This window comes from Tympanuchus pallidicinctus, unplaced genomic scaffold (assembly GCF_026119805.1).
Source record: "Tympanuchus pallidicinctus isolate F22 unplaced genomic scaffold, pur_lepc_1.0 scaffold4, whole genome shotgun sequence".
Taxonomy (NCBI): Eukaryota; Metazoa; Chordata; class Aves; order Galliformes; family Phasianidae; genus Tympanuchus; species Tympanuchus pallidicinctus.
The window spans coordinates 11,528,166-11,771,958 of NW_026294758.1; the positions used below are offsets into that span (position 1 = coordinate 11,528,166).

Below are 243,793 nucleotides of genomic sequence, written 5' to 3' on the forward strand. Positions count from 1 at the left end.
AGATACTTCAGTTTAAATGCTATCAGGGTTTTGTGTATAAGTTCTTTGTAAGGCTCTTACCAGAAAATGACAAGAAGCCTTTTTTAAAAATCTCATCTGCTGGAGGCAAGGAAACTTGCTTCCTTACACGAGAGAGATCTTTCATAGCCTTATAAGCAAAGTGTTGTCAGAGCATTTAAGGGTTCAAAGGTCTCTTATGTTATCCATCCTCTATTTGTGTGACTGATGCCTGCTTCTGAATAATTTTGAAGATAGATAGAATAGAATAAAATTAAATAGTTGTGTTGGAAGATCCCAATGAAGATAATCAAATAGAAATGTTTGCCAGGAAGAAGAGATCAACACTTCCTTCTCTCTATTTCCCCTCCTCAGAAAGTTGTAGAGGACAATGAGATCACCTCTTGGTTTCCTCTTCTCCAGACTGGACACCCAAAATGTCTTCAGACTCTCCTCATGGGAAATATGCCTTCCCGCCCTTTCACCAGCTTTTCTGACCTCCTCTGGACACTTTCAAATACCTTAACATGGTTTTGGTATTGCAGGGCTCAGAACTGCACATAGTGCTCAAGGTGAGGCACCATCAATATAAATTAAATAAGGCATGAGAATCACCTCTTTTGGCCAGCTGGCTCATGTTGAGCCTGCTGTATCCAGCACCCGCAGATCCCTTTCTGCTGAGCCGCCCTCCAGCCACTTACCTCCCAGTCTGTCTGGCACCTGTGTTTGGCAGGTGTTTTTACTCCATCGCAGGTACAGAACCCAGCACTTACCTTTGCTGAACTTTGTGCCATTGCTGATGCTCCAATCTATTTATATCTCTCTTCAAGGCCTCTTGTCTCTGCAGGGAGCCAATTGCCTCTCCTCACACACACTCCCCCCCACACCCCTCCCACCTCCATTAAGTATCATCACCAAACTTGCTAAGGATGCATTCCACTCCTAAGCCCAGATGTTGAACAGAATTAGCCCTAGAATTGAGCTCTAGGGAGCACCTCCATTGACTGACTACAAACCAGCCCCATGTTCTAAGATAGGATTTCTTATTGACTAAGTCTGATAATAGCTTTGATCTTTAAATGCCTTTAAGTAGCACCCAGAATGTTTATTTCTGTAAGTTTTCAAGGTTCTGAGGTTTGACTAACAGATCTGTAGTTTTCTTGGTCTTCTCTCAGGCCCTTCTTTAGACTGGCATGAGATTGGCTGCTGACCAGTTAGTGAAAGCCTTTTGTTAATGTCTGATACCACAGACAACACTGGCCAATGTCAACTCAGGCTGAACATCGGTTTCTCTTGTTTTCTCTCAGCAACTGCATGTCTGTAACCACACACTGTAAACCCTGACCTTGTTTCCAGAGATCATATATCTTCTTTTTCTGCCCTACTTCCAGGAGGAGTTCCTTGTTCAGCCAAGCTGGTCTTCTGCCCTGTTTGCTTGACTTGTGGAACAATGGTATTTTCTCTACTTTAGTAAATACTTCACCATCATTTTTGTTATATTTCTTCTTACCACCTAATTCTTTCTTTCCTCTATAGGTGATCCTTAAATGAGCACTGGTCTTTAAATAGGCATTGTCTAGAGAGATTCTTCATTCATTTAGCTGATAAGCCATGGAGCAGATCAGAGAGCATGGTTCAATAGCACCACATTGCATTTACACTAAACTTTTTCTCAGCAAAACAGCTAATCCCACAGTGGTTGCCTCTGCATTGTAGGAATTTTTTTTTTGCCATTTTTTTTCTGGTTTGCCGCAAACACTTTTTTTTTTTTTTTCTTCTCTAAAATCAGTTCTCAAATGTTTCTTCTCTGTAGACCTGAACTGAGCCTATCTGGATTTGCTTAAATACAGTCCTGTGAGACTCATTAATTGTGACTGTAAGTGTAAGCAGTGTAAGCAGAATGGAAGCCAGCTGAGATGGGGTCAAGTGTTACTCAGTTCTACACAAACTGGTAAGACTGGAGGGAAATCTTTGGAATGGGCTCATTCCACACACATACTGTGGGAATTAGCATATGTTTCCTACAAAATTCTTTCTTTTTTCATGTCACTCATGTTTCTTAAAATCTGCTTTCTAGCAAAATATACTAATTGATTATAAATGTTTTGTAGACACTGTAGGACTCTGGGTCTAAAAAAGATGCTTTCATTTTTGTGTTGGCCATTCTACTGTGGTCTCTATGCATATAACCCAAAATCATAAATATCTCATGAAATCTGACGGCTTTATTGATGCACTTCACTTTATTCCTTCTCTTTTGGTCAAAGAGACCAAAGTGATTGGCAAATGGTGTTGGTAATATCCTATTTCAAGACCTTTATGGACGCAGAATGTGAACAATGCTCTAGATAGTCACAAGCTCATAATGTCTTCAAAGTTCATGAGTATCCCACTGGAATGATGGCATTCCTATACCACTGCCGCGCTCATTCAACTGATTACTTCTTGACCTTTTCAAGCATCTGTTTTGCCTCAAGGGCAAAAAGGAGGACTAATATGTTTTATTCTCCCCTGGTTCTGGTCAATTTATGACTCTTGTGCTGTTGGGACTGTATGAAACTTAGAAAAGTTGTATCTCCTGACTCCTTTGAGGAGCTGAACACAAAACAGTGTGCTGCATAATTGACAGAGAGGACGAGGAAAAAAATGAGGAAAAAAAGCAGGAAAAGTCAGTGGTTTCATTTAATTTCATTTCACCTGACTTGTATAAAAAGATACTACACTTCCTGTTTTGATTTCTCCTTTGGACTATTGAATACTGAATTTTCACTTTATAGCTGGGAAGGAGATATTTTATTTATTCCTTTACTGATCATATAATTGCCAGTTAAATCAATTTCTAAAATTAAAATGTATCCTTGAAATCTGGTACAAATAAAATTGGATTTAGGAATCGTCGTTTTTTTAATAATACATTTTAAGTTCCTACTGTACTTTTGTGAGAGAGGGAGGAAAGGATTTAATATCTTGCCAATTCCATAAATTTTAAAAGCATATTGGTATGTCAGCCATTTCCTTTTGTGGGAACAACCAGGATTATAACAGCATTGGAGAGCACTCTTATCACTGATAAGCTGAAAGTAGTAGTATTAAACTACTAGTAGTATTAAACAGCTGAATACAATTCATGAAGCTTGAGAATAAGTGATTCTTAAACATCTCCTTTCTTTTGAATCTTTAGATTAGAGTCTAGCATTCTGGCTGCATAACTTGACCTAGACATGAATCACCAGCCCATCAGTATGACACTTGTTTCCACTTCATCATTAGAAATAGATTAACTACTTGAATAGATAGTAATAATTAAAAATGTTTGGCTGCTGTTCTAGAAAAATGTGTGTAGCTATCCAAAATGTCTAGAGTTCAAAAACCCAAGTAATAAATATTCTGAACGTGATGTGAGTGCCCTTATCTCACTGTAAAGAGGAAATATGTGTGCTGTTTTCCTAGCCAGGGAAGAAAATTCATGATTTTTTTTTTTTCTCATCAAGCAAAAGATCTCTTGAAACTATGCAGAAACTTTCTGGTGGTATCTACTTGCATTGGCTCCAGTTGTCATGGATGTGAAGTTCTGTAATCCTTGGAGACTTACTATCTTTTCATACTGGCAATTGAACTAAAGCTGCCATTCTCCCGGTTTCTTTTCATTCTGGTCAGACTCAGTGAAATACACTGACAGATTATTTTTCCTGGTCTCCAGTTAAGCAAATATTCAGCATCAGTATGTTTTGTACTTCCTCAGTCTATTTTGTCACTTATATACTACATAAGCCATAAGTCATTTTTGTTGCCTCCTTGGGCTTTTTTTTTCTTTCCCCAGTTTTCTCTGAAGATAACTTAGGTAGAAACAATTTACATTATGAGTTTAAGGAGAGAAATACAATCATGGAATCAAAAATATTCTGAATTTGAGGGGACTCACAAGGATCACAGAGTTCAGTGTCTGACTCCACACAGGTATACCCAAATTTCAAACCATATTTCTGAGAGCATTATACAAACACTTCTTAAACTCCAGCAGCTTGGTGTAGGCTGCCATGAGGTTGAAACCTCAGTCTCCTCTAGGCTGAACAAATAGAGAGACTTCATACATACTTCATACATATGTTCCTCATACATCTTTCCCTCCAGACCTTTCACCATCTTTGCGGATTTCTGACACTCTCTAGTAGTCGTTCTGTTTATGTCTTTCTCATGTTGTGGTGCCCAAACTTGCCCATAGAGTTTTCTGCATAGAGCAGAGCAGGACAATTCCTTCCCTTGGTCAACTGCCAGTGATGGGCCTGATTCATCCCAGGATACAGCTGACCTTTTTGGCTTTCAAGGCACAGTGCTGACACATTCAAATTGCAGTCAAGAAGAACCTTTTTGAACTTGACCCATCCACCAAATATTTTAGAACTGCCTGCTCCAGTGTTCTTAAGGAATGGTAATTATAAAGTGACCAGCACTGATGTATCATAACACCTTCAAAAGTAAGATTTCTTAAAGATGTCTTTAGCCAGTGCTTTGAGCAGGTTGATATGCTGGCAAAGAAAACAAATTTCTAGCACTTATAGAGAAGACCTCAGACCATCATTCTTCTACTGAGTCCAAGGTCAGAAGGCAAATTAAAGTTTTTGAGCTTAATATCAATCTGATTCTTTAATCATCCTCAGTTTGCAGGAGGGCTCATGGGAAGCAGAATCTGCAAGTTCCACTTCTGTTAGTGGGCTCTTCGCACACAAGAAAAATGAAACATAAACTGGAAGCTGCCTAGCACTGTTTTAACTGTGCATAAAACACTATTAGAAACATAAGTGAGTCCAAATTAGCTACAGGTGCTAAAGAGAAGGTGCTATTTATTGAACATGTTTTGGCTCTAAGCCCTAAGGATATCATTTTCTGCTGCAGTTGTCAATTGCCTGGAAAATAGGTATAGAGAGCAGATAAACTGCTTCCAAACGATGGCTGTTTCAGAGACTAATTCCAAGCACAGCCATACTTGGCAACAGAAGAACCATCTGAGTTTAGGGAGGAAGTTTGATGATGCTTAATAAAGAATTTACATAAAAGAAGAATGCTTGTGAGAACATTATATAAGCAATTTGATAATTTAAGGTAATGAGGTTCTTTATAAGTTACTGTAAAAAGAGAAATAAAGAAGGCTGAGCTACTGACCAAATATTTCTAACTTGAACTAGACAAATTAGTAGTCATTTTCACTAAGTTCTAAAGGGACAAAACTTAACATCTAAAAAAAACATTCACACAGGAGATATTCTGGCACAAGTTGACAACTGCAAAGTGATTAAAAAAATACTTACAGCAAGACTATTGCATCCAGCTGGCAATTGACTCATTCTGCAAGACAGTTAGATCATTAGATCAAGCATACTCTATTAATAAATAAAAGTCCTTTGCACTGTGTTGCTTTCCCAGCAAACATCAGAGTGGTTAAAATCAGCATGAGACCCTATAAGCATAGTGCTTCTGGTAACTAAAACAAGGTCTTCTCACCTGGCTTCTCTTGACCAGGTGGACTGTAGTAGGCTAAACTGCAAAATGTCCTTTATTGTTACAGCCCTTAATTTTTACCCTCAAACTCCTGCCATTTCTTAGAGTCATCTCTTTGCAGTCTATCAATTTCTTAACTAGGCCACATTATTGCCTGTTCTTCCCTGGCTATTTTTTCTAAAATGCATGTAATCTTCAACTTCAGTGTTCCTAGTGTTCCCAACTTTAGTTGTACGATTTGTCTCCCTGTTTCTGTAATAGCAATGAGATCATGGTGTTCTAATTGCCCTGTCGTTTTCTAGTCTTCTAGAAAAGCACTGATGTGGAAGCACTTCAGCTGATGAGCCCTCTCAAGTTCCTCTGAGACAATTCTAAAGTTCAGCTTCCGAAGCAGAAGGCTTCTGCTGGCTCACCTCTATCACTCCAAAGGACAACCTGTTCCCTTACTGAATCTAGTTTAAAGCTCTGCTGTAATCAATCCAGACTGCTTGCTGTCCAGAACACTCTGTGTCCCATCTGGTCAGTTGAGTCCCATCTAATGTCCATACACCCAGTTTCTTGAAGGTCTGTCTAAAATCAAGGAACCCAAAGCCCCAAGCATGGTAACAGCTACACAGCCAATCATTTGTGGATCCATTCATCTCCTTCTTCTGGGTCCCAGTTTCCCACTGGGAGGACAAAAGCAGACACTACTTGTGCCCTTGATCACTTCAACATCTTTCTGAGGGACATAAAATCTCTTTTAGTATTTCTGAGTGTTTTCATTGCAGCCTCATTGGACCCTCCTTGAAAGAGTAGAAATTATTCATTCCCATAACTGAGAGCAAAATACTGAATACAAGTCTGGATGAGTTATATTAAGAAACTGAAAAAATAAGTGCCTCTGGTAATGGCACAATGTAAGGTGTGAAGTATGTCTTAAAATACTGTAACTTACTATTTTCTTAACTATTTCTTTCCCATTTTCACAGAATCACAGAATCACAGAATCACCCGGGTTGGAAGGGACCTCAAGGATCATGTAGTTCCAACCCCCCTGCTTAGCAGGGCCACCAAACACACATTTAGATCAGGTTGCCCAGGACCCCGTCCAACCTGGCCTTGAACACGTCCAAGGACGGGGCATCCACAACCTCCCTGGGCAGCCCGTTCCAGGGCCTAACCACTCTCCTTGTGAAGAACTTCCCCCTAACATCCAACCTCAATCTTCCCTCCTTCAACTTGGATCCATTTCCCCTAGTCCTGCTGTTGTCAGCCCTTTTGAAGAGTTTGCTCCCCTCCTGGGTGTAGGTTCCCTTCAGGTATTGATAGGCTGCAATGAGGTCACCCCGCAGCCTTCTCTTCTCCAGGCTGAACAAGCCCAACTCCCTCAGCCTGTCCTCATAGGGGAGGTGCTCCAGCCCCCTGATCATCTTAGTTGTCCTCCTCTGGACCCTTTCCAAGATCTCTACGTCTTTCTTGTACTGAGGGCTCCACACCTGGACACAGTACTCCAGGTGGGGCCTCACAAGAGCCGAGTAGAGAGGGACAATCACCTCCCTGTCCCTGCTGACCACCCCTCTCCTGATGGAGCCCAGGATCCCATTTGCCTTTCGAGCTGCCAGAGCGCACTGCTGGCTCATGTTCAGTCTCTCGTCCATCAGGACCCCGAGGTCCTTCTCGTTCTGATGGAAATAGAACATTTCTGAATGGAAGTCATTCACAGTTAGTATTTCCTTTGGCCTATGCCTTCTAAACCCTCATCTCCATCAGTGCCTCCTATCAGCCCCACATATTTACCTACTATTGTAGTCAAACTTCATCTGTAATAGAAAGCATCTTCCTCCATCCCAAAAATAAATTCAGTTTAGACAGTCCTACAACCAATCAAATTTATGTCCCTACTCAAAACATGGTGCTTATATGTCACCTTAAAGCACCTAATGCAATGTGACTGTCAACATATTACAAAGGTACGTCTAAAAGGTAGACATGCACCCATTTATGTTGCAGAAGTTATGTTGCCCTGTAAAAAGAAGGCATCAACCTCCACGGATTATCACACCATAAAATATGCTTTATTTCTCTCCAAAATAGCTGACTTTTTTTCTTCTCTAAATTTGGCAAAAGGCAAAAATATTTGATACAAGTCTGTTGCTGTTTTTGTTGTTGTTTTCATAAAGAATTCCCTTTATGTCCAATAGCCACAATACTGTTTTTCAAATCAGGATAATTCTTAAAATCTAAGTAGTCTCTGAATTTTTTAATAAACACAAAGAGGAAAAACAACTATGACCTTGAAGTCATTAATAAGAATAATAGCTTTGGGGTTATGATGTTTTTTTTAATCCCGTAAGGAGTCATTTGCAGCAGTTATCTGGATCCAGCAGTTCTCTGCATAGTACCTTTATTTATCTAGGTCAGTGGTGCTTGTCTGACTTCCCATTTGTGAGCAATTTCCTACTGCATCCATTAGGACAAATGACCCAGCTGAGGATGTTTAAAGATATGTTATTTGGAAAGAAGACATAATTAAAGCTCCTTGTTAAGACAAAATAGCCACTATTTCCATTAATGGCCAGGGATGTGACGTGCTTCCATTCTAGTGTAGCTAAACTGAAAATTTAGACAAAAAGATGACGGAGAGTAGGAACATTTGACATATGACAAGAGGCTAAGAAATCTGAAACTACTCAGCCTAGAGAAGGACCAGGGAACTTTTATACACGTGTATGAATACCTAATAGATGTGTGGAATTCAGTGTTTATTTATGGCCTCCAGTAACAGGTCAAGGAACAATCAGCACAAACTGAAATACAATACATTAATTTAAATGTAAGAAAAAGCTTTTCTTTATTTCCAAGGTGGTTAAGTGTTAGAACAGGTTGGGTTGTCCAGAAAGGTTATGGAATCTCCATCTCTGGATACATTAAAAAGTGATTGGACACAATCTTTGACAGTTTGCACAGAGAGCCTGGCATCCTCACACTGTGATTCTATGAAAATTATTTCATTTCCAGTTATTGCCAAGGTCAGAGAGCAAGAAGAAAAGGAATAGAAGAAACAAAAAATGGAAAGGAGGAGAAAAAGAAATTTTTGTTTTGTTTATAAAAATGAGGGAAAAGTAGCAGAGAACACAGAAGCCACTCAAACTGGAAAATACATTTATGGCTACCCATGACATTAGAATGAGCTTCATGCATATATATTTCTTGTAGCATTTCAGCACTGAATCTTCCTTGGAGATGAGTCAAGACTTGTCTGGACACTTATCTATGTGACTTGGAACCTGCTTTAGCAGGGGGGTTGGACTCAATTATCTCTTGAGGACTCTTTGAACCCCTGCAATTCTGTGATTCTGTGAATCTTTCAGTGTGTGAATGCATGCAAAAGAAATGAGAGGGAATAAATGATTTCTCTTCCCTTAACTCTTTCCTGCAAAATCAGAAGCAATCTATTATGGGGCTTGAGACCAGACATGCCTTCTCTCCATTGGAATGTTTGAATGTTTGTATTTCTAGCTTCCTCAAGAAATTCAAAATTCTAGTTAAAAGATCATGATTATATTTGTTCTTTCAATGTTGGAATGCTAAGTGCATGAGAGGTCACAACTGGATTCAAAGTCCTTTCCAAGTCTTATGTTCAATTTCTGTTAATATCTTTTCAACACTCAATATTTTCAGGTTTTACTTGTTACTATTGAGTTTTTATGAAGTGAAGGTTTTCCCATCTGTAATTCTTCAGTCAGAAACTGTACAGCAGAAACAAAGCTAGTGGGAATTATTTGATCACACAGAACTATCACAGAATCATTATCTAATAAAATCACACAGTAGTTTGAAATGGAAAGGACCTCTACCTGGATTAGTTCCAACACCCCTGCAATTGGCAGAGACAGGATCCACTGCATCAGGTTGTTTGAGGTCCTATACAACCTGACCTCCAACACCTCCAGGAAGGAGGCATCCATGGCTTCCCTGGACAACTGTGCCATCATCACCCTCTGAGTAAAGAAGCTTTTCCTTGCATCTAATCTAAATATAACCTCTTTCACTGTGAAACATTACCCCATTTCCTATCACTACTCCCCCTGTCAAAGAGCAAACTTTGCACATCAATGTCAGACAGGTCTTAGACTCTGCCTGAGTCTGGTGATGCCTTAGAGGTTCCTTTTCTGAACTTTCCAACACAGCAGAGAGCCTTGGCTTTCATTTATTTCTCCCCCACTCACTGAGACTGCAGTCAGTTCTGCAAACACAGAGATCATCTTCATTTACAGTTGTAAATACACAGGTAGAAAATTGAATCAAAACCCAAGTACTGTAACTTGCCAAAGGAGAAACAGTTACATGACAGTTTGTTGTAACGATTACCCTTGTCAAGTGGGTCAGTTATAATATAAATTGCTTGGGGAAAATGTCAAGCATAAGTTAAACTCTAGTGATTGGCTGTAAAAAGAACAATCTTCTGGAAGAAACTAAAAAATCGAATTTCACTAAAAAGTAATTTCTCTTTTGCCTCTCCTGGAAAGCACAAGCTTTGGAAGAGAAAGGTGTCATGTCTACATGCAAATCCTAACTAAATATGAAGGATTTCTTTACAGATCTGTCTTCAAAGAGCATCAGAATAATCCAGTGCATTTTACAATTTTGAATGCAGGGAAAACACAGAGCCCTTAAAAAATTTTCATTCACACGTAATGTTGAAAATCTGATTCTCAGAATGAACCGCCTCAGAAACAAAGCTTACAGGAGTCAAGCACTGCTGTCTCCTGGAGAAAACTATTTCATTACAACTTGCCAGGCCCCGAGGTTAGAAAATATTGTAACAACCCATCCAACCCTCTCCATGATGCCCTGGGACAGGAGCCCAGAGCCAGTCCCACTCCCTCGCTCCTGGTGACACCCCTGTCCTGCCAGCCTCCACAAGGTCCCCATGGTTCCAGCCACCTGACATCCTAACAGAGCCTGACTAGCAAAATACATCTTCACTATTCTCTCTGAGCTTCTGCATTGTGATAATTTAAAGATCCTCCTTTTTTTTTAATGTTTGTCTGTCACTTGTAAAAATAATTAATAAGCTTTTGGTTGATTTCAAGTAAATTTGGCTCATTTGTTAGATTCAGCAGTTCTGGGAGAGAGTCGTGTTCCTGACTGGAAGGGAAAAAGCAGTGCCAAAGGCAGAACTCTCCTAATATTTTCAATCCAATTTTCCTGGTAACTCAGGTACTCCCAACACTTTGTTGTTGAATTGCCACTATCAGACCTCAGCCCTGTGATAAAGTTATGTGACAGCTACTTGAAGCATACAGCAGGTTTGAAGGGCAGATGGTTGCTTGAAGAATAAATGTGCAAGAACAGACAGCATTAGAGGAGATTAAAATAAATTCTGAGAAATCTGCTTCAGATTACTATCCGAATTCCTAGATGACAGAGTGTAAAACACCATTTTGAAAATGCCAAAGAAAACCAGCAGCAGTAGATTCCTCTTTTGCAGAAAGTTACTGAGCTTCTACCCAAAAATAACAGAGAAAGTCGCAGGGTTTTATTTCCCTGGAAATTAACCTCTCACACAAGTTCAATTGCATGTATATTCATAAAGAACAAATATAAACCAGAATTTCTGGTCTTGGAGGGGAAAATGCCCTGATCACCTGTGGATCTAGCAAGCTGAGCTCCCCTGAGATAAGTAGCAGCAACACGTTCTGAGATATTGCTCTGTTCTTGCAGGATGTTCCATCATAAAACCAGATGAAAAATACAAGATTCACTGATGCTCATTCTATTCTATTCTTATCTTCATTTATGAGTAGTACACATACATGTTTAAGCTTATTCAAAACACATATGTATATATACGTGCATTTACATACATGCTTAAACAGACTGAACACATACACAGATTTATAAACACATGATCCTTAGATTTATAACTACATCATCTTTAGTCTCATAGCATTGTCATGCGGAAATCTGCTTTGAAGGAGTGATCAGCCACCAGTTTGTTGGTGCAGCTCAACCACCTCCTGTCAAAGTATTTCCTGCATATTAATGATTAAACTATCCTGTAGCAGAAAATCCATCCAAAGTAATTTTAAATACCAGGAAATTAGGAAATTTATATATATATGGTCCACAGAAATATCAAAGAATGAGTGAGAGCTGAATAATTACAGCCTTTTAAGACATACGTCCTACTACTTTCTAGGCAACAGATAAAGGATTTTTGCATGAGATTTTAGGTGAACATGTGGAGTCATGCTGAACAACAACAGCAGAACCACTGAATGTTACATTTCACTTTGTTATCTCAGAAGCACCCTGGCAGACAAGCCCACCCCATACTCACAAATCTGCAACTAGTAATTCTGATGATTGTCTGCTAATTATTCCCCATTTTTAATATGGAGAGCATTTCTGCATTAGTTCTGCCAGATGTATACAGACACAGAGCTGTTTTAACAGTTACTGAAACAGCAGAGACCTTGCAGTGTTTGCAATCGCCTGTCAGGAAGCACTGCCTGCTGTGTGCCTGCCACAGCTAACAGGATGAACCAGGAATGAAAGAGAGGCATCTAGTGGCAAATCTGCGCTGCTCTTTGCATCTCGTGATAAAAGTTCCAGTATTACAGTTGTGATCAACCACCATTTCTTTGAAAGAACTGTTTAATATTATGAATGAAAACACATGAAAAACAAAGAGGATTTTTTTTTCTCTCACAGTTGATAGTCAGGACTGTTAGAAAAGGAGCTGAGGTCTTTATATTTGCTCCTTAATTTTTTTCATTTTCCTTCATCAATGGAGAGAGGCCATGCTGCAGTTAATGATACTTCTACCCATGAAAGCATTTACAGAAATAGAACCACTTGTGATGTTGCAAACTTCACAGTCTAAAGATCAGCTGCTGGAGCTGTAGAAACAAAGAGCAGATAGTTTTGAGCATAAACAGAACATAATACCAAGGAACTAGCATGATGGTAAAAAGTATCATAGTTGCTTGTGCCTCATTTTGAAGATTCTAATGATATGATAGAGATGGGAAATTCTAGATACAGAATCATAGAACGGTTCGGTTGGAAGGGGCATCAAAGACCATCCAGTCTCAACCTCCTGCCATGGACAGGACCACCACCCACCAGATCAGCCTGCCCAGGGCTCCATCCAACCTGGTCTGGAATGCCTCCTTCAACACCTTCACTTAGAGTATGCTGGTGTAGACTGGCTGAAACATTTCAGAATTTTCCAAGTGTACCACAAAATACTGCCTCTGAGAAAACTCAAGTTGGATAAATCAAACCCAGTTTAGTTAAACTAAACTCAGTCCTGAGTGGATTCAGCCTGAATTGAGCAACTCAGGCTGAAAATACAGAGAGATCCTCATAAACAGAATTCATATAGATAGATTGTTGGAAAAGAAGTGCAGAAGTTATGCTGGACCACTAATAAACAAAGCCGAAGCTGAGACAAGATAACATCAGTGATGGAAAAGAGTTTCTAATACAAAGCCAAATTAATCTCATGAAGTGCAGGTAAATATTGAAGACGAATTTTTATTAAAATGGATCAAATGGGCAATCTTTTTGCCTGGAAGTAGAATTTTAGAGTTGCTATCAACATATGAGGAGCAAAGAGACTTGCAATCCTAGTCCAATGTCTGCCAGCAATCTGCTGTGGAATCATAGAATCACAAATTGGAAACGACCTCAAGGATCATTCAGTTCCCTGCCATGGGCAGACCTGCCATTCACTAGATCAGGGTTCTATCCAATCAGGCCTTGAATACCTCCAGAGATGGGCATCGACAACCTCTTCAGGCAACCTGTTCCAGCATCTCACCTCCCTCTGAGTAAAAATCTTTTTCCTAACATCTAACTAAATCTGTCCTCTTTTAGTTGAAAGCCATCCCCCCCTTGTCCCATCACTATCAGACCGTGTAAAAAGTCAGTCCCCATTGTGCTTCTAAGCTCCTTTCAAATACGGGAAACCACAAAAAGGTCTTCCTGGAGCCTTCTCCAAAGTGTACAAGCCCATTTGCCTCAGCCTTTCTTCATAGGATAGGATAGGAGCTATAGCCCTGACAATCTCTGTGGCATTATTTTTCATGACTCCAACAGTCCCACATCTTTCCCGTACTGGGGGCCCTAGGCTTGGATGCAGTACCTCCATATGGGATCTCACAAGGGTAGAGCAGTGGGGGACAACCATCTCTCTCTGCTGCCACACCTTTGTTGATGCAGCCCAGGATACAGCTGGCCTTCTGTGCTGCAAGTGCACACTGCTGGCTCATGGACAGCTTTTCATCAAACACGAGCACTAGAATAGGTTGTCCAGAGCATTGTGGAGTCTTCTTCTGTGGAGATAAGCAAGACCTGGACACCTAATTGTGCAACCTCCTGTAGGGTACCTGCTTAAGAAGGGGGGGTTGGATGCAATGACCTCTCGAGGTCCTTTCCAATCCCTGCAATTCTGTGATTCTATGGAATTTTTCTTTCTGTTTTTGCTCACCTGCTTAGAAACTAGAAGCAGCTCAGATTAATGTCTCATTCACAATTTCTGAAGGAATGTTCTAACAGTGGCAAATTGCTACAAACGTAGTTGGTTTTTCATTGAAGAATTCCCAATCATGATTGCAAGTCCATGCATAAATGTGTGCAGTACATGTAGACTTCTAATTTGCAGAAGCCATAGTGTTAATACGCAGCAATAATGCATGTTGTGGTATTGCCAGCTGTTAAGTGATACAACTTTCTAAGCTGCGTTCACTCCTCCATGTTTTCTCCAGACTTAAGTAATTCAAGATAGCTTCTAGTCAACAATATGACTTCTTTGCCCTCACAAATTGCTTAATATACACCAGCAAACACAATAAAGGTACTTCAATAAGGACTTGTAAGCTTATTTGAACTGAGGTAGTCTCATAAACGAAGCTTCACTTACATGAATTTCTGAAGCAAGAGCTTCAATAGTAATTGCAACATTGCTTGCAAGATTGGCTGACAAATGAAAAGAGACAAATTAAAAAATGATAAACTATTCCATTAAAAGTACTGCCATGAATTATGATCTTAACCTTTTTGAAAAATGTCACTTCAACATGAAACTGAATGTAATTTACAAGACTGCAAATCTGAATTTCAGTGTGAAATAGTGTTTTGCAGAATTTTAGTCTTTTTGCAAGAAATTCCACCTACTAAAAGAATGAAAGTATGAAACTAAGCTGATGAAAAGAATGCTCATACAGCATAGAGCAGCATATAATAAATTAGTTTAGATGGTGTGACAGAGATTTCCAATTGGAATTAATCTTAAATGCACAAAACCTGGCTCCTTAATCAAATACGACAAGGTTCTGTTATTAACAACTCTTAATTCACAGAATCACAGAATGGTTTGGGTTGGAGACCACCTTAAGGACCATTCAGTTCTCAGGGACAACTTACGCTAGATCAGGCTTCCCAACATCCAGTACAAATTGACCTTGGAACAGTTCCTGGGAGGTGGTATCCTAAAACTCTCTGGGCAAGCAGTTCCAGTATCCAAGCACTCTCACAGTAGACTTTTTTCCTTTTATCTCATCTAAATCTACTGTCTTTTAGTTTAATACTTAACACTTCTACACACCCTGGTGAAGAATCTTTATCCTTCTGTCTTGTAGGTCTGCTTTAATTATTGGAATGCCATAGTAAGACCATCACAAAGCTTCCTTTTCTCATTGTAATAGAAAATTATTAGATTAAATAGCCTAAAATGCATACTCCCATTGTATCTTGTTCTGTAATAATACCCTAGATGAATAAAATCAATTACAAAACTTGTTAAAAGTTCAGTCTTCAGACACCATTCTGCTCTGTTAGCAAAAGAGAATATATCCCAAATAAGTCTTTAGCACAAAAGTAAGTTATGTAAAAGTATCTCTTATTTTTTAAATACAGAGCCGTGGTACTTATTACAATTTGAATCATATACTTCCTTGGAGAACAGCTTTCTGAAGGATGAATATGAAAAACATGTTTTACCTGCTTTCAAGGTATGAAAGTCAAGAAGTTGGTTTGGATTTCTATTTCTCTGAAATTTCATCTGAAATCTGGAAAGAAAACTCCAGCTCCAATGTGTCATTCTTTTACTCTTCAAACTAAGTACCAGGGGACTTTACAAACAAGCACACTTGCAGAGTTCAGGTAGCACATTTAAACCTGAGAAGTCCACTGCCCGAAGTTCATCTCTTCCCATCTGTGCAAGGGATGATTTTGGCATATGCAGGTGAATCTATATGCAGGCTTTTTCTCTGGCTGTCTTGCATGGAGGTAATGTGCAGTGCACTGCATATACAGCTACATTTACAGGGGGAGTATGAAGAGCCCAAGTATGAGCCACAGTGGTTTCTCAAAGGCTGGTGTGACGTTGGAATTGTTTGGCCACACTTTAAAAATCATATATGATATACATTACTCCTATCAAAAAGTCCCCAAACTATTCCTGGAAAGTAATTACTGTGTTTTTAGAAAAGACATTTCTGCTCCCAGCTTAGAATAATAATCTTTTGATGGCAGACAACACCTTTCTGGGATTTTTGTTTTCAATTACACTACATAATGCCTCAGAAAAACACATTTCCAGTGCTTCTAATCACTTTCCCTTTAAGGACATGGGCAATCTCTCTGGGCAGAAAAAATTTAACAACCTGAACATTATTTGCAGTAGCACATTACTGAAACAGCAGCAGCACACCAATGGACAGACGGAGGCTGTATTCTAAATATATCAACAGATTAATTCTGAGTTCAGTTTACAATTAAATAATTTAAAAAAAAAAAAAAAAAAAAAAGGCACTTGCTCTCTTTTCAGGTTTCTCTTCTTTCTGTAACTGGGATAACATTGCTCAGGGAACCAAAGGCTGTTTTTTTCCTTCCAGAGGTTGGAGAGTGGGCTGTAGCAGCAACTCAGTCTTGTACCTGCTTGCAACTGAAGCTGAATGTCCCTGCAACACATCTAGAACTTCCATAGTTTGAGGCGTTCATCCCATTCACACATTTTGAACTCCATTGCAATTCCGGCATCAGAGAACAACAGCATGCAATATTATTGCAATATAAATTGTGGGAGTTTTGGTGGCACCTCCATGTAAAAAAGGTTTTATGGTTGTGATTTTGAATCCCCTAGATGACAGTAATATGTCTCTATTGCTGAAGTTTATCATTAACCAAGTGTTGAGTGCTTTAGTAAGGCCAAGGCCAACAGCAATAATCAGAAGTTGATGTTAAAGAACTTTCTTGTTATTATTATTACTTCATACTATTATCAGGAAAGCTCAAAAACGTGAAGTAGCTCAGAGTTTTGATTAGAGTGAAAATGAGTATAGCACAAATTACCATCCTTCAGTACTAGACACCCTCTATGAGCTCAGGAGGGTCCAGATGGCATTTTAGTGACACAAACCTGCAGGGGGCCTGGATAAACTGAGTCTTCACCTGAACTAAACAGGGACCACCCCATCCCACGCATCCCACATAAGGAATGGAATAAGTACAGCTGTAGTAAATTGAAGATCTAAATTCCCCCTCTTCAAAATTAAACACTTGTCATAAAGACAACACCTGATCTTTCATAGGGGACAAAGCCAGAGCATTCAAAATTGGCAGCAATTCTAAATTTATGTTGGATTAGTGTATTTCTTTTTTTTTTTTTAATTTGTATGCTAGCAATACGGAATGCAAACATATCACACATTCAAAATAAGTTGTTTTGATCCTTGCTTTCTTATTTATGCAGTAACACCAATTACAATGATGTGAGATATGATGTATGTAAGGGATTTATGATTTCACACAGGGACCCAAACAACAAGAAGTATTTAACAGTCTATTCTGATAAAGACAAAACACTGTGAGTGTCAGTAGCCAAATATGAAATTATTCTTTGTTCCAGCCTAGCTAATTTAAAGAGGAAAACTAGATGACACCATTAACTTCCTACCAAATAAAAATAGGACAAGAACTTCTGCTTAACTGTTGTATTTTCAGCTGAATAAATTATCAAAAAAATTCAAAAACAAATCCAAACTAAACTGTAGTACAGCATATGTTCTATTTATAAACAGTTAAAATATCTCTAGCAGATTACAGAACAGCATTCATACAGTAGTTTTATTTACATCATCAATACAAGATATCAAAGTTTTTACATATCCCCTTAAATCTCCTCTTTCAGAAGGTTCAAGCTTCCAAACAGAAATTTTTCTGAAGACATATACTTTAGAAAAATCTTCAGATGCTGGTAACTTACCAAATGTGTAAATAGGAACACATTGTAAAACTCCAAAGTAAATGAAGATGTGTAAAACAAAAAACAAAAACAATAACTTAAGAATGGCACTGATTAGCTACAGCCTCAAACTATTTAAATTTATCATTTATTGTTCTCCCTTTGTCTCAGTATACTTTTATGGCTCAGAACAGGCAGGGAATAGCCTGTGATTTAGTATTCTGATCAGGTCTGATCCTGGAAAGATATGAGGAAGATAAAGAAAAGTGTCTTGATATTGACACTGTTATGTTTAGACTGGGCCTCCCAGCCCACCTCCACTCCATTCAGCAGACCATACTCATTTTAGCAAAGCCCTTTGGCACGTAATAATCTATCAGCTAAGTCAGTGGCTGATGCTTTGTTGTACTTAGTCACTGTCATATTCCTCTATATTTAATTCATCTTCCTCCATAGCTACTAGAGCAGCAACAGGCTGAGGCTGACTGCAAGGTAGTTCACTTCCACTGCGCTGGCTGGAGGACAGGGGCAGTCCATCCCAATCGTTCTCATTTGTTCTATTTTCCTCCATCTGTACAGCCACCTCAGCAGGGTCCTCCTCACAACCAACAAATAAGTCTGGAACTCCAGGATCTTTATCAGTAAGCGTTTCAAGCTTTAACCTGTAAAATAACCATTACAAGAGTAAGTAACTCGCCATCAAACAAAACAAAACCAGCCAGCCAAAGCAACCACTGCACTTCCTGCTCTCCCACACCTCTTGCAGAATATCCAGGCCTTCCCTGTTCACTGATGCCAAACAGCTTTCACATTTTCTAGCAGTAATATCCCTGTCAGTCTTAGTTAATTAATTTATACAAGTTTGTTTGTTTTTTTAAATTTATATCCTCACCTTCATTATCATGTTTTACACCTGTGTGCACATCTTCCAAGCCCAGAACTCAACACTATGCATAAGCTACACAAGACACTACAAAAGATAGAAATTTCTCTCAGATAAAGAAAAGCAACACAGAGCCTCACACCACAGCTATGGCAACAGCAAAATACAAAAACATGTCTGTGTTCTGTTAGTCTCCAGCAACCACTGTTGCCTGAAGTTTCTCCTTACAGTGGCAGTGGATTTGCTCCTTTCCTAAAGCAACATGAACTGCTGACAATGAAGTGACTGACAGCAGCCCACGGAATGCCAGCCATGACAGGCAGCAACTGAACTTGAAACAGGCAACTTCAGAAAAGAAACGAAGAGAAATTCTTCTCACATATTATCTTCCCTTCAGTATTTGGACTTCAATTTTTGTAGCATCTCTGTATCAGTGCTCCATTAAAATTGGCCTTGCTAATTATAAACAGATTTGAACTGGAAACAATTTTACACACTAATGATATTTTTTGTATGAAATGGCTCCTCTTCGGTATATGTTAAGGGAAAGACAGCATTTTATTTCCTTAAAGAAAGTAAAAGACAAGTCTACCTCCCAAAATGTCTTTTCAATGGCAGCCTCCCAACATCTTGGATAAAAGCAATCTGAGCTGAGAACAAAGAATAGCCAGTATTATATTGAGTACATCATAACACACTTAAAATTGAACGCATTGGAAAATAAGCAGTTTATAAGTTCGCTTAAGTGGTCCTGTAAAAATCTGCAGTAATTTGGCTATCAAAACAGCTTAAATAACTGCCATAACATATTTGCACATTCCCTACACAATAAAATAGAAAAACAATCATCAGCTGTGAAACTGTTGTGCAGTTATTAATATGCAGCCTACGAAAAGAATTCATCCAGATGCCACGGCCTTATATAAGGCTGTTATTAGCAGCAATTATCATGGTGTAAGCGACACAGCTGTCTGAAAAGTAATTTCCAAATTATTTATCATACAAAGAAAACATTTTCTGCATGAATTGTCTTCTCGTGGATTGTCTTACATTAGACAACAAAGCACTGTGCACTCTGATCTTATTTACTTCTACGAAAGACTCCTCAGAGCCTTTCTAAGACTTAATGTTATTTGATAGGGAACAGCAAGCAAGGAAGATACAGCTAAAATTGTCTTCTGCACTTCCAAAAGGCTTCTCATTAAGTCCCCTAATTAAAAGGCTCTAAAAGAAGCCTTAAGACTAAAATAACTACTTTTTTTGTTGTTGTTTTTGTTTTCCTCCACTGTGTTACCCAGTACACTATGAAAAAAGGGAGGTGAAGAGTGAGACTGGCAAGTTTCCTGACTTCACCAAGTTAAATACCTGGTAGTGCTGAAACTTTTGAATGTGCTTTAATACCTAGGGAGAAAAAAAAACAACAAAAACAAAACAAAACACTAAAACAAGAGTTACACTGATCTTACCTTCGTTTCTCATTGGATTTGCTAACTTTGCAAGGTAAGGCAGTAACTCTGTCTGAAGACACTCTGGTGATAAACAGAAGCTTGAAAAGAGAGATTTTGCAGCAGCACAGTTTTCTTGATACTGTAAGAGTTGGGGAAAAATAAAAAATAAATAACCACATACAAACCCTGCTAAACCAGAACTGACATATATATTCAGTGTGATAAAGAGCAGCAGGACAATTTCCTGGTCTTCTGGATAACTGTGCACAGGCTTGTGAAGAATTAATACAGAAAAGACAGAAACAGTTGAGTTCAGATATACAGATTACAAAACAGCAGTACACATCTTCACTTTTGTCTTCCACCACACATTAAGGATTTCTGCAAGTTTTTATCCTATATACAGGCAGACACAGCAGGGCAGGTATGCATTCAAATGCAAAAAAAATGCCAAGAGCTGACACATCTCATAGACAAATTACATCTAAAAAAAAAAAACACACAGTACAACAGCAGTAATTTGTTACAGAAGATTTTAAAGTAGTTTAAACTGCTCAAGTTACACTTATTTTTAGAAATATCTTACATTATTTAAACACTAACCATGTAACTTAGGATTAAAACTATCCCAGAAGTATGCCTATTCGAAGAAAGAGAACACTATCAGAGGACTCCATTTTATTTTTCCTTTAAAGGAATAAACAATTCAAATGGACCTCCTCGTACGAATGTCATTTAGAAGTAGCTTATGTCAAAATATCATATTTGACAATGCATGCAAACCTCATATATATTGCTAAAATCACTAAGATATAGTAATTTCCTCAAAACAACAAGCATTTACCTTGCTATTGATAAAGAACCACTGAGGTTTATGTAAGGGCCGGAACCCCATCCCTCCTTGGCAGTGGGCAAAGGCTCTGGATGAATTTGAATGTATCACACCTCGAGTAGATACAGATGTACTGTACTCTTCCATCACAAGCCGTGACTAAGGAAAAAAAAAAATGGGCATTACAATAACTTGAGGACTGTGTATAGCACATCTCATTTGAACCAGAACCAACTGGTACCTGCAGTGACACACAACATATCCCACATGTATTTGGGTTAGTGCAGAATCTCTAGTCAGAGCCAAACAGAACACCAGCTCAAGTTCTTCAGGGAAAAAACATGCAGCCTCTAACACATTTTAACACGCTTCTGTTCTACTCAAAAACACTTTGTAGAATACATTAGATTGTTCTATAAAGTGTTCTTAATACCATATTATGGCATGTATATATACACATATATACATATACGCACTGTAGCATATATGAGATACAGTGATCAACTATAACAAAATGGTGTCAAGTTGCACAAAAAATGTATATGAAAACATATATAATCTTTATAATGTAAAATGACTTACATTCCAATTAGCACAAAGGACATCAGCAGTACTCAGGTACTCACTGGCTCTCACAACATCATCTATGTCAGTAAAAAATTCTACATAGTTCTGATGAAGGTACAAATTGAACATGCTTCCAGACATATGTGATTTTTCCACAATATCCTATGGGGACAAAAAAACATGTCCAGATTTTACACAGTATGAAGGAAATGCATCCTATAAAACTATGATACATTTTGATGGTTAGGGAACTGGCACATTTAACCCAAGCAGGGAAAGGATGCCATACGTTGGGACCCTGACAGGCTTGAGAGATGAGCCCATGGAAATCTCATTAAGTTCTACAAGGCCAAGTGCAAGGTCCAATATCTGGGTTGGGGCAAAGAATACAGGCTGGGAGATGGTGGACTGGTAGTGCAGCAGCCCTGCAGAGAAGGGATTTGGAGTACCAATGAATGAAAAGCTGGACATTACCCAGATGCATGTGGCTGCAGCCCAAAAGGCCAACTGCACCCTGCACTGTATCAACAAAGGAATGGCCAGGAGGGAGATGATTTCCCCTTTACACTCTGCCCTCATAAGGCCTAACCTAGAGCAGTGCATTCAGCTCTGGGGCCCCTAGCTGAAGAAGAAGACCGACCTATTAGAGCAGGTCAAAAGGAGAGCCATGAAGATGATCCTAGGAAGACCTCAGGTTGGAAGGACCTTTAGGCAACTTGGTCTAGTAAGAGGTGACCCTGCTCATGGCAGGGTCTGGATAGTCATCAAGGTCCCAAACCATTCATATAGAAAATGAAGGGTTGTTTGTTCCTAAAGAAGGATAAGAGGGGCTGGAAGCTGTTTTCAACCCTGTAATGGGTGACAACAGAAAGGTGAACTCAAAACTCCACTCAATCATGCACAGCAAAAAGATGATAGGCAATGGGCACAGTCTGCATACACGCCTGCATACAAGCCTGAGGACTTATTGAAGGTACTCAAAACTCAACAGGATTGGGAATCCAATCAGTCTTTGAAGCTACTCTCTAGAAGTCCCTTCCAGAATAATTATTCTTTAACTCAGGTAGACAGAGTATACATATATTAAGATTAATGAGAAAGCCAGTCTGCTTGAGAATATGCATCAACCACTCAGGTTTGTTTGCTTCTTTCTTTTTTTCTTTTTTTTTCTCCAAATCAAAATTGAAGATGTACCTCAGGGTGGATAAGCAAGGTGTCTCGACGGTGTTCTATTAAGTGAGAAGGCAGCTGAGGAAATTCAGATTCTGACAACGGTTCTCCTAAAAGAATTGTATAATCCATAGTCTTTTAGTACCAGAAATGGTTACATTAATGCGTATTACTAAAAAGCTAGGGTAAAGGAAAAGAAAAAAAAAAAAAAAAGACATTTCAGATATTACATTCAAAAATCAGAACACAGATGAGACGGGAGCAAGAACAGAAGCATGCAAGTTCACGAACAAAAGCCTTCACACAGACCGTGGACTTGACTAACTAACTTGACTTTACCAACAAGGAGGTTGCACTGTTTCCAGTTTGTGTAAGTGTTTATGCCCACATCAGTATAGTCAACAGAATGTAATTGGTTATACTATCCTTTATAAAATAAAATCCACTTGAAGATTTTCGTACTCCTTCCTCTCGTCATTTCTTAATTGGTTTGGGGGAGAAATTCTGTCAATTATTAGGAAAAGGTGGAAAAATTGCATTATGAATTCTGATTCCGATCACTACAGATAGTAACACAGCATAAATATCTAATTCTTCTGAATGATATTTTTCAAATATTAAAAAAAAATAAAAATAAAGGACAGTAACCATACACACAGACTAGAGAGGAATACATTTACAGAGCTGTGTGTATAGAAAGCAGTGAAGAGAAACGTGGAAAGGGAGACAGGATACTGAAAGGAGAAGTGAAAGAACCTTTCAGCTCAGAAAGACACACAGGTCTCAAAGGAACCAAGGACTTGAAATAAAGAGAAAGAGACAGCAAAACGAATAAACCCAAATAGGAAAGGCAGCAACTGAAGGGCTGCAGGTCTGTTTTGTAACTCTAAGAAAACATATGAGGACAGAACATAACCACACAACAAAGTACTGTGCACAAAAGAAAATTCTGGGATAGCTATCTTTGCAGGCTTGACAGCATGCAGACCTAAAGAAACTAGAGTTACGCATTTTATTACATATGTGTAGTAATTCTCTGATGAAGCATGCATTATTTCTCTTCTGAATACAGACAGCTGCAATCTCAGCTACCAAAAATATTTATTGCTGTTTATTACTGTTACCAATGACAAAACATGTTCATTAGAGATCACCTAGCCTTATTTAAGGGAAGGCTATCTATTAATATCTGACATGTTTTGCTCATTATTGAAGATAGAACAAGTAACTTTTCTTACTTTTGCAGTAAATTATTTTCCCTAGAGCATGAAAAAGAAAGATGGAAGCATCTTTGCCACCAATAGCTTGTATTGCCTGGTCTTCTAAAATATCGGATTTACTTGTCTTCCTCAAATTATACACAGCTGCTGTTTCATTTTTTAGCGTGGAACTCCGTTTCTTCCTCGACCAGAAATCTTTCTCCAATGACCAATCTACCAATAAAAGCACAACACAGACAGAATAAAGTAACTGGAGTAAAATAAATAAATATAATCCACAGATACAGAAAGTTTTATAAATGCAGTCACCACAAGAAAGCTCATTTATTAAGAAGGCAACCCCATTATCTTCACTAGCAAATTTCATTCCACTTGTAAGCCATTCTAAGGTGCCATTCTAAAAGAGAAGCTGGCATTCTTGCTTACTTACTCTAGCTCTGTATGCCTCTTAAGTTAGCAATCTCTCCTTTATAAATAAAGTACAGGGCAGATGCAAATATATGTAGATAATATTCCCATTACATTTCCTACAATTATCAAACCCAGAAATTGATTTAGCAGCAAAGTCCTCCAAACTGGAGGAAATCATCCTTTAATTAGTTTTTTCTTCTCCGATGATTACCACAGATCCCTTTTACCCACTAATATCACCAAACTGAATACATCATTTATGTACCTAACACACACACCAAGTTACATACTTGTAAAACAAATCCTGCCATCCTTCTGATGGCTTTCAGGAAATGAAAATGGAGGTGAGGTCTCTCCAAAACATCACTGACTGCCTATCTATCATCTATCTGAAACACACTTGAACAACTAAACGATTTCTATTCAACATGAAGTAAGATATTTTCATTAGCATCTAAAGAAAAAAAAAAATGTGAAAAGAGAATGTATGTATGCCTTTGTTTTCTTCCAAGTTCTCTTTCTAACTCTCATGTTTTTATACTTCCAAAGTGAGTTTTCTTTAAATTAACATAGAAAATCTAAACAGTCTTAAAAACAAGCAGTTTGTGTATGTATAAGCTCCTTATCATCCACCAGTAAGCAAGAGCAAACTCTCCTCAGGTATTCTCAACCTACTTTTTATGTACTTAGTGGCATCACCATCATCAAAATCTTTTTATTAGAGGAATTTCGTACTTTTTTTTTTTTTTTTTTTTTTTTTTTTTAAGTCTAAAACCTAAGCTACGTTGACGTGGAACATAAGGCTATATGTTGTTTCACGTTGCTGAAAGATGGAATGGAAAGAAACAAATCTGCTACTAGCTTAAAGACATACCACTGAAGTTAAATTCACTTCCTTATTTCTAGGTTGAATATAAATGCTGGCACCCTCTACAAGTTCCTAGAATGAATTACATGCGCTACAAACAGACTGAAAAAAAAAAAAAAGATTACATATCTTCCATATATTTTTTCTTTACACATTCTGACTTCCAGCGCTTACAAAAGACAGAGAAAAAGTCTCTTCTTCCTACATAGGAAGATCTGAAATAATCCCAATTTTCCCAATTTAAGTTTGATTTGAACGCTGTCTAGTCCTGTGCTTTGAAGGCTCTTAATATACTGAACTTCACAAAAAAAATTTCTATTCAGTCAATAACTTCAGAATAGATTATGCTACCTCACAGCTTTTCAACTTACTAACAATCACTTCAGAAATTACACACAAAAAATCAGTGGGCTATTTCAGAAACGCTACATAAGTAGAGCTAAGTGCAAAGAGAACCAAGCAGAGAAACTATCACTTTCAAATTGAGGTTGCATCATGAAAGTTTTCATCAGTGAACACATACTAATACCAAAAGACTTAGAGAGGAAGAGAGACGATTGCATTATGTTCAACAGACACACAGCCAGTACATGAGGGCTGCTTCAAAAGTAATACCTCCTACTTCATGATGCTGGCCCACAACAGAGGTGGATGCTGGTTGGATGGCAGTAAAAGTGGAACCTTCCCAACAATATTTCATGACATGTTGCTGTGCAACAGATGGCAGCGGAGGGGCAGTCTGACAGAATGATGTCTGACATGGAAGTGCAAATGAAGCAAAGGTTCACTCCATTCCTCCATGTAGAAAATATGGCACCCACTGATACTCCTCAATGCTCGCTGAATGCTTCTGAGACCAAGCAGTGAGTGAGAGCACAGTGAGGTGGTGAGTGTTGCATTTCAGCAGCAGTGAGAGTGGCTCACCTACACCAGTGCAGATCGTTACAAGTGCACCACACAGGCTCTTGTTCAAAAGATGTATAGCTAACGGGGGTGACTATCTTGAAGAAGAATGTTTTGTACCTGACAACTTGCTCTATCAAATAGTATACTGTGCTCTTTGTACCTCTCATAGCTTCCATGGAAATAAACAGAAGGCACTACTTTCGGAACAACCTATGTATATTATTAGCAATCACTGAGTTTATATGTAAACAGCAGAATTATCAACACAGCTACCTAAAACAAACAACAACAACAAAACCTGCTCCCTTTAACCACAGCAAGATATCAAGTTTTTCACACAGCCCACATAACCCCACATAACGGATCTTCAGCACTCAACAGTTTTTCTTCACTGTGGAAGCAGTCAAAATGTCACTCAATTTCACCAAAATCATAGATATTTACCTTTCATGGAAAAAAACTGGAGGCTGTTTATTGCGCTTCTTATGTCACCTGAACAGCCCTTGCAAAGCAACTCCAGTGAAGTTCTATCAGGAGCATAGTTCTTCTCTCTGTTCTACAGGGAAAAGCAACATTCAAAATAATTACATGGGAAAAGGCACATTTGAGTATAGGTACCCATCCCTGATACTGACCATGAACAGACTATATTATATTATTATATTATATTGAACTCAGCATATGTTCAGGCCAGGTAAGATCTCCAGCTCAATAAATCACCATATTTTAAATTTCAAGACCAGAGAAAACAACACACAAATTTATTTTGTAACTGCCACTCAGGAGTAGACTAGATTGTAATCTAAAAGCTTGAGAGTACACGAGTGGGGTTAATGGTCTTCAAGTCTTAATGAATACCATAAAAAAAGTAACTTCTATTCCTATTACTTGTTTTATAAATACAGTTTCTGTAAAAGGCAGAATTCTCAGAGGCAACTTCAGACAAAGGATCAAGGGGATCTCATCTTAAAAACAAGATGGCTTTCCCTTTTCTTCCTTGTATTTTGCTATAGCCTTTCCTGCTCCTATCTCCCCCCCTTCCCCCCTCCTGGGGGCAAAAGCCTGTTACTTGACCAAAGATCAAGCAAATAGCAAAAACAAGTAGGAATAACAAATTTCAGATATAAAAGCCAGAAATCTTTTGGTCCCAGAACTCTACAGAAGTTCACAGTTTTGACAACTTACCATGTTAGCTTCTGCTGTAGCTATTCGATTAAGAACTTTCATCATGTTTGTTGGTGCAACGGGCTTGAAACTGTTAAATTCCATTAAAAAATGAATTAGTTTCTGAATTCTCATTTATTTTTAATAAATTTTTAATGAGACATAAGATCTTACCTAATAACTGATATACACAACTCCTCTAGAATTTCTTTGGGGAATAGTAACCTCTGGTTGCTGTCTCCACTGAAGTTATCTGATATTATAAATATTAGAGGACATCTACTTGTACGTACAAATCTCCTAAAGTGAAAAATAAAAACGCGTAAGAGGATTCAAACTCCACTACAGTGCAGAGTGGCTAAGGCTAACCATTAAAAACTTATTTATAACTAACCTGAGAATTTCATGTAGACTGCTAGGGTCTCGATAGAATTGGTTTGGCATGTCCTATTCAAAACAAATTAACTGCTGTCATTACATTCAGGTGTAAATATTCTCTCCCGCAGACTAACTTAAGGCGTGCTATATTGCTACATGGTTTTTTCTTGCTTGTTAGCTTGGCTTCAACTGTGGCTGAAGCTGAAGATAACTGGGAAGTAGGTAGGGTGAGGGGGGTGGGAGAAGCATAACTTCCTTTTTTTCAGGAAAAACCAATTACCTAGGAGAAGCATTTTCTTTCTAATCTTGTTTCCTAAGAAACAGCCTTGGGTGAGAACACTGCCTGCTAGACAATTCTATTCAAAACACACAGATATACACAGAGTAACAGCTATACTGAAGAAGACAAGACATAGTGTATCAGATATGAGAGGAGGTAGACAAGGAAGTGACTATATGAACAGAGGTTTTAGGAATCTGCATTTCCCAAGTTATGTTGCTCAGCTGGAACTTCTCTCCTATTTTTTTTCTTGAAAGTTCACTTTACTAAAGGCTACTTTATTAATTTAGAAAATCTTTCTGTCAAAAAACAATGAGAAGTTCAAGAAGGATGTAGTAGTGTGATATATTCCTGAATTTGTGAAAATAAAGCCTTCTCCTGGATCTCCCGTTATGGCTTATGAGAAGGGTAAATTTCAAATGCCTTATGATTTTATTAATTCCCATGCACTTCTATATTCTACTGTATCCTCAGTTAACACGTGTAATTTTTACACATGCCTTTGTATATACACAAATATTTCTATGAGGCAAAACACGGTGTGATTTTTTTCAGTGTTGTTCCAGTCACTTTTTGAGTATCTATTACTTATTTCTGTATATGAATTAGTATGCAGTTTCTGCCCAGCAATTATATCATACAGTTTAAGCACAGGTAGAACTTGTTTTCAGCCAGCTGTCGAAGCCAAAAAGTAACAAAGAACTCATGGGCAATAAAGTGCCAACATTAATCCTCCAGCAGCAGCTAGTTAGCACGTCAAGATTATTATAAAAGTTTTCACTTACTTCAACAAGAATAAGCTTTTTATCATTTTCTGAGGACTCCCCAAGCATCTGAAGTTTGTTATATTTATTTGCTCTTAATAGAAAATCCTGAAAGAGAGCTGATTGGGCCTGACTTGAAAACGCATGAGAATTTGAGTCTGAAAAAGAAGACTAATTAAAAATGTGTATTCGATGTTACAGCAAGTAGAATACAAATATCCACAAGAACTAATACCCACCCATGCTACTTTCAGATAACAGCCACTGAAGACCAGCAGCAAAGCCTTTTGGCAAACACATTTCAAATAAAAGATAGTTTTCAAAGGGAAGAATTCAATGGAAAACTCAAAGATACATTCTTATTTAACTAGTTCAGATGGTATCCAAAACATTACACTGCTTTCTGTATGAACTGCAAACTGCTTTGGAGTAAACATTGTAAAAAGTAAATCCCTTTTCAGACTATTACTGAACTCTAAGGAGGTGGCTTATATAGACATCAGTCTGACTTTGTAGTCTGTATTTTTTTTATGCTTTTATCTCTGTTACATACAAAACAAATCACAAAATTATCCAAAAAAATAAAATAAAATACTTACTATGGCCAGATATATTTAATAAGTCTTCTTTTGTGAAGTCTAAAGATACTGGATTGGTCCATTCTTGCACGTGCACACCAAGATCTTTTGCTAATATTTGTATAGTTGCTGTCTTTCCACAGCCAGCAGGACCAGTTAACAGCAAAACACAGCCACCCTGACAGAGAAAGAAAATAACTCCAAACATTTTGAATAAAGATTAAATGTAGACTGATGATGAATACCGTTATCTTTCATACAGCAAAGATTCTCTTTTACAAATAAGAAGAGGTAAATAGTTTGAGTTTTTAATTACCTATTCAGTACTCAGAAAGAACTAGAACAGAAATCTGCAAGGCTTGCTCCCAGCATCTGCATGGCTAACTGCATGCTATATGGGGTACCAACATAATATAAACGGAACAGAAGAATCAGGTGAAAAGAATACTAGCCAGTAAATGATGCATTTGTATAAGAATGCCTAACAATCCAGAAATTAAAAGCATCCTATTGCATCAAGTCACTACAACTGGAAGTTTGCCTCACTATTTAAAATCATACTGCTGGAGATAAAATGCAGTTATAAAAGCACACCAAGCTGAAGGTATGAATTGACTAGGTGCCAGAAAATAATGCTGCTGAGCAAAAACAGAATCCATCTCTACTTCTCTTTGCGTAGGGCTTGTGGGTTGGCTTGTGGTTTGCTTGCTTTTTTTTTTTCAGGTTTTGTTCTTGTGGATTTTTTTTGTTTTTTGTTGTTTTTTTTTTTTTAATTAAATTAGAATTCAATCCAATTTGATTAGACAATTTTGTACCTCTACCTGCTAACTTCACCAAAATTACCTGCTTTGGCTGTCTCTGAAATATATGTATTTTTAACCATGTTTCAACTTCTTCAATTTTCTTCTTTTGGACAGCAAGGTCATTCTAAAACAAGATGAAAAATGTATGAAATGAATTTATAAGTATGCATTACAGTTTCTAAAACTTTAACGATGAAATTCAAGAGCAGCAAACAGGCTGAGTAAAATAACAGCTGTGTATGCGTCTGTTTCAGTTACATACACTATGCTTTAGAAGTAAATGAAGGACAATCATTAGAACTTATTTCCTCAAACAACCAATTTCCCATTCCTTGCAGCATGGAAATAATGAATGATTTTTGATTCCTAAAATAACAACATGATCTTGCAGTGTGATTACACACAAATGCTTTGCAGCTATTGCTAGAACTGATCCTTGACTCTAATACTACGTGGATCTTTCTAAATTTCTAGTCTTGTGACCCAGTTCTTCACCATAGCTGGACTACTAAAAAATTAAATATGAAATACAAGTACTGCATTAACTCATTTCTCTCTCTTTCCTCTAGTTGTGGATTTTCCTTGAATTCATAACTGTCAGATTTGACAACAGATTCAGAAGTTTAGGTGTTGATGGACAGGAAATGTCAGTAGCTTTATATTCTCCAGAAGCCTGCTAGAAGGCATATATCCTACAGATATATAGCACATTATAATCTTCATTACAGACAGTATATAATCAAATCAGAACTTCAATGCCCCCATAAAACAGAACCTATTTAACTTCTGAACAAAAAGGATTACAAAGAAAAGCATCATATGTAACGTTACTAGTAAATTTGCACTTCAAATCTCTCATACCTGAGTTTCAGGTTTGTATTTATCTACCCATGGCTCATCTTGAGACTGGTTCCAGTTTATTCTGGACTTGTTACAAGGCAAATCTACTGAGGACAACTTTGCTCTTTTTCTTGACAGGACTTTCTTTTTGCTGCATCCCGGCACAGCAGGCAGGTCTTTCTTCCGCTGATGATTTCTCCCAGAGTTGCCTTTGTGTGACTTTTCAGGAATCACGCTGGGAGAAATATCTGCACTTCCAAAGAAATCATCAAACGAACAGGCCAACCAATCTGTCGCCTGGTAAAATACAAGGAATTGCTATTGTTACAGCATTACCTTCCCTCTTCACAAGGGTGCAATCTGAAAATCCTATCAGGCACGCACAGAGAATACCCTGTAAAGGCCTTTAGTAACAATGCTTTTTTAATCCGAGTGCAAACTTTCTAAGAGTTAACAAAGTAAATCACACTTTAGATTCGACAGCAGAGCATTTTGTAGCAAACTGGAAACCAGAACAACCTAGAGCAGAAATAACTAACACCACCACCAGCGCACAGCATACACAAGCTGTTCTAAAACTGCCGGTTAAAAACATCGCTCCCACACGAAAATTAAGTTCACATTGCCTCCACTCGGTTTTAAACTGACCGCCTCGAGCCCCACCTCCGCCGGCGCCAGTTGTCGCCCCGCCGCAGTCCCGGACATCCCGGGCTGAGCCGCCGGGCAGCGCCGCGCGACGCGGTGCCAAGCCCCCTTCCGCCGCGACGCGGCCTTCCCGCCGCCTCTGCTTAGCTGCCCGCAGCGTGCCTGCGCGCTAAGGCGCCTGCGCGTGACGTCATCTCCGTGCGACGGCAGTAGCGCAGGACCCTGCACGTGTCTCCTAGGCGACGGCAGCATGCGGCGCCCCAACATCTTGCTGACCGGTGAGTGGCGGGCTGCGCCAACACGGGCCGGGATAGGCCGCGCCGGGCCGCATTTCCGTGTTCACCCGCAACGTGGAGCCGTTCGGGCCGCGTGGCGATAGGGAGAGAGGAAATGGCAGGGCTACGTGGGCTTTGTGCGCCATTCGGCCCTGTCAGGTGGCAGACCACTGTCAGAACAGGAGAGTGGGTTTGTCTTTTCTCCCGTCCCATTCAGAATCACACCTGTGCACGAAATGAGAGTCGTCTTTGTTTACTGTGGTTGGTTTTGGTCCTGTTTAGTTTAAGCGCCCCAGGCGTGCTGGACGTCTTTTTTTTCTTCTCATGTACCTTTTTGCCCCTTTTCTTGTACCAACTCGCTGGTATTCACTGGGGAAAGCTTTCCCCTTGGCTCTACTCCTGGTAGAAGGTTGCCTGAACAGCTGTCTGCCTGTCTTTGACTGCTCTGCATTTGTCTTTAGGTACTCCCGGTGTTGGCAAAAGCACCCTCGGCAAAGAGCTTGCATCAAGGACAGGGCTGACCTACATCAGCGTGGGTGACCTGGCAAAAGAAGGTGGGTGGTGTTACAGGACAGTGCTAGACTGTGTCATTCCTTGCTTCCAATGCATGTGTTATAGAGCAAATCAAAATGTGACAGAGTTCCCTGAATTGAAATATGTTGGGTGGATTTGTTAAAGAGACCCTCTGCAACAATAACTTGTATTGCATTAATTAATAAATATACTTTTATAAATGAAGGGCTACCTTTTGCTGACATCTAGCCAAAGCAAACATGACTGTGAATATTTTTAATAACTCCTGTTATCTCACAAACATGCACAAATCATTTTTGTTACAGAAGAACTGTATGAAGGTTTCGACGAGGAGTATGAATGCCCAATTTTGGATGAAGACAGAGTAAGTTCAGCTTCAAAAAGTAGTATCTTTGTATTGTTTCAACCATTTGTGATCTCATGTAGATGTACCACTCTCTGTTTGTTTGTTATTATTTTTTTTGGTAGGTAATTGATGAACTAGAAGGCAAAATGTGCGAGGGTGGAGTTATTGTTGATTACCACGGCTGTGATTTTTTCCCTGAACACTGGTTTCATATAGTGTTTGTACTTCGTGCAGACAACTCAGTTCTATATGACAGGCTTGAAAGCAGGTATGTGAGGAGAGTAATTAAGTAAATTGCTATTGTGTAATCTTCATCAGAATTTTTTTCTAAGCAGTAAGATACAGGGGGGTTGGACTCTATGATCTCTGGAGGTCCCTTCCAACCCCTACAATTCTGTGATTCTGTGATACTGATTTTGTATAAAAAGTGTTATAGTTTTGTATATGTGAGGCTGGCTCTCAGTATTGTTCTTATTTTTTTAGGGGCTACAAAGGGAAAAAGCTACAAGACAATATTCAGTGTGAAATTTTTCAGACACTTTATGAGGAAGCTGTGTTGTCATACAGAAAGGAAATTGTGCACCAATTACCCAGCAACACTCCTGAAGACCTAGAGAGAAATTTGGATCAGATCGTGCAATGGGTTGAGCAATGGACAAAGGACAACAATTGACAACTGGAGAAAAAGCAACTGTTCTAGTTTTGATTGGGATAGACTTAATTTTTTAATTTTCTTCTTTTCAGCTTCCTATGCTGCTCTGCCACCATGGATTGCAAATAACAAAATGGCTTGGTTTGGAAGGGGCTTACCTAGTACAGTGCTGTTCAGTAAACAGCTACCTGTTGGGTCCCTCCATCTCAGCCGTCACCAGTGGTCTCTCTTTTGATCAGCATTCTCATCAGCACTTCAGGATTCTCAGGATAAAATATTTCCTGACTCATTTCTAACTCTGTAATCTGGTACAGGGTTCCAGACCTAGCTTCTGTTTATCAGCCGATTTAGCCAGACTCAAAAATTCTGGCTTACTTTCTGAGATTAAGTCACGATCTATCTCTTGTTCTTTTTCTTCTAATTTAGACTGCAAAACTTCTTCCTGATCTAATTCATCTTCCAGTGCCACATGAAGTTACTAACTAGTAGCTACTAACTAAGCTACTAACATTCAGCAGCTAATAGGATCTGTATGCTTTTCATTTATTCCTGTAGGATTTAACCCTTTCATCACTAGTTTATCTAATAAAACGTGTCTCTGGGCTGTCACCAGTGCTCCTCCCAACAAAGTATGCACTGTGGCTTTTCTTTATCTGGCCACAACTTTTGATTTTTTTGCAAGTGCTGTGATTCCTTCTGCTATAGCTTTGGGATTGTGCCAGTTGTTCAGAGCCCAAACCATTCCCAGTGGGGAAGGGCAAACACTATACCTTTTCAGATTTCCAGTAATGGGAGAAGTCAAACACCAGTGTTTCCTGGGCAACCATGGCTTGCCACTGCTCATACCTCTCCCATTGTATAGCCTTCGTGGCATATAGTTGAGAGATTACTTCCCACCCACAATTAGGTATCTTCCAGCTTACAACTTTGCTGGCAGTTAGCAGGATTCCCTCATTTTGGAAGGTCTGAAGGCTACCTCTCAGCTACGTGCCAGCCTACCATGGGCAGGGTTGCCATTCAGCAGATCAGGCTGCTCAGGGCCCTATCCTTCCTGATCTTGAACACCTCCAGGGATGGAGGATCCACAACTCTGAGCAGCCTCTGCTAGGGCTTTACCACCTTCTGGGTGAAGAATTGGTTCCTATCATGTAACCTAAATTTTTCCTCTTTCAGTTTAGAGCCATTCCTTTTGTCCTATTACTATTAAACCATGTAAAAACCAATCCCCCTCCTGGAGCCTTCGTGCTAAACAAGCCCTATTTTCTCAAAATTTTTTCATGAGAGAGATGCTCCAGCACCTCTGATCGTGTGGTCCTGTTCTGGACCCACTCCAACAGCTCCACAACAATTCTTTCTGTGCTGTGGCCCCAGGCTTGGACACAGTGCTCTAGATGGGGCCTCACAAAAGCAGAGCAGAGAGGGACAATCTCTTCCTTTTCCCGGCTGCTACTTATCTGTTGATGCAGCCTAGGATATAGTTGACCTTCTGGGCCTCAAAGGTACACTGCTGGCTCATGTCCATCTTTTTATCCACCAGGACCCCAAAATCCTCCTCTGCAGGGCTGCTTACAGTGAGTTCTTCTTCCAGTCTTTACCTCTGTCTGGGATCACTGTGATACAAATGCAATTCCTTGTGCTTAACCCTGTTGATTCATGTGGGCTCATTTCTGATCCTTCTGGATGGTGTCCCTCCCTTCCATCCCTTCCATTGTGTCAACTGCACTGGTCAGTTTAGTGAAACCATCAAACTTACTGAGGGTACTCAATCCTACTGTCAATGTCATTGATAAAGATGTTGGAAATACCAGTCCCAAGATGGACCCCCAATGGACACCACTTGTCACAAGCCTTCATGTAGACATAGAGCTGTTCATACAACCCTGTGGCTCTGACTATCCAACCAATTATTTATCACCCAATAATCCACCCTTCACATTCCTGTCTCCAGTTTGAAGATAAGAAAGTGTTGTGTGATCATGACAAAAGCCCTGCACAAGTCCAGTTGCCTTTCCTTTGTCCACTGATTCTGTCAGGTTACCATAGAAGGCCACCAGACTGGTCAGGCAGGATCCGCCCTTGGTGAAGCCATGCTGGCTGTCTCAGATTACCTCCTACATGTGCTTCAGTGTAGCTTCCAGGAGGGTCTGTTCCCTGATCTCCCCCAGCACCGAGGCCAGTACAGAATGCTAAGGTTCACAAGAAACTGGGATCTGATCCAAACTGGGATGGGTGTCCCATACCGTGTAGTGACATGGAGAACAATAACACTGGGGAGAGTTGGCTGAGGGGTTGCTGCTGCTTGGGAATTCTCTGGATGTCAGTGGCTGGTGAGGAATTGCACTGTGTGTCACATGTTCTGTATATTGTGGGGTTTTTAAATCATTATTATTAAACTATAGCTCAGTCCCCCACAGGCGCTACCTTTTTTTTATTCCCCAACACTATTCCTCCATCCCACAGTGGGTGGAGTGAGTGAACAGCTTTGTAATGCTTAGCTGCGTGCTGCTTTAGTAACAGCAGCAACTGCTGCATCTCTCACTGGAATGGTTCAATAAACCACATTTGTAACTCTTACCTGATAAATTAAAATCAACTTCTCAGTAGTTTGTTATGGTTGCAAACTTGGAAAAAAATAAATAAATCTAAACGGCCAAGCTATAAGGCTTTGGAACAGCCTCCAAAACAGCACGGGTGAGACGGAACTGACACTGGAAGCAAAACTAAGCGGCTAATGAAACCACCCTCGGTCCCGCAGCGCCTCCGGGGCGGTGCAGCCGGCGAGCCCGCCCCGGAGCTGAGGGGAGGCCGTGCCTGCCGTGCCTGTCGTGCCCCGATCCGGTCACTGAGCCTCGGAGGAGGAAGGGTGGCGAGGGAGCGGTGAGAGCAGCCGCCGGCTTCCCGCTGGAGAAGGGGTCTGACTGCCTCGATTGCAGACAGCACCTGGAGCCTGGACAGGTAGCTGAGAGCGGGCTCACGCGGAGAACTGCAGGTTTTTCGCTGAATGTTGCTTTGCCGCTTTAAGTAAGGAGCTCTGTTTGTTTTTTCTAGGTGGAAAAAACCTGGTGTTTTGTTAGGGGAGGTGTTCACATGGCCAGAAAGTGACGTGCGCTCCACTGAAAAAGAAAAAAACAAAAAACAGGTGGAGGGTAAGATGGAGGAAGCAGAAGAGGATGACATGGCATGTGGAGACTTGGGGAACGGACTTGGGAGAAGACCTGGAGGTGTTTATGAAGAGGAAAAATTACAAAACTATTCACTCAGATCTAAGAAGGTGTCTGTGAAGGCTTACAACTCTCTCTCATCAATAAAGGGAGTGGAAGAAAATGATGCTTCCCCTTTTCCCTGTTCCAAAAGAAACAGTTTTCATGATGGATCATCCAAGAAGCCTCTGTCTAGTTTGTCTCGACTAAGTAGCTGTGGTAAGGCTAATTTGGAGTTCAGTGTTCATCAAGAGAAAAATTCCTGGCAAGACTGAGCATTGCCTGGAGCCTGAAGGCATCACCAAAATCAGATTCAACTGTTTGCCAAAACCCTCAGAAGCTGCAAAGAATTCCATGTGCATGTGCCTCACATGCTTCTTGGAGTCCAGTGCTTCTTGGGATTGCGGGCAAAGTCTTCAGGTCTTCTGTCAGTGCAGCTGGCATTGCCGCAAGCGCAAGAAGTGCTCTGCCCGTTGGAGGCAGCCACATAGTCGCTGCATCTGGGTCTTCCTCTGCAAATACTAACAGAAAAATTGCCTTGCAGCCAGTCAGGCCATGGCCCTTCTTGGTCCGTGTTAATATTTGGTATTGACCTTGAAAGAGAAGTCCTGTGGTGGAGGACAATATAATTGTTCTCTAAATGAGTACATTGCATTGAATTGTTGGGGCTCCTCCTTTAAATGTGTGTTCCCAGAGTCCGCTTCTGAGGTTTAGGGCTAAATATTCAAACTCCTGTTTGCTGTTTAGCTGGAATTTGTAAGCTAGCGTTGTTTAAGGGTAAGAAGTTAGTTTTAGAATCTACACATCTCTGTTAATCCATGTTGGCATTGTGGTTTTACCTGAAGACAACACTACTGTGAATAAAATCAAATACAGGCAGGAATGTTCTTCGTATTTTAGCTTCTTTACCTTATATTTTTAGCTGTTATTTGTACTTTGTCTCAAGTATTTCCATGTAACTGCTTGTTTATCTCCCTTACAATAAGTCTGAACTATCCTTAATATATACTAAGCCATGTAATTATTCTTTCTTGGTTTCAACAGTGTCAGTGAGAGGATGCTGCAACTGCAGTGTAATGCTGGTTGGTTTCACTGTCCACCGCTGCTCTCTGTGATGCTGTCTTGGCTGTAGGTCATTCACACAGCAAACATGACTGAGTTCCACATGAAACCAGCTGATTTAGCAGGAGGCTGCACGTTAATATATTTCTCTAATACTTAACTGAAAAAAAAATGATGCCAACAGGAACTTCTTGTTTATGCAAATGTTGAAACTTGCTGGATTGCGTTGGGTAGAATTGATGAAAAGTTGCAATTTAAAATGAATCTAAAAAGTGAAAATATTTTTTGAGTCAAGGTGTTCTTTTTTTAAAAAAATTATTTTTAAATGGAAATTTAAAACTTAAAATTGCCTCTCATGACTGTCTTTTTTCCGATTTTGCTTCTTTAACTCTGAAATAATGTTTCTGTTTAGTGTTTGTGTACTTCTTAGGTTTGCTTATTAGCTCCAGAAGTTAGAAAAAAAAAAAAACAAAAAACTTAAGGATGAAAACTATCCCTGCATGTTCCCTGTTTTCAGGTTAAAGTAAGTTCTTGTGATTTTACTGTCTCCTCTAAATCTTGCAGAATCCAGTAGTGAAGTGTCAAATGAAGAACTAAAGCAACAGCTTCGAGAAGCTCTAGAGGTTAGTAGTGCTACTATGAGCACTATCCTTAAAATCTGCATTTCAATTTAATGTGTCACAGCACATTATTATTATATAGTTATATAGTTATTTCAGCAGTATGTTCAGAATCTTGTATGAATGTGGGTTCTTGAAACTAGAGCACTACTTGGAAGTCTCATTACATTTTATGCCTCTGACTTTCCATGGAAAAAAAATATTCCATATTACACCTTGAAAATCAGAATAGTCTTGGGACTTTTAACCTGTGGTTTCATCAAAATAACAAGTAACCTTACTGATTTTCAATCAGACAAAAGCAACAAATTGGCACTGCTCACAAATGCAACTCCAGTAACATCTGCTGAAGCAAAAGAACAGGAAGAACCATAGCAAAGTGTTTTGGGAGGCCAGAGCTGAACAGTCAAGACCTACCTAGTTGTGAAGGAAAGATAACTATTGAAAGCAGTGAATTTTCACCTATCTCTTGGAAAGAGAAAAAATGCTTCCTTCTGAAAGGGAGAATGCTGCTCACTTCATGGAAGTGCTCTAGACCTGTGCTAGTATATGCAACTTTATTAGCAAGGCAGAACTACAGAATATAGTGGCTTATTTTGTTCTGTTTTCCAAATACACTGGAGGAAAACAGAATGGATAGTAACAACTATTCTTTAATGATTGGGCAAGAGCATGCACTGTTAACATTTCTTCATCACAAGCAAACTGTAAGTAGAGAAAGAATCATAGAGGATAAAGATGAGATTTTTTTGAGGTGAACAGATTTACATTGCTGTTGTAGTCAAGTTTTTAAAGAGATTATATTGGCTTTTATTCAGTGTATCCACTTTATTTTGCTTTAGGAAATTGAAATGTTGAAAGTTGAGCTTGAAGCTGCTCAAAGAAAACTTGAAGGAAAAGATGAAGCCCTAAGAATTCTGCAAAGCATGGTAGGAGTTGTTCAGAGATCATTGGCTTACTTACAGGTAAAGGAAGGGAGCAGAATCTTTCTGCCACTCTTCCTTGTCAAGCCTCCCAAACCTTGCAGTCCTTCTAAGGCTGTAATTTAAATCGTTGAGTCTGCAAACTTATACAGACTCGGCTCTTACACTTTACTACTTTTTCTGCTTTTTTTTTTTTCAATTTGATTGCACATTATAAATATTTATTTCAAAGATAATATGTCCCTTTTCTAACTTCTGCAGGATATACTGTGAAAACACAGTTATTTAAGAAGACTTCACTCTTAGCAAATTCTCAGAATTTTATCTTTGAGGATCCTTGGAGGATCTAGGAAATGCTGCCTTTTTTGCAGTTCTTCAAATTACTGATTTTTCCAGTGATGGAGATTCTGCTGCAAAGCTGAGATACTTTCAGCTAATTAGTTCCATCTAAGCATTAAACACTGCATCAGTCTTTCGTGCATGGATTGTAATATTTTAATTTGCTATTACAGTGCATGATGTTGAAATTAACTGCCTACTTGCATAATCCATTTATAGTTCTGCAGTTTCTACCCTCAGACATTTGTAATAAGTCACATCTGGATTGAAGTATAAGTATGTTGTAACCGAGTTTTCTGAGAGTTGATATTGTGGAAAACCCTTGAAGATCCGATCTTTTTTATAAATAATGCTGTATTTTTTTTTTCAGTAAAAGAAACTAGGTGATTGAAACACAAGTTTGTTATGCAACATAGCTATTTCATTCCTTGAAATTAGAGTTGCTAGTGTCTAATTCTACACACTTCTGGTTAACCAAGAGCATGAGTCTTGCACTGATGTAAAACTGAACACTGGGCTCTATTTAAAGCATTTGATTGATCCGTGATTTTTCTGCAGGCAGTATTTAATAAGGCCACTAGTCATACAAAAGCAATGCTTGAAAAAACTGAGGAAGAAAAGAGAACTTTAGAAAAGGTAAGAGTGCAGTTTTCTTTCATACCTGCACAAAATCACAGATGTTCATTGCTATTTATAAGGGTGGTCATACTGCTTATTTGAATCAATGCCAATCAATACCAAAGTCTATTCCTTTTTTTTTTTTTTTTTTTTTTTTCACCCTAAAGTGTTCTTATTCCTTTTTAGAAGGGAAATGTCATTCTGTCATTCTTTTCCCACTACACCGCATACTTAAACGTTATACCTGAAAGATATTAGAATTCTGTAGTTTTAGTTGTTTTCTGTTGTGAATTTCACAGTTGTTTATATTGAGTTCTTCTATTTCTTAGTTAGCCTGGAACTTCCAAAACAAGACTAAGGAATGAATATCCAATGAGAAAAAGAGGAGTAGGTGGAAGAAGGTGTTGAGCTTTATTAAACTGAGTTTTGTTTCTCTTATTATATATGTGTATATATGTATAATATTACATAGTATATATGTGCCCTTTCTACAGAATAGTAAGGAAAGAGGGAAATGTGACTTCATGGGTTTCCAATTGCAATAAGCTACTGCAAGCAATATTGCATTCAGCAGGGTCTGGAACCCGCAGATTAGTAATGCACTAAATCATTGTTATCTGCTGCCAAATTTGTTTAAAACAACATAGATTGTCAATGTAGGGCACCCCGATCTCTGTCAGTGCCAAACATAGCACCAGCAGTTCCATTTCTTCCCTTCATTGTGAGGATTGTAATGAATTGCTGCTGCCTTCTTTTGCCTCTGCAGGAAATTAATATTTTGCAGTGGGAAATCGAATTTGATCAGGATAGATTTAAAAACATAGAAGACACATGGACAGAAAAATATGACAGGTATTTAATTTATGCTGCATTTCTTCATTCTTCTTTTCCTTTTTCTCCCTTTTTCAGTGCTTTCCTAATTTCCTTCCTGACTTGAGAAGATTAATCTAAATTTCATGCTTGTCAGATTTTTATTTTTCAATGAAAACTACTGCAATTAATAAGCCTCTAATTCTTTATTTGGGTGGCTTTGCTAGTGAGTTTTCATTTTCGTTCTTATACTTTATTGTATTAGCCAGCAGGAGCCAGAGTGTCCTTATTTACTTTAAATGTAAATGAGGTGTGGAAAGTAATAGTATTTGCTTGCATGTGGTAATACCATTTTCAGGTTAATCATTGCTTTACTTCCTTGCATTGTAGATATGAGCCTAAGTACAGGTAAAACTGAATGGTTTGGGGAGAGGCTGATGAACTGGTTCTTTGTTTAATTAAGACTTATTCAGAATGGAAAGAAGGTGTAGTGAGGCAGGCAGTAGAAGCCAAAGCACTACACTAATGATTCAATTGCAAACATGGAAGGACACAAAGTCTCATTTATTTAAAGTATAACAGTATCTCTGGCATCTGTGCTTTAGAGTTACAATTATTTTAGTGGAGTTTCTTACTTAAAAGTTTCCAACTTTGAATCAATGAATACGCCAAAAAGACTTAGGAACTATTCATTTATAAGAAAGATTTGCTAAGATGTTGCATCTCTTTCATCTCTTAACTGAGTTAAAATGCCAAGAAATAACTTTTTAAAATCCTTTGGGAAGGTAGGAAGTGTTGGTAGCAACAAAACTACAGTTAATGGTTGGAAGCTAGAGGTGAAAGCTTCGGAAAGCCACAAGCTGTGGGCTAAAGACAGCTTTGCAAAAACATTCTCCAATATCCAATACACTTGGATGAGAAGAATGTTTATTTCCCTTTCTTCATTCAAACAAAATATTTCAAATTATTATTTGGCTTTAAAAAAAAAAAAAAAAAAAAAAAAAAGTTACGGGATGCTGCAATTACAGGCAGCTGAAGAGAGTGATACACCAAAAAAAGGTATTGCTTTAACACTTAGGAATTTAGATTGCCATTTTTCAATAAGGAAATATATAAAGAAAAACTATCATTCTACAGGTCTCTGTTGTGCTCTCAGTTTGCTACTCTCAGAATAGTATCAAGATACAGGAAGTTTACTTTCTAAAATGAAGACACCAGCCATCTTGTCATATGTCCAATTACAGTTTCCTCTTTTCAAGGAAGCGAAAGGTTGCTGAGCAAATGTTTCAGAGTTTTTCAGTTACAATTTTTATAGAGTTTCTAATAGCAGTGCAGTGCTTAAACTTATCTCCTGTTAAACTCTAAAGCTAGGGGCACTGTGTACTTCCATATGAATTATTGTCTTATTACTGTTTTTTCACACTCACTTAAGCACACATGGGCACATTTAAATTGATAGCATAAGGGAGTGGTTTTACTAAAAAGGCCAGCCTGTTTGAACAGTATGTTATCTGGATTGCAAAAGAAACCTCCACATAAATGCAGAGATTCTTACTATTGCTCCCTGCATAGAGAGCTGCAGCTTGGATGACCAGGAGCAACCTTACAGAAGCTGGTGTTACGTGGTCTCATTTCTGTGCCCTGCAGATTCAGTGCCCATCAGACCAACCCTAGGCAGACCTGCTCCCACAGTGTACTGTGGTCACCAACCCCTGCATTATTCAGAATATCTGGTCGATCTCATCTGTTTGAAGAGGAGTTCATAAGTCTTTAAAAGGAATCCCCCATCGAAAACTGCTAGCTATGTAAAAGGTCATTCCATCTTTATTTCAGAAGGCTAGTTATGAGCAGCTTCAGGATTTTTATTAGACCCTCACTGTCAGATTCAGATCTAGTAACACACCACTTATTATTGGTACAAATATTATTATGGGAAAAAAATCAGGAACTTTTGCATTAAAAAATTCACAAGTGAGGAAGCTGCTGATGTGTGCATAATATCAAATGAACACTCAATTTTTTTTCAGTTTGCTATCTTTTCATATCTAATTTTAATTTCCAGGAATATTAGATACAATGTTTTAACAGGCTAATGTCTTTTTTCTTCCATTTGATTGCACATTTTCAATATTTATTTAAAGATAATATGGCCCTTTTCTAACTTCTGCAGGATATACTGTGAAAACACAGCTCTTAAGGAAGCACTGAAACTGAGAACAGAAGAAGTTAAAACTCTTAAATCTGAAAATGCAAGTAAGATGCCAGCAGCTCTTCCTCTTAATGTATTGCTTTTCTGGAATAATTCATTAGCTATGAATGAAAGTTTCTGTCAGGACAAGTCTCTTTTTATTGGCAGCTGGTATTAGTGGACATTCAGCAACCCACTTTAAATAAACTGGTAGTATTTGTAATTCTAGTTGCATTGTCACTTGAAAAGTGAAGAAAACAAAAAAAACTGACAGGGCAAGTCAATGAAGAAATAGAGCTCACCTCTAGGGGACTCTGGGTGTAGAAGGGAACAAGCTTCTGCATTCTATTAATGTTCTGTAGGAAGGGAGCAGCAGGCCAAGCAAGGCACAGGATGTCTGTGCTACCATTAAAATCAGCACTAGAGGCATACTCTGTAAATCTCTGGCATCCAAAGGCATCTCTGTAAATGGATCATCACATCTAGGAAAACACACAAGGAAAAGCAACTGGGATTTGAGTTTCCAAATCTACATAGTCTCGTATTATCATACCTGATACTTACGCTATAGAACTGTTTTTTGGTTCTTTTTTTTCTTTTTCTTTTTCTTTTTTTTTTTTGGCTGTAGTTGAACTCGGAAATTAAGAAATCAGAAGAACAAACTTTAAATTATTGTCCTCATTTATTTCATAGTCTTGAATCAGCAGCGCTTAGAATTTCTTGTAATGCTTGATGTGAACAAACAGAAGATTGTTCAGGAGAACATGTCCATGAATAAAAGAGACATCACAGATATTACAGGTCTTGAAGTAAGTATGAAGTCTGATTTTTGAAATTGCTGATGACCTTGTGTCCCACCTTGTCATCTGGAAATCCATATTCCAAATCGTATATCTTTGTGATATAAAAGCAGGCTGTATAATGTGATGCATTTACTAATGTTTCTGGAAGTGCTCAGTCTGGCAAGATCACAGTATGAGACTTCATTTCTTTCTTCAGCTTCAGAGTAAAAGTTAGAGGGGAGCAATGTCTGCAGGGGTATGTTTACATGCAGAATTACTGGAATGCAGTATTACTGGAATGCAGTTGTGGCTCTTCCTATGTTGTACTAGCACACTACTTCTACTGCCTTGATTTTCTTGAGTATTTCCATGTAAGTAACTGCTGAGTAGAAAACTTAAAGCCTTTGTGGTGCCGAATTCAGATTAGTTAATTGGCATAATTAGTATCACAAAAGTACTGTGTTAGGATTAGATGTGAAATTAGTGCTGAAAAATAGACATCACGTGTGTCGTTGTTAGTGAAAAAAACTGATGTCCAAATCTTTGTAGCCAAATTTTCCTAACTCCTACACTCCCTCTGCAGCTTCAGGATGTTTTTGCTAGTCACTTGGCATCTCTTGGATTGCATTCCATATGCAGATATATAACTGCTGGTTTGTTTTGGATTTTAAGCTGGCAGTTCTTGGAGCCTGCACCTGCAATTCTTCTGTGGGGCAGCCTTGTCCCTGTGCTAAAATGGCAGCTGTCACTCGGAAGCAAATTCTTCATCTCAAGCAAGAGGTAATGCTGTTTGATTTAGGTATGAGCAAGGAGTGAAGGCAAGAGAACAAATTTGTACAAAAACAAGTAAAGCCTTAAACACTCTCCCATGGCTTACACAAATTGGTGTGTTTGATAACAAGAATGCATCTCAGAAATAATGTTTGCTTGTGGTGTCCTAATTGTTGCTGATGTAAAAATGTTTTGCTAGTAAAAAAAAAAAAAATCTTTCTTGTTTTACTTCATTTTATTTACATTTTTTATTATGAAAATATGCACACTCAAAATGCATACACTCTGTAAATATTACAGTATTTACAATGTGAGTATGAATTGTCACTGAAAAAGAAATTGCTCCTTTTCCCCTCTTTCCTGGCACGGTTTTCCATCCCTTTCCATCCCTCCTTCGTGCTGGCATTAGCATTGAGCTGACCTTGCAAAAAATGATGTATTTACATCACACTTAATACAGCAAAATGTTTTCAAGCTCATGAAGTCTCTAATTTAGTAAATATATAATTTTAGATAGAAATTTTTTTTCTTTTCGTTAGTGTTTTAGCCTGCAAATGTGGTAACCTTTCTCACAGTCCTAATGCAGAAGTCCCACTGACATACTGATTTTGAAAATAGGTGGAATAGAATAGAACAGGTTCACTTCCATCTGAAAGGGCCTTCCAAAGATTTGAGTCCAACTGTCACTATTTTGGGGCTGATCACAATTAAAATTCATCAATAAAAACATTATCTTAGACCTCACAGACAGGCATAAGGCAGCAACTACCTCTATAGAACTTTCACATCTCTTCTGTATCAGGGTGATGATACCTGATAGAAGTACTGTTCTTTTGCTGGCTGGCAGCATAGCCAGTGCAGTGGATAGGTGGTGTTAGCTGCAGGCACAAAAAAGGATTTAAAAACATGCTTCAAAATACATTTCTTTATGTAGCAAGAAAGCCATTATTCTGTTTCTACTTCCCTAATTGAAATCAATCCATTTGACATGCACAGGGCTGCCTTAGGAACTGCTGTGGTGACTTGGTAACATGAATGTGCTGAACTGTGCTAATGGCTTCAATTTGTCTCAATTTAAATTTTAAACCTGCTATTGCTTCCAAATTGCTTAACATACTGTAAATTTTCTCTTAATTAAAACCAGATTGAACTTCTGATGAAGAGTAAAGATGAAGCTTATATAATGGCAGACGCCTTCAGAATCGCATTTGAGCAGCAGTTAATGCACAGGAAGGACCAAGCCCTGAGGCTTGCAGAAGTGATAAAGATTAAAAAGGAAACAAAATTTATAAACTGGAGGCGACTGAAAGAGGATGGTAACTATATCTGTAATGGTGGACTAGAAAAAAAGTCAGCTGATGGGCATGGACAGATATTTTTATTGCATCAGATGTGTGTTTGTGGTCTAATGGCTGACAGATTTCTGAAGAGTTCAGAAAAAAGGAACAAATTTATGTCAAAACCATATGTACCATAAGAAATGCAGCTGGTAGTTCACAAACTCCTACCAGAAGTTTCTTATGTAGAATGTACAAGAGGCTTGTTACAGTAGTCATTATATAAAGATGACCATGATGGCCATAGGACACTGATGATACTAATCCTGCTTTTAGTGTAGCCCTTTTTTAGAATAAATAATCTGTTATCCAGATTAACAATAACATTGCAGATATTAAAGATGTTAGAAAAACAGCACAAAAAACCTAGCATTTGGAAAGGTTAGCTTGGCCATTTAAGATGCTATCAACCATTTCGTTTTTATTTTTCATTGAAGCCTGTATCAGGAAGGATAAAGGCAAAAACACGTACTGAGCTTTTACTGGAATACTACTTTCTTTCTGTGTTTTTTTGTTTTTTGTTTTGTGTGGTTTTTTTTTTAAAGTACTTCAATTTTTCATTATTTGTGTTGGTTATTATTATTGTTGTTATTATTATTATTATTATTATTAATTTTTCTACTACTACTTAGCATGGTCATCTACAATCCCTCTGGAAAAGAGAAAGACTTTTCGTTATCCTTTTTTTGATTGAGAAAAAAAAGTAATGAGAATTGTTTAAGTGCTTATGTCATGGTCAAAACCATAGCAGAAGTGAGGAATAGAATGTACTTCAAAATGTGTTTCTGCTAGCCATTGATCTGCATGTGTCAGGCATGGATCTGTGGATCCTCTGGTTTCCTTGGACACCTCCAGGAAATAATATTAAAACAGGATATATCTCCAATATCTGTTTCCCGTTTATCAGTATCACTGTTTCACAGAATCATAGAATCAACAGAATAGTTTGGGTTGGAAGTGCTGCCTAGGGCCCTGTCCAGCCTAGTGCTGAGTGCCTTGTGTATTCTAAGCTCTGTGTTTTAACACAAGCGTTTCATCATTTTGATGTATTTTAAACATTTGAAAAATCCTATGAACTGAACATATCAGGCTACTAGATGCTTAAAAACACATTGCCATGAATTGTTATTTAGCTAGAAGCAAGATATATTTTTCAATAGCAAAAATAAATAATTTTTATTTTCAATTTGCTGTTATATCTGATGAAAGGTCTAGGTAGCTTTTAAGTGATGGCAAGAGTGGTGCTGCATATTAATAACCTTCCCTAAGATATACAGTAGAAGCTGTAGCCTGCAGTGCCCTTCTAGAGGAAATTGTTCAGAGTTCAGTCAGATGCACATTCATTTTATCCAAAACTAGTTTTTCTCTGAAGTATTTCCAGCATTCTCATACCTTCTGTTGTTCATAGGGTCTGTCAAGTTACAAGGGAACAAGAACAATCTGGGACAGAAATTATCAAGCCTGCTCTCCTCAGATGCTGACAGCAGGAAAGTTGAAGAACTAGACAACCCTCATGAAATCCTGAAGATGTTAATAGATTTGGTTAGTATTACTTCTTAAACTAGATTCTGGGAGAACAAACTGAACTACAGAGTTTTTGTTAATAATAAAACGAGGTAAAAACAAGACAAGGAATCTTGCATGGATACACGTTTGCCTGTACCTGTGAAAACACAGCTTCCTATGCCAGCATCACTATTGCTGTTAAGAGGTCTGGACTGATAGGTTACTGTCATTTTTGGTTGCTGTCAAACTCTGAGTTTGCCAACATGCCTAAGGAGCCTTGACATCATTCTGACATTGTTTTTCTGATCTTTTCATATGCTGGATGTGGTGATCCTCATGAGTCCCTTCCAATGCAAGATACTCTACCATTTACATTTACATGGAACGTTTGGATTTTGTATTTTGTGTTGAGGGACATGTTTTAATGAGTACTATTGGTGATAGGTGGATGGTTGGACTGGATGATCTTGGCCTTTTTCAACCTTGGCGATTCTGTGATTCTGTGATACATGGACTCCCTTGCTCTCAGCTCATGGCTTCTTTCTTCTCTTTCTGTGGCCAACTGCAGGTAAATGACAAAGAGGAGGCCCTGGCTCACCAGAGGAAGGTCAGCTACATGCTAGCTCGTGCAATGGAGCTGAAGGAGGCGGCACAGCTGACGCAAGGCCAGCCTCCCACTGGGCACGGAGGCAAAGCTGAGCAGCCCTGTGGGCCAGCAGCACTGGGACCGGCGTCGTGCTGCGACCTGGCTTCTCCAAGCAGCCTTTCCTGCAGTGGAAACGGGTTCCAGAACTCGGTTAGACAGCTTCGAAAATCACACTCCTGGCCCTGTGAGGCTGCACCTCACGAGAATAGGGATCTGTGTGGGAAAGCACGTGAAACTGTGGTGATCTCGATCTAAGTGTCAGCCGGAATAAATTATTTTTTCAAGGAAAAAAAAAAAAAAAAAAGATTTTGTGGACAACTCTGCAAGCTCCCCCGCTCACACGACCGACTGCGGAGGAGCCCCGATGTGGCAGGCGGGCGGCTCTGCGCGCGCGTCAGCGTACGGTCGTCCTGCGCACGTGCAGAGTCGGCGGGTTCCCGCCCTCGCGGGGGCTGCCACTGCGCATGTGCCGCAGGGCGCGCAGGGAATCGGGGCGCCGTCCCGGAGCCGGGCGGGGTTTGGGCTACTCGTGAGGTGAGCGCCGGGGGAGGGGCGGCTTATCTTTGCTGCTGTGCCGGGACGGTAAAGAGGGAGGAGGAGGAGGAGGAGGTGGTGGTGGTAGTAGTAGTAGTAGTAGTAGTAGTAGTAGTAGTAGTAGTAATAGTAATAGTAGTAATAGTGGACGGTCGCCCTGCCGGGGGGCGGCCCGGGGCGGAGGACAGCTGCGGGGTTCACGCACGGCGCTGTTCTGAGGCCTTCCGCCGTGAGCTGCGCTCTGTGAGGCAGCCCCGCTTCCTCCCGACCCGAGGCGGCCGTCTCAGTTGGGCCTCGCGCGGCGCTGCGGCTCTGGGTGCCTTGGGGCGGCGTGCCTCAGGGGCTCATGTCCGTAACGGCCGTGGAAGTGCTGCACACGGTCGTTCTGGAACGAAGCGAAAACGACGTGGTGAATGTACAGCTTAGGGCAGACGCGGTGCTCGGAGCGATTTGCAGACATTGACGATCTTTTTACTTCTTCTTTTCAGTTGGCATCGCTGTCGGATGCAGAGTTTAATGGACGTGCTTGCGCTGCTCAAGTTAAGTAAGATGTGCTGGATGAACTGGAGCGTATGGGTAGCCCTGTCTGTATTCGGATACAGACTGCAGTGGCAGAAAGCTGTTTCTTGGTATGCCCTGAAGAAATGACTTGTGCACAGGAAAGGATTCAGTTGGCTGCCAGAACCAGATGCTGTTAGTGTCTGATGCTGTACTGCTTAGTTTGTCCAATACGAATGTCTGATCATTAATAATGCAGATCAGAGAAGATGAGAAAGTTAAGAGATCACTGGTCTCTGTTGTCTGAGAAGTTCTTTCACACCTGATCAAATAGTCATGTTCCCGTGGCTTGTTTCCCAAGGCTGAGCATTACAAGCTGATACTTCCAGTAGTGGTGGCACTGTGTGCAGTTTGTCTGTTCAGGTGAGCAAGGGGGGGGGTTGGACTAGAGCTTTAAAGGTTCCTGTCAACTCAAGCAGTTCTGTGATTTTTTTGGAATGGGTTCTTCAGCCATTGGGCCTGTTTTTGTTGGTACTGGTGATGTTCTGGAGCGGTGCTGATAGTCATTAATTGCTGTCTGACATCTATTTGTGGTGTGATTGGCGCTTTTTTCTGGTCAGAAGAGTGATAGTATGTGCCATTAAAGTGGAAGGAAATTCTAGTGAGGCTGAGTACGTTGTCAACATAAGTAGTCTGGTCAGGTTGATAAAATCACAACGCTGGTGACCTTTTGTATTGTTGAAATTGTGTTTCAGCAACATCCATCTTTAGGTGAGGCAGTTTAGTGTTTTGCATCATGCAATTTAAGTTTTTGTTAGGTGTCTGAAAACTTTTGTAAATTTCATATTCATCCCCTTATTCAGCAAGTAGGTTTGCAGTGGCAGCAGCTGCTGTGCTTTTATGGTTCAATAATGTATAGCATTGCTCAGCAAGAATATCATATCTTTTTATTATTATTTTTGTCTGACAGCACTTAATTATTTCTCATTTTTCGCTCTTTGTTGATTGCTGGTGAACTCCATGGGTATCTGTACACCCAGGCTTTGGTGGTCTTTTTATGGCTTTTATTGGTTGGTTGTATGGCTTTTATTGGTTGGTTGGTGGTGGTATTGTTTCTGTCTGCAAGGGCCTACAGTTTTCTAATTCCTGTAAAGGTATTGAATTGAAATAATGTATCATTGTGATGATACAAAAGTCTCTCCAGATGACCACAATAACTGTCCTAATATTAAGCTAGTTTTTAGACTTGAGGAACTGTACATTCACTTGTATTTCTTTGCTTCCATATCCAATCTTTGTTCCAACATGTTCCCTACAAATACAGGCCTGGATTCTTTGATGATGTTTGGTTGCGACTAGATTGATATCTGGTAATGGATATATATATCAAGCACTAGAGGTTGTTTTTCAGGGATTTTTAAACATCAGAAATCTGCTTGTTGCTAGACATACAACTGCTTAGCAAACCATGATGAATTTGACCATTTTGCAAGTTCTTACTGAAAACTACAAATCACCTGCATTTAGAGATACTGTGTTTGATTTTAAAAAATGGCAGTCTACAGTATAGTTTGATGCTTGGCTGTTCTCTATCCTAGCAAATTTGTAATGTCTTCTTATTTTAATAAGACTGCATTGAGAGGTCCCTAACAAAGTATTTTTTGAATCTTAGTATATGTATCCTTTAGAAATTGTTTACGAAGTTTATATAAAGTTGCTTATAAAGTGGGTTTTTTTTTGTTTTGTTTTGTTTTTTTTGTTTTTTTTTTTTTTTAAGTCTGTGGACACACTCAGGCGTGTTACATGGTCATCTAAATCACAACATTTGCTTTTTGTAGGTAACTTTTCCAGTAAAATTATTGCCTCTGTTTCTTAAGGTAGGGTCCAGTATAAAGTGCAGTGTTAGGAGTTAGCCAGTAACCAAGCCTCATCTGATGGGGAAAATAAAGTAAGCAAGCTTTCACCAATCCCATTTGTTCTGTTTAGGCTTGCTTTGTGCCCAGCCTCAGTACGCAAAGAAGGGTGTCAGACCAGGTGCTAATGTACTTGTGCTAAACACTTAACTGTTCAGAGTCCATCCTGGGACTACTGCTGTTCTGCTGGCTTTTGGAATACAGAGTTCACTGTGATTGATGACTACTACATAACAGTTTCATTGTTAGATTTCTTCTTAATCAGCATGGGTAAGATAGGAAAGAGCATTTGTACTGTAAACATGATTGTGGGGTTTGCTCATTAGGTGTTTAGAAATGCAAGCATTAGCTTATCTCTTGTAAAGCTTGGGGATGGATATCTGCAAGGTTGGTATGAAAGCAAGATGAAGGAGGCAATTTTGTGACAGCCACGGTCCTGTTTTGGTTAACAGCTGTGGGAGTGAGCAGTTAACGTTTCAGCATGGACTCTTGAAAGACACAGCACCTAGAGTAAGAACTTTTGCTTCATTAATCTGTGAAATGAATATTAAGTTAAAACCCCTTAGCATGATAATCTCTAAGAATGACATACTAAGCATGTCTGATTGTTGTACTTGACTCTCAACCAAAACTATGTTAAATGTCCCTCTGGGGATGGGGAGCCCGTAAGGTTAGGCTATAAGGGAAAGTTCCTTTAGGAGCGAGAAACTGTTGAAACTGTTCAGTGAAAGCATGGGGGGTGCTGGCAGGCAGACATCACCTGTTTGCAACTATAAAAGCCCTTATGGGGTTGGCCAAGAATGTCAAAACTGTAAGCTTAACATGAGAATGGGAGACGTGGAGTGAACTTGCTTAAAAACAAACCAAGTGCTTACCTAGGGAAGTGAAAAAGTAGTCCGATGTGCCTTTTTGTAATCAAGTAATGAAAAATATTGAAGCTTGGTGATGTTCTATCAGCAAAATAAAGGCTGTTAACTGGTAAATATGGAATTTTGCCAACTCATGTACTTGTAAGCCCTAGTGATAGGTGTGCTCTGTTCTTTAATGAAATTAAATATCCATTAAGTGAGACATAAATAAGACCAAACTGTGAGATGAGAGCTAATGACTTGTAATAATTCAAAATATTTAGATTGTGTCTTATTTATGTCCTTTAATATTTGAAAACCATCTTTTGTGTATTTCTGTCTAAAGAAGTAAGCACCTCAACACTTCATTTGCTATCAGGCCTTGTAGCTTAGTCATAAGGCAGAGAGTAAAATGTCTAAAAGAAATAACAGGCCTTTTTAGCTCAGTTTAGTACTTCCATCTGTGAAAGTCAGTCTCCAGAGCTGGTGTGTAAACTGAGTCACCCAGTTTAGCAGTAACTACCTTCCCCAGTCTGAAATGTCTTTCTGAAAAACAGTTTTCTGAGGTCTTCCCCTTTAAACTGACTTCTACTGTGTTAGAAAGTAGCTGTTAACACTGTGCTGTAGTTGTTTTATGCTTTGGTTATTTTCTTCTGTTTTTGAAAGGGACCAGTACACAATCTCCCAGTCCCCTAGCATATAAATATTTATCTTAGGATGGAAGCATACAGTCTTTGGCAGACAGTGATTTAACCACTGCTTAAAACTTAAGGCTTTCTACTTTGAAAGAATCATATGAAATTGAGCCAATAGGAATCTCAAGTTGTGTGCCTTACTGTGAAGGATTTAAGATCTCAGAGACCGTATTTTAATAATCTATAATCCACTTGGAGACAGTACTGGGACAGGATTCAGATAACTAGAAAATGTGTTTGGAAAACAGCCTCTAGCAGAAGGTTCATGCCTTTCAACCCCTGGAAGGTGGCAGCAGCAAGTAAGGGATTCATTCAAGTCCTGAAGGTGTCTCAGGTGCACAGATCAGGCTTCCCTGTTTTTCTGCCTGGTGGGGTTGCTTTGCTCCTTATCTGCTTTTTCTTCTGGTGTGCTGGCATTCAGTTGTTATGTTTATACAAAGGCCTCATCTCAATGAAAACTAAGGAAAAAAAAAAGTTGTTGTTGCTTCCTGCTCAGTGTAACTGGACAAATCAAAACTCATATGATGTAAGGAATGTTAAAAGGGCAAGTTGTGGAACAGTTCCTCTAAAAGTTGCAGTGCAAAGATCTCTGTGTGTAAACAACTGCAGTCACTGCTTCCACACCCAGTAGTCTCCTTCCTGTGTGCTCATGCGCTTTCCCTGCCCATATAAAACTTCTATCTTAGTTGCTTGTTTTCTTTTAGGGGTTTTTACAGAAATTGCTATGTATTTTTAAAAATACAGTGACACTGCTGCTAGTTTCAGATGGTAGAATTCTTGAAACGCTTACGTTACTTTCAGAGTGAGTGCAATTTGATGAAACAAACAGCTTCAACAGCTTGTTTTTGCTCAAGGAAGCAAACAGGCATTTAGCAAAACTGTATGACCAGAACTTCTTCATGGCTTCCAATTCACTCCTGTTTTAATGTTAATGCTGGGATTGGCTGCAGGCAACTATTGCTGAGCCTAAAATATAAGTTGATCTGATTCCTGAAACGTTATATCAAATGAGCAGGGTTTTAGTTTAATGATGATAATATGTATACCAGATTGAGAACAGAAAGATGAGAGATGGATAAGAAGGAATTACTGCTTGTTTCCCTATTGCTGTAGTAGTTTTGAGGAGATGGAAGAGGGGAGAATGTTCTGTGACTGCTTCTTTTAGTCATGGATGCTACTCCATTAGCTGAAAAGAAGTTGCACCTGAATGTTAAGGATGTGCAAGAAATCCCCACAGAGAAAAGCTCAGTGTTATGTATTTCTTAAACCTCTGTTTTCTCATAAACCTTCAGTATTTGTACTTTATATAATCTCTTTTAGTAACTTTTGACCATCAGTTTTGTTAGTGTCCATAAGCACGTGCTGGAAGGATGAGATCTGCAGTTTTTCCTTTAACAATATATAAGCTATTTTAGCATGAGCTGTTTTAGCATCTCCCTGAGTAGCAGGAAAACAAGGCAGACCTTCAGAGATCTGGTTTCCAGACACAAGAACTAAAGAGATCTGAGTCCCTTTGCATTACTTTCCGGTAAGGTAGATAGCATCTTGATTATATGACAGGTAACTGCATGTTACCTGTATTCAGACATGAGAAAGATGTAGGATTAGGAAGCTTCTCAAAGTGATCAAGAAGGCATAACATCTGGAGACTGAAAGTCTTCATTAAGCAAATGGAACACTGTTTTATGATACAGACCATGCATTGCAAATTGCTTTCTGGTGAGTTGCCAGGTATCTAAAATGAAACTTCTTTCTTTCTAAATGCTTTTTTGCAGGTCTCATAGAAGGTTAATGGGTTTTGTGTTCTGAGTAGGGTGGAGATGAACTAAATTACCATGCTGGTTTTTTTTTTTTTTTTTCCTGGTCTTGAAGGAAAAATTAAGAGGATTTAAAGGCAAGTCATTGAGCATGAGGTACATAGAGGCTGATGGACTGCAGTCATCTGCATAATATTTTATTTTATAGACAGAAAGTTTTCATTAAAATACTTCCTGAAAGTTATTGTCTAATAATGGAAACACTTTGTGAGTAGCAAAATATGAGTGAATCATTGCATTTTTCTTTTTAGGTTTGAGAGGCCTGAAGCCAGACTAGAACTTAAATAGAATGGATACATACTTCAAAGCTGCAGTCTGTGACTTGGACAAACTGCTGGATGAATTTGAACTGAATACAGGTTAGTAACTGTGCTGTCTTCTACTGTAGTGTGTTAATATTGGTTGAGTGACTGTTACGGGGAATTGGAAACTAATAAATGGTAAGTTAAAGCTTATGGTAGTGAATAGATTAAATTTGGAGGACATGCACAGTACAAACACTTAAGTCTTGTAAACTTTGCTTTTGATCTCTTTTTTGCTTAAAATAGATGAATGCGACCTCTCCAGAGCTCCTCAAAATCCATATGATTCAAAACACCGTTCCCTTCCTCTGGATTTGGGTTTCTTGCAACATGTATACCCAACGCAAAAACCACAGGAGAATGCTAACAGCTGTCCCACGTCAGAAGAAATCTCTCAAGCCAGCCACACCAGACCAAATGAAGGGATCTCGAATTGTTCATCACAAAATGAGAGGAGTGTTTCTGGGCCTGATATTTTGACCATTGTGAACAGTGCTTCTTCAGAAGGAAGTCAGGGTTCAAACCTGGGAAGTAGTATACCTATGTGTGATCTTATTAATGACATAAGTAACTTGATCCGTTCAGCAGGTACTCATGTAAATAATCAAAAATTGCAGCCAGGTGACTCTTATTCTAGTGAAGACTTTGAGTGGCTTTGGCAAATCTTGCATACCTCTCCTTGATTGTGTATTTTCATTGGGTTGCAGAGGTGTTTCATGTACAGAGCAGAATGATGGGGACTCAATGCTACAACTTTCAGGACCTGTTAAAACAGAAGAGAGTAATCAGTTAGCTTTAAAATCAGATGTTTTTGGTAAAGCAGAGGTTTCAGGTCTGTGTGATTATCACTTCAGTTTAAATATGCAATCCTATATTGAAGTATTTGATCATCTTGAACAAACCGCTTACCCTAATACTGCGTGTGTCTCTGAAACATTACAGAATTCAAATGTGTATGATCCCAGAGATGAGACAGCTTGTGAAAAATTGCCTTCTGAGCCACAAGATGGAAGCATGTGCTCTCCAGTGAGTGAAGAGATACATGGAGGAAATACTGCAGAATGTGTGACCTTGGAAGATCAGTGTAAAATGGAATCCATGCCTTCAAATCTGCCACATACACATCAGTTGGACAAAAGCCATGGAACATTGCCTGAAAGTCATGCTTTACAAGGCTCTATGTGTCAAACAGGGGCTGAAGTAGAACTAGAAGAGCAAATTACAGAAGAGAATGTGGGTAGTGAAAAAGTTGCTGGCAGTGAAGTACTAAACAGTGCTTTACCTTTATGTGAATCAGTCGAGGATGTCCAGACGTCACTGCTGCATCTTCCACCACTTCCTGTATCTCCATGTGGTTCCTCAGTTGTAACAGAAGAAAATGTTAATTCTGTACCTCAGGATGAAATAGCAGAGGTTATTAGTGACACTTTAACAACTGATCTCTCTGATTGTGAGTCCTGTAAAGAGACTGACTTACATGAACAGGAAGGATATCTAACTAAAATCAACCAAATTATTGTAGAAAAAAGTGATGGAGAGACATGTAATACTGAGAATGTAATTGATGATAGTGATTCTGATCAAGTCAAAGCTATTGCTTCTACTTTTATGGAATATGAAGCTGAGCCATATGGCATTGATATAGACTGTTACTATGATGAAAGTGTGAGCCAAACTGTAGCTAACTTTACTGTTGAGGAGGGTATTATTGAAAGTAATACTCTTGTAAGTGATGCAGAGCTTGATGAATTCTTGTATGGGCAAAGTCATCTGTCCAGTTCATTGAATTCTTTAAGCAATAGTAATAACTTAATGGCAGCTGACACAGAAGGGAATCTGGGGGATGAGAACCTGGATTTCACACAGGTTACTGAAGAACATGCTCTGACAAAACTGGAGGATATAACTAGCATAAGTAGCAATCTTGAAGTCTGTCTTGCAGCCCATAAGTTGAAACCTCCACCAGAGGAGAGTGCATTTCATATTCAAAATGTGTCTGAGCGTGATAGTGAGGCACAGGTTTCAAACATTCCTAATGAAGGTGCAAGACCAAAGCTGTTGTGTGACACTACGCAAGGAAATGTTCAGAAACAACTGAATCAAACACATGTGCTTGAGAGAGCAGTTACTCCAGAAGCTCCCTTCTCAAGGAATAGCATTACTTCTGATGAAAATTCTGAACCTGCGGGGGAAATTGGCACTGAAGCAAGAAAAACTTTTCAAAGCGTAGAATCACTAAAAACACCTGCAGCTCTTCTGCAGAAACAGCCGTTGTGGGTTCCTGATTCAGAGGCACCCAACTGCATGAACTGTCAAGTGAAGTTCACCTTTACAAAAAGACGACACCACTGTCGTGCGTGTGGAAAAGTAAGTTGTTGGACAGGGGTCCTTCTGTTACTGTAAGCAAATTTACTCTGATTTAGGGATAACCGGAATGCAAAGGAGAAAGATGAATTATGTCAACATTGTAAGGTTTTTTTGTTTTAATTTTTTCTTAATTTTACATCAGAGTTGGACTCTTAGAAAAGACTACAATAAGTAAAAAAAAAAAACTTCTTTTTTGAAAATAAGAACATTTTCCTTGCATAGCTTTACTTTATCTTCCATTACTGGTTAGGATACTGTTCTTTTCTTGTAACAGGGAAGATGTGACACTGTAACAATCACTGCAGTGCACACTGAATCAGTTTATTACTTACTTTAGATTAAGCTTAAGTATTTAGGCATCAAAAATTTAGGCAATGATGGTAATTAGATTTCAGAAAAGTGATTATGATAGGTGTAAAAAATATCTATTACTCTGGAAGAATGTATGTTCTTTCAGGAGCTGTCACAGAAGCAGCCATGCAACGGACTTATAGTCTGTTGTGCACTGTGTTTAAATGTCTGCACAGTTTCCCAAGGGAGTTGTCAGGGAGAGTAGAGGGAAATATGCTATTTCCGCTGAGTGAATGGTACTGGCTAACTGAGCAAGTAGTCTGTAGACTTTTCTATTTTTCCAGCCTATGGTTGTGTGCAGCGAGTAAATAATGCTGAAGTCTGTTTTTAATTAAAAATAAATTTCTTTGTGAGCTATTGCATCTTGTGTGCTGGTGCATAAATACAAATATAATGCTATTGGAACTGATTTGTTTTTCAGTGTTCCTCTGCAGCTTTATGGATGAGGAGATGGTGCAAAGACTAGACTTACTAGCTTCTTTCATCTCATCTCAAAAGACAACTGGAGTGGCTTGTTTTTTCTGTGGAGTCCCTCTTCTAGTGCTGTGTATTGAAAGCATAGCCCCCATTTTCTTCTATCACAGCAGACCTATAGAAAGTGTAGATCTGCAGTGGGGCACTGAGAAAAATGAAGTTCTTATTGTGACATGCTACATGTTATCGAACTTAGGCAGTTATATACCCTACTAAAATTTTATAACAGTTTAAAATATGGTTCTTTACAGTATGGTTTTGAACTTCTTGAATTTCTTGTTTATATTCACTATGAAGCTTATTGCCTGTTTTCTGGAGATGGGAATAGAAACTCCCTCCAGTACGCACTGCTGCTTATAGCTAACTGCTGTTACTGTTAATCCTGTGTGTTAACAGCAGAGTGTATTTGCATAATAGCAAAGTAATTCAGGGTGCTTCACAATGCTTGTGCATTCAAAAAATGAGTGAAGGCAGTACAGATGGTGTAATTGTCAGAGATAACAGAGTGCTAAGCAGCTGTAACTGTCATTGCTTTTCTGAATGTGCAGTATTGTTTTGCTACTTGTTTTTAAAAACAAAGTCTACTTTTTTCATGGATCCACATTGTGTTGCAGTGTTTGCTACCAGCTTGAGGAGGAACAGGTAGAAATTCAGTTGTTCTCTGTGAAGTGTCTTAGAATTGTTTAATTTTTATGTAGTCCTATAGATTTATTATTATCAGGGAAAGTGTCAGAACTTGGGAATTCTGGCTTCTGTGTTGGAGGAATGCATAAGCTATCAATAATACTGCTTCTTCTCCCATCCGCAATACACAAGGTCAAATTCTCATCTCCATTTATTTGTTTGCTTTTTAATGTGGCACACGTTCTCTTTGTAGCCCAACTAGATTTCATTTTGTTGCTCAGTAGATTCATTTTCATAGCCATTGCTCTGTTGCGCTATCTGTCCCTTAGTTTGCTTCCACCTCTTGTTTCTTGTGCATTGAGATTGAGGTAATGCCTTTGTTGAGGGTTCTAGTGGCACCAAGTGTAAGAGAATGGCACTTGGCAAAGGATTGTTGTACTGCTCAGCATTTGAAGCCCTAAATTTTGACAGCAGCTGATTAGCAATTGATCCTTTCCAGTTACATGCTTAATAACTTTACTAAGCATGTGCGTTTTCAGGTGAGATAAATAATTAATATGGAAGCATTAATTGTTATGAGATTAATATGGAAGCAACTGGAATGTTTATTTTATTGTCTTGCACTGATCAAATGTGAATCTTAGCATGGCTTTTCCTACTTAAAGGACACAAACAGCTAGTACAGTCTATCCTTTTTTAACATTTCAAACTGAAATGTTCCTTCTTGGTAAGATAAACACCCTCTGGACTATTGAGGATTTAATAAAATACTTTCGAAAACACGAAATAATACTGTCTTTTAAGAAAAGATACTTGGGCTTGATAAACAAGACCAAGAATAACTTGGAATATTGTTTTACCTTAATTGTAAATTGAAGAATCCAGAAAAGAAAAGAAGAAAAGAAATAAAATATTACTGCATTTTCAGCAGCCTTCCTTGGAGGCAGTCTTAATGGAAATACACAAAGTAGCATTTTTAGGTTTTGTGCAGAATTTCAGCAGATGCTGAACTTGAAATTCTTCTGTCATGAAGGTGACAGTAAACTTCCTTGTGCTTTAAAACTAACAAAAACAACTTAAAAAATGGGTTCAACTCTTTGGTGTTTAGTTTGGTTTAGTTCTTCAGAAATTTTCAGCTGGTGCATTTCCTTAGGGTCACAAGTGTTAGCATGGCTTGGTAGGCTTCCCTATTATTTAGGAAGTTCTGCAGATCATAAGGATTCCCCAAACAAGTGTCAAGTTTATGTTTGGTTGAGAGTAGAATGATGATGACACATGGTGCCCAGAGGGTTACCCTAGGTAATGCTATAGAGCTGTGCTACAGCGTAGTGTTCCTTAGTGTTTCAGAAAAGTGATAGGATGTAACCTTTTTCAAAAATTTGTAGCATGGATAGATTGTGTGCTGTTCTGGGAAACAGGGTAAGAACTCAAAAAGCTTCAGACCAAACTGTGGAGCTTTTGGCCTTGATAAAACCCTTTTAGTTCTGGTAATTCCCCTTCTCTCAACACAGAAACATACTGTAAGATAAATGTACTAAAGCTCCTCTTCTTCTTCAGTATTGCTGAGAATATTTTATGTATGCTTTATTATTTTAATTAGATGAAATAATATAATAGAAACCTAACTCAGGAAATATTGGGACTTTACTTATAATATTTATTTCAATCTTTTTCTTGTTCAGGTTTTTTGCGGTGGTTGTTGCAAACGAAAGTGCAAACTACAGTACATGGAAAAGGAAGCAAGAGTCTGTACTCGCTGCTATGATGACATTAATAAAGGTAAAAAAGATTTGGATCTTTTTGAATAACTGTAGTAATCCTTAAAAAAATAATATGTACAGCTAGTATCTTAATTTTCATGCTTTCTGGGAAGCTTCCATGCTTCAATTGGGTCATCTGTAGCAGGATTCCACAAAAACAGATTTTTGCCCCATCTTCTACCCTTCCACAGTAGCCTTCTACATGTTGAATGGCAGATTGAAAATCAATAAAATAGCTTGAGCATTCAATTTACACAACTAGCTCACTAAACTATGCACTGTTATTGCAAAAAAAACCCAAAAAACAAGAAACCCTCAGTATTGCAGTGTGTGCTAAAATTATTGCTTTTCTTTAATGTTTAAACATTTAAAGCAAACAATTTTTCATTTTTTAATTTAGCACAAGCATTTGAAAGGATGATGAGTCCAACAGGTCCTGCCCCTAATTCCAGTGTCTCCTCTGAGAGTTCTTCTGCTCCACCTTTGCCAGAAGCCTGTATAACTGGTAGTGCCAGCTGCCCCTTATTTTCTTCACCATTACCCATTTCAGCACTTAAACAATCTGATAATGAAGGTATGTTTAACTAACATTTTTTCAAGATCTGCTTGGGAAGAGTTGCTTATTATATTGTGGGTATGTACTATGTGGATATAGCAGTTCCCATACAAATACTGAGTCACGGCCTGAACCTCTGATTGATCACCTGAGGCGAGCCATGAGTCAGCCACAGGAGCACAGGTGAAGGCAATTCAGCTGTGCTGCAGGAAGGGGTGGAGCCTGGCTGCACCCCTCCTAGACCTATTGAAGAGCTGGCTGCCAGTGGGGAAGGGTCCCTCCTTCTGATGTTTTGTGGTGAGCCCAGCATAAGAGTAGGCCTTCCATTTATTCTCTCTTGTTATCATAGTCCACTTTGCCTAACTCTCTTGTTTATTTTGTGATTGTAACATCTTGATATCCATTGATTATACAGTATTGAACAGAAATTCTGTGAATTGGGACTCAAGAAACTTGCTCTTAGTTCTGAGTTCAGACTCCATGAGTTTGACAACATCTGTCTTGCATCCACATTTCATAAGTGGAGATTGTCCTTCTTCTATGTTAATACTGTAATTTCTTTGTTCAGTTCAGATAATTTCATAATTTTTTATATTGCTCCGGAGACATCTGTCATGCCTTTTTACAGTAAACAAAAGTACTTTTTTATGGAAAAAGTAAGAAGCAGTAGGGGTTCATCCTCAGTAAACATAAATGTTTTGCCATTGAACAGTGTTTGTTTCACTATTACTAAATACCTGACCCTCATCAATGAAAATAGTTTTTCAAACATTGACTAGATTTTTTTTTTAGTGTTTCATCTTCTAGTTGTGGTAAGCATTTTATTTATATCTTATGACAAGGGGATGGTTGATGAAGAAGTTTTGATATGTAGAGTGATAGGATATAGCATGACAGCTTCCTCTGCTATGATGAACTGTTTTTTCCATGTATTTACCTGATAGGATTGTGGCTGGAGTCAAGCTGTCTACCTGTGCTTATTTTCAGTTAACAAATTCTCTATGTAACTCATAGGAGAAAGACCTCTGAATATGCATCTCTTTTAGTTATTAGGACAGTAAAGTAATACAAAGTCAGTGTTTTTTCTCAATCTATCCTAGAGTTATGCCCCAAAGAACAGAAGAGAGTTTGGTTTGCAGATGGTATTTTGCCAACTGGCGAAGTGGCATATACAACAAAGCTTTCATCTGGAGCAAAGAGGTCGTCTCAGGACACAGTACGCCCTGATGTGCCAGAGCTGCATATGGTATGATTAAAATTGTATGTAGATGCATGAAATCTGCTGAAATAACTTTGTTCCCTGTTGATTAGGACATACATTAACTTCAAAAATGACGTAGTAGAAAATATTAAAAATCAAGATTATTCTGTAAAGTATTTGTATAACTACTGGTATGAAGGTATGATAAATATAAGTCACATAGCTAACTTAAGGGACAAAGAGGTGAAGAACTGAATACAGAAGTTGCCTGTCCTGGACTGTGCTATATATCATACTCACAGATAATAAAAATGGTAACATTTTTCAGACAGTGAAGGCAGATAGATTCTGAATATTCATGAACTGAATGTTAAAATGACAGGTGTCATTTGCCATGAATTGCAGAGTTAGGAGTGTATGAGTAGCAGAACTTATTAACGTTACTTTTATTGCTGTCTGAGTTACTAGAAAAGGAAGACTTAAGGTCAATGATCAGTCTGAAGAAAGTACTTAAGTAGTTGTTTAAAAAAGGAAATAAATTGGAGGGAACAGAAACACAAGTGGAAAACTGTCGTGACAATAAATGTATCCCTCTTGTTTCCAAAACCTAGAAGTTCTTGCTCTACCCATCATAGTAACCCAAAGATAAAACCTGTCTTCTGTTTTGATGAAAGAGTAGATTATTTTCACTTAGAGAAGATAAACAGTGTCTAAAATTAAAAGCATCATGAACAAAGAAATAGTGAGTTGATGGTTCTCAGATACTGCTTTAGGAGCTCAGACAAAACTGCTATGTTGCAGCTCCTAAGCTGTGGATGTCTTTTACTAGGTAGCATGTAGCATGTAATCCCAAGCATGCTGCCTCAGACTGCTGTGAAGGCCAAAAGTATAAAGTGATCTGCAAAGCCAGCAAGTGAATTTGTGGGAAAGAAGTTTATTAGAGGCTCTTTTAGTCACACTTCTTTTTCCTTCATCTTCTGGCACGTTTTCTCTAAGCAGGAGATCTGAGGAAGCTGAGGGCATGTCAGGAGAATTAATACAGGACAAGCATAGTGTTGTTACGTTTTTATCTTGTTACAATTCAGTCTTTCCTATTGAAATAGTGTGCAAATCTACAGGGTTTTGTAGTGTGATGACTCAATATATTTAATAGATCACATCCACCTTTGTTTTGATGACAGATCATTTCATATATGACTGCACTCTTGGTTTATCCTATGCATTTCACTGAGGGAGCAGCGTAGGTTTGACAGCAAACCAAAAATGAGTTGAATTGTACAATACTAGATTTGGCTATTGTATCCAAGTGAAGAAACAGTAATACTAATTAGGTTGCTCAAGGGATACCTACTTTATTGTTGATTTTGTTAAATCTGGCAATATGCTAAAATGATAGATCTACAGCATTCTGAGAATTTTGTATTACCGAACAAATAAAAAAGTGATTCATCTTCACTTTAAATGGGGTGTAATGGTTCCTTTAAGAACAGGGGGAAATGCAAGGTCCACAGTGGATTTGGTGAGTTGTTTCTTGAATAAATAATTAATTTCCTGTCAGTTTGGTAGATTTCCTAGTTCCTTTTCTTTCTTTTAGAATGCTATCATGGAAGTTATAGAAGTTATAGTTTGTTGTGAAACTAGAGTATAGATCTTTATTCTCGTAGGGTGCAAATGCAGAGGAAGATGACATACCAACTGATGTAAATTCAAAACCAAAAGAAGAAATGGATGTTATCACAAGAACAGAGGGATTATGTCCTTCTGTTCTTCCAGAGGATGCACAACAGACCATTTCCAGCCAGAGCGAGGTGATTGATAGTGATAAATATGTGACTCCAGACACTAAAGAGTGTTCTTCCACCACGGAATCTGAGAAGACTAGAACTAATATAGCAGATTGGGCTAAAAGTGATATGCCTGTTAGTCCTACAAGTTACAGAGCACTTTGTGGTGTTGAAAACTGTGTTCGGAAAGACGTCAGCCTTCTTCCAGATGGTGATAAGCTGCCACCGCTTCTGCTTGCCATGGGTGAAAAAGGAAAAGGTAAACAATTGTCAGTACTGCGTCACCAGATGCAGGATTTCTAAATGTAAATTTTAATACAGAAATGCAACTTTAACTTCTCACCTGTGCTGCATGTTAGATTGTTCGTTAATTAAACATAAGTTACTGAAATGTGAGTATATTGTGAAAATAACAATCACATAAACCCATGATAGTAGTGATTGTTTTCACTGTAACTAACAGCAATATGTGAATTGAAGAAACAACACAGATAATATGAGTAATTACCAAATAAACAGCAGCCCCAGATCATGCCCTGTTATAAATTACTGCTTTATTTTTGTATGGCCTTTGAATCTTCTGGTAAGCTACTGAATTTTGTTCTAAGTTTGAAAATAATTAACAGCCTTTTAAGATAGGAAAGTAAGGACAGTCTTTCATATACTGTCATCTGATTTTTTTTTTTAATTTTAGTAGTTGGCTGGCATGTTGAACTAAATCAGCTATTAATTTCTTTAGATCCCCTAGTGGAAGAAAATCTGTCACACCAACAGGTCGCCTTGCTTCTTGAGAAAGGAGGTGCCAGTCCATTAACTTTTATCCTAAATGCAAACTTGCTTGTGAATGTCAAGTTAATATCTTGTAAGTAGTGTGTGTTTTCTTTTCCATTGAATCTATTTTTCTGATTGTAAAGATCAGCATTACTGTGGTCTCTGTCTTTTTAATTGAAGATTCTTCAGAAAAATGCTGGTACTTCTCAACAAACGGGCTACATGGTTTGGGGCAGGCAGAAATTGTAATTCTGTTGCAGTGTTTGCCTGATGAGAAGACTTTTCCTAATGAAATATTCAAATTATTTATTGACATCTATAAGAATGCAGTAGAAGGTATGTAATCATGTCTGATATTATGCTGTGATGTTTTCTTGCTTGTCTTCAAAGTTAGAAGTTTATGCACTTTTTATGCATTTATAGGATATCTGATCTGGTTGAAAAACTTGTCAGTGCTTAGCCTTTGTTTCTAAATAAACAACAGAAAGAAAATGTACATTTCTCTGGCTCAAATACTTCTGTAAATATCTAGTTTGCATTTTCTGTAATTGTTCTTAATACATATGGACTTGGAGATTCTGTGCATAAATCCCTGTGTCAATGGCTGGGACTTCATTGTGTATGCGGTATACATAACTGCAGTATACATAAATATGTAAATGTGAGGTCTGTTAATTGAAGTTCATCAACTGGGGTGTGCCAGAACATTGTGTACTTTAGGGTTTTTTATATTTGGGGGAAAAAAAAAGTCTACTTCCATTTTCGTGTCCATCCAGGTAATAAGTGTGTAGGATATTTCTGTGGGGTTAGATGTCTCTCAGATTTTCAGGAAGATATGAGACATACTTTATGATTTGCAAGTCTGTAATGAAGGGATGATGGTAGTAGTTTTCTTCACAATAGCATGTTATCTTTTTAAGATGCGCCAACACTCTTTCTCACCATCTTTCAACAGGAAAGTTAATAAGAAACATGGAAAATGTGACTTTTAGTGAAAATTTTCTCAGTAATGAAGACCATGGAGGATTCCTGTTTGTTTCACCTACTTATCAGAAACTTGATGATTTAATGCTACCAGATAACCCTTTTCTTTGTGGTATTCTAATCCATAAGCTGGAAATACCCTGGGCAAAAGTTTTTCCAATCCGTTTAATGTTGAGACTGGGAGCAGAATATGGGGGTAAGTTATAGTACTTCAAATAGCTGTATAAATGTAAAACTTCCTTTGAAAAATATAACTTTAGTAGTCAAAGAAAATATTCAAAATGTTTGCAGTCTTATACATTACTCTTGCATAAGGATGAAGTTTTGTACGTGAGAACTGTTGGTCCTGTTGAGACACCTGGTAATTTACACTATTCTGCTACACTTACTTGGTTCTTTCTCATGTTAGCTGAAGGTGGTTAGACTTAAAAACCAAGTCTGACACTTAAAAAAGATTAAAAGTTTGACTTTATTGTCACTGGAGAAAGTTTTGAGGGAAAGTTCACCAGCCTAATTGTCAATTTTGAAAAAAACAAAAACAAAAACAAAAACAAAAAAAAAAAAACAATGCCAGAAATGGAGTACATGGGCAAAATATTAATGCTTCATTAAATGGATAGTTGCCTTAAGGATAACATACTAGTTAGCGCATTTGAAATCTCAGTATTGAAAATGTGGAAGTTATTCTCTCAAAGTGAGGTGTAGGGAGAATTATGTAGTGTATGTACCACAGGTTGTGCAGTGAGAAGGCCTCACGTTCAGCAGTTTCTTTGCTGCTTTTACGTGACCACTTTCTGCTCCCCCAATTAGATCTTCACTCATTCTGCTCCAGGCTCACTAGAGGAAAGTATTTACAAATGCCTCTTGCCTTCAAAAGCAGGTAACACTCGCACAAGACCTGAAAGTAGAAGCTATCCTAAATACCTTCTAAAGTTGCTTGTGTTCCTTTTTTACAGGCTAATTTAATACATGCTAAATTAATACAGGCCAATTTAGAGGTATAGGAACTTTTTGTTTCCTGTTGTGTTGCCCCTTATTTGGAGACCAGGAGTTTTGAAAGGGTGCAACATGCAGATGTTACTTAAGTGGGATGAATTTCAAAAATATCATACTCAACTTTCCGACATTGAATGGATTTTTGGTAAATTAAGAGTACCATTTTAGAAGCATCAGGTCTATAAAAACGCATCATTAAATTGTTTGTGGGTTTGAGTGAATAGTGGAGTTCTGCTCTCCAGGCTTCTGCCTGGGAGTTGACAAGGGTGGTAGCTTCTTTGTCATACTTTTCTCTTACCAGTTTTATTGTCATTTTTGTACTAGCCATGCACTTTCTTGGACTGATCTCATTATCTTGATTTTGCTGCACTGTTTGTTTTACTTTCAAATGACTTCGTGTGTTGATGTGTTGGTCTCCTGATCTCTTTGCTTTCCCTAATTTCCATCTGCATGTTTTCTACTACAGCCACAGGACTGCAAAGCAATTAGAAGCTTATTACTTTGTATGAACCACTTCATTCTTGTTTATTAATGCTAAGTGGTACTTCAGTTCATTCTACAACATTAATATGAAATTGGATGTTACTTGTATAGTACTCGTGTTTAAGAAAGTATTCAACCTTGCAGCTCCTCTCACAACTGGTGACACAGAGTCTGAACGAAGGTTGTTTCCTTTCAGCTCACCCTTTGCAAGAAACATAGCTGGTCAATCACAGAGAAAGAAGCAGCAGGTCTCTGCCACAAGATTTCTGCTGCTTGGGGAGTGACTCTAGAGTAGTAGAGATATTGCAGTAGGATTTAACTGTGGGTGGGGAAATCATGCAGTGGACTAAGGGGTTGTCAGCGAGTAAGGATCACAGTGGCTCTAGTTCCCTTGAATGTTCAGATATTGAAATTAAGAAACTTGGTCTATAACTGAAAATAAATACTTACAACTATAAAACTTAAAAGTGTGACTTTATTTCTTCTATTCCAGTATATCCAACTCCTCTAGTAAGCTTCAGACATCGAAAGCCACTCTTTGGAGAAATAGGACATACAATTATGAATCTACTTGTTGTGAGTAATTATTTTATTCATTTCACTTCCTGTTGTAATCCAGACTGTGTAAAATATCCTCAGATTGTTTAAAGCTGAATTACTTTTGGCAAAGTTAAAGAATTAACTTTTTCTTTGGAGGTGTCTTGGAAATTCCCTACTTTAATATGTATTAAGTGTGAGCTAAGGAAGTGTGGTGACTTCACCCTGATGGCAGCTATACCCCACAGCCATTCTTTTTCTCTGCAAATAAGGAGAAAATGCAATGAAAGAGGGATCAAGTGTTGAGATAAGAACAGGGAAATCAATCACTGGTTATTGTCAAATTAAATTCAGCATAATAAATTATGTTAATGTTCCTATTACTAGCAAAATTTATTTACTATCACTAACAGGGTGATTTCTTACTAAGGGCAACTTGCTAAGAGCAAACCTCCCCATCTACCCTGTTTCACCTTCTTCCAAGGCATGCAGGTGAACATGGAATGTGAGCTTCAGTCAGTCCATAATGCTTCATCTCTGATGCTCTTTCATGGTTACTCTCTGCCCCTGCTCTATATATGTCCCTATGTCCCTCCCACAGGATGCTGTCCTTCTCAAACTGATCCTGTGTGGTCTACCTACAGGCTGTAGCTCCCTGAAGCACTGTTCCAATTCAGCTCCCTACTATGAGGCTCATGCTTCAGGAGCTGCTCCAGCACAGTCCCCACAGGCAGCAGATTTGCTAGCCCTTCTGCACTATGGGCTGCTCTCCTTCAGCTGCAGCTGTGGACCAGGGCCTGCTCCTGTGAGGGCTCTTCGTGACTTTATCCAGGCCACATACGTCTGTTCAGTCATGGGCTCCACCATGGGCTGCATTCCTGGTCATTTCTTAACCATGCTCTTCCACTGGCTTCTTCCAGTATCGCTTAGGGTTGAGATCTGGCCTACAGTGGGTCCCTTTGGGAGCTGACTGGAGCTGGATCTGATCAGACATGGTGCAGCTGCTGGGTTATGTTCTCTTAGCAACTCCCCTGCTGTCAAAGCCTTGCCTTATAAACCTAGTGCAGTCTTATGCATCATACTCATTGTAGCACAGTTTCTGGTTGTAAGAAATAGTTTCAAATAATGAGAACAACTTTGGAATTTACACTGAAGCTGGTAGCAGTTGCCATTCAGTTGCAGTTTTCTCTTTCAAATACTGCTTTGGTGCAAGAATTCTAGTCTTAAAATGGTATTTCATTAAATTTGAAAAAACAAACTAGTAAACTTCTATTCCAGTCCAGTAACCTTTCTCTTCAAATACTTGCATAGAATTTATCCTTAATGCTGTAAGCAAAAGTGTTGGAAATGTTGTGGAGAAAATTGCACATACTTACGTGATCACTGAATCCTCTCAAATCTGGAAAACCATTACAGCTTAGAGGAAACAGCAATCTTTGGCACTCTTCTGTTTTTCCTGTTGTTGATATTTATGTCACTGCATAGAGAATTGATATGAATTAGAGCTGCACTACAGGAAAGCTAGCAATTAGCCAGCTTTTTTTTTTTTTTCTTGATGGAGGAATCTTAAATCTCAATTCTGTGAGCCTGCTCCCTGCCTCGCTGTTGTTGGGACAGTACCAATATGAGGTCAGAAGAAGGACTTGAGGGTGGAAGGGACCACCAAATGAGGGAGATTTCCTTAATCAGCTTAAACCTCTGTATTATTCAGGAAGTGCCTAAACTACAAGTAAATAAGATCTAGAAGAACAGCCTCAAAAGACAGACAGGCACCCAATGGGTAGTTAAATGCATCAGCGTGCACTTCTTACTGCTGCTAAGAATGTACTGAGATGAATTTGCCTTAGTCTCTGATATGTTATATCCATTCCTTTTTTAGCCCAAGGTCCACCTTCAGGCTCAAAACAAGCAGTGGGAATATATGCTCCTTGGCAAGATTACTTCTTCTGATGTAGCAAGAGTTTCTAGTTGTTGTAGGAAGGCTGCAAAAAGTTCTCATTATGTAGCTTAACAAGAGGTTAAGAATATGTTAAACTACACATGACTCAAACTCAGTTAAAGATGATAAAATCTAGCACCACAGAAGTGACTGAAGTGCTGGTAGGTGATGAAGGCATGCACATCTGTGATAATACCCTTTATACCATCAAATAATGTCATTTGAACTGAAACTTGCAGTGCAGTGAGACCTGTTCATAAATAGCTCTTGCTATAGCTGAGCTGACTGGGGAAGAACACTGATTTCCTGGTTCAATTGCTGATACAAAACTTCCTGGCGTTCCCTAGGAAAGGCAAATGAGACCATTTTTCATCTATCATCATTCTTCCAGAACAGAACAGAATGTGGAAATTCGCAGAACTGGCTGATGGATGGTAACCTCTGTCAGAGGGAGGTATAATGAACAGTGTGAGACTCAAGCAGTACTTCAAGTACTCAAGAGATCGCAGAATCATAGAATAAAATATCCTGAGCCGGAAAGGACTGATTAAGTCAAGTCTTAATTCCTGGCTCCACATGAAGTTAAGAGTTAAGGCATTGTTCACGTGATTCCTGAACAACAGCTGTCTTGGAGCTGTAACCACTGCCTTGAAAAACCCATTCCAGGGCCTAGCCCCCCTGTCAGTGAGTAACTTTTCCTAATATCCATTCTGGACTTATCACTGGTCACCAAAGAGGAAATCAGCACCTCGCTCTCCACTCTCCTCCATTGAGTGATAAACAGCTATGAAGTCTCTCCTCCATCTCGTGTTCTCTAAATTCTTTCTCTGAACAAACCAAATGGGCTTGTCCACTCTTTCTGTTGAAGTATTTCACATTACCTCAAACATTACAAGATCACAATGTGCATAAAGTAGCTGTAGTTGAAGTAAGCCACTGTTAAATAGTACAGCCACTTCATGAATGCTACAGATTTTTTAATATATCCATTAAGGTACTTTTCCAGTGAATCACAGCAGAGGAGTGGAACAGAAGTTTTTAGGTACTTCTAAGGACTTATAAGCCTGGAGATAGATGCAAAGTACTTAGTCTTTAAGATTTATTATAAAATGTATGGAAATAAACTGTCTGCTCACATCTTTGTCTTAGCATATTATCTTTTCTATTGCAGGACCTTAGAAACTATCAATATACTTTGCATACAATAGACAACCTGTTTGTTCACGTGGAAATGGGTAGGAGCTGTATTAAAATACCCCTAAGGAAATATAATCAAGTAAGTTAAACTATTCCAAACTGCTTTTATCTTTTTTTGATGTAATACCAATCACATCTTTAACATGACTTCTTTTATTAATGGGGAGGGGGAGATGGCAGAGGAGGAGTAGTAGTTCCTAGAGGCAGTTGTGCTTCTATTCTCTGGTCAGTGTCCTTGCAGTTCTGCAAGTGATTTCTTCACTTGATTGAGCTCTCCAGTGTGCTCTTAGAGTGGATGATGTGTGGAAATAAGTCATTTTTAGGATAACTGTTAACTGTGGAAGATGAACAATTTCAGTGAAGTGTTCTAGCATGCATTTCCAAGGAGTATCTCCTATGTATTTCCTATGGATTATGTTTTACTGAAAACATTATTTTTAAAAAAAGCCAGTATAGTTTTTATTGCAATCTGTTTAATAGAGCTTTAACGAAAAAACTGAGTAATATAAGAGTAGTAATATAATTATATACTAATCTCATGTCTCACGACCAATAAAATCATACTTAGTCTCATGACCAATAAAATCCCTCCAGCTCTGATATTCTGTGTTGACCAGCAGTTTTTAGACTTTTCCCTCTCCAAGTAGTATTTTCAATCATGTTTAATTTGACTCCAGCTAGTCAGCTTGAAACTTCTTGTAATTAAGTGAATAATTCTGCTAGATTTTTCTAATGTCTTATATTTAAAGCGAGCACTACAGAATGAGATCTGTCTGTTTAATAACAAATTTTACATTGGCAGGTGATGAAGGTGATAAATTCCTCTAATGACCATGTAATTAGCATTGGAGCCAGTTTTAATACTGAAGCAGATTCTCACTTTGTGTGTGTGCAGAATAAACAAGGTCACTATCATACGCAAGCAAACAGCACTAATGAACACCCTCGAAAAGGTAAGCTGTCTGGCGTGCTTATGGGGAACAATTTCTAGAGCAAAAGTCATAGGAGTGTGGAATGGTTTGGGATGGAAGGGATCTTGAAAGATCTTCTAGTTCCAACCTCCTTGCCATGGGCAGGGATGTCTCCCTCTAGTCAAGGTTGCTTAAAGTTCCATATGACCTTTCAGTTTAGTTCAGTTTAGTTTCACTACTAACACTGTAAGCTTCAGGAATATCTTTGTAAATAAATTTAATTTAAAGTTGTGTGGCATTATGTTTTATGTTTAAAAAAAATTGAAACACCACTCTGTTTTCTCTTGTAGCTGCCTGTTCTCCTCTCTCAGTTCTCTTAACTGTCTCCTTTTTGCATATTGGGCTCTTTCAGTGTGCCTGGTGCCCATCTTTCAGTGTCTTACACACTGTATGCACTCATAAAATGAGAAAGGTGGTTGGTTGTTGTTTTTTTTTTTGCTACAGTCTAGTATTTTTTGTACCAACTTGTGACTAAGTTATTCATATCATCACTTGAAGCATAGTAATACCTCTTCTGCCCTGTTTTTTTTTTTTTTTTTTTTTAAATTAAAAACATTAAAATATATTTTTGATTTTAAAAAGGTAATGTAAGTCATTTGACTTGATGGTAATGTCAAACTTGAGTGATTAGTGTCACTCTTTTTTCCTACCTTTTCTAGTTACAGGCGCAAGTTTTGTGGTATTCAATGGAGCCTTAAAGACATCTTCGGAATTTCTAGCTAAATCCAGCATAGTTGAAGGTAAGAATTGTACTGAGTGTCTGTTCTGCAGGTGGTTTCAAAAATAAAAATTAGCTTTGTGCAGGATCTTTGTTCTACTCTAAGCAAAACTCTTTCAGGACTTTGCAAATTGTAGAAAACCTGTAACAAACAAATTGTACTTTATAAAAGTGCATGCTAGTTTATCTGTTGCTTTTATTACATTATAAGTTTTAACTCTTCACATTAGTCAGTGCAAACATTTCCTTTATAGCTGCCAGTATCTAGAAGTATGTTCATTGCTGTATTGATGAAATACATACATTAACATATATATGCCAGAAACTTAACATTTGTCTAAGATTGCTCTACTAGTCTTAGCTCTATTGACTAGAAAGGCTTTCACTACTCCTGACTCTTGTCATGGAGCATTTAATGCTGTAGTTTAGTATGGAGTCCAAGTTAGGACTTGCTGCAGGAGAGGGTTGATCCCACTAATATTTAAGCCAGGATGACTATAAAGTGTTGCTGCTCTTCCTGTAAACAAGTGGGGATTTTAATTGATTTTCTTGTAGATGGATTAATGGTCCAGATAACACCAGAGACAATGGAAAGCCTACGTCAAGCATTAAGAGACAAGAAAGACTTCAAAATAACTTGTGGAAAAGTGGATGGAGAAGGTCTAAAAGAATATGTAGATATTTGCTGGGTGGAAGATGAAGAAAAAGCAAACAAAGGGTAAATATATTAGCAAAGCATGTAACTCTCATGTTCCTAACTTTCAAATATCTGCTTTTTATTTCAAGAAATTAATCTAAAACATCTTTATTCCAGTAATTTGCTACTAAGACCTGTAAGGACAGTAAGCTGCCTGCTCTCCTCTAGATGTCACTAGCAGAACAGTTTTGTTTGTAGTATTTGCAAAAATCAATACCATTTTTCTCTGTTCGGGAAGCTGACAGGACGAGTTTGTGAAAACCTCATGTTCCTTTGGAAGTCTCTATCAGTCGAATCACTAACCATTTTAAGGATGCAGTTAATTCCTTCAAGTTTCTGGGCTTGAGGGCATGGAAGTGCACTGTACTGCTCTTGGCCACTCACTGCTTGCAATGGCAGCATTTAATTTAAAAAAAAAAAAAAAATATATATATATATATATATATAAAAGGATATATAAATATAAATATATATCCTTATTCCCTGTGATTTAAACAGTTATATGAATAACTTCAAACTTTAATTACACATCATTAACTCAAAACTTGCCTTTTGTTAAGCCATCTCTTCCTCACGTGGCGGGGTTGTCTTGGCATGCTTTTTGGGGTTTTTTTGTGGCTTTTTTGATTGATAAGAACAAACAGAGGCTTTAATTTTAACAGAGGCAGCTTCAGTTTCACAGACCTATAAAGGTAAGGTTTTTATTAAGTGTTGTTTGTTCCCTGTCTAGGATACTGTTTTTTGTAGCTTCTATATTATTATGATGCAAATCCTGTATTATTTTGTTACAGAGCTGTTAAATAGCTTTTGAAGATAATTAGACATTATGCTTCAGAATGGGAAAACATTTATGAAACAAAATGTTATTGCAATTGTTGACAATACTATTCTCTCCATAGAATTTTAAGCCAAGTGGATGGAAAATCGATGGAAGGAACTCAGAGTGAAAAAATAGCACACACCAGAGACTTTGAAAGAAAAGGAAAAGTTGTGAAGTGTACCGAAGTTAGTAAATTGTGTTGTACTTGAACTTTTTTTACTGCTACTACTTACAGTACTTAAGTGCTAAAACAAGAGTACTGAATGTTACTATTAAAGAAACTAAACTACGCATAGCCATACCGATCTGCGAACTGTTCTGTGATTCTGTGATAAATTCATATACTTTATATTATTTTCCTCTGAAAAATAGTAAATGATGTAAGTCTGTTAGCACTGTTAACTCTGTGAGTATGAAATCTAGATATTCTCATAGTTACTCAAGTATTTTGATTAAACAAATGAAACTCTAGGAACGTTATGCCAGCAAACAAGCATTGGTAGCTCACTGTTGTGTTAACTGAATACTGAATTACTTTTTTTTTTTTTAACTTTTTATATGACAGATTGCTGAATATCCTTATTTCTGTAATTTCAGGTGTATTATTTCTTAAAGGACCATGAACTACCCAGTCCTGTTCATCTCCAGTTTGCTAAAGACATCGCTGCTGCCTGCTGCTCTGCTCTTTGTCCACACCTTAAAACCCTGAAGAAGAATGGGATGAATAAGATAGGCCTGAGAGTTTCAGTTGACTCAGATATGGTAATCTTTCAACTTGTATTGTATATACTTCAATTCTGAAGCCTTTCCTATAAAGACCTTTGGATCTTTCTGAATATTCCTAGTTTTTGTCCTACTCAGATCCAGACTAAGGATGAAATTTCGTATAGGGGCTGTCTTAATGACTAATAGATCACAGAAGAATAACTTCGGTTTCCCCTTCTGCCCCATGCCTGTAGCAGCTGTTTGCAGTAAGTTACCAGTTTTTGTCTGGTTCTAACTCTTTGGCGCTCATGTGCCATAGGGTGAATTAGTAAAAGGAATCATACAGCTAAATTTCTGATGCTTTTCTTGATGTAGTTTTCTGCTGCTTTAGCTCCTGACATTGGTAAGACATTTGCTCCAGCATTTCTACAGGGTTGCTTAGCTCCATCTAGTATGCAATGCTCCTAAAAAGACTGCAGAATTCTGGAGCTGGAATACTCTTGTCTGAAATAAGTGAACTGTAAAACTTTCTTATCTTTAAGAGAAGCTGTAATACTACTTTAAATTATTTTTCAATAATATACTTTGAAATTAATAGTCACTGTGATAGAATACAGTCAGACAATTCTTGACAAAAATCTCAAGTGGTATGAGACGCAGAGGATGTGTGGTCTGGTAAACCTAGAGATTCATTGACAATTCTAATAGCTCACGATTGACCTGGAAACCTACCCAGTTCCTAGTATATGTGTTATTTTCTGTCTGTGTGATGCTAGGTGAAATACTGATTTATTAAGATACTACACACTTGTCTGTCTTGTTAATAGAAGAAATGTTAATGTGTTTCTGTTTTAGGTTGAGTACTTGGCAGGATCTGGGGGTCAGCTTTTTCCACAGAAGTACCTGAATGAACTGGACAAAGCTCTGATTCCTGTGATCCATGGTGGGATGTCGGATCCTGCAAGCTTACCGCTGAAAATGGAATTAATGTTTTTCCTTATGGAACATTTATTTTGAGACCAATTTCTGGCAAGATACTGGTTCGCCAACTCTGAACACCAAAGCTCAGTGCGTCAAACACTAAAGATCAAATTTTCTAAAACTGTTTTGATTTTAATGGATTTTGAAACTAAATTTAACAAAACAGGAATCTAACTTCCATTTGTTACTTTACCACAGAAGCAAGTGTAGTTTGTAATGTTCTCTAACGTTCTGAAACTTTACACTTAATACAGCTGCAGAAGAAGGCAGTTGCTTACCTCTGTACTCTACTGTAGCACTTACATTGTTTAGTGTAACTTCCAGCCATGCTATCTTGCCTCTTAACATCAGATAAGTATTAAAGAAATTGCTGCAGTCAGATCTAATCTCAACCTGAAGCATGTCCTTTCCATATGCGAAGAACTTTTTTGCTATTTGAGGTGCAAACTTGAAGTCTTAGGTTGCTGACTGCATACTTCACCACTTGTACTTGCGCCAGTATAAATATAGGTGGACACCTCCTGACGCTTGTTTTGAGAAATCATAGAATGGCTTAAAGTGAAAGGGACCTTAAATATCACCTAGTTCTAATTCCCCTGCCATGGGATGAGGCTGCCCAGGGCCTCATCAAACCTGGTCTTGAGCATCTCCAGGGATGGGACATCCACAGCTTCTCTGGGCAGCTGGGCCAGGGCTTTAGCACCCTGTAAGTAAACAGCATCTTCCTAAACATCTAACCTAAATCTCCCCTCTTTTAGTTTAAAGCCCTTCCACCTTGTCCCTGCACTATTTGACCATGTAAAGTTAAGCTCCCTGTAAGTAGCGGAAGGATACCATGAGATGGCTGCAGAGCCTCCTCTGGAGTACTGCATCCAGGCTTGGTCCCCAACACAAAAAGATGCAGAGCTGTTGGAGCTGGGTCCAGAGAAGGGCCACAATGATGATGAGAGGGCTAGAGCACTTCTCTTATTAAGAAGCAGTAAGGGAGTTTGTTTCTTCCAAACCTCATTAGATTCGTGTGGGCCCACTTTTTAAGCCTGTCCAGGTCCATAAGGATGGTATTTCTTCCTTCTGTTGTATCAGCTGCACTACTCAGCTTGCTGAGGGTGTACCTGATGCAACTGTCAATCTTATTGATAAAGATGCCGAGGAGCACTGGTCCCAAGACAGACCTCTGAGGGGACCCTGCTCATTACCTGCCTCTACTTGGATATAGATCCATTGACCACACATCTTTCTGGCCATCATATATTCCACCCTTCAAAACCCACATCTCTCCAATTTAGAGATAAGAATGTGGTGGGGCCATGTCAAAGGCCTTGCAGAAACCTGGGAGATGGCATCAGTTGCCCTTCCTTTGTCCACAGATGCTGTCATCACAGAAGGCCACCAGGCTGGCCAGCAGAATCTGCCCTTGATGAAGCTGTGCTGGCTGCCTCAGATCACCTGCTTGTTTTGCATGTGCCTTAACACATGTTCTAGGAGGATCTGCTCCATGATCTTCCCAGGTGCTCACTGACCTGTCATTCCCCAGGTCTTCTTGCTCTGCCTTTAAAGTGGAAGGGGTTTTGCTCACCTAGCCTCAACCTGTTATGTTCAGGAATGTAACAGGCGTGGAAAGCCTGATTGACAGTAATGAACGAGTCAGCCTTCTCCATGTCTGTTGTATTTAGTTCTCCCTTCTAAGCTGTCAGAAGGGGTATGCTCTCCTTTGCATGTCTCTTCCAACCAATGTACCGTAGAATCTCTTCTTGATATTTTTCACATCTTGCCAGGTTTCGTTCCACCTTTGCCTTGGCTTTTCTCATTCCATCTCTGCAGGACAGCTGGCCTTGTTACCTTATTGGAGGAGCCCTCGCAAATTCCTTTAGGGCAAATCTGAGGTTTTCCCTTCCTCCTTCCTCAAGTGACAGTGTTCCCTGGTTCTTCTCTGTCTCTCAGCAGTACATCCCCTTCCCTCATCAAATCTGTTTTAAAAGAAAAATTGCAATTAAGTTTACAACAGCATTGTAAATGAAGTCCTGACTTAAGATACCATGCTGGTTCTTCATGACCGTATGCTTCTGAATTACTTTTTGTAGAAAAACTGATTCTTGAATTTATAGGGATTTATCTTACTAAAACAGATGCTATTTTTATAGATATTGATCTTTTCTTTTACTGGATGTTCAAAAGTCCTGACGCAATCTGACCTTTCAAGGATTAGTAAAAAGCCATCTTATCCTTGAAGTAATCTATGTGTAGCAATAAAACAGGAGTTCTGCACTATCTTTTCTGCTTCCTTCTCCGGCTTTTCTTATCTCTCAGTATCCTCCTTTATTTTCAGGGAGGACAGATGTTATTAAGTGTGAGTTTTCATGAACAGATTCAGTACTGTATGTATTTTTTTATATCGGGTCCTTAAAATCTATTTATGTACTCGGGATGCACGTGATTTGTACCAAGGTTCCATGAACCAAGGATTGGTAACTGTCACAAGTCTTTACCAAAAAGAATGCAACGAAACCAAGTCCAAGGTTGATCTTGTTTTCAGTAAAAATGCTGGTGCAGGTTTATGAGGCTATTAACACTTTGCTGTTTTCTCGATGCTCACTGGGGATATTTTATGTTTTTGTCTCAGACACAATTTATAGCTTAACCTCATCAGCTCTGTGCTTAGAAAACACAGAAGCGGTGGAAGATTTCAGGCCTGGAGGATACTGGGGATACATCAGAGCTGATTCTTCTGCAAACTGTAGCTGCAGAGGGGAGCCGCGGGCCGCACGGTGGGCAGCTGCGTGCAAACGGGTCGTGCCTCGATCTCACCGCGCGACTCTCCGCTGTTTCCTCTGGTTAACGAACGCAGTGAGATGCGGGCGGCATTCCTGCGTACGTCGCGCGGTCGGGTAACCGGAGTATCCGTTCTGCCATTTATTCTGCGCTAACGATGTCTAAGAGTTAAATAAAGCTTCGCTCTTATTTTAATAAAGCAGCCAGCCGGGCCTCGCCGACCGTCTCAAGTTTGTCTTCCCCTCCGGCGGCGTCCGCGCAGGGCCGGGCTGCGGGTCGCTTTCATCGCTGCTGCCCCGCGGCCCCCGCCTCTCGGGGCGGGCCCGGGCCGCAGCCATGGCGGCCGAGCAGAGCGTGGTCAGCGCGGCGGGGCCGCCGCCCGTCGCCCCGCTCCGTGCCGGGGGCCGCGGCAGCGCCGCGGTGAGGGCCGTCCCGCTCGGGGCCGCAGGAGCGCGGAGCCAGGCGGCGGTGGAGCACTTCCTGAGGGCCGGGCGCCTGGCGGCCAGGGACGGGGCGCAGATCCGCTGGTGGCACGCGGCGAACAGCCGGCGCCGGGCCCGGGAGGCCGCCCGCAGTAAGTGCCGGCCGGAGGGAGGCCGTGCGCTCGGCTGGGGCGGCTCCGCGTATGCGTGCGGCCGTGCGGAAAAGGATCTGGGGCGTCTGGTGGCAGCAAGGTGAATGCGAGCCGGCGGCGTGCCCTGGAGCCCAGAGGGCCATCCAGCCTGGGGTGCATCGGGCCCAGCGCTGCGAGGGCAGCGGTTGTGCCACTGTGCTCCGCGTTGTGCGGCCTCACCTCCAGCACCGCGTGCGGGCTGGCGATGCGAGAAGGACGCGGAGCTGTCGGAGGGTGCCCAAGGGAGGGCTGCGAACGTGGAGAAGGGTCTGCGGGGAGGCACGTGTGAGGAGCGGCTGAGGTCCCTTACGCCACTTTGCTTGGCCAAGTGACACATTCAGAGCTCAGTTTTCCCTTGGCCACTGATTTCTAAAGATCCCGGTTACCGAAGTACACCAAAATGTGTCTTGGTTGCATCATAGGCAGCAGTTTGTACTCTGTGATCCTCATGGAGTAAACGAGCACCGTTTGGTGTAGGAAGTTTCCCTGCAATTACGGTTAAGCAGACACTGGAAGTACTGAATCTGCTCTGTTACAGCGTTCATTTTCTAAATAACAGGCACAGTTCACATGGTAGAAGGGGATGTCCTCCTCCGAGGTGGCAGAGGAGGAGATGGAGACCCAATTATGGCTCACCCCCCTGAAATAGACAGCGACATCACGCTGCAGGAGTGGCTGGAGGAGATGGTCAGCACAGATAAGGGCATTAAGCTGGATTTTAAGAGGTATTTTGAGACGAAACATTTGCATATACTTTGCATTCTTAGCAATTAACAACTTTATAAGTATTGCTAACTGTCTTCTGATGATCGTTTAACCTTTTTCTTATTGTGCAATTCAGAGCTTATACATTCCTTACTGGACAGTAAACTTAGTGAATCTTAGTTTTACTGAATACATTAAAAGAATAAAAACTTTACATGTTTTGAACCACAAATAATTATTTCTTATTCAGTGAACTCATTACTGAGTTGCAACTAAGTGAAGTTTTGCTGCTGGGAAAACTGAAATAAAAGTGCTTATCTGGAAAGCTTCTTTCAGTTTTCTGCTTGAGCCAGGAAGGAGGACTGAAAACCCCATGAGATTGCTTTGACAAGTTTGAAATGGGATTTGATACGACCTGTGATTTTTAGACAATCTTTGCCATTCCTGGTTTTAGCTTTCTCTGAGTATGTGTCAGATTGTACCACATGTAGAGAATGCAGCTGTACATCAAAAAGAGCTTTGTCACTGCATAGGTATGCTATAGAAATGCAGTAATTGCTGGGTGGCTATAAAATGTAATTTGCACCAGTTGTTCTGTGTGATGTAATCACTGTTTTCATGTTAAAGTTCACGGGAACAGAAGGACAAGGGGTGGCCAGCAGGGACAGGGAGGTGATTGTCCCCCTCTACTCTGCTCTTTTGAGGCCCCATCTGCAGTGCTGTGTCCTGGTCTGGAGCCCGCAGTACAAAAAAGACAGGGAGCTGTTGGAGGGGGACCAGAGGAGAGCCACAAAGATGATCAGGGGACTGGAGCACCTCCCCTACAAAGACAGGCTGAGGGAGCTGGGCTTGTTCAGCCTGGAGCAAAGAAGGCTGTGGGGTGACCTCACTGCAGCCTTTCAGTACCTAAAGGGAGCCTACAAACAGGAGGGGAATCAACTCTTTGAAAGGGTCGATAACTGCAGGGCAAGGGGAAATGGTTTCAAGTTGAGGGAGGGGAGATTTAGGCTGGATGTCAGGGGGAAGTTCTTTACAGAGAGAGTGGTGAGGTGCTGGAACAGGCTGCCCAGAGAGGCTGTGGATGCTCCGTCCCTGGAGGTGTTCAAGGCCAGGTTGGATGGGGCCCTGGGCAGCCTGGTCTGGTATCAAATGGGGAGGTTGGTGGCCCTGCCTGTGACAGGGGGGTTGGAGATTCATGATCCTTGAGGTCCCTTCCAACCCTGGCCATTCTGTGATTCTGTGAAGATGGGCATGCTATATCTTCTTACTGATTCTCCATAGGTTCTCCATATCTTTGCTCAGAGAGAAAAGAGGAGAAATCAGTTTTAATGATTCCTTCAGATGCCTCTTATTTTTTTCCACAAGGAATTTCCAGACAAGTGCTGATCTTAAAAAGCTTTTAAAATTATATTGCACAATGAAAGTCTAGTTATATAAAAGCATTTCAAAATTACAAGTCCCCAGTGCAGCTATATTTGTGTGAGTGACACAGAATCTGATCTTCTTTTGGATCCTTATTCTTTGGTTACTGTTGCTGAAGTTTTGAAGATTACTTTAACAGTGCTTAAGAAGAAATATTTTCCGTATTCCTACCCTGTGAGCGTGATTGATCACATAATCACATTTCCTGCTAGAATTAATGCATTCTGCAAAAGGGCTTCGGAGTCACACTTCAAAAAATGCCACAATCATTTCAAAAAAGCCTTGAAAGTGGAGTCAACAGCATGTTTGAATTTTCTCAGTGCTTTGCAAAAGAAGAGTCCTGTCTGGGTTTCTTTGTTCTATTTTCAAGAGATGCTTCTTTGTTTTTGTGCTCTTTACATTATCGTGTACTTCAGTGAAGAAATGAAGGCATTTGAGTGACTCCGACAGTCACCTGTCTGCTAGTTCTGGGAACAAATGAAGTGTTCTGGCTTCAGAGCATGTTAGAAATTGGTTAGAAACCAGTGGTGTTAAATTAAGTCATTACTGGCTTTTCTCTTGGGAAAAAAAAAAATTAAAATAATAACAAAAAAAAAAACCAAAAAAAACCTATGACCCAAATGAGCCAGTTCTTGCTGACTGAAAGTGGTGGGTGGAGCCCTACCGATACGCAGTTCTCTCAATAACACTAAAGCTAAAATGTAAAAAAGCGCTGCTGACAGTAAGTGTGGGCAGCTTGGGTCACAGCTGGCTGCTCTTTCAAGTGCTGTCTGCACATTCTGACATGGTTCTTCTGACCTTGTCCTGGGCCAGGGCTAGGAATGGCCTGATGCAGAATGAGTCTTATGGAGTGGTGCGGAGGACTGTGGGAGAGTACAGGTCTGTCCTGTTAGGATGCACCTTTAATTACAGTGATTTTAAGTTCCCGAATGTTATGTGGAACATTCATTAATTCGCTGTGAGAAAATAATTATGGATTTTCTTGACATCTGATCGGTTTCCCAGTTATTCTATATTTCCTTTCCTACCACATCACAGTAGTTTTGGAAGTTTTGTTAGGATAGACAAGGTTCATAGAATCATCATAGAATGGTTTGGGTTGGAAGGGACCTCCAATCCCACCTGCCACAGGCAGGGCCACCAACCTCCCCATTTGATACCAGACCAGGCTGCCCAGGGCCCCATCCAACCTGGCCTTGAGCACCTCCAGGGACGGAGCATCCACAACCTCTCTGGGCAGCTGTTCCAGCACCTCACCACTCTCTCTGTAAAGAATTTCCCCCTGACATCCGGCCTAAATCTCCCCTCCCTCAACTTGAAGCCATTTCCCCTTGCCCTGCATTCATCTACTCTTTCAAAGAGTTGATTCCCCTCCTGTTAGTTACCCTTTAGGTACTGAAAGGCTGCAATGAGGTCATCCCACAGCTTTCTTTTCTCCAGGCTGAACAAGCCCAGCTCCCTCAGCCTGTTTTTGTAGGGGAGGTGCTCCAGTCCCCTGATCATCTTTGTGGCTCTCCTCTGGACCCTCTCCAACAGCTCCCTGTCTTTCTTGTACTGGGGGCTCCAGGCCTGGACACAGTACTGCAGATGGGGCCTCACAAGAGCAGAGTAGAGGGGGACAATCACCTCCCTGTCCCTGCTGGCCACCCCTCTTCTGATGGAGCCCAGGATACCATTTGCTATACCATTTGCCCTCCAAGCTGCAGGAGCACACTGCTGGCTCCCCAGGCTCCCCAGGTGTTTCTCTGCAGGGCTACTTTCAAGGACTGTTCCTCTGTATAACGCCTGGGTTTTTTCTGGCCTAACTGGAACACAGCAAAGTTCGTAAGAGGTTACAGGTCGCCTTAGAATGACAGAATCATAGAATCATTAAGCTGGAAAAGACCACTGAGATCATCTAGTCCAACCATCAGCCCATCCCCACTGTGTCCACTAACGTGTTCTGAGTGCTTCCTGTCCTCACTGTGGGTAGAGGGGTCTCACCTTGTCCATGTGCTGCTGGTACAGCCTTGACGCCGTACGGCCCTCCTTGGAGCTGCTCCAGTTTGTGGAACCATGTTTGGAGAGACCCGTTTGGCTCAATGCAGACATCCTCCCGGGACCCAATGGGATCAGCCCCGTTGTGGATGCAAAGGGATTCCTTGATACTGTCACCTCGTTTTTCCCAGATGTAACCTTGTCATTGGGATGGACAACTGGCTGGCACCCTGAACAGCACAATGAAGGTAAAGAGAGGGAATGCAATGCATATGTCATGTCACCTGCTTTCCTCAAATTAATTTCACGATTGATTCTAGATAAATGCCATTTGTCAGTTTGGAAATAATAGTCAATATAAGAAGTATTACTTTATTAATTACATTTTATAACATGTAGCAGTTAGTTCGGTGTTTGAGCTTAGATGGAACTCTATGGAAATCTGACTTTTCTGTCAAGCAATACTTTGTTCTTCAAGTCATTTCCCTCATCCTGAGATATTGTCTGGAACAAATTGCCTGAGCCCTGTTTCAGGCAGTCTGCTCCCTGAGTCCCACCAGGAGAAGTTTGCTAACTGGAGTTCTGGAACGCTTCCTGAAGAAAAGTAAGCTGGAAACATTAAATCCTATCAGTATGCTCTTGCATTAGATAAATCAAGTGGTGAGTCATTTTTTTTTTACATTTCCACTGAAGAACTGAATTTTTTGCAATAGGCTTTCCAGTGCATTAATGTTAGTAATTTTTTTTTTAAATCACAAATTTGTGAATCTAATTGCAGCTTTTAATTATTGATCCCTATCTGGAGTTTTGATCCAAAATGTGTAAAAACTATTTTGTGATCCTTTTTGCTAGCTTCCCTTCACCATTCTCACAGCTGCTTTGTCAGAGTGCTTTACTCCCATGCACCATGTGCATTTGTGTGCAGCAGCATAGTTCCCACCAGCATCATCTGGGACTTCAGTGACAAACCTGCACACCTTTCCAAACCACTGATTTTGACTACCAAGGTTTAGCATTTTGTAGCAATGACTGCACTGTATACTGTGCAGTATGTTTTTAAAATTAGTACAGCTTTTTCTCCAAAGTTGTTTCAGTACAGTAAAACATTGCTGGAAATATGCACAGGAACTACTGTAGTGAGTGATGTTTTTAAATAAATTTAACTTTATTTTCATTCTAAATTTCAGTTTACAGCAATGCTATTTAAGGATGTATTGTAAGACACGAGAGAAACTGATTGCAAATGCAAGTTACTGTTTGCCCAGCAAAACCTTAATTTTAAATTTGGTGCATTTTTTTGGTTGAAAAGCAGTAGTGACAGAAAAGTCCCTACATTGCCTGTGAGTAATTGAGAAAAATATGATTAAGTGTTGTTACTGAAGAACAGCAAAACAGCACTCTTAACTACCTCCAGCACTCATAAAAACCTCAGCAACAGGCACTGTATTTCAGATTGCTTGTTTTTAGCATTTTTTTAAGTGCAAAACATTTTGTGTGCTACATTTCTACACAACTTTGTCTTCTACTGCATTAATTCAGATTATTTCCTCTTTTTTTTTACTTTCCAAAATGTTTTTGCTTTTAAAGAGCCACGGTCAAGTTAAAGCCAGCATGTATTGATGTCATAGGCAAAACCTCTTAGAGAGCAAAGATGCAATTCCTCGGGCGTTAAAAAATGTTGTGTTCTGCAGCTATATATGAAAAAACACAGCAATTCATGAAAATAAGATTCTTTTTCTCCTTTTTTTTTTTTTTCCCCCATCGGACAATGATATTTCTCATAATAATTTAGTCACTTCGTTTCTAAATGATCTGATTTTCACAAAACTGTCTGCTCTTCCCTTGTCTTACAGTCTGACCGTTCAGTAAATCATTGTGCCTTTGTTTTGATAGAGGCTGTATTTGCGAAGAGACCTTTGTAATCACATGGTCTTTATTGCAGGCTACAGTTGGACAGTGGTGAAAGACATGGCTCAGATATGCAGTGCACTCTCCCAGCCTGTCACATTCCCTGTGCGGGCAGCGTTAGTACGGCAGTCAGCGTCTGAGCTTTGCTGGTTGGTAGACCAGTCAGACCAGTAAGTCTGTGGGGCTTTATTTTTAGCAGTCTTTATTGTGAAGTCACATATTTCTTAGTAATAAAGCTCTCATTTCTGTGAAATAATAACATTTTTAAAACCTCCTTTAATATTACTTATTATAGATAGCTAATCTTTTATAGGTTTTGTAATCCAGTTCCATTACAACCATTTCATAAGATTAGCAAAGTTAATTAGTCCAACCAGTTCGACATTGCAATTTGCAATTAACTGCTACCTACACTTTATATATTCCTCAATTGATATATTCCTTGTATTCTACATAGTTGGCCTAAAAGCATCCCAAGTCAGTTCTGAATTGGAACTCATTTATTAACACTGGTGGTCAGCAGGGCATTACCCAGTTTGCTCACAGTGGGAATGGGGAGAGAATCAGAAAGGCAAAATGAGAAAAGTCATGGGCTTTGATAAAAACCATTTTCTAAGTAAAAGAGGGACAAAATAAAACCAAGAAAAAAAAGTGGTGCAAAAACAAGTACTCACCTCCAGACCACTAATGTCCTGCCAGTCCCTGATCAACAGCAGCCTTGGCAAACATCTTCCCTGCTCCCCCAGGTTTTTAATTGCTGAGCACAATGTTGCATGATACTGAATCTCTTTGGTGCTTTGATCTTTGTGGGTCAGCTCTACTGCCTGTGTTGTGTCCCAGCTTTGTATCTGTTCCCAGCCCATCAGCCTTTGCTTTGTCAGCACTGTTCAGCAGCTGCAAAAATATGAGATGTATTGTCAGATCCGAAACATTTCAGCATACTGAGCTGCTGTGGAGAAAATTAATTCTATCCCAGCCAGAACTACAGCAGAAGTTTACTAACAATCTGAAGGACATTACTTTGATACCTGAAAAACATTCAGTGATTTCCAGACACTTAAGTTAGAGTTGCTTTAAAAAAATGTTTTTACAAACCTATAGCAATTTCATAAAAAATATGTTTACATATAATAAAAGAAGACAAAAACTTGCCTCATACAGACTACCATTTCCTCATTTGTTCTTGGGCTGCAGTCATATTCTCAAGGTAGCCTGTCTGTATCAGGCATTCTTTGCGCTCCTTATGGTACAAATTTGTGTTGTTTGAATTTTGGAGTAATATTTTCAGTAATTGCTTTTTACATAAACTTGAAATCATTGGGGCATCAAGAAGAGTGGGGAGACCATGAGTGCAGTTTCTTGAAACAGAAATGCAAGGTGGAGGAAGATTATTGGTATAAATGTAAACGCATAAGGAAAACAGGGACATACAGTTCTCCTACTTCCTAATTTTGAATCTTGCTTAACTTTGAAATACAAAGGAGATAAAATTTGCTAAATAATTACATTCCTAACATTAAGATACCACAGTTCTGACTATTTTAGAAGCCTATAAATGCAATGTTTTTTTGTTTTTTTTTCCGTTTTATATCCATTATATTAATAATCACTTTTTTTTTTTTTAATAGGTACAGCCTCACTGTTTGGACAGGCAAACAGGATGTATATTCTGTAGAAGATTTGCTTTTCATCCGTGAAAACTTTGATAAAAGTAGGGTTTATTATGACATCTCAGAACCACAGAATTCTGAGTTTAAAAAGGCTATAGGAATAGAATTTTAAATATGAAGCCTACAAGGTATGACCTCATTTATAATAATTGGTTTCTTTAAACTTGAAAGGGAAGTGTATTTTCCTGCTCAAATGGAGTGTATAGAAGACACCCATGGTCACTGAAATAGTTCTTGTATAATTTTCTTAAAAGGTTTTCCAAACAGAAATGCAGTGCCTCTTTAATGGGTCAGTATTGTTATTTACTCATCTCATGCATGTTCTCTGTCATTCTCTCAGTGTGATCTAGCACTTGTTTCCTGCAAGTATATAAAGGAGAGAACAACCCTGATTGCTACTTGTAGACCAAGGTAATTTGCTACCGACAGCTTTTGTGTCAGCTGTCAAGAACCATTCAGTGTCTGCCAAGAAAAATCATTCATATTCATACAGGAGGACAGCAAGACTGTAGTAGGTACAGCACTGTGCAGTTCCTCAGAGGGATTATTTTGTATCTCATCCTCATATGCTCCATTTGTGCTGCTATCATAATGGGTAATTTTCTCACTCCTCATCAGTAGAAGATTCTATTTATGACATGTTAAATGTAGAATGCATTATATTACCACAAGCTGTTTTTTCTGTTTTTTGTTGGTTGGTTTTTGGTTTTTTTTGTTTTTTTTTTTTTGGAAGGGCTAGGGGGAAAGACACCAGAGTATTATGAAATGCTTCCTATGCTACATTCAAATTCAGGGAGGCCATCCCTTAAATTCAGCTGTTCTAGGATTTCTTTCAATTTATTTAAAATTTATTTTGATTTTCAGTGAATATTTGCTTTAATAGGGGTAAAACTACTAATGAAAAGATATAAGCAAGTGTGGGACACATTTTTAAAGAATTTTTTTTTTTAAACTTCATGTTGATTCAAAGATTTTTGTTTTTTCTAATGTAATACACTCTTGCAGCTCTTGAAATTTTAATTGAAAAGCAGTATTGATAGTTGTTGTGTTCTGATGTTTGTAGACTTATTCTTTAGTTTGACTCTAGTTGCTGTAATGTTGTTGGTTCACGGAATGTGTCTCCATGATGTTTGTATCTATTAGCTTGTGTGGGTCAATGTACAAATGTAAGGACTCCTTAATAAAATGCTGGGGTGTTATATCAGTCTTTTCTTTGGCTCTCTTCAGGGCTCTGGTTGTTGAGTTTCAGTATGTCTTTGCAACAGAGTGAGATGAAGTTACTTTCTTCTAGCTGCTCTTACTTCTGACTTGTGTTTTCACTGCAGGGCAGTCATTACTGCGTTATTACATTTTCAGCGTGGCTGAAGAAAATAATAATTCCACACTGCAGTTACTTGTAATTGTGCTAGGGCAGGAAGGTCAATGTTCCCTTCTGCTAGCTCTTGTGCAGGTGGATGCAGTAGGCTGATGGGGATCATCAGATCTTAGGCTGCTGCTGCAGCACAATAACAAATTACTATTTTTGTTCTGTTCCCACTAAAATGAGAATTATTTTGCTCTGTAATCATCTGAATTTTGAACATAGTTATTTTCAAGGCAATTACTTGTTGGTTTTCAGTGTCTTTATATTTTGCCTTCATTCCCTTCAGTCTTTCTGTGTTCTTCTGTCATAGCCACTGCCTTTGCTGCCTGTCATTCCTGATGCTGTTGAAACATAAAAGGGAGTAGCTTGTTGAGAGAGAAGGCTGCAACTGGTGGCATCTGGCAGCTTGATTGTGCTCAACTGATAGTTCATCCCTTTTGGGGAAAAACAAACAAGCAAACAAACCAGGAATTAATTACAGTGCATCAGCATGCACTCGGACTCAGAAATTTGGAAATAACTTGGACTGTATGCAGTCTTTTAAAAAACTCACTGCTCTAAGATTGTTGTGTGTTTTTTGAGTAGAATCCAGTCCCAGTTGAACACAAAATCATATGTTTTGGGTTTTTTTTTCCCTATGTGGAACAAAACCTCTACATTAATATTGGAAATACATTGTGGTGCTGGACAGAGCCACAGGTCCTAGTGGTTAAATGTGAAACAGTGGTTTTGACTTCATGCAGATGCTCACAGTAGTCTGGTACTTTCTTAAGTGCTGCAGTGTTAACACTTCCCAAATCCCAGTTTAAGGGAAACCATGTGCTGTTTACAGCACTCACTGATGATGCTTGTTTGCTTCTGAGGAGCAGGTGAGCAGTAGAGGTGGGGCAAATCTTGCTCTGAGGTGGGGGATTGATAAGACCTCCAAGCATTCCTCTTAGACAAAGATTTTGGGGTTCTTTAAGATTTAATGGCACATTTCACCTTCTGCACAGTAAAAACTACCACAGAGGACTAATACAGGTACAAAATAAGTTTTTGAACAATTCTAATTCCTGTAGTTTGATTGGTTGTTAGAAATCTACTTTCCTCTTTGTTGTCTTCTGACAAATACTTGTAAGGAATGTGTAAAGCCTTTGCACCAAGTAGCTCAGATGCTTCTATCAGCACCCCCACTCAGGGCCCTCAGGTTCTGTTATTCATTCTGTCAGACATTAAAAAGTGTGCTTCTGTTTTTACAGTGTAAAATGCAAAAAGCAGTGATGTTCATGGGACATATGCGCTCCCTCTCAGTTACAAACGTTGTCCAAGGAGGCACCTATCTCAGACAACAGGTCCTATCTCTGAACAACAGGAGCAGAACAGGATGTATATTTTTAAAGAAGGCCACTTTTTCTGAAGGATTGTAAGACTTAGAAACTATTAATAGCTGGGACATTTATCAGAGATGTTAGTCATAAAAATTGGCATTTTGTACCAGTTCACTCTGCAAAGAAAACCCGAGTTTTCTTAAGATGCATTTATATTGGCAGTGATCTCTTTGAAGGCCCTGCAGCAACAGCAAAACTTGATGGAAAAAAATACTTTGCTGAGAAATACTGTGAAGTATTTTAGTATCCCTCCCTCCAACTCTGGATTTAAATTTGAAAGTGAAAAAAAACTCATCTTCTAATGAGAACAGTTTGAATGTAGTCAGGATGATTTGTGTGACTGACTAATGTTATCTTTTCTGTTAGTGACCTGTGCTCCTGTTACATGGACGGTGTTGTGAACGAGTGGTGTCATGCTTTGCTTGTGAAGGAATCTAATTACAGATATCTGATTTCAGGGGGAAAAAAAAAAAGAAAAAAACAAAATTGACTACTTGTGTCTCATGATATGCATAAAGATGAAGGTATTATTAAGTGTTGACAAAAGAAAAAAACCTACATTTTAGCAACTTTTAATTTACTAGTTTTCTCATGTAGCTGCACTGAATGCTTGGAGATGCTGCCTTCTGCTCTGTAGCTGTAAGACAAAAAAGAAACAGTCCCTGCAAACAACCTCCTCCTTAATGCAAAAGTAAAAGCAAACAGAACAGGGAAGGATATTTTCAAAGCTGCACTTTGAGCACAGCACAGTAAATGCAGCCATGGACATGTCTTTTTTGCAGTGTTTTTGTAGTGACTTGCTGTTCTTGTACATAGCGAACCAAAATATGAAATACATAAGTGTAGTGGATGTTAGGTAATCACTGCTTTTGTGAGGCAATCACAGAAGACATTTCGCAGTATTGCACAGTATCTTGCGGATGAAAATGGAAAGATTGAGGAAAAAAAATCATCTTTCTGAATTTGTACCAGATCTGCAAAAGTCTGTCGCAGAGATCCAGAACCAGCAATCTCATAAATCAATGCATTTTCCTCAGAGCTGTAATTTACATTGACAGGAATGCTTACTCATGGAAGTATCACTTATTTTATGTAGTTTAATGCAGGGCTTTTCAAGGACTGATATATTAATCTTCTCAGAAGTGTGAGTGAATGAGCTTCCCTAATTTTTCACTGCCAGATGTGAAACAGAACAGATGATCTGCTGGGTGGGAAGCCACAGTCCTGAAAAGCCAACATGAGGCAAGGAAAAGGTTTCCCCTCGTGTTTTCTTCATCGATATGCATGAGGAACACCTGAAAGGTGTTTTGTTGTTTTTAAATCTTTGAGCCTGGGGGGTGGAATTTAATATTATAAATCAGGTCTGTTGGGAACTCTTTGCCTAAGGATAACCGGAAAACAGATGGGATGTTTCAGGAATGGCAGAACTGTATCTTCAATTCAATTGCTAAAATAAGCTACTGAGAGAGTCTCTCTCAGACATTACTGTGTACAAATTCAGCTCTGTTTGATTAAACTGTTCCAGTTTTCCAGTTCAGAGACAGCCTGAGGAACACTTAGCAGTATCTTTGGCAGTGATTCAGCATCTCCTAAACGGCGAATGAATGGATATGTCTATTTCCACATTGTCTGAAGGGGAAAAAAACCAACTTTTATTTATGCATCATTACAACAACAAGAAAACACAAGTGAACGGTTTTTACTTTTAAGGTCACTTTTAACACTGATGCAACAATAAACACATTAACTTTTCACATTATTTCTGCGTGAAAATTAGGCACAAAGTACTGGCAACATGGCAGAAAGATCTCTCTTCTCAAGGCATTGGGCATTCTCCTCCATCTTCGAAACACTTCTAAAAAAGTACTATTTCAGAGAGCAGTGCATAAGTTAATACATGATTAATTACAAACCCACACAGCAGAAAAGAGACTTTTAGAGAAGATACGAGTAGAAAATCTTATCATTAACTGGTACTTTCTAAAAGGAAAAAAGTATTTCTTAAAGACATATTTTTAACTCTCAGTACTTAACATTAATCATGAAATGAATAGACTAGAATTCACTTTCCACAAACAGCATAAAAACCACTTCATAAGTACATTGTGTTGCATACACGCTGTGTCTATATGGACTGATTTTTAAATTCATGGTTAGTAATTCAAGATTGCCTAATGTTACTCCACGTAATTTCTCTGCTACAACATGCTTCCCACATCATCTTTCTTGTTTCTGCCACGCATGTGCTGAGGCTGGTCCAATAATGCCTCCCGAAATACAGCACTGTTCTCCAGTCTGCACCTGAATGGAACCAAGTTCTCCACAAGCTTCACCACGTGTGCCAGTGGTTAGCAGTATGACATAACATCACTTTCGGAACTGCCTCAGTTCTGATTGCTCAACTGTGTAACCTCGTGGAGCTAAATCTACCCATTCTTACTCATCCATAAATGAGTAAGGAACTTTCAAGGGATGAACAGTCCTTCTCTGAAAGATGAACAAGCAATCAAATAAATACCCTATTCCTGTCGCCAGCAACGTGTTTGTGACCGGAACTGGTTATTTCTGAGACACCCACTGAGGAATACTTGATGAAGTAACAAAGCAAGTGTGACAGCTGTATCCACGTCAAACTCTGTGCGGGTCACTGTGCATCAGGGTGCTACACATCTCAGGTTAGCAGAGCTGTGAGCACTGTGACTTTCAAGGCTTATATATTTTTTGTGGAGGAGTTAATTTTGACTACAGTGGAACAGGTTTCCTTCTTTGCTCATTCCGGTTACCTGTGGGAGTTTGGACAGAGAGCAATTCTCACAGAATCTCTATAATCTAGAGATTGAAAAGACTTGGTATCGAAAAATCATTTTAAGATTTAAATCTGTAGTTCTGGATGTGCATTTTGTTCAGTGTTGTTGAGCAGGGATGTTAAACCATGCTATTTCTGTATGTCGAAAATTTCCTTCTTCAAAAAATATATATTAGGGGCTTTTTATATATATTCTATATTTTTATATGTTCATATTCGTTTTTATATATTTTTATATTTTTCCATCAAAAGGAATTTACAGAGAAATTGTATATTTATTATTTACTTGAAACTGTCTTATAGTAAGAGCAAGACTAAACAACATCACTACTCATACAGCTATTCATTAGGCAACAGAGCAGAGTGAATTTTGACAGAATTCAGAAGATGACAGATAACACCCACAGTATTTTTAGGAAAGGGCACCTCATTTTGGCATACAGAAATTCAGGTTATACAGACACCAATACAAATGGCTTTTTTGTTTGTTTGTTTGTTTTTGGTAAATATTGGCAAAAGAGAGCGCATTAAATACTTTTCAAGCTTTAGAAGACAAGTTATTAAATGTTAGATTTGATGCCATAAATCATCTACAGAACATACACAAATGCAAGATAGATGTTTGGAACCACAAAACACCAAACAGGAAGGAAAAGCACATCTTTGATAGAAACGATTAAAAATATATATGAATTATCTTAGAGGCAAAGCATGTTCCTGACCTGTAGCAAACTCATACTCTTGCTTCAAATTAGGCAAGATGAGGTCTTCCAGCTCCCAGGTGAATATCCCCATTGTTGGATTTTTTTTATTATTATTATTTTCTTTTAATATGTGAGAGCAGGACAGAGCTCACCCTTGCTCCCAGGCAAGGAAAGGTATGTGATACCTTCCACCACCTGCATCTTGTGTAGAGAAGAAACACGCGTATGGGGAGGACAAGGTCCCACGTGTTCTGCCTGAAGCTGCAAGTAACAGCTCCATTTTGACAGAGCCTTTACCTCCCCCACCCATCCTTGTTTTAATCATTGAACTCCAGCAGACAGCCTGAGAAGCCCACGTTGATGGACGTGGCTACCTGGTGCTGCAAGCAGGGTTTGGTCGTTTTAGATGAGAAGCGAGAAAACCACTCAGGCACTCTGCTGGCCTCATGGCTCCTTGCTGGACTGCTGTCAGATGCTGAATGCCCAGCTGCAGCGCTCGGAGGTCTGTGTACTGTGCCGATTCCCAGTGGGCACATCGAGCAGATTCCCAGTCTTCATCTGGAATTTCTCAAGTGGAGCTATGCATACAGCATAGCTTTGTAACATCTGTTTTCATTTATAGTCTGTGTATTGTCTGTTTACAAGCAGTAAATTCACTGAAGCCAGAGGATGTTGCCTGTTGACACCCACCACTGCCCACCCTTCAAGCACAGGCTCGTGTCTGGAATGTCTGGACATCACAAAACTCTCATGGCCAGCATCAAAGTCAAATGTTCCAGGTTCCCAAATTTCATTTGTACAACTTGTCTGGATGGAAAAACAAGGCAGTGTTTGGGCAAAACTTGCAACCTAGAACTGAGAACTGCATCACCTAATATCCCTCATACATTCAGACTGATGTGGGTAAGGCTTCAGTGCTAAAGCTGAAATTAAGAGCATATAATAAATATTCCTCAGTCTGCAGAAAGCAACATCATTTAATTAATTCATTAGATGGGTAAGTATATCTTTTGATGTAGTACCTAAGCCATTTAATTCATTCTGAGGCTGAGAGCCCTACATCACAGATCTGCCATCTTTTACAGTTAGGTAGAGCAGTGAGTCTGTACACATTGTAAACATTTTATAACTCTTCAATCTCCTGTCAAAAATTCACTAATTGCCTAATCTGCTAAGTCTGTAATGACTGCTTCCTTAGTAGCTTTTTTGTATTTTTGGTCTCGCTAAGGGAAGCAGGTGCTGCTGGTATTGTTTTTGCCCATAAGGTTTCTAGGGTAATTTCTTATGTAAGAAATTAACATCCGGAATTGGGGGCTGCAGATTCACATTGAGCGGTGGAAGAAAAGCTGGTCTTGCCCGAGCACTGTTATCCAGCAGAAAGGCTCCTGAACCCTGTCTTTCTGGAAAAGTCTCATTTTTTCTTCTCCTGGGAACAGAAGGTATTTTCTCCAGTAAATCTCTAGAACTTGGAAACAAAGAGTGAGTTGGAGACACAGACTTCTTCTTTCCTATCACTGACTTACTGTCTTCTGCAGCAGCAGGATGTAGAGCAGTAGTTAACTGAGAATGAGCGCTGTGATGATTTGCTCCTAAGCTTCTTTTTTTAATCATACTGCGTAGGTTTGAAATTAAGCTGGTTGGTCCCAAACTAGAATTCTCATCCTCACCCCCAAGGATCTCACTGGGAAGATGCTCCTCTTCACTACAAGTCTGAGTGTTTATCACCTTGTACAATTTCTTTGATCTACTTTGAGCAGCACTTTTCAGTAAATTAGCAGTGTCTTTTATGTCAATATTTTGGAGCCTGTTAACAAACTTCTTTGATAAGGCAAAGCCACTGGCTTTGGAAGAGAGCTTTTCTTCTGGAGTTATATCCTGGAGCTCTCCACGTAGATTGGAAATCTTATTCTGGTGAAACGAGGAAGTAGAGCGCTTTACCCACGGCTCAGACTGAAGTTGCTGCAAATGTGTCAGCTTGGGTCCCATGCCTGAGGAACTTGAATTTCTTGGTGAAAATGGCTGAGAACGGTCATTGTGTTCGGGATGCTCCAGATCACTGAAGCTGAAGTGTGCCCTTTCAGTTTCGTTTGAGCTTGAAAGTGGGGGTGATAGTGTCAGTTCTATTTTGGATGGGGCAATGTAGGAAACTGGAGAGTGGCATACCTCAAGTTCTGGAGGAGGCACGTTTAAGTACTGTTTTGTTGTCAGCCTTCCTGATTGAGACTTCTCTGTTGTGATTATGATAACCTCCTTTCCTCTTGCTCTACAGGCATTGAGAAGAATTCTCAGAGTCTCTCTGTCTTCAGAGTTTATTGCGTACACCAGCGCAGAGCAGTCAGAGTGATCTTGTAGGCTTGGGTCAGCTCCACTTTTCAGCAGCAGAGAAACCACCTCAGGCCCCGCTTTTCCTAGGCAAGCATGCATCAAGGCTGTCTTTCCAGATTTGTCCTGGATGTTTGGATCTGCCTTGTTTTCCAGTAGATATTTAACCATCCTTGCCTTGCTGACACTCTGAGAGTCTGAATGTCTTGTCCTACAGGCAATCATTAAGGGGGTTTCACCTCTGTTGTTACTTTCATTGACGTAGACCCCACCTTCCAACAACAGCCTGGTGAGGCGTAGTCGACTCTGATAGACAGCTCTGATCAGGGAGTTCTCTTCTGTCGGCACTTCTATAGTCTGATTCATGGCACTTGTCTTTTACGTACACCTTCCTAGCTGCAGAAAATAACACCCAGTGCTCAAAGAAGGCAAGGAGGCCAAAAGAGAAAAAAGAAGAAAAATAAGGGGGGGGGGCTGGGGAGGACGGAGAAAGATTAGCTGTTTGAATTGCTCCTATAAATTTGTCAACACTCCTTTAAGACTACAAGGGGGGGGAGGAGGGGGGGAAATTACCACCTCCCAGACTTCCAGAAACGCTTTTTTTTTAAAAAAAAAAAAAACAATATTTGAAATATTTATAGTTGCTTAAAATGTATTTGTCACTATGTTTTCTCTTTCTCCACACTGTAATGGCTTTATACTGACTACACCTAAGTGACTCTGCAGAAGTTGTAGCACTCCTGATTCAAAATATTGGAAGCAAGAACAAGATGAACGCTGCAGCGTTTGTTTCCACTGAGTTCCTGCGAGTACCTGAGCTGCTTCTATTTTTTCTTATCAAATGACAGTGCTAAACATCAACAAATTAGTGAGGAAAAAAACAGGTTACTTAATAGGGTCTTAATGAAGAAGAAAAGCACAAGCACACTTTGTTTAGCTAAGAATTAACTTTTAAATAGTTGGAAGACTTATATTATTTCTTTTATAAAAGTAAAGTAGTAACATTTGCAGAACATTACCTTAGTTACGGTGCTTGGAGAACTTACTAGTCTAAGTGAAACTGCACAAATGAAGTGATGCCAAAGCTGCTGTGCTTGTCGTGGAGCTGGGAGTAATACACTGCCTGGGCAAAAAGCATCAGCTCTAAAAGAAAAAAAACATTCAATAGTATGAAGAAAAATTCTGGAGATTTCATATGAAAAAAATAGGAGCTTAATGACATAAACAGTGGCTCGAGTGCACTCTCAGCAAGTTTGCTGATGACGCCAAGCTGAGGGGTGCAGTCAACACACCCAAGGGATAGGAAGTCATCAAAAGAGACCTGGACAGGCTGAGCAGGGGGCCAAGAAGAACTTCATGAGGTTCAACAGATCCATGTGCAAGGTACTGCCTGTGGGTCGTGGCAACCCCCAGTGTAAGTACAAGCTGGGGGATGGAAGGATAGAGCACAACCGTGCCAAAAAGGACCTAGGGGTACTGATGGATGGCAAGCTGGACATGGGCAGGCAATGTTCCCTCACAGCCCACAAAGCCAACCTGGGCTTTCCTGGTATTCTGGGCTGCATCAAAAGTGGCATGGCCAGCACCATGAGGAAGGTGATCCTGTCCCTGTGCTCTGTGCTGGTGAGACCTCACCTGAACTACTGTGCTCTCAGTACAGGAGAGACATGGACGTGTTGGAACATGTTCAGAGGAGGGCTATAAAAATGATGGAACACCTCTCCTATGAGGACGGGGCTGTTCATCCTGGAGAAGACTCCAGAGAGACCTAACAGTGACCTTCCAGTATCTAAAGGAGGGGGAGAGAAGAAAGAAAGGGACAGACTCCTTAGTGGTGTCAGCTGTGGTAGGGCAAGGGGAAATGGTTTTAAACTCAAAGAGAGCAGATTTAGGTTGGACATAAGGAAAAAGTTTGTGGGTTCTTCTTTTGTTTGCTTGTTTTTACAATGAGGGTAGTGAGGCAGTGGAACAGGTTGCCCAGAGAGATGGCAGATGCCCCCCGTCCCTGAAGACATTCCAGGTCAGCCAGCACAGGGCTCCGAGCACCTGACGGAGCTGTAGGTGCCCCTGTTCATTGCAGGGGATTTGGACTAGATGGCCTTTGATTCTAAATTACTTTCTGTTTAGAGAAAAGTCTTCAGAGACAGAAGAAAAATCAGAATTTAACAACTGGCAGAGCAATACGATTTCAAAACAAGATTGGATATGAAAACTAATTTGTTTATTTACAATTTGTTTCTAGAGAAACAAAAATGTCAAATTAATTTAATTGCAAATGAAATGAACAAACTTATTACTAATCTATAGGGAGTATTAGTAATATTCTGGTGAATAGCTGAGAAGTAGTAACTTCATTCTGTTTTTCTTCAAAACTGGTGTTTTATGTTGAATTCTGAAGTCGAAAGACAGTATCAGTGTACTTTTTTTTGTTCTAAAAGTCCAAGAAACAGCAACATAAAAGTCAGCTGAAATACACGCTTACCTCAGATCTCCACCCCTGCCATAGGTACAGGTGCCTTTGTCCAGCTGTGACACGCCACGGCTCCTCAGCTGCAATGAGAACAGTTAGTGCAGGGGCTTCATGCTTATTTCTGTCCTCATGGAGCAAATATCACACTGCTGACAGTGGTGATCACTGGTGAGAGCAGAGATGCCACTGTGATAATATCATTTTCTTTCATTGGATTTTGTTCTTTTTAAAAGACTTTTTCTTGATAAAACTATATTTTAAAACAAATTGGACTGAAACAGCTTTAAGGATTCATTCCATTACAGTGAAGTTTCATGATGCAGTACTGTCTCTCTCAGCTTTTATTGATGTACAAACCATTATTATGAAATACATATTTTTGAGGTGTAAAACAATCAAGATTATCATCAAGTCTATTATTAAAAAGAACAGTCCAATTAACTGGTGCATTCAAGGTGTCAGGACACAAGTTAAAGAGAAACATTTTCTAGATAGCACACATGCTGGAGTTCTGACACAGTCTCCCCTCATTTTTTAAATATCTGTAAGTCACCAGTGATTTTATATTTCTTTCAGACTTATCTTTTGGTACCTACCTGCATGCATTACTTACATGAAGGTACACAGCACTAACAGAAGTCTTTTCATCTGCAGAAATTCTTTGGTTAGAAGAGCATTAAATAACAGGCACAGGAGGAGTTGAGAATAAGCCATTTGGCAAGAAAATGAGAGTGTTCTTCTGTTATCTGACCAAATGCTACCACTTGCTTACAGGTGCTGTCTGCATATACTTCAACTGAACTATGAATTAAGTAAGGGTAGAGTAAGGCTAGCCTAAGCCAGTAGCGTTTAAATGTTTGGAGCAGGTTTTCTACTTGGAAGACCCTATTTTGCCATAGCAAAGCTAAGGTTACTTAAAGCTCAACTTCTAAATAACTTCTACTCTCTTAATTAAACAGAGATCAGCAGCAGCCAGAAGAAGCATTGAGCCTCATTCACTCATTCACACTATGAACAGACAGCTGTAACAAAGAGCTGCAAAAAAAGATGAGGTGCTTGCATGCTGCTATGATCATAGAACCATAGCAGCAATAGAATCAATTCTGTGATTAAAGTTGGAAAAGACTGCTAGGATTATCTAGACCGAATGTCCACCCATTACCAATACTGCCCACTAAATCACATCCCTAAGTGCTGTACCCTTTCCTTAAATACCTCCAAGGGACAGTGATTCAACCACTTCCCTGGGCTGCCCATTCTGGTACCTAACCCCTCTTTTGGAGAAGAAATTCTTCCTAATATCCAACCTCCTCCGGTACAGCTTCAGGTCATCACCTCTCATCCTATCACTGATCCCCACCTCACCACAACCTCCTTTGCAGGCAGCTGTAGAGGGGAATAAGGTCTCCATTGAGCCTCTTCTTGAGACTGAGCAAAACCAGTTCCCTCAGCTGCTCCTCGAAAGGCTTGTGCTTCAGAAACCCTCAGAGCTTCTCTGCCCTTCTCTGAAGATGCTCCAGAACCTCCATGTCTTTCTTGTAGTGAATGACCCAAAACTGAACACAGTACTTGAGATGGAGCCTCAGCGGGGCAGAGTACAGGAGAACAATCACCTCCCTGCTCCTGCTCGCTGCTCTGATACAAGCTAGAATACATTGGCCTTGGCTACATAGGCACGCGGCTGGCTCTTGTTCAGCTGAGTGTCAATGAAGACCCCAAGTCCTTTTCCTCTGCACAGCTTTCCTGCAACTCTGCCCTCCTGTAGCATTGCCTGGGTTTGTGACCAAAGTGGAGAATCTAATACTTGATCTTGTTGAACTTCCTCCCATTGGTCTCAGCCCACCTATTCAGCCTGTCCAGATCCCTCTGTGGGGCATTCCTACCATCAGGCAGATTGACACTTCCCCTCAACTTGGTGTCATCTGCAAACTTACGAGAGTGCACTCAATTCCTTCAGCCAAATCATCAATAAAGACTGTAAGTCGGTTGGGCCCCAATATCAGCCCCTGGGGATCTTTCAGAACACCACTGAGGACCAGCTGGATTGGACTCCATTCACCACCACTCTCTGGACGTGGCCCAAAGCAAGTTCCTTACCCAGAAAAGTGTGTACCTGTCCAAGCCACGGGGTGCCACCTTTTCCCAGAGAATACTGTGGCAGACAGCATCAAAGGCTTTGCTGAAGTCTAGGTAGACTACCCTAACAGCCTCTCCCTCATTCACCAGCTGGGCTACCAGGTCAGAGAAGAAGATGAGACTGGTCAACTAGGACCTATCTTTCATGAAGCCATGCTGGCTGGGCCTGAACCCCTGGCTGTCCAACACATGCCATGTAATCTTACTCAAGATGACCTGTTCCTTATTCTTCCTTGGCACAGGCTGACAGGCCTGTAGTTCCCTAGATCCTCCTTACGACCTTTCTCGCAGATAGGAATCACACTGGCAAGTCTGCAGTCCTCTGGGACATCTCAAGTAGACAAGGATCACTGATGGATGATGGAAAGCAACTTGGCAATCACTTCCACCAGTTCCCATGGCACCCTTGCATGGATCCCATCTGGCCCCATGTACTTGTGACAGTCCAGGTGCAGTAGCAGATCTCTGACTGTTACCTCCTAAGTTGTAGGGGGTTTATTCTGCTCCCCAACTCAGACTTCCAGGTCAGATGGGTAGAGTACCCAGGTGATACTCTGACTATTAAAGTCAGGTGTAAAACAGGCATTGAGAACCTCAACCTTTTGCTTACCCTCAGTGGTCATGTTCCCCACCACATTCAGTAAAGGATGGAGATTCTCACTGTCCTTTAACTATTGGTACATTCGTAAACACATTTTTCCATTGTCCTTTACCACAGTGGCCAGGTTGATACTGGACTTCATACTGGGCTTAAGCGTTTCTTCTTCCTGCGTATAACTTAGCAACTTCCCTGTGCTCTCCCTGAGTTGCCTGTCCCTTCTCCCACAGGAGGTAAACTCCTCAGTTCCCTGTTCAGCCACCACTTCATCTTACAGCACACTGGGACAGCACACTCCTGCATCTTTACAGTTTCCTTCCTGAGGAGCATCCAGCCTTCCTGGATCCTTCTGCCCTCCAAGAAGGACTCTTAAGGGATAGGATGGTGGGGGGATGGTGCAAGCACCGAAAGACATGCAGGATGCAGAATACACTACTGGAAGAAAAATTATTTGTTATTTATTATTTACTGCTGGCTACTTCCACCATATCTACACTGGCCATAGGCACGCATCTGCATTTACACAGATATGCATGCCCAGCTGAGAACAGACCAAGAGCCATCTGTGTGCATCTCTTGCCCTCACAGTGGTGAAGAGGTACCACAGAACATGCAGCACATGTTGCATGAACCTGTCCTGTTAACACCAGAAGAGTTACATATCTGTAAATGAACAGTATAATGCAGAACACATTCTTGACAACTAGGCACCATAACCATGATTTCATCTACAGAATCTGTCCTTACAGGAGAATGTGTCATGGGCCACATGTCATCATAAAACTGCTATTGTGGAAACAAAGTTTAGACAGACTTCTGTAAGACCAGAGTGACATTGGCTGAATGGAAACACACCTAGACAGGGTACACACTGCTCCAAAAAAACACAAATAACAACAACAGAAAACCCAATAACCTGACAAAAATGCACAGTACTTACAGATACTTGTGAAAGTCACAGTTCAAGCAGACTCCCCATAAGATTTGCTCAGTTGATAATTAAACAAATTGGGATTACACATGCTCTAATCTCACTAGCTGTGATGCCAGGAACAACTGCATGTGTTACTGAGATGTGAGGAGAGCCACAGGAGCAAGACTGGTGCTGGGACAGCTCATCAAGGAATGAGGAACTGCATGACTTTAACTGCAGATTATAAGCTGGTCTTTCAGAACATTCACAAATTTCTAATGTTCTTGTGCAAATCGCATTCCAGAAACACTTATTCTTTCTGTAGATAAATTAATTTTATTTTTAAAGAGACAAATTGTCCTGGAGACTGGGATGAAGAAGCACAAGGCACCTGGTAGAATGAAAATGAATTTTTGAAGGCAAAGATGGTTTGTTACCAAGAAGTAGTCAGGCAGTGCTGTGGATCTGTGCTGAGTCCTATCTTGAGGTCTGACAGGCAAGTACAAAGTGGTGATAACCTAGATCCCTATTCTGACAGAGGTCCTGCTGCCATCAAAGTGGGAAAAGCCAATGGAACTTAGAAGTTTTAGCAATTTTTTTTTGTCCTGTACCCCTTGCTTCGTGGTCTGCAAGCATACTGATCAGCTGTCAGTGCTCCTGCTCACTGCAGGGGAGTTGGACCAGCCTTTAAGGGTCCCTCCCAACTCAAACAATTCCATGGCTCTAATTACCAGGTGACAGCATTTTGTTACAGGTAAGAATGGAAATAACCACAAAGCTAAGTGGCAAAACGCCCACTGTTGTAATGTACAGGTATTTTCACTACGTGAACATAGCAAAGGATGCTGTGAATTGGTGTTATTGCAAGATATTCCTCACTTATTCAAAGTTAACGCGAAATCTTCTTGGTATGCCCCACCCACTCAGTTGCACACAACTTTTCACAGCAGCGTTCCGGGATCTAAAACGATTCCACTACAATTAAGGCAGCGATTCTCCCCTCTGTCAGAGACGGGCTCAGCCACTGAAGGAGCGCAAAGCCGTCAGCGCACCCGTGACTCACCTTAACTCCTCGAACTCTCCCGGTCCGTGTAACAGCTCCGATCTCCCCCGCTGATCTTTAACGGCACGTAAGAAACGACTTCTAGTTAACAAATTACAAACAGAGCCAAAGTTTCCCCCACAGCCCCGGGGAGCTGCCGGGACCGAGCCAGGTTTCAGGCACCCAGGCGCGACTCCCCACAGCCACAGCATGTGCCCCTCCGCCGAGCCGAGCTGAGGGCGGTCCGGGCGCTGCCTGCAGCCGTCCCACTCACCGTGCTGTGCCTCAGAGGAGCGTCGGAGAGCTCCCGAGCCCGCAGGCTGCCGTCTCACCGGTCCCCTCGCTCCTCACCTGTTCCCGTCGCGGCTCCTCGGGGCTGGAGCGGCGCTCCGCCGCCCGCCGCGGTCTCAGCGGGAGCCGCGCCTCCCCGCCACGCGCTCAGGCACGAAGTGCAAGTTCCGCCTGCTTTTATAAAGGGGCCGGCGGCCAGCGGGGCGAGACGTGAGGCGGAGGGGGTTCCCCGCTGCGCAGACGTCGACTCTCTCGGGTCGCGCTCAGCGGAGGCAGCGGGCGCCCACGTCTGATGCTGCCCAGCTGCCTCACAGCCGCGCTCCGCTGCCTCGTTCACACAGCCCTCCTGCCCCGACCCAGCCTTCCCTGCTACCTCCTCAGGATGGCTTAGGAGGTCCTCACACCTTGCTGCCCATCTCCTCGTGGCAGTGGTCTCCCTCCACGGGCTGTTGGCTTTCCGGTGTCCACCACTGCCTCCATTTCCCTGCTGTCCTCTACAAAGTGATCTCCTGGCCGCGCTGCTCTCCCTCCGCTGCGAAGGGCAGCTGTTGTGAAGGAACAACTCCCTGAAATCCCTGCTGCTTCCCACCACTTAGGGGTATTTATTGGCATTTAATGTGAAGTTGAGGCAGATGACCAGAAGCTGGTTGCCTCTAGCTGACTTCCCAAACAAGCTCAAAAACAGCCTGTGGCAGTGTCCAAACTCTACTGGAAATGTGGCTGTGGCTTTTAGTGCCTACAGGGAACCTTACAGGTCTGTCCCAAGAGTACCATCTAATAAGTAAAAATGATCACCTAGAGCCATAAGAGAAGCTGAGAAACATGTCAGATCTTTTTCAGGGGAGCCTGAAGCAGTTCTGCCTTGGGGTGTATTCAACTTTTACTCTGCAATAATCCCCAGCTATTTCAGATGGCAAAACTGCAAGGAAAAAAAAAAGGGGGGGTTGGATTCTGTTTATTTCTAGGAGGGCTACCATTGCTATGGTATGCCATTTCATAAACTGCCATGGAAGTCTCTGGAAGGATCCAGCCCAGGAAGGATCTGGGCAACCTGATTTAGCTGTATGTGTTCCTGTTCCTTGCATGGGAGTTGGACTAGGTGGCCTTCAAAGGTCCTTTCCAAGTCTAAGACTTCTATGATTCTGCGATTCTCAATTTCTTCATTATTAATCAAGCCTAAATCAATCCAGATACTTATTTTGATATGTTTCTCTTTGCAGGGGTACCTGTAGCCCCGCTTGGAGTTGAAGGCCCCCATATCGATATAGGATTACCTTACATCATGTCTTCTCTCTGTTTCTTCCTCTCCAGAAGCAACTATAATTAAAGTATGCCAGGAAAGAATTTTTTTTTTTTTCTTTCTTGGTACTTGATGTTGCCTAACAATGAACCAACCTGGCAGAAAATAAATCCTGGGATTTCATCTATCTATCTATCTATCTATCTATCTATCTATCTATCTATCTATCTATTTATTTTTGTGAGTAGTACATGGAAGTTTCTCTGCAATACCATTTATTATCCGTTTTAATGCAGGGGCATTTTGTATGGATTCATCTACTGAGAAGTAGGCTACACTGTGTTTTCTAGAGTGCCTGGAAATGATCTTCGGCACCAGAAGAGGTTTTAATAAGTGACATTTATTCCAATGGAACCAACCTCTATGTTCTTCATCACTAACTCAGGAATACAAAAGTTTTAAAAAAACTAAAAAAATCCTGTCAAATACAGTGCATCAATGTCTTCTCACAGCTGCCATGTACTATGTTTCTGAGTTTCTCTGAGGATATAAAATCTTAAAATGTGTCCAAAGGGAGGCAACAAAGAGGTGTGACTTAGGAGGAGTATATGATGTCACTTGGTTTGTCCAGCCCAGACAAGAGAAGACTAAGGGGTAACTTCAATACTCTCCAGATTCTTCATGGGGAGCAGAGGGTAGCACTGAGCTCTGCTTTCTGGTGACAGCAACAGGGCCTGAAGGAACAGCATAGAGCTGCATCAGGGGAGGATTTGGGGGGTTAGGGAAAGATTCTGCCCCAGAGGGCTCCCCAGGGCAGTGCGCACAGCTTCAAGCCTTTTGATGTTCAAGAAACATTTGGAAAGCGCTCTCATCAGATCCAGCTTAACTTTTAGATTGCTTTGTGTGGAGTTACACTTGATAATGCTCATGCATCCCTTCTAGCTAAGGATATTCTATGATTCTATGATCTTAACTCCTTGAATACTGTTTTTCTAAACTGACCGTCTCATATAAATACTTCTTCTGCAATGGACTTTCAGGTTACTACAAAAAGTCTATGGAATTTCAGACCATATTACTAGTTTAGGGCACCTTTGCAGAATCACAAACTCAACAGGATTGAAAGGAACCTTTACAGATCATCTGGTCAGTCCCTCTCACTCCAGCAGGACCACCACAGAACTGTGTCTGGATGTTTTTTGGTCTAGATCCCTAAAGTCCAGGACTCCAATAATAGTCAACCTCTCTAGGCAGCCTGTGCCAGTCTCCTACGGTAAAGAAGTGTTTCCTTGAACTGTTCCTTGGCACAACTGAGAAAAGCTCCACTCTCCCTGCACTCTCTCCTGTGGGATTTGTATAAACTGATATAATCACCCCTGAGCATCTCTAGGCAGAACAGTCTCAACTCTCACTCAGCCTTTCCTCACAACTCAACAGTCCAGCTCTCAGCCCTTCCCTACAGGAGAGAGGCTCCAGATCCTTTGTCATCTTAATGGCCCTTTTCTGAACTCTCTCCAGTAGCTTCACATCTCTCATGTACTTGGAAGTGGGAGGGGAAAGGAAGAACTGGACACATCATCCCCACCACTGCAGAGGAGAGGGGATTACATCCCTCAGCCTGATGCAATCCTTTGCCTAACACAGCACATGACACCTTTTGTCTTCTTTGTCTCAGGGGCAGATGGCTCACTTATAGTCAGCTTGATGTCCACTGGGACCCTCAGGTCCTTTACTACAATGTCAGTTTCCAGGTGGGTGGCCTCAGCATATGTTGGTGCTTGGGTTCCACATCCAAAAGTCTTCTAAATACCTCCAGATGTGGGGACTCCATCACTTCCCTGGGCAGCCTGTTCCAATATTCAACCACTTTCAATGTGAAGAAATTCTTCCTAATATCCAACCTAAATCTTCCCTGGCATAACTTGAGCCATTTCCTTGCATGTTGTCACTCATCATCTGAAAAAAGAGGCCAACACCCTTCTCACTGCAACCTCATTTCAGGTAGTTGTAGAGTGATACGGCATAATCTCAACATTCTTTACTCCAGACTAAAGTAGCACAGTTCCCCTACCTGTTCCTCACATATCTCATTTTCTAATTCCTTCACTATCTTCATTACAGGAGAGAAGTAGAAGACTTCACCAGCATCCAGGCAGACAATATCTATTGCCTCCCTCTCATCCACCAGGCCAGTAATTTCATACACAATTGATTGGTCAAGCATGACTTCCCTGGGTGAACTTATGCTGATTATTTCTGATCACATTATTGCGCTAGTTTGTCTGCTTGTTGCCTCACTGTTGCTTATGGACTATTCTTCATCACAGAATCATAGAATCATTTAAGTTAGAAGGGATCTTCAAATGTTATCCAGTCCAACTGCCCTGCAATTAACAGGAATAGGATCACCCCCACTGCCATGCTAACTTTCGGCAGTGAGAGTGTGTGGATGTTACAATGGTACCTGCGGCAACTGTCTTCTATCCCCTGCAAATGCTGTTAAATGCAGGGTCTGTAGTGCTGTTTTGTGCAAGATGCTGCACTCATCTATTTAAAAAGGCACCTGCTGCTTTAAAGACTTTGTCATCTTGGCATGTAATAAAAGACAACAGGTGAATCCAGTAAACAAATAGGGTAGTTCAAGGCAAAGTAAGAGTGAAACAGTTGTATTCTAGATAATACACATGGAGTGCCAGCAGCCTTGATGCTATGAAGGGCTTTCTTAGGCATTGCAGGAGATAAGTTTCCAGGAGGATTGTGAAAGAGATTTGTGCTGTTCTACCTTTTAAAGTGCTTCACAGGATCGGTCAGGCACAGGCATGACTAAGGGCTGGATGAACGTATGAATAAGCCACTCCGACAAACATCCCAAGCGCAGGTTCTTCAGCTACTCTTTAAGCTCATCTTTAAAAAGCTAAGTCGGGAGAATGTCCACAATGTTTCTTCTTGCAGTTCTAATTACCTTTGTTTTTTTTTTTGTTCTCTGCACCTCACTCACATTGTTAATATTCTTTCTATGCAGTCTGAGATAGGCATGTACATCAGACACCCATTGTGCAAATTATGTAAGGAATGGAGGTGGGCTGCACTTGTGCGTTGTTCTTCAGTTCTGCTGTTTACACATACCTGTGTGGTTTCTGCAGCTCTCATATGCACTTTCTTATTGCGCCTCCTGTCTTTTATTGCATTGTTTTGTTGTGCTTATGATGGCCAACAAAATCACTTAAAAAAGAGTTTGTCACACCAGAGCTTTTTCAGAAAGATGATTAGACTTAAAACAAACAAACAAACAACCTAAATAAATAAATAAATAAATAAATTTCACAGTCTCCTCGTTTTTGTCTAGTTTTAATTAGGTATAAAAAACAACTCTTCATATCAAGAAAACAGTCTTTATGCTAACTGTGAAGGAGGGTGGAAAACCAAGGCAGGATATATATCAATGCAGCCTAAGGTTTGTACTCAAACACAGAAGATGTTTGCATATGCCCATGACATGTTAGTCTGTTACTACTTCCTGTTCCTCTCAGGATTTCTGTCTACCCAGACCTCTTAAATCATTATGACATATGGGCTAGTTGATATCTACCAGGAGAAAGTTGTATGGTCAGAATAGCAGCACTCGTTTTAATTGACCAAAATTTGTTCAGAGTGCACTAATTCTTGACAAGCTTTTGTTCAAATGCAGGCAGGCAGACAGTAAAACTAAAGAAACACGCTTATCTTAGACAGTCTGCTTAACAAGCTGTTGGAAATCCAGAGCTAGACTGCAGCCCTTGAGCCTGGGAGCCGTGTCTTGAGCAAATGGCTGCAGGGATTGGATTCCTGGCATGGAACTCAGAACTTAGCAGGGGCCTTCCTTGGACTACCCAGAACTCGGGGGATGAGGGAAGAGAGCTGCCTCACTCTTTTAATGGGGGGGGGGGGGGGGAGGAGATAGAAAAAGAAGAGTGGAAATATTTTGATCCAAAACTACTTTTTTTGTGGATTATGTTTTCTATGGGGGACTGTATACATGTTGGTTATCATGCCTATTTGGAATGCTCACCAAAACAACCTTGCACAGACCAACTTTAGCCTACACCACCAAGAAATGATTGAAATGAAGGATCCAAACTTGCAATTATTATTATAGTAATTTGGTACCTAAACTAATACATTTTAAGATGTCTAAAGAGGCAGCAGTTTACTGTGCTGGAACCATTCGCTAGAAGGAATGCACTAACACATTGTAAATAACAGTGCTTCTTAAAAAGGCACTGCTCTGTCATTAAATGTAAGAGGCATAGCAGCCTGCTTTTTTAAAATAAGGAAAAGAGATTCTGCCTATGATCCAGAGATACTGGGGAAAAAAGAGAGGGGAGGGGGGGGTGAGGAGGGGAGGGGAAGAGAGGAGAAGAGAGGAGAAGAGAGGAGAAGAGAGGAGAAGAGAGGAGAAGAGAGGAGAAGAGAAGAGAAGAGAAGAGAAGAGAAGAGAAGAGAAGAGAAGAGAAGAGAAGAGAAGAGAAGAGAAGAGAAGAGAAGAGAAGAGAAGAGAAGAGTGCAGAGAAATACAGTTTTATTTCAAAAATAATAAGCAAAACCAAACAGAAGAAATTAAGGCTCCATTAAGAGTCTACCTTCATGAAGTCTCAACTCTGCATGCAGTTTAGAATCCAGGATAACATTTTATTACTTAGGTAATTTGGTTTCATGTGTATTTCACATCATACTTTCCTTGCTAACACTAATTGAACTGATTGCATCAGGTAAGAGCTCTGAGATGGGCCCTATTGACTTGACCTGGTATAACCACTTTGGCTCCAGTGAGTTAAACCAGAGATGGTGTTTCTCTCAATTTCCTTCAGGCATGTTTTAATTATCTAGTTGTAACATGAAAGCTTCTTTCTGAAACAAATATGCTCTCTGAAGTGTTTGGTGTATTTTGGCTAATTACTTCAATTAAAAGATTGTTTGTGTGGGAATGCTCATGTGATACTTGCAGGAATAATTATGATGGATGGGAAGACCATTTTAGAGACCACACTGGACTGAAATGTCCTGGTAGCGTAGGCACATCCACTGCTAATGGGGCACTATGCCAGTGCTCGACTCGTAAGTGTAGGACTTCAGCAGGTATGACAACCCTCTTTCATTCATGTTTTTATTTCTTTGTGTACAAATCAGGTGCTGCATTTTTTCTGCATGGAGGAATTCCATGATACACCTTTGCTCCATGTGCACGTGCGTCAGAGTGCCCCTCTGCTGCCATCTGTTACATGGCAACTAAATGTAACAGACTGTTGGCAAGAAGGTTCAACCTCCACTGCCACACCACCAATGTCTGCCTTTACTGACATGGGCCAACATCATAAAGCAAGCAGCATTACTTTCAGAGCAGCCTTCCTACTTTTAAATGTTTTAACGTGACAGTGTCAGGCATAATGTTCAAGTAAGACAGTAGCAAAATATGTTCTCGACCATACAGTAAGAACTTACTTATTTCTATATAGTGTTTTCTGGCCACAGTATTTTCTGCTAATGAAGAAGAGTCACAAAAGAGTTCAAGACATCCAATACTACTTGCAGTGTTGAAAGACCTGTTTGAAATTTGTACAAGCCAGAATCCATTCCACCTGAAACTTTGATGGCATCTGACAAGACAAAAATTGACATTCACAGTTAACGATTGCAAGTCTTTTTTTGTTTTCTTTCGTGAATACATACATAAATATTCTGAACAGGCTAAGCAGTTATTTATCTATAACATGAAAGATCTCCTTCAAATAAGGTACTGGATGAAAGAGGCATGATTACTTAAAGCAGAAATTGGTCTGCACCCTTAGTGCACTGCAGGAGTTTCTAAAGATATTTGGAATTACATAACTACAAAAAAAAATAATTGTGAATTATGCAGTAGACAGTGGTGTTGCTGCTGTATGACAAGAGAAACAGGATTCCACTGGAAAGAGAACGTTAACTGCATGAAGGACACTGAGATTCAATATTCTGAAGAAATCAATTTTAGCTGACCAAAATAGCAATATGAACAAAAGTACTAAGTGAGGAAAGAAAAAGTCCACTACAGAATGCCCATTTTTACCAAAGACAAATGAGGAAAATTTAATTTAAAATTAATTATGAAATTAATTATCTCTCTCTGTACGTCATACAACCCACCTAGAGCCATCAAAAGGATTACTTCTTAGTGTACTCCGGACACAGGTGTACATATATTCTAGGTCTATCTGCAGGGTGTGATAACATTACATTCCTGTTTGCTTGTTATGAGGAGCTACTGGCTTCGCAGCTGCATCAGTGGAAAGGGTCACTTGAGTTTTATTTCTGATAAACATTCTTTTGAGAATGTAATCAGAAAAGGACTCCAGGCCTTTTCTTCTTCCAGTCATGTCAATTAGTCTGACAAAAGACCTCTTACAAATTTTGCTTTGATTGTATGTGAAAGGACACACAATGATCTGCAGATGGGAAAGGAGAAAACAACACAGAATTCACTCCAGAGCAAGAGAAGTCTTTATAATTGAAGGCCCATGAAAAATGGGTAGGTTCCCTACAGGGAGCCACAAAGATGTATGCTTTGCCTTTCCCCAGGAGGACCAGAGGACCAGCCTGGGCACAGGGCTAACTCCCAGGCTTCTGGATCCTCTGGGGTGTGACTTAAGCTTTCACACGCAGCTTAGGCACTTCAGGATAGGATCTGTAGCTGAGGCTTTCACTGTGACTGTCAAGAGCAGTCAATGAAACGTTTAAATCCTGAAAAAACTTCACTCCTGAAATTCTTGTCTTAGTATCTTAGAAGAACTCTACCCTGGGGCAGTTTGAAAATGTTTTTGCAGTAATATTTACCGTTACAGAACAAACTACCACAAGAAATTGTGCAATCTTTCTTGAAAACAGCAGTTTTCTTATCTTTCTTTTCCCATCCCCACCCCTTTTGTTCCAGAACCTGCATCTTCAGAAGATTTTTCCAACTGCACCCTAACTTGGTAGGTTTCATTCCTAGTCCTGCTGGGCAGGCAGAGACAATTAAAGCACAGCTGCTCAATGAGGTAAGTATCTTCTTGTTTCATACTGAATTTTTGTTAGGCTTCCTCTTATGCACCTCATTGTCAGCAACAAAGGACAAACAAGCCTTCCTGTAGTTTTTTCCCTCCTCTCCAAATTAGCCACTGCCTGTTCACATTTTCATTTTCTACTAGCATTGCTTTAGAATTATTTTGGTTTTAGGTAAAAGCCTTTGACAAATTAGCTGTAGTTTGATGAAGACAATATGTTTGTCTGGTCCCACTTAAGAGCTCATGTCAAATGCTCTTGATGCTCTACTTAGATAACATACATAAGCTAATCACCATCATTTTTCCCCTCCTGCTTTCCCCCACGGTCTTTATATACACTAATATTGTGTTGGCTAAATTAGGAAACTCCTATTACTTAGTGTTTACCTTTCTTCTCCACGGATTGTTCTCAGTGGCAGCGATTTGTTGTTGGAATGTTCCCAATTCTGTCCTTGAATACATTGTGACCCTAACAATACTAGCGAGCTAGTTACAACATGGGCTTTCTACAACCAAATGGAAATTGCTGTCCACTTTCAGACAATGAGAGATAATGAACAAAAGACAAGCAACAGAAACACTAATGTTTTGCATTTCATCTCTTATGTGGATCCACTCGTTTCATCTTGTTACAAATACTATCATCCTTAAAAATTTAATTTTTAACCTGTTTAGAACACTTTGTTCTTGGGAAAGCATGAATGAGGGGGATTAAATTATATCTGCACTATACTTTTCCTGGTGGTTGGTAATTATATTGTCACTCATGGTGCTATTCATTGCACTCAGCTGCATGGAAATGAGGAAAAACATGGCATTTCTCCATGCACTAGAATCTGTAGCTTTTCACAGCATCATGTATCTGTGAGATACAGGAGTAAACAGAACGTGGGGAAGTTGTATTTGGATTAATAGATATTTTCTTCTTCAAACAACAGTATAAAATATTTTTATATGGCCAGGTGATGGGTTCAGTGCCCAATTTAGGTGAGTAGCACACAGATGTTCTGTGCTTTCTGAGCCTACCAGTCAGACAGCCAAGTACTGCTTCTGAACACGGCCCCATACAAAGTCCAGCCAGTAACTTGTTTTTTCTTGTCTTAGTTATTTCATGAACAATCTGAGATATCTCTAAAAGGGCACGGATTTAAAATTCTGCAAAGTTATCATCCTCTGGAAATAATGCACCTGTCATCAAACTGCCTTTTTAAACACAAGAAGACTTACATTTCTTCTGCCCATCTGTTTACTTTAAACAGCACCTAACTAGCCAATGGCTGGTATGTCAATCTTTGGTGTAGAACTTGGCAAGTGAAGGTAGCTAAATCTGGAGATGACTCTACAAAATCAAAGAGAAACTTTCTCTTTTGTTCCTTGAATCATTTGCATCCAAGAGGAAATTGTTTGAAACCAGATTGATTCTGCAAAACTTGACTGTATCTCATGCAATACATACTTAGGCAGAAATTTTCTCGTGTATGTTCACATCAGTATCACAGTGTAATCTAACATAGCATAAAGCGTTTGCTTCCACTTTAAATAAATGTAAGTTGCCATACATACAGCACTTTGCAGATGAGCTGTGCAGAGCTCTTAACACTGACCTGTATTTTGATATTAACTGGTACATAATAAATCCTTTTGGGAGGTTCTTCTCTCTTGTCAGGGTCACTGTGACTTACATCACAAAATAACAAAAAATACCAGAAAAATATCAAATCCCCTTGGCAACAGTATGTTTTCTTCCCTTTCCCAAAGCACTGGCAAATTAAAATGCAGTACACTTTTGCAATTTAATGCAAGCATATAATACTGATATTTAAATCTTTATTGATTGATGTAAAAAATCAGCACATATGGAAAAAGAAGATCAGCATAGCAAAGTACTTACATTTTTAAATCTGAAAAGGAACACAGAGAAAACTGAGACAAAAAACATTATTCTTTGCATCTGTTCACTGCCATAGAACTGTCATCTGAAATTCAGCGGCTGTTCAATGCTGATTTGTGTGTTTTTCTTTTAATACTTGAGGCTTGGTTATTGCTTTTCAAAAGCACGCAAAATGAAGGTTTAAACTTCTCATAGAAAACCAGCCAATGTTATGCCCTGTTGAACAGTCATAAACTGCATAAATTTGCAATTGTCCAATGCAACCCTTGCTGACGTTAGAATGGAGACTTAGTGCAACAGTTAAAGGCAACATTACTTGAATTTCCCTCAAAATTGTTTCATAAGATGATGCTTTAAAAATACTTTGGGGAAACAGTCAGTAAAGTTTTGGGTTATAATTTAAAAACCAACAGCCTATCCTGCTCTCACACTGATCAGCAATAAAACAGAGGTAATGACCTCTCCTTGTAGGCTCTCACTGTCAGAGTAGGAGCTGCAAATGCTGCTGACCACGCACATCTAGGATCTTTCATTGTTGAGATATTATACCATTAAGTAGATCTTCTCACAGTGACGTAATATGTATGCATTATGTATTTTCAGTCAGTACGATTTCCTAATTTAAAATGCCTGGTTGCATGTAGAACTAAAGAAAACCTTGTTTTTATTGTGCCAAGACAGATTTTTGATACACTTCAAATTTGTACTGGATGCCATTCTCTTCCTGAACATCTGCAGGGACACCTGGGTATCTAGAGAGGGAGAAAGTGAAAAAAACAAAGGACAAAAAGTAGAAAGTAATTGTGTAAATCATCAGCAATTTATCTAATCAATCAAAAGCCACAGTTACCTGGTAAAGACATGAAAATACCTTCCTTATTACAGGAATACTAACTATAAGCTATTTTTGAGAATCACGTTAACTACTATCAGCAACATGTTTTTACATCGTTTTAAACTGAAAAAGTAGACTGTGATGTAAAACAGATGAAAAAGACAGCAAACATTTTGACTGAATCCTCCCACATTACTTAAAATGTCTGTAAATGCAGAAGTGACACAGACTTTTTTTTTTTGTTTTGCTTTTGATTACATAGTTTAGAGGAAATGGTATAGCGAATGCTTCTTACAAGTATATTTAGGTGATTGCTACCTACTGCAAAGTGCTTCCCTCTGTTCCGGAGTTACTAAAACAATTTTTTATTAATAGATACTCTTAAAATCTCTTCAGCTCCCTGTGACAAAGTAAGACTCTGTATGAGTAATATTGACATTGAGGGAGGAAGGAATTCAAGACTTTTTTTCTTAGATCAGCATCTGGTAGGCTTCCATTTCAGTGGGGGAATTATCGGCTAAATTATCAACCAAATTCTGATTTCTGTTCACCAAAACCAATGCATGCCTGGGAAACAACCCAGACAAAGATTGGGATTTTGGTGTCAGAAATCAGGATATTGCAATTGGATTGTGTTAGGGTACAGAGAACATCAGAATTTGTTTGCAACTAACATTCCCCACTCACTTGGTTTGTCTGGTCATATTCTTCTGCACTGCCCCACTTATTCTCTACAGCTTCACAGCTAATCCACTCCTGCACCCTAGGTTGTGGACAGAGAGCTCATCTTGCCACACTTTCTCTTTACTGCTGGTCTGTAATTAGCTGGAAATTGAAATGGGAGAAGAAAGACAAAGTTCTTTCCTGCTGATTCTTGAGGCATCCATTTGTATTTTTGCTACCTCCCAAATTCCTTTGTTAGACAGAGCATGAAGCACGTCTGCAATGTGACGAAGATGGCAGAAACTTGCATCTCTAACTCAAACACAATGTGCCCTTAGCAAAGTTCTTACACATTTGAATGATTAATTCTCCATTCAGAACACAGGACCACTCACTGTACATTCTGATACTTACTCTGTGAGAAGTTTGAAGTCTTTGTAGTCAATTTCTGGAAAAAATGTGTCACTTTCAAATTCATGCAAAATTCTTGTCACAAACAGTCGATGATTAATGGGCTTCTCCATTGCTGCCTTTAAAAATAAAATAAACAATTAATGTTCAATTATTCTGTGTAAAACGCCTGGATTATTTATGAAGTATTATTCACGTTTAATTAAATTTTTAATAATCCTGTGTTAAAACACTGCTTGAAACCTGTAAAACAGTGTCAAGTTTCATGGCTTCCTGAATGAAAAAGTTTAAAAAGACATCGTCCGGGTGAGATCCTTACTAACAAACACACACAGACTCATGAGTTAAAAATGCTCTATTGGTGCCTGACTACAATACGTGTGTTGAATTGCTTTACTGATGCTTCTCCCTTTCCCCTAGATTGGCAATGAGCAATATGTTGTTAAAGATGATTCACCATGCATCATGCTATTAGGTATTACTTTGACAAGTACAGGAACCAAGTAATTTCAAACTTAATCCAATAAAATTAATTGCTAGCTTTGTTGAGAAGCTGGTTTCTGGAAAAGCAGCTCTATTTTCAGAGAATACCTTAAAATGAAAGAGCACAACAATATCCATCTGCCCTGAACAAGTGTTCATCTAGATTCTTTACAAATATCATATTTTCTTTTCTTTTTTTTTTTTTTTAATTAAGGGCCAGCTGTAGGAATTGAATCATACATCTGCAGAATAATGGAATAATAATTTGCTTCACAAATAAATACAAAATACTGTGTTCTGTTTACTGAGACACATTTATTTTGTAATAGAGGGATAAATTAATTTTTTAGTCAGGTTAATTGAACTGTTTTAGTGTTTCAGCTAAGGCCTCTGCACTAGCAAGTAAAAATGAATGGAGTGACTGACTGCAGCTGCTGCAAAGAAAGCTGAACTTAGCAAGAAGGGGATGGAATGGCGGCTTATGCACTAGAGAAAACATTATGCCAGTTGAAGAGCTCAGTATGCTGCTGGACTGCTTGTCCCCAGTCTACAGAAAAAGTGTAAATGCCTTCCACTGTCAGCCAGAAGTCTGGAGTCTGTATGTATACATGGTTCAGCTTTATGTAGGCTAAAGAACTAAATATGAAATAAAAAGAACTTGGAGAAGAGCAATGGGCTTCAGATAATTACAACCTACACACTCCTTTCCAGTGGATAGGAGTGGCATGATATCCATCATCATGATGTTAGTACAGCATATCATAGAGAATAAGAGAAACATATTTGAAATACAGTTTGACTGTGTATTCTGATTGCTGCACTCTATTAAGTGTAATTTTCACTTGCATTCCAATTTAAGAACATCGCTGCATCACTTCACAGGATGACATACCAGCCCAGCCTTAGCCTGTCCCTGTAACCTGTCCAGTTGCACCAGGGCTTCACCTGGCCCAGTTACCTTCACGGGCCTTCACTGTTTTCTGAAGACCTGCCTCACCACTGTGAGCCCTTTTGCTGGTGAAGCTGTGCAATGCTGTCCAGGATATTGTCTCTGGGTCCCAACGTCCTGTCCTTCTGGGTGGAGCTGGTTCTTCCTGCTCCCTGACAGCACCTTCAGAAAACTTACATAAGTAGATTTCGTATTACACACGAAAACTTCCATGTTTGGAGTCTCTAACTGAAACTGCTCAGAGAGAACTCTATTCTGACACCTGCTCTGCAAACTACTCCTGTGCACTCATGGACACTGGCAGGCAGTGGAAGTACTTTATGACAACTTTGGAATTTCTAAGAAGATTGTGGTACTTCTTTGCTAATGTCCACTAACTATTCACTCCTGTCTTGTCCAGCCTACTCTATCTACTTTTTTTTTTTTGTACAGAATTAGAGGATGGATAGTGCTAATTTGATAGAATTTTGACATACTTGCTCTGAGTTTAATGATGTGATTCTATATTATAGATATTATGCATATATATTCTAAGGAATGCATCAGGGTGAATACTACTTCATTTAAATATATTGCTGTAAGTAATCTTGACTATTTAGACAGATGTGGAGGAACTAACATATAATTCTACTGATCAGGCAACACTGTGGTAAACTTACATAATACAAATAATTTTTTTTACTAGCTCTTTGGTTTTTCCTTATTTTGCAAATTTCAGGATGTATGTAATGTACGTAATAGAAAAGCTAGATTTTAGGAGGACTTCTCAGAAGTAACTGTATTAGGGCAAGGGTAGATTTTTAAAGCTAAAGCATGATGCTTCTGAGCTTTGGTTCCCTGTATTTGAAAAATCTGTGTCCTCACCACATACCCATTTATGTTTCTGTACTCCACTGCTACACTGGGTCTCGGCGACATTCTTGGTATGATTTTCATTTATTGTGCTTTCCTCCCATAATCCACTCAGTTCTCTTGTAATCATATTTGTACCTGCAGCTGGAACTGCACAGGCGCTTGCTCTCTGCGTAAGGTTATCTGCTTATGTAACAGCTATTGAACCTTTTAAGACTGTACAGCTCGATGAAATAGGGAAAAACAAAGCTGATTGTGGTTCATCTTGGAGCACAGCCTATTAAAACCATAGCATCTCATCTGTTCTTTCAGAAGCACTGCAAGATTGCTCTAACAGAGATGACGTTCCAAAAGAAAGAGGACAGGATTGCTGAGATGTTAAGAGCAGTCCTCTTGTCCCAGGAAATTCACCCCCATAGAACCACCCCATTATTACTCACATATGCCTTCATATACCTATTAAAAGATTTTAGCATAGCCTTGTCTTTTTGGACTTTTCCAGGTAACCATCAATACACTTGTCTCTGAATCATACCTCAAGAAGCAGATGACCTAGGAATTATATTCCCCATAATTTCCAGCTCTATTGGACAGCCTGCTGTACAAGATTAGTCTACGCCTGTACTCAAAGGACTACTGCCTTGAATTAGTTGTCTTTGTAGAACATGGGTTAAAATAACCCTAAAGCTCTGCAACAAATAGCTGCATATTAGAAGCAGTTTCAAAAGTACCACATAGAAAATTAATCTTTTATAGGTTTAATCACCAAACCACTGCAAATCAGACAGCATAGCAACCAATTTCTGTAGAAGGAACCAATTATATCTGGTCATTCAAAGATTTGCAGGTTTTAGAAGGACACACGCCCACTGTCTTCCAATCTTCCACTGATTACATACAATAAGTAAAATAGACAAAGTAGCTATCTGAAGCACTTATTTTTGAAGTGTCTTTCTGTCAGTGAGGTAATTTTCCTTCCTTTCTGATATGCTAGGACTAAATCTGGTGAGGATGGAACACTGTGGTACCTCCTATCACCAATTTCCTACAAGGAACAAGACCAGTGTTATAAAAATCCTGTATGACCTTTATGAAAACCCTACCCATTCTGACCCTATGGAAACAGATAAACTTTACAAACTGGACTTTTCCAATGCCAAGAGGAAAGTACGGTCCATGTTTAGAACAGCATCTTTTAAAACCTTCCCTCTGAAACCTCAGCAAATACCTTGTAAAAGAAACTTAAAAAACAGCTTTTCAGAGCTACGAGATTACTTTTTCCCATAGAAATGCCAAATCAAAGTTTGCTCACAACAACGAACAAGCAAAGAACAGTAGGAATATTACACCTTTCTTTCCAGTGTTAAGAATTCTCTTTCACAGTTCAAGTTTACATAGTTTGACAAGCATAATAGAAAAGCTGGATGTGTCCCTCTCATGTCTGAGAAAGCATAAAGTTGCTAAACCACAGAAACCCACGGTACATCGCTAACATTGTGATGTAATTTCATATGATTTTGTTACTATGTAAAAGAATGAAGCACTGACAAGAGGCATAGCTACATTACATAAGGATATATTTTTACAAAACACAAATTTCTACAGAAGGATAGTATCATCAGCTGTAATGCTGTAAGCTTGTCACATTTATACAAAAGATGCTAGAAGATTGCAGTCAGATGGCTCCAATCCTACCTCAAACAGAGTAATAAGAATAGAGTAAAACTGTCTTTGCATTGCCACCTTGTTCAAATACATACAGAAAGATTCTTCTGTGAAGAAGCATTCACTAGCATTGCAATAACCAAGAGTTACATTTGTTTACATACTGGGAAGACAGTAATTTTTGGAAACAAAACTGCTCGGTACTATCTACACCTGCATAATTAAGTGAGATTATCATGAATTCGGTGGGACAGGGAAAGGAAGTACAGCCAGTACCACCATTCTGCTTCCTTCAAATTTACCTACATTGTCACAGCCAGGAGTGGTTCTCTCCACAGGCCAGGAGAACTATGCCAATCGCTCTTTCTGAAACCTTCCATAACATAGGATACAGAATTTACTTTCCAGGCAAAGATATTTTTGAGATCCTGTCATTTACCTGTAGCTTAGTAATAACACTCTTCACTTTAAAAGGTGTTACCAGATTTCAAAAATGTTAATAGGATTAAGCCAGGCTAGTTAGTTTGAAAGAGAACAAAGAAGCCAATGGAGTCAGTACTCTGCTTCTCATACAGGTTCTTACAGGTGAGAGAAATCTTTCAGGCCTGCAGGGTGATGTCCTCCATGTCAATGGCTTCAGAAAACTCAGAGAAGTTTGCTCTTTGCAGCAAGTTCTCTGACAGCAGTGGAATTACACAGGAACAATGGCACATGAACCTGCAGAGTACAGCACATTAGCAGAGAAAAGCACAGTATCTAGACAGCTCCTCTGTAAGTGGATCTCAGTCCCTGGTCACATCTCTGGTTGAACACAGCATTTCAAAACCAAATGAAAATGCATATATGTTCAGCAGCTATGCAGTTTTAAAATATTTTGTTTTACATGTGGTTAAGGCAATAAAATTAGTACATTTATGGTTTGTAGGAAATTCAGACATGTTAAAATGTAATCTTTAAAATTTGTATTTTCCCAGAATCACTTCAAGAGATCATAGAGTCCAACTCCATGTTAAAGCAGGTTCCCTACAATAGGTTGCACATGTAAGCCTGCAGGCTGGTCCTGAATGTCTCCATAGGAGGAGACTCTATAAAATGTAGGACAATGGTGGTAGTTAATAAAGTTTTGGCAGGCTCAAAAAAAATCACAATAAAACTAGCAATTCAAGTTATTCATGTTTTTCTCTTTTGAAGAAGTGATCCTTATGCTACAATGAAGATCTGAAGCTTAACAAATATGGCATTCTCAACTCACTCAGGACATTCAAAAGCCAGTGAAGCTTATATACTTAGTTAAGAAACTTTGTTTAAAGTGGTAATTGAACATCTGCAAGAGACTTGCTGTACTACGTACAAGTAGCAACTTAATCCTTCAGTAGTTCTGAAGAATGAAAGGGGGTAGATTACCCAAAACAAATACTAATATATACTGATTACCCAAACCCAATACTTATATATGAGGAAGACAACGTAAGGATGAATATTAGACAAAACTTTCCCTTGGAGATTACTGAAAATTTAATTTTCCAGCTTAAGCTTCTTTGTTAAATATAATTTGTCAGCATCGTTTACTGGCCAGCAATTAACTCAAAATTAGCAATTAACTCAAAAGTGAAAATAACAAAACTTCATATGAAAGAACAACTTTTTCTTCTGCTACGAAATTACAAGTTCTCCAGATGTAATACATGAATACTATTCTTCACTTCGGCAACGTGACCTTGAGTATCGCTTGCTTCTGAAGCAGAGGAAGCAAGAAGCTGAGTAGGAATGTATAAATTACAAAATATAATTTTAAATTATCAAGATGCAGTAGAAAAACCTACTTTTTGTCAAGGGGAAAGCTTGTCTGACACAAAGCGCATTCTGGTTTTACTAAAGAAGCCTTGGTTTTGAGGACCTGAGTCATACTTTTTTTCCTCTTTTTTTTTTTCCTAAGTTCTGTTGCTATGTTTTTCTTCTGCTGGTAGGTTCCTTCCTTAGGATTTATGTTTGGTTATTTACAAACCAAGATTTACACTCAGCACTTAAAAATTATCACATTATATTATATTATTACCACATTACCTTGCAGACTACCTTACAGAAGTAAGTCTATGCATGTTTTCCTTAAAAGTCCCTTTTTAATATCTGGAAATGTGCTGGACTTATATTTCCTATTTGTCATGGTTTTGGCTGGGATAGAATTAATTTTCTTTGTAGAGGCCCAGAAGATGCTGTCTTTTGGATTTTTGATCAAAATAGTGGTAATAACACACCAGTGTTGTGGCTGTTGCTGAATAGTGCAAGGCAAGTCCTTTTCATCTTCTCCCTCTGCCCTACCAGTGAGAAGCTGAGAGCATAGGAGCTGTGAGAGGACAGAACCAGGACCCCCAGCTGACGAAAGGGATTTCTTTCATAGCACTATGTTCAGCAAGAAAAGCTGGAGTAAAGAAGAAAAGGGGTGGATATTTAGAGCGACAATGTCTTCCCAAGAAAACATTACACGTAATGAGCTCTATTTGCTCAGCAGCAGCTGAACATCTGCCTGCCAATGGGAAGCAGCAATAAGTTCCTTCCTTTGCTTTGCTTGCACAGGCAACTTTTGCTCTACCTAGTCTCTATCTCAACCCAAGAGCTCTTGCACTTTTACATTTCTAATTCTTCCCAATCATAGCTGGGGAGAGTGAGTGAGTTGCTAAGGAGGGCTGTGCTGCCTGCCAGGATTTAAACCGCAGAGTTAAATCTGAATGTTGTTCTAAATAAATTTTAAGCACTCAGTTTAAATTCAATTTAAAATGACTGCTGTAACCACTATTGAGCAGATTTATTAGTCTCTCCAGGCTGCACTGCTATTCAAGTCAGAAAGCAAGATCTGAACCTCTCCATTAACAGACAATTAGGAGACATTAATTCCACACAGAGTGCATTCATATCAGTGTCTCAGCTCAGAAAAGAAATGTGATTTTGAAATGAGTCCTCTAGTTGTCCTCACTTACCATGCTTTGATTGCACTGGGGTGTGCATGAACTGAAATTCTTGAAGAAGAAACCAAGACACAAAGTCTGCTTATGTGATATGCTCCAACTGCTAATAGAGACTCAGGGGACACTGAGTTACTACTGCAAGTTGGCAACACACAAGCACTCGGGAGCCAGCAGAAGGCTCTCAAAACATCAAGTGCTCATGCAAAACCATAGAGTGCCTCTCAAGCCACATGATGTCTTTGTAATTGCTATGACCTACTGGCCCTTGCTGGGTTGTCACACTCTTCCTTCCTCATCCGCACCATCAGTGGCAACGTCAGCTCCTTCTGGAAGATCCAAGATGGTATCACACGGAGATCTAAGGAAATTACATTTGTAAACCTTCGCTGTGATAGGTCTGAAAGCTTTGCTTGAGGCACTATTACACCTTGTGTCTATACGAGATTAAAAATCCAATGAAGCCAGCAGTGCCGAGTCAAATTTAAGAAGATGGTCTGTGCTGAGCAAGATCTCAGACAATGAGAAGTCACATCAAAAGCCTACAGAATTACAGAACCGTATGGGTTTGAAAGGACTTCTGAAGACCACCTCCTCCAACTCCCCTTACTAAAGTAGGTTCCATACACCAGGTTGCACAGGAAAGTATCCAGGCACGTTTTGAATATCTCAAGAGAATGAAACTCCACAGCCCCTCTAGGCAACCTGTTCCAGTGTTTTATCACTCTCAAAGTAAAGAAGCTTTTTCTCATGTTTGTACGGAACTTTCTGTGTCCAGGTTTTACCCATTACCTACCCCTTGTTCCATCAGTGGGCACTACTGAAAAGTACATAGCTTTTCACTACCCCTAAAGGCACTCTGAAGTAGGAGACTGTATATCATTTTGAACAATTCAGGGGACTGTGGGAGCTGCTTTCAATCCTCTTTGCTTTTGCTTCCTAAAAGCAACACTACTCATATGTCCCAAGTGCCTTTAAAATGCCTACTATGTCTAGCTGTTCTGTTTTCTGTCACAGAGGTCAGTAAGTCTCAGAAGTGACAGTTTTCTTTCGTATACAGCTGAATGGTCGTGGGTTGCCATCTGCCTAAGCCAAAGACTCGTGTGCCAAAGACAGATGATCAACAAGGGTAGAATACCTGAAGACTCCAAGAACAGCACTGTAATTAGCTACTTCAGCCCCCAAGACATCCACAAAAAGTTTGTGACAAGCTGGGAAAGGAACCGTGCAGAAAAAAGTGCAGCAGAAGTATGTGTAAGCCTGCCACTCTTTCTTGTAGTGATTCTACAAGAAGACTACTATATGTTGAGGAAATATGTATGTGGAAGACCATTATATGTTGAGGAATGTGAACCTCATACTAATTAATCTACATAGGCTCAGGACTGTGCTGCATTCCACTAAGCTGAACACACAGGTTGGTCTATAGGCCTGCGCTGCATGTGTTCCTTTGTCAAAGTACAAACTCAGTCTGATGATAGAGTCTGCAAACAGCACTTCCACTGTGCCCCTGCCTTTATCTAAAAGTGCAATAAGACATTCCCTCATGAACATTCTTTCTGTTTTAACAGCAAAAATAATGAGTAGACTTGTTGTAAAAAGAAAGTCCTCCAATAGTCCTCCTCCTTGAATGATCAAATGTGGTAACCCCTTGTACAGATGGGGTCTGCAAAACATGTTGCGTGTGGATTAGAGGCTTGCTCAATTCTACACAATTTGGGGTTCCCAGTATCAAGAAGGACTTGTAATTTCCTACGCTATCCTGCCCTTCCTTGAAGTGTCAGCTCTAATAAACAGCATTTAGAATGACATTTTACAGAGTACAAGAATCGTTCTTACTGGGATTATAATGCAGTAGCTCTTCCTGGTGAAAAACACCTCTCTACTGCATTGTTGTGCAGCAGTACTCAGATACAAATAGGTTTTATTTGGCAGGCATTACAGTGTTACTTCTGAATAAGAAGGAAGAGAAACAAGGTACAGATCAGGAATATAGAAGGACTTGCTGGTTGGAATAGAGAATATCATCTGCATAAGAGATGTGAATAGAAAAGTACAGTCCTTTTTGGAGTGGTGTGCTCTCTCCATCATGGCTTGTCCTCATAACACTCCGCCTGATTAGAAAGATCTGAACTTTGGGTTAAACCTCCCAAATTGCTAGAAGCAGAAACATCATGTCATGTTCTCAGTGGTACCTACTTAAAATCACTCCTACTGCACTTACTCACTGAAGAATGTACGGTCACTTTCTTATACTTAATGAACACAATCAGTTCCAAGCTTTTGTGGCATTCAAAGAACTAAGATGAAAATAGTGCTATAAAAGAAAGTATCTACATTTACTGAATAAAATGATTCACTTCAATTACCCATTGGTATTTTTACTTCCCACACATATCTACATAACATAAAGGAAATACTCCTGCAACCTTTTTTACATCTTCAGTATAGGCACTAATACGCAGTTTTGGTAGAGGTGTATGGGTTCAATTAAATACTTTTAATTCAGATCACATTAAGATCATAGGTGCAGAAATATTTACAAAACTGTCAGATTTATCCCTAATGAACTTCAAATTACTTTGAAATAGCCTGAGTGAACACATGAAAAATGAGAACACCTGAGATTTCAAACTGTATTCCTTAAGCTGATCAGCACATTAATAGGCTGCAAAAGTAGTTCTGACCAAAAATGCTAATTTATAATTTAAATATTAGTAATAGTTTCAAAAATTGTACTGTTTTCTGTAACAGCCAGATAATAAACAAACAACAACAAGTTAAAAAACTACAACAAAATTTCCTCTATGAACAAGAAAAAAATTATTCTTTGCAGCACTAGATGAATACATGGATAACGCACACGTAAAAATGCTTCTGCTCATACTTTGCATCCTGTAAAATTACAGACAGAAGCCTAAATTACAGAAATGACTAAAGTGCAGGAGAATGTTTTCCTTTTTTATCAGTAAAAGTATGCTTTACAATTCCAGAGGTTTTTTTTTTTTTGTTTTTTTTTTTTTTTTTTTTACCAGAAGAAAGAACGCTTCTCCTGACTGATGTGCAAGGAACTAAGGTTGATGGACATCATCTTTTGTGTGGTACTGTTTGATGGTAAATGCAAATTATATGAGAAAATAATGAAATCAACTAAGAATTAAATAGCAGAGCCTGGACTGTGTAGCTGAAAAGTTGACTTCAGATACTCTACTGTGTGGAGGCATGGAGAGCTGGCTAAATTTTGTATGTGTATGAGATGAAGATGAGAGGAAAGGTCTGGGAGAAAAGATGGCTTAGGAAACACACCACAAGAAGATGACTGGTTTTGCTGCAGACCTTATTACACAGCTGCAGACCTTATTACACACTTACTTAAGAGAAGGACTTGGCATTTGCAGGAGAACTGCTGGCATACACAGCTTTCTGCAGCGACAGTCTGTAAAAGATTATTCTTCTACATAGTTGTTTCAGAGCTTGCTGGGGACATAGATGAACAAGTCCACGCAAGTCCTGGGAAAGGGTTGAGAAATCCTTTGTCTGGAGAACACTGATGGACAAGTCCTGGGCAAGAGTTGTGAAATCCTTTGAGAGACACAGATGGACAAGGTCAAGGGCAACGAGAGATAAGCCACAGATGTCCAGGAAGCAGTCTTTTGTGTGGGCTTATCTTGAGGAAGATGGCCGTCTCAGGAGATGCTGCACATGACTCTTACCCTGGGCCAAGTGGCACAGGAATGCCACGCTGGCAGAGGAAGGATAAAAGGGGACCTACAACCATGAAGTGTTCTGGCAACAGATTCCTCATGAAGAAGAGGTTTTGACATGAGAAGCTTCACAACCTGCCTCTCTCCCTCCTGGACTTGCTCTGCACTCTACCTGCATGCTGAAGAACAAAAGTGTCTGCCATCAGATCCCTCACTACGGAATATGTGCACACTGACAGACTCTTCTGGGTCTGTTACCTGAGTCCTGCTGTTTCCTCCCGGACTAGCTCTGTGACTTCTTCTGCTTGCTGCCCAAGGCCATACACTGCTGCTGCTCTCCCCCTGCCTCAGACCTTCAAATGTCGTGCAACAGGACCGCTGCCGGATCCTGGTGATGACTATCCCTGCTTTATGTGATTCTTGCTTCTTTCCTATCTTTTCTATTGCCCTCTTTCCCTTCCCCATCCCCAAATGGGGAAAAGGCTTACCCCTGCACTTCCTGAAGTGGCAATAACTTGAGCCATCTTTCTGCTAAAGCAGAAAATTTAATAACCTAAGAGTAATTTAAATGTACCTTATAAACTGAAGTGCCTCCAACAATCCAAACCATGTCTACTTTACTTTTTAATTCTGGTGAATCCAAAAGAGCTAAGGCATCATCCAGGCTTTTAGAAAGATAATGTGCTCCTTCTGGGGCTTCCCTAGGAAAAAAAAAAAAGTTTTATTACTAAATTTGAAGGACAAATTGTCATCAGAATAAATGCAATTGAGATATACAATGTATTTTGCTGAATTTACAAGTGGCTAAATGTTTCACGTTAGTTCATTACACTGAAATGTATTACTACTAAGCTATGTTAGAATTCTTAACTCACTGTAGAATTGCTTAATAAATCACAGTTTAATCCTAACTGTGACTTAAGAGACATTATAAATTATAGATTTGATTTTGTTAAATCAGGTTTTTAACAAAGCATATCTGAGGAATGTAAATGTTTGTATAATTAAATACAGACTTCTACTTGAATTCTAGAATGTCAGTACTTGCAAAACAATCCACAAAGCGTTCATCCTCACAACTCTACTTTCTGTCCAAAACCCGGTAACAAATTCTAAATCAACAAATTTTGAGTGAGTATTTTTGTTTACGAATACTTGGATGACTGTGAGTGATGCACTCAAGAAGGCATTTGTGAAAAAGGACAGACTCTTTTCTCCTTAATGTGAATCACAATAAACTTCAAAAAAAAAAGATTAAATTCATCAATTTAACAAGGCACCAGAGAAATACTGGAGTTTCAAGGTCTACTGACAAGCGTCAGATGGTTTTTGTGTACAAACAGAACTAGTACTTATTATGCAAAGTAATGATAATTATTTTATGAAGTGATTAAGAAATAAATGAGAAAAAAAAAAAAAAAAGGTAAAGATATCATTCAGAACAAATAGCAGAGATGCTTCCTAAGAAGAAACAAATGTAAAAAATGTTACGTTAAGGATTACTCCATGAGGCACTATTACACATATTCTTAGGTTTGGATTTGTCATTTGTTTTCCTATTCATCATACATACTTGAGCTCCCTGCTGAGCACTATATTAATTCTGTCTTTCAGAGGACGATTCTTCTCAGGAATGGAGAACCATGTTTTTTTACCCATTATCAGTGCATTCTGTTTACCTGAGTAAGAAAGAAATCATTTATTTAAATGGTATTTCAGCTCTGTACCAGGTTTGTTTCAGCTGTTTAGTGACATCTGCTGGACTTTCACTCCCTCTTCCAAAATCAATTTCAGCAGTTACCTACTACAAGCTTGTACCAAGTACAAGCTTGGGCCCTGATTCTGCAACTTAGGCACAAAAGAAAAGGTTTGTGCCCCCAAAGCCCTGGCAGGCAGTTGACATCAAGGCAGCTTAATGCACACATGTCAACTTGCAATTGGAAGAAAAAAAAACAAATCAAAAAAGGCATGTCATTGTCTATTTTACTCACAGGGGCTCTGCTAATTAAGTAACCAAATTCATCTCCATCAAAAAACAGCTGAGGTGAAAGGAGACCTGAAAGCCCACACAGCTCCAATCCCCTGCTATGGGCAGGACTGTCAGATCACCTATTAGATCAAGCTGCCCAGGGCCCCACACAACCTGGCCTTGAGCATCTCCATGGATGGGGCATCCACAGCTTCTCTGAGCAGCTGTGCCAGGGCCTCACCACCCTCTGAGTAAAGTGCAAGATCAACTGATGCCATCAAGAGTTCTCACAGTATGAATGGACATTTTTGTTCAGAATTGATTGTTGTTTGCATGTTCCATCATTCCAATTATTAGATTAGACGTAACTGCTAAATTTGAGTATTTATTTAAAGGAAAAAAAAAAAAGGAACAAATGTTCAATCATGTTTTGGAATTCACTCTTGAGTTATTTCTGACCAAATCCATCATTCATAACCGAATTATCTTTCACATGCACTGAGAACGGGGTTATTTGCACTTCCTCTGTGAGAGGAAGTAGTCAGAACAAGTTGCATTTTGCATTCCCACACCTGCTCACTTTCACAACCTTTTTGGCCCTGCCATAAAAGGCTTTATTTTACCAAGTAAAATAATATCTGTAATATCACTTTGCTGCAAAGGTCTTGTGGATCCGAATGCTATTACTATGTATTACCAGCACAGTTGCATATTATTGCATATGTATAACACACCATATGTGTAAAGTTGCACATTGGCACCAAATTTAGGATTGTCTGGCATGCTGGGATGGCTCAGCTCCCATCCAGACAAACCAAATCACAAGGGTCAGGGGGTACAATGAGTGGCCAAAGTTTACTTACAGCAAACAAGCTAGCACATAAGCTAACAGCCTGAAAGAAAAAAAAAAAAAAAAAAAAAAAAAGCCTGCTGCTGCTCAATTGGTACAAAAAAAAACTTTTGCCTTTTTGCATTTTCTGACATGAAGGGGTAAAACACACCCTGGACCTTCAAAAAGGCAGGGTGGGAAACTTCTGGTGAATTTGAAACATGTGCCATAAGACCGAAAAAAGAGGAATAGTTAATTGCAGTTCTGCTTCTATTGCAAAACGTGGGCTGGAGAGGTCGGGGAAGCCAGTGGAAAGTGACATTCCTTATCTTTTCTGTGACTGATACCACAGGAACTTAGTAAGGCAGCCCAGTGCACATTACCTTCCACATGGGAGGTGCTGGTCATTCTCTGGAAGTACTTGTACTCATTCCTGGCAAATAAACAAGCAGAGCGTTACAGCAAGGCTCAGGAATAACTTAGGTTACTGTAGCAGAAAGGGAGAAGGACAGAGAGGGGAAACTGCCGGGTCTCAACCTGGCTCTGCCTGCAGGGCCGCGGCCCGCCCACGCGTATCGCCGAGGCTAGCGGTGCTCTCGGCCTACCACGCCAGCCGCCTCAGCACTTTCCCGCCTTGCCGTCCCGCCTACAACTCCCAGCACGCACCGCGCGGCTCGCCCCCTTGCCGGACGGCTGCGTGCCGCGCTGCACGCTGGGACACGTAGTCTGCCTCCCACCCCTCCAGGAACGCGTGGCAGCGGGCCCGCCGTACCTCAGCGGGGGCCAGGGCAGGTTCCCGTCCTTTCCGATGCCCATGTTCTGACACACAGCCACGATGGAATTGAGCGAGCGCACCATGGCCGCCTCCTCCGCCCGCCTCCTCTCGCTGTACGCAGCGGCGGCGCGGGGCGGAGCTGGGGCGGGACACCATCCGGCGGCGGAGGCGGAGCCACTGCCCGGAGTCTCGGCCTGCGCACGCCATGCCTCGAGGGCGGCGGCGGGAGCAGGGCGGTGAGGGTCAGCCGGTGCTGAGCCGTTTCTTCGGGGCGGCGGGGAGCGGCGCCGCCCGGCACACGGTGCGCTGAGGGAGGCGGCGGGGGGTCCCGGAGTGATAGCGAGGTGTGGCCGCCCGGTCGGCCCTTGTGCACTTTTGTCTCTTGGCCCGGACTCTGCTTGAGGCTTAGTCCCCTGCAGCGATGGGCTCGGAGGGGAAACTTCGCCGCGGGGGGTTGCGGGCTCGGTTTCGTCTGAATTTTCTCAGTAATGCACCTGAACCGCCAAAAGTTGCTTTACACAGAATGCGGGTGCAAGGAGCTGGCAGCACCTGTGTTGTGTTTGGAAAGAGAAATGGTAGTGCTGTTTTACATTGTTGCGGCTGCGAGTTACTTCTTTATGTCTGGTCGCACTCCCTGCATCCTGCCCGACATTCGTGGGGCGGCATAGATGGGAGGTTGCTCCCAGGCCTTATCGGTGGGTGCCAGTCAGAAGCACCCAAGGCCACAGGGTCTGAAGTACTGTGTTCTGCACAGGCACCCAGAGTGATCCTGGGTTGGTTATTTTAAATTTGGACTAACACGTGGTGAGGATTTTCTTCCACAACCTGTTTCAAGACCTCACAAAAGTAGAGGTGAATAGCTGGCATCTTGCAAGAGGAGGGCTCCAAGCTGTGGGAATCAGGATTTACAAAGGGGCTGATTTCAGACATAGGCAGTGTGGGGTATGACACTATGAGGAAGATTTATTCAATTCTGTGCTGCAGAGTTAGCTCCAAACTGCCTGTTGAAAACATTGCAGCTGTGGGTGTTTCTTTTAGAGCACAATTGCCCGCTTGTTCACAGGATACACTGCTCCTCTTGTAGTCTTGCATTTCATGAACTATTTTATAAGCAGAAACATAGATAAAATAATTAAGGATTTTGAGTGTTAATTGCTTTTTGTGTTATCTCATTATGAGATCCTCAGACACTGCTATCTTACAGAGAGGATGGGAATAAAAGTGACTGAGTTTCTTTGATTAATTTGTATTTCAGGCTTCTGATGTCAGCACAAAAAGGAGAACATCAACTGAAAACAACGAGCCATGTGAGAAGAAGACCAAGTCACTGCAAAGTACTGTGGATGACATGTATAATCCAGTGAAGACTCAGGATAAAAGTGAGTTGACTGTAATCAAATCATCGAGCATTTGTACTTAAGGAACAGTTTTTCATTGTCAAATGTTAAATAAATAAGTAAAATACCAGAGTATGGTTTAGAAAGTGTCTGTTGGGTGTAAGATACATGTTTGAAGTGTCACCATGAACATATTAGCTGTACTGCTGAAGCATTCTTTGTGAATCAGGCTAGGTGTTGGAGCCTCTGAAATTACTCTGCAAAGTCCCTTCAACTGACTCAGCTTTAGCAGATTATTTGGTAAAGTCCAGGCGTTCAGGCAGAAAAGCTGCAACTCAGAACCATTAAGGTTGGAAAAGATCTCTAAGATCTTCTAGTTCAGTTGGCAGCCCATCACCACCATGACCATGTCCCTCAGTGACCCATTTCTTGAGAACCTACAGGGACAGTGACTCCACCTTTTCCCTTGGCAGCCTGTTCCAGTGCTTTTCCTCTCTGAGACAACGTTTTCTAATCTTTATTGGTTTAGCTATCTGTCTTAATGCTGCAGCTTAACTGACACCTGACTGACACCATACCTGTGCTGCATCTGGCTTTGAACCAAGATTTTAACAAATAAATGATGCTAGTCAAAAAACAAATCTTTTCATATGAAGTTTATTACACTTATTTTCCATTTAAAAGAATGAACTTCTGTATTCTTTTTAGAGAGGGAATTATGTTCAGTTTTGTGGTTGTGATTGTTTTAAATGTTGTTATAGGGCACTGTCATCTAGCAACATTGTCTGTGTAAGAGCTATCCTGAAAAATCACTCATCCCTAATTTTGTGGCTTAGCAGTTATCAGTTCAGAAAAAGATTGTATTTCTTTCCTCATATTTGAAGAAGGTGATGAATATTGACTTCCTAGAAAATTTAACTGAACTTAGTACATACGTAGTTCTGTCAGGTTGGCAGAGTGAAGACAATAGGAGAGAATAAAGAATGTAGGAAAGAGAGAGACTGACCTAAATGCCTGAGTTCTGTACTGGCTGAGGTCATTCTAATAGACATTTGTTTTAGAAAATAATTCACTAATGTTTTTTGTTATGTATTTTACTGAAGAAGAGCTTCTGACGTATGAAAAGCCCCGCATATGTTTGCAAACTCTAGACAGACTGAGAGAATTCTACAGTGATTCAGACCAGCTATGTAACAGAATCCAGGAAGACAGTTCTCGGGAGAAACGATCTTTGATTTTGGGGAATTGCCCCAGTATTACTGGGAGAAGTCTGGAACTGAAGAACCCTCTTCAGTATGGGGACACTAACCAAAAGGTTGCTCAGAAGGTATGTGGTGCTTTGATCTACTGCAATGCAGATGACTTCAAAAACAAAACAAAACAAAGTTTGGGACAAGAATCCTTTTACTTACAAAATATTTTACATTCTATCATTATATAGTGTGGCACCATACAATAGAGTAGCATTTGTATAGGGATGTTACCCTGGAACTCTTAGCACAATGAGCAGAACTTTATTTAGAGCTAAGTTCTTCGAAGATATCATTAAATTGTGCATTGTTTTAGTAGCAACTGATTAGACAGCATAAACACTGGTAATGTGTCTCATAATCATGGATTAACTTAAAATACTGTGCTAACCTATTATACTTTATTAGCAGATATTCAGTGTGGTCCTTTGCACTGATTTCTTTCTGTACCATCAATTCTGATTATGGTCATGAAACTCCCATCAGGCTTTTTTGCAAAATGTTATTTAGAATTTTTGCTAAAATGTAGTTTAATTCAGTTGGATATTTCTCTAACTACTAAATATGATCATGTTTCTTTTCATGTGTGGAAAATACAGATAGTTCTCCTGAGAACTTGCTCTAATAGCCATAGTACGTAACAGCAAGAGTGTAATAGTAGCTTGCTTTTCCTTTAATTATGAGGGAGTTGAGCAAACATTTTTCAGAGGAAGAAAACTGTGTGTCTGATATGTTGGTCACTTGGTTTTAGGGGCCACCTTGCTGACATGAAGTATTGATGTTCTAAAAGGCTTATCACTGCTCACTGTTTAGTTTTTTCACTGGGACCTCAACTATTCCTTAACAGGGCTTTACAACTGGCTCTTTAGAAGGAAAGAAGCTGTATGGAAGCTTTTGTAGTGATTTTACCTTCCCTGTCTTAAACTGTTGTTCAGGATTGCGTGAACAGAAGAACAAAAACAAGAGTAAAACAAACAGCTTGTGACACAGAATTGCTGCTATGATGAATTGATTGAGATTATGCAGCTGTGGTCACATGGAGACTACAGAAAAGCTCTTCTCCATTCCTCTTTCTCAAACACTTGTTTGTCTGGGAGCTTTTAATTTCTGCTTTGTCTATGCGTTTAATATATACATACTGTTCAGTGTATACATTCTGTAGTTAAGCGGGAAGCAATTATAGATGCCAGACCTATAAAAATGTATTTTGCATACGCATGTGTGTGAAACATGCAGGGAAGATACTTTTCCTTTTATCATGATTTTTCTCTTTGGTAACATTAGAGGCCGTATGTGCCTGGCACAGACTCACAGTTAGAAATTTATGTGCTACGGTAACTGCAGTAGAGGTGTCTGTTTGGTGAGCAAGGGCAGCAGAGCTCTCCTTCCATCAAGCACGGAACATAAACATAAGATGGATGTTTCTGCAGAATTGGGTTTCTCTTTATCTTTGAAAACAGTATATTAATTTTCCACATATCAGCTGTTGCAGGATTGCTGTCTACCCACTCCAGAGTTGGCTTCCAATGCACTAACACTGGCATGCTTTTTGTAGCAGTGTTGCCAGTGCATATTCATATCCTTGTGTGCTTTTAGTCAAACAGCACCTGATTCAGTTGATGGTTGTAAATGAGATTTAGCTCTTCCTTCTCAGATTACAAGCGAGGGCAGCTTTAATCACATGCAGAGAGAGATGCAAGCAAGGTGTATGCAAAGGAAAAGAAAATAGCGATTGATTATTACTTAGAATACTTAATGGACAGCAAGGACTCATGATCTTCTGAACGAAGCATTTCTGTCATCTTTCTTTGCATTATGCATAGCCAAGCATGTAAGATGGGGAAGGGTTTTCTCCTTGCTTCCTTGGAATGGTTCATCTTAGATACTTGTCCTGCTTTTTTTTTTTTTTCCTCTTGGAGTTACAACCAATAGCCTTTTCCCCTCAGATTCCCTGAGCTGCTAACTTAACCAGTTCAACAAATCATCTTCCACATGTGTTCTCACTTTCCATAGTTTTTTTTAGTGGCCCGTTTTCACAGCTTTCCTAAAACAATTCTCTATTGAATGAGGCAGTAATATTGCTGTGGTTGTGGTAGGATCAAAGACAGCTGAGGACTGCGGATCACAACAGAGACTACAATGGAAAGCTGAGGATTATAATAGAGACATCTAAGTTCCTGTGATCATCTGAGTTCTAGGTGCACTTTGTGTTTGTTTAAGCTGAGCTATGTTGTCTGCAACTCAAATCTGTCATCCCTTGACTGTGTGCAGTTCTGGGAATTTTGCAATTCACAGATGTACAGTTAAGTATTCCTTTTTTTCCCCATTGTTCTGTGGATATGTTCTTTGTACCTTCCCATGACCCAGTGTATATGATTTGCACTACCTTTCTTCTGAGCTACCATTGCTCCTGAGCATCCAGTTGACTTTATTCCTTATCATTTAGATAAAACAGTTGTTAGAAATTGAAGTTTACTGAGTTTATTTGCAGATACAGAAACTCACAGCACAGTCTCATTCATCGTTTGGTGAAATTGTTTGCTGTTAAAATATGTGCGTGGGAGTTGTGTTAGCATTCTTTTTCCTAGCAAATTTTATTAATACTTGATATTTTTATGTAATTTGGAAGGAACTTTGCTGTAAGTGAAACTCACCTTATTGATATTGTTCACTGTACTTATAAAAGGCTGAATCCATCATTTCTCTTACAAAACAGAACAAAACAAAGTTATAGAGCTGAAGTTGCTCAGCTGGCATAGGCTGCATAATGTCAGTAGAAATGCTGAACAGGAGAGAAAGTGGGCTCAAAGTCTTAACTGTTAAGGCTTTTAGAAACTGTACCAAAAAAATCTATTTTTTTTGTATAAGAGTAAATCTGTGATATTTCCTAGACTTGCTTAGTGCAGATTGAAGAAGAAATATGGTTTTGGTGCTTCAGAAAGCAATCTGAGATTTGTACTGAACTGGCTTGTTTTTTGATTTAACATAGACTTGGGGAACATCTTTAGCTCTGTGCTGCAATTTCTCCTATGTAAATTGAAGTGATAAATCTTTTTTGATGATTCTTAACTTTTCCATCCTTTATTTACAGGAGGAGCCACACTGTGATCTTACTCAGTTTTCTGCATCTTTTAGAAACTATGAAACCACTTCAGACATAAATCTCAATAAGAGAACCAAAACCATTTACACTCCACTGGAACTTCAATTCATAGAAATGAAGAAACGGTATAAAGATGCTATTTTGTGTGTGGAGTGTGGATACAAATATCGCTTCTTTGGAGAAGATGCAGAGGTAATTTTGTTTTTTACAGAATTATGGAAGGATACCTGCATTGTGTTAGTGTCTTAAGTCTATGGGCATTTCCAGAAGGAGGCTTCTTGTGGACATTAGTTTTATGGCTGTTTTTAATACTTGAAAACAAGATGAAAAATCTTTGCATACATAATTTAAATAAACCATTATTCATACATCTTTTACCATAATCATAGTATAGATCTTATGCTATCCTCAGTTTTAAGAACTAAAGAGACACTGAGGTGCTACAATAACTTGACAGACTTAAAGTTGAAACAGTTTTAGAGGTGAATTCACTCTCGTGGCACAGATCAAAATCTACTATTTCAGTTTTGAAGACAGCAAACCAAATGGTGTCAGGTAGATGAATGGATACTGCCTAGGTGCAGACAAGATCTTAGATGCAAGAAAAGTAGCTCTGTGAAAAATAACAGATACTACATGTGTTCAGTTCTGAAGCATATTCAGATGTTGCATCCACACATGCCAAGTTGCAGTATGATAATCTGACACATGAAGTCAGTGATGCTGAAGCCTTTGATATGATATGTGAGGACAGAGGATGGTGGAGACAGCCTGCAACACTGGGCTTTTTCTTGTTGCCATTTTGGTAGTGGAGATTGGTGTTGTCAAAGAAATGAACTCCTGTAGTGCATTTTGATAATGTTTGTGTTTATGGAAGTTCTGTTGTAACTGCAGCTAGCAAAGCTGACTTGAATACTATCTGACTCTTTTTCTTGTACTTTGCAGATTGCAGCTAAAGAGCTAAACATTTACTGTCATCAAGATCATAATTTCATGACAGCCAGTATACCAACTCACAGACTGTTTGTCCATGTGCGACGACTTGTAGCAAAAGGACATAAGGTCGTCTCAGGCTTTTAATTGCATACTATACATAACGGGATTGTATTGAAATAACTTGCACTGACCATACAGGAATCTTGTTTGAACTGAGAAGTAGGAAATTCATTATCTCTTGTTACTGCAAGTAGAACGGCTAACTTGCCCGTTGTTGCATTTCCTTTTTTCTAGTGAATGCTGTGGAATCCAAATAGGTTCGAGCTTTCTCTACTATTCTAACAAAAAAGTAGCTCAATGTTTTCTAGAACAGTTATTTTAGTTATTTTTTTAATCCAGCCTTTGCATTTGGTGAAGAGGGATATGTATACACTCTCCTTTTTAATTCCTCGCATCCTGTTTTTCTCATTCTAGTCTTCTTTTTTTTTTTCCCGTTCTTCCCTGTTATTGACCTCTTCTCCATAACTCTATGGCTTTCTTCTTGATTCCTCTTTTTTACTGATTATCAGAAAAGGACTCGTCCAAATTAATTGGAACAGCCATTCTCTTGCAAGTGCTGAACTCTAGCTAATTTGTTTCAGAACAGGACAGGAAGCACAGGGGCAGAAGTTGAGACAGTAGTTAAAAGTAGACAGTGCATGAGGAAAAGATGTGTTCCTGGGCTCATTAGCAGGACTGATGCTAGCCTCTGCTCTTCGTGTTCAGCTTTAATGATGCATTTTCCATTTGCGTATCTTAAAAGATCACAAAAAGTGTTTTAAAAAAAATTATTTATAATGAGAGCTAATGTTGTTTCTTTTCTGTATGCCTGTAGGTTGGAGTAATAAAACAAATGGAAACTGCAGCACTGAAGGCTGCTGGAGACAGTAAAAGCTCTCTCTTCAGCCGGAAACTGACTGCTCTCTATACAAAGTCTACACTTATTGGAGAAGATATCCTTTTCAACTGAATTCATATTCAGACTCTAATAGTTGGTGTATGAGACTCTACAATATCACTTTATCACCAGAGTGTAGCATAAGTAGTTAGTAGCTGACAGGAAATAAAATTAAATAATAAAATAAATAATAAAATAAAACTGATTTTTTTTTTGTTGTGGTAGAACATCATCCAGGCTTTATAAAGAATTTAATCTCCTCAGGGATTTAGGCTTATTGTAAAACAGTTAAGTTTTTGTTTCCTGTTGTTATTTCCTATGTGATCTTCCCAAGTCTGTAGTGTCTGAAGGTCTTGTTTTCAGTTAGGTGTTTGAACAAATGGAGAAGTTACAGTATTGGTAGTTCAGAAGAGTGTGAAGGAAGAATTGACTAGTGTCAATAATTTAAATGAAAAGAAAGTACTAAAATCAATGGACCTTTTTAAAAAAAGCTAGCAAGTTAAATCCTGAGAATATAAAGAAGGTGCAAAAAAAGATATGAAAACAGCTTTTTCCCAGGCACCTTGTTTTCTTATTTTTTTTCCTTTATTTTTCTTGTGCTCTTCTCTATCTCTGTTGTTGAGAAATTGAAGAACAAACATTAGTGTTTATTTCATAAGAGAGCTAGAAAGATTGTTAGATTAATGCCCCTGAGACATTTAAGATCGGGGAAGCAGATAACACAGTCCTAGGAGTTTGCTGGAAATGTTCTTATGTACATACAAGCTCTTACAATGATTGGCAAAACGAGGAAGGCAGAATCAGCAATATGAACCAGGCTGGGTGACTGATATGCAACACATTTTGAACGAAATGAGTCTAGTGCTCCTTCTAAGGTATACACTTTTGTTTAACTTGAAGTATTACTAGCTCTTCAGCTATTTCATGTTAGTGCGTTTTGTTCTTTCTGTGAAGTACGTGTGTTTTGCAGACATGAAGGTGACAAGTGGGTAACAGCCCATGTGTGGCATCTAGCTATAGATATAACTGCTCTTGATTGGATGGGGAGGTCTGCAGACATAGCTGTGGATGGCTCTTTTCATAAACTGATGAAATCTGCATCATGTAACTGTATATATATAATATAAAAATGACCACTGACCAGTCCTCATGTTGATAGTCATCTCAAATTCACTATAGTGAAGGAGTAATACTAATAAAAGTGAAATAGACAGTCTGGCAATAGAATGAAAATTGTAGTTGAGAAGGACTTAAATCTAGGAAGATCTACATATAATCCACAAAAGTCTGTACTGTGTTGTTTTTTTTTAATGTTTGCTACATGTGAACCCTCTGCTGAAGTTAGATGATTCTGTAGATGTTGAAGAGGTAACTGCAGATATCCCTGATAACTACCTCCTCTGTATTTGTGAAAATGGAGAAAATGCAAAACTGAAAAAGAAATGTGACATTGTTGTAGGTGTTATGGTAAGTATCCCTGAGAAATCAGTATTGTAGGCATTTGTTTACTGTTTTTCTTAGAAGTGGGTTGTTGTCATCTTACAGTCACAACTGTTCTGTATTTCAGGCTCTTTTTTGTAACAAAGTTCAGCATAGGTGAGATATCTGTGTTTGGTAGTTTAATGCCTAAAAACTACAGAAAAGACTTGGAATTGATAGCTGGATATTCCTAATACTGTTTTTGCTGCCATGTCTCTTGAAAACATAGCTGTTTTAACTAAACACAGGAAAAGTTATTATGATTGTGTTTGCATTTGAATGTCCCACTGCAGCTGGGAGAGAACAATAAAAGTATGGACTAAGTGGCAGCTAGTTGCTAAGCTGAACTGAATTCCATGTATTTTCCATGGGCTCCCATTTTTGTGTATTTTTGCATAGTCCTTGATAGTAGTAAAATTCGAGCAATAATAGACTTAGGATATCAATGACATATCTACATTTTTAAGGTATCATGGTTTGCCAAGACAAAGCTGCATAGTCTTTTGAACTCGGTGTCATGTTATGGATTTGAAGAAGATAATTGCATTTTTGATCTCTCACTTTCTTTAAATGTGGGGATGCTATGTAATTTTTTTAATATACACCATCAGTTTTCTTTCTGGCTTTGCTAAAATGCTACCTGAAAGTTTAACTCCCAAATGTTTATATATTATTTCATTTGACAGGCAGTCCAACCAACTACAGGAGAAGTTGTTTTTGACAGTTTTCAGGATTGTGCTTCTCGCTTAGAATTAGAGAGTCGGCTTTTACGCCTGCAGCCAGTTGAACTAATACTTCCATCCAGCTTGTCAGATCAATCTGAAAAGCTCATCAACAGTATAACCTCCATGAGGTATGTTCTGTGGTGATTTTGTTGTGGTATTTGATTTTCTGTTGTTGGTTTTGTTTTTAGTTACAGCTAAGCTATTGATGAGGTTCAGGTACAGAGGCAAGCATTGATGTGTAGTCTGCAAAGACCCTCTTAAAAATGGCTGTGGTTTGCTGCTGAATACTCATTCTTTACTTACATTTAGAGTGCAATTCATGTGTTCTGACTGAGCCTGTGAAAGGTTAGCATGCCTAAATATTTGTTGTTTTCTTTTACATCATTTTGATCCTGCGTTCTTAATTGCGTGTTTTGTTGGATTTATTTCAGAGCTGACATACCTATCCTTGGGATCTGAAAATAGTTTCCCTATGTCAGTAGTACTTGTTTGTCATAGTATTAAGATCTCTAAATGGCATGGAACAATTTTTCTACTAAAGTAGAACCTTACAAGAAAAAGTTTGCAACTGCGACTATTTTATTTTGTCTGTGCTATTACACTATCTTTAATTTGAATTCAGACTTGAACGGTATGATGACTGATCATCCATCTGTATTTTGAATACTCTTGGTCTCAAAGGTAAAGTTGTTTCACATTTTCATTATTAATTTTACTGTGGCATAAAGCCAGAAGAGGAAATAATTTGTAGGATGATAGATTAAGTGAATAAATGATTTCTCCGAACATCTCTCCTTTTCCCTTCTTTCCCTTCCCTCCTCTCTTCCACAGAACTCTGGTTTGTATAGAACCCACTTAGAGTTTGGCATTTCTGTTTTGAATGAAGTCACCAGAAAGAATATGTTTCCTCCTACGCGTTAATAAAATTGGAGCTAAAGAAAGCCAAAGAAAAATGAATGTATTACATAGGTGCAATTTTGTACTGGGGGGAAGACAGAAATGTCATTTCCTATATAGTAAAAATAGACAAATGCATCACTGCCACATGGATAGTAACCTGACAAATTTTCAACACTCTACCTTGACTACCTCACTTAAATTCACCCCTTGTCATCATCATGTATCTTCCTCTAATGGCCCAGACAGCTGATTGATTTAATCAGTGTGCTATGTAGGTGTTCCTTTTCCACCTGCTAGTGTAATCCTTTGTCCCCTTCTTCAGGGAAAAACAGAAGTTGGGTGGTGTCATGGATGTGCAGTCTAATTTCATGGAACTTGCACAAATGTTTCTGTATTCAGCTGTCAGTTTTTCAAGGGCTTGAGTGTTCTAGAAACAAGAAAGGAAAAGAACTGAATACCTGGAAATCCACTTGGAAATCCTTGTCGGGGATCAAAAGAAAATATGTCCTGTGAAAGTGTCATATCCAGAACAATTCAGTGACATGTGAGCACTTGCAAAATCATAATAAGTTGAAAAGATCTGTTCTTGACTATAGATGTACTGAACAAGCAATGTCAGTGTCTGTTCATGCAGTGCAATGGTTTGTTAAGCCTTGAGCAGACAAAGAAAGTATTCTTCCTATCAGGTCTGGAAGGAATAAATATTTTATAGTTACCAGCAGGTGTGCTTTTCTGTCACATTAATAACATTCTTTTTTGCAAATACAGGAATACATCCCAAATACTTAGAAATGTATCATGATGAAGATTAAAAATCTTTTTTTGGTTGTTCCAAGCACTGTGTATTGAGTTGTGGAATCTGCAGTAACGCAGAGTTTTGTCATGGACAAAGCGAGTTGATTTTTCAGAAACTATTTTAATTGTATGCTGAAGTAGTTCTGATGCAGATTTTAGAAAGCAGTGGTGTTTTTTCTTTTAATTGCATGCTGCTGAAAGTGTTAATAAGTAACTGGTCATTTCTATTACAAATGAAAAACATCTCCCAGTAGAGCAGATATTTGCAAGCAGACATTAGTTTGGTTTTTTTTTTTTTTCCTTTATGGTAACTACCCCCAGATATTTAGAAAGTGTCTCTCTGGTCTAAATGTTTGTAATTACATGAGAGTGGTAAAAATAAAATATTCCTTCATTGTGCTTTGGTAGCCTCGCTTCCCAGAGATTTAACCACTAGAGGGCCCTGAAGTATTTAATAATAATTTAAGCGGTTTCAATATTCTCCTTTCTATAAAATTGCTATTTTACAAGCAGTAGCTTTCTTTTCTCATGCATAGTGGATGATCTAAAATATTAATTTTGGTTGTGGTTTTTTTACTTTGTAATTTCACTCTTTGTCTGCATTTTTTTTCTAATAACTCACATTTGTTAGCTGGGAGAGATTAAATGGATTAAGTTTTTTAGAAGTTCTTTCTGACTAAAACCATAGGAACTGTGATCTTGTATTTCATCAGGGTTCATCTCGTCTTTGTTTTTTTATAATGCAGTGGAAAGCAGGGCAATTTGTAGAAACAAGGTACAAATAGGAAAGAAAAATTTTCGTGGGAAATACACAGCTTGAAGTGATCAAGAAGAAGTAGTAGAAGAGAAAAAGCTTTTCTTTCTGACTCTATGTAGATACCTTGTAAGAGTTGTACCAGTAGCTGAGTGACTTGGGGCAGTTTGCACTTGGATATTGAATATTTGGATATTGGATATAATATTATTAGATCAAGGTGATGTGAGCTAGGTCTCTGTTCTAAAATATATTTGAAGAAAGAGTAATAAAAATTTAGTAAAGATATTCTACTGCATCTTTATGTCGGTGGACATGATCAGTTGGTTGTACTGCAAGACTTGGAGGAATTTTCTTGCTTTCCATATTTTTCCTCTCTCTCTGTTTTAAAATATATAAAAAATAAATATGAAGATATATACTAGTATATGTACTTATCTCTCTGCCATCAGTTTACAAAAATAGGACATAAAAAAAATGTGCATATTTCTTTTATCTGTAATGCTTCACTTCCCTCTTTCTAGTCTATTTTGGCTGTCACCACAGCTATGTCCAAACTCAGCTAAATCACTCTCAGTTTTTTAGTAGTGCTTCTATTTTGATATTGTGAACAGGACAATAAAACACCTGAGAAGTAGAGTACTGTTCTAACTTTGTTTTTAACAGAATAACTTACCAAAAATGTTTTAGTATCCTCATCTGGTTGACAATCACCTAGAAATACTTTGACTAAGGAGTGCTTCATTACAGTAGAAATCATTTCTGCTCATTCATCTAAAAACAGAGGTGCTCCAGTCCCCTGATCATCTTTGTGGTCTCCTCTGGTCCATTTGCCCTCTGAGCTACAAGAGCACACTGCTGGCTCATGTTAGGCTTTTCATCTATAAAGACCCCCAGGTCCTTCTCCACAGGGCTGCTTCAAGGACCACTCCTCCCAGTCTGTATGGATGCCTGGCATTCCTCCGGCCCAAGTGCAGAACTCTGCACTTTGCTGTGTTGAACCTCATCAGGTTCACCTGGGCCCACCTTTCCAGCCTCTCAAGGTCCCTCTGCATGGCATCCCTTCCTTCAAGCGTGTCGACCGCACCACTCAGCTTCGCTACTGCTCGCTAAATCATTGCATATATGAATTTCCACATTTTGTAAATGGCTGAAAACAAAGTCTTGCAATGGGAAGAATTTTTTAATCAGTAAAATGTCTGAAGCATTAGGAAAATGGTTTTAGTTAGAACAATCACAGGCATAGATATCAATATAGTGAACACAAGTAAAGTTGACTCTTGCAAAATGAGCTAACTCAGATACTTGCATGATTTTGTAAACAGTGGAGCTTTAATCCAGTTGGTACGAAGACAGTTTAGCTGAAATGCGTTTTTGTAGGGGGAAAATAAACCTGTCTTAAAATCAGTAGGTTTGAAGGAAGCTAGACTCTTTGTAAAAGATTTTGTTTAACCATTTGGATTAAACTTTAGTATTTACCAACATGAGTAAGCTTTAAAGAGTAGTTTAATTTGCATTTTCTTCTGGGTAAATTTTCCCCTTGGTAATTTAAAACTTGTGGAAGCAAATGTTTTGAAATGTATGATATGGTTCCATGTTCATTTTGTTCCAGTATGTTGCAGTTTCAGGTGGTAAGTGAAATGGTCCTATTGCCAGTGTTATGACAGACATTGTCCATAAGAACGAGTCACTAGAAAGTGCTATTCAAGGACATTGAACCTGAGGTCAGTCCTGGTGGCAAGCCTTCGTTCAAAAGCAAACCTTAAGTTAAAAGTAGCTATGGAAAATGGTTCAGAACAAACTGTTCTGGCAGGTACTGTTCTGTTCCCGAACCCTTACTAACATCTGTTTGCAAGTGCTGGCTGGGTTCGAGGAAAATCTTTTAACACTTTTAGTTTCCCTTTTTTTCTAGAAAACTAAGAAAAGATTCTTCCTTGCCAATACATGCATATGCACTGTGTTTTGTACTCCAAGCTCTTCCTAGTCAAGAGTCAGTATCCATTCTCCTTTATGACTGCTGCATTAACAGTTGGTCTATCCTGGTCTCCCTGAAATCCCTCCCCTTTGGTTGTTCTGTTTCTCCTTGTGTATGCATTTTTCTGTTTCATTGAAAAATTGGTACTTTTGTCCTGCTAGTCTTAAGATGTCCCAGGGCTTCTCTTTATATTTTCTTCCCATTTGCCCTTTTTATGTGAAAAGTGTTAATGTGTTATTCTGTGACATTCTTTGACAAGTGTTGCACCTTCATCTTCAAAGCACCATTCCATCCAAGTCTGCACTGTTGTTTATCTGTTTGTTTTTTAACATGCTCTATTAGATGTCTGGCTGAGAATCTAAAATTGGGACAACATAGTAAATAATCTTGTCTGTGTCCTCGGATTCCTCACTTTATCCTGCTTGCAGACCTTGTTGACTTTCTACTAGCTTGGGCCTGCAATGTGGGAGGTTGTTTTGACATAGATTTCAATCAATGCTGCTTTACTTTTGCTTAAACTGGAGTTGATTATTGTTGCTCTGTAGTGTAGCTAAGACTTATTAACTCATGATTATGGCATCCAGGTTTCTGTTTTTGCTTCAGTACTGCAGTATTGCTTTTGGCCTGGATATTGCTCCTTGGAATTGCCTTCTCAAATCCATTCTTAACTGACCTCCTGACAGATGCTGTCAAATTACCCCTAGACTGAAACCCTCAAGTAATTAATCTTCCATCATTACATGCAAGGCCGACTTTGTATTTAAGATCTTCTTAAGCTTTGTTTCAAGACCTGTCTGCTTACACCGAGTCATTAAAGTGCTGAATACCCCTCTTACTTAACAATGTTTTCTGCCTTTACCTTTGTGTCAGTTGTGGTCACAGATGGATGGCTGAGGTTGGCAGGGACCTCTGAACCCATCTGTCCCAGCCATTGCTCCAGCAGGGACAGCCAGAGCATGGTGCCCAGAAATAAGAGATGTCTTTTGTCTTTTTTTTCAATGTATTCAGTGCCGTAATAGAATAGAACAAAATGCTCAGGGTTCCAGGAAATATGAAGTACAGTCATCTTTTAAGTTAATTTGTAAAGGGCATGGGAGCAAGCTATGGCAAATTTAATACATCTATTGGTCTGTAATGCTACTCATTATGAATTATTCTTATAGATAGTTATGAGTTTGTCACGAGTAAACAGGTAGCAACACAGCTGCAGTTAACTTAGTGAAAGCTTAGAAATGAATTTACAGTGCATTTAGTTTTGCAAATCTTTATCTGTGGCTAATGATCGCTGAGATCAGAGAATGCATTAATAAAGTTAATACTGAAGCTTTTTTTAAAAGAAGGTAGATGTTATGTGCATCTTAATAAAGGAACAAGGAGGGAGAGGCTTGTAAAGGCAACACCGAGACACTAAATGGTTACAACAAGAGAAAACAGTTATGCAAATGAAATTGCTAAACAGCAAAAAGTATCTGAAGAGTGGATCATCTAGAAACTAATAGTCTCACAGTTTATATAGTTTGTAATATTCTCATGGATTTTTATGTGAAAGGCAAGATGTGACATATATATTGAGAATGCTTTGTATAAATGGATGGTACAAGTAGTGGAATTGGCAGCAGGAAAAAAAAAGCAAGTCAAGTATGAAAACAGCAAGTGAGCTATCTTCTGTAAATAAAAAAAACAAATGCATCATTGAACAGATGTTTATGGATTAAAGAGGCTTTTTGCACTGCCAATAATCCAGTTCATGTTCTGGGCAACTCAGTTGTACAGAGAGCTGTTTGAAGAAAATTGGTCATGTCATAGCTTACTTGACTTGAACGCACAGGAAAAAAAAAAGTATTATCAAATCATTATTAGATGATGCTTTTCCACTTGAACTTGTTGCAATCATTGAACAGATGCCGTTCTCACAGAATCACAGAATGGCCTGGATTGGGACCCCAAGAATCATGAATCTCCAACCCTCCTGCCACAGGCAGGGCTGCCAACCTTCCCATTTGATACCAGACCAGGCTGCCCAGGGTCCCATCCAACCTGGCCTTGAACACCTCCAGGGACGGAGCATCCACAGCCTCTCTGGGCAGCCTGTTCCGGCACCTCACCACTCTTTACTATGAGTAAAGAACTTCCCCCTGACATCCAACCTAAATGTTCCCTCCCTCAACTTAAAACCATTTCCCCTTGTCCTGCATTCATCTACCCTTTCAAAGAGTTGATTCCCCTCCTGTTAGTGGGCTCCCTTTAGGTACTGAAAGGCTGCAATGAGGTCACCCTACAGCCTTCTTTTCTCCAGGCTGAAGAAGCCCAGCTCCCTCAGCCTGTTTTTGTTGGGGAGATGCTCCAGTCCCCTGATCATCTTTGTGGCTCTCCTCTGGTCCTTCTCCAACAGCTCCCTGTCTTTTTTGTACTGGGGTCTCCAGACCTGGATGCAGTACTTCAGATGGGGCCTCACAAGGGCAGAGTAGAGGGGGACAATCACCTCCCTATCCCTGCTGGCCACCCCTCTTCTGATGGAGCCCAGGATACCATTTGCCTTCTGAGCCGCAAGGGCACACTGCTGGCTCATGTTAGGCTTTTCATCTATCAAGACCCCCAGGTCCTTCTCCTCAGGGCTGCTTTCAAGGACTGCTCCTTCCAGTCTGTATGGATGCCTGGGATTCCTCCGGCCCAAGTGCAGAACTCTGCACTTTGCTGTGTTGTACCACATTAGTTTCACCCGGGCCCGCCTATCATATCTCAGTATCGTAGTTCATTATTTCATTCCATGGCATTGCTAATGTAAGGTGTAAATCTGTTCTGACAAATTGCTTCTGTGTAAAAACAACTTGTCCACTGCCTTCCTTACTGCCTTTCACAGATTAAGACACAGCACAGGCATATAGCACCCTTTGGATGCAATTACTGTTCTGTTATGTGCAGACTTGTCATTAGAAAAATGTGCTAAGGAAGCTGCAAAGCTTTATGTCTGAATACAGTGCAAATGTTCTTAGAGACCTTTTCTCAATGTGGGTTATTCTAGATAAAAAAAAAAAGGTAACAGCTGTCCTTTGGATGCCTTGCCCAGCCCACCTGTTCAAGTAAATTCTTCCAGGCAAAAGAGAAGCTTTGTGCGCTGATAAGTGTCCCCAGTTGTTCATTACTGTTTTGGAGGTGCATTGTTTTTCACGATTGCAAACTACATGAAAAACATGTTGCACTCAGAAGGTGTATTTGTGGTATTCTTGCACTGATTGGTCATATTTGTGGATTAGCGGTTCATTCTGTATTTTGATTTTCTTTCTTCCCCAGATGTTGAGACAGAAATTGTTAAATGAAAAATGATTAAATTTATTTTGATGCTAGTACAGCTTCTTACAGTCAAACATTAACATTTTAATTATAAAAAAAGCATCATATTGATAGCAGGAAAACTAGAATGTTCTTGTTTCATGTTTTGGCACTTATTTGATTTATTGTTATAGGAGAGAGCAGAAACTGTATAAGAAAGATACATGTAAGTAATTCTACTTTTTTTTCATTGTCATCTATTGTGATTGTTATATTGTTACTAATTTATCTCTATACATATTTATATTATTGACTGTTTGACTTCTCACATCACCTATACCAGGGAAGAATGCTGTAGCTTGTAATTTCAAATTCAGATGGGAGTCTGGAGCTCTGCATCTCAGTCTTTCTGGAGGTGGCACCTCCATGCTGAGGTGCTACTGATCCTGTTACTGGGGGAAGAAGGGGTAACAGCAACCAATTAACAACAGCAAATTTTCCTCAGATATCTGTAAGAAAAATAATTGTGATATGTTAGTTGCCTTGGTGGTTTACAGTTAATTACCAAGTAAATTACCAAATTTGATAATCCTATTTGAAGGGACAGATTGCATTTACTTTTGAAAGTTTTTGAATTTGAGATTAGAGGTCCCTGCTCTGATTAAAGATACTGACGTGGCATTGTTACTGGGAGTGTGATTCATACTAGTAAGTTAATTTCCAGATTTTCAAATAACGCAAGTATTATTTGAAGAAGTGAACATTTACTGATGGAAATCTGCTTTGCTAATGAGGTAGCAGAGATGTTACACACGTCAGATATTTTTCATAGCAGAGCAGGTGATTACATCTGGCAGGAATGTGTAATATGGGAGTTGTGCAGTTGTAGTCATTTTAGAGATTGCATACTTCACTGAGATAGGAAGGGAATCACAGAATCACAGAATTGTAGGGGTTGGAAGGGACCTCCAGGGATCATCGAGTCCAACCCCCCTGCCAAAGCAGGTTCCCTACAGCAGGTTGCACAGGTAGGCATCCAGGCAGGTCTGGAACATCTCCAGAGGAGACTCCACCACCTCCCTGGGCAGCCTGTTCCAGTGCTCCGTCATTCACATATTCTTGCACTCTGCTGAAGTTGTGTCACCAACAGGTTAAGTTACTTGCAAAAGTGTTGAATGTCCCAGCAACTCTAATTGTCCAGATACTGTGGAGTACAGATACTGGACAAGAACAAAATGTTAGGGTTTTTTCTTCTTAATAATACCCAAACCTCAGGCAGAACTGCTAATTCTGTTTAAATGAAAGTGACTTTTGAGTTAAGTTGTTTTATAAGGATACAATTGCTTCAGTACTTTGCTGTTATTAAATCCGTACCATACGCTATCCTGCATGTTGACTGTTCCAAGGTAACTTCCAGGGGGCCTGTTCTGTGTTTTAAATTTGAAATTAGTTTTCATCAAGCAGGTATACAGCTGGACTTCTGCAAAGCTGAGTGCATATTTACAGTTTCATGCACTACGGAGGAGCTAACGTATGATGAAGCTTCACACAGATATAAAAGATGCTAACCTTTACCAGGACATAATCAGGACATGAGTTGCTCATTTTCCCTTGTTCCAGATGTCACTGAAGATGCTGAAGTAACCAGCAGCTATACTCCATACGTTTAAATGGAGAAAACTTCATAAGCTCTTAAACTATCATACTTTTTTTTGTTTGTTTTTAGCAGACTATGTAAGTATGGTATCTTTGTTAAAGTCTTAGCATTTTCAAAATAGCAGCTTCTCTTCTGTAATTTATTCTTCTTTGAAGTTCACTTCGGACATCAATCTTCAGTTGTGAAACAGTGACATCATGGACAGTTGATACATTATTTTCTCAGATTTTACATCTCCTTCTCTTATCTCCTGCCATCATTGTTAGTGATAAGAGTTAGAAATTCATCCATTGTAATGAAATCAATGTAGCAGTGTAAGTGAGGGTAATAGTGTGGAAGAAAAAAAAGACTGAAACTCTGCATGTTTGGCATATAAAAGTGATTCTAAAGAGAGGAGAAGATGAATTTCCTCTTAATGTGTCCATCATCCCACCCATCCTGAGTTATGGAAGGGACAAAGGCCATGAAATGGCTTGAATTCTTCAACTGCATTCTTCCTTTTTGTTTGTATTGTGCCTAATTCTCAACTGAAAAATAACTGTCTGCCTCTCCATCCCTTCCTCCCATCCTTTTACGCCTATGCTACCTGTTTTCGTGAGTCTCTGCCACCTCTTCATGTCTCTGCCGTTTTGTCTGCTGTCTCTGGACTGCTTTTTTCCCCGTCTCCAGGCGTATTTCATGTACTCCTTGACAGTGCCAACCAGTACATTGCATTTTGCTGCACCTGCCGTTATGCAAAGTTAAGGCTGACACAGATCTTAAGACTTTGTACTTTAAGCTGCCTCACTGAAGGTTTTACTGCTTTTGAGCTATGCATTTCACTTTCTACTAAACATATTTCATCAGGACTTGGGGAGAGTTCAAGAGAATATTGAGAGGAGCAAGGATATATTCAGTGTATATGCATTGTTGCATTTGCAGTGAAAGATTTCCTGGTATACTGGAGAGAGGGGAAGAAGGAAAAGACTGAAAAAAGCCTTTAATTTATGAGGAACATGTGATCAGTTTTGTAGCTGTCAAAAATCCTTACTTACAGTATTAATTGATGTGTTAAACTGTTTTAATTCTCTGAAAAGATTGCACATGGATTTGCATCTTTAAGTGGAGAACTTAAGTCTCCTGATAGAACATTCTACATATATTGCAAATGCAGCATACTTGTTATTCCTCATATCCTTGACTAAAAAATGCTTTGTGTCTGAAACCTCATTAAAGGATTTTTATTTTGAGTACATCTGTGTAATATTATACACATATAATATACTTGTTTTACTACTTGTATGCAGATGTGCTATAAGGTGTTTTGTAAACTCCTTGCCCATGAAAAGATATATCTGCTTCATGATGAATTCACAGCTGTAACAAGAAAAGTACCCAGTTTACAGAGTGCTTAAAAAAATCTGAAACTAAGGAAGACTGTAAAATGATGATTGGGCTTTGCTTTTGTCTCCTCTGAATCTGAAAGAATGTCTGTTTTCCTGGGCAAGTTTTAAAGATTTTTAATTGATTAAGTTTAACATCTCCACCAAAGCTCTTACGGTCTACTTGTGCACACAGCAGCATTTTGAGGAAAGTTGTCAGTGCTTGATTTACATTTGATTGATGAAAATTGTCAGTCAATCTAGAAAAATGCTGGTCCTTTTTTGAGTATTTTATGGTCAGATTGACCTAGCAACATTCTCTGTTCAGGCAAACATTTAAATTTGAAGAGTGGGAACTGAATGTAGCATAGAGAACTCTGTTGTCTTTTCTCTAACCCACAGAAGCCAGGAATGTTTCTCCTTTCTGCTAGATTACTTTCTAGCAGAAAGTAAGTAAGTAAGAAAGAAAGTAAGGTTTGCAGAGCAGAGGCTCTGTGAAAGATGTCTTTCTCATCAGACTTAAATACTCACTGACTTGTATAGAGGCAACAAGATGCAGAACACATTGCTGAAAACAAGAGGGAAAGTATTGAAAATAAAGTATATAGTGGTACATGCTTAGTTGTCTAATCTGGTGAAAAATAAAATGTTGCCCAGGGCTCAGACACAGCCAGTATCAGACTACAGTCTCACTCTGACATGAGAATTTGAATACAAATGCCTTTGGGTTTCCTGAGTAAATAAATGCTTTCATAACTGTCATAATCAAATGCAGTTAGGATGAGTTTGTGTTAACTTATTTTTTGAAGAGCATGTTTTCAAATAGTTCGTAGCTTTTTGCTCAAAAGTATAATGTAATTTTTGTGAACCTTTGCTCACAAAAGAGTGACAGCTACTAACTCTATCGAATGAAAAAAAAAAAACAAAACTGTAACGCTGAAGTTACAATTGTTGGTTAAGATACCTGGGCTTATGCTGTCTTATATAATGTAGGATCTCAATTACATAGATAAATTGCCTCATTTATGATCCAGTCATTCAGATAATGTAGGAATCTGAACCTACGTTCTGTTTGAGTCTGACATTTCATATGATTCATCAGTTGGATACTGAATTTGAAGAGGAAGCTTTGGTGATAATATGGAAGATATGAGAAAAGAGCTCTGTAACTTAGCATGAGTGTAAGACCTTTAAAATACAATAGATCATTTTGGAGACAGAAGTGCTATAAAAAGCATAAGTAAGGACAGCAATGAGTCAAACACCCTCAGCTGTGACATGAAAGGATAATTAACTCTCTTTCTTGACTGCATCCATCCATTCAATACCTGACTCAGCAAAGGCAGCAGGGACACTTGTGATGTGGGCCACTGAGAAGCAGATGAGTGTGACTAATCATTATGTTTCTAATTCTCATAGTGTTATAATTTGCAGAATAGTTCTAGCCTGTTCATACTGTAGATTCAGGGACAATGTATGTCAGAGTTATTTCAAGGGGTGTCGTGTTCCAGGGTTAGAGAAGGATCCCATTGCTATTTGTTCAAGGTGCATATGTCATTTTTAGAAGTGTTCTCCATGCAAATAAAGGACTACTTGTTACCAATCAGTTACATTTGACTCTTGCTGTTACATTAGCTGCTTATGAAATGGTTTAAAAGAAAATATGAACTTCAATGAAAATAACACATTATACGTTATCTAGATTTCTGATGCTATAAAGGTGAATAGAAATTTGCATGGCAGTTTATTCAACCTGTGATGTATAATTAGCATATTAGCAAATGTGTTTAATCAAAAAGCAATGTGTTACATATAAAGGCTTTGATATGGTCCCACACAACATTCTTGCCTCTAAATTGGAGTGACACTGGGGATGGACTGTCCAGTTGATAAGGATTTGGCTGAATTGGGTGCATTCAAAGAGGGGTAATCAAGATCTCAGCATCCAAGTAGAGACAGGTGATGAGTGGTGTCCTGCAGGGGCCTGTCTTGGCACTAGTACTCTGCAGTTTTGCAGATGACACCAAACTGACTGGAACAGTTGATATTTTAGAAGGAAGGGGTGCCATCCAGAGGGATCTGGACAAGTTTAAGAGTGAACATCATGAAGTTTAACAGGCAAAGTTTAACAGGCTAAGTGCAAAGTCCTGTACCTGTGTTGGGAAATTCCTTAGTATGAATATAGACTTAGGGATGATGATGGAGAACAGCCCTGTGGAGAAGTACTTGGGGATAGTGGTGGATGAAAAATTGGATGTAAACCAGCATAAGGTACCTGCAGCCCAGAAAGCCAACTGTACTTTGGGCTGCATCTAAAGAAGCATGGCCAGCAGGGTGATGGAGGTGATTTTCTCCTCTTTGTTATTGTCACTCTTTGTAATTGTATACCTCTCTAAATTTTCGGGTTTTTTAGTATTTATCTCCAAGCATGATCATAGATGTTTATTAAGACGGGTATATTTTCAGATGCCAGTATTTCATAATTTTCTGCAAGTAGAATGTAGACTACCACCTTTTATATTATGCTTGGTGAAGGGAATTCCTGTGTTTTATGACTGTTCTTTATAGACAGATTTCAATATACTATGGCAAAAACTTTCAGTATTTTAAAATATAGGATCTGAATGATGTGTCTCTTGATTTTTCTCAGTTGTGTGGTAAAATGCCTTTTCTGACAAAAATGAACAGTTTCATTTTATGTTTTTTTTTTCTCTATTCCTCTGGCATTGTCAACATTTAATACGTAGATAATAACATGAATTTTATTCTTCAGTTTCCCTAAATCAAGTCTTGAATTATTTACTCTCACTTATTAGATTTTTTCATTAGTAACTAATAGAATACAGTATTTTTTTTAAAATTCTGTCATTTTTAGAAAACAAACTAACAAATGCAAAAAATTCTGTCACTTCTATTTTCAGTTCAGTTCTACAGAGATGGTATGCAGTCATATGGTAATGAAAATTACATTTTGGACTAAACACTTGTCGGAGAGAACATTCACTTAAAGTGAGGCCTCCAAAGTGTTAACATGAGATAAATTCAGTCTTGGTTTCAAATTCTTGTCTCTTTTTTCATTTTTCCTTCTAAACTCTACCATTAAACTTATGCTGCCTTCATCTGTTTTCCTTTAAATATATTTTATATTTGTAAAATAGTTTAACTTGCATTGTTGCTGTTGGCTCCTTTATCATAAATCCTAGCTTGGAAGGTATCTGTATGTTACAAACTAGAGTAAATCATGGGGAAGGATGATTTCCTTACTTTTTTATTTGTGTTAACTTTTCATAGAATGTGAAGTCAAGGTAGATACCCATTCATGGTTAAAATGTGCCATTCCTAATTACAGGAATATGGCAGTGAGATGAAAATTTGTGTATGGAGGGCATAATTATTAACGCTCTTCATATTTACTATATTAGAAATGTCAGTGTGTTTAAGCATCTTTGTATATCTCACAGGAAAGCCTGAAATAATTTGTTGAAAAATTAACAAGTTCATTTCATCACATTTAATGGATTCTTAAATCTCTATCAGCTTATCAAAGGAAACATTAATTGAAAGTGTAATTGACTAGCCAGCTGTTACATGAGCTGTTCCATGTTTTCTGTTCAGCAGCCTCTATTAAAAATGTTACAAAACATGTAAAGCTCTTTTTCTGAGATGAGAAGCTGAGCAGATGAGAAATTTCCTGTGCCAAATTCTCCTAACACTGGGAGGTTTAAATGATATCTTCTTAGTTGAATGCTGGGTGACCAGTACCTATGGACACACTGCTTTTGTATGGAAGCAGGCTATTGTTAATTGACGTAGAAATAACTTTTAAAACAGAAAGAGCACAGATAGAGCACCAGAATACTTTGTTCCCAGAGGCGAGTATTGCATGACTAAAGGAGGAGTAGCTGAAAAGCTGCCTGACGAAAAGGGACCTTGTTGTGATGATGGACAGCCAGCTGAATATGAGCCAGCAATGTGCACAGGTGGCCAAGAAGACCAGTGGCATCCTGGTTTGTATCAGGAATGGTGTGGTGAGCAGGACTAAGAAATCCCACCCCTGTGCTCAGCATTGGTGAGGCCTCACCTTGAGTACTGTGTTCAGTTTTGGGCACCTCAGTACAGAAAGGACACTGAGGTGCTGGAGCAGGTCCAAAGAAGGGCAAGAAGGCTGGTGAAGGGCTTGGAAAATATGCCCTATGAGGAGCAACTGAAGGAACTGGGGCTGTTTACACTGGGGAAGAGGAGACTGAGGGGAGACCTTATTGCTCTCTTCAAATACCTCAGAGAAGGTTGCAGTGAGAGCAGGGTTGGTCTCTTCTCACTGGTGACAGGTGACAGGACGAGGGGAAATGGCCTCAAGTTGTGCCAGGGGAGGTTTAGGTTGGATATCAGGAAAAACTTCTTTAAAAAAAGGTTGTTAAGCACTGGAATAGACTCTCCAGGAAGGTGGTTGAAGTCACCATCCCTGGATGTGTTTAAAATCAGTTTGGATATTGTGCTCTGGGCCATGATTTAGTGGATGGTTGTTAGAGTTAGGGTAGTATGGTCAGGTTGTGGTTGGACTTGGTGATCTTTAAGGTCTTTTCCAACCTGAGCAATTCTGATTCTATGTGGATGGGTTTTCCTTATTATATGCTAGAAATCTTCTGTCAGCAGCATGTTTCTGAAGTTTTGGTCCTGTGTTTGGAATGTGTCCGGCATGTGCTGAAGAAGAGATCTTATCAAATTGAGCAGAGGGCTGAAGTACCTCTCCCATGAAGAAATGTTGAGTGAACTGGGCTTGTTTAGCTTGGAAAAGAGACTTTCAGTACTTGACAGGAGCATATAAACAGGAGGGGCAACAGTTGTTTATGAGGGTGGATAGTGATAGGACAAGAGGGAATGGTTTTAAACTAAGATAGGGGAGGTTTAGGTTAGATATAAGGAGGAATTTTTTTGACACAGAGAGTGGCGAAGCACTGGAACAAGTCGCCCAAGGAGGTTGTGGGTGCCTCATCCCTGCAAGGCATTCAAGGCCAGGCTGGATGTGGCTCTGGGCAGCCTGGTCTGGTGGTTGGTGACCCTGCACAGAGTAGGGAGTTTGATCATTGTGGTCTTTTTCAACCCAGACCATTCTGTGATTCTATGATTGTTATATGTTAACATCCAAAAACATACAGGTCTTTACTGCATGGGTTGAATGTGTTTTGTCCTTTAAGTTTACAGTGTTCATTCCAAGTACACAAGGGGCCTTAATGGAATCATTTGTTACTCTAGTTCTCTTTTCGTGAGCTGGTTGCTAAAAGTGCTGTAGAAGCACCACAGCTGGATCTTTCCTTGAAAGGAAGATATGGCTTAGAAGGTATAGACCATCTACAGTGGCAAACTTTGTAGTAACATACGTTTTCATTATTGAAGCTTCTTCAAAACACTGTGGGTTTCATTTGCAGGTGGAGATGCTGAATATTTTATTTATGATCTGTAATTACATCTGCAGTTACAAATGTTGAGAGCTGCATGATCTTTTTATAGCATAATATTTTTATTTCTGTACTGGAACTTGAATGGAATGGATGGAACTTGAATATGTTAGATATTCCAAACATTGATCTTCCAAATAGAGAGGGGGAAAAAAAAATAAGAAAAACATGGTAGATTGAATAGTTACATAATCTGTCATATCCTTTCAGTTGGAGTCAGTTCAAATGGTGCTGTCAAAGGCATGAGAGGAAAATGAAACGTGAATAGCTAGCTATGCATGCCAGAAATCAAAATATAAGTGACTTTGTGCCACACTCTCAGTAGGGAAATATGGTTAAATAATCAGCTTAAATTGAATGCCCTGTCCTGTTCTGTGTGACGTTATCCCAGAGCAAGTGGGAATACATATCTCTTCCTCACCTAGTTACTGGATAATCGAAGTTCTCTAAGTCAGGATACTACAAAGAGAATTTCTGCATGGAAAATGAGTCTCTTTTCCAAAGAGCATCCACAGCTCAGAACCTTAATTGAGTCTCTCAGATATGTGAGAAGGAATTTATACAAGTAGATGCTGTGTAAGATCACAGTGTAGTCACAGTCCAACTCTAGAACCATAATTATTCCAGCCTCTGCTCATTTCTGAGCTCATCTCTTTCCTACAGCACAGAGCAAGCAGCTTAGTAAATGGTGTCAAGTAAGAAACGCTGCTTGGCTAGCCCATACGTCCTTGTTCTAATTTGTGGAGGTAAGCTGTGTCTGACTTATATTGCATTTAATAGCTTTCACAGTTTGGTTGAATCATTTATTTCTTTGAATCCTGGGAAAAAGTGGCTTGGATAGGATTTCTGGAGGTAATTTTATTTAACCTTGTGCTCAAGGCGGGGTTGTATTCAGTGTTAGATCAGGTCACACATAGTTTAGCCCAGCTTGGAAAATCCTCAGGAATGGCAGAATCCCCAGAGTGTCTTTACCAGCTTTTACCTTGCTTAACTGGTTTTGTGGGGAAGATTTTTTTTCTCAAGTCCAAGCAGTATTTTGAATACATTGCAACTTGTGGCCGTCTGGTTTTGTCCTTTCACTGTGTGCCTCTAACACATTTCTGTTCCAGGATTTTTTATATGCCTTTTAGGTAGAAGTTGCCGCCTTATTTTTCTCCCTATCAAGTAGGCCCAGTTTATTTAATCTGTCTTCATTTGATTAGCTCACTAATGACGTTAGAGCTGCCCCTCTGTATTTCATCAGTTTATTGATGTATGCCATATACTGGAGGTCCAAACTGGTAGGTCTTACAAATTTAAAAAAAAAAAAAAAAAAAAAAAAAAAGTGAAATACTTATTTCTCTTTATTTCATCATACTTGGGCCCAGTGTAGCCCAGTATGAGTTGGTCTTCACTGCCAAAAGAGTGATCTGACCTTATTGTACTAAAATTACCTTATCTTGGTATGTTTGCTTGCTTTCTCTTTGCACATAATACGTACCAAAGTCCCTTAGTGTCTTAACCTGCATAGAAAAAAAAAAAACAAGAAGAACAAGAACAAAAGACATAGGTGAATAAGCACCAGAAAATACCTGCAGTTATGAAGCATTGTGCTTAGTATTATTCATTTACTTCTGCTAGCTCAATTACAGTTGGCACAGCATAGTCTAGCCATGTCCTTACTGTTGGTTTCTGCAGACCTATTTAATGACTGATACGCACTCTGTATATGCGTATACACTGTGTATTTGTGTGCTGTGTATACACTGTTTTATTTGTGTGCTTTTTTGTCTTGCAGCTTGGCTGAATATATTTCCCACCTGTTTTAAGGATAGATAATACCTAAGGGAATAGCTACTCAGAAGTTTCAAATCTGGATATAAATCAGATATTTATTTTGCAAATAGTTAATAATGAAAAAATAACTGAGAATATAAAATCTTGTGCAAAAAATATCTGGATAAAATGATGTACATCTTGAAAACAGATAGTTTGGTTTATTTTTCTCCTTTTTGTTATAGCTTCTTAGAATAATGGTGGTTTAGACCATGAGTCATGAGACCATGAGTCCATGTCTGTGCCAGATATAACGACTTGTCAGCTTAATTTGGAAGCAGTAATGTATACTTTCTTTTCAAATGTAAATTCAAGTGAGATGTTATGGACTGCATTTTTTTTTTTTTTCACTTTTTCTGTTTAATTTCTTTTAGTTTGCTTGTAATCCTACAGTGTCATGCAAGGAGTCAAGAGGATTCAGCACTCCTCTTTTTTTTTTCTTAAAAGAAATACACATCTTTGGAAGTGTATTACTGGGTGACATTTGAGAACAAGTTAAGTCTCTCCTGGCAGCACATGGCTGAAGAATGCATGCGAGAAATTTTAGGCACTTGTTTCTGGTCTGAACTGTAATCTGCACTTCTAGTAAACTGAAAAAAGAAAATTTCCAGTTTCTACTTGTTTCTTCGGTGTATCAGGATTTCTCCAGCTGTGAACACAAAGTGATGGAGCAGAGTGCCAAATTAGTTACACGTAGCTAATTTTGACTGCTGATCGGTTTCCAGATAGGGGTCAGCATATTACTTTATGTAATGCAAACAAGGCATAGATGAATTCTTCCTGGAGGCAGTTCAGCTCTTCCATTCCCACATGACATCTGCATGGAAAGTACAGCCATCTGCTCCCTGGCCTTCGCCCTGCTTCAGGCTGTCCCTGGGGGACCTCCACGTTTCTATCAGCGCAATACACCAGTACAGCCAAACAAAACAGATAGACTGTCTTCTTGTAATAGTTCTCTTTTGCTTTGCTATTAGCATGTATGTATTTCTTTATTATAGAAGATTACGAACTTTGCTTATACAAAGTTGAAATCCAAGCAGCAAGTGTACTATTTCTGCAGAGCATAGGAAGATGTGTAAGAGACTGAACAGAACCTAGCTCTTAACCTAACTGGTATCAATACACTAATGAGGGGAAAATCTGAATATGGCCTTTATGCTTGCAGAAGCAATTTACTTTTTTGGCATGGTTTTTGTTACATGTTTAGTGCTCCTATTATATTTCCACCACAATTCTCATGCTGATCGAAGAACAAGATTTATGTTTTTGACAGTTCTTGGCAGGTAGAGTTGTAGTAGAAGTGTGGGAGGTTAGTTCGAAATGATTTATAACAGATACATGGATGGACTCTGTCAACGTCTCCATTAATTCTTATGTAATTTTTGGAAAAGGTGTTTCATAAGCAGATGATGACTTCCATTCAAATTCCCATTTATGTTCTCTATCATTGCAATAGGATATGCTTTTATTCATATCCTGAGCATAGGCACTGTTTGTGCTTCAGCAGTTCTCCTTAGCACCATTGCAGATGTTCTGCAGCTGATATGTTCTACAGTATTCAGCCCAGAGTTCTCTTTAATCCTGTGATTAGATTGGATTCAAGAATCTTTCCAGAAATATTTTGTCTTGTAGCCAACTGCTTTTAATTCATGATTATTTAAATAACGTTACCTTTCTTGGACAAACTGCTAAATATTTTACTTATGTGTGTGTAGGTTCCAAATAATTTTAAATGCTCACGGGTCAGTGATATTTCAAATATGTTAAACTAAGAATGCCTGAGAGATTTTTGCTCAGACATGGTGTAGGAGACGAGAGATTAGTAAGGTGTATGAGAAACTTTGCTAAACGTTGAACTGACTTTGTTCAAAGTGAATTTAGTTGTTCCTAGGGAAGACTGATCTTTGAATAAGACATGTTCTACCAAGCTTTCCTCCATCGGCCTGTTCCTAGAATGAGGTTATAGTGGTGAGTTTTAGTGGTAGTAGGTAGTGCTTTGACAGAAGCACAATGGTTATGACTTCACCACAAGATCTGATAGGTGAGAAACCTTTTTAGAAGGCTTAGAAGGGAAACTGAAATGCTTTGTGCTCAAAAATTTCTGCTGTTCAGATTGGAAGAGTTTAGTATTCCTGTCAAGTAACACAAGCATGACCTGGTAACACGACCTTAAGAAGCAGAGTAGTACATCTATTTTACAGTGGTGTATAACACTGTGAAGGAGGTGTAGGATTGTGAGGGGGATATTAGAAATGCTACTCTTTGGACAAGGTGATAGTCCCTAATTCATTGTAATCATTTGTATATGAGTTTCAAAATTCATTTTATTCTGAGGTAATTAAATTATCTTTTCTTTCTATTTTCCTGGCCAGTGTTTCTTGGTGTCTTTCAGTTGTAGTCACTCTCTTCCTATTATTTAATTTATTGCTGAAGTTATGAAGCACTTCAAATCTTTTTAACTATCTAAGGAAAAGATGTGATACAGAATATGTAATGCAGTACTCAGTTTTTCTGTTTGCCATCCTATTTTCTGTTGGTGTGTACAGTTCCTGACAAGTCCCTTTTATTTAAAAACATATAAACAAAAAACAACTACAAAACACACACACACCAAAAAAACGCTTGACGATTTTTGGGAAGTCCTGAGAGTCATTTATTACTGTGTTACATGATAATTGAAAATAGTATTAATTAGTATTAAAATGCGATCGATTTTCTGGTCAATTATAAAATTATCTTAAGCCTTTTTTTACATGAGCTTTTGTAACAGTGTTTTGCAGGAGACTTATCATCTTTGTAAAAGCAAATATTTCAGCATTAATTACAGTTGGCTTCCAGGAGAAATATATAAAGAGATTAAAATATTGGTATAAGTTCCTGGATTACATTTCTGGTTTTTCTTACAAGTGTTTGTGTGGGTGAGACTCTTCACCCCTGGGGTTGCTTCTCTGAATTAAATCTTTTTTCCCTAAACATCACTTCTGCCGTGCTTCTCCAAGAACACCAGTTCTCTTCATGTTTCTAGCATATATCACATCCATGAGAACTTTGGCACTCAGCTTCTTGTGGTGGTTTCAGTTAAAAACAATTATAGTTGTTCTGTTCTTGGTGTTGCTGTATTGCTTATAACATGCCATCATCCTGCACATCTCCAAATTGTGCTACTCAAGGGAGTTCAGGCTGTAACTGCGGTTGATCCATCCCAGAGTCTTCTCTTCCCCAAGATTTTCTAGGAGAGCAGTATAGCATACATCTGAAATCTGTTTAACTGTTCTGTGACAGAAAGGTATCACAATGAAATCATCTTTTTGAAAAAGAAATGTGCCGGTTCTATTGGAAAGTTCCAACCCTTGAATTTATGTAACTGATTACAGAAAATTCAGGGCAGAAACAGTGATCTGTTAATCAAGGCTGGGAAATGGTGTTCAGAAAAGTGAGTCAAGACTCAGGGGTCAGCCCAAGCTATCTGTAGCAATGGATTGGATGCACGTCTTCACTCTGTCCTTGCTTGCACTTTGATTCAGAGAGACATTTTTCATAGTGGGTTGTGTCTGAATGAATATTTGTTAGTGTTAGAAACGTGTTCCTATATTTTGGTTTTGTTTTGTTTTTGCAGTTGATGTTGCTTTAGGAATTTTTTGTTTATTGGAAGTTCACACAAAAGAGAGGATTTCTTTAACAGGTTGGTTTAGTCTTGAAAAAAGGAACCATGTCAGTGGTGATTCTGGGAACAAACTATCACAATGGAAATCACAGATGGGGGGTAACAGTGCAGCAAACAATGCATAAGACACTGCAGATGACTTAAAATTCACTGGATAGGAACCACTCAGTGCTGTCATTGTACAAGTAAACTACATATGCTCTGGATGTTTAATGAACAGAACTCCTGCATTAGAAGTTAGAGCTTCTGCACACTCATTCCACGTTCTACTTGTGCATATGTTTTTTCACAGTTCTGTGTGTTTGAGAGAACTCACATATTATAGGTAATTGCACCAGCATGTCAGAGCACTTTGAGTTGAAGTCTGGTTTTCTAACTTTCTTTGCAGTCACATCAGCCTCATATAATTTCAACTGGAGTTGTCCTTTGTGTGATTTTTTTTTTTTTGGATAACTGAAATACTGAATGCTACCATAATGTTGTGCCATTAAGCTACATGGGTCTTTCTAAAATATGTTTTGGTGGTGAGATCCTGGTACTTTTCTGGGTATTCTATTCTCCAACCAGTTTTGTGCACACTCTGTAAAAATGTTTTCATATAAATCAATCTTCTGTAAATTGGCTATCAGAATATTTCGTGGAACAGTGTTAACTAACAGGTTAGGTTGGAAGGGACCAGCCCTTAAATTCAGTTCCAACCCACGCTATGGGAATGGCTGCCATCCATCCGAAGATCAGATTAGAACAGGGCCTCATCCAACCTGGCCCTGAACACCTCCGGGGATGGGGCATTCACAGCTGCTCTGGGCAGCCTGTGCCAGGGCTTCACCACCCTCTGAGTAAAGAATTTCTCCCTAACATTTAACTTAAATCTCCCCATTTTTAGTTTAAAGCTATTCCTCCTTGTTCTATCACTATCTACCCTTGTAAAAAGTTAGTGTCCCAGAGTCTCTCCTCTCTCTGCTGAATCTGTTACTCTGCTGTTGAAGAAAATTAAATTAATCTGAGCGAATTTTCTTTTTCTTGATAAATCCTTGCTGGCTTTTTTTTTTATCTTGCATTGCATGTGCTTAGAAATATTCTCCTAATAGTTCTTGATCTTTTATTCCAGATTTCCATGAACAAAGTACAATGCATCTCATACCACTCTTCAGATAGGCAAATGGAAGGAGACTGGAAGAGGCAGCTTGTCTGTGTCCATGTGTTGACACAGTAGTTTCTGGAGCCCTATCTGTGTTTGTATTTTATTCTGTAGTACCTAATTTTGTTTTCATTGAAGGCATAGAGAATCATACAATGCCTACCCCAAATAGCCTTTGCTTTTCTGATAGCCTATCTGTTATCAGACAGCACCTGTCTCCAACTTCCTAAAGCTAAAAGAAAATTTTCTTCCCCTTTTTTTTTTTTTTTTTTTTTTTTTTTTAGTTGATTGCAAACTGCAATTTGAAATACAAACTGCATTTAACTGCAGTTATGTTGGAGTTTCTGCTCGGCCATAATTTTGCTAAGGTAACTAAAAGGAAGTCAAGATGCATATATTGGCAGCTGTTGATATTTTGATAGACAGTAAAAGACAAGCAAGGAATTTCCCGCAAGCTTTCTCTTTATGTTTGTATTTACAAATGTGTGCATGTATGTGCAAATGTGTGCATGTCAGATTTGCTTACTGAGATAGTGACGGCTTTGGGACAGGATGTTTGTACAGGATATGGGGTGAAATGTATGTATGTATAGTGGAAAGTAGTATATGGATGCACACACATGATAATTGTTGTTTGGTTATTACTGGCATCAGTGGTTTATATCATTTTGAGACGGGCAGATGTTCAGAGTAGGTCTTTGTGTGGCCAGTATCCTTGCAGCAGTACTGTCTGGTGGCTGAAGGTTGCTGAGAGCAAATATGGGAAAGTGCTTTACTGTGGCAGGAAAAAAAGCTGTGCTTCTAAAAATGTATGCAGATGGTGCCAAAAGAACAGCTGCCTGGAAATGTCATTGAGATGTTGCCAGAAAAGCTACTGGAGCTCCATGCCAAGACTGACCAAAAAAGGAAGGATGATTGTTCTCCTATTCTTATAGAAAAGTTCAAAGCTACAGCCCCTAAGCTAGAAACAAATTGCCTAACAAAGGCAATGCTGCAATGAAACATAAAGCAAATATCATTTCTGCTCAGCATGCTAATAAGAAGTCATACTGAATACTGGGTATCTAAAGGGATTAAGACACTCAGGTTACCTTGCTCTTCTGTGTGGAGTAGGCATATTTTCCATAGAGTGGCACACTGGTGATGCTAGCAGAATGGATTAAGAGAAGCACAAAGGGCAGTTTGAATGAAAATGTGTGAGAAAATTTACGTAGCAGACTATTTCTAAGTCTGTGGTTAGCATTAGTAATAAAAATATCTGTCCTCCAAAATTCAGTATCTTTTGTAAACTTGAATTCTGATGTATGGATATACATGGATATACAACTTCCCAGTATTTAAATGCTCCCTAAGAGGAATGGGTATGGCAAGGTAGTAGTTACAGGGTAGAAGTCTCGTGGGTTTCTTACTTTTCCCTAGGGAGGCCTTCCTTCTTTATAAAAACTTAGTCTTTGCATACTTTATGCAAAGTTTAATGCGTATGCATGTTTAATTTTGAATTGTACGCAGTAATGAAGTGCCTTCTATTTTACTGAGAATGCTGTGGTGAGCTTTTGCCTTTTATATGGAAAAGTGTGTGTGTGTGTGTATTTGTTAGAATCCCACTCATTACAAATTTACCTGTCAGCATGTTGATTTCATGCACTTAACAGTGGCTGATGATCACCTCTTCAGACAACTTCCATAACCTATGTGGTCAGTAAAGACAGTTCTGCATAAGATCCCAGTGCAGTTTTGTGAGCAGGGAGTTTGGTAAGGGGCACTATGGATTCCTTCACAACTTCACTTGATGATTTGAAATTCTGAAACAGGTTCATTTCAGAAATGTTTATTTAAGGAGTGTAGAAGGTCGCTGAGAATTTCAGTGTTGTAGAACTACAAGGAATGTTTCTTCTGAGAAGTACTGCAAAGGCTATCAATAAAATGTCGTATGAATTTTTAAAAGCAATTTGTTGCAGATGTTCTGACAAGAATGATCTTTATAGAAGCTGATAGAAAATTGACTTCTGATTGAAATAGGCATTGGTAGCTGGAGAGATAAAGCAAGAACATATTCTGGCTGCAATCACAAAAACTGTGGGTGATCATGTGGCTAAGTGAAGGACAGACACAAAAACTTTCTGTGGCAAATTTTGTTTTCATAAAAATTGAGGTTTTTCCATATGTTTAATAGAAATGGATAATCTTACAGTTTTTTTTGTTTTTTTTTTTTACTTTAGCCAAAGTATCATATACTTTAAGATAGATGGAGTGTCTGCTATTTGTTTCACAATGCTTGTATCTGGAATAGAAACACTAAAATACATGAAGGTCTTTACAAATAACTGAATGGTCTAATTCTAATTTGGACAGTTTCCTTTAAATACAGCTGATGAACAAAATTATTACAGTCAATCTAACAAGTAAAAGTCAGTCAAGCTGGAGTTTATAGAATTGGATAAGTTTGGTAATGCAATGAAAGATAATTACAATTGCATTACAGATAATGACCATTTTTAACTCTTTAAAAACAGGCAGGTGGTGTGAATCATCCAATGAACTACTCTCCAAAACATCTCAGTTTGACTTCAGTTCTGAAAAATTATCTCTGCAGGCCTTGTGTTGTTTTTCCAAAGGCAGTGTTATGAGAGCATACTAAGTACTTATGAAAAATAAAATCTTGTTTTACAAGAATTTCTTTAAGTCTCTGCTCACCCACAGTCAAAGGAAAAGATCTCCTCTCTCACAGAATTGATTGAGAGACTTGTACTCTGCTAAGCTGTGGATAGGATCTAACACATTTTAAGAAGCATAATACTAAAGTGGTGTTCTTGTAAAGTGTTGTATTGAGTACACTTACTCATTTAGTAAAATGGATGTATTGAAGTAGATTGTTAGTGAAGGCTGGAGCAAGTGAACGATACAAGGAAGAAAATGGCTAGGTACTACCAGAGGTTGAGAAACAGACTAATTGTCTTTCATAGAAATCCAGTTGCTTTAAAAATGTTTACACATTTTGAATAGGGATGGAGCAAAGAGAGTTCTGGTGGGTCTAAAGATTGAAAACTAATTGCATGTCAGCTAAACTAAAGCACTTCAAATAAGCAAGGGATCATCTAGGATGTGCTGAGAAAAATCTAAGACTGTCTGACACATGCTATAGGAAAATAACTCTAATTTTTAAGAACTGAGCCTCAGTGATGTATTAATCCTTTCACATGGGAGTATATAATGCAGAAAACCGTCCTTTTTCTTGTAAGTTGAAAAGCTCTGTGAGAAGAGTATTGATTTATTTCCTTCATGTAACACCTACACATCCCTCTGATTGGCATAATTCCAGTGTACTAGGAGTGCTAGGTTAATTCATGTCATATTATAATATGAAACCGGAGCTTGGATACTCTGATTCCAAGTAGGTTTGTTTTATATGCATCTTTTACTGGCACTTTCTACTAGTTACTACTTCAGTGCATTGGTGGATGTGCTGTGTATGTATGATTATGCTCAGAAATTGCAAGGGTTTTTTTGGCTTTATGGTTTATTTTAAGCTTTTATTTATCAGCTATATACATTTAGCTGACATTGTGGCATTCAATTTCAATTTCAGTTAGCAGTTCATAAAAGCACCCAGTGTAAAAAAGCTGTGTGTGTAAACACAAAACATGCAATTTTCATTGACTCAGATTTTGGCCTCTCAGATCTCTTGATCCAGGTACTGAACAACTGTTATCTTATACATGTTGTAATAATTAAAGGTTTTTCCACCATCTTACATTAGTAGGCTGGGGGAAGCAGCGGTCACAGGAAATAAAAAAAAAAAAAAAGGAATAATTTCTCATGGGTGTCAAAACTGGCTGGAATCCTCTGCAGGTGTAGTTCTCTGTTTGCTGTCAGCAAGGAAGATTCATTGAGCAGAACTCATTTAAATGACTCAGTGTTGGAATGCTAAATTTGATACATTTGCTGATGCTGTTAAACTGGGAGGAACATGTTGGAAGGTCTAGACTATTATTTTTAACATCCTTGACAACCTATATGAGTAGTATAAAAGATGGTAATTTTTGCAGGGCAAGCTGGAGAATATATGCAACAATTATGGCCTTGGAAGTATGATGCAGTGGTCATAACGCCAAGGGGCAGTTTTGCAAAAATGTGTTAAACAGATTTCAAGCTGATTGGAAGTCAGAATTTAAGCTAAACTGCTTTTTGTTTTTCCTTTCTCTCTGTATGCTAAGAATTGCATATCCATCTTTTGAAAACTTCAAATATACTGATCAAATGCAACAGAGCGAGAGAGAACCATGGGAATGCTGAGCTTGTGACCTCTGCAAAAAGGTTGAATGAAATCTTTAATTTGCACACAAGATAAGAATCTTCAGATAGTTAGAAAATAAATGAGAGCAATGCTTTTTCTGCTGCATATAAGAAAAAGCGCGAAAGCTTAATGTTATAATGTTACATGTCAGAGAAGAATGCCTTCACAAATAAAGCGTAATTAAATGATGTGATATATAACATGCGTGACTTAATTGCTTAATCATCATAAGATTTCAAGAACAGATAAAGCCAATATTTGTTATAATTTATGAAAATATATTTGCCTTGCAGGGAAACTTGATGACCTCTTTAAGTCTATTTTGGGCAAGTTTTATGTTGCTGGTTTTTTATCTTTTTTTTGGTGATGTTCATTCCTTTATACATTTCTTCTTTTGCAGTGGAAAAAAGAAAAGCTTAAAGCATTAAGATCTCTTTTAAAAGTTCCCAATCCATCTGTGCAGCTGATCTCTCCAGTCTTTATCCATTCTCAATTGGAAGAAGAAATAAAGTCCACCTTTTTGTAACCTACCAAGGCTTTCTTTTTGAAGAGAGCATAAATACTGGAAGTCATTCAGTTATTCTTTTCTTTGCAGGTTACGAGATGACAGAATTAGGATAGAAAGGATAGAAAACTACCATTTTGAATACAGTCATGCTTTCCAATTGGTTACTGATTTTTATGCAAAAGAGGTGCCTGATATCACAGGTATGTCAGAACATCTTTGATGCATTCCTGTTAGCTTGTACATGAGGACACATTGAGGACTCATAGACTTGGCTACTTCCGATGTATTGAAATGTTCCCTAGCTTGATCCTATGCATGAAGGATAAATCTTGATTGCTCTAGACTTTGCCACTGCTTTCAGGGGCCTAGAAATTTGCAAGGCAAGTCTTACTAGTAAAGAAAACATTCCATATCCTTTTTCACCAAATTCACTGCCCATTTGGCAGCAGGCCTATGTCTTCCCTTGTCTTATTTCCGTTCTTCATGTACTTTGTCACTTTCAATTCCAGGTGTCCTCTGACTTTCCTAAGCCCAGCAAGCTTGAGCAGTGTCTGTGTGTTCCTCCTGATAGCATCTTATTCATCCCATGCAAGCCTCTTGCTGCTTTTGCTTCATTTTTTGCACACTGGGACAACCTTGGAATTTGAAGAATCCTTAGAAATGAATACTGCTTACATAGAAATCAATGTTGGCATCCTTTTTTTAATGTCATGAGCACATATGTTAGGAGAAGTACAAATTCCACATATATAGCAAACTGATGGAAATGATGGAAATGATACAATATCTGAAATGTTTCTTCAGTTCTTCAATGTATTTGTTGACATTCGTAAGGTTTCTTTCTCAAACCTTTATTATATAAGGCTTCAAAAGTACCCTTTTGTAATGAGATTGATGGAGTAAATTTTCCTATTGTCACATCTGAACATACTCTGTACTAGAGTACCCTCTAGATGCAGAAGAACTATCTAATAGAAATATCTGTTTTACCAAGATGAAACCTCATTGTGTAGACTTGTTGAGACACGTGAATCATCAGGCATTTTTATTCTTTTCAATTTGTGTAGATGTTGCCTACAGTAATGGAGATTTCAGAATTCAGTTCTTAGTTTGTATATTTAGAAATTTATTATGCCAACTGTTAATTGTTTTTCTGAGGAAAAACCTGTGGAATCCAGTGTTTAATATTTCATAATTTGTTTGCGATATTGTCAAGGTGTACATTCTTTTGGAACCATGATTTATGTTGATTTATAGATAGCATAGTACACTGTATGTATAATTAAGATTTCTGTTCAATTAAGTTGAAAAATTGATTATGCTTTTTCTAAAATGCATAGGCAGTAAACAGTGATTTAACTGTTTTTTGTTGTTTTTTTTTAGGTCCTCAAAAGCTATCTGTAATACTAAGCTTGGATAAACCTATTATTTGTGCTCTGGCAGCAGTAATTGCATACCTCAAAGAATTTAATTTGGAGAAGATGCTTTACAATCCAAGGTAAGTTGCATTTCCATCAAAGCAATTACCAGAAATATCTTGTAACTTTTATCAGACAACTTGCCTTAAATGAAATGAACTCACTCAGAATGATTTAAATAAACTTTAAAAAAAAAACAAGTTTCTAATCAGAACTGGAACAATCAAATGATTTTTTTTCTTCCCAAAGGGAGTTTTGTGAAAATATTCTTGAAGTATATTCTTACAGTCATTACTGTCAGTAATGTAAATGAACAGGTACTGCAGGCAAGTGTTATTAAAAATGAACAAGGAGCAAAAACTTGTAGGTACTAGGAAGGAAACTGTAAATTTTGTAAGTAAATACTAGCAATTATATTTCAGTCTCAGCTTTACTCTGTGAACAAGTATTGTGCTTTTTTGGCAGGTTTTTAAAACCTCTTTTTTATGCTGTAATTCAGCTTTGCAAGATTTGTTTTATTTTTCCATAGAGGTGTGTAAATCATACTCTCTTTTTGTAGCCCTAGAAGCAGATATAAATGCTGATGTTGCAAGTTTAGACAGCACTCAGCACATCTGTTTAAATTATTGAATCTAGCTAACAATTAAAAAGAAAACAGACATTTAGCATATTCCAGCTCTGTGACAAATCACGGAATCACAGAATTGCAGGAATTAGAAGGGACCGCAAAAGATCATCGAGTTCAAGCCCAGTGCTAAAGCAGATACCTTACAACAGGTGACACAGGTAGGCTTCCAGACAGATCTTGAATATCTCCATAGAAGGAGACTCCACAACCTGTCTGGGCAGCCTGTTCCAGTGCTCTGCCATCCTTACTGTAAAGAAATTCTTTTGCATGTTAACACAGTACTTTCTATGTTCAAGTTTTAGGCTGTTACTCCTTGACCTATCTCTACACATCACCCAGAAATGCCTGGCCTCATCCATTTGCCTCTCTTTAGACATTTATAAACATTTATCAGACCCCCTTTCAATTTTGTCCTCCCAAGGCTGAACAGACCCTTATTACTCAACCTTTCCTCATACAGAAGATGGCCTGGAGCATCTTCGTGGCCCTCTACTGAACTCCTCCTCAGAGATCCCCGTCTTTAAACTATTTCATGTCAGTAACAGATCATGCACATATTGCACGATGTTCAAATAATTTCAAGCCCCGTTTTTAAGGGATCCCTGCATTATATATATATATATATATAATAAATCAGCAGCTTTTAGAAAATGATGACTTGTATCATCTTTAAATATTTTTCACATATCTTCTAAAATATTTGGAAATTTTTTGTAGTTTGGTATTCTGTATTTTGGATTTTCTTCCTGAAGTTGCCCTTCCCCTTGATAAAAACCATTAAAATATTAACAAAGTATGCTGGACTTAAAGGCCTAATGAGAAAGCAATTCCTGTGATATTTGCTAAGGCTTCTTGCTTCGTCCACCAAGGAGTGTTCTAATCTGTGGCATTCTAGCACTGTGGTGTTCCCACTTATCCTTTTGCTGGTTGTTTGGAAAAATGCTTGTATGGTGAGGCAGGAACTGGAGAAATCTTGCAAGAAAAATCTGAAATAGAAAGTGAATTCCCAGACAGTGCCTCTCCTGGTCATGCTTCTGAGTAACTGTTGTCACAATGCCTTATGTTCAGTCACAAAATGTATGTTTTCCTTTGGAGAGGGATACAAGTTCACATTTCACACAGAAATAAACTCAGTAGCAAATGAGGAATGTCATTATGTGAGGGTTTATCTACCAGACAGTCGTTGATAATAGTTTCATCTAAAAATCAAATATAATTATAGACTGAGAAGGAAAAACACTAAATCTTACAGTTGACATTTGCTTGCTGTGTGTTGCTCTGACAAATTTTATCTGAATTTTTGAACGTCTGAATTAAGTCAATTAACTGTTCGGTATCTTGGTGATACACTATGAAGAAATAAAATACATTCCTTACGATACCATTTTTCCTGAGCTCAGGAACTTGGATTCTACTGCATTTATTTCTAAAGCTTTTATCTATCTTGCCAGTACTGACTTCTAATTGCCATTTTTAGTATGTCACAACGTATTTGCGTATATTGAATGCGAATATACTGAGCAAGAACTCAAATTCATATACTTCACTTTAGTAATGCTACTTAAATACTGGAAAGAGATAACCTTTAAAACAAAGGATTCATGGATTTTCTGTGATTCTGAAGGAAGCAGAAAAGAAATACTTCCATTGCACTATCAAGCAACTTAGAATTCCTAGGAGAATTCAGGTCAGTGAGCATGTACTGATGAGTCAGTGAGCATGAAGTCAGAGCTGTGAGACAGTTTTCGGTTTATTGATGTGGTACAGATTTGGATGAAAAAGACCTATTTGATAGGAAAAATGACAAAAAATTCCTTATACCTTTGTATTTACTTCTGAGAAACACCGTTGTCCCAAGAGAATTCCAGCTGAAATTTATAACAACTAACAATTATTGAGGGGAAATTCATTTTGTTTTGGTTTCAGATAAAAATGTAAAATATAGCTTTAAGTTCCTCAACAAAGCAAATATTAAGAGAAAAAATGTTTCTGCCACAGAAAGACCCTAGGATATGGCTAGGCTGTGCTGGATCTCCAGCAGCAAGTAAAAATAGATTTACCAATGAACGAAAGAAGCTTTTTTGTCCTGTATTCTGATACTTTACATACTGAGACACCTTCATTAGTTTTGACAAGAAGCTGGTACATATCTCAGAGAGATTTTCAAAGAGTTGAATACCCAGTTTTGTTTGAAAAAATCATCATTTGCATAGCAGTTGCTGGGAAATGTGTCAGTGTATTTTTATATTACACACATGCTTACTAGCATATTGGAAAAGAAAGAGAGATGGTAGTCCTTACGGTTTGACCAGTGATAGATAAACTTAAGAAATTCAGGAAAGGAAGAACCAGCTGTCTTTCTGAAGTAGAGGAGTAGCTGTGGGTTTGGAGAATGATGAGCAGTGAAGATAGAAGGTAGAAGTGAAAAAGAGGAGATGGAACAGTTACAGTGGCTATGAGGGGAATAAGGAAAGAGAGGAGGATTTCAACAAGACCATAAATGATTTATTTGAATTTATAATAGGAATGGGAAGGAGTTTGTGAGATGAAATTGATAGAAGGCAAAATTAGTTCTCTCAGCATAAAATGGTGGTCTTCCTTGAGTTTTCAGGAGACGTATCATTGAAATTGAGGATGCTGTGTATATATATCTGCCATATCTTTTGTATGTTGATGTTTTGGAAAACTGTGTGTTTATCAGATATTGCATAGATTTATTTTTCCTCATGTGCTATGCGTGAGACTTTGAGAAAGAGAGTACTGAAATTTAGGATTAGGATTTTAGGAGGTTTCTGGGTCTAAGAAGAGGTGCTTAGGAAAGGATGTGCCTTATCCCTGGACAGCACAGAAGAAGATTGGCAGGGGGGGACTTCTTCCAGTAGGAAGCTGAGGCTGTATTCGAGGAAAGTGCTCTGAGGCAGCAGTCATCTGGGAAGAGCAAGGCTGCACACCCACCCCTTGGGGGTGAGTTCAGTGGAGAAAAAGGATAAACTAGTTCAGGATAAAAGAGACAGAGGTTATTTTTTCCCCTCATCTTCCTAGGCTGTCTTGTATGTATACTTGTACTATGTTTTGTATTTCCAATCTTGATTTTTGTTTTTTTTTTGTTACTGTTTTTAGTTAGGGATTTCTGGACTCTTGTCACATCAGGGATTCGTATCAAACTTTCTAGCCCAGTAGCAATATTCACCAACAAATTTAAAAGTCTGGTTAATTAAACAGTGAATGTAACCTGGGCTCGTCGTCCTTCACTACTTAGACTGTGGTAAATGTCTTTCTTACCTAAAGTTTCTGAGAAATGAAGAGGCTGTTTTTTACTCGAATCTGAACAGAAATTCCTGCAACTTTTGTTTAAATGCATATTCACTCTTAGAAGTCTTGAAGATATAGACTCTAGAGGTCTGTAAAAGGTAATTGAGCAAAGAAAATCTGCTGTTTAGTAGACTTCCAAAGCAGTGCCTTGCAACTTCACTGGGAAGCTTTTAGAGATTTGCAAAATTATAGTATTTGAAAACCACTGATCTGAATAACATGCATTCACTTGAGCTGTGTTACTTACTGTGAAATCATATGTAATGTCTCCTGCGGAGAAAATAATTAGAAAAGCTTTAGAAGTGCATATTCCTATAAGCTTCTTGGAATGTATAAAGACCAAAATGATCACATTTCACGGGTAGCATGCAAGAATAAAAGTCTGAGGATGTAGTTTACTGTCCTAAAATAATCATGTTAACCCTCTAATAGTCATCATCAAGTGCAATTCTACTCCAAAAAGCTGTTTTATGAATATCAATCTCTTCGTAGTAAACATTCCCTAAAAGTTTCATAAATTCTAATAGAAACATGCTTTTTGTTTCCTCTTCATTTCTTTCTTCCCAGGCTGCATGATCCTACCTTTGCCTGCTCACCAGTAGTAGAATAACTAGCTATTTCTATCATGAGTGTTTTGAACAGTTTAAGTATTCGAGACAGTTCAAGAGTCACTCCTTTATAACTCACTTGCAGAAGAAACCACTGTGTTGTGCTCCAGATGAACTGATTTTGAAGGGCCATTTTTGCTGGTGCAGAAGATGGCAAATAGCAGCACACAAGAACTTCTCACAAGGGCTGTGCTGACACTCTCAATGTAAAACCAGCACTGACTTAATATTTGTTTACTACCTCCATCTCATGTAACTTGGTCCCTTAATTCCCTACGAAGACTCTTTGTTCACACTTTTATCAAGTTCTGATCCTAAGCTGAAAGAAGATGAGGGGGTGGAAGCAAAACACATTCTTCCTGTGACATCTGGAATTGTTGCTTCAGCATATTCTGCAGTTGATCTTGGCTATTATACTCCATACTCATATACTCCAAGCTCTCAATTAGCAGGATTAATAGTAGGGTTGGAGTAACTCAGATAAGCTGAATAAAATAAAATAAAATATACAAAACTTACGTCATGAGAACATCTTCAGCATGTCTTCTTCTGAAGGACTAGTAAATTGAACCCGCCATTGGGCAGTTAATTGTTTTCAAATGCCATCAGAGAACACTTGCAGTGAACAGGACATGCTCTGTGTTCAGTGCTTTGAAGCGCACTGAGCTTCAGCTAGTTGAAGTGTAGAAACATTGCAGCCAGTAATCCCAGTCTTGAAAATCACGATGAGAAGCATATTTTGTGCTTCTAGGGAAAGAGAAAGGCATAGTTCTTGAACCTTGAATCAGTGGGTATAAAAGGTCACAGGCTAGACTGGTGGCAAATCAAAATGCAGCAAATGGGAAAATTCCAGGTCAGAAGTTCTATGCAGATGTAGAAGAGGTGCTTAGGTGCTTTTGGAAGAGTGAGTAGGATTTAGTATTGATTATAAGGATTGGAAGTCAAGAGTCATTCCTATTTAATTTTGCCAGCACCAACTGCGACTGAACATCATAAAAGAAAGTATTGTTTTGTTGCTTATAATTTTGTGTATTTTAGAGGACATTTCTTCTTTTGCCTCCAAGCTCTGTTTTATTAAGGCTGGTTGTGGGTGCAGTCCTGAGTTAGCTCTGTTTTCAAACTTTCCCTGAACTTCTTGAGGGCACTCAGTTAAATCAACTTTAAAAATAAACATTCTGCAGGAAATACTTTCAATTTGACCCATTATTTAGGAAGAAATTTAATAGCAGACCTGAACGCCTGCATGCAACTTGAATATACAGTGTTACTTTCTGAATACTTCATGCTTCTGAAAATTTTAGTTTTTTTTTTTTTAAATATAAAGCAATAATGCAGCTGTGTACTCCTAACCAAACAGTTGGAGTATGAGCGCTCCCTCACAGAGCTGAAATGGCATGCACTAAAAAAAATTTACAATAATCCAGGAAAGCAGTTTTAAATTATACCCAGAAAGACATTCGTTTTAGGCTAAGACAAAAAGAGCGTCCCAGATTTTGTGTAAAGAGCAGTCAGTAGTGTGATTAACCTAGACAATCGTGACTTGATTTGTCAGAAGCATTTAGTGAGGATCTTCACTTCACTGTCCTGACTACCACATTCATATATCTGAGACAGAGAAATTTTCATTTTCCTTGTATGATTACATATCTAATACATTTATTAACGTTGGCTCTGTTGAGTATTTTGCTCTAACTATGCATAAATATCACGTTTGGGTTGGGCCTCTTCCTGTTGTGATAGGGAGTTTCAAGACGTTCTGTGATTTTGGTCATGCTGTATTAAAAACAAAATGAAACAGTTTAAATATGGACTGTTTTCCTTCTCTTAAATAATGCTGCAAACAGGCAGCTTAAATTGGTAGTAGTCATTAAAAAAAAAAAGTATGTTTTGGTATATGTTGGTTTGATGATGAATGATCAAGTCTGTTCTGCTCTCAAAGTATTAATTCTTAATATTACCCTTTGCTTAGTCCTGTAATGATCAGAACACTAAGAAAAGTGTTTTCCTCCTCAATTTCATCATAGACTGAAGAAGGTGCAGTTCTTTTACTACTGAGTGCATCAGGATGACAAGAAAGCTGAATTGTATTCTGAGCTTTCTTGGAATCATTATAAGAAGCAGGGCAAATGAGTCTTCAAATCTTGTTTTCCCAAGCAGTAAAATAAAATATGTTATTGGTGCTCAACTGATATTTATTTGAATAGATTGTGATTTCTTACATGTTTTTTCTTTGTTTCACATAACTGATGAATTCTCTGAGAAACATGACAGTATTTAGCCATTATATATGTTCCAGTATTTCAAATATAGCATCTGAATTTCCTCTCCTCAGCGATTTCAAACAGTTGTCAAGTGAAACTGAATACATGACAATTAATGGGACAACAATGAAAAATCTTGAAATTTTACAGAATCAGGTAAGGAAAAATACAGTGTTTTTTTGTTTTGATTGCTGAGATTTTCAGAGCTGTCTGACATACTGTTCCTAATGGATTTGCTTTAGTTAGTTCGAAAATTTCACCCAGATGTTTAAATTATTTTGAATGGAATCAGACTGAAGGAGGATTATATTTTAAGAAGTATAAATGAAAGATAATCTCTAATGGGTTTTAATATGAGTTAGGAACCTTATTGTATTTTGAAAAACAGAGTTTTACTAAAGTTTTAGACTGCTTTAATAAGAGCAGTCAGGTGATGCAGATGCAATAGCATTTTTCGTCTATGCTACTGGTTCATGTACAGACATAATTTAACAGGTTAAATTTATTAGATTCATTTTTACAAACATTTTCTTGCTAAAGAAGAAGCATATTCAAGTAACTCATGACTGCTGGAGAAGTTTTATCCAAGGTGTTATTTATTAGAAACATCAATAAACATGCTTTAGTTGCAATATGTGATAGTCTAAATAGACAGCTTACATAGAGGAGTGAATTGATTGTTAAGTTAAAAATAATTATGTTTATTTTTATTGTTTTAGACTGATTTGAAAACAAAAGGAAGCCTGCTTTGGGTCTTGGATCATACTAAAACTTCCTTTGGTCGTCGGAGACTGAAGAAATGGGTAATTCAACCGCTCATGAAATCCAGGTTAGATATCTCTTTTTCTTAAGCTAAATCTATATTTTAAATCCTTACTGCATTTTACTAGTTATTTTTACTTGCATCTGTGATATATTGCATATGAAGTGTTTCTTTCTATTAGTTTGGAAATATGATGACTGCTCACTCATATATTTTAAGCTATGGCTTATTTTGTAATGATTAGAAATGTTTTATTTTTTAACACGTATCATGCTTATTTTTACTTTATCATGAAATGCACTTTGCCTCTTCTTATTTCCCCTTGCATGCTTTATTGGACTGTAAAACTTAACCTTTAATACAGAACAGAAATAATAACAGTATCAAGTCTTTCCATGTGATATTTGTTACCTACAATTTGAGTTTCTGGAGTTCGTCCTTGGAATGTCAATTCCTTGAGAGTTGTCAGCATTGAATTTACTCAGTTTCTGTGTTACTATCTTCAACTATAGCGTACAGAAAATAGTTTACAGAATTGTAGGATTTGGAAGTGACCTCTGGAGATCATCTAGTCCAACCCCTGCTAAAGCAGGTTTCATACAGTAGGTTACATAGGAAAGGTGGGTTCTGAATACCTCCAGGGACTCTACAACTTCTCTGAGCAGCTTGTTCCAGTGCTCTGCCATCCTCAAAGTAAAGAAGCTCTCATGTTCAAATGGAACTTCCTCTGTTCTAGTTTGTGTTCGTTGCCTCTTATTTAGTTGTAGTGCACCACCAGAAAAGGCTGGCCCCATCCGCTTAACTCCCGTCCATCAGACATTTATAAACATTGATGATCCCCCTCTTGGTCTTCTCTTCTCCAGGCTTTCTGCATAAGAGAACTAACTGAATAACTTTTCCCTCTATTTTACTTCTGTACTTTTCATTTGCTAATATCAGAGTAAATGAACAAGTATGCCAATGTTTTAGCACCATGCTGCTATTGATAGATAGTACACGTTTTTATGGAAGCTTTTTTTTTTTTTTTTGGCCAATTTTTAATATGCTAAATCACTATATGATTCTGAGGTATGGCTGCTAAATTTTCTTCCTAGCTTTTGTAAGAACTTTTTGTCAACAGTGTTTAAGAAAAAAGCATGTAACTATTTTTCCCCCACCTTTGTTGCTGATGTGAAGTATCATAGACCTGTTTTCTTTATAGAAGCCATATTGGTTGGACAGTAATGACATGGAAATTTTTGACAAGGCTTTAATACATTGATTTCAGTATGACTTTTGTTTGCTTGTTTTTTTCTTCTGATAATAGCTTGTCTATACAAGAATTTACTCACTTAAAAATGGCTTTACCCTTCTTAAATTCTACTTTGGGGAAATTAATTATCTGCCTGGTGTTCATCTTAAAAGCATACGGATAGAATTTCTGGGCCACTTTACAGAAATAAATTGAAATAAATTACTTTAAATCTTTTGCAGCCCATAGGCCCCCTACAGCCTTTTGGGAATTGTTCGTAAAGTTGTCAGTGGGGGGAGCCAGAGCACAGGCTCAGGGCTCATGCAAGAAGAGGATGAGATAGAACTGGTAAAGAACCTGTAAGGGAATGGCTCTAACCATTTTGCTCCCAGATCATTGTATGTGATGCCACAGGTGAAACAATCTTCATCAGCAGTGCAGGGACACTTATCTGGCCACAAGGGATAAAAAAATTCTTGCAAGGGGACTTCAGGATTTCTTTTTTCACCAGGAAATTTTAATTTGTATTCTCCTTTGTGCCAGTGCAGAACCAATGGTAGAAGTTAGCTATTTTGATTTTTCCTTTCTTTTCTGCTCTTTATTACTCCCAGAGTGCTAAGACTTCTCCTTTTTAAGTCTTTTTTCTCAGTATAGCAGAAAGTTCTATGGCTAGAGATATCAATAGTCTTTGTTTGAATTGAAAAAAGCTATATTGTTTCTGAGTATTTTTTCCATCCTGACTAGAAGTTGTAATTTTCACATGTAATTTCACATAGTAGTGCATCAGACATCCAGTAGTATGGTTTCCAGTAATGAACACAAATGCACTTAAAGAATATTCTGTAATACTAATTCACCTGTGCCTCCTGGAGTGACATTTTCAGTAAGATTTTTGTACTGCAGCCTTTCCAGTCAGTAGGTAGGTGAGTTTCCCCTGGCATATCAAAAAGTGAGAGAGTGTAATTACAGCTCTGTGCCTTAAAAGTTGGAAACCGCTTGGGATGATGGATAAGCACACTATGTCAAGTTTAATAAAGGTAGAATGTGTATGGACAGATTACTTGGGCAATCCTGAAGGCAACCATTAGATCATCAGTAGAGTAACATATTCAGAGAATACCGAGAAAAGGTTTTAAGCATTAGTCATGTGCAATTTTGGGGAACAAAACAAACAGGCAAAACTAAACAAGGTGTAAGGTCCTCACTTGCCTGGTTGTACTAAGATGGCAATGATGAGAACATACAGTCACTGAAGACTTTTTATTTTTTTAGGAGGAATTGGAAAAGTCAATGTTTTTTATACAAGTTGTGTTTGTGCAAATTACAGAAATATTATCTTGACTTGCCTGTGTTGCTTTTGAAGTTTCATCAAGTATCTTTCTCACCTAACTTTTGTGAGGGAAGTGAAAAGAAAATAGTTGAGTTAGAACATTTTTGACTGAAAAAATACGCTGTTTCCTTGTAGGGCCATGAAGTTTGAGCAGGAGAAGAAAGAGATGCTGTCACACTCAACAGTCAAAAAGTTAGGGCACTGGTATCAGGATACAGCATTTTAACATAGTGTCATTTTTTCTGTCCTTGTATGTGTGCAGCATTTATTATTACTTTATAATACAAAATTATAATTAATCTAAGAAACTTAGAAGCTGATGTGAGGCAGTTGTTACTTTTTCAGTACCTATCAGGGAAAGGAAAAATATAATTTGTTGTATGTAATGAATATGTTGTTCTGTGATTGTGGTATGAAGGGAAGTGGAAGGCAGAAAGAGTCCTCATTTCTGCACGATGAGTCTTTCCATGGTGAAGGGAAACAGAATGAGAAGGAAGATCTGCCTGCTGTAAGTGAAGATCATGTTGAAGACTGTGTAAAGAACCTGAAAGTGCACAAGTCTGTGGGACCTAATGAAATTCATCCACGGTTTGAGGGAACTGGTGGATGAAGATGCCAAGCCACTATTCATCATATTTGAGAGGTCAATGGCAATCTAGTGAAGTTTCCACTGACTGGAAAAGGGGAAACATAACATCCATTTTCAAGAAGGGAAAAAAAAAAGATCCAGGGAACTGCAGACCAGTCAGTCTCATCTCTATGCCTGACAAGATAATGGGGCAGATCCTCCTGAAGGACCTACTAAGGCAAATGGAAAATAAAGATGAGGTAATTGGTGGTAACCAGGATGGCTTCACCAAGGGCAAATTGTGCCTGACAAACTTGGTGGCTTTTCTGATGGAGTTACAGTGTCAGTAGATAAAGAGAAACTGATGTCATCTACATGGACTTGTGCAAAGTATTTGATACTGTCCCACATGACATCTCAGTTGCCAAATTGGAGAAAAATGGTTTTGATGGATGGACCACTTATTGGATTAGGAATTGGCTGGATGATTGTAGTCAGAGAGTTGTGGTCAACAGCTCAGTGTCCAAGTGGAGGCCTGTGATGAGTGGCTTTCCTCAGGGATTGCTGCTGGGACCGGTGTTACTTAACATCTTTGTAGGTGACAAGAACAGAGGGATCAAGTGCACCCTCAGCAAGTTTGCAGACAAGACCAAATTAAGCAGTGCAGTTGACATGCTAGAGGGAAGGGATGCCATCCAGAGGGACCTGGACAGGCTTTAGAAGTGGGTCCATGCCAACCTCATGAAGTTGAGGTTGGAGCACAAATACAGATTGAACAGAGAATGGCTTGAGAGTAGCCCTGAGGAGAAGAATTTAGGAGTGCTGGCTGATGAAAGACTCAACATGAGCAGTCAGTGTGCGCTTCCAGCCCAGAAGGCCAACTTTATCCTGGGTTGCACTGAGAGAAGTGTGACCAGCAGGTCAAGAGAGGTGATTCTGCCCCTCTATTCTGCTCTTGTGAGACCCTATTTGGACTGCTGCTTCCAGTTCTGGAGGCATGGACAAGGAGGACAGGGGCCTGTTGGAGTGGGTCCAGAGGAGGGCCATGAGGAGGGCTGGAGCCCCTCCCCTATGAGGACTCTCTGAGAGAGCTTCTCAGCCTGGAGAAAAGAAGGCTCCAAGGTAGTCTGATAGTGGTCTTCCAGTACTTAAAAGAGGCCTACAGGAAAGCTGGGAAGGCATTTTTTATCAGGGCCTATGTGATGGGATGAGAGGAAATTGTTTTAAACTGGAAGAGAGGAGTCTGAAACTAGATATCAGGAGGAAATTCTTTACTGTGAGGGTGATGAGACACTGGAACAAGTTGCCCAGTGATGCTGTGGATGCCTCCTCCTTGGAAGCATTCAAGGCTGGGCTGGAAGGGGCTGTGAGCAACCTGTCTAGAGGGAGGTGTCCCTGCCTATAGCAGGGGGGTTGGAACTACATGATCTTAAAGGTCCCTTCCAACCCAAACCATTCTGTGATTCTTAGATCTCCCATTCATACTCCCTGAGTATTGCAGCTGACTTCAAGCTCTAGCTATGCTGCTTGTAGGGTCAGGAGTCTGAACAGAACATACAACTGTTGAACTAATACTGCACCCTTATTCTCACGGGGTAGTAATCTGTGCCTGTACCCTGCCCAGCTGTTGGTTTTTCCACAATATGTAGGAAGTTCTGTTACTGTGAGGTCAAATAAACATCTTTTTTCACTTTGTCGAGATTGGCTGGAATTTAACAAAGAGTTCAAATCTGAGAAAGGTGGATGGATAGAAAAATTAATTGGAATCTCATTATTTCCAAATTAAATCAGGCTATAAAGCTAGTAAAGCTATGATGATGTGCTTAAAGTAGAACATGAGATAAATGATGGATATATCACATAGAGCAGTTTATAGCCACTGTAAGGGAATGTGTATGCAGAGAACTCTGTGGCCTGTATGTATGGAACAGAATACATTGCATAAGAGTTTTTTTTTTTTTTTTTTCCTGGTCTATTTCTGGAAAGACAGAATATCTTTAATCTTTACCTTGATTCTATGAAAAAATATCTTAAATTCTAGTGGGTGGATATCATGAAGTTTTATTTCTAGTGCTGTAACCAGGGGTAAGGTAGATACTTTGCCAACTGAGCAAAAGATAACCTGGGAAACGTTCGTGTATCCCTTTGTTGCAAAACCGTTTAGTTTATGAGTTAGAAAAGTGTACACAAAATTTGAAAAGCTTACATGGTGGGGAGGCAACTTGAAGTGGTAAAATGTTCATTGTGTGTGTGACATGAACATGTTAGATTGCACAACTCTCTGGCTCTTATTAGGACAGTATATTTTATTTTGAAGGTGTTCATGTTTTGAAGTAGCTTGGACAGACTGAGTGATCTGTGGTGAGCTTCTTTAATATTCTGTTGCATGTCTTAGCATTTTGCTGTGTTACATGTGAAGAGCAGAAGTTAACTTAACAAGGTTAGGGATATGGTTACAGACAGCAGAGCTCCTTAAGCATACACAGTTCAGAAGTAATGCAATTGCAAGCACACAAGGCATACTCCATGCTCTGGTGTCAGTAGGTCTTGTCTGTGTCAGCTTGTGCAGAAATAGGAGAAAAAAAAATGCTTGCCTATGCACACAAATTCAGATGCGTGTTTTCGTGATGTGTGTTGCTTCAAGTGTGTACTGCATGCTACAGAATGTGCAAAGTGTACTAGGGCAAACAGAGAGCAGTAAGTAAAAAGTCTCTACAGGAATCTTCCATGTCCGTGCCTTCCATGCCCATCCTACCAGTAGCCCTGTTCCTGCACTCTCTGGATAAAGGCTGGGGACAGAGACATCACTCCTGATTCCTCCAGGTCATGAATGCAAGTGCAAAAGTGTGAAATTAAGGAGTTAAATTAAGGAGTTGACCACATCAGGTGGGTGGCAATGAAGCCTCTTTCTGCTTGCCGCCAGGGATACCAACAAATCATGTGCTTAAGGCTTTTATGGTGAGCACACATTTTAGCCCTGCATATACACACCAATCTCCCAGTGTGTTCCACTGGTTTCATGTGCTTGTCTCCAGCACACACTATTGGACAAAAATGATTAGAGGACTTTAATGTCCTTTAGTTTTGTGTATATTTTCTAGCTCAGCTATGTATGTAATTGATTTATACTCATTTGATATTTCTCTAGTTAAAGCTGATGCTTAAACCTCAAGGAAGGAGGTAAATGTATTTATTTAGACAGCTGCCAAAAACACTTCAAACTTTGTTTTTCAAAACTGGATAAACCATATTTTTAATTATCCCTCACAAACAAGATTTCTTTTTTTCCTTTTTTTTTTTCTAGTAGCCTTTGTAATGCCCTGTTTCTTTCTGTTCTGGATGAAACGATGCTTTTAAAAAGGCTTTTGCAAAGTCTTACAACATAGTACTGATAATTTCTGTTAGTCTGAGTAATGTGCTTGCAAGAGCATATAATGACCAAAGCTTTAGCAGTCTCTGAACTGCAGATGGTTCCTAATGTTTTTCCAGAGTGTAGGAAGTATTCCTATTGCATATTGCCTGTTGTTTGGAGGAGATGTCCAACAAAACTGAGATGAAGAGAGTCCTTTTCAGGGATACTGGCAGTGGCATGTCTTTTCTAATATAAAACCAGATCACTCTGATTCCTCTTGCTTTGAACATGTAGTGCTATTGCATTTATATATCTCTACACCACTTAAAATCCTAAGGGAAAGTCTTTTATGTTTGACTTTGACCTTGTTCCCATATCTAAGACATCTGAGTAGTAAAGCAAACTACCTGAAAGTCTTTAAATAAACTTATCTTTATTCAGAGCTTGTTTGGTTACAGTTTTATACTATCAGCATCCAGACCTAGCTCAGAACCTTCTTTTGCAGCAGACATTTAGGAATGAAATCTGTCTCTCCTACAGCACAATTTCATGGGCTAAATTTTCCTGCTAAGCATAAAGACTTCATAGCATCTGTGCCAATCTGAAATGTACAAATGCAGGTTAGAACATACGCCTGAAATCTCAAAATTGATATAGTAAAGGAAAAGATTGCAACATCATCACATGTATTCATTCATTTTTGCTTGCTGTGTTTTGGTACCATTGAGTGTTGTTTCTTATTCTTTATAAATGCAGTAATCAGGCATGCATTCATGTAAGCTAAAGTAGCAAACGATTCTCTTTTTTCCTCACAAATAGCTGAAATATACTGTGTGTGACCATAAACAAAAGTGTTTGATTGCCATTTGCATAATTTTTTTTACATTCTTTTAACAGATGTGAAGACAAAGTTTATCGTATTTGTGTATTGCTGTTAAGTACTTGAGGTCCATATTGTCTGCTCCTGGCTGCGTGTTTATTTAAGGGAATGTTGAACCTCTGTGCAGGGGAAGGAGACGTGAGTTTTACAGTAAATTTTTCTGTTTCTCCTGCATATGAAAAACCAAGTGAACAGATTCAGAAGGATGTTAATTTTTTTAGCTTTCACTTGAATTTCATTGTGGCAATCATTATTATACTTGTTTTTTACTCTTTAATGGGTTATAATGCATAAATTACAGTGGTCATAGCAGTTGAACAGTTCAGGATTTAGCCAATGAAGTCACTCAGGTTCCAAAGAGAATCACTGAGTAAAAAGCCACACAGACCATTCTAAAGGATCACACAGCTTACTGATTTCCTAGTGGTAATTCTGCCATGGCTTTGTGTTTTGATACTTGTAATTGCTTGCTCTGAGAGGAGAAAGTGGCTTAAAGCAGAAAACACTGTGCTGTTTAGCAGCTTTTGAAAGCAGTAAACTCATCTGATGTGTTCAAATGCGAACAGTGCTCTGTAGGATGATCAAGAATCAGGCAGTGTGACAGAATATAAAGCAATAGAAGTGTGTGCAGCTTTCATGTTGTCATGTGTTTGAAAGTAGCTGGTGTCAGAGATGTGGAGCATAAAACTGGACAGCTGGGAAATGTTACCTCCCCTGGGCATGCTCCCAGCAATGTGCAGTACAGGCACTTTTGCCAGCACAAGAGATATCTGTGTGCCTCTTGAATTTTCCTAGAGTTTAGGTAATACATTTTCTTTGTTCAAAGTAATTAGGGAGGAGTCTGCTACACATTGATCTAGACACAGATCATGGAAAGCAGCTTTTGTTGTTGCACATCCTTTATTATATTTCTGAAATATTCACTGTGCTTCACATATTGGTTTGGTCTTCAAACAAATTTAGTAAAAGTAATTTCAATTCTATACTTTCACCGTACTTGAGTTTCCTAAGATGAAAGAACCCACATTTTCTGCATTTATTGTACGTTAAAAGATGTATAACAGATTCTTATTTGTAATTCTTTGCCTTGTGTAAATATAAAACTTTATGTGACTAAAGTTTTCTTGGGTTCTTATGTAGTGGTTGCATAAGTCGTATCAGTATGCTTTAAAGGTAATGAGTAAGTATCACATCTAAAAATATTGGGTTTGCTTCATTGTATGAAAGATATCTAAACATCTTTTAGGTCTGTTAGAATTGCTGATTCAGACTGATAAGATGTTGAGGCACTAATTCAATGCACTGCATTTGTGTCTGCAGCCTTCTGTTAAGGCAAAATAATAATTTTGCCTTAATAAAAAATAATAAAAATAATAAAATAAAATAAAATAAATAAAAAATAAAAAAAATAATTTTTAGTGCAGGATTCAAATATTTTCCTATTTGCAAATTTTCTTTTTTACTTACATATTTAGCAGCAGAATAAAGGAAGACTATATACTATGACTTAATTTCAAGTCATTCTTCTAACGTACTAGAATGAAAAATATCTAACTACATTGCAAAGTGATTTTAGTATTGTATTAATGATGTGTCTTAGTTTCAAACCACAACACAATGCTATTCTTAGATGAAGAATATGGCAGAAGAGTTTTGCTTTGATTCAGCTGACTTCTGTTGCGTTATTTTGCAGATGACTGCTTGGAAAACTGGATAGATTTCAGTTTTTTGACATGATTTATACAGATGGGAAAGAATATGCTAATAGTGGACCTAAATAGAGAACGGAATAGTAGCCAATATATAAAATGTGAGACAGTTTCCTAGCATCAGTTGCTGAGTTTTTGTATAAATGTTACTTTCAGATTTTCTCCTGGCAGATTATTTTTCGAAATCATATAGATTAGAAACCCCCAACTGTACACTGAATAATTGTGCAGTGCAGAATAAATTTCTTTTCAGGTAGTTTAATGACTGATCAGCCTAATATATTAGTCTCCACAAAGTGTTTACTAGTGTAAGTAAAAATGTTTAAAGTTTAAAAGCATTCTTTGAAATTCATCGTCTGGCTGTTCTTTCTCTTTCCTGTCCTTCCTTCCCCATATATGTGCAGTTTTACATAACTCTTCACAGTCCTTCTGGCTTTCACAATAGGAATCCCAGTACGGTTTTTTTCAGGTGGAAAAGTGGGTCATCTGATACTGGATGCCATTCTCCTGACCCTTTCTGATTTGCAGGATTAAGGCAGAAAAACTGTATGGATGCTTAGTTTTAGATTGCTGAAGCTACAGTACCATAGCCATATGTGAGGATGATTAAAGTGCGGATTAAGCTTTGAAGGGAGGAGTTTTTTGAATATCTACATTACTTTACATATTGTTGCATGTTTTCAGGTGGCCAAATAGATACAATCATGCTGTTTGAATTGAGTGGTAGTGTTCTGGAATATGTGTGCTGCTTACATGGGCTTTTTGTAATAAAAATACAGATGATTGTCTTCCTTAGGATGCACGTGTCTGTGATTTAGCAGCCTAGTTCACTCTCACACTGAAGAGCATTCCAAGATCTTGAGTACAGCAAGTTTTAATAACTGTGAAAATTTAATCATGGCTGATGATGCTGGCCTTTCAGAATTTCAACATGACTTTTAGCTGGCTTCAAAGTTACACACACAGAGTGCTTTATTATTTTGTCACTGACATTAACACACCCCAATTTCCTTTCCATTATCCAGCTGTCGTTCAGAAAGCTGTGTGAGGCACAGAACTTATATCTGCTGTCTAAAATACATTGTGTGACAGCCAACAGCTTGCTAGTTGATTGTTTAGTTGTGTAACCCTGCTGGTACCATGCTGGTTGTCATGAGGTACGTGGCTGTGGCTCTTAGAGATAAAATTTAAAATTCAGTTGTGTTGTATGCTGAAAGCAGCCATTATGTCTTCAAGCAATTGCGCTGTTGGTAGCTGCTTTCTGCTCCTGCTGTCTAAAGGCTGCCTGGCTGCCCAGAGCAACAGCAGAAGTGTTTAGCTATGTGATAAGTGATGTTTCCAGAGGAGAGGGACAAGGTCAGGAAGAAGGTGGCATTTTCACAGCGTGCAGAGTGGAGCCCATGAAGTCTGATGTTGCTGCTTTGGGCTCGGAGAAAAACAGTCTGTCAGGGCAGAGATAGACTTCGGGGAGTGTGGTGTGATCTGAGGGTAGGCCATCCAGTTTGGAGGCAAAGCAGCTCATTTCTGAGCTGTTCTGGGGCCAGGGTGGAGGAGTCCATCCCTGATCCCTGCAGTGACTGTGAAATAAGGCCTTGCATTGTCTGAATCTGCACAGACAAGGGTGCTATTAGAATTACATGTATCTTGAGTGCACAGACAGTTGTGATGTTTTCCCTTTCACATGTGGTGTAATAAAATTTCAAGGCCTTTAGATTTAGCTGCCCTTGGGGTCACAGGCCTCTGGCTATTGGTCTGTTGCAATGTCTGCAATCTGTGGAGCTGCCTGATTTTGTTGAATTTCTCACAGGGAGTGTTTGTTAGCAGCTATAGGGCCAAGTGAAGTGGCAGTTCTGGTATAAAAGCCATGGATACTGGGCACTGAAAGCAAGACAGGCATTCTCTCTCAGATTCCTAAATTTGGATTACGGGCTTAATGTTCTCTTTCCTATGCTCACTGACCTCTGAGCATCTCACTGTCTGTGAGAAGAGGCATGGGCTGGGCTGCATTTGCCTTGCACACGCTTGGCTAGTTCATGAAGTGACAGCATCAAATGACTGCCTTCTTCTGAGCCTACAAGGATGGATGGTCATGCACAGCAGCAGGAGCAGTATGGTAAATGTGGTGATTTACGGACTCTTGCCTCAGGAAGAGAATGTTGGATAAAGTCTAGTTAGATGAAAATGCATGTTTTTGTTTTTTTTAATAAACACTTAACTGCCTCACTAAGATTTTTCAAGTTTCCTGGAATATCATGTTTCAGGTTCAGAGGTATTTGTTGGAAACTTTCAATATGCCTACTTTCCAGCTTGCTAGTACCCATATGGTGTGCCTGCGGGCACATTGGTGAGGGACTCTGAGAAGAGATCTGATCAGGAAGAGATGTGTTTTTGCCATGAAATTTCAGCAAATTTTACCACAGCTTTCACTTAGTTAACCTTGTTCTGTTGTGTGCGCGATTGCCACAGAGATAAAGCCTGAACATGAAAAACCTTTGACATGTCTCTTTTGCAGCTGTGTAAAGATAGCTACCTCTTGCTTTGGCCTTCCTTTGGGCTATGTGCACAGAAGCTGCTCTTGTTCATAAGTTCCCAAAGACTCTGCATGTTTTGAATACGCTCATGTATCTTTGATCTCAGTCTTTTTGTAGAAGTGTTGGGTTAATTTGAGTTGCACAAAAGTAAAAACAAAAACAAACAAACAAACAAAAAGGAGTTTATATCTTTGTAAGAAAGGTGCAAAAAACTGTATAATTATTTGTTCAAATAAGGAAATGTTTGCTGAAACTGTGGACGCTCCATCCCTGGAGGCACTCAAGGCCAGGTTGGATGGAGGCCTGGGCATCCTAATCTGGGGGTGGGAACCTGCCCGCAGCTTGGAGCTGCCCCGAAAATTGGAGCTGAGTGGGCTTTAAGATCCCTTCCAACTCAAGTCATTCTGTGATTCTATGAGTTTATCATTATTTGTCTTCAGACTGGAATATTGTGATGCATGTTACAATTTTTGAAGAAGACAAAATCTAATGTGGTTCTGATTTTTTCACTGCTCTGTGAAAAAGCAGAGAGGTAAAATGGTAACAAAAATTTATCCTGTGTTGCAATAAAGTATGTGAGATGTAGTTAAAAAGAAAATTCTTCCTTCCCTTTCCCAGATCCAAGAGTGGTACTTGACTGCAAATTTAGAGTAGAATACTTAGGACTGAGTGTTGCTCATTTTACATACCATTAGATCGAATATGTAGACGGTGGCACAGTATATACTGAGCTGTTTTGAGCATTGAGAGGGCAAATGATTTAACATGTCCAGGTGTTGTTTGCATCTTGAATGAAAGCTTACAATTTTACACATTTATAAATTTTGCTTATCTTTATGAGAACGTGTCTATAGTCAAAATGTTAAAAAAGAAAAAAGGGGTGGAAAACACGGAAGAAAAATTGACTAGCTATATACCTTTCCTTCATAGAGTTTTATTCATTTAGCTTGTGATTAATCTCTTACAGTGAAATAAATGCCCGGCTTGATGCTGTGTCTGAAATTCTCCTGTCAGAATCCAACGTGTTTGGCCAGATTCAGAATCTTCTTTGTAAGCTGCCAGATTTAGAGAGAGGTCTCTGCAGTGTTTTTCACAAAAAGGTATATCCATGATTATCCTAATCTATTATTTTCTAATTCTGTGTCAATCTCAGTGTATTTTTCATAGATTTTGCATGTGTGTTTAAAAATATTTTCTTACCAGCAAGACCGAAGCTGACATAATAAAGGGATACAAGTTTATAAAAAAAATATTTTGCCTTCTGGTAGACTCTTATGTTATCTTGCATATTATCAATGATTGTTGTTCAAAGAAGAAATGTTTTAGTAAAATTAGAGTACAAATACAGTGTATTGCTAACGCTAGCAGAAAAAACATTGAAGGTGTTCCTGTTGTAGTCACTGGATTCAGTAAGATGAGAGGATGCAGTAGGTCCTCGTGCCATCAGTTATTTCCTTTCAAAACAATGCATTGCATTCTGTGTACTTATCTAAAATCACACTTGCAAGTGAAACCACTTGGCTGTAGTTAGCTGTTTTAACATGAATGTTAATTTGTTTATAAATTCTCTGATTTGGATCTCACTTGCACATTTTTATAAGAATTACTTTTAATGAGACACTGGCAATTCTTAGCTGAAGCAGATTAATGCACTAATAGCACCTATGCAGTACTTCATGTTCTTTTATTTCACTGTTATATTTAGAGGTTTTGACAGCTTGTTTTAGCTAAATTAATAGGTGGATAGATGGAGAGCAAAGTTGTAATTTCTTTGGATGGTACAGCACAAAGACTTCATCTCTCTGAAAATCTGAAACTCAAGTTCTTTTTTAGGCTTTAAAGATGTAAGAGTTTGAGGCATGCGCAAACACTTTCATATTTCAATGAATGGATAACCGAGATCTGCCATCATAAAGTATACGAAAAGAGGGAGTGTGCACCAAACTTCATCATCCTCTGCACAGTAGACACTCCTGTCTTCTTCTTCCTTTTGTCTATGTGTGTGTTAGTCTGTATCTGTTTGTTCAGGTGCTGTTCCTTCCTGTTGTAGATCTGCTTACTCTTTTAGCTTTAAAGTTGGCATTTTAAGTGGGACCAGAGGTCATGGATTTTCATGTTCTTTTTGGAATGAGGTGATGTAATCTGTCTTACTAACAACACTGGTAGGGTGTTTTGTGAATCAGATGTTGGAAACAGTTGCACTAGTGGAGGAGGGCCCCGGTGGAACCTGGGCAGGGGAATGAATTTTCCTGCTCTGAGCATGCAAATTGCTCAGATTTGCTCAAATAGTAAAAATCTAGTTTGTTATCCACAGCAGAATGTAGTAGAGAGTGCCCTGAGCACTGAGTAAATCCCTCAAAATCTGTAGGACTTTGAGTAGATGATAGAGTCCCTGCAGAACAGAGTCTGTTTTGAATAAAGAAACAAAAGACATCTTTGAAAAGCAGATTCTGAAGTCTAGATAGATAGCAAACCTGACTGAAAAAAAGTCCCTTTGTAGTAGATGCATATTCAAGAATACAAAGTAACTGGTTTTCATAAACGACTGTTCAGATTATCTAGTGAAGACTGCCATTTCAGTTTACACTAGGAGTGTTTCCAATTCTGCTAACCCCAGATGTCCGTCTCATGTTCTGACATGAGGTTCCCCTTCTGTATTTTCATTCCTACTGAGGAGCACAAAAAGATTGGAGCATGCTGACAAATGAACTAATCAACAATTAACTGCTAACTCTAATCAGTGATGTGCCATAATGTAGTCTTGATAACTCACTGTTAACTACTGAAAAATCGGAAAATCTGACAAGTATTTAACCTTTCAGACTCTTTGGGCTTCATTGATGTTAGCATTTGAGAAGGTATGTTTCACAAAGTCAGGCTTCTGAAGTGTGCAGGGGTGGCTGTGTTATGTCAGTTGTACTGAATACCTTTCATTCATATCAGTCACTGCAGAACTTCTGCTGTGATGAACTTTGTGCCTGTAACTTCTGGTGGAGACAGAAAAAAAAAGAGAAAAAAATGGTACTCTGTTACAGAATCAACTTTGCAAGGCCAAATGTCTTCATTGGAACTCTTCTGATAAATAAGTATGTCATCACTGTATATTTTCCTGACTTAAATTTTTTAATAAGTCAATTTATGATTATCTTTTAGCATCATATAATTGCTAATCTGACCCTCCAAAAGCTCCCTTTGTACCAAACCAAAAATACTGCTTGTCTAACCCCAAGTCTGCAGTCAGAACAGCATTCTTGTACAAATGGGGAGGAGAGGGAAAAAAGTTAGGCATTGCTTCAAAGATGGTATTGCTAACTCCAAGTTTGCCCCAGTCTGGAAAGGAATTATGGGAAGGATAATTACAGGAATGAGATGAGCAATGTTACTGTTGCTATGGAGAGAGGAATTAATACACACACTACTTGTTCTCAGTTTCTGCAGCTCAAGCACCTGACATCTTCCCAGACAGAAATACTGTTAACCACAAAATAGCCTTACCCTTCCCTATAGCAAGAGCGGGATGGCTGGAGATGAAGAGATTTAAAGACCTCTTGGTAGCATTCAGAAGTTAACTTCAGAAGGCAAATGAGAAACAGGAGTGTTGTTTAACTCTGAGAAACAAGACTTTTGTCTAAGTTGTGCCTTTAGCTGATCACAGAATCACAAAATGGCCAGGGTTGGAAGGAACCTCAAGGATCATGGATCTCCAAACCCCCTGCCACATGCAGGGCCACCAACCTCCCCATTTAATACTAGACTAGGCACAATGAAATCTTGTTGGAAAGCACATCTCAAAATTCCTTTTCTCTGTAACAAGTTCAGCCTACTCTACTGCTTTCGGAGGATGCTGGGAGTTATGAATGGCTGGATCCTACCTTTTTTTTTCTCTCAGTTAAAGTGATGGCAGCTTGGCCTTGGAGTGTGCAGAATGGCAAGACAATTGTCTGAGTTCTATGCTTAATTGGGTTTAAGAACCTGTACAAAATAAATATGCCCCTCAGTACATTTAGAAATGTGTTCTACAAAACCATTCCAATCTTGCTTTCTGGTATCATGTGGTGGTCTGTGCTTCAGAAGAAAGTATTTGTACAGATTTAATCTGTGTTTATTTTGTCTGTACCCTTGGCTCTATAAGCTTTTTTTTTTTTTTAAACTAAAGCTCAGTCACCAAAGTATACAGTAATCATCATAACAGACAACAAATTTATAGCACACATTAAAGTGAAAAAGTTTCACAAAGTCTTCTTGGGCAAGAACCCAATTAAACCTTGTCAGGGCAAATAATAAAATGTCATTTTGGTATATTCTGCTCCTAACTTTAGAGTCTCCCTGTTTGTGAGTTCCTCATAAATTGTCACAGTTAGAAAAACAAAACCTGTTTTGTTCTGAATCAGTGTCTGAAGCCACGCCTGGTAATTCATTAAAGGCTCTGATATTTCATTAAAGGTTCTGTGATTTTCAGTATCCTGATGATTCAGAGAAAAGCACTGTATTTTTTATTTTTCCTCTTATTATATCAACACCTGTTACATATGTCCTTGAAATTAGTTATTGTTTGTGTAAAATGTTTGAAATACATTCTCTCCATAGCATGTTATTGACTTCAGCACATCTGTTATGCTCACTGTACTAAAATCTTGAAGGTGGTTGTTTTAGCTTGAAATGAGTGATGAATGAGTGTTGCATTTCAATTCCCATTTTTTGAATTTGAAGTGCTTTTAACTTGGAGTGGTCAATGTTTGTCAACTGTAGTCTCAATGGCTCCTTTTTAGATCTGTTGGAAACAATTTCCATATTGCAAACAAAGCTCAATGGCTGTCAGTGTTGTTCTCGGAAGGGTGTTAGACCTGTCATACTGCTGTACATCTTCCATGTGTTCTCCCTGGTAGCAGCCATACCATTTTCATTACAGTTTGAGGAACTGCCACTTGAAAGCATTTGACATCACTGTCAGCTCTGAGGTTATTTTTCTAGTGCCAAAGAAGCTGTAACCATTGTTGGGCACATTTTAAAATTAGTCTTCAAAAATAGCATTGAATAGGCTTGTGAGAATCTTTGGTGGTTGCAGGATTATTAATCCTGCTTTATGTAAACTATTTTTGCAGTCCATTTCAAAAGCTTCCAATTTATAACACGGATATATATTGCTTTTGCAAGGTTAGTTAGAATTTAAATAAAACTAGTCATACTTTAATGGAGCCCAGCTTTTCATAATCATTATATGCATCTGTTCCAAGTTATCTGTTTGCTTTGTTTTGCACTGGAGCCATAAAATTTTAGATGCAAAGTCCTGCAGTGTTACTGAGATCAAGCGGGGAAAGAGTAATACTCTGAATAAGCACAAAAGGACTGTTTTTTCACCTTTTCCTTGGGAACATTATGTTCACCTAAGTTCCGTGTAGTAAAATCTGCCATTCTCCAGTGGTATTGAAGATTGTAATAGAATCAAACAGGTTTTAACTAATTAGACAACTATGGGTGTAGGTTAGCAGAGTTGCTGCAAGAAACTTCAGAATGTTTGTTATATACTCTTTGACAAATCTCCTGATAACTGAGGGTTGTTTGTGGTGCCTTTTGTATGTGATCCGAGGTTTTTTCTGCTGTAGTGGTGGGTTTTTTTGTTTTGTTCATCTGTTTTTTATTTTTATTTTTATTTTTAATTATTCCTTCACTTACCTCTCAACCCTACTTATAGCACCTCAGAGACGTTGTATTGTTCTCTTAAAAACTTTTGCCTTTGCCATCTCCTTTTAGATGATGTGCTAGTTAAATCTCAGATTGAATCCTTCCCCCCTTTGTTTTAAAGAATAATTTTGTAAAAGCAAAACAAAACACAAAAACACCTGCTTAGCTCGTGAATTTCATACTGCCCATAGTTTTTCATTCTTTTTTTTCTGGATGTTGTTCTGCTTTGAATCACTTACTGCTGTCTGTCAGGAATCTACAATACAATTTTGTGTGGCAAGGCTTCAGCTTTTGCATCCTTGAGGAGTACACTTCGTAGTCAAGGGAAGTCTTGCAGAATGTTATCCTTTATGTGCATCAAGGCTGTTGACGATGATGCAGTCAGTCATACTGTAAATTACTTTGACTTTGAGCCCAGGCCTGGATTTATCACTTCTTATTCTTTCAGACCTTTCTTTTGTGCTGTGACTTCAAATGCCATTGACAGATTTACTGTGTTATTATTTTGTTTTATTTTGTTGTCATAGCTTTTATAAACAGGTTCCAGATTATCAGAAATATGTTGATAAATTGCAGCACGCACAGGGGTAAAACGAAATTCTCATGAGAATGAATAATGGGTTGTTTATGAAGAAGGATTAAAAGATTATAGTTTGGTTAAATTGATTATTAAAAGACAACAGAAGGCTCTGAGATATTTGTAGGGTGTTAATAGCAAAGATAGGGGAGTTAGTGTAGTACAAAAGAGTATAAGTGGAGATATTTGGATTAATTTAACGGAAGGGAAATGTAGGCTACCAGATAAAACTTTGGTGTGATGAGATTTAGTGCTTTGTGGATTAGTTTTTGAAAGGAAGCAGGTAGCACATATTTTCATGGAGTATTAAGAGCTCAAGTCTAGACAAAAAGAAAACTCTTGTACAACTGAGCAGTTGTGGAGAAACCACCTAGTAGGTGTGTTCCACCCTAACTTTCATTTATATGAAACAAAGATAAACCTGAGTTTTCTGAAAACATGCAGAATGTAACCTGTCTTTGTAACATCATGGTTAAATTACATATTCCTATTGTCAGGTACCTGTCAACCAAAATGCAAAAGATTATAAGCATATTTCTTTATTGGCAACTTTGTTTTTCAAACTTTCTGAAGTGTAAATGTCCCAGATCCCAGTAAACCAGGATAAGATGTTATGCATCTCACAGGAGTGTGGTTCGATTTCGCATGCGCATGTGTTGCAGCACAAATGCAAGCTTACTTTTCTTCAAGAAGTCATTGGTTTTTGTGAGATGCTTTGTTTAAAGGAACTGTATGCAGTTTTCCTGCTCTGTGGGTATTGAGAAGCAGTCTCCGAAAGCACTGCATGTTGCTGGCTACTCTCTGAGAGATTCCCTTTCAATAATACCCTGGTCAGTTGCCTGAAGGAGACAGAAAAATCTTTTTCATACCTTTGTACGTAGGAGAGGGTAGAAGAAGAGTGATTGCTTGTTTTCTCCTTCTTTCCTTACCTAGAAAAGTGCAATTGAGGGCCATTACATGGAGTTGCTAGGAATTCTGTGATGGATCCATCTTGTCACATAGCCCTGGCAGAAACCAGCTAGGCACTGAAGCTGGCAGTAGCTACTAACATTCTCAACAGTGACTTCTGGTTTCTTCTTCTCTATGTTCTTGTGCCAAACCTCACCCTTTCTGCACTTGACCATGCCTTTCCAAACTCTCTTGCCAAAACTATAGCCAAGGGATTCAGATGGCAGCATATAAATGCAGAAGGCTGCATGGATATGTTGTGATATTCATGAAAATACTCAGCCTGATTGTTTTCTGCCACACACTATCAGCCTGTTTTTCTGCTTGTTGTGTACTGCATGTATGTTACACATCTTCACCCAGTAATAACAACAGTGCTCTGGACTGATCTTAAAGATAGTGGTTAAAACAATTAGCATTTTTTATTTATCAATTAGCACATTTTATTAATGCTATGAATGTGGTGAGATTCTGCAGTTGTACTGCAGTGCATATGCCTTAACTGTACTTTGTCTAGTTTTTAAAATCCTGAAAAAAGCAGGGTTTAATGACAGTGTACACTATAATGATTTAGATATTGCTTCATTTTCAGTGTTCAACCCAAGAGTTCTTCTTGATTGTCAGCACTCTGTCTCGTCTGGACTTAGAAATTCAAGCTCTTGTTCCAGTCATACATTCTCATGTGAAATCTCCTCTGTTACAAAATGCACTGCTGGAAATCCCAGAACTTCTCTCCCCAGTAAAACATTATTTAAAGATTCTTAATGAAGAAGCAGCTAAGTAAGTAGAGAAAACAGGTGAATTTCCATGCTTCATAGGATTTCTGGCTAAGTACATTCAGTTGTGTGAAGTATGCATCTCGTTTTATATTTTAGTGTATATATTTCTGCACGTTACTTTCAGTTAATGCAGAGCTTCTTGCAGTTTGTTTTTTAAGATAAACTAGGTGAGCAAGTATTTTGCCCTGTGGGTATGTGCTTCAGGCTGAAAAAAAAAATTTGAAACCTTTTCAGCTGTCTGGGTGAACACATGTTGAGCAAACAGTGTTTTGCACATATTAATTCGTTTAACAAATATTTGCTTTTTAGAATTTAGATAGATAAGCTATTTTTTTAAAGAGAGACTTGACATTTAATGGAGCAGCTGCAGGAACATGGGTTTTTTACAATTTTTTTCAAAATTCACCAAATCTTTGAGGCTATCCTCCCATTCCGTTGTTATTGTTGTTGCTTTTTTGTCTCTTTATATACTCATTAATGATGAGAATATGGAGTTCAATAATTCTGAAGACTCCACATAGCCTGTGGGATTTACGTCTGCTTATTGCATTTCTGGGGTTACTGCCCTGTTCTTGACTGTGCAGAATGACTAAATGAGCTCAGTCTTAAGATGTGCTCAGCTGCAATTACTTTCCTGTAGTCTGTATTTGTCCTTTTGGCTTAATTTTGTCCTTCTTTGCCACCTCTCTCCCCACAAAAAGGTAGACAAAGAAATTGTAATGAATTTGCATTATATGGGAGAGTGGCTGCAAATAATTTATTGTGTATACTGCTTCTTTGGAAGTACTGCTGTCTACACTGTTAACCCTAAATCCTGGTTTTAACCACCGGAGGAAGAGGACAGGAGACTTAAATGCAAAATAATGAAGCAAGAACATGGATTCAGTTAAGGAAGTGATGCCTGTCTGGTACAAACTTGGGGGAGAGCATCTTGTGGCCAGTAAGACTCAGCGCTTTTTGGAACAGTGTAATTATCTAAAAAGAGTTCTCTCCTGGTGCTAGTCACAAAGGCAGCCAACCTTTCTGAACACTTGCCTTTGCTGGGTCTTTGTCTCCTTTCTCTGTAGTTTTTGTTTACACAACATGTTTGTGGGAAAGACATTCTGAATGCATAGTGAATACAATGTGGCTTTATGCTCAGGTCACCCTGAACTTCCCTCTTATAGCAAATTTCATTCTACTTTGAGCATTTTCTCATTGTATGTGTGTTATACTATGAGATTTAATTGGTATACCTGTGGATTCTTTATGAAATATGCAATATATAGCCTAATGTTTCATTATATTGAGTCAGCATATTTTTTATTGTTTTTTTTCCACCAGCAGACTAAGAATATATATCCACTTTATGTATAAAATCGTTATCATCTTTCTCCTGCTGAGATTTGAAAAATGCAAGATTAAAACCTATGACTTCCTTCGTTTGCTTCTTAACTGGAGACAAATTGTATAAATTTGGAAGTCGAGAAGGGACGAAACATTTGCTGTCTGTTGGACAGGTGGAATTATAAGATTTCTCCTGATGCAAGGTGTCCAATTATAGTTTTGGCAGTTTATGTCAAAACAGAATTTATTTTAATTCTGCCAAATTTATTTTAAGTTAAAAATATATATATATATTTTTGTTGCTGTTATGATGATTTTAGAGTAGCATACAAAAAAGTAAGATACAGTAGTAAAAATAGAATTACAGAATGTATAGATTTTATTTGCATTCATTTATTCAAGATGAAGACTCAAGATGAATAATTTTCATTTTGGTCACATCAAACTTGTGTGACCATATTATTATTGCTCAAAAACCTCTCATAATAATTATGATGACTGTTGACATACATATGTGCACAGACACTTAGACACACACGTGCATCATTTGTTAATTTTAGTATATGATGTAGTGTTTTTCAAAACTCTGTTCCAAGAGCTTTTTGGGATGGATTTGTGATTTTTATCTTGTTTTAAACTTTCAACTTCTGCATTTTTGGTAAGCATTACGCAGCAGTGACAGTCTTTGCTATCGGCTGCTGGCTATAGAGATCTTTTTTTCCTTACATTCCCATGGAAACAAGTCTAATTAGCGCAAAATTGTTCCTAAAAATTAGTATTGTATTTTAAAATGGTGTCTTTACTGTCACTTGTAAAATAGCTATGTCCATGTAATTCAAAATTTGAACACTGCTCTTGAGTTAGCTGCCTGGTCACCGGGTCAAACTGTGAATTCATTTTCACAGAAAAGGATATCCAATTGGTCAGGACACTGGAATTCTTCATCTCTTCCATATATTATTACCTCATTTCCTAATTACTCTCCAAATATAAAATTTCAGGGAAATTATGTAACTAACAGTTACTGTTCTGTACTTGCTCTAAAATACAAATATGTAATACAGTTAACTTCGTACTGATTGCACTACTTTCTATTGTTTTCCTGCTATTAAGATATTTATTTGCTTATTTTTGATGACAAGCTTATTTGTAATAATTTGTTCAATTTCACAGTTTTAAACATTTGAATAGCATTTTCTTTTCAGATTTCAGTTCTGAACTAAGATAATGCAGTCAAAACAATTCTGTCACTTTCTGATACTGAGCCTGTTAAAGAACATTGTTTTGCATATATTAAAAATATTCAGGTAAATCTTTTAACGTGAAAAGAAGAAAGCTCATCTGAAAAACTTCTGATTATATTCCACATATATCACTCTGAAAGTACTGCCTCCTACTTATTTCCATGGAAACTGCAGCAGCTACAAAGAACACAAGAACATTATTTGATAGAGCACGTTTTCAGCTGCAAAATGCTACTTTTCAACAGTCACCACCATTAGCCATGCATTTTCACCAGCAATGAACGTGAGCCTGCATGCTGCACTCACAACAATCTGCATCCACAGAAGTAAACAGCTGTTACTGTCGCCACTGCTGAAGCACCATTCATCATCTCACTGTACTCACATCCAGTGTTTGTCTCCATAAATGTTCAGCAAGCATCTATGAATGTCAATTGGTGCAACATTTTCTGCCTGGAGGAATTCAGTGACACTCCTTTGCTCCAGATGCACTTCCATGTCAGACACCATTTTGTCAGACTGCCCCCCTGCTGCCATGTGTCACACAGCAGTGACACGTAACGGGATATTGGTGGGAAGGTTCAGTTCATGCTGCCGTACCACCAACATCCGCCTCTGTTGCTGTGGGCCAACATCATAAAATAGGAGGCACTGCTTTCAGAGCAGCCCTCGTACTTTGATGAAGGCTTTGTGGGAAGGATTTTTCTTTGCAGTCTTCACGGAAATATGCCCAAATTTGGCAAATTCTGAATCCATGCACAAATTGTTAACAAGTTCTACAGAAATTATCCAGAACTCCACATTTAGTATTGATAAAGATTTTGCCTGTACTCAAGATGCTGCAGAGTGAAACAGCAACTGCATTCCAGAAACACAAACTGAGAAATAAAGGAACAACTTGTGCTTTCTTTTTTTTTGCACTGCTGGATCAAGGGAGAATGAGGGGAAAGCTTCAGAATTCACATTCAGAGGAGACAGAAAAAAAAAAAAAGCCAAACCAAATCAATAAAACAAGAGAAGAATGCGCATAATGTGTTAGATTTGGAAGGAGTTCTGAAAACATCTTCTGGAGCTGTCTTTGTGTAGCATTTGATAGTTTGTATGCACAGTGCCTCTCTGTTTATGTAGTGTGTATGACAGTTTCTGATAAACGTGCTGCACTATGACCAAATGGAATTTAAAAAGAAATAAAGATAGTGTTAAAACAGATGAGAATAATTAATAAAAATGAAGACGTAGCTGGTAAATAGGGAATGCATTTTTGGATTTACTGTTATTTTTTCTTACACTTCTTATGGATAGGACTGGAGATAAAACCCAACTATTCAAAGACCTTACAGATTTCCCTGTCATCAGAAATAAAAAGGAAGAGATCCTGGAGGTGTTGGCTAAAATCCAATTACATCTTCTGGAAATTCGTGAACAAATTAAGAATCCTTCTGCAGAGTATGTTACAGTTTCTGGTCAAGAGGTAATACAATGTCTGTGATTTGTGACTGTATCTTTGTACACTACTGAAAAATAGCGGAAGGCTGGGCCTTAGCTGGAACTCTCTTCAGTTTGTATGATATTTGATGAGGTCATCTTAACGTATGCTTTTGTATGTCTTTGAAGAACAGTTTTCTGACAGGGACACTTTTTTTGTATTTGTTAACTCAATTTACTTTAGTAATGCTGTGCCAGCATGGACAGGTCATGCTTCAGTGAGCTGAGAAGTTCAGCACAAAATAAAGGGAAAACGGTTCTGGAGAGATTTGTAAGGGTATTGAAAGGAGCAGCGAGGCAGAGCTGTACAGCATTATCATCTGGGAACTAACAGGAAGTTTGGGGAAAAATCCACAGAAAACTGGGAAAAGAAAGAAACACTGAGATGCGGTGAGGAAATAGCATGAGAGTTGGGGTTAAAAGAGATTAGCCAATTAGAATGGGGAGAAGAGCATGCTGAAGAGCTCAGGTGAATATTCCTCTTATGGTGACACTGAGAAGAGCAGATAGCAAGTTGGGTAAGCCATCAGCGTGGATGCTGAAGTCAAAGAAAAAAAGCAAAGAAAAAACAGAATTTCAGGAAGAAGCGAAGAGCCAGGATTAGAAATGTTTCTCATGTATGGTTTGGTTTGCAAGGTGGACAATGACAATGGAGGAAGGGAGAAAAGAAGGCCTGGTTAAAGACAGAGGACAGTCTGAGGTGTAACCAGATACTAACTGAATCAGACAATTTCAAAAATCACAAGTCAGCTTGTACATTTTTAAGAGAGGAGGTCTTTGTAGGAGTGGATAGCTTGTAAGCCATTGTGAACTGAGAATTCTGTCTTGAAAGGAGCAGAAAATTATGGGTAGCTGTTACCTAATTATGTCTGGGATGAGTGTTTTGGTGACATCAAAAGAGGCAGCAGGAAAAGCATTGCAGAAGATCATCACTGAGGTGAGGAATGGCACTAAAGGTGACGCATTAATGGAAAGAGAATCGAGTTAGAGGAGCAGGGAATAGGAAGAATCTCTTTCAAGCTAGGTCTTTCTTCCCCAGATCAGTCTGGTGTATTCTTACATTCTTGTACTATGCTGCAGCTGTAGTAGTGTTCAAACCTTCTTTTCCAACACACAAGGAGTCACACCTTTATCTATCTTATCTTTTGTTTCCATGCCTCTACTGTCAATTGTTAGAGATGCTAAACAGAATAGAAAGCTGTCTAGATAGTGACAGCATGGTTATTTGTTTCAGGCAGGGTTGAAAGAGAAATTTTGCAAATGTTTGCTTCCTACAATGGCATAAACAGTTCATTGATCTCAATGTATTTAATCCTTCGGTTATTTCTCTAAGATAGAGCTAAGATGTAAATGGTGAAAAAACTAGTGCTAATGCTTTTGTTGTTTTGAAGGAGGTCACATTTTCTTTCATGGTTTCTCACTGGCCACACAAACAAACCAGGCAATTAAACCCTGTTTTCACTTAGACTGTCTTGGGTTCAGTTAGGCATCCAATATAAACGTAAATGTAGATTATTTTCTGTCTTCCTTTTGTGAACACGTCATATTTAATTATTTTGAAATGAACTTCCAAAAAAATCTAATATCAGAACAACAGCAGCAATGCTATCACTAGCAGCAGTTGACTTATTTTCAAATCTTTATAGATCTCCTCTTCTATTTGTTTGCATGTTATCTCACGTTATTATGGATTTTAAAAATTTCTACAGTATCAAATATTTTAATATTCTTAAATGAGTTAAGAACTATTATCATATGTTCTCTGCGGAAATTTGTGATCATTTTAGGATTATTCTTTGTGTTTGGAGGTAGTTGCTAGCTATTCTGGTGAGAGAGGGAAGGTTTTATCTAAATCACTCCAGCTGTAATGGAAGAGCTTTCTGAGATGAGAGTCTGATGGTTTACTGTAAAGGTGATCAGATTCTGGGTTAATTTAATCTCTGATAGAAATTCATTTTGCAAGTAAATTCTTCTATTTGAGAAAGCCTCAATTCTTTAACATCTAGGACTTCAGCACAGTGCTGTAAAGATAATCAATATGAATCATATAAAATACTGCAATAACACATGATATAATTTTTGTTTTTCTGAGCCTCTTAGCATTACTGCTGCTTTACCCTATTCCCTCTGTTTCTGACCTCAAGTGCATCTAATTTGAAGTAATGTACTGTAGATAAAGTGCTGGCATTTGAGATTTTGAGTTCTTGTTTGTGAAATGTCACAGATGAGCATGCTCAGTGTAAATCACTGATCCTTCAGAAGGCCAGTCTCTCTGATGTGGAGTATCCTCAGCACACGTGGATTATAATGTAGGTGCTATGTAAATAAATTGTGTGCTGATTGGGTACACAGCTAGGTCAGATCACATAACAGGACTCACTTAATAGCTTTGATCTTGTTTTGTCTTGGTGGGAGGGAGGTGAAAAGAGCACATTAGTGATTGGAGGAGGGCAGAGAAGCTGCAGCAAGGGGTCACTGCACTGGAACAGCTCAGGATGGGAGCTGCTGATAGAAAATATTAATGTCATAACCCTCACATCTGGGGAAAAGGAACATTAGCTCCTGGTCTACGCAGCCTTCAGGTCAAACATGATTTTCCTTTGACGTAGGCAGATTTCTTGTTAAAAGAAGAAAATATGGTTCTGTTGTCTTCCTAACAACCTGTGATGTCTAATACTGCATTTCTGTTTATTTTAGTTTTTGGTAGAAGTAAAAAATTCCTGTATATCATCTGTGCCATCTAACTGGATTATGGTTAGTAGGTATGTAAAATATATTTCAAGTATGTTCTATTCTGAAAAATAAGAATAAACGTGGTACTTTGGTGTTAATTTTAACCTGAAACACATTCTTGTTGCTCCATGTACTTTTTATTTTTAAACTAAAACCCAACTAAACCAAATGATTATATTTATTTACTGCTATAATAAGTTTTGAAGTTTTTCTTAAAAATTCTTGAAATGTTTTAATGTGATATATCCCTATTGATATATATGTACATACATATATATATATTTATTTTTTAACATCATGTATATATACTGGTGCCTGAACTGTTGTTTTGGTTGAATTGTTCCTGTAGTTAGTAGATATAAGCCTCTCAAAATGATAACTGTTCTTATTCTATTTAGAAAGGTAAAGATTAGCATGCATAGATCTATGTGTATGTCTCAATAAACTTCTATTTAATGTGAAAAGACATTTTACTCATATACACAAACATTGCTTGGCTTGCTATTTAGTATTACCTAATCACATTCTTAGACATTTTTGGATGATTTTTCCAGTAGAGAGATGGAATGAACTATATAATTGGCTTTTTTTCCTTTTCAGTCACTTGTTTTATTATTTAACCAGGTCAAATACCTTAGTGTTATAATGTGTGAGCCCAGATTTCTATCACCTGAAACTGGCATAATCAGAGTGAACTGTGAAGTGTTTTTATTGACTTATACAAGAGATCAATATTGAATTGAATCAACTTTGAACTAAACAGATTAGCCAGAAGTAAGATAAGGAGGAGCAAATTACAGTTAATCTGGATTTTGAAAAACAAAACAAAGAAAAAAACAACCCAAACCTCAGAATTAAAAAATGTCTGAGAATGCTGGACAGTGTTCTTGATTAGAATATATGGATAAATAGCAAGTGCCTCAAACAGAAACTTGTATGCGTACAGAACTCTGCATTCAACACATTTATGTCAGGCTTGTCATAGTTTTCCTTTTTAAGCTGATCTTTTTCTTGGGAGTTCTTTGTATACTTGATTGGTAACAGGAAAGTCATCAATTTGTGCAGTGTATGGCTGAACAGAATTCTGTGAAACATGTACCCGATGCTGACATGTACTACTTTGTGAAAAAGCTTTTAAAAGCTTTTTGAATGGGTGGTGGTGCAGAAACCAATTACTTTATTCACAGTCCAGACAGACCACTGGCATCAAAAGAGTTTACTACTGCATTAAAATGCCTTCTTTTTTTTAATATGACATACGTTTTCAAGGCTTACAGAGAATAAGAAAATTTATCTAATTTTGAATGTAAACGTTATAGCTGATTGCTTAGTAACCTTGACTTCTTGTTTGGCTTTTTCTCTCTTCTAGCACAAAAACTGTCAGCCGTTTCCACTCTCCTTTTATTATAAAACATTACAGACATCTCAATCAGCTTCGGGAGCAGCTAGTCCTTGACTGTGGTGCTGAGTGGCTGCGTTTTCTAGAGTGAGTTTACAACATATCCCTTATCATTGTATTGTATTTTATATTATTTTTACTACAAGAACAGAAAAAGAAAGATCTTTTTCTTGAAAAGAAAAAAAAAATTGATTGTTATTTTACCCTGAGCAAATTTTAAATATCATCAAAATATTGTTCTTAAAGTATTTTAAGGCAAGAACATAAAACTGATTGAGAACTGACAGCAGTAGTGATATCTCCACATTTTGAAATTCTGATGAAAATACATTATTAAGTATGTGTGGCTCTTAAAGTTTGAAAGTTATTATCACAACACTAAGAATCTTAAAGTGCAACTCACTGTATATGAGTGGAATGGAATCTAATAGTTTTATTAGTGATGCACAATGCAAATCACAGAATCACAGAATCACAGAATCACCTGGGTTGGAAGGGACCTCAAGGATCATGTAGTTCCAACCCCCCTGCCTAGCAGGGCCACCAAACATCCACATTCAGATCAGGTTGCCCAGGACCCCGAGGAGAAATAAGAATTTATTATATAAGCTAAACAAATTCTCTTTCAATATGAATTGATAAATTGTATGGCTTCACAGTTAAGTGTACCCATACTAAAAGAAAAAGTACTTTGCAGCATTTCTCACAGTTTTTGGACAGGAAATGTTCAGAGTTAAGAGATTAAGACAATCTCTTGGGTCAGTGTGAGCCACCACAGCTGTATACTAACTCTGCAACTGATTGTGAATCTGTTTCTTAGAAGGTAATTGGGGTATTTCTATGCTTCACAACTGGAGTGCAAGATCTGTTTATCTCAGATCAGAGTTGCAGAGACACTTATGTGACTGTTCAGCTGAAAGATTTTCAAATTGGAAGTTTAAAAATGATTTCTCAATTTCTGAATACCTTTGATTTTTCAAGTGTCAGGCTATAAATTATTTTTTCTCTTCCGCAAGTTACAGACCACTGAAATTATTCCTAATCTTGTGCACTGATTACTGCGTGACTTTCAGTTGTGGTTTTGTGCCCACTACTGAAACTTAGCAAGTTCCCTCTGAAGCTGTCTCAACATGAGAGACTTTTTATCTACTGTGATCTACCATCATGCTAAATTTCTGAAAGTAAACATAGCTGTGTTGAAATCTCCTTATCTTCTACTCACTTGTATGTTATATGTCATATGTGAGTGGCCTTTTGTAGTCATCTTCTTTAAAAAAGGTTGCATTTTTGTTTATCATTGATTCTACTGTGTTCTGATTTAAATACAGAATAGAAAGAGTGACTCCACTGTTTGTCTTGTAAAGATGAGCGATCAAACTTAATGATGCAGATACTTAAGTATCAGAATATTTCTGTGGTGGATATGTGTTCCGTATCTGTATGATGTGGTGGACTTGGCTGCTCCAGTTTTGGGTCACGTGTGATAGGATAGAATGGTGTCTCCTAAGGGTCCCACCTCGTGTTGCACAATAGGACTGGCCTGAATATGCATTTAAGAATGTCCTTCTCCAGGTGCTCTTAACCTCTCTGTATGTGTAGAGACTCCTTGCTGACAGCATTGGGACCTCTGCACTCAGACAGTGAGCAGGGTTGGAGTTACAGTGATTCTGCAAAAGAAAGAACAGATTTTGAAGCATTTAGCTCCATGAACAGGCTTCTCAGCAGAAGCATCATTTTCTGAGGATGGAGGAGCTGGAAGCAGGTGGCTGGAACTAATGAGAAGGAAAGGAATTTGTTCAGGATATCTCTGGCAGGTGCTAACATAGTTGTAATGTGCAGATGCACCCCCAGCAGCCTGTGTTAATTATTTTTCTTACCTTGTGATGGTTTCCAATTAACTGTGAGCAGATTCCCGCTGCTGGTCTTGACACAGCACAAGACTAGGAGCAACTCTTGGATTTGTGATCTTTATGCATCTCCAGAACCACAGGTTGACCACCCCTATGAAAGACATTAGCAATATTTTGGAATATTACTATTTAACTAGTGATTAAACACTCTGGAAATTATCTGTGATGATTAGATGCTGAATGATGTACTAAATTTCCTGTTTTGGTGAGTATTAAAATGAGTTTTTGTGCTGTGAGCTCTTCAAAACAGTTGTGAGGCCTGAAAGTCACCTTTTGTGACTCTTGTGTTACCACCAGTTCTGTAAGGGCTATAGGAGCAAAGCCATCATTTTCCATTCCCTTCATTGGTACCTGGGTCATGCTGAATGTGATGCCATGAGCGTGAGCAAGGCTCAGCCTCTTGGTAGGAACCCAGCAATTATGTTTATTTGTTAGAAATGAGAAACACATTCCAATTTGCTCTTCTCTAGCTGTTTTGGGTACCTCAGTCCAGAAAGGACACTGAGGTGCTGGATCAGGTTCAAAGAAGGGGAGCAAGGCTGCTGAAAGGCTTGGAGAATATGCCCTACGAGGAGCAACTGAAGGAACTGGGGCTGCTTACATTGGGGAAGAGGAGACTGAGGGGAGACCTTACTGCTCTCTTCCAATATCTGAAAGGCACTTGCAGTGAGAGCGGGGTTGGTCTCTTCTCACTGGCGACGAGGGGAAATGGCATCGAGTTGTGCTACAGGAGGTTTGGGTTGGATATTAGGAAAACGTCTTTACAGAAAGGGTTGTTAAGCACTGGAATAAGCTCCCCCGGAGGTGGTTAAGTCACCGTTCCTGGATGTGTTCAAAAACCATTTGGATGTGGTGTTCAGGGACATGATTTAGTGGAGGGCTGTTGGAGTTAGGGTGGTATGGTTAGGTTGTGGTTGGACTTGATGATCTTGAAGGTCTTTTTCAACCTGAGCAATTCTACGATTCTATAATTCTATGATTTTAAATACTGTAATTTAGTCTGTTAAATAATTATTGCCACTGAATTAGCCATGTAAATTTGAATTGACATATGTTAATCTCTCTATGTTAGATCTGTTGCTTCTTATGTTTTCTTTGCTGTTTTCAGAGCTGGTAGTAGCATGCAACAGTCTACTCTCACCCTCAGATTTTGCTTCCTTTCTAGTTTTATATTCCATATTGTTTCCTTGAGCTTGGCAGATGAGAAAAGAAATTCATAAGTAGTAAGAGAATGAAGTCAATTGAAAACTATTTTCTCCTGGTAATTTCATCATTGCACTGAGGGAAACAGTACCATAAATGGAAAACTAACTCCCAAATTTTCTGTTGTAAATAACAATTTCTGTTGAAATTGCAGGCAGTTCCTGTAATCAGGCACTTTATAATATATATTTTTTACTTATGATTGAAGTGAATTGATAGATACCACTGTGATAAACAGGCATTTTTACAGACCTCATTTAGGCAGCAGGGATCAACTGCAGACCCTATACATGCTATCTAGTGAATTTCATTTTGTCTGCAGTGTTGCACTTAAAAATAATTCACTGTTACAATAGGATCATGAAGTTCATCTTGATTAAGATTGTGTCATCAAATTGTAACTTAATACACTGCTGGGAGCTTTGAATTCAAGTAATTTAAAGACCACGGGAGCCCTTTGAAAAACTTGGGTGGAGTATATTTTGAAAATACATCTGTATTTGTATGGAATTAATTTTTTCTTCTTATTTCCTCCTGCTATTTTTCCCTGTTTTGGTATAGCCATTTTAGTGAGCATTATCACCCCGTATCTAAAGCGATTGGTCACCTAGCAACTATCGACTGTCTGTTCTCATTGGCACAGGTGGCTAAACAGGGAGACTACTGCAGGTAATCAATTTTTAATTTTTATTTAGGATTTTATATGGAATTTGAATTTTTAAAGTAAATTTGAGTTGAGTATATGTAGCACAGTATGTATAATTAAAACTGTTTACAATCGTTTCATCTTAATTTGATTTTGCACATGCTTCTAGCTGTGTTCCAAATCCTTAAACATTGCTGTTCATATTTGTTGACTTCTGTTTGTCTGTCTCTTGTTCTACATGAGTCTGGCAGGCAATATCTTAAAGATACATTATATACATTGAATTTCACCTGGAAATTTTATTTTTATCTTTCTAGTATTAAAGACTCTATGGTGTATGAACCTTGTTTCATGGATGTATTTCAGGTGAAGATAGGTCCCACCTGCTACAGCAGTGGTAGTGTCTCACCAAGGATCCTAGGGTGTTTAGCTAAGATGAGCTGCTCACATCCCTCTGACAAAGACCTGCTCATGCACACCAGGCAGTGCAGCCTAGGTCTCTACTGGTACCAAGGCTGTCCTTCTTGCTCTTAGTGCTGAGGAAATATGAGCCCTTTGCTTCCCTAGAGACTGGTTCAAAGCTTTTTCGTGAGCATGTCCACCTTGTACCTTATGTGTTCCTTTATCATCACAAGCCCTATCTTGCCTTCACATAAAGACAGTCACTCTCTAGGGTGCCCATTTCCATACTAAGAGGTCTCCATCCCCACAGACGCACACTTGTTAGTGCTGTCCTACAGGCTGCTAGTTACTGTTTCTTAGGTTTATTTCAGACAGCCCTCTAAAGAGTTGATTTCCAGTCCCTAGTCTCCAGTAAATGTTTTCATTGTGAGGCTGTGCACAAATGATCAGTTACTTATGGACATCAGCCATCTGAATTAGTGAAGCTTGAGACTTGTGGAAATACAACAAATTGTGTATTGAATGTATGACGATGAAGGGAAATCAATTTACATATGCTTCTGCTTTTATGCAGCATTAAAGATAATATTGATCTCCTGTGGACTCTTGGGATCTTGTGTGCTTCTATCAAAATCAAATTCTATCAAATTGCACCCTTATTTTTGTATACTCAGATGTGAAAACAAGCAGAAATCTTATTAATTCACTGTACAGAGTTTAAATAATTCACTGGATGTTAAAGAGAGGCTAACAGCTTGTAAACTGGCAGGGAGGATTCTTCTCAGTTCAACTTCAGCCACAGGGAAGATGTCAATAATTTTGAAGGGGACTTTCATGTTAACTAATTCAAACATTTCAGAGGAGGCTTTTTTGTCTGAGTAAGGATAGTTTTATAATCATCCTACCAGATGTTCCACAGCTGTTGGAAACAGGTAAGCACCTCTTACAGTTTCCAAAGGGCATTGTGGGAAACCTGTGATGGGAGGCTCTTCCTTTACATGGAAGATAAACGAAGTCAGGGCTCTCAGGCAGCAAAGTTACGCGTGTGAAGATGGTAGTGTAGGTAGCCTAGACATCGTCACGTAATGTTTGTGCCTTCTACTCTGCAGATGGTGATTTTTTTTTCCATGACTTAACCATGTGTAGTGCATTCCAAAGCAATTCAGGTTTTTCCCACTGCATGACATATGCTTGTCTCATTGTGGAGACATAGGAGAAACCTTTAGAATGAGTTTCTGCTTCTTCAAACCCCACTGTTTGGAACCAGAACAGGCAGCAAGGACCACAGCATGCTGAAACTAGATCCTGTCTCACAGTCATGTGGAAGGAGATCTAAATAGTTAAAGAAAAAAAAAAGTTATGATTTCCAAAGATGAGGGCAGAATTTTAAAATACCATATGGATCATATAGCATTAGTTCTGTGGTTTTATTTGAGTATTCTCTTCTCAGCAATTGCCACTTTCCTAAGTTATTGCTCTTTTCACAGAGTGCTTATGAAGGAAAATGTTGGAGAGGCATTATGTTGTATTTACCTCTCCACTGAATGTTGATCTTCATTTATGATGAAAAAAGAGAACTAGGTTGCAAAAAAAACCCAAAAAAATAAATCATAGTAATAATTTAGCAACTATGCTGATTTGCATTTTTTGTGTGAAGATCACACAGCTTTTTGAGGTGGAAATTTTCAGACTGGTATGTAACGCAGAATTATGGATGCTGTATTAGTAGTGTCCTTGGATATAGTCTAATTTGTAGCTTAGTGGAGCCATTTGAAACAATACTTTTCCTTAAACGATTTTGAGAGAAGATACAGCTACCATAAGCCTGGTTTGTGGATTTATTTCTAAAAAGAGACTCTCGTTTCAGAGTTTCAGCTTAGTATGTTCTTTTTGTAGACAGTAATTGTGGCAACTCTTGAACATGTTTGGAAGTTGCTGCCAAATATGAGTGCAGCTTGTGTTTATAGAACTACAACTCTGTCCTACTGTTGTCTTTGATTTTTATGGTCTGTGTGTGGTCAGTCACAAAAACATAGTTGAACAAATTTCTTTGCTAACTCTGTGCCAGCCAAGGCTTGCTCCCATAGCAGGCTGCATGAATTGATGTCCAGGATCATCCTGAGAACATCAAATGCATCCATAAATGGTGAAAATTCGCAGGAGGTGCTGCAGCACTGAGAGGTCAGATGTCTACTGTCCTCAGTTAGGGTGCTTTGCTATTGCTTGTTCAGTTTTTGGTTCATAATGGTTCTTCAGAATCTGTTTTCTAGGTAATGAAAAAATATGTAAATACTTTAAAATATCGCAACCTAATCAGCTGATACTTTTCAAACCAAATGAAGCCAATCTTTAGAAATACATGCTAGCATGAATTCTTTTTCTATGCATCATTTGTGTATTTTCAGGAAAATCTGCATTGTAGATTACCGTCCCCCATCAGGGTTTAGTTACAGAAGTTCTAAGTAATCAATTACAGTGCATGCTGAAGGTAACATGTCTTCTTTTTTTCAGACCAGTTGTGAAAGATAATCAGCAAGAAATAATTATAAAAAATGGCAGGCACCCTGTGATTGATGTATTACTGGGAGAACAGGATCAATATGTTCCAAACACCACTAACCTATCAGTAAGTACTGAGATACCCTTTGAGCTTAAATCACTCAGGGGAAGGAATCTATGATTTGTTTCCTGGCCAGGAAGTTAAAATAAATAATTTAATCTTAGACCTGGCTGCATGCTTTCATGTCAGAGAGATGCTGCTACACGCAGCCACATCAGCTGTGTCCTTTTGCAGTTACCATGCAGTCAGAGTCTGTCTTAGAAACCCTGTTTGGGCTTAATGGAACAAAAATAATAAAAGAGAGGAAAAAAGATGATCTGAAAATTAGGAAAATGAAAGTTTTGAATGCTTACTTTTGAAATGTAAGTAAATAATTACAGGATTATTACCAGCGCCATTAAAGGGAAGGTGCATTTTTGTAGGAATTTTATCTCAAATTTGTTTGTTCTTAATTGTTGTTTTTCCAAAGGAATGTAATGTATAAAATTATTAACCATTTAAATTCATGTGTCACATTTACAGGGTCAGTTTTCCAAATTATTTCTAACATAGCTCAGATTTTTTTTTAAGGTGCTATGCATTTTCTTTCTCTCTGCAAATACAGAATTCATACAGTATTTCTTAATTTGATCATGCAAATTTGGAGTTCTGACTATTAAATCTGTAGTATTGTATACACTCTGTATATTGCATAGTAATTTTAAGAAGCCATTAATAATAACATAGATAAAGATCCCCAGTGTGTAGCTGCAGATTGTGTGTTACTCATTAGTCCTACTGACTTAGTGTATGCAACAGAGAATTAAGTAACATGATGCTGAGAAATGAGAAGATCACTGCTTTTTTGATATTGCTGTCAATAGATCAAAGAGGGCTCCTTCATGCAATATTACTTACACCATATAATGTAGATTAGCTAAATTTGGTATAAAACAGTTACCTTTGTTTGAAAACATAACGTTGTTTTATTTCATATAAAAATATGTTTCTGATGAGCATGTTTTATGAGGGATGCTCTGAAAGTAATGCCAAATTTGTGACGTTGGGCCATGAAGTCAGGGGCAGATATTGGTGGTGCAGCAGTAGAGGTTGAACTTTCCTGCACATATCCTGTTACGTGTTGTTGTTGTGTGACAGATAGCAGCAGGGAGGCACTGTGACAGAGCAGTATCTGATGTGGAGATGTGGATGAAGCAAGGGTGTGGAATTAAATTCCTCATTGCAGAAAAGATGGCACCCACTGACATTCGTTGGTTCTTGCTGAACACTTACAGAGACGAGCCAGTGGATGTGATCACAGTGGGTGATGTGTTTCATCAGTTGCAGCAATGATGTGAAAGAAGAGCCATCTTCAGACCATGTAGAAGTTACGAACTTGGCATGCAGACTCTTGTTCAGTGCTGGCAGAAAAATCATAGCAAAGGGTGGCAACTGTGTTGAAAAACTGTGTTTTGTAGCTGAGAATGTGCTCTATCAAATAACGTTACTGTGCTCTTTGTACCTGTTGTAGTTTCCATGGAAATAAATAGAAAGCATTACTTTTGGAGCAACCTACATGGTTCTTTTTCTTCTTCTCTGAAAAACTACCTTTTTTCCTTCATTTTTTTTAAAATATTTGTCTATATCTTTTTTTACATAGTACATTTCTTTTCCTAATGAATATAAAAATATGATTGTGAGTTACCTCTGAATACATATCTGCCTTTTCATACATTAAATGTAGAAAAGGTAGCAGATGTCAGAGTAGAGTCATTGCCATGGTATAAGCATTGCTCAAACTTACATTCATTTCTCCAGAAATATTTGGAAGTAGGGAACAGTGATATAGATACTGCACAATACTTTATAGAACATTCCCAGAATTGTTTGTGAGCTCTGAAATAGTGACAGATGGCACTTAGAAATTAATCAACATTTCATTCAGTAATCATCATTTACTTTTTCTCTTTATTCTCCTTCTTATGTTGGCTTTCCAAATACTGTGTATTACAAAGCCAAGAATCATGGTAGAATCATCTTCTCTCTTACTGTTGAATTCTCTCTTTTTTATGAGAGGTGGGTGGGAATCAGTTCATTAAAATGTCTCTAGTTTTAATGGATTTGTCTGAATCAGTAGGAAAACGTGCCTCCTATCATGGGTTCAGCTGAAATGCTGTCAGAAACCTAACTTTAGGAAAGCTTTCTTTGCTCTGCCTTGAAATAAACATCCATTATCTCTGCCAGAAATTCCAGTAAGATACTGGCTTAAGGTTGCATGCCATTGTAAGGGTGGATGTGTTCCCTGAGCTGATGCTCCAGCATATATATATTTTTTCTGAAAGCTAGCCTTGCAGACAGACCACCAATCCCAGAACATGATTGGAGGGACCCTGGTGGAACACCAAACATGAGCAAGAAACTTGTGGATTTTAGCAGTTAAACTCATTCTGCTTTTCAGTATCTGTAAGTTTTTGTGTTGAGCCAAGTGATGCCCCCGATGAAGTTTTAGCAACACTATTGGAACTATATCTTCCAGACTAAAAGGTTATGAATTATGTTTCCATATAGTCATATGCATTTTATTACATCCATCCTTTATTCCTGATAATGGTATTTTTTGTGTTTTAACTTTATTGCAAGTTATTTTTGAACACATTTTTGTTGTTGTTTGTTTTTAAGAAAAGGTAAACAACTTTTACATATAATAACTGGTTGCATATCTTGTCTGCATGCTCTAGTTTATGCTATAACAGTGTTGGTCTTCTGACAGTGTTATTTGCTTCCCTTTTGACAAGAATGGAGATCCAAAAGAAAAGCAAATCTGTAAGGATCACAAGGCTTTTTTCTGCGGAGAACATTGTAATTTTCTTATTGTCACAGTGCCTGATGACTTCCAGGTTTCATAAGTAGTGTGGCAAATATTTGTTATGCACAGCTTGTCCTTTCTTCCTTGCACCTCCCATGGGGCAAGGGAATATGCTGACTTTTAATTGGACTGTAAATTGTTGGATTTCATTGTGTGTCCCAGTAGAAATGAAAAGTCTGATTGTCTGAACTCCTTACATAATTTGATTTCCTAGTCTTGATTCAGATCGTGAGAAGGTTTAATAGGTTCATTGATGAGTTTTCATTTCTATAGCATTTTCCTGCACAGAGTACGAGTGCTTTTTTCTGGAGCCATATGCTTTTTTCTAGAGCGGGTTTCAGTACTATAGGAAGTGTTACAGCTGAGATGAGCTGTTGTGTCCAATAACATTTTCCTTAGGATTTCAGTGATTAGATACACCGATCATTCAGAGATTGGACACAGTATGATTACAACATCTGTGTTGCAGCCAAGCATTGCTACATTCATCAGCACCTGGATTTCTTGTAGTGGCCTGTTTTGATGTGGGTTGTTGAAAGGTTTAACGTAGGTCAGATCTTTTTCTCACAGATGTTTTCCAATTTTGGCAGTAAAAACTCTTAACTGGAAAGGAATCCAGATCACAAACAAATTCGGATGATACTGGCTGTTCTGAAAGCTTTTCTCCATTTCTCTGAAGAAAACTGCGCAGAAAGTTCTTGGAGAACTTTCTTAACTCCTAGATGAAGAAAATTTTTCCTCAGTCTGTCCACACTGCTCAGAAGTAATGAATATTGATTGCTATGCTTCCCTCTCACCAGCTTGGGGAGATCATAGTAAGATTTATCAATGTGAGACTTTATAATCTCTTGAGATGTGAGTGTGATGAACTCTAATGAAGGAAGCTGCTCAGATAAAGAATGCTTAATCCCAAGGAAATGTCCTGTATTTCTCTGAAAAAATGCATACACACCAGTCTTCCTTATTTGCAACTCATGTGAAGTCAATATATTTAACCACTGTTTTGTGTTTCCAGAGAGATGGTGAAAGGGTCATGATAATAACTGGACCCAACATGGGAGGAAAGAGCTCCTATATAAAGCAAGTTGCATTGATTACAGTCATGGCACAGATTGGTTCCTACGTTCCTGCAGAGGAGTCAACAATTGGCATTGTGGATGGTATTTTTACAAGGTAATCTTTTGAAATTTCATGTTTGCTTATGAAACTGTTAATACAGTGAATGTGTGGGGATGCATCAAAGTGAATTTCATTTTTCATTTAGAATGTTCGAATGTATACTGAAGGTTTTTCCTTCATTTTAAAATATGTATACTGATTGTTAGGTTTGATTTTTTTTATTTTTTAATCAGCTGTTTGACTACAGTAACTGTTTTGGAATGTTTGAGTCTTTAAAGAATAAGAACTTTAATTCTTATGTCTTACTAAGATTCAGACGTTTAACTTCATCTATCTGAATGGAAATCTCAGCCAAGTATTCCACTGCATGATTCCTAATTGATATTCACCCTAATATGAATGCTGCCAGTTCTGAAAATCATGTTGCAGTTCTGCTGTGAAGTCTAGTCATACATACTTTCAATATTTGGGACTGAGAATTTGGGCCTGCATATATTCTCTTGCCTGTACTATCAGTCTTATGTATGCATTACTTGATGTATATCTTTCATACTATGAATTAATGGGAGTTCATTTCGCTTGTCAGGTATCAGTCTCATTTTTAAAATAAAGCTGAATAAATTGTAAGGATTACTAGTGCAGTCTAAACTAACTTTTTTTATAGTCAGGAATTACTGTAGATCATCCAGTCTCTGTTTCCGTCCTCTTTTCTATCTATTTTGATCAGCTGAAGTTCTGTGTTTGTGATGCCATTTTAACTGGATAATTATTTATGGCTCTAAGTTCCATAAAGATTAGTATTATTTGTGGTAGAATTATCTTTCCTGAAATGCCATGGTACAGTGCACTTCAGAATAACTTTTAACAGAGAATTTGAAATATTGCTCATATGGGATTGCTTCATCATATAAAGATGTTGTGTTCTTGTGCATCACACTCGTTTTAAAGAATGAACAAAACTGTGCTCTGATGCACTTCAGGGGTAGGCAGCTGAACGAAATAAAAAAGAACTTGCATTGTTGTTCCAAAATTAATTGAGCTGAATATTTAAAATAGTTAACTTTTTTTTTTCCCTCAACTTAAATTGAAAGTAATTGACTGGTTGATTGAACAAGCACTTCTGAGTGAATGTGGAGATACATAAGATGTAATTTATTTTACAGCAAAAACATTCCAGTGTTGCTAATGATTGGAAAGTTATTTTTGTCTCCTCTGTTTTCAGATGAACATAGAGTACCCTTTGGTGTTCATACTAACTCAATTTCTAACCATAAGAGCATAAATCTGTTTCTTTAAAGTTCAGTATTCTCTTTCCACTGATGTATGACTGTCACTACAGCATGATGTTTTCAGCATAAAAATTGAGAAAGATTGATTTGGTCACTGGAAGTGCCATTTTGTTATGTGCTCACTAGCAAGTGAACAAATAGTTTCTTGTCCTCTGTAGTGTGAAATCGTTGAATATACAAGTTTCACCCATTCCCATTGCATTTCTCATATTCCATGTAGCTTTTTTCTATGTACTGGGTATTTTTGCATCTGTTCCGGTAAGCTTTTCTCTTCTACCATGCTACCTTATGCTTTTTAATTTTGAGCCAAAAAGGAGTAGGGCTCGTCACCTTTCAGATCGCTTAATTTGGAGCCAGTCAGATCTTAATCTTCTGATTGAGTTGTTTTTGTTTTTATTATTATTATTATTTATTTTTCCCTGTCTAAATTGGCTTTGGATTCTCAGCTGGATATGCCATTCTTCAATCAATGTGAGATGTGTCAAAATTGAAATATGAACACTAGATGAGTATACTAATTATTTAAATTCTTGTCATTGCACTGGTAATTGAATTAACTAATTGGCTTAAAATTAATCAACAATGAATTGAAAATATATTACTTATAGAAATAATAATGCATTTGTTACATGGTTAGCATAAGAATAACAGGAAGCAAAAAGGCTGGTTTGTATATAACAAGTGCAAGGTCCTGCATGTGGGTTGGGGCAATCCCAAGCACAAATACAAGGAGAAGGATTTGGGAGTGTTGGTTGATGAAATACTCAACATGTGCAGGCAGTGTGCACTTGCAGCCCAGAAGGCCAATGGTATCCTGGGTTGCATCAAGAGGAGCATGACTAGCAGGCCGAGGGAAGTGATTCTGCCCTCTACTCTGGCCTTGGTGATACCCTGCTTGGAGTGCTGCATCCAGTTCTGGAGGCAGGGAGCTGCTGGAGCAGGTCCAGAGGAGGGCCCTGAAGAAGATCAGAGGGCTGGAACATTTCCCCTACGAGGAGAGTCTGAGAGAAGTGGGCCTGTTCTGCCTGGAGAAGAGAATGCTCAGAGGGGATCTGATAGCGGCCTTCCAGTATGCATGCAATGACGGGACAAGGGGAAATGGTTTTAAACTGGAAGAAGGGAGATTAAGACTGGATGTCAGGAAGAAATTCTTTATTGTGAGGGTGGTTGCCCAGTGATGCTGTGGATGCCCTCTCCCTGGAAGCATTCAAGGCCGAGCTGGATGGGGCGCAGCCTGGTCTAGTTGGAACTACATGATCTTAAAGTTTTCTTCCAAACTAAACCATTTGGTGATTCCTTCAGAAACTCAGGATATTCACTGATCTTTTGTAAAAGACAATCAGTGGAATTTTGCATATTTAAACATTTCTCTTCTTTTTTATGCTGAGACCAGTATTATCCATCTGCTATGAATTAACAGGATGTTAGATTAGATGGCCTTAGTTTTCCTTCCAGGACAAATGTTTAGGAGATTTCTTTTATCACAATTTTTCTTCTGCCTGTGGGGTATATGGGCCTTCCTAGCTCTATATATCCAAGTATTGATCATTTGTGGTCCATGCATGTATGATTTGTCAGTGCTTTTTCTGTCCCATCATGATGTTCAGTAGCCAGAAAGAGGTCTGTGTTGCACTAGTCTTTGCTTAACTTCACCATATGCATGAGCTTCAACTTCTACCAGTTTCTACAAGGTGTACAGAGGCTCAAGGTGTACAGAGACTATCAAGGAAGCAGACATTTATTTTTTTGCTTTGAGTTCTGGAAATGTCTTAAAATATGCAAGTTTGTCAGACAGGCTAACATGGTGTTTCATCCAGAGTATTTTTTAGCCCTAGGAAATTACTATTTTGTATACTGTAATGCTTGATTGGAGGAAAGAAATAATAAATTCAGATACCACATTAAATCTCCTAAATAGTTTCTTTAATGCTCTGACTGGCAGACCTTAAATTTGTAAGGCCTCAGCTTTTGCCTGGAGCTCTCAACTGGTAGGGGATGAGCTTGAAGAGATTTCTCTTCATGCTCATTCTGCAGTTCAACCTCAGTTGAGCTTTTTTATTTTGTTTTCTCCATATGTTATTGTTTTAATAGGCTGGAGTTATGCAGACATCCTTTCTTCACTGCCACCTCAGTTCACAGATATCTCACTGGAAAATGGGATTTTGTTGTTGATAACTTCGGTGTATTTTTAATCTTTTGAAAACACTGCACAGAAAGGTGCCAGTTTCCAAGTTATTTTCATTGCTGCCATGGTGTGTTGTTTTCTAGATGCTACTATTAGCATAGCATTCCTGCTGTGAGGCTGACTATATGAGAAGTTCCATGCATCAGGAGTACCAGCAGTTCTGCTTCTTGCTAAATTTTTTTGAATATTGAGACTTTATACTTCAGTATCTTTTTTGTTTGTACACTGCATCTTCCAAGAGTGAACTTATATAGGTTTAAGAGATTACCATTCATTTAGGATTTATATTTTGTGTTTTAAGTAAGGTTTCCATGGAGATTGAAAGGTTGCTACTATGGTTATTCCTTTGGATATATTTAGTATTTATGTATGATAGCATCTCTAAATTGAGTTTAAATACTGCATTCTATTAAGCATTTTAAAGCTGAAAAAAAAAAAAAAAGTAGTTTAAAGGAAATGTCTTGCTTAAAGATGCAGTGAAAATAGAAATGATTAATCTTCATTATTAGATATACAGGCAAAATACAGAGAATAGCTGATAATTTCATTCTAAAGAGGAGGAAAGGGAGAGAGCTGTTTTGTGCATAATGCCTCTAAACCCAGATGATCTGCTATTATCAATCTGTTAATTGAAAACTTTGAGGGGTGAGAGTAATTCCTTCCAGTCCCTTGCTATCTTTTAGTACTTAAGTAAGTCTCTGATTGTTCCTGTGGATTATCCCCAGATTCAACCATTTTTTACTTGTAAAAACAGTCTTGTTACTTCCATTGCAGTGCTTTGGTCCTCATCCTAGTGAAAGAATGTGGAGGAACTGTGAAATACGGAGTAAAACGTCTGTGTTATATTTAATTCTCTGATTTCTCTGTGTTTATTTAGACCTGTATTTGGATTAAGTTATATATTTTATATTAAAAGTGTATGAATAAATATCTCACTTGAACTTCTATATACCCTTATTCATTTCTTCATGAATAAGATATGTGAAAAGATGTGTGAAAACTATATATGCTAAGTTACTATTTCTCAGATCTTCTGCTGTGCACTTTACTTCAGGGGCAGATAAGTAATGAGGAGGATATTGTCTTTAGAGGATGTTCTGTAGGTGTTGTTTTTTTTTTCTTTCAGTAAAGGATAATGTTTTCAAGCAGCCTTCTCTCATAGTATTTCACTTAATCAATTTCATCATAGTTAGGAATTTTAGAAGAGTTTTGTAAAGGTCACTGTCCAAAGTACACTGACTTTTAATGGGATTTGAGTGATGAATTCTTTGGTATATTTAAAAATTCATATTCAGAGTTCTTTGTGCAGTAAATAGGTTCAGTTTTTCTTTTAAATTAACCTTCCATTTGTGTTAGTTTTTTCTACTAATTTAGTTACTCAGACACTGAAACTATTTAATATTTTTCTGTGTGTTTTATAGAGTGACAAAGCAGGTGTGGACACGCACACATTGAGGAACTAATGAAAGAAATTATGTTGATCTAATAGCATTGAGAAGAGATAGTGTTTAGCTGCTGAGGATACCTGACCTGTAAAAAAGTCCCACTTGATCCATTATTGAAATAATTTCTTACTATTAGAAACCTGTAATCCACTTCCTGTAGGTCACCAGTATCTCTTTATAAGAGCCTGTTTTCAAAATTGAGGGAGACAAAGAATGTTGCAACAATTTGAAGGTAGAAGATGAAATAAGCAAATTAGTTAATAGTTCAAATTACTGAAGACTTCAAAATCTCAAGAATTAATTTATTGAAATCATGAGCTGCCAGTAGAAGGAATACTTCTACGGAGACAGCTGCCAACACTAGGAAATGGTATGGAGCAAAGGAAGAATTTCCTTTCTAGCATATTTACTACCAGGCTTTCTGTTGTTGCATTAGTATGAAAACCGTTTCATTTTTCCAGTGATCACACATTAGTATGCACAGTCACATTAGAGGGACATGCATGTTCCACTGAGATTTTTACATCACCAGCCAAGCTGGGCATAGCATTTAAAGGTCAGCTAGCCCTTTAGTTCTCTGAACTAATGTTCTGCACAGTGCCTTAATTGCAATTCAAAACTGCCTCTTTCAAGTTAGGCAGTACATGCTTAAATGTTACAGGAATACAAAGAAGCATCAGTGAGATGTAGATTATACTCCCATGCGCTTTCTCTCTTTCACAAAGAACTTTCTGTTTACTGCCTCTAATCCTCATGACGGCAAAGAAATTGGGTTTGAATTGTCAAAGAAAGTATATTAATAAAACTGAGGAGTGGAGGAGGTTGGCAATACACATTATTAAGTGATAGCTGTAGATTGCTTAGATAAGCAGCAGTTTAATTTCTTTTGTTTTATGTAAGACATGCAGGTTGCCAGTACTTCAAGGCAATTGTTGGCATGAGGCTGCTTTGAAGGCCGACCAGAGTCTCTCAAAGCAGATAGCTCAGTGCATTGTGCTGCTCTAGCCACTGGAGGCGGTATTTCCCTTGCTGCCTGTAAAGGCTTGCTGCTGATGATACTATCTTCAGTGGATTCAAAAATCTGCAAATCTGACCTGTCGACCATTCTATGTAAATTTGTGAGAATTGTACACTCATATGGGTGTGAACTTGACTTCAGTTCTGAAAAAGCAGTATTTGAATCCCTCCATAAGTGCTATGACCAACACTTCTCATCTTCAACATACAGGGATCTAAAGAACCCATGCCAGTAACGTGCAATGCGATCCACTCTGCCAATACGTGAAGAGGAAGGAGCATTTGTATATACTGAATTAACTTTTTCTTTTTTTTTTTCTTTTTTTTTCTTTTTTTTTTTCCTAAGGCACAAGAGCCGTTGCCGATGCTTTCACTAGTATTGTCTTTATGTTGTAAGAATTGGCACTTGAATGAGAATTTATTGACCAGGAAATAGGGAAAGCTTGTGACTGCAGCTTTAGGCCTGTTCACATGACTTGCCTGTGTAACCCCTGCAAGACTACAAGTGTCTGTACACAGGTCTGTGTGAGAAGTCTGTCCTATTGCTGTATTCTGCTTGTTTCCACTTCTTGTGATGGAAGGCTCTCATATCTTGTTAGTGGCATAGTCATCAGTTGCAGAACACAAACTTGAGATGCAAAGAACTCAAGAGATAATATGTTTTCTCTGTCAAGTCTTCTTACTGTGTACAGAAAAGCATGACTGTTGCTCTGCTGAGATGAAAAAGCAAACCAAGGTCAGCTGCTAAATGGCATACTGCTCTCCTGTAAAACAGAACTTTGACTGGTGTGGCAAATTCTTAAATTTGTATATAGTCAAGAGATCTTTAGGAACAACTGGAGTTGTTTTGAGGTCTCACAGACTTAACTTTTCTTTGGTATGGCCCAGAAGATGAGACATGATAATCTGGAAAAAAAGCTGTTAAAGCTAAGAGAAGAGTTTTGTGATGAAACATTTATTCAAAGTCAACTAAAAAAAAAAAAACAAAAAACAATCCAAGACAAAATCCAGGCCTTTTAAATCCACTTTTCTTTAAAGAATCTTCATCGGATATATTACAATTTTTTTCTTTCCTGTCTGTTTAATGCAAAATGTCTGTCTGACCACTAAACGATGGAGTTGACTTTCAAAAGAAGGTCAGGTTCCTTACAAAGGAAATTTGTGTGCTATCTCCTGAAATACTGTAACAGCTATTTAATTCTGACAGCTTGTCAGTCTCATATTACTATTTCGTCAAGTGTGTGGAGTTGGAAAAAACTCGTGGGCAAACTCACTATTTTCTCTCTAAACAAACAATTTTTTTAACCAGATGAAATGTACATATTTATGGCATCATTATAAATTTTGCTACGGGTAAAAGTAATGATGGAAAGCAAATACCTTATTAGCACTGCAAACACTTGGGCAATCAATTTTGGATGTTTGTATCCTTCATTGGAAATTAAAGTTTGAAAGGCATTTAAAGTTGCATGATTTACTTTAACAGCCTAAATGTTGCAAGGCTTGTTCAAAGTATAATTTGTAAGAAATCTTGAGAAAACTGGAAAGCACAATATAGTGTGGTATATGAACAAGGAAACAGAAGATGTTTCTATCAGAGCAGGAATTGAATGGAAGATGTTTTCCAGTTGCTTTTCACCATACATTGAACCTTGTCAATATTAATGGAAATGAGTGTTCCATTGGTATACCTGCCAAAACTTCACAGCTTTTTGTACTTGGGCAAATAATATTGCTCTTTATATCATTCCAGTTTCACCAGTTGATCAGTGAAAGGCAGCACAAGAGAAGACAGGGGAAAAAAAATGACTGATGCTTATTCTATATGGGAGATAAAAATTCCTTTTTTTTTTTCTTTCAGAGCTTCACAGCAGAAGTTGTGCTATTTGCACAGTGATAGGCAAGTAATAGTTGAAAAACAGAGCAGTTTGTTACAACCAGAATTCAGTTTGTTCTCTTCTTTGCCATTTACTCACTGTTTCAGGGGTGAGCATTACGTGCAAGAGAGTGCCCAGGAACTCGCCTGCTTAAAAATGGTTAGAAACATTCTACATATTAGAAGTCTCTTCCTACTTAGTAATTTCACTAAGCAGAAATAATTGAATCCTTCATCCAGATCAGCACTGTGCACTTAACCTTGATTGTTGAAGGGGAAGCACGCTGATGGCATTTTAAAATAGTTATCAGCAGGCAGGAAAGACTTGGAGAGCTTGTAAGCATTAAATGGTGTTCCCCATCTTGATTTTAGTTCTTTGTTCTGAGTAGAATATGATGTTACTGCTTTTCATCCTTAGGAAGCTAAATTGATTGCTTTTTGCTAATAAGCGGAAATAAGGTCTGCTTCAGAATTATACATGAATTCATGTAAAGAAAGGCATCTTTTTCTCTTATGCTTCAGCATTATTACCATGCCAGGATTGCTGTACCTTTCTCTGAATTCTCCTTTTGCAGGTCATGGCCTCAGAAATGAATCAGATCACTAGGATGGAGTGGCATAGATGACGTGTGTTCACATATTAAATAATAAGTTGTCCTTTATGGCAGTCTCTGTAGTATTTTGCCAGAACAGCCTATAACCTTTTATTTTTATATCGTGTTATGAACTTTGTTGTTCTTAACTCAGAAGACCTGTTACCAATCTCCAAAATTCCTTGGCTGCTTTTATTGCTTTATTAAGCTTTATTGATTTCTTCAAGGCTTACAGGGTAGGATTATGGAGATTAGTCTTACTGTCAGTTCTAGAAATATCAGATCCAAAAACCTGGCATAAGGATTCAGCTAGTCAGTGTCTTCATATATTTATCATAAAATACAAGCTATGAAATTCCATTTTTGGGGTGACAGTAGTGGCTGGCAGGGCAGACTGCAGGCATCCTTTGTAACACAGAAATTGCCTGAGAATGCTGAATAGAACCTATGGAGGAGCTAATCATATACCAGAGCTACTTGTCTGTAGGCTGCCTGATTTTGGCCAAAAGTTTTACTCAAGCTTTATTATACTTTTTTAGATTTTTCACTTGAAAATAAATGTTTAGATTTTCCTTTGAAGAAATTATATTCTCAGTGTGCATGTGTAGTTAGCCTCTGAAAGATAAGGGTCAGAAAATGTCAGAACAAAGGTATCTTTTCACACCACTGTATTTAAATGCAGTGATATTTTTTTTTTTTATGTGTACACACAAATTATGTATCTGCAGAACAGTAGTGAACCATTCATAATAAACAATTCCAAGTGACTGAGAAGTTCACACCAGAGTTTTCTGTGTGGATATGCTCAAGAAGTGTTTTAGTGCCTGTATTACTCTGGAAAGCAAAAGTGAGAGTCAGACCAACAGAACTTCTTAGTTGTCAAGACCCAAAAGTAATTTCCAGAAGTATTACTTATTTGGAACACAGTAATTTGTTTCATTTTGTTCTTGCTTAATTGTAATGTGTTTATTGCCAGAATAACAAAAATGGCGTAAGCTTTTCATTTATGGTTGCATTCATATAATTACACTTCTGGGGTAAATTATTCTCAGATTTCAGGGAAAAAAAAAGGGTTGTATCACATTCTTTGCACTCATTTTCTATCATGTGGACAAAGAGAATGAGTAAAGTTGTAGTTAGTGTTGTTCAAATAAAAATGTTTTTGTTTGTTTTTCCAGTAAAGTTTTATCTTTTGAACTGCAGCTACATCTAGCAGTGTAATGTAACTCTACAGGGAGAAATTAAGTAATGCTCCATATATTTACAGCTAGATAGTTTCATGTCTATGTTCATTTCATTGTAACGCATCTGCAGTCCTTGGTCTGTGTCTCATATACAAGTAATAATGGTTTATTTAACAAAACATATGTGGCATTTGGTAAAATCTGTAAAAGCAAACAACTGTTTCCTTTACAGGGATTTAAGTCAACTTTGAAAATTCATTTAAGCCAATAAAAGGCAGTTACTTACATATACAGGGAGACTTATATTTTAAAAAAAGATATATATATATATATAAATTATATATAAAATACATAAATATATAAATATTTAAAAGGTATATATAAAAAGATATATACATATAAAAGGTATATATAAAAATATATATATACCTTTTAAATATATATATATATATATATACCTTTTATATGCCTTTTATATATATATATATATACCTTATATATATATATAAAAGGTATGCTGCATATAGAATTGTCCTTAAAAAGCAACTGCTAGGGTTATAATGGCATATGGTGGGGGAAAAAAAAAGAAAAAAAATGCCAATGAAATTGACCAGCTGTTTTACAGTCAGGTTGAAGCTTCCTTCTTGAAATAGGCACCAACCTTTCTAAAACTCAACAAGGCTAGAGTTTAACCTAGTCACGATTTGAACTGGATTTTCTGTAGTATCCAAAGGTCTAAAGGGGAAAAGTTCACTTCTGCTGAATGCTTCAGCTATTGTCCCTGGTCTGTTGCTATAGCTCCTGCTTTTTAATCCTCCCTTGGCCTCAATCCTTCAGCTACATGTGCACATTAACTTAATTACCTTGAGTTCCCTCAGTGGAATCCAAGAGTACCAAGTGTAAACCTACACGCGTTTTAAAGTTGTGTCTTCTGTCTTCATCATTTTTTTTCAGTTTCTTTGAGCTGACATTGATGTCTTGCAAATAGACACTTATCTCACTGTATTTTTAATCTGCTCTTGCTCTTGACTGTCAATAAAATGTGGATGTTGTTAACTACATGTTATCTACTAAATGTTTCGTACAGAGAAATCAAGGTCACGTTTTTGGAGTTTCTGTTCCTTAATGGGACCTTCACAAAGCTTCTTTTCCTTTGAGTATTGGTCTTTCACTGCACTCTGCCTGCACTGCCAGATTTCGCAGTCTGAATGCGGAACCTAGCAAAAGCTTTTCCCGAGAACAGATGAATTTATGTTGCATTGTAAATCATCAGAAGCGAGAGGAATACATTCTGGTCATTCAGGGATTATATTGATAAGGCTGGCATTGCCTCCTCTGAACTCAGTTCAGTCAGTTGATGTGAAACTTCTGAACTGTTGAATGTTCATTGCAATTCGTGGGTGTTTATTTCCCATGGCTTACCACAAAAACATTGCGGCTCACATGCTGAAAGCTGATCTATTAGATTCATCTTGTCTATGTGCAGCAGACCATTGCTGACCAGATGTAAAAGATAACAAGTTGTCATTATGTAATGACTTGTATGGGCTTCTTCAGTTACTTAATGGCATGAGGAAAAGCTTTTTCTCTCAGAGAGCGGTCCGGGCACTGGAGTGGCCTTCCTAGGGAGGTGGTGGAGTCGCCATCACTGGCAGTGTTCAAGAGGGGCGTGTGGACGAGGAGCTGCGTGATGTGGTTTAGTGCTTGTGGTGGCAATGGTGATGAGGAGACGGTTGGACTGGATGATCTTGTAGGTCGTTTCCAACCTTTCTATGATTCTATGACACGGGAAAAAAAATGATAAGAACAAGATTGTGAAACTTAGTATAAATATCAATTTGGACTGGTGGTTGTAGGTTTTACTGGTTTCATTAATTTGCCAGTGATTGAGAATATCTTACCTCAATAGCAATTTACAAAATAAATATTATTCAGACACTAAGTTTGTAATGCATGCTTTTCAACAACTGTTCTTTTAAAATTAGGTAATGTACCATGGATATTTATTTAATTTGCTAATAAACAGTTGTAGAAACAGTTGACCACGTATGCACATGCATGTTGACTGTACATAAGTTTGTATTATGACAAATTTCTATCACTGTTGTCCATGTAATTTCACACACGTTTACTTTTTTTTGGAAGCTGACTGTGGACTGTACAAAAATAACAACCATCCTGAAAACAGTGCATCTTGTCATACTTTCTGTTGTTTGTTTTTTTTTAAAAATTCTGTAATTGAAATTTCTGTTATGTTTTGTGTTACTGTCAGTTTTTTATTTTAATAAGCAATAGTTTGATGGAAATGAAGTAAATGATTTACCAGTACTCTATGGGGGAGTGTGAAGCGTTAGTTTCTTACCAGTGAACTCTTATAATCTTCTGTGGATTTCTAGATAAATTGTCACTGTAGAATAGAAATAAGCCAGGAGTTAGAATGTGTGACGTGGGTTACTCATATAGTAGCACTGTCTGTAGTGGGCTGAGTGTTTCAGAAATACCCACAGTTTCAATTTGCTGTCATGGGCAAAACAAAATGATTGTCCTGGTTGATGGTGTTGGGTATTTGGTGTTGGTAGGAGAGGACTTGCACTGGTCAACCTGACTGTCCTCAGTTAAAGACATCTGTTTTCATTTTCTTGGCAGACCAATTTTTAACATGAGAAATCTGAAATGTTGCTTACAGGAAAGAGGGCAAGACTGTGTTTTATTTTGTTTATAATATTTTCTTGAGGAATATGAAAAAGGTGTGGAAATGGCTCCATAGCTTAATATGTGTTAATGTGTTAATATTAAATCTTGCCATTAATTTGTCACTTAAAACAGTGGTTAATTAAATTTACAGCTTAGTGCCTAACAGAAAGTAAAAAAACTAACACAGTGGGAGAAGTTGCACACAGATGTTGAAATGAAATTATGGTTGTGTTCTTCCATTCATATCAGGATCAATATCAAGGCTTTCTGTTCCCATCAGCATCTTCTTGAGCTAATTACTCACATTTTTCCAACTTCTTTGTGCAGAGACCAAGTAAGAAACTGCAGCTGAAAAGAGTGTTTTCTGCAAAGAATATGAAGCAGTTCTTAGGAAGTTGTTTTTTGTTTCTTTTTTAAGGAGTAACTGTATTGCTGATCAAAAACATATTGCTGAGAAAAGCCCTATGCAAGCAGAAGGATGAAGTCTAAGGCAAGACCCCAGCTGTTCCTTTCTTTCTTCAAAATACTTATTTTAGTTTAAATGGCACCTGTTCAAATACAGTGAGCTCTGAAGTGACATTTTGAAGGGTTTTGTTTGAGAAGACAGTGAGTGACATTATGAAGTCGCATTATGAGTATATTTTGTGTTTTTCAGTCAGAGAAGGAAAGTCTTTGTCATTGCTGTGAACATGTTGTTCTACACCTTCTATTTGAGATAATCTCGGAGAAAAGAGTAATTCTGTTGTGTGCTAGTTGCTCTTGATGAATAAATAATTTGACTATAAGTATATTCCGAGTAGAAGTCTGATTTCAAATCCTGATCTCTGGAAAATTAAACCATGCCTAGAAACCTGAATGCATTTTCTTGATCACCTGCAGAGGTGATCTGTGGAGACACTATACTAACTAGATTTGCTATTCTGCAATAGGAACAGTTTTCATTTCTCCAGTATTTTAGTTAGATGAACTTCTAGGCAAGAGCAGCTTTCTACAGTTAAGGAGAAAAAGCCTTGAGATTCTTTTTTTTCTTCAATAAGAAGTATTTAACAAACTGGGAATGAAAAATGGAATTGGGATGTGGAAGTAGGCCTTCTGTTAACTTCTGGAAGTTAAACTTCTGAGTTTTCTTGGTTGCTTTTTTGCTTGGTTGCTTTTTATTACCACCAGTTGACCTCAGACTGCTGCTTTTCGTTTTCACAAATACTGCAAGGGATTCAGACTAATACAAAAGAACATTAAAATAATAGGGTCCATACGGTGTCTTTTGTTGTAGAATTAAATCAACACACAGCATATTGGACAACTTATTTTAAACAAAAACATGGCAAAAAACCTTAAGTAGAAGCTTCTGAGTTTCAGATGGATTTCTCTGCTTGAGATGTTCACTTTTTTACTGCTGTCTGTTGCACTGGGGCCATTTCAGGGTTTAATCTACACATTGTGACTTTTAACTCAGGGCTGCTAGTGCAAAGCAGATGCTGTTTTCTGGGGGGCCTCTATTATTTATTCCAAAATAGTGTTGTCACACACCACTGTAAGCCATCTCTGGTCTGCAAGTCTGCATACTTCTCCAGGACCTCTGGTTTTTGAGAGCAGTGATTGCAGGGCACTGAGTGAAGGATCTCCAAGAAGAGCTCAGTTGCCTCAATTTCATTTCCACCCTCCATACAGATTTTTCACAAATGGCTGTCAGAGAACATAGATCTGGCTGACTGATCGAAAGGTTAAAAGCACCAAACTTGAAGGTAACTTTCAGAGCCACATAGTGGCTTTAAATGCAGTGAGTTCATGACTGCTGAGAGTGATTTTAAATGGATAGTGGGTTCATAAAAATTCTTTGGATACAAAGAAAAACAGTTCTGCTATTTTAATTCTAAGGATTTCTGAATGATGGCATCTTACATTTTATCATTAGCAAATTCTCAGTATTGAGAGTCCCTTAGGACAAAATGTCATAGCATACCTTCCCACAACAGTGCACACTTGATCTGTAAAGGTCACGGTTGTGTGCATGTGTTGATTCAGGAAAGCAGGTTAAAATGCTGCTACTGCCAAGAAAGGAAATCAGTATCTTTTCCTCCAGGGGGTCACATACAGGTTAAGCATGTAGAGCGAACTGATTTATATAAAGCCAGCTAGCACTGCCTATCACATAACTTATCCTTCAAAAAATTAATTCATGTAAATATTGTGTCTCTATTGTTTTTTACTGAGGTTCTAGACAAGAATCCTCAGCACTGGAAGCCAAATGCTGAAACGGAATAATACTTCCCAGTATTTTTTCTTTACATAATAAATATGTTGAATGTTATGAGAAGAAGAGTTTTTAATTTTATAAAATTTGGTTGGCTATCAAAGAGACATCATAACCAGTGGTTTCCAGCCAAACTGCATTTGCAGAGAAGTGATAGATCTCTTGCCAGCACTAAGGAGGCACTTCTCACGTTGGATGTCTGCATGTTCTTTGTGGGCAGAATGCAGTAATTTTCCTGAAAGTAGATGTTAGAAATTCTATAGCAGAAATTGAAGTTTTTATATTAACTGTGTCACCACTTCCAGCAGCTGGTGTTTTAACAGGTAGAGTTAATGAGGGTGAGTGGTGTTGTTTTTGCTCTAATAGTTTTCTTTTGTGACTTATTGTATGCTTTTTTCCCTCTCTTTTTTTTTAATTACTATTTCTAATTAGGAAAGAGAGAAGAAAAGAAAATTTGGATAATACATTACATGTCTTTATCACTGTAGTAAGGACCACTTATTATTCTTGGTACATTTCATTGTATTGTTTTCTAACGTGGTGATAAATCTAATCAAATGGTTATTTTGATGTAAAAATAAAATTTAGAAAAGTACCTGATCACAATGTAGGAATCTTGCTGGAGGAGCAAAAACCAAACCAAACCAGAATGAACAACAGAAACAAATAATGAAGTGCTGGCAACTTGAAGACTTAGAATAGTATCTGTAACCTTTTTTTTTTTGTTGTTGTTTAACTTTTCTAACCCAACAATTTCAGAAAGATAAGCATCCTAATTATAAAATACAGGGTGTCTGATAACAAGTCATTTGAATTCCATTCAACATTATTAATTAAAAAAACAAAACAAAACAACAAAAAACCAAAGAGGCATAATGTTTTGATGCATGAAAACACATAGGAGACAAAACACATTAAACTATAAATCCAAAGAACATCTAGTTCAAACCCCTGCCAAAGCAGACTCCCTGGACCAGGCTGCACAGGTTAAGTGTCGACATGGGTCTTGAATGTCACCAGAGAAGGAACTCCACAACCTCTCCAGGCAGCCCGTCCCAGTGCTCACCGTGAAGTTCTTACGCACTTGGTGTGGAACTTGCTGTGCTCCAGTTTGTGGCCATTTCTCCCTGTCCTATCACCTCGCACACTGAAAAGAGTCTGGCCTCGACACTTTGCCTCCCACACCTTAGATATTCACAGACATTGATCAGGTCCCCTCTGAGTCTTCTTTTCTCAAGGCTGAACAGACACAGGTCGCTCAGCCTTCCCTCATAAGAGAGTTGCTCCAGGCCTTTATCATCTTCGTGGCCCTCTGTGGACTTCTCTCCAGGAGATCCCTGCCTTTTTTGTACCAGATGAAGATAATAGTCATTTCATTTTATATCTTAAGCATTTAACAAGGAAGTTCTGAAAATTATTTTCTCAAATACAAATTAGATTCAAAACGACTGTATGATTCTGAGGGCTCTGTGATGCAATCACAGAAAGAAATGTAACAGGACTCTCATTGTAGTCCTGTTGAGGTGCCGTCTCTGGAATGAAAAGACAAATAAAAATGCTGAAATAATAATACTGGTAATACCAGGGTTGGAAACTAAGGTTAAAGTTACCTATTGTAACTCCATGGATTCTATAGACATAAAGAGTATTCATCTTTCTGGCAAACTTATTTGTAGTTCACAGCCTTAATAACACATCTAATTTATATTCTGCTCTGTAAGCTGCAGAGCTATAGTGCAATAAATGAGGATTGTTTAATTTTGCAATAGAAAGTGATGTCTTAACCAAAACAGAAAATGTGCTGGGGAGGTTATAGGACAGTGAGAAATTCAGCGATATTTAAGTTAATTAAACTTTAAATTAATTTAACTGAATTATGTGCAAAATCTCCTTTTTTATTGGAATATGTGGGAGTATACCCACTGTGTGTGTATGCAAATGCATGTACATTAAAAAGTAGATAAGAACTTGATGTGCACATGACATCATAATGCCCATCTCCAACCTAAATTAGTTCATTTATAGTTGAAGATTTGCTTATTGTTAAGTTAGATATGCCCCTATGCAAAATTTTCAGGATAGGAACTGGAGGATATATAGCAAGCAGAATGGTACATTGTTCAACTTGTTAGTCTGGGGTCTTGGTAGTCAATAATTACTCTTAGAATTATAAGATACTCCTAAAATGATGAGAATCTTGCTAGTGCTTCTGGAGGCAACAAAAGCAATTACATTGGAGAGATGCTGCAAAATACTGAAAGCAAAAAGCTATACTGGGATTCTTTTTCAGGACTTGATTGGCTTTAAATACCATTGTGGCCAACTGTTATATTTGAAAATGTAATATGTTAAGCCTGTGAGTCAGTTTTCCTTAAATCAGTGTGGCTTATATGTAACTATATTGTTGGCTGATGAGAGCGAGCAAACCCATTTTTACAGCTCTGCACAGTGGATTGCTAATGATAAGCTATCTCAGAAGTGACATTGTGATGTGATTAATGTAATTGAAAAGCATATATGGGGGAAGGAAATGTTCTTTCTTGCAGGTAGACAGTGTAGTCACTGAGTAAGGAAACCTGCAGAAGAAAAGAAAAATACAGTAAATTATTATCAGGTTTCTGAGGTTAAAACTGTGATTTCACCATTTGAAACAGAATACAGGGACTGGAGGTTACATGAACCTGCAACAGCATTAAAAGTTTTGTGAGGCACGACAGAAAGTGTGTGTGCATGCATGCCCATTTGTGCAGCACGCAGAGGAGGTAAGTCGAAGGACAGTTACATAAATGGATGAGGAGAAAATCATTCTCCTAAAGTTTGTAATTGGAAGAAATCATTATTTTTATAGTGCTTGAAGGACCTAAATGCTTCATCTGCTGGATGCACAAATACCTGGGAAAATGAGTTTCCACTGTATTTCTTCATGGGAGTGTTACTATTTGATAACTGCGGGTGTAGCATTTATAAATACACAAACTGCAAAGTCAAACCAAAGGGGAAATGAAAATCCTTTTCACAGCTACCTTTGCTGGAGTCCCAGTGAGCTGACAGGTCTGGATTGTCAGGGTCCATTCTAAAGGGAAGAGCAGGCCACTTTGTGCAGCTTCTCTATGTGGAAGGATTCTATGCTAAGAAACACCCACCTGTCTGCGTTCTCTTTTTCCCCCAGTTTCTGTAGTTGGCATGAGATGCTGCATTTGCTGTCTGTGTGACAGTACACTACTGTCTTGCCTTAAGACTACATTATTGATGACGCACAAAAGTTCCCTGTTGTCCTTACAGCCTGACCTCCTCCAGAAAACCACAGGGTCTATGTAAACTGATGTCTTGAGAAATGCATGCAAGCTTTTATTTAATGGTACATTAACTCTTTTTTTCCAGACCATTCAGTCCTTCAGTGTGCCCTCTCATCTACATCATGTGCTCTTGGAAAGTGAATGTTTTGCCTATTTTTTTGCTCAGGAGTTTTATAGCAAACTGATTTCATGATCATGATCTTTTTTTTGTTGAATCTGAAAGTTGTTGAAACACTTGAACTCAATAAATTGATCTGTTTCATATCCCAATGCAGAATGGGTGCTGCAGATAACATTTACAAAGGCCGAAGTACCTTTATGGAAGAACTGACGGACACTGCTGAGATAATAAGAAAAGCAACTTCAAGATCACTGGTAATTTTGGATGAACTGGGAAGAGGAACTAGCACGCATGATGGAATTGCTATTGCTTATGCTACACTTGAACATTTTATTACAGATGTAAGTAGTCAATCTGACATGCTTGTGAACACTTTTTCAGCCTGTATTTTTGCGGGTTGACTTTGACATGGTCTGTGTTCCACTGCTGTAGAAATATGCTATGTCTAAACTCAGTGCAAGGGCTTATGTGTGAAGAATACCAGTGCTAAGTTGTGTTTGAAAACAAATTAAACCTTATGTGTCAATCTCTTTATTGTAGGTGGAGTCACTAACGTTGTTTGTCACTCACTATCCTTCAGTTTGTGAGCTAGAAAAAGTGTATCCAGAAAAAGTTGGTAATTACCATATGGCTTTCTTGGTGAATGAGGAAGAAAGTGCTGAACAGAAAGGTACCGTATAAATTTATCTGATATTCTGGCACTTCAGGCAGAGGCAGAAGTTGTAGTAGCTGCTGTGTACTGCACACACTGAAGTATCAGTCTGCACTCTCAATTTTAGAGGCTTGAAAACTAAACAATCATTTCTCTTTCACAGTTAATACAAGGATGACTGAGCTGGGTCAGATCAAAGATTCACCCAGCCTAGCGTTCAGCTTCTCACGGTAGCCAAATAACTGAGGATTAGGGAGTAGGGATTAGGGATCAAACATATGGCAGCTCTCTCTAAAAGATCCCACTATCACCAAACATTTGCTGGTTGAGGGGTTTTCTGTTTTGTTGGTTTGTTTGTTTTTGAATCTTTGGATTTATTTTTAATGAGGTCCAGCCTCCCTTTGTATCCATGTATACTTTTAGCATCTTCATCCTGCTGTGTCAAAGAACTCCAAAACTGAACACTGCATTATGAGAAGAACCACCTCCTCTTGTTTATTTTGAGACAGTTTTGAAACATGTAGTTTCAGTTGATGGTCCCAGTTCTTGAATTCAAAGAGAATAATCTCATAATCTCTGTTTCCTGTTTCAGTCCCATGCCTAATTTTGTATGTTGCTTATCTTAATCCCATTCACCTTTGTTTTTATCAGACAGGAGAGTCACAGTGGTTCTTCTTGTCACTGTTGGTGTGGATTAGATAGTATTTTCAGTGCAGTCTGTCACTTTACTGCCTGCCTTTTTTCTCTGTTTGGTAATGGATAAGGTAAGCAGCTCTGCGTGATGATCCTTTCCTCAGTCTCTCCTCACAGTGGGAACTGACTCAGCATTAATTGTCTGCTAGCCAATTATTTGCAAAGGCAAATAATAAAGGCCTTCCTTGTGGATCATGGCTGCTTGGTTTTTAGAAGAGGACACTTTGATGCAGGACACTTCTCAGAAGCATTCTGAAAATCAACATAGGGTTTATCCACTGTGTTTATTTACTCACACAGCTTCCAAACTTAAACCAGATTTGTGATGTAGAACTTTCTTCTGCACAAAGTTCTTTGGCTGTTTTCCTGATATTGTTGGCTTTACTCAGACATTTGAAAATTCTGTTCTTATTCTGGTTTTCCCATTTTGCAAAGTAATGGCATGTTCTCTATATCACTTCTAGTTTTTTGTTTAGTTGTTTTGTTTTGTTTTGTTTTAATTTTAATTTAATTAAACACAGAAACTCTTTAGCTTCAGATGGAGTTTTTAAAGGGAGGGAATCTTGAAATCTGGAGGGAAATTTTATCTGTTATATTCTGATTAATTTTAAAGGCAGGGATTCCTGAAATAGGTGCTAACCAGAGCTGAGATTGTTTAAAGCACTGTTGTCCTTAACGCTGTCTGGCAGCGCCCATGTTTGTGGTTAAAAGCATCGACATACAGCATATCTTTTCACAGATAATTCATTAACTGACTGTTCATCTCTGGTATTCTCAGGCAATTAAGGTGATGCTCAGTACTTACTGTTCCTTATCTACTGTGTTTCTGAAACCCTGCACTTTATTTCGTAATGTGTTGCTTCAGCCTTCTTTCTTTCAATGTTTATTGGCCTAACCCTTCAGGCCATATGTAATCTTCACTTTTAAAACTCCAGGAAGCAGAACATGGGAGCAGCAGCATGTCTACATTTCTTACTTTGCCTGTATTTTTGGCTCCTATGTCTGTGGTCTTAATGTTTTAATTGTTCTACTTAAGATGAGATTTATGGCACATTTTTTGCCAATCTTTGGCTTGGAGCACTCAGATCAAATCAGCTTGAGTCATTAGCATTTATGGAAATCTTCAGTTCCCAAAAGCTTACATTTTCAAAACAGAAGAATGAAGGACAGTGACCGACATCTTATTTTTTCTGCTCTTAACACAAGGCCTAGATTGTGCAGAAATTTATTTAAAAGGATGCCCGAAGAGAAAAGGGAAGGGAATAACCAGATTTATTGTGTTGGCTCTTATATTTTCATCTTATTGCCATGGAATAAAAGAATTCACTTTGGGCAATTTCACTTTGTATTTGGGCTTCCATAAGAACCTTCTGAAGTTCCTAAGCTACTGGCAGGCAGCTAACATTTTGCTGTGCTGTACAGATAGGATCCTGATTCATGACTGCAGGATTATGGACGCTTCCTTTATTGTATTTCATAGATATGAGTTGTAATATCCCAGTTGCAGCATAACTAATGAACCTGACATAAAAATACTCTTTATGTTTTATACACACACACCCATGCACATGCTTCTGTCTAATAAGACACCTGATAAAACTATAGTAAAACATTTTTTTCCCACTGACTGTGTACAGGCAAAATGTGAACTCAAGGAAATGTTTTTATTTTTCATACATTCAATGAAATTAATATCACAGGGAGCATCAATGATAATAAAACCAATTCTTTGCTATTTCAGGCACTGGATATACTGCATATTATAAATAAAACAGAGGGACCTGATTTTTGTTTTTTTTTTTTTAGGATTTGAAGAGGAAGAGAATCCTGAATTTATCACTTTTCTTTATCAAATAACTAAAGGAGTCACTGCAAGAAGCTACGGGCTAAATGTTGCCAAACTGGCAGATATTCCTGAAGAAATCTTGAAGAAGGCAGCTCACAAATCAAAGGAGTTAGAGGGACTGGTGAATATGAAAAGGTGAGAACAATCAGGTGTCCTCCAGGTGTGAATGGAAGTGCATTTCACTCTGAATGTACGTTAAAAAGAGCCATGAAAGCTATTTTACATATATAATATTCCTTCAGGAAAGAGAAAGTGAAACAAAACTTTCAAAAATACTTGATAAATTATGCTATCAATTTCTATTAAATCTTTGGATTTTGTGATAAGCTACCGTGTCAGAGGTTAATTGCTACCCACTGAATCACGATTCAAAAAGAAACATCAAGAGCACATTGAACTAAAGCTGGGAATATATATATATATTTTCTTAAAGCAAATACTAGCAAGCTTATTTTTTTAAATGTATTATTGTCACTTTTTTTCAGGAAGAAATTCTGATAGATATATTTGAAGTACATCTACTAATATCAGTTTCTCTTGTAACACTGATGGCGAAGATATAGATAGATTTAATTCATAACACATATTCACTTTTAAACTTCAGATTTTATTTGCATGCTACAGTGGTTGCTCCAAAAGTAATACCTTCTAATTTATGATGTTGGCTCATGAGGTCAGAGGTGGATATTGGTGGGATGACAGTAGGAGTTGAACCTTCCCACCAATACCCTGCTAAATGTTGCTGTGTGACAAATGGCTGCAGAGGAGCTGTCTGACAGAATGGTGTCTGACAGGGAAAAACTTATGAAGCAGAGGTGTATCATTGAATTTTTCCATGTAGAAAAAATATGGCACTCATAGAGGTTCACTGTCTCTTGGTAAATTTTATAGAGACCAACCAGGGCAGACTCTTGCTTATTGTTGGCAAAAATGGTGGTGACTGTGTTGAAAAAAAGAGTGTTTTGGAGCTGAGAATTTCTTTTACAAGTAACGTTCTTTTGCTTTTTGTATCTGTTGTAGTTTCCATGGAAATAAATAGGAAGCATTACTTTCAGAGCAATCTGCATATAATGTAGAGATAAATGCTGGTATTTTTGTGTTTTTGCTATTTTAACTTAAAACTAAATATCTGTTATAATTTAATGCCCCTGAAACAAACCACATTTTACTGAAAGTTGAGATTTTAGTATTTCTTTGAGAACCAGGTTTCATTTAGGAATGTGTGTGCCTCATCTACTCAACTATTCAGGAAAATTCATGTGTATTAAATAGCATCACCTTTTTAAGTCCTGTAATATTATGCACTTATTTCAGGTGTAAACATATGCATAGTATTCATATGCATTTCCACCTTTTGTTGTTATTCACTAGTTGTTAGTAGGTGCAGACAGTTTTTTGATGCTAAATAATATGTAGTGCTTAGCACTGTTTTTTATCCATTCTTAAGAAAGCAAAATAAAATAAAATAAAAAGCTCTGTGGAAGATTCATGACAGTTTGTGGGGAAAATAATGTGGTAGCTTTTGCTTATTGGGAATAGTGGTCCATTATTTACAAAAGTAAAATGCCAAATTACTAGCAACTCCATAACTCTGTTAGAAGATATATAGGATTCTAGATCTAGAAAAAATATTTTCCAGAAAGGTGAGAATGTGAGCTGGAAGGCCGGAGTTATTGTGTAATATAATTTAGAAGAGAAGTAATAGAATGTGACAGTGTAATTTCCATTCTGTCAAAATCACAGGGCAGAAATAGAGTTCTAGCATGCCTCCACTGCCAAAAATGCAGATAACTGTATACAGAACCTATGAGCAGTGAAAATAGTATGTCATGATGTAATTAGAAGACCAATCTGCAGTGCACAGTAGGGGTAGGACCAGGGCTGAGTGGGTAAGCATAATTACAGGACTTAATTGTGTGACATTTTTCAGCTTTTCAGTGTGTACGCTGCCATCTGCATTTTGGTTTTTGGTGTGCAGTTTGCTGGTGTTCTTGCAAAGGAAAAGAATAAATATGTCACCCGTGCCTGCAGTGGGTCCTTCACCCTGGCTGGTGGCTGAGGCCTGAGCCCTGCCCGAGCCTCCTGCCCCACCGGAGTGCACAGCTTTCTGGATGCGATCCAGCTGGAAAAGCCATTTCTTCACTCCGTGCCATACCAGTTCAGCTGTCTGATGTGTGAGGAGAGCAGGCGGCGCTACCTGGTGTGGGAGGGAGGAGGTGCTTCCTTCAGGCAGCGGGGTGAGGCTGCGGCCCTGCCGCCCACAGCATCAGCTCCACCTGAAGGTGGGTTCGTCTCTTGAGAGACAGGGCTGTGCACAGGGTGAGGCACTCCTCCACACAGCCGTTGCTGAAGCACTGGGTTCGACCTCTTCTGGGTCATTCCTGCAGTGCAAATTTTTGCCTATTCTCCACTTTCTGTTATCGCCACAATGTGGAGATTTCAGGGAGGATCCAGAGAATACAAGATGCTCATAGGGCTGGAGCACCTCTCCTACAAAGATGCTGAGGGAGCTGGGCATGTTCACTCTGGGGAAGAGAGAGCTGCAGAGAGACCTCACTGCAGCCTGCAGCGTTTGAAGGGAGATCATAATCAGGAGGGAAATCAACCGTCTACATTGTCTGATGGCAACAGGACAAGGGGGAGCAGCTTTAAATTTGAAGAGGGGAAATTTGGGGTAGATACTGGGAAATTTTATCACAGAGAGTGATGAGACCCTGGCAGAGTGCCCAGAGAGGCTGCAGATGCCCCATGCCTGGGGATGTTCAAGGCCAGGTCGGATAGGGCCCTGGGCAGCCTGGTCTACTGCTTAGCCTAGTGATTGGCAGCCCTGCCAGGGCGTTGGAATTAGATGATCCTTGAGGTTCCTTCCAACCCAAACCATTCTACGATTCGATGTTTTCTTCTCTACCTCCTCTCCAAAGATACATTAACACGTTTAAAAATGGGCATGAGCTTTGCTATGGTGTATCAGTGATAGGACATAAAAATTGTCATGTGAATCCAACTCAGACCTGTTCATAGCAGTGTACAAGTGCTGTCACAACAGCCACAGGCCAGCTGCCTTGTCTTATTTTCTCAAATCATTTTCATATTATCTAAGAAAATCCACTGGGTAATTCCATCCAGTCTTGACATCTTTGTCATCAGGAATGTCTGTTAACCTATTTTAAATGACTTGTTTACTTGTCACAGTGCTTATCAGTCCTTCTGATTTTGAAAAGAAAATAGGAAAGATGACTACTCAGTGGTTTTGGACGTTTGTTACCCCTTTTATTGATTCCTTCATTGCACAGCTCCTAGAAATGTGCAATATAAAATATGCAAGCCAAAGGTGCTCTGTGGTTTGCACAGGTGCTTATTTCCTTTAATGATTTACTTTTTCTGGGTGTTGTATTCCGTCTTTATTTTTTATCTGGTATAATAAGTTATTTGTAAAATTACATTGTCGAATACTCTATTGATGGAATACATGTAAGAAAATGTTCATTGATTGCTTATAGATAATACAAGATTTTGAGCAATGACTGCTATTTTTGACTGTGTATAAAATTTTGCAGATGACTGTAAGGCTTTCAAGGAGGTGATGTTCTTAATTTAAAAGTGTGTCCATATTTTGAACGACTTTTTTTTCCCCTCAGAAAAAAGCTGAAGTCTTTTGCCGAAGCATGGAAAATAAATGATTCTCAGGAACTAGAGAAATGGAGAAATATGTGGGAGCCTGGAGATGAAAGGACACATTTTAATCCTCAGATCATGCTTAAAGATGGAAAATACTGCAGATAGAAAATACAAGTGCGGAGAGTAATAGATTCTATCAGTGTGTATATAGATGTAGGTGCATGGAGTTGGCTTCTCTGCTTTTCCAGAGATAGGAGATGCTGTGCTGTGATATGGTGCCCTATATCCACATCCACTACCTGATCGTAATTTTCTCACTCCATATTCCTTCCCTGAAGTGTTTTCCTTAATTGCAAAATTGTATTGGATTAAGTTTAGAATATGTATAGAAAACATGGAAAATTATGTTGGTAAATTATTAGATTCATGTTTTATAAATAAAATAATGGATTTTAACTTTATTGTACTTCAATTTCTACTGAAATAATTCTCTGCATTGTGAAAATGTAACTGAATCCTGACTATGCTGTACTGATGTGCAAGTGGGAAGAACAAATAATATGAACTGATTTTTTTCTCATTCTAATGCATTTACAATTGTTTATGTAAAGCACCCCTCAAGTTTGATGTACACAATGAATTTAAGAATGTGTGTGTTATACAGCTGGATGGGAGAGTCTGCCTTCTACTGATGACATTAATGATGATGCTTTGTGTAACCTTCAAAGACACAAAACATGCACCGACTGCATTTCTGCTTCCCTCTCCTTCATTCTCATCCCTGCCCACTTCCTTTTTACTCCAGATATGGTAACAAGAGCTGAAATGGGTGATTCAAACTATGCAACTCAAACCCCCGGCATAAAGCTGGAAAAAATGGAAATATTTTAAATTTTTTTGTTTGCAATTTTCAAGTTTCAAGGAAATTTCACATAGGAATTTGCTGTCCAAATTACTGGTTTTTCTTCATAAATCCAACTAAGTGGAGCATCTTGTTGTGAAAATGAATAATTGCATTCACGTAGTTAATTGTTAGCAAAGAGATTTTGCTAATATCATGCAATGTTATATTAAAAAAAAGCATTTTATAAAATGAGAAGAATTTCAGTAAAATATCTAGGTTTTGCTATAAAGAAAATAATAAAATGGGGTTTGTCATCTTTAAGACAGATGAAACTTTCTGATGATTTCAATAAATATAATGAAGGTTTCTTGTGTCAAAATGAGGCATGTCAGATGAATATGAAATTATGTCATTTGCAGACAAGTAGTCTTTCCTATGTAAAGAATTGTGTACAGAAGAATGGAGTTTTTATTACCTGTCATAAGGAACTGCTAACATAGGACTTTTTTCCATGTTCTCCCTCGAATTACAGAGAATCTTTTAAACAAACAGGTTATCTGCTGCTCAACAGCAGCAATCAATAATGGCATCTCCTTCTAGATCTGTAGTGTATTTGACTAAACAGGAAGAGCTGTAAAAGAAAGCTGCTCGTTGTGATGCAGTTTTACATGCGTGTTTAAGTATGCCACACATTGCAGAGCACAATTAAAGTAATTCCCTGTTACTGATTAGCACAGACACCCAGCGCTGGAGCTAACGACCCCTGACCGTCACCTTCAAAGACTTTAATCAACCATTGCTGACTTCCTGCACGCACTAGATGTGCTTTTACTAAGACTCTCTTTGCCTTCAACGGAGCATTCAGGCTGTGCTCTGACAAGAAAAAATACCTGGTTGCATTCTGAGAAAAATAAGGAAACACAGTGGGTGAGGAGCTGAGGTGTTGCTGACCTGCTCGTACCAGCAAGTACAAAGCAATGACAGCATCTTGTTTCTTAATGTCTGTGATCATTTTGAAAATAACTTTTGATGGTTCATTTCATTTGGCCCTGTTCATTTCAATGGAGGAGCCATAGGTCATCCTAACCCAACAAGAAGTCCTCTGGATATGCAAAGGAATTGCTGTCTGATTTAGTGCTGGTAAGTAGTAATTACAGAGAGAGGTAAAAGTTTGACTGACCCTCTGAGAACGCACTACCAGGAGATGCATGCCGTTGTTAGATGTGTTTGCAGGTGCTCAGATGCACCACAGAGAAGGCTGTGGATTTGTTTGTGCCTCGCTCTGCCACGGTGAAGCAGCTGAGCTCATTTGCAGCATGAGCACTGTGCAAGGGCAGCCGTTCCGAGGTGTGATGGTTCAGAGCTCATTCGAGTTTGTTTGCAAAGCCCAAAAGTTGGGTACCAGACATACCAGATATGCTATGGACAGGCAACCTGCGCCTTTGGTGGCATCAGTCTGAGGACAGAGAAACAGACCTGCTGGAAAACAGAAATGCATTAATTTTGAAAGAGACTTCATTTATTTCGCTGTGGTAAGCAGGGCTTCCACAGCTGTCACAGCAGGAGTCTTCCTGAGAGACAGATAACCTGATCTTGTGTTTTCTTTTTTCTTTTTCTCATTCCTCTCTTTTTTTATTTTTGATTATTGCTAAATACCAGTACACTAAACTTCATTTTAGAGGTAGTTTGAAGCATAAGCTTTGGTAGTGATGTAATCCTGAAGATGTGCTCTGTGCTCTTTTTAAACTGCAGCAATCTAATTTCAGCAACGTGCTGAGTCAGGGACTTTGTTCTGATGCACTGCGGCCTGTCAGATGAAGTGACAAAGAAGGATGACCTGTCCTTAGGTGGTCCTTGGCTGCAGCAGGAATACGTCAAATCACAGAACCATATGAGTTGGAAGGGTCCCATAAAGGCCAGTTCCCCTGCAACTTCCCTGCAACAGAGACATCCTCAGCTCCATCAGGTGCTCAGAGGCTGCCCCAGCCTGACATTGAGTGTCTCCAGGGACAGAAGGCATCTACCACCTCTCTCTGCAACCCGTGCCAGTGCCTCACCACTCTTATTATAAAAAAATTATTCCTTATACCCTGTCTAAATGTCCCCTCTTTTAGTTTGAAACCATTTCCTCTTATCACATCACATTAGACTTCACTAAAGAGCCTGTCCTCTTCTTTTGTGTAGCCCTCTTTTAGATACTGAAAGGCCACTATCAGGTCACCTCGCAGCCTTCTCTTCTCCGGGCTGAACATCCCCAGCTCTCTCAGCCTGTTGTCTGTTTCAGAGGATGTTAAGGCTTTGATAAACTGTGCTGTACTGAAGTGGGGGGGACTCTGACCCAGAGTTGGGGTCAGCCCTCAGGCAGCCTCCTGAGGTCTGGGTCCAGGGGGCCATCGCTACCTTCCCCAAATCCTGACACTGATACTGCAGTCTGAAAAGTAAGCCCGGACTGCCTCTTCCTTCTGTTCAGTTTTTGGAGCAAGTGGAGTGGATGAGTCTCATTATCTTCATTCTTCCTTAATACAGAGGCCATAGCAAGCTGTGATCTATCATCTCAGCATTCATTTTCAAAGCTGGCTCCAATCTCACTGCAAAATTTCTGTCTGGCAATCAACTTCAGATCCGATATTTGTTAGATCTGAATTTGATTCTGGTGAATAAATTTGCAGTCTGCTGATCTGAATTATGCTTTTTAAAAGCACAAGAAGGGATTTACAGCTGAACAAGACTGAATTCATAACTGGAGATCAAGCCAATATGTAGACATGGTATTTAGTACTGAAATAGCCTGTTCAGATCTCGGACTTGCACCTGTCCCACTCTGCTGGCTGTTCTGTCATGCAGTTCTTTGGAGCGAGTCTTGCATTTGCACTGCTCTGTGCAGTCCTGCACTAAAAACACTGCTGCCAATGCTAGGGAACTCTGCTTAGCTTAGCAGTGCTGAGTGTGCCACTCACTGCACATGGCTTAGCATGTGGAAGTCTTCCCTGTGCTTCCAACAATGGATCATTTTCTTCTTTTTCAGCTACACATGCATAAGCTTGCCTTCCTTAACTGCATTATAGATTTTGCTGTATTGCTGTGTGTCTAGCCGTAGAGAATAGAAGAAAGCAATGGATGTTTTCTTCATCTCTTACACCTAAAAAAAAATCTTTAAAAATCAATTTCTCAAATGATTGTCTTGTTTTGCAAGATGTGAATCCTTTCAGGCCCACGCTGTTAACTGTGAAATGGTGTAATTCTCTGAGACAAAATTGGTTTAAGTCTCAAGTGAGCTGCAGAAGAAAGGATGGCAATGTTCTATATACACTTCAAGGGAAATAAAGGGTGAACAAGATAAAGGCAGATAGAGATATCTAAGAATAATTAGCTGTTCTAAGAATAATGACATTAGGAAACAGGATGGTTTCTTCCCACGTGGTGTTAAGGAGCAAGTGGTACCCACATGATTGATATTTTGGCTGCAGGCTTGCTAGCCATCAGACACAGCGTGCCAGACCAGGCATCGGCTGAGGCTGAGTGCTGCAGTGAGCCTAGGAGCTGCTTGCTGGTTGCCCAGCACACAGCCTGCCTGCAGCATCTCTTCTTGAGAAGGGTGACCAAGAGCGGCCATCACAGGGTGGTGCAGGAGGTTTCTGGCTGTGAGATTCAGGTGATTGCAACCGCAGCTGGTAAAGGATGAACCAAGTCTAAGAAGGAGGCACTTTGTCCGTGCGTACATTCAGGACAGCACGTGGATGGCAGCTGTCACCTCGCTGCCACTGCGCTGGGTGGGGAGGTGAGCTCAATGGCTCCAGCCGACACCACGCTATGGGTCACCTCCATGTCCAGCGTTACCCATCACCTGGAAAGGAGGAGTTCATGTGCCCCATCTTCTGTCCTGTTCAGGGTCAGCAGAGGACTTATTCAGCCACGAAATATCAATCTGAGAGGTTGTCCAGTCTTTTTAATGAGTACTTGTGCAATCATTTCCATTAGAAGGCTTTTTTTTCAATAGCTATGTTCTCTTGAACTCACAGGAAATCTGAAATAACTTTTTGGCTGCCTTTCTTCAACCCATTTGCTTGTAAGTAAAAGTGATTTTTTTCACAAATGATAAAATGATTTTGTTTGAAATTTTAGCAGCTGCGCATAGTGATAATCATGAAAAATAGCGTTTGGGGTTTTTATGAAGGCTTGTAACCTCTTTGTTTCTTCTTTTTAAGCAGTCAGTTTTTATGACCTTAGAAAGTATTATAAGAAGAAGGGCAATTCCTGGGAGCAGGGGATCAGAAAAGGCAGCACATAGCAAACCTTAAATGCACAGTCTTCAATAAGGAGGCAGAAATCAATGCTGCTTTTTACTCATAATAATCCAAATATCTAGGGTGACTTAAAATTCAGTGTCCTGGATACTG

At 38.7% G+C, this 243,793-nt stretch overlaps 8 protein-coding genes across 10 annotated transcripts; 5 read left to right on the forward strand and 3 right to left on the reverse strand.

The window, feature by feature from the left end:
* Positions 1-17,319: 17,319 nt before the first annotated feature.
* RAD17 (RAD17 checkpoint clamp loader component) lies at positions 17,320-31,650 on the reverse strand. The gene is made up of 16 exons (XM_052700569.1): positions 31,510-31,650; positions 30,868-31,143; positions 30,047-30,130; positions 29,225-29,381; positions 28,647-28,783; positions 27,598-27,650; positions 27,378-27,503; positions 27,225-27,294; positions 26,484-26,595; positions 23,873-24,067; positions 22,659-22,744; positions 21,480-21,626; positions 20,910-21,056; positions 20,084-20,204; positions 19,210-19,267; positions 17,320-18,396 (listed from the first exon to the last, which is right to left on the reverse strand). The coding sequence occupies exons 1-16, from the start codon at positions 31,549-31,551 to the stop codon at positions 18,144-18,146; spliced, it is 2,064 nt and encodes a 687-aa protein (XP_052556529.1). The 5' UTR covers positions 31,552-31,650; the 3' UTR covers positions 17,320-18,143.
* Positions 31,651-31,668: 18 nt separating this feature from the next.
* On the forward strand, positions 31,669-33,927 carry AK6 (adenylate kinase 6). The gene is made up of 5 exons (XM_052700571.1): positions 31,669-31,769; positions 32,228-32,320; positions 32,606-32,664; positions 32,769-32,914; positions 33,130-33,927. Exons 1-5 carry the CDS (start codon positions 31,742-31,744, stop codon positions 33,317-33,319), a joined length of 516 nt encoding a protein of 171 aa, XP_052556531.1. The 5' UTR covers positions 31,669-31,741; the 3' UTR covers positions 33,320-33,927.
* Positions 33,928-35,052: 1,125 nt separating this feature from the next.
* CCDC125 (coiled-coil domain containing 125) lies at positions 35,053-48,407 on the forward strand. Its single transcript, XM_052700570.1, has 12 exons — positions 35,053-36,253; positions 36,347-36,717; positions 38,125-38,183; positions 39,023-39,109; positions 40,001-40,078; positions 40,827-40,912; positions 43,041-43,123; positions 43,752-43,867; positions 44,513-44,620; positions 45,756-45,927; positions 47,357-47,490; positions 48,023-48,407. The coding sequence occupies exons 2-12, from the start codon at positions 36,450-36,452 to the stop codon at positions 48,353-48,355; spliced, it is 1,524 nt and encodes a 507-aa protein (XP_052556530.1). The 5' UTR covers positions 35,053-36,253; positions 36,347-36,449; the 3' UTR covers positions 48,356-48,407.
* Positions 48,408-48,609: 202 nt separating this feature from the next.
* Positions 48,610-78,610, forward strand: ZFYVE16 (zinc finger FYVE-type containing 16). The gene is given in 19 exon segments (XM_052700568.1): positions 48,610-48,634; positions 54,657-54,764; positions 54,954-55,350; positions 55,352-57,074; positions 60,206-60,302; positions 60,684-60,857; positions 61,940-62,085; positions 63,705-64,083; positions 64,564-64,686; positions 64,776-64,931; positions 65,551-65,775; positions 67,552-67,634; positions 70,706-70,810; positions 71,534-71,684; positions 72,362-72,442; positions 72,976-73,138; positions 74,017-74,122; positions 74,535-74,699; positions 75,498-78,610. Coding segments are annotated over 18 exon segments (4,506 nt in total). The 5' UTR covers positions 48,610-48,634; positions 54,657-54,694; the 3' UTR covers positions 75,660-78,610.
* Positions 78,611-78,728: 118 nt separating this feature from the next.
* Positions 78,729-87,886, forward strand: FAM151B (family with sequence similarity 151 member B). Of its 3 annotated transcripts, none has more exons than XM_052700801.1 (6): positions 78,729-78,966; positions 79,565-79,730; positions 83,140-83,357; positions 85,052-85,187; positions 86,646-86,815; positions 87,028-87,886. In XM_052700801.1, the coding sequence occupies exons 1-5, from the start codon at positions 78,729-78,731 to the stop codon at positions 86,797-86,799; spliced, it is 912 nt and encodes a 303-aa protein (XP_052556761.1). In that variant the 3' UTR covers positions 86,800-86,815; positions 87,028-87,886. The 3 variants fall into 3 exon arrangements, with proteins under 3 accessions (XP_052556761.1, XP_052556762.1, XP_052556760.1); XM_052700802.1 differs by lacking the exon at positions 87,028-87,886 and adding an exon at positions 83,644-83,713 and having other exon boundaries at positions 86,646-86,761; XM_052700800.1 differs by having other exon boundaries at positions 86,646-87,886.
* A 3,094-nt stretch (positions 87,887-90,980) lies between these two features.
* On the reverse strand, positions 90,981-102,841 carry ANKRD34B (ankyrin repeat domain 34B). Its single transcript, XM_052700799.1, has 5 exons — positions 102,763-102,841; positions 102,433-102,482; positions 97,735-97,908; positions 96,272-96,395; positions 90,981-95,648 (listed from the first exon to the last, which is right to left on the reverse strand). Exon 5 carries the CDS (start codon positions 95,616-95,618, stop codon positions 94,200-94,202), a length of 1,419 nt encoding a protein of 472 aa, XP_052556759.1. The 5' UTR covers positions 95,619-95,648; positions 96,272-96,395; positions 97,735-97,908; positions 102,433-102,482; positions 102,763-102,841; the 3' UTR covers positions 90,981-94,199.
* Positions 102,842-112,804: 9,963 nt separating this feature from the next.
* Positions 112,805-129,130, reverse strand: DHFR (dihydrofolate reductase). The gene is made up of 6 exons (XM_052700657.1): positions 128,981-129,130; positions 128,592-128,641; positions 126,984-127,089; positions 125,985-126,111; positions 114,801-114,916; positions 112,805-113,640 (listed from the first exon to the last, which is right to left on the reverse strand). Exons 1-6 carry the CDS (start codon positions 129,064-129,066, stop codon positions 113,553-113,555), a joined length of 573 nt encoding a protein of 190 aa, XP_052556617.1. The 5' UTR covers positions 129,067-129,130; the 3' UTR covers positions 112,805-113,552.
* Positions 129,131-129,142: 12 nt separating this feature from the next.
* Positions 129,143-239,215, forward strand: MSH3 (mutS homolog 3). Its single transcript, XM_052700656.1, has 24 exons — positions 129,143-129,284; positions 130,239-130,362; positions 131,424-131,647; positions 134,662-134,865; positions 135,619-135,735; positions 136,484-136,601; positions 137,868-138,013; positions 138,712-138,878; positions 166,428-166,540; positions 167,724-167,838; positions 174,639-174,723; positions 175,287-175,396; positions 187,899-188,031; positions 194,731-194,918; positions 198,790-198,958; positions 201,670-201,734; positions 203,075-203,191; positions 206,779-206,886; positions 209,777-209,891; positions 213,686-213,843; positions 231,898-232,084; positions 232,284-232,413; positions 234,895-235,069; positions 238,573-239,215. The coding sequence occupies exons 1-24, from the start codon at positions 129,189-129,191 to the stop codon at positions 238,715-238,717; spliced, it is 3,309 nt and encodes a 1,102-aa protein (XP_052556616.1). The 5' UTR covers positions 129,143-129,188; the 3' UTR covers positions 238,718-239,215.
* The last annotated feature ends 4,578 nt before the right edge of the window (positions 239,216-243,793 follow it).

Excerpts from the sequence above, each read along its gene's own strand:
- RAD17 (XM_052700569.1), bottom strand. The coding sequence starts at position 31,551 with ATGTCCGGGACTGCGGCGGGGCGACAACTGGCGCCGGCGGAG. Across the intron at positions 30,131-30,867 it reads AATACAAACCTGAAACTCAG|AATGACCTTGCTGTCCAAAA; the intron begins GTATGAGAGATT and ends ATCTTGTTTTAG. Across the intron at positions 18,397-19,209 it reads TTGAAAAGACATTTTGGGAG|GTTAAAGCTTGAAACGCTTA; the intron begins GTAGACTTGTCT and ends GTTATTTTACAG.
- AK6 (XM_052700571.1), top strand. The coding sequence starts at position 31,742 with ATGCGGCGCCCCAACATCTTGCTGACCG. Across the intron at positions 31,770-32,227 it reads CCCCAACATCTTGCTGACCG|GTACTCCCGGTGTTGGCAAA; the intron begins GTGAGTGGCGGG and ends ATTTGTCTTTAG. Across the intron at positions 32,915-33,129 it reads TATGACAGGCTTGAAAGCAG|GGGCTACAAAGGGAAAAAGC; the intron begins GTATGTGAGGAG and ends TTATTTTTTTAG.
- CCDC125 (XM_052700570.1), top strand. The coding sequence starts at position 36,450 with ATGGAGGAAGCAGAAGAGGATGACATGGCATGTGGAGACTTGGGGAAC. Across the intron at positions 40,079-40,826 it reads AAAAGAGAACTTTAGAAAAG|GAAATTAATATTTTGCAGTG; the intron begins GTAAGAGTGCAG and ends TTGCCTCTGCAG. Across the intron at positions 43,124-43,751 it reads TCTTAAATCTGAAAATGCAA|TCTTGAATCAGCAGCGCTTA; the intron begins GTAAGATGCCAG and ends TTTATTTCATAG.
- FAM151B (XM_052700800.1), top strand. The coding sequence starts at position 78,729 with ATGGCGGCCGAGCAGAGCGTGGTCAGCGCGGCGGGGCCGCCGCCCGTC. Across the intron at positions 83,358-85,051 it reads CCCTGAACAGCACAATGAAG|GCTACAGTTGGACAGTGGTG; the intron begins GTAAAGAGAGGG and ends TCTTTATTGCAG. Across the intron at positions 85,188-86,645 it reads TTGGTAGACCAGTCAGACCA|GTACAGCCTCACTGTTTGGA; the intron begins GTAAGTCTGTGG and ends TTTTTTTAATAG.
- ANKRD34B (XM_052700799.1), bottom strand. The coding sequence starts at position 95,618 with ATGAATCAGACTATAGAAGTGCCGACAGAAGAGAACTCCCTGATCAGA.
- DHFR (XM_052700657.1), bottom strand. The coding sequence starts at position 129,066 with ATGGTGCGCTCGCTCAATTCCATCGTGGCTGTGTGTCAGAACATGGGC. Across the intron at positions 114,917-125,984 it reads GAGGCACTTCAGTTTATAAG|GCAGCAATGGAGAAGCCCAT; the intron begins GTACATTTAAAT and ends TTATTTTTAAAG. Across the intron at positions 113,641-114,800 it reads GACTTCAAACTTCTCACAGA|ATACCCAGGTGTCCCTGCAG; the intron begins GTAAGTATCAGA and ends CTCCCTCTCTAG.
- MSH3 (XM_052700656.1), top strand. The coding sequence starts at position 129,189 with ATGCCTCGAGGGCGGCGGCGGGAGCAGGGCGGTGAGGGTCAGCCGGTG. Across the intron at positions 134,866-135,618 it reads TCTTTGGAGAAGATGCAGAG|ATTGCAGCTAAAGAGCTAAA; the intron begins GTAATTTTGTTT and ends TGTACTTTGCAG. Across the intron at positions 166,541-167,723 it reads AGAGGTGCCTGATATCACAG|GTCCTCAAAAGCTATCTGTA; the intron begins GTATGTCAGAAC and ends GTTTTTTTTTAG.